Genomic DNA, 284,513 nt, shown 5'->3' on the forward strand with positions numbered 1-284,513 from the left:
GGGCATAGTCCTGGAGAATATAAATTCCCTACACTCAATGTCCCTATCATGTACTTAAAAGTATAAAAGTCACAACTATAAAATGCTAAGTAGCAATTGTATTAGTCAGGGTTCTCCAGAGAAACAGAACCATTAGGATAGGTATAAATGTATATTAAGAGATTTTTTTGTAAGGAACTGACTCACAATTGTAGGAGGTCCTCAAGTCTGAAATTTGTAGGGGAGGGTAGGTAGCAGGCTAGAAACCCAGGTAGCATTTCTGTATTGCGGTCTTAGAGGCAGAATTTATTCTTCTCAAGGAAAACTCAGTTTTTGCTCTTAAGACCTTCAACTAATTGGATGGGCCCCACCACATTACCAAGAGTATTTTCTATTACTTTAAAGTTTACTAATTATATGTTAATCACATACAAATAGCTTCACAGCCAGATCTAGACTAGTGTTTAGTTAGTTACACCAAATGACTGGGCACCATAGCCTGGCTAAATTGACCATAAAATTTAACCATCACAGAAGCTCAAGATAATAGATAAAATTATTATTTCAGATATAGCATTTGATATTGCAGCTCTCCAATGAATTTTAATCATACATAAATCCAAATGAGCCATTATGAAAACTAGAATATTAGACCAATTACCGTAATCCTTCCCTCCAGCGCCAGTTATTTGGGGTGGGGGGGGGGGAAGAGGTGGTGCAGATGTGCTGGACCATTTATTAGAATACAAATATTGTAGGAGTTGGGAAGAATGTTTTGAGTGATCTATAATAAATCTCTATCACTTTTTTTTTGCTTTAGTTTGTTATAGTTGGTGAGTTGGTTTTTTTTTTTTTTGTTTTTTTTTTGTTTTTTTTTTTTTTTCAACGTTTATTTATTTTTGGGACAGAGAGAGACAGAGCATGAACGGGGGAGGGTCAGAGAGAGAGGGAGACACAGAATCGGAAACAGGCTCCAGGCTCTGAGCCATCAGCCCAGAGCCCGACGCGGGGCTCGAACTCGTGGACCGCGAGATCGTGACCTGGCTGAAGTCGGACGCTTAACCGACTGCGCCACCCAGGCGCCCCGGTGAGTTGGTTTTAAAACATGTCCACACATTCCTTAATTCTCTTACTATCAAGAGATGAAATCTAATTGCCTTGAATATGGGCTAGTCTTAACCTGCTTCTAAGGCAAAATTAAATAGAAAACAAGATACAGCTCCCTTCCATCTCATACTCTTGGGAAGCTTGCCATGGGAACCTGGCTACCATGCTGAGAGAACCTCAGATTGCAACCAGAGACCACATGTAGATGTTCTAGACAACTGCTTCCGCTGAGATTCCAGCTACCAGCCAGAATTAGGAGAGAAGAAGCCTCACAAGCCAACATCCAGGAGCAACCGTATGAGAAATCCTGAGCAGAAACCAACTAGCTAAGGCCCAATCAATCCCTAGAGCAGTGAGAAATAAAAATAAATTATTACTATTGTTTTACACCTCTATGTTTGGTAAGACTTGTAATGAATCAAAAGATAATGGACATACTTTACTGGTAATTGAATAGATATTTTAGAAGGTAATTCATAGGCTGAATTTATTTAATAATATGTTGAATAATAAGTTTATTTATTGAATACTTATTGTGTGCTGGAAACTGTTTTAAATACTTGATAAATGTATAAAAACTCATTTAATTATCACCATGACCCAACAGAGAGAGTTGCTGTTATTACCCAGTTTTACAGATGAGGAAGCAGAGGCACAGAGAGATTATGTAACTTGCCCAAAGTCACACAAGGATTTGGGAATCCAGGATTTGAACTCAGTCTGGCTCCAGAGTTCATGCTTTTTCTCTAGACCATCATACATTTTCCAAGGAAACAGGGACGATGACAAAGGGATTTTATTTTATTTCATACATAGGACAAGTCCACAGAAGAAATGGTTACCATTAAAAGCAAAATAGAAAACATTTACAACCATTTAAATGGTATATAATCCTACATTGTTACCCTGGGGTATCAACATGTTTTGTGAGGCACAGGAAGACTATGAGAAAAAAGCGTCCTCTGTTACGGAGGCCTGGAAACTCTTAACAATTGCCAGAACTTTAATTTTTTGTAATGTTTATTTATTTTGAGGGAGAGAGAGACAGAGCGCAATCAGGGGAGGGGCAGAGAGAGAGGGAGACAGAGAATCTGAAGCAGGCTCCAGGCTCTGAGCTGTCAGCACAGAGTCTGATGCAGGGCTCAAACTCATGAACTGTGAGATCATTACCTGAGCCGAAGTGAGTCGCTTAACCAACTGAGTCACCCAGGTGCCCCAACAATTGCCAGAACTTTAAACAATCCTAGGATAACATAATATAAAATAAATCAGGCTAGTTTGACTTGCAAACACTTAGATGTTTTTAATAACGCCACGATTTTCACAGCCTCCAGTGAGCTGGGATCTACTCCAGAGTAGACATTCAGAGCAAGACAAACAAACAAACCAACATTCCCTCAGTCTGCCAAGTGAATTGCATCCTTTGCTCACCAATGTTTACCCTGTGAGGTCTTCTCTCAGCTTGTCTATGTGAGGTCTCGGACAATTGTGACATTCATCTTCTCACCTTGGTTTCTGTGTTCCTTAAACACATCCAGCATCACCAAATCAAATTCTTAAGTTATATAGACTCTACATAACAACTAGAAGTAAGGTGAAGTCAAAGTATTCTAAACTGAAAGGCACTGTGGATTATCACCAGCTGATTCTATTTAATAAAGCCCTGCAGGGTGACAAAAGGAGGCTGTGACAAGTGACACATATTGTATCACTATGAGAGAGAATTATTTATCAGAGAACCATTGACTAGAGGACTCTGCACTGAAGCACAGAGGCCAAAAGAGCTCCATTATTTCTCTTGAAATCTTCCTCATGGCATGGGCAAGATGATAAATGATAAAGGAGAACAATAGTTTTAAAAGAGACATCCTTATCTTTTAGAGATGGAAGGAAGATACAGAAAATAAATGTGAGCAAAATAAAAGCTGTCTTTAACATCAGGTGTTAGCTTGGTACTATTAGCTGGACCCAGGTGTTACGAGGAAGTTACTTGATACATCCAGATCCAATGTTCTCCTACGAACATAAATAATTTTACAGAACATCAACATCAGACAAAGCCACTCAGTGGTTATGATGAATCAAGGCAAAAAACAAGACGAATCCCTATATAGGTCTGAACATAAACATTGTCCAAACCATAAAAATAATCCAACATTCCTCCATCCTGGCTCAGATGAATAACTGCTGCTGCTTTATAAATTGCATCATTAGCCTTGGTCTGGTATTCCCTCCTTCTAGATAAGATATATTTAATATACAGAATCATGTAATTACCCACATTTCCTGATAGCATCCAATTCAGAGAAAATCTTTAAACTCTTTTCAAAACCACCGACCATGAGCCCAAATCCTACAATAAGTACTCCCTAGTATATCATTACCAAGATGTTACTCAGTACCCCTTTGCATGCAGTCTCTCTCCTTATGAGGGAAACAAGCCCTAGTTGTTCAAATACACATTCATTCCTGGTGATCTTGAGCAGAAGTGTAGACAAATGCAAGCAAGAAAGAGCTAAGCCTTACATGAATCAAGAATATGGTAAGTCTCAGGGCACCTGGGAGGCTCAGTCGCTTTAAACACCCAATTCTGGATTTTTGGCTTAGGTCATCTCACGGTTCATAAGATCAAGCCCCATGTAGGGCTCTTAACTGTCAGTGCAGAGCCTGCTTGGAATTCTCTCACTGCCCCTCCTTTGTGTGTTCTCTTTCAAAAATAAATAAACTTAAAAATATATGGTAAGTCTCTGGTAGATCAAAGAGAATAATCATGGTAACTTTTTTACTAAATTAGATGTCAACAACTGAATAGATGGTTCGCAATAATACACAATATATAGAACCTTTACAAAAATATTTTCAGTAATACTTAAGTATAAAACCGGCTAATTCTTTAACTATAAAATGGCAAAGAGTTTATTTTGGTATTAACTCATAAAAAATTGAATATACACAAATACAAGAGGGCAAATCAAGTTATCACTTTGGCATAAAGGTTGACAGACTAAGTCTTTTGTAATTTCAGAAGCGATATTCTGAGTATAATTCATTCTCAATATAATCATTTGGAAATCATATTTTACTTAAGTGAAGACATCCAGTTTGGGAATTTTGACACTGCAGGCATCCATCTAAATATTTCTTCCTGGCTATCCTTTATCACTGAGAGTGTCCATATTTTGAGTGTATAGTTTACTTCCAGAATAACTACAGTGTTCAGAATGCATATTTGGTACTCAATCCATTACACTAATACCAAGAGGAAAAACCAAGCTCTATCAATTTTCATAACACTTGGAACTATCTCTGTGTACTATGTAGGCTGTCATCTATGAATAGAGGTTAAAAACAAACTGGTGTGGGGGTGCCTGGGTGGTTCAGTCAGTTAAGCTTCTAACTTGAGCTCAGGTCATGATCTCATCGTTCATGGGTTCCAGCCCTGCATTGAACTCTGCACTGAGTGGGGAGCCTGCTTGTGATTCTCTCTCTCCCTCGTCTCTCTGCCCCTGCCCCACTCACTTACTCATGCATGCATACTCTATCTCAAAATAAGTAACTAAACTAACTAAACAAAACAGTGTGTGTGTGTGTGTGTGTGTGTGTGTGTGTGTGTGTGTGTGTCTGATTATATGCCATCACAAGACCCTGAGTTCTGAAAAGTGTTTTCTGGTTTGTATTCACCCCACTGCTCTGAATCCTCAGGCTCTAGCCAGAGAAATGTGGAAGCACTCAGTGAGCAGCTATAGCCTGACAGGCAAAATGCAGATTTGGCAAATGTACTCAGAGTAATTTTAAAAAATCAAACCTCAATTATGGCAATTTTAATGATGTTTTATCATATGGTTTGAAAATATAAAGGTGACAAGGGAAGAGGCCTGGTTGAGTTACTGTGGATTGGATGGAGAAGCTCCAGGAAACCAAAAGAGATATTCGGAGGGAGTGGTATTTACCCAAAGGGAAGCACTTACTCATGAGAGAATCTGGGTGAAGGATGAACTTATGGAAAACAGTGGTGAAAATTTCAGTCAGGTTTCTCCCCAGATGATTTCATAAATGTGCCTCGTATGTCAAAATTGCCTATAATAATTTAGGTTGAAACATTCACTTGAGAAGCAGTGATAGTGAGAAACCTATAAAAATAATGAATATAGAAAAATTCCCAGAATTTTCTTACTCAAAAGAACTCAATCATAAGATGAATATTATTAATTTATGAACATGATTTAATCTTTTAGCTAAAGTCCAACTCTAAACATAGTATGGAAATTTGTAATAAAAGAAACATTTGAGTATGAAGGAAGTAGGCAACTTCTAAACCACAGAATATGCTCAATGAACATCAGAAAGTTCCTTCTGAAGAGACTCAATACACATGCAGTGCAACTTCCCAGAGCCCAAACCAGCCCCAATCATAAGAACTCCTAGTGAACAGAAATTCTGTGCATGTGATTAATGTGGAAAATCCTTGGTTGCACTTTGTCTCTTTCTCATTTTCATTCTCACCATTTTTTCAGTTTCTGCAAGCTCATGCTTTTTCTCTGGTTTTTTCACCTTTCCCTCAACTTTCCAGTCTCTCCCTTACCATTGTACACTGACATACATTTATATATTCAATATCACTTCTCTTTTCCACATAAGTGCTGTATTTTTACTGCTGAGTATTACTTTAATTTGTTTTTTTTTTCCCTATCCTATCCCTTTTTTATTTATTAGTAGAAGGGGAGGGGCATATATTTGTACTTCTTCCATTTTTTTAAGTTTATCAACTTTTTATTTTATCAAGGAAGGACACTATGACAACTACTAAAAGAAAACAAAAGAAAAAAGAAAAGAAAACTACAATATCAAAAGTAGGGAGGGCATAATCTCAGAATAAAGAATAGTTTCTTCCCAAGTTAGGACAGTTAGAAAATTTATGCCAACAACACCCACCACCACCTCATACTTATATTTACTCACTTTACCAAAGAATAATAAAACCTTCACTTGGATAAAGTTATCTCTCAAGGGTATTTTGGATTCTATGATTCCATTCATGTTCTATTATATTCTATTTGATATGTTTTATATATACTTTTTTGTATACAGTACAAAATTTACATCTTAATTTACAATTGTCTATCTTCTACACATGGGGTACTGATACTAATTTTCATATCCTAAGCAGGCTCTGCCTCACCCTAGTTATTAATTGAAACTCTTAGTAGATAATTGTAGATTCAAATGCAGTTCTAATGCAGTTCACATTTAGTTATAAAAAATAATGCAGAAGTCCCATAGTTATTTTCTTTATCCATTATAATATTTTGCAAAATACAGCAAGGATATTGAATAGACACAATCCACACATCTTGTTCCAATTTACCTAGTTTTATCTACATTAATTTGTGCAGTATATGGAAGGGTGTATTTAGTTTTATACATTATCATCACAATTGTAGGGTTGTGGATCCACCCCAGTCAAGATGCCAAACAGTCCCATCATTATGAGAATTCTCTGTGTTGCCCTCTGATAACCACATTCACCTCCCCCTGCTCAGCCCCCAGCCCTCCTCCTAGAATTATTTTTTCATTTCAAAAATGTTATATACATGGGATAATGTGATATTTAACCTTTGGGATTGGTTTATTTCACTTAGAATATTCCCTGGATAGTCATCCAAGTGCTGTGTGTATCAATGTTTTGTTCCATTTTGTTGTTGAGTAGTATTCCATGATATGTATATACCATGAATTGTTGGCCATTCATCTTTTGAAGAACATTTTTGTTGGTTCCGTATTCTAGCTATTAAAAACAAAACTGCTTTGGATATTTGTATAAGAAACCAGAAGCACAAACAAATCCTTTAATGGAGCTTTTTCATCATATGAAAGATAGATAGACCATTACTCACACGTTCTGGGTTTATCCAGCTCAATGTACTATTTTCATTCTAGGCACTATTCAAAATGGTTGTAAATCATTTAACCTTCATAGCAATTTTAGGAAGTAAATAGTGTTATATCCCCAGCTATGTATGAGAAAATTGAGGCAGAGAGTGGTTAAATAATTTGCTCAAGGTCACATAATTGCAAGTATTTGAACAAAAATTTAAACCCAGGCAGCCACTCCATAGAACATTATTGTAATCCTATGTTAATACAAAAATCAGTAAAAGCACAAGAATCAACTGAAAAGTAAACTTCTCCCTCTCTCTTTTAGCTATTTATGACTATTTCCAAGCTTTAATGAAGATGATCATTGGCAAGTCATTTGACCTTACCAGACCTAGACACATTTATGTGTAAAATGTGCTGAATCTATTTCATTATGCATATGTGCCCTTCCAAAGCTCATGCGCTAATTTTCGCTATGGTGAAAGGACTACCTGCTTTTCTTTAGTCTAAGTGGGAGACTTTTAACTTCAAGAACTGGAGAAGCTCAATAATTTCGGGGCACTCAGATTTATATTTGAATACAAAGGAGCAGAGCACCAAATATTCCATAGTTTATATTTACTTTAAAACAGATTATTTTAGAATGCATTTATCTGTGACAAATACATTTCCTCTTAGAAACATTTAGTTCTTACTTTAAGGCAAGAATTTTACAAACATTTATTCCAACATGTCCTGCAATACAATTTCCAAAATTTTATGAGCTTTTAAATTTATTGCAAAAAGGGAATCAGAATAAAACCTCTTTTCCATTTTACCCAAACTGAGTCTTAACACCAATAATGACAACTAAGCATATTTTTCATATCTTCTCTTGTATGCATATTATCCCTTCACTGACAGTAAAAAGACTAATTTTAAGTATCATTTTTTTCCTCACAACTTACGGTTTAAGGCTTTTGAAAAATTCAAAGTTATTTCGATTGTATTATAGACTAAGGTAGAATACTGCACAAATGTTGCATAAATTGAAATTTCTCTACAACACCATGGTAGGCATTTTTATCTATGTCAAATTAGAAGCATATTATAACCCTGGGGTAAAATGTTACATTTTAAAATTTAATGGATAAGCAAGAAAATGTTCTAAAAGAGCACCAGTAAACTCTATCACAATCTGTACTTCATTGATTTATATTTTCATCATTTTTCAGATAGATATAAAAAAGGAATTTCCCTCTGTCAAAGAAAATAAAGCTTGAAATACAGGTCTCCATAGGGAAGTTCACATGAGGTACTTGCAAGAGGAAGAGTTTTCAAACAAAATTCACATTTATTCTATTCCTGAAGAATCTGATAAATCATTGGTCAGAAGATGGTGTCTCATATAAACGTGTTGGAAAAAAAAACAACATTTTTCTACTAGTCAACAATTTGGCAAACACCATGTAGAAGTTATGTTGGTCTCTAGAGTCTTCTATAAAGTTGTTACTAAAACACACACATATACGTACACAAATCATAGCAATTTTATGCTGTGTGGTTGCAGACACATAAAAAATTGTTTTCCCAAAGGAGACTTTTTATTAAATGCTATGCCCAATTAAGTTCAGTTAATCGTTTTGGTGTAAAATGAGTTGCTGTGGAGCTGTTTTCCCTGAGGGAGTACGCAGCTATCTGGTTTTGTAGAGAACAAACAGCTGAAAGTAACCAAACCATCATTCAAGCTCCACCAGTTTTTTCTTTATATAGGATCATCTTGTCTCAATACCACTAGCTTTAAATAGGCAAAAGTGTTTACCTGGATGTGATGTGGTGTATTTTTTTCTAAGTGTATAAATGCTCTGCAGTACAGGTGTCTACAAGGCAGGGGGTCTCACCAGCTTACGGATCTCCTGTTTCTAAGGAGCGGGGTGGGGGTGGGGGCAGTCTTTAACAAACTTCTTTTGAGGGCAAGGAGTGCAACGAATTTAAATATATGTTAATGATAAATGTACTTAATTCTCCTGGGTCCCTTTCTGAACACTAGGTTTTGCATCAATTATAACAAATAGTAATGATGCTACATTGTTTTCAGTTTGTCTAAGAAATTAAGACTCCAAAAACTTTTCAATTATAGGTAGCATTTGAAATGTTCGTAGTCACCTTTTTAAATTTTTTTAATGTTTATTTATTTTTGAGGTGGGGGGGTGGAGTGGAGTAGCTGAGAGAGAGACACAGAATCCGAAGCAGGCTCCAGGGTCTGAGCTGTAAAGTACAGAGCCCGACCTCACAAACCACAAGATCATGACCTGAGCTGAAATCGAAAGCTTAACCAGCTGAGCCACCCAGGCACTCCTGAAATGTTCTTAGTCATCTTAACTATAGCAATTAACAGCATAAATTGTTGAACAAGGCACTCAAAGGACTCAAGATTGAAGACAAACTGCACTTTTATTCTTTCAGTGGTGAAAACCTAAATGAGAAAATTCCTCCTGACCATTAAATCTCTAATAAAACAATGCACAATAGACCTCTTCCCACAAGATAGCACATTACTGTACAATGCAGAATGGCAGTGCTTTTCCTCATAATCCCTACTGTGCTACATATAAATTAGAATTTATATATTAAAAGCAAGGTATTAATTCTATACATGGTATTTTTAAGAAATTATAAATTAGTCATCATTCTTCAAAACATTCTGCTGATTTCTCAATTTATGTTCTAAGCCCAGCAGTTGCTGGGACCCTACAAGAATAAATTGATTTTATTATATAAAAGGACTCTCAACTAATGTTATTTTCATAAAATTATTAATTTGAGACTATTTGGACTAGAATAATGTAGTGTTGTCAACATACAGCAAAATGGTATATAGATACAATAATGGATGTTTAAATTTAACATTGAATTTTATTTTTTTACTGTTTATTTTTCAGAGAGAGAGAAACAGCGCTCAAGAAGGGGAGGGGCAGAGAGAGAGAACCCCAAGCAGGCTCCGCACTGTCAGTGCAGAGCCTGACTCAGGGTTCAATCTCATGAACCATGAGATTAGGACCTGAGCTGATATTAAGAGCCAGAAGCTTAAGAGACTGAGCCACCCAGGTGCCCCTTAACATTGAATTTTAAGGTATATTGTCATGTAAAAATATTTAGAAAAAAAATGATCAAGCTGTCCCTACCAGAAACCTCAATATTTTTTAATTTGTTTCTTTGTGCAGTGACCAGATGGGAGTGTGCGGAATCACAGAAGTCAGAATCTAAAAGTAACATGGAGAAATCAGAAGAAGGAGGGGCATTTGTGCTAACACAAGGCTTGCACACCTTAGTCAGGTGTGGAGGTAGGTGACACAGTCTCAGAGCCAAACTCTTAAGGAGTAATCAGAAGTCAAGGCATGGAGCCTGGAAGTTACACTCTTTGGCATGATTTAGGTGAGGATACACATCAAAAGTTCTGATGGGTCCACGTTTTCATAGGAACTGTTTGGCAGCTAACTTAAATAGAGAGGGAGACTTATAAACACATAAATGCTTCTCAGGAAAGTGAAGGGCAGAATTTCAGCTGAGGACAAAGAAGGATCTGGAACCAATAACTGAAAAGCTACAGGAAAAAAGAAAAAAAATCACAAAATCCTCTCTTTCCTCTCTGCTGACCTGCTTCACTCTTCCCCAACCCTGAGAAATGACTTTTATCTGCTTTATAGCATTCATGATAGAGAGCTATCATCACTAATATCCCCCTGCACTTTTTTTCCCCTTACAAGTGATGCCAGACTGATTGGAATCACCTGGATTTGGTGTCAAAGTCCTCCTGGAAAAGGCTCACTGGCTTAAATCAGCTGTTCAATTATCTGTGGCTATAGGCACAGTAACAGGGTTATCTGAACAATGAAAACTACCTGGAAATCAAACTTGTAATTTCTGTATTTCTGTATAAAGTAGAACTTTACCAAAAGCATGCATCCTAGGATGGACCTCCAGAATGTGGAGGAAAACTGGTAAAAATTAAGCGGGTCACTTAGTAGGTTTGTAAGTCTGTTCTGCCTGACATCTAAAATATTTGAAGGAGAAGACACACCCACCAAGGACAATCCTTCTGAGTTCTTAAGCATCATCTGCAAATCCAGAAGAAAAAAAATCACATATTTTCATATGTCCTAGAAATATTTCTCTGAGACTATTATGTTCCCTTAAAGACAGATTATATTGTTATTTTTGATATAATATGTTTAAATTATATGTAGTTAAGTCTATCACTTTTCCATCATGATTTCCTGTACTGATTTTAAGCTACAACATCCTCATATCATCCAGAGATATATCATCCAGAGATATATCATCCAGAGATATAAAAATACTTCACAACTTTTTTTTTTTTAAATTTCTTCGTTGTTGGTTTTCTTTAAACTTCACTGCTAGGAGCCTCAGAATGAAATGTATCACCCACTTTAAGCAACTGAATAGTCCAGGAAGCCTAGAAATATGTCTTTTTAGTTTAATCTCACTTTGATGACTATCCAAATTTATATTTTACTTTGTATTTCTATTATATGCATTTCTTGTAAGCCACTTCAAATCTTTTGTCAAAGAGGGGCACCTGGGTGGCTCATTTGGTTAAGCATCCAAACCTTGGTTTTGGCTCAGATCATGACCTCACAGCTTCGTGGGTTTGAGCCCCCCAATTGGGCTCCGCACTGGCAGTGTGGAGCCTACTTGGGATGAGATTCTCGCTCTCTCCCTCTCTCTCTGCCACTCCCCCACTTGTTCTCTCTCTCTCTCTCTCTCTCTCTCTCTCTCTAAATGGATAAAGAAACTTTAAAAAAGGAACTAAAAAAAATCTTTTGTCAAAGAAAGGCAGTTTTCTGTCAAAGAAAGGTGCCTGGGAGGCTCAGCAGGTTAAACACTGGACTCTTTATATAGGCTCAGGACATGATTTCCCAGTCATGAGACTGAGACCCATGTCAGGCTCTGTGCTGAAGGTGCAGAGCTTGCTTGCTTCCTCTCTCTCTGCCCCTCCACCATAAGTGTGTGAGCACACGGGTGCACTCTCTGAAAATAAATAAATAAAAACTTAAACTGAAATTTAAAAAAAGGCAGGTTTTGAGTAAATAGTTTCTTTTTTACCTCTCTTGGGTTAAATCTCACATTGTTTTTATAGGTACCAGCAGAGGAAAAAATTATACACTTAATGTAGTTTTTCCCATAAAAACTTTTGAAAGAAACATCAATTTTAGTAAAAAAAAATTGTTCTTATGTTCTCTATTATATTTTATAATATGTCTTTTAAGCTTACTTTCTTTTTAATGTGTTAGGCAGGGGTGATAGTCAATTTTTCAAATGCCTGTTTGCCATGGGTCTCACAATCAAAATGGATACCAACCCCATTTCCATTTCCATTTCCAAACTGTAGTGCTTGGATAGAGTCTTAGCAGTATCCCACTATGCCAGCTAGTTATACATTAGTTGTTATTTTGGGGGTGTTCAGGATGGTCCTGAAGGAAGGACTATAACTGCTAAGACAGTGGGTGAGTACTTGGGAGCCTGGGGAACTAGACGTTTACTAGATTGTACAAAAGTATTGCAACACTGAATAGCTAGTGTACCCACATCATTGCATATTTGATAAATATTAATATGATGCTACAGATAGGGGTTTGATGAATAAATACATGATTAAAGAGATCTCCTTCTTACTCTGAGGAAATAAGTATATGATTTGAAGCCCCCTGTTGTGGTTTATGAAATAGATGATTTATCATATCTTTTCACCTTTAGAAGCAAACTTTAAAACATCAATTTTTTTTTTTTTTTTGCTGGTAAAGCTGGATGGAATATGTGGTGACTAGGAAGCCAAAAAGAGTTCTCTAAGGGTTCCAAATGAAGCCTTACTAGTCAGTCACCAGAAGATCCTGGCCTTCTTCTCAACACACTAAATGCAAAGAGCCCAAGAATCCAAAAGGCAGAAGAAAGAGGACGAGTGAGTCTGGCAGACCTAATAGATCCTGAATAATACTCTGTCCCAGATTTCCCCCAGGAATATTAAGAGGCAAATCAGAGCAATTGTGAAAGATGGAGAAGAAAAGGGAGAGAACCAGGAAAGGGTGGGGCGATCCAGGCACAGACTAGCTTTTCCAAATACTATTAGTCAGATAGTTTACTTTTGAGGAGAGCAACATTACACAGATATTGATTCCTTTGAGGAAGTAAAGTGGGAGGTCCCTCCCCTTAAAGGGATTTAATAAACATCAAAGTAGATAATAATTTATAGCTTCATGTAACAAAATCTGGAGCTAGCATAAATGTAGCTTCCTCAACTTTACAAATACATTAAATTCATTAAATTTCTATTGTTAATTCACAAATTTACCTAAGAATTTATAGCAACTACTAAATTAATGTGGAATAGCAGAACGCATTTATTTCTGAACCTTGCAATATGTTGGTCTCATTACTTGCTCTGATTCTTTCAGCTACATAGTAAAGCAGATGTCAAAAGCTCTGTGAACCTCAGCTTTTACACTTATGTGTACACCTCCCTTTTGAAACAAAAGCAAAAATTAACTATTGGGACCTCACTAAAATAAAAAGCTTCTGCACAGCGAAGGAAACAATCAGCAAAACTAAAAGGCAAGCAACGGAATGGGAGAAGACATTTGCAAATGAAATATCAGATAAAGGGTTAGTATCCAAAATCTATAAAAAGCCTATCAAACTCAACACCCAAAAAACAAATAATCCAGTGAAGAAATGGGCAAAAGACATGAATAGACACTTCTCCAAAGAAGACATCCAGGGGGCTCCTGGGTGGCTCAGTCGGTTGAGCGTCCAACTTCGGCTCAGGTCATGATCTCACATTCTGTGAGTTTGAGCCCCGCGTCGGGCTCTGTGCTGTCAGCTCAGAGCCTGGAGCCTGCTTCGGATTTACTGTCTCCTTCTCTCTCTGCCCCTCCCCCACTTGTGCTCTGTCTCTCTCTGTCTCTCAAAAATAAATAAATATAAAAAAAATTAAAAAAAAAAAAGAAGACATCCAGATGGCCAACCGACACATGAGAAAATGCTCAGCATCACTCATCATCAGGGAAACACAAATCAAAACCACAATGAGATACCACCTCACACCTGTCAGAATGGCTAACATTAACTCAGGCAACAACAGATGTTGGCGAGGATGAAGAGAAAGAGGATCTTTTTTGCATTGCTGGCGGGAATGCAAACTGGTGCAGCCACTCTGGAAAACAGTATGAAGGTGCCTCAAAAAATTAAAAATAGAACTACCCTACAACCCAGCAATTGCACTACTAAGTATTTATCCAAGAGATACAGATATGCTGTTTCGAAGGGGCACATGCACCCCCATGTTTATAGCAGCACTATCAACAATAGCCAAAGTATGGAAAGAGCCCAAATGTCCACTGATGGATGAATGGATATATATATATATATACTATATATATATATATAGTATATAGTATATATATATGTGGTGTATATATATATATATATATATATATATATATATATATACATATACACACACACACACAATGGAGTATAACTCGGCAATCAAAAAGAATGAAATCTTGCCATTTGCAACTATGTGGACGGAACTAGAGGGTATTATGCTAAGCAAAATTAGAGAAAGACAAATATCATATGACTTCACTCATATGAGGACTTTAGATACAAACCAGATGAACATAAGGGAAGAAAAGCAAAAATAATATAAAAACACAGAGGGGGACAAAAACACAAGAGACTCTTAGATATGGAGAACAAACAGAGAGTTACTGGAGTGGTTGTGGGAGGGATGAATGGGCTAAATGGCTAAGGGGCATTAAGGAATCTACTCCTAAAATCATTGTTGCTATATGCTAACTATATGCTAACTAACTTGCATGTAAATTAAAAAAAAATAAATTAAATAAAAATTTAAAAAAATAATGCCTTCCTTTCAGGAGAGATAAACTTACATCAAAAACACTTTGTATAACCAACTCATTACTGAATATTTTACAGAATTCAAACTCAACATACTTCAACTAAGTTAAACAAAAGATGGTGCCAAAATGTGTCAGTAGCATGAACATACTTTGCGATCCATTGATCTGTCCAGCTTTGAAAATATAGAATTCCTAAAATTTGTTGGGGGCTTTTTTGGTTGTGGAATTTGTTTGTTTACATTATATAAAATTTAAACATGGAGGGGCGCCTGGGTGGCTCAGTCGGTTGAGCGTCCGACTTCAGCCAGGTCACGATCTCGCGGTCCGTGAGTTCGAGCCCCGCGTCGGGCTCTGGGCTGATGGCTCGGAGCCTGGAGCCTGCTTCCGATTCTGTGTCTCCCTCTCTCTCTCTGCCCCTCCCCCATTCATGCTCTGTCTCTCTCTGTCTCAAAAATAAATAAACGTTAAAAAAAAAAAAATTTAAAAAAAAAAAAATAAAAAATAAAATTTAAACATGGAGTGTTAATTAAAATTCTTAAATTATCCTAAATTAAATTTGCATAATTTATATATTTAATGCCACTGAGTTACAAAAATCCAAATACACATAAACCATAACCATCCAATTCAGATAACTATTAAAAACAAAATTTAAAAATGAAGGAATTTTTCTTCTAGCCAAAACTGAGTAACAGGCCCCTCTAAACTTTAGACTACTAAAACAACAGGCTGGGGCAAGGAATGCATGAACAATAGGTCTCAAGATATTATACTTCAGGAGACTAAAGACAATAATTTCTGAAACATTTTTGCATGACTTGGTGAGGAAAAGGGAAACCAGGCTCAGCTTAGCAGTCTCCCTGAGTGAGGCAGGTATTGCTGGAAGACAAGAAAGGCCATCGTGGCTAGACAGCTACCTAAGGAGCTGTAGAGATTCATGGAAACTCCCTCCAGAAACTTCAGCTAGGTTACTATCAGCTCCTGCATGTGAAGAAATTACCAAGGGCTAGGAAAAGGCATTAGAGAAAATACTCTCCAGTAGTCCAAGGACAGTTCCTGTTCCCAGCAGTCAAGGGAAGAACCTCAGAAGCAAGCAACATCTAGTAGACTACTCAGAAAAGTTCTCTTACCAGTGTGGCCAAATTAGCCCTAGAGTAATGTTACATACCCTACCTAACTAAGCTTTAAAGTAAGACTCACCAGGAATCAAATCGTTTGCAAGTAAATTAACTGTATCCTAGAACAAAGTTCAAGAATATTTATAGAATACAAAAATATCCAGCACTCAGTAGTGTAAAACATTCATTCACTTTTGCTGAGTTTTACCTCCAGGAGTTCAACCAGGTTCCCACAATGAAGAACTGAGAAAAATACCCTCACATTTCTGTCAGAGAGAGAGGAAAAGGAACCATTTTGAAATGAACCAAAAGACTATTCTTAACAAGGCTTACCCTCAGTAAGAACTAGTTAACAAAGTCTAAACAGATGGGTTTTTTCAGCACCTACTTGACTTGAGGGATGGGACTTAAGCCCACTCCAGCCCACCTGAACCTTCTTGTTCCTCCTAAGTGAGGAGAGGGGGAAATGAGAAACACTTGTGAAGTTCACACACCAGAGGGCATAACCTCACTAATAATTCAAAGAATTGTGAGACAATTTCAAGCAACCAAATATGCATGTAATTTGAGTCCCTAAAAGGGGGGAGGGGGAGTGGGTGGGGTATGACAGAAAGTTTTGAAGAAACTATTGCCAAAATTTTTCCAAACTTGAATTAAACTATAGACCCATAGTTCCAAGATGCCCCACAAACCCCAAGTACAGGAGTTGTGAAAAAAATAAAAACTATACCAAGGCACATCATAATCAAATTGTTTGAAGCCAGTGATAAAGATAAACTCTTAAAAGAAGACAGAGAAAAAAAGTAACAAAATAAGATTAACGATAGATTTCTTATTGGAATACAAGTAAGCCGGAAAACAAAGGACCAACACCTTTAATGAAAAAAAAAGCCCGTCAACTTGTAACTCTATATTTTAAAATAAAGGTGAAATAAAGGCTTTTTCGACATAAGAGCTAGAGAAGTTCATTGCCAGCAAGTCTATATTATAAGAAATATTAAAGAACTTCTGAGGACAATGGCATAAGATAAAAATCTGGATCAACACAGAGGAATGAAAAAAGAGCTGGGAGCTGACAATGGATGGGAAAATATAAAGAGTGAAAACACTGATTTATTTTTAAAATTAAGTTTACAATTATAAACTAACACCCCCCCCGACCATCCATCCCACACACACACACACACACACACACACACACACACACAATGCTCAATATTCACATGGCTTCTCAATTTACCAAACATTTAACGAAAAAGTCATTCCAATTCTGCAGAATCTCTTTCAGAAAACATAAGAAGAAACACTATATAATCCATCCTATGAAGCCAGCATTACTGTAATACTAAAACCAGACAAAGACATTGCAATAAAAGAAAACTACAGTCCAATAATTCTTATAAAAATTAATGCAAAAATTATTAGCACATTTTATCAAATTAAGCCCCCAAAATATAAAAATTATAATATATCATGATCAAATAGGGTTCATTGTAGGATTGTAAGACTGGTTTAATATTTGAAAATCAATCAATGTAATTCATCATATTAACAGAATGAAAAACAAAAACCATATGATCTCAATAGATGCAAGAAAAGCATTTAACAAAATGCAACATCTATTCCTTCTTAAAAAAAAATTTAGTAGACTATAAATAAAAAGGGTTATTCTCACCCTCATAAAGGGAATCATGAAAAACCTAAGAACAGATTTGTAAAACTGACACTACCGACTTTATGGCCTACTATAATGTGCCAGTAATCAACATCGTGTAGCATTAGCAAAAGAATAGACAAATAGATCAATGAAACAAAATATAGAGCACAGAAATAGACCCACATAAACATAGTCAACTGGTCTTTGACAAAGGAGCAAAGACAATATAATCAAGCAAAGATATGTCTTTTTAACAAATGGTTCTGAAACAATTAGACTTTCACATGAAAAAAAAATCTAGATACAGACCTTAAACCCTTCACAAAACTTAACTCAAAATGGATCATAGACCTGAATGTAAAATACAAAAACTATAAGACTCCTAGAAGAGGGGCGCCTGGATGGTTTAGTTGGTTAAGGGTTAAGCATCTGACTCTTGGATTTCAGCTCAGGTCATGATCTCATTGTTTGTGAGTTTGAGCCCTGCATGGGGCTCTGTGGAGAGACTGCTTGGGATTCTCTCTCTCTCTCTCTCTCTCTCTCTCTCTCCCTCTGTCTGCCCCTCCCCTGCTGTGTGCTGTCTCTCTAAATGAATGAATGAATGAATGAATGAATGAATAAATAAATAAACTTAAAAATTACCTCCTAGAAGATAACATAGGAGAAAACCTAGATGACCTTGGCATGGCAATGACTTTTTAGATACAACACCAAAAGCACAATTCATGAAAGAAATAATAAGCTGGACTTCTCTAAAATTAAACACTTTTGCTCTACAAAAAGCAATGTCAAGAAAATGAGAATCAAGCCACATGCTGGACATACTGGGAGAAATATTTGCAAAAGACATACTTAATAAAGGACTATTCTCCAAAATATACAAAAATTCTTCAAATTCAACAGTAAGAAAACAATCCAATTTAAACATGGGCCCAAACCTTTCACAGATACTTCAACAAACAAGATACACAGATGGCAAATAAACATATGAAAAGATGCTCCAGATCATATGTCATCTAAGAAATGCAAATTTAAACAATAATGAGTTGCCAGTGCACACCTATTAGAATGGCCCAAGTCTGGAGCACTGACAACACCAAATGCTGACAAGGACGTGAAACAATAGGAACACTCATTCATTGCCGACAGGAATGCAAAATGCTATAGCCACCTTAGAAGACAGCATGGAGATTTCTTACAAAACTAAACAAATTCATACCATACAATCCAGCAATAGCACTCTTTGGTATTTACCCAAGGAAGTTCAAAACTTACATCCACTCAAAAACCAGCACGGGGATGTTTATAGAAACTTTATTTAAAATTGCCAAATTTGGAACTAACAAAGATGTCCTTTGGTAGCTAAATGGATAAATAAATATAGAACAGTATATTAGCACTAAAAAGAAGAATTATTATGCCATGAAAAGACGTGGATGGAACTTAAAAGCATATTGCTAAGTGAAAGAAGCCAATATGAAAAGGCTACGTACTATATGAGTCTAACCAAATATCATTTTGAAAAAGGCAAAACTTTGGAGAGAATAAAATCATTAGTGGTTGCCAGGGGTTGGGTCCAGGGAAGGATGAATAGGCTGAACATGTATTTTTAAGGTAGTGAAAATACTCTATATGATACCATAATGATGGATGTATGTCATTATATATGTATTTAAACACATAGAAGGTACAACACCAAAAGTGAATCCTAATGTAAACTATATAGACACTGGGTGGTTATGACATATCAATGTAGGTTCATCAGGTTTTTTTAAAATTTTTTTTAATGTTTATTTATTTTTGAGAGACAGAGTGTGAGCAGGGGAAGGACAGAGAAAGAGGGAGACACAGAATCTGAAGCAGGCCCCAGGCTCTTAGCTGTCAGCACAGAGGCTGATGTGGGGCTGAACTCACAGACCTCTGAGTTCATGACCTGAGCTGAAGTCTGACCAGGTGCCCTGTAGGTTCATCAGTTTTAACAAAAGGAACACTCTGCTAGGGAATGTTGATATTCCACTCTGCTGTGGATGTGTGGGGGCTGGAGTATATGGGAACTCTCTGTACCTTCCTCTCAGTTTTGCTGTGAATTGAAAACTGCTCTAAAAAAATAAAGTCTTAATAAAAATTAATTCCTAAAAAACTGAAGGACTAACTGATGTCTCTGGCATCAATTATAATAAAGCTACAATAGCCAAATCAGCATAGTATTGGTTTCAATATAGACAAGAGTTCAATAGAAAAGAATAGAGTACAGAAAAGAGGCAAAGACAATTCTGTGGGGAAAGGCAAATGGCATTTATTTATTTGTTAAAAAAGAAGAATTATTTCAATCTATAGCTCACAACATGTACAAAAGATAACACTCAATAGATGACACATATCTGCATTTTAAAAATAATTATTATTTCAATCTACAGCTAATACCATATACAAAAATTAAATTTAATAGAACATAGGTCTAACAGTAAAAACTAAAACGATAACACTTCCATAAGAAAACATAAGAGAAAATATTTCTGATACTGGATTACACAAACATTTTCCATATAGAAAAAAAAATAATAATAAATTGGTCATCATCAGAATGAATAACTTCTTGTCTTTGAAAGACACTAACAGAATAAAGACCAAAGACTAGAAGAAATTATTCGAAAATGACATAGTTGATAAAAGATTTATATCCAGAAAATGTAAAGAATCTTCAAACCTCAGTAATAAGTAAACATACAACAAAAATTTTTAAACTGGGAAAAATATTTGAATTAGACAAAAAGATATATGGATGGACATGTAGAAATAGGCACACAAAAAACTGCCCACAACATTAGTCATAAAGTATATGCAAATTAAAACCTCAATGAGATATCATTCAAACCATTCAGATGTCTAATATTTTAAAATAATAGCCATACTAAGTTTTGTTAGTAATATGGAGCAACCAGAACGTTTATATGCTTCTAGTAGAAATGGGAAATGATCAATAAATCTAGAAAAGTTTGGCAATTTGTTTTTTTCCTTTCTTTTGGCACCAAAATTTTTATTTACTTACCTTCCTGCCCTATTTTATTTTATTTTATTTTATTTTATTTTATTTTATTTTATTTTATTTTATTTTATTTTTAGAGAGAGATGGAGAGAGCACAAGCAGGGGAGAGGGACAGAGGGAGAGAGAGAAAGAATCTCAAGCAGACTCCACACTCAGCACAGAGCCTGACATGGGGCTTGATCCTACAACCCTGGGATCGTGACCTGAGCCATAATCAAGAGTCGGACACTCAACCAACTGAGCCACCCATTCAGCCTCTTCCAGCTCTCTTTTAACATTATAAACATTATAAACCAAATGAATCTTTTCAATTCAGGGTAGTAATAGGAACCATCATGTTACAAATGGTAGCAGATCTATGCGTGCTTTTATGATTCTCTGGACCCTCTCAAACTCTGGCTGTCACTTCCCTTGTCCTTTTTTGGTTGTCCTTTAATAGTATATTCTAACCCTTGGAACATAGGGAAAGTACTAACCTCATTGTTCTGAGAAATATCTTAAACAAGAAAATGTTCAGCACTAAGCCAAGCTCTCAGAAGCATTCAAACTCCCAATAACTCCTCCCTGCCTTTGATTATAGTTCATGCTCATCTGCCATGTGCTGAAGAAACAGTGAATCAGTAAACTAAGAATATAGGTATAAAGTCCATAGACCAAGGGAGGGTGTAGATGGTAAATTGCATGGGCTTTATGACCACCACTGCTGACCTCCAATCTAAGTAAGGACTGACTGAGTGAGCAATTTCAAAACCCTTGAGCTCATGTTTCCCTGTGGGTGTCTCCTGTGTATCTATACCATGACCAGGGTTTGAGGAGTGGCTTCTCAATTCCTCCTGCTACACATGGAACAGTATGAGGGATGCAGCAGAGGCTAAAGACTGAGTGACTAGCCTGGGAGTGGGGTAGGGGGGACAACAGGGGACATTAGCAAACCTGCCTCAAAGTCGGTGCCAATTGCTCTTGGAGAAGAGAGGTGGGACCTTAGCAAGGCCAGCAGCTAAAACACAAACAACAGGCCTGGTTTTCAGTGGCGGTAATGATCAAGCTTAGAGGGGCCCTAATAGGACATGGCCAGGTACTGGACCTGCTTCTCACTCAGTTTGGTCAGCTTCCCATTCAGCTTACCCACTGGGCTTCAGCCATTGCTTCATGTAGCTTCTTGGGCAGGAAGTGGACCTTGACAGAGTACTTGTCTGGGTGGGGCCACAGCTCTATCTGCACCAATACCTGGTTAGTGAATTAGTTGCTCATCACAAAACTGGGATGGCCCATTGCATAGCACAGGATGACCAGCTGGCCCTTGGCCAAAAGGCTGATACAGAGCCCATTGTTCAGCCAGTAGCAGTCCACTTGGGGTTTGATGTTCACTTTCTCCACAGTGTTTTCATTCAGCCACCTGACGGCAATCTCTACATCAAAGTGTCTAATGTCAGACATGATGGAATCATCTTTCATCTGCTCAAAGTGTCAGCTGAGGATGATGTCAATACATCCCTTGGTGATGACAAATGTTTCCCTCCTGACAGGCCTCTTCCATAGTGGTCACCTCAAAACTCTCCATGGCAGCCTGAAGTGCATTAATGGATCAATCTCCATGATGATGACACAGGCCCAGAAATATCTCATGGCCTGGGCACAGCCTTTGCCCACATCGCCATAGCCAACTACCACTGCCACCTTGCCTGCAGTCATCATGTCTATAGTCTGCTTGAAGCTGTTATGAGAGACTCCTGGCAGCCATATAGGTTGTCAAATTTGTTCTTGGTGACAGAGTCATTGACATTGATTGCAGGCACCTTCCAGATCCAATTGGCTGTCATCTTGTATTGATTGTGGACCCCCTTGTGGTCTCTTCAGAAATGCCTTGGATGCCTGACAGGAGCTGTGGATGTGAATAAGGTTGGTGAGGTCACTTCTGTCATCCAGAATCATGTTGAGAGAAAGTACATCCTTGAAGTATAGCATCTGCTCAATGCACCAGAGGTACTCCTCGTCTGTGTCACCGTTCCTGGAGTACACTGGGATGCCAGGTTAGAACAGCAGTCACTGCATGGTAACTGGGTAGAGAAGATGTTGCAGCTAAGCGACTGCACCTCAGCACCTAGAGCTACAAGGGTCTCAATGAGGACCGCTATCTCCATGGTCATGTGTAAGCAGGCAGTGATGCGGGCAGCCTTCAGTGGTTTGAAGACTGAGTACATCTCCTGCATGCACATCAGGCCCAACATCTCATTCCTCATGATGTTCAGGGCCTTGCGTCCCCTAGGAAGCCAGATTGATGTAGCAACTTTGTAGATAAATTTCTCCAACACGCTGGTGGCACATGGAATGATGAACATGGACAAAGGGGAAAGGCACAGAGTAGACAATACTGGGCGAGGCAAGTTTGACAATTTCTTAAAAATGCGTATCTAAACCTATCATATGAACCAGCCATTCCTTATTAACCCAAGAAAATGAGGTCATATATCCACACAAAGAATTGTGCACATGAACACTTTGTTCATAATCATGATCAAAAGCTGGAAGCAACAAAAATGGCCATCCACAGATGAATGGATGAACAAACTGCAATCCACACACTGCAATACTACACAGCAATGAAACCAAATGAACTATTAATACATGTGATAAAATAGATAAGTCTCAAAATAATTACGTTGAATGAAAGAAACCATACAAGAAAGAATGCATACTAGAATTGTATAAAGTTCTTGGAAGTATAAACTAGAATACAGTGAGAGAAATATCAGTAGGTGCCTGGGGCTGGGGAGCAGGCTGGAAATAAATAAGAGGAGGGATGATAAAAGAGAAGACTTTGGGGGATAGACAATATGTTCATTATCTTGACTGTGTGATGGTGTCACAGTATATACACATTTTGAAACTTAACATATTTGTAAACTTTATAGTTTATTATATTTCAATTATTCTTCAATAGGGCTGTAAAAGAAAGGGGAAAGATGTATAGCATACAGCAGGAAAATTCATTAAGATAAAAAATGGAGATTTTAAAAATATGGGATAATTACTTACCTGAAATTTTCAGTATTTTTATTCTAAATGAGACTAAAAACTCCATTAAGTGAGTGTTGTTACATCATAGTTATTTCATATATAAGTAGTATTGAGCACCATGTGTGGCACACGGTAGTTACTTAACAAATATGGGTAAACTGAGTATGTTTACCATTTAATTTACAGAATAAAGAACACTGTGGAAGGAAGCATATTTAAAACTGACTAGCTGGTGATTGTTTAAACACCATCATTAAGCTGTCTCATTTCTAGGTCCTTAGAATAAATAAACAACATCTCTCTCTGTGCGTTATTGGTTTAAAGAACTTCAAATTTAAGGAATATGATGTGCACTGGGGTGCCTGGGTGGCTCAGTCGGTTAAGCGTCTGACTTCAGCTTGGGTCATGGTCTCACAGTTTGTGAGTTCAAGCCCCTCATTGGGCTCTGTGCTAACAGCTCGGAGGCTGGAGCCTGCTTCGGATTCTCTCTGTCTCTCTCTCTCTCTCTGCCCTTCCCCCACTTGCACTCTCTCTCTCAAAAATAAATAAATCTTGGGGCGCCTGGGTGGCGCAGTCGGTTAAGCGTCTGACTTCAGCCAGGTCACGATCTCGCGGTCCGTGAGTTCGAGCCCCGCATCGGGCTCTGGGCTGATGGCTCGGAGCCTGGAGCCTGTTTCCGATTCTGTGTCTCCCTCTCTCTCTGCCCCTCCCCCGTTCATGCTCTGTCTCTCTGTCCCAAAAATAAATAAAAACGTTGAAAAAAAAAAATAAATAAATCTTAAAAAATAAAAAAAGGGAATATGATGTGCACTGACCTGCAAATTATTTTTCCATTTTGTAGAAAGAAGAAAGTGATTAAAAATTAAGAATTAACTTATTGGAGTCAATCCCTTTAAACATCTTAAATCACATTCATTCTTTTATTCTACTCCACTTCCCAACCCTGCCACGGAAGAGATAAAAAAGTCAAACCTTTTCTTCCCACCTACAATACAGTGGCTATACCAAAAGACCTAAGCAGCAAGGGCTCCAAGCAAAACCTTAACTCCTCCTATCAAAAACATCTATTTGTTCTGCCCATATTCATTGGATAAATCTCAAATTATACCAATTCAATTGAGATGCAGCTATTTTTAGATGTAAGTATACTTATTTTATATTGCCTCAATTTCCCACATAAGTTAGGGAAAAGGTAAAATAAAGCAGACCTGCATTTTTCAAATTCATTGTAAATTCCCCATACTCCAATTTACAGTAGGGCAGACTGGAGACATAATTCTTCACAAAATGTTTTCATTGTAAAAAGCATATACGTCTATCATGCTTATGGATCCAAAACATGCCTTTATTAACTTTTCAGAAGCTATGTTTGATGTACAAACAGAATATTGCATTTGAAGCAGTCACACCTTCTCTTTAGATATAATGGATATTTCAACTTTAAGGAAAAAAAAAGTCCCTTCCTTCAATTAGGCAAATATATTTAATTGAAGAGACAGAAAATTATGACAACATTTTTGCAAGTGTAGTTTCTGAAGTAAGATTTTCTTTTCTTCCAGAATTAACCTTATTGAGCTGTTTCCCTGTCTTGCCTTTCAACTGAAACTGTATGTCTTCAAGGAATATATTGGTCATGGGTTAAAAAAGAACTGTCAAGTTGGCTTTTTACACATGATGAAATGGAATATTGCAAATCCCTTAAATCATTTCCCAAATCAGAAGAACAGATGGTGCCTCAGAGCAGAGCCCCAGCCTGCCATTTCCCTGGGATTTCAACCAGTGCTTAACTGTGTGAGACAGTAAGTGCCTCATTCTGCTGGTCTGGAGTAGTTTGCTAGGGCTCAGAGAGAACACCACCAACAGTGTCTGGAACAGAGTAGGAAGCTGTGCCCAGAAGATCCATGTTTTTAAGAGTACAGGTTTCAGTGGAGTTTTTTGTTTATTTATCCCTCTTAACTCTGAAGATAACAATGTAGTAAAGAGGACAGCAGATTAGGAATTGGGGGCTTAAGCTCCACGTATGGTCTACCCCATTAATTAGGAATGTGACCTTTCCAGTGGCTTCTTGCCAAACACCTATTCCAAACACATTTGCCTATGATTAGGGCCTTTTCTATGTTTGTCAAATAAAACAAGAAAAAGCCTTTTCTTCAAAAATAAATAAATAAATAAATAAATAAATAAATAAATAAATAAATAAATAAAACAAGAGGTAAATTAGCAAACTGCATTTCTTTCTTTTCCTCAGCCAACATTTTAATCATGTTTGTTGTTTACGTTTTCTAGTGATTATCAAAGCAAGCAGAGTGAAGTTTGAAAATTGATAATTGGTTGTATATATTTTCATTTAGCATGGCTTGAGAGATCTACAGTCTGGAGTCTGGCTCCAGCATCTTGCACACTACAATGTCTGTCTGTCTGTCTCTCTCTCTCTCTCTCTCTCTCTCTCTCTCTCTCTCTCTTCAGACTCTTAGTAAGTGAAACTCCTTTTGTCTGAACATCTCTTCTCTCCCCAAGGCTGGCTCTCCAGGACCCATCAGATCTCAAACATTCCCTCACTGTGGGCTTTCCAAAAAATTGTACCTAAAGTTGACTTTCCATCCTTCTCTCTTATGGACCTTATTCTGCCACTTTATAACACTAGTTACAGGAAATTTTTATTTCTATTTTTTTCCCATTAGACTGTAAGCTCCATCAAAGAAGAAAACACACCGATAAGTGTTACAGACTAAATGTTTATATCACACCCCTCCCCCAAATTCATATGTTGAAGCTCTAATCCCCAATATGATGGTAACTGGAGGTGGAGCCTATGGAAGGTAATGAGGGTGGGCCCCCATGAGGGGATTAGTCTCCTTATAAGAAGGGAAAGAAAGGCCAAAGATCACTCTCTCAGCCATGTGAGGACACAATAAAAGGTGGTCATCTGCAAGCCAGAAAGTGAACCACCAGAAGACAGGGAACCTGGGTTCTTATCCTACATGTAATGCTGGGTAAAGGTCTATTGGGGAAGAAAATTGCAGTTTCCTCAAGCACTAGATTAGACAGTTTAAGAAGATGACTTCTAAGTTTTTTCCAGATTCATAAATCTAAAAGAAAGTAGGAAACAATGCAACAGCAATTATCAGATTAAAGAGAATGACCTCTTCATAACAATCATATATATTTAGGCATACATATAATATAGATAGGTTGAGACACAAATATATAGAAAGGTATACAGATATAGATAGGTATAGATATAGATATTTCTCTAATTACCACATCAGGGTACTCTAGATATAGCCATGTCCAGAAAACAGAAAAATGAAGAAAAAGAATTTAGTCTTCTACAGGAAGAGAGGGGACATTTAAATAATTAAAAATAATATAACTTATAGATATTTATATTTATAGATATAAATATCTATTATATCATCTATGGGTATTATTGATTTTTGTTGCCTTCAAAGAAAAATAATCTTTAAGACATAGCCACTTTTGCTAATGATGCTATCATTGCTTAAAACCTTTTTGGAAAAGTCTCCCTTGGACTTGCTTTAACAATCAGCTTAACAACAATGCAAATAAATCACAGTCATTACTTATATTTTTGGCTGCAAATTTTATTGCTTAAAGTGGTCATCTAACTTATTTACCTAATGGCTTTTAAATTATTCCTGAAGTTAAATTTACCCTGAAATAAAAATATGCTATAAATGAAGCTATTCATTCAGCCAACCAGTCATATTTCATTCCATAAACTTACATAGAAAATCTTTTAAAAATATTATGCCACTAGGACTGAAAATTACTTCAAAATAGAAATTGCTTTGTGGTAAACTGTCATAGATTTTTGTTATGTTTGTTGAACCTGGGCCTCCTCTCTTTCCCTCATGTCTCATACTCAATGCATTAGGAAGCCTCTTAGCTTTAATATTGAATATATCCTGAATATGAATCATCTTGCCATTTCTTTCCCAGCATCTTAGACCAATCTTCCATTACGTATTGTCTGTACAACTGCAATAGCCTCTTAGCTGATCATAGATTTGATAGATACTAAAATTAAGATTTAAGCACTGTATCTGGTCTGTATTCTTTTTTAAATTTTTTAAAATTTATTTTTAAAAGAGACAGAGAGAGAGAGAGAGAACAAGTGGGAGAGAGGCACAGAGAGAGGGAGACATAGACTCCGAAGCAGGCTCCAGGCTCTGAGCTGTCAGCACAGAGCCAGACCAGAGACTCAAACTCATGAGCTGTGAGATTTTGACATGAGCCAAAGTCAGATGCTTAACCCACTGAACACCCAGGAACCCCTATTCTGTATTCTTTAAAAATGTCAAAATCAGGGCATCTGGCTGGCTCAGTCAGTTAAGCCCAGCTTTGTCTCAGAGCCAGGAGCCTACTTCAGATTCTGTGTCTCCCTCTCTCTCTGCCCTTCCCCTGCTCTCTCTCTCTCTCTCTCAAAAATAGATTAAAAAAATGTCAAAGTCATTGTATTAGTCATCTCAGACTGCCATAACAAAATACCATACACTGAATGGCTTAAGCAGCAGAAATGTATTTTCCTACAGTTCTGGAGTCTAGAAGTCCATGATAGAAGTGTCTGCTGGGCTGGTTTCTAGTGAGAGTTTTCTGCCTGGCTTGCAGATGGCTACCACCACTCTGTGTCTTCACACGGCCTTTCCTCTGTAGGTATGCAGAACAAAATAGAGAAAACTCTCTGGTCTCTCTTCTTAAGAACACAAATCCTACTGGATCACAGCCCTACCCTTTGACTTCACTTAACCCTAATTACTTCCTTAGAGGATCCATCTCCAAATACAGCCACACTGGGGATTAGAGCTTCAAGGTATGAATTTTGGAAGAACACAAACATTCAGTCCATAACAGTCAAAAAAGAGAAGAAGGAGAAGGAGAAGGAGAAGGAGAAGGAGAAGGAGAAGGAGAAGGAGAAGGAGAAGGAGAAGGAGAAGGAGAACCATCTTGGGGCGCCTGGGTGGCGCAGTCGGTTGAGCGTCCGACTTCAGCCAGGTCACGATCTCGCGGTCCATGAGTTCGAGCCCCGCGTCAGGCTCTGGGCTGATGGCTCGGAGCCTGGAGCCTGTTTCCGGTTCTGTGTCTCCCTCTCTCTCTGCCCCTCCCCCGTTCATGCTCTGTCTCTCTCTGTCCCAAAAATAAATAAAAACGTTGAAAAAAAAATTTAAAAAAAGAAGAAGAACCATCCTGTATTAAAAGAGATTAAGAGACATGGCAACTAAAGGTAACACATCATCCTAGATGGGATATTATTGGAACAATTGGCAAAACTCAAATAAGGCCTAAAGAGTAAATATTAGTACTGAATCAATGTTAATTTCCTGGTTTTGACAACTGCACTGTGGTTATAAAAGAGAATATACTGTTTTAGGATAAATAAATATGGAAGTATGGAAATAAATAAATATGGAAGTATGTAGTTGTGAAAAGGCATCATGCATACAATTTACAAATGGTTCTAAAATACAAACATACACGGGGTGTCCAGGTGGTTCAGTCTGTTGAGCCTCCAACTTGGGCTCAGCTCAGGTCATGATCTCATGGTTTCTGAGTTCAAGCCCCGCATGAGGCTTGCTGGCTTGCTGCTGTCATCACGGGGCCCTTGCGATCCTCTGTTCTCCTCTCTCTCTCTTTGCCCCTCTCCCACTAGCACTCATTCTCAAAAATAAATAAACATTTTAAAAATAATAATAATAAAATAAAATACAAACACACATAAACAATAAAATAAAATAGACACACAGAAAGAACACAAAGCAAAGAAATGTTAACATTTGAGAAATCTGGGTGAAGGTATGTGAAATATTTTGTATAATTTTTGCAATTTTTCTTTAATTCTGAAATTATTTCAAAATACAAAGTTTGCAAAAAAATGTAATTCCATAGGTCTTCTTTAGTTAGAGAAACCTACTTGATTTTTCACAGCAGGAATGTTAAGTTGCTACAGATAAAGAAGGCATTTGCTAGTGTGGGGGTGAATACAGAAAACTAGCTCAGCTGGGTTTGTAGAGTTTTTACTTTTGGAACTGTTCTAATAACAAAATTTCAACAGAGGAAATTATAAAGACCTAATTGGCTTTGTTACATTCTTCATGAATCAGGAAGCATTCCATCTAGCAAGTAGATGGGCACTCTGAGGTGTACAAAAATGGAAGGTTTTTATAGTTAAGAGGGTGGGTGAAGAAACTTACTAGCAAAAGAAAAGCATTATTTCAGGCAAGACTTTCCCTTAGAGGAAAAAGCAAAGTGTCTCATCAACCAGGTTACCTCATCTTCCTTGGGGGGACGGAGAGGGCCCCTGTGGCAGACTCTTTGGAGCTGATTGAAAAATTCCTGACTGACCAGTTAAGATTACATTTCTGGGGGAGGCAAAAACTGCATTAGCAGGTATCAAGCCCAAGTTTGAGAACTCAGTCTAAGTGACACCATTCTGGGTCTTCTCTTTAACACAACATACTCCATATGGAACACATACATATTTTAAAAAAACCTTTTAATGGTTATGTTCAATAAATGGTAGGTCATTGATGTTATAACTATAAAAAGTATAATACAGCCCCTGAGAACAAGGTAAACAGTAGAATGATTTGAAATAAAGGAATAATTATACATTTTATTTCTGTGGTCCTCCACCACAGGCAAATTATGTACCCCAAGAGACATTCAACAATGTCTAGAGATATTTTTGTTTGTCATAACCTTGGGGTGGGGAGGGATGCTACTTCCATATAGTAGATAGAGGCCAGGGATGCTGCTAAGCATCCCAGAATGCACTGGGCAGCCACTCCCAACTAATATTTATCTGACCCAACTGTCAACAGTGCCAGGTTGAAAAACCCTGCTTACTCAAGGATCACTAACTGGTTTCTTTTAAATCTGCCCTAGTAAATTTGCAACAAAATCTTGTGTACTATGCCTCTAGATATATAAGCCTTGGAATTGCTGCCATAATCCACCATTTCTACTCAATACTGAAAAAAAGAAATTGTCCTTATTATGTTGTTTGTCAGACCGATGAATTTAGTTTAGCTTTTAATGTAAATTGTAGCATTCAATGGATCATTTACACCACTAGTTTGAATTCATGACTTAGTCTTGGGTCAACTTAAGCACAAGTCATTATCTTTCCCTGATGATTCAAAGCTCTAAGGGAGAAGCGACCATAATGTTTATTTTCTTTTATAAAAACAAGCGTCACATATGGATACAAGATTTAGAAATAAGTTTTTTAAATGAGTTTTTTCTTTCCCCACTCTGTTTTTCCTCCCATTATTCTAATCCACTAGAATGCCCTTATCCATCCACCTATACTCTTCTCAAGATCTTGCTCATTATTCAATTGAATCTTAAATGTCACCTCTTCCAAGAAGCTTCTGGAATTATCCCAATTTGAATTAATGTCTCCCTTATTAATGTACCAAAAGCACAGGTATGGAAAATTCTATTATGACACATCGCATAGAATTATTTTGGATGTTAATTTTTCCCCCTATTATGTTAAAAATCCCAGAGGAAAGGGACAATGTCATTCATTTTCCTTTTCTACATGTCACCTAGCATAGTGTCTCAAACACTGTATGTTCTTGGTTAATATTTTTTTATTAATTATTTTGAACACTGATGACATTGACGATATTCAAAGCAGCATGTCAGTAAACGATACACATTTGGAAAATCAGTAGGACAAACAAAAAGGTAAACTTGATAATAGAAATGGGCAAGTGATATGAATAAGAAATCATAGAAGAAATACAAATGGTTAAAAAACATTTTCAGCTTCAATGGTAATTTATTACAATTAAAGCAATAATCATAACAAAACTCCTCTTATTCTATGCCAGGAACCACACTAAGCACTTAACACATGTGAACTCAGGGCACCTGGGTGGCTCAGTTGGTTAAGTGGCCGACTCTGGATTTTGGCTCAGGTCATGATCTCATGACTTTTGAGATGGAGCCCCACATTGGGCTCTGCTCTGACAGCATGGAGTCTGCTTGGGATTCTTTCTCTCCCTCTCTCTCTGTCCCTTCCCTGCTCGCATGTGAGCACACACATGTGCTCTTTCTCTCTCCAAATGAACAAATAAACTTTTTTACAAAAACATACAGACTCATATAATCCTCACAACTTTATGCAGCATACATATATGATCCTCCTTTTACAGGGAAGGGAACTGTGACACAGAAGTTGTGCCCCAAGTCTTGTGGAAGTAACAAAGCTGGTATGCAAACCTAGTTAGTCTTGCTCCAAAGCTCAAATACTTAACCAGATTATGCCATTCTGTCTACAAATTTGATAAATATCTATTCAATTATAATATATATATAAGAAAACCTAAATACATGTTTTTATATTAGATAAAATTGTTAGATGTTAAATGCCAGGAGAAAGAATCAGATAAAAGTCATAGAAAAACCTTTAAAGCCCAAGCACCTTGTTTTTCATATGTTGTAGTGGAACAGGGATCAATTTTGATTGAATTAATTCAATCAAATTAATCTCACTTAGAATCTTTATGTCTTATAGTGCCTCTGACAATCTGATTTAGACTGTGAATATCTACATCCAGGCATACTGAGAAAGAAAGTAACAGGAAAGAGAAAGATAACTCTCAACCAAAAAATACAAACAAACATTTAAAAAAAGAAAAATTCCTTATTCAGTTTAAGTTTGTGTTTGTGCGAAGGGTTAAAATGAATCAGCCAACTCAACTGCTTTTGGGACTTGGAGAATTCTTAGGTATACACCATACACATAAAGACCAGTTGTCACATTAACCACGACATTCACTCTCTCTGGGATAGTTTGATATATTTAAAGGTTGAGTAATAACTTTGGACTTGAGCATATAGTAATGTTTCACACATAAAAATGTTCCCTATATTTCTGGGGGGGGGGTTGATTTGTCTTGTTTTTAATTGTGAAGTACAATTGCTATTTTTACTTCAAAACCATAAAGCAAATCATAACCAATACAATTGACATTAGATTTTTTCTCTTCCCTTTAGAAAACTTTGCCCATCCTAGATACATTGATTGTTATCTGCTTTGTCTGACCCTTTACTTAAGAGTCATTATCTCACATTTAGTTCTCCTACACAGTGTGCAAAAGAAAGTACTAAATAAAAAGGTTAATGTATATAATTTGAGTAGATAATTTGCAAGATTATTGAAGGGGACATTCCGTACTCTCCCCACAGAGAAAGGCAACTAAAAGAACTATTTTACATTATTTTAACCAACATAAATTGTGATTATGTAGGACAAAGTACAAATATAAATCACTTTTCTTTTCCTTGCCAAAAGTTTGTAATTCTGGTACCAAGGTAATTTATCTTCACTATTTCCTGGGAAGTAGAAAAACCAGACAAGCCACACCTCATTGACCTTGGATATTTCTAACTAAAAAATGAATTGCCAACAAGTTGATAGAAATATGAGGAGCTATCACATTGGGCTTATGAGAGAGAACAGCCCATGGTCAAGACAGAAAACCTGAGTTCTGGTCTTTGAAATGCAAACCCATTTTCTCTGAAATCTTGACCAACTCATATAACCTAGCAGTATCTACTTCTTCATCTATAAAATTAGATGACTGGACTCTGTCAAAATTTCCAGAACCTTTAACACAAACAATACTTACATAGCAGAGAACAGTCTATACTTTTATTTATTGTTAAAGGTACACAAATATGTGACCAAGAGCTCTTCCTGTATGTTTAAGAAAATACCTTTCTTGGGGTGCCTGGGTGGCTCAGTCGGTTTAGTGTCTGACTTCGTCTCAGGTCATGATCTCGCAGTTCACAAGTTTGAGCTCCACATCGGGCTCTGTGCTGACAGCTCAGAGCCTGGAGCCTGTGTCTCCCTCTCTCTCTGCCCCTCCCCCACTCTCACTTTGTCTCACTATGTCTCTCAAAAATAAATAAATGTAAAAAAAAATTTTTAAACAAAACAAAACAAAAAAAGAAAATACCTTTCTTTAGTGTTTGTTCTTTGAGTACGCTGTTAGTTACTTGAGTTTTTAATCCTTTCAACAATCCATGAGAACGTGAGCAAGCTGCTTGACCCTCCTGTGCCTTAATTTATTTCTCTATAAAATCAAATGATAAATGTACCTCCACATAAGGTTGCTGTCAGAATTGAATGTGTTAATGAATATAAAGCTTTTTAAAAATAATGCTTTACATATGTAAAGTGCTCAATTAATGTTAGCTCTTATTTGTATTAATCCCATCTTATAGATAAGAAAACTGAAGTTTACAAAAGTTAATGAACATGCCCATGCCCCAACGTCATACAGTTTGAAAACAGTAGAGGTAGGGCTTGAACCTAGGTATTGACTCCATACCCCATATCTACACACTGCTCTATTCTGTCTCCCTTCAAACATCCTGAACTAAGTAATGAAGAAAAACTATTCTGTTTTGCAGATTTGTTGACAGAATGCAGAGAGAAGATATAAAAGAAGTTACAAATTACTTTAGTAGATATTATGTTAACAGAAAATAAGAGACCCCTAAACTTGTTTTACAGAATGGAGGCTGAGAAATCATATTCCTACAGTAAATGTTGTAGCTACAGGATTTTCCTTGTTACTGGTGGAGAAACATCCAGAGATGTGAAGAGGGAAGACTGCCATAAATTGAATTATCAAACCAAACCATGAAGAAAATGCCAACAAGCCCTAAATGAATTTTTCTGCAAAGATTTAATAAATGCAGTTTCATAAATACTGTGCAATATAAGGTATAAGTTATGCTGCTTTCTCCCCAAAATTAGTTTAAGTGCAAGCTGGAAGGATTCCATGTGCTTAGGCTGATATAAAATTCAGTAAATACAGAAACTTTAAAAGGAAAGAATATAATAAAAAAGACTTCTGAAGATTATGTGAATACTGTAATTATCTGTGCATAAATGAAAGCATTTTATCTTTTTGTGCCTAAACAGGAAAACAAATACCAATAAAATGTGTCCCCATAGGAAAATTATTTCCAAAACCACTTTAAGAAATGGCAGCACTTCCCATATATAAGTATTTGGACTCTTAAGTTTAAATTTTGAATGTTTAACATTGATTTTGACATATACATTTTAATACTCCTCTTTAAAAATATTTTGGATTTCATGTATAAAATTATACATAATTTATACAATAAGTGGAATGTAGATCCACAAAGCTGGTTTAAATAGAAGCTCCACTTTCATCAGTGATAGAAAACGAGATTTATATGGAGACAGTTATGGAATAATATATAATTAAGAGTTAAAGTGGTACTCGGTAGTTAGAATAAAGGCTAATACTAGATTGAACTTAGTCAGACTGGGATATACATTCCTGCTCTATTTCTTGCTACTAGCTATATGACCTTAGGCAAGCTGCTTAACACTCTTCATGACAAAAATCAGAATGACAACAAAATCCACCTGACAGATTTAGGAGAATTAAATGCAGTAATATTTATAAAGTACTGAGAATACTATCTGGCATATAGTTATATATTCAATAAATATCAGTTAATATTACTATTTAGTGGTAATATTGATGCCTAAATTAAAAATGCCACATGTGGAAATGAGGTCAGAAGATTTCAAGAGCAGGCAAATTATAAAGTTGTTGCTCTGGAACAGTCATCTAGTATCCACATATACAAAATAGAACAGATAAAACAGGGTCATCACTGCAATGGCAATCACTGGAACTCATTGTATTGCAGAGACCCCAGCTCTGCAGACATGCCCGTTGGGCCCAATCCTTACTGTTGGGCTTTGCTCCCTACAATACCTGCAGCTCATTTTTAAATATAAAGCTACACAATTACCTAGCCGACATCAAATGGGATATATTATTAAGACAAATGTGTACAGAACACTTATTGAAATTATTCTTACCATGGAAAACAAGCCGAATTGTACAAAGGGATGAATCTATTTGAAAAAATAATTAAAGTCATAAATATCTAAACCCCAGGAGGAATCTGGAATCACAGATATCTCAGTGGGCTGCATAAAAGCAAATTGGACTCTACTTTTTGCAAATGAATATCAAGGGATATTCTGAGAAAAACATGCAGTCTGATAATACAAAAGGATATGTTAATTTTCTTCTTCTGTCTTCTCATCTTTGGAGATGATCTACAATCCCTTGTACATAGCAGGCATTTAATAAACGTTTGTTAAATAAATGATTCCATTAAGTATCCGTATTAGGTTGCTAAGGATACAAAACAAAAAACACAGCCTAAGAATTTCAGCTGGAAGAAATAAAGATCATTTAAGTGTAATTTGCATGCTTACCATATTAAATTTAGACAGGTAAAGAGAATTATTCAGGGTCACTCAGCTAATTAGTGACAGTGCGGCTACCAGAAATCAAGCCTTAATTCCCAATTTAACTGGGAGACATATGTGATTCAAATTAAAGCTGAAATTGTAAAAACATGTGTTGAACTATAACGTATCAAGGATTTGTCAGTAGGCTCACATCAAGTAAAAGTTTTTGAAAATGAAAGTAGTGCTTCTATAACGTTCTGCAAGCAGTGGAAAGATCTCTGAAGAAGGCATATAGGGATTTTCTACTACTGAGGTATAGGTCTATGTGATTCTCAATAATGGGACTGACATGAATAACTCAATCTAATCCCCCCAAAATATATTACATACCCACTATATCTCATGCACTGAGCTAGCAGCTGAGAATATAAGGAGAAATAAAATGCAGGTTATGCTATGATGGACAGATGTATAGCAAGGGGTAAACACATAGACTGTTGAGACAAACTGTGTTATACTCTTGGCTCTACCATTTACAAGCTACATGACCGTGAGGGTTTATTAAATCTCTCTTGGCTTCAGTTTCCTACTTCACAAATTGGTAATTATGATAGGATTATACCTTATTTATAGAGTTATGGAGACTAAGTTATTATGTATATAGCACTTAGAATAAAGCCTGTCATGGTTCTACAAATATTAGTCATTATTATTAACCACAAGGAATCTATAATCTGACAGGGATAATAAGACTATATATGTAATTACCGCAAGCTACCATAATGTTAAGTTACCAAATTAAAGCACAAAAATTTATCATAAGAGTTTAGAAATCACTTCATTTCCAACAATAACAAAAAACGGTAGGAATTAATGGGAATATCCTTTTCCTCTGAAGGGTGTAATGATTGCAAAAGGAGAAGGTGAGGAGAAAAGCCAGAAAAAATTAGTAAGATAAGTTATGAAAAGTAACTGTTATGTTTAGAAATATGATGGTCTAAAAGTCATTTTCAACCTGTTGAGAAATTTGTGCCCATGGAAGGGACAGGCAAATTATGAAAAGATTGTAAACAGAAAGATAGTGAGAAAATATGAACAGTAAATATGAGCCACATTTTAAAATTTATTTATTGGGGTACCTGGGTAGCTCAGTGGGTTAAATGTCTGACTCAATTTTGGCTCAGGTCATGACCTCAAGGTTTGTGAGATTAAGCCCTGCATCAGGCACTGACAGTACAGTGCCTGCTTGTGATTCTCTCTCTTCCTCTCTCTCTGCCCCTCCCCCACTCACGCGTGCTTGCTCTCTCTCAAAATAAATAAACATTTAAAAACAATTAATTTATTTATTGACTCACTCGCTCCTAGTTAAATAAAATACAAGGGTTTACTACACACAATACTCCCAGCATGGTGGCAAATGTCTACTTCAGAGGTAAACAGCCATATGATCCTGCCTTTCTAGATCTCAGCATGTAGAAGAGGGTTCTCAGGAGAGGAAAGAACAAATGTGGAGGACCTTAGAAGTCTAGTATTAATGTAAATAAAAAGATAAGACCATGCCTTAAAGCACACTATCTATAAGTGCAAGTCATCGTAAGAGAAGCAGGTGCTGGCGCTCAGTTAACTTCAAGAGACGGAGGACGTATATCCGAAAAGGAAATGTGGTGATGTTAAATATGCATTCCTACAAAATATGGTAGAAGGAAAGAAAAGGAAGGGAAGGGAAGAAGGGACTGATTTTAGCTAAATACAGTGAGGTACAGTTGAAGACAATAAACATTGGTGGGGAGGAAGATGTGAGGGCAGGGATGAAAAGGGGAACACAAATAATCAAGATCTACCTGAGCTTATACTAGCAGAACAAGTAGGTGACTGCCAGTGAATAGAATTCTCTTAGGTAATCCCTGAAATCTGTTCCAGTTCTTTGATTCTATGATACCCTCCAAGAAGAAGGGCATAGCACATCTTAGAACGTACAACATAATGTTTCAATGTGTATAACTAATGAGCAATACTCTATTCTTAAGGTGTGGCCTTAGTGACCCATTTAGATTTATAAGTTTCTGGTTTCTGTAATTAAACATAGCTGCTTAACCTCAGTTGTCAAACCAAGAGTTTCTGGAGACTTCTAATTAACATACCTATTGGAAATCAATGGGAGTTATGACAAGTATGTGCCACTAATTGCCAAGACTGATTTCATCATTTGAGCCCTAGAAAGTAAATTTACTTTTGAGCCCTAGTAAGTAAATTTAGTTTTCAAGAATAAATTTCATAAGAAGATAATCAAATTTTTAAAAATATGTCCTAAAAGCATATGCTGACACTATGATAATAAAGTATCTTGTTTGTAATTGTGATGCTGCATAGCTTACTGGGTCCCCGAGGCTGGAAAAGCTGTTCAATATTTGCCACATACCCAGTCAGGTTGGTCTCATTACAATCAAGCATGATGATGGTCTTGAGTTACAAGGAGCAGAGCACATCAATCTCTTGTCAGAGGGCCATATGCTCTGTATGATGTACAAGCCTTGCAAAGGGAACTTCTGCAAGGCCTAAAGAATGTCCTTAGACTTATTGATAAGGGCTGTAAACCATATCAGCAAAGAATTCTAAGATTTTATTCTCCAAAGTAAGAAAGAATGGGGAAAAAAATACGCGATACGGCACACACACACATTCACAAAACTCTACTTGTTAGACTATACAGATGAGAAAAACAGAGAATCTCTTTTACAGAATTGTAAAGAGTATAGCCCTCTTTCTTTTCTTTTCTGAGATAACTATAGAGGCTTCTAGTTGCAATTAGGATGTAACAATAGATTCCATGGAAGACTCTGCTCCCACTGCAAACATTAATTCTGTAGAAAAGAGGAACAATTAACTGAAACATCATCAGGTATCAGAAACAGGAGAGCTCTATGAGGGAGCAAATCTGTTACAAAACATTTTTTTTCTGTAGTACAGTTACCAAAATCCCTATTCTGTGAGGGCAGTTCCCAATTCTGAGTTCGAGCCGACGATAGCTTGGCCCACTAAGTGGTATTCCACTGGGGGAAAGAGAAATCAGAAAAACTTTTGATAGTCATGCAGTGCTAGAATTATTTAATAATTTGGGAGTGCCATCAATCCTAAACATGTAATTAGATTTTCCCCATGATACATTTATTATCTTTCAGGAAGGAGATAGTGACTTGCCAGGCTCTCAGTACAAAGCCTAGACAGGACACAACAAAGGAAAGAAAATTCAAAGGTAGAGTCTCAACAAACTTTCAATCCATCCCTGATCCAACCGAGGCCCAAGCTAGATTGAATAGTGAGCCCCTCACCCTCCCTGCTTAATAAAGGAAAGCAGTCTTTCAGGTAAAAGATAATGTCATTCGGAGCTTCAACCCAGTATCTCTTTAAACACAAAACACATAATACGGTTAAAGAGTACTAGACTTTCAGCAAAGATGCAGAAAGTGTGACTGATAATCAAGAGAAAAACAAAGAACAAAAGCAAACTCAGAGATTGTAGTAGCCAGCTACCAAGATACTCCTCAGTGATGTCTGCCTCCTGGTATTTCACCCTTGTGTAGTAAGTGCCCACCCTGATTAGTGTTGATTTTGTAGCCAACAGAATTTGACTGAAATGACAAGTGTGACTTCCACTATTAAGTCATAAAAGCCTTTATAGCTTCTGCTGTACTGCTTTATTCACTCCAGGGTAAGCCAGGTGTCATGTCATGAAGATTCCCAAGCAGCTCTGTGGCAATCCATGTAAAGCCTCTTGCCATAAGCCAGTAAGGAACTAAACAGTCCTACTATCTGCTATGTGAGAGCACCATCTTGGAAATGGATCCTCCAGTTCCAGTCAAAGCTCCAGACAACTGCAGAACTGGCTGCTAGCTTGACTGCAACTGAACAAAAGCTATCAAGTTAGAACTATTCAGCTAAGCAGCTCCTAAATTCCTCACCACACTACTGTGTGAGATATAAACAATTTATTACTATTTTAAGCTACTAAGTTTTGGAGTGATTTATTATGTGCAACAGATAGACAGATTTTGGTACCTTGAAGTGGAGTTTATCCATGGCAAAAAAAAAAAAAAAAAAAAAAAAAAAGAAAGAAAAAAAAAATCAGGAAGTGTCTTTGGAAAGAAGGGAATGCCCAGAGAGTGGGAAGAATCTAGAAGGACTTTGAGAAGAAGGTTAGTGATATCTACAAAGCTTTGAAGAAATAGTACAAAAGTAATGGCCTTTTCAGAAACTGTCAATAAGGGAATATAACCCAACTTTCTAAAAATGATACTAATCTGGATAAAGAGCCTGCAGAATTCATTAGAGTCTTCTTCATGTCATGCCTTTGCAACATTTTACAGATTATTTGTCAGCACAGACCCAGTGTAAGCACATTTCCGCTCTCGCTTGACCTGAAGAAGGGAAACCAGTTCTAAGGTCCCCATGCGGGAGCTACTAAAGGAGCTGCCAAAAAACCCCTGTTTATAAACAGAATTTCATATACAGAGATCTCTTCTACATTGACTTGCATTTTCCCTAAGTTAAAAAATTGCAAAGTCTTTGAAATAAGTATACTTCATTCTGGGCACTTGTAAAAGTACATTATGGTTAAAAAAAAATCTTAAGAAATTTCTTAGTGAAATATTATCTGAAAAGTATTGTTTCTTTGGTATTAGATAATTTGTATTTAAAAGACACTTTGATTGCCTAGTTCATCTTATGCACTTAGTGATGAATAATAAATATAGTACTCAATGATTCACTCGAGCCCGATAAACGGACACTAAAGGAAGAAAAGTATACATGGGTCGTTTTCCTATTGTCATAGAAAATGAGTTCATTTTTGGCTGTTAATTAGGGACATTAAGAAGCTTACGTTTCCTGGGGCACCTGGGTGCCTCAGTTGGTTGAGCGTCTGACTTCAGCACAGGTCATGATCTCACGGTTCATGGGTTTGAGTCCCACGTCAGGGTCTGCACTGGCATCTAGGAGCATGCTTGGGATACTCTCTGCCTCACTCTCTCTCTACCCCTCTCCCACTCACACTCTCTCTTTCAAAATAAATACATAAACTTAAAAAAAAAAGAGAAGTTTGTTTCCTAAGTGTAGGCAGAATTTAACATGATACAGTGCTAATTATACCACATGATCATCTTACCAGTGATAGCTGCACAAAAAACACTTGATTTGGCCTCTGTAAATATAAAGTGTTAAAAAGTTTTTTTTCCTGGTAGCCAATTTCATATCCATTAAAAGAGAAAAGACCATATGACAGCAGTGTGAACTTTTGAGATGCAATTATGGTAAAGACATTTTAATTTAGTGAATTTAAAATACAGCAGGATAAGTTTAACACACCAACTTCCGAAGAAAGATATACCAACTCTTGCTTTTGTAACTGATTGAATCCAAGTGTGTTCTGCTCGCTGCACAACAGGCCAATAAGTTGAGAAACAAGACGTCGGGCTAAGGAAAATAACTTTATTTGAAAATCCAGCAAACTGAAGAGATGGCCGACTGTTGTCCTAAAGCAGCACACTTCAATCACCACCCCTTCCATGAAATTCCAGCTTCTTTTATATTAGGGAAAAGGAGAAGAAGGAGGAGATTGGTGTCAAAAGGTTACAGACATCTGTAGACATTAAAGTGCCTGCAAGGGTCCGAAGAGGGTTGTGAAACTCTTCTGCCCTTAGTCAGTTGACCTTTGCAAACAGAAATCTGGTCATGTCATTTCTGTAAATCTTAAACACAGCATAGTCATTTCTGTGCATACTTCCTTATCTCCTAAGGTAGGTTTTGGCTAAAGAGCATTTTTTTTCAAATATTAATTGTAACATGCCTATGTGCAGGGCTAAGCAGAAGTTTCTAAGGTACAGGTCACAGCAGCAAGGGAAATAGAAGCAACATGGAGTCAGACATGCTAAGGTATTTTCCCTTACGTGTTGTTACCTTATAGTTCATAAGAAACCCAGACAATAAGGTATATAGAAATCTGGAATAAAGAGGAATATTCTCAATGGAAAAGTTTGTAAAATGATCTTGTGTAAATGCATAGAAGTTGAATTATTTCCTTTAATAGACTTATTGAATATTGCACATCATTATAGAATCACAGATTTGCAAGAGATGAGAAATCATCTTGTTGTACTTCATCATACTAGTGATGAAGTGAATTTGATAGAAATTAGTTGACTCCAGTTCTGAAATTCAAGCAGAGACAGAATTACCTAACTCACGTTTCCCAATATTTAGTTAATTAGTATCTTCATATTAAGATAGAATGCTTGGGAAACTTAATTTGGAGACTAAGTTTATTCAAAATGCTGACAAATTTTGGGAGGACTTTAGATAACTTTCAAGGTAATATGGAAATAGTGAAGGAGAAAAACGTTGGTTCTCTGGATGATCCCAGAAGACTACCTGAGGAAGTCTAGCAATCAGCTCTTTGGGCTGGAAGGTTGTGAGTGGCAATGCCTTCTGTTAAACCAAATACCAATATTCGAACAGACATCAGAGAACAGTAAGTTTCCTACCAGCAAGACTGAAACCTAGATTAGCAAGCTCAAAGTGTTCCAGTTAGGATGATCCCTGCCCTCCTCCAATATGGAAAGCAGCAGGAAAGCCAGCCAGATTTCCTTCTAGAGCAAAACCTATGGAGTATAGAGCCCCACCTTACCCAAGAGAGAAAAGTGCATTATCAGCCCTGCACCTGTAAATTTCTTTGAGTCCAACCATGCTTCAACAGAAACACAAAGAAGGCTAAAGAAGTCTAATAATAACACACTATACTATGAGATATAAAAAATAGAATATACATGTACTTGCTTATGTAGCCACTTACATATAGAATATGGCTCTAGGGCACACCCAGGAGCAATATGTTTCAGTCCTCCCTTAAGGATATAATGTATTTTGTCTATTTCATATACCAATTACCTGTTTTGATGGTTAATCTTATATGTCAACTTGACTGGGCTAAGAGATTCCCAGATATCTGGTAAACCATTATTTCTGGGTGTATCCAGGAAAGTGTTCCTGGAAGAGAATAGCATTTGAATCAGCAGACCAAGTAAAGATCCACCCTCACCAATGTGGGCAATTATCCAATCTGTTAAACGCTTGAATTGAACAAAAAGGCAGAAGGATAAAGTCTCTCTTCTTGAGCTGGGACATCCATCTTCTTTTGTCCTTGGATATCAGAGCTCCTGGTTCTCTGATCTTTGGACTCTAGGACTTACATTAGTGGTCCTACAGACTTAGACTGAATTATACCACCAACTTTCCTGGTTCTCCAGTTTGCAGAAGGCAAACCATGGGATTCCTCAGCCTCCATAATCATGCAAGTCAATTCCTATAACAAATCTCCTCATATATATATGCTTAAATATATATCCTCTTGGTTCTGTTTTCCTGGAGAACTAATATACCCATGAATGCACCCACTACAGTTTAAAAGAAAATATACAGCAATCTGAGGTGGGAATGTGGCATGTAAAACAATGCAACAAACCAGGTAAACAGAAACTCCTGTCATGACAAAACTTTCAAGAAGCATTCAAATATAAATTGTTTTCTTATTAAAATACAGGAGTATCTATGTAATTTTTCTTGCCAGTCATTATAGTTTAGAGAGACAAGAGGATCTCATATGACTTCAACAGACAATTTTGGCAAGTACACATTGGAGTAGAATAAATGTCCTTTACTCACATGGATCTGGGTGTTAGCAATCACAAACAAATAGCCAAAGTAAAAGAAATGCAGGTGAGAAAGTATGTATATTAGAGAAAAACTAAAATTGTATTTTACCAACACTAACATAATAAATAACTAGTCTAGCAGGATGATCATCACAGTCCATAGAGCCATTGTGGGGAACCAAAAGATATAGAAGAATAACAAGTAAAATAAGGGTGGAAGATCAATTAAGACAAAGACTAATTATACTGATATGCTTTAGTTCATTCTAAATTAATACCTTTTGTGGTCTTTACAAGTCCAAATGAGTGTAATATTGATTAATATTAAATTCTCATTCCATTCTCCAATTTTAGGACATTTTAATCACCAACAAAAACTTTACATGCACACAATACTCATGACCATTAGCAGTGGCTCCCCATCCTAACTCATCCATAAACAACTGACCTATTTCCGTCTCTAAGCATTTGCCTAAACTAGATATTTTACATAAGCAAGATCATACCATGTGTGGTCTTTTATGACTGGCTTCATTTGCTTAGCATAATGTTTTCAAGGTTCATCCAGGTTGTGGCATGCATCAGTACATCATTTTTATTGCCCAGTATTGTACTGCATGGATACCTCTTTTGTTTAGCCATTCTTCAGTTGATGGGCACTTTGGTTGCTTCCACATTTTGGCTAATAGGAATAATTCTGCTATGAACACCTATCTACAAGTTTATGTGTGGGATAGTTTTGAGTTCCTTGGATATATAGAATTGCTGTATCATGGAATAACTCTGTGTTCAACATTTGAGTAACTGCCAAACTTTTTTTCCAAAGTAGCTGAACTATTTTCCAATCGCACTATCAATGAATGAGGGTATCAATTTCTCCATGTTCCTGCCAAAGTTGTTTTCATCTATCTTTTAGTCATATTGTGGGTGTGAAGAGGTATCTGATTGGGGATTTGATTTGCATTTACCTAATAATTAATGATACTGAACACTTTTTTATGTGCATATTAGCCATCTATATATGTTATTCAGGTAAATGTCTACTCAAAATATATTGCCCAAGGGTAATTTGAATTGTCTTTATTCTTGAGTTGTCAGAGGTGTTTTATATACTCTTGATATAGGTCCTTATCAGGTATATAATTTGCAAATATTTTCTCCCAGTCTATGTTTTTTTTCACGTTCTTAATGGTACCCTTTGAGGTACATTTTTTTTTTACTTTTGACAAAGCCCATTTACTTGTATTTTTTCAATGACTTGTTTCTAAGAAACAATTCCCTACCAAAGATTATGAATTTTTACTTTTTTAAAAAAATGTTTATTCATTTTTGAGAGAGAGAGAGAGCATGAGTGGGAGAGGGGCAGAAAGAGAGGGAGACACAGAATCCGAAGCAGGCTCCAGGCTTGAGCTGTCAGCAGAGAGCCTAATGCAGGGCTCAAACCCACTGACCGCAGGATCATGACCTGAGCTGAAGTCCGATGCTTAACAAACTGAGGCACCCAGGCACCCTTAAAGATTTACTTCTATGTTTTCTTCTAAGATTTTTAGAATTGTAGCTCTTATATTGAGGTCAATGATACTTCTTTAGTTAATATAAGTATATGGTATGAGGTAGCAGTCAAATTCATTCTTTTGCATATAGATATCTGGATACCTTTTCAAAAGTCTCTCTTTGGTTTTGGTTTTTGATAGTATGATTAGAATTTGGGGTGTATCTCTTTGAGTCTATTCTACGTAGAATTCATTGAGGTACTTTGATATATAGATGAATGTTTTTCATCAAGTTTTGGAAATTTCAGCCATTATTTCTTCAAATACTCTCCCCCTGCCCTCCTTTTCTCTCTCCTGTCCTTCTGGGACAACCATAATGTATATGTTGGTGTATTAGATATTGTTCCAGAGGTCTCCAAATCTCTGTTCATTTTTCTTCCTTCGTTTTTTTATTCTTTTTTATTTTTAGCCTACAAAATCTCAATTGACTCATCCACAAGTTGGATGATTCTATTACCTGTTCAAAGTGACTGTGATCTCTTCTAGAGAAAATTTCACTTCTGACTTTCCTGGGCTAATTCTGTAAAGTCTGTAATCTTTGTCATATGTGGCCACTGAAGTCTCTGCTTGGTTTGCTTAATGGTCTGCTAATTATTGACAGGGATTTCATTAAATGTCTTAAACCAAAAAGTATCTCAGTCCTTGCTCTTAGGGTAAGCCTTTACCTTTCAGTATCTTACAACTCTACTTAATCTTTACTTCCTGCTTGTATAGTCTCAGGTGAGTCAGAGATGAGAGATTTGGACCAAATCAGATATTCCTTAAGCATGCATGTGGCTCTGTATGAGAACAATTTGCTAGATCCCTTATAAATATGTCAAAGCTTTGTAAAGCCTCCTATGTACATCTAATTCCCCAGATTTTTTTTTTTTTTTTTTTTTTTTTTTTTTTTTTTTTTTTTTTTTTTTTTTTTTTGCCAGTCCCTTGTTATAACCAACTAGTATCACAGTCAGGCAACTGCAATGTTAAATAATGCCACCAACTGTTTTTAACCCACCCTCCTGAGGATAGAGTTTTCTGAAGTGAGTGCTACATTAAGTCAAATAAAGTCAAGCCCAAGAACAGCATTTTCCCAGAGTGCTGCCAGACAAGTCAAATAATAATACATTTCTAGGAATGGGACTTTTGGAGAGCTCTAAAACTGTCTGCCTCCTCCAGTGGCTGCTAGGTTCCTGGTTTTCACAGATACTGAGGTTGTGAAATTGCTGTTTCAAGGCTTCTGTAGACCTAAGGAGAAGAGGATGGGAATAGAGCAAAGTAAAATGCTGCAAAGCTCGATATTCATACCAAGATTCAGACATTGGAGGGTATTATGCTAAGTGAAATTAGTCAGAGAAAGACAAAAATCATATGACTTCACTCATATGAGGACTTTAAGAGACAAAACAGATGAACATAAGGAAAGGGAAACAAATATAATATAAAAACAGGGAGGGGGACAAAACAAAAGAGACTCATAAATATGTAGAACAAACTGAGGGTTGCTGGAAGGGTTGTGGAAGGGGGATGGTCTGAATGGATAAGGGGCATTAAGGAATCTACTCCTGAAATCATTGTTTCACTATATGCTAACCAATTTGGATGTAAATTTAAAAAAATAAAAAATAAAATTAAATAAATAAATAAATAAATAAATAAACAAATGCTTCTTCAGATTGTTAGAGCTCTTTGCTTAATTTCCAGAAAGAGTTCTGAAATGGTTGGTTTGGGGCATTTTTGCCATTATTTTCATTGCTCTTATGGAGGTGTGGATTTTATGAAGCAATTGCTCCAACAGATTAGAAATGTGGATACAATCACCTTTGAAGACAATGCCTGGGAACTACTTTCTAGAGATCTTTGAAATGAAATTAAAGATCAAAGTGATTGTTAAATACTCCAATGCAGCCAAAGTGGAAGAAACACAAAAGCACCAAGACAAGTGCCCCCTGCTATCTTTCTATCCATTTTGCACTTTCTTTGTCCTACAACTGTGGGAAACAAGCAGCCCTTGCCAAAAAGCCTGCGTTATTTGGCTTTCACTCTAGCTCTCGGAAGCAAGTTTACTCTTCCTATTCATTTTCTATTTCTGTTTCTTTGGCAGTAATTGGTTTGGGTTTTTAACTGCAATGGTAAGTTATATGAAATAGTTTACCCCTGGGTAAAATAAACCACTTAGGGCTCAAGCCTCGGCAAAACATATCTCTGCATGACCTTAAGTAAACATGGGATTTGTATCCAAGCTCCATTAAGGAGTAGGTATTAGTTTACCTCCTGTTGCCTTCTTTCTGAAATTTCTTCCTTTGAGAAGAGTGATGTCTTAGATGGCAAGGCTTGTTCATTTATGGATAGATGAAGAACTTTCTCATGGAAGACTTTCTTAACCACAGATTCCTGATATTTAATAGCATCCTGATTGCTATCACCCTTGCTGACTTCATTGTTTGTCAGAGCCTTTATCACCACGACACATCACTTGTTTGCTTGTTTACTGCCAGTCTTTCTCCAATAGAATGTGACATCCATATGCAGAAGGACTTTGTTTTCCTCATTCCTTTTACAGTGACTAGGAGAGTGCGCACAGTTGGCCCTTTAATACATACTAATGGAATAAATGTTATGAAGATATTTATTTATCAGACATGACTGAACTATGGATACTCTTAAAAGTGAATCTTTCATTTTTAGCATGGGGAGAAATTTACCAAATCTATAGGGAGAAAAGAAACATGTATTATATTAAAAAGAATTGATAATTAGAAACAAAATTTCCTTATAAGACCTTGACATTTTATGAAATGTTACATATTATTGAATTTATCCAAATCTCACAAACGTAATTTGAAAAAAAAAAAACTGTATATAGGAACATCTGTATGTATGAATATATATACAGATGTATGTAATGTCTGTGCTTGTAGGTATAACTATGTTTTTGGTTTTCCTCTTAAACCTTTGAGTAAAGTATGTTATATGGTACCTATAAAATAGGAATCTATTTAGAGATATTTATTTCTCAAACTCATTCCCTTTCCAATATTTATAATCAAGAAAAATGAAATCAACCAAAACTCAAGTTTATCATAAGCCCCCAGTGTGTGGATTCCATGATTGATTTAACTAATGTACGAATTCAGGGAAATAAATAGTAAGAGTTGCTGTAAATTACGTTAAGGGGTGACATTTCTTTTGAACAAAGAAGGGGATCATTTATAAAAGAGATCTGTCATTGCTTCCCCTTCAGAGCAAAGGCAGGCAGGCTTTATTTAATCTCTTCGTATACTAGTGACTAGGAAGCAGCAAGGATGAAAAAGAGTTATAAGAAAGAATTATTTGTAAGGGCTGCTTTGCCATTTACCATCTCATGCCCAGATAAAATAGTGTGGGACAACTCCAGGTAGCTAGTGGTTGAGCCTGTCTACAGAGATAAGGCTAATGAGTCCTCCTTTATTACTGTCAGGTGTTTTGTTGTTGATAAGACCCTTATGGCTTTTGGAGATCAAAAATGAAGCTGCTTCTGATGAAAGCCTTCATTCTGGCTATTCAAACAATATGCCAAAAAATTAAAATACAATATTCTGACAGTTTTTTTTTCAAATAACTCAAGCCATATCTACTAGAGTCTCTTGATTCCTTCAGGTCCAATGCCTGAATACATATTTTCCCTGGAGAAAAGCGATATATAGTAGTTAAGGACATACGTTTGGGACTCTCAAATATCTGGATTAAAATTCCAACTTTGTCACTGATTAGATGTCAAATTATTTAACGTCAGTAAACTCTAGTGTCCTTAAGTTGTTGATAGGGATGCCTAGAACAAAATGTACAGCAGAATGAAGTTAAGAAACCACTTTTAAAAGCAGTGCTCAGCACACTATAAAGGCTCAATAAATGTCAACTATTATCATTAGTCCTTGCTTTGCATTCTCTGAGCTAGTACATTAGATAAAGCTCATCTTTGTTAACTCATGAACAGGCAATTGAAATAACCTCCTAGCTAGTATTCTTATTTTTACTTTTTCTCCTCTGTTCACTTTCTTCTTTACATTTACATTCTGTAAGAGCATAATTACAGGAAGAACACAGAGAAAGCAAGAAACAGAATCATAGATCAGAAAGAGCCAAAGAGAGATAAAAAATAATACATAGTATGTATTAAGCACTTATTATGTAATAGGAACTTTTTAAACACTGTATAGATATTTATAAATTTAATTTTCACAACAGCCCAATGAGATAGATAGATATCAGTTTTATCCCTCAGTTGAGGAAACTCACACACAGATGAATTAAGTAACTTATCCAGGGTCATACAGGTGGTCAATGGCAATGTTACAAATATATAATAGCAACATGGGCAATAACAATCAAAACAGAGAGAGAACCATCATGATGTGTATCAGTCAAGTCTCAGCCCTGACCTAATAGATGGTAGAGCTAGACTCAAACTCACAAACCTTAGATTCAGCACCCATGTTCTCAACAATGCTGCTAGAAATGAGAACATCATTGACAAGGAAAATCATCCTCTAGTTAATGGGATAGTTCAGTTTGTGTTTTGTGATAAGAATGTAATTAGTTAGATATTTTGAATCATCACACAGTGAGGACACGAAAGAGGAGATTCTTTATTTTTTTTTTTCAGGAAACTACTATGTATATAGTGAAAATAGCATGCACCTCTAAATAACTAAGCAATTTCCAACCACACATGAACATATGAATCTGGTTTTTAAGATTTTCTTATAGTTTTTACAGAAATGCAATAGGAAAGATCTCTAGTTGAAGAAGAAAAAGGCACCTTGTAATTTAATATTGTTAGCATCAAGATAACATATCTTGACAAGAAAAGAGTTTTCTGGAACATGGACTTCCTGATTTTTTTGTTTTGCTTTTGTCAATCAGAAATGAATAAACACAGATTAAAGGTGTAATTAAAAAGATACCATGTTGCTATTATTGCCATTTTTTGTGCTACCCAAAGTACAGTGTAGTAGTTCTAGAACACTCAGAGAAAAAAGCATATTGTTATAGTTATAAATGGTCAAATGTAGAATTAGAGATTATTTTGGATGTATGATATGTTTTTTTTCCAGAAAGTAAGGCATTTTAAACAGAATACCCAATATATATCCACACACTCATACACATAAATTGCATATAAACTCAAATTTAACCAAAGTTGAATAGAACTAACACATATGCTTAAATAAGTATCTTATTTCTTAAACTTCTGAGACTGGCTAGAGGAAGATTAGAAAGTGATTAAAAGCAGAAAGCACTGGTGAAAAACCATTGTGAGTATGTTGGGAACAATCCATAAGGCCCCAGAAACTAAGCAATTGCTAGCTAATACCTTATCTTTACAGGTTACCAATATTGAGGTTGGCAAGTAATTTCCAACATTTATTTAACCAAAAATATACAAATGACCAACAGGCATATGAAAAGATGCTCAATGTCACTAATTTAGGTAAATGCAAATCAGAACCACAATGTGATATCACCGCACACCAGTTAGTATGGTGTCAAAAACAAAAGTATAACAAATGTTAGCAAGGATGTGGAGAAATTGGAACCCTAGAACACTGCTGGTGAGGATGCAAAATGATGCAGCCACTATGGAAAATAGTACGAATTTTCCTGAAAAAATTAAAAATAGAACTACCATATGATCTGGCAATCCAACTGAGGATTTATCCAAACGAACTGAAAGCAGGATCTTGAAGAGCTATTAGCACTCCCACATTCACTGCAGCACTATTCACAACAGCAAGGATGTGAAAACAACACAGAGGTCCATCAATGGATGAATGGGTAAAGAAAATGTGGTTGATAAACAATAGAATATTATGCAGTCTTCAGAAAGAAAGAAGTCTGAAATATGCAGCAATTTGGATGAACCTTAAGGAAATATGCCAGTCATAGGACAAATACTGAATGATTCCACTTATATGTGGTATCTAAAATAGTCAAATCATAGAAGTAGAGAGTAGAATTGTGGTTTCCAGGGGCTGGAAGGAAAAGGGAAATAGGAAGTTGCTAATAAATGAGTATAAAGTTTCAGTTACGCAAGATAAATAAGTTCTAGAGATTTGTTGTATGAAATCATGCCTATAGTTACCATTACTGTACTGTACACTCAAGGATATTTTAAGAGGATACAGATCATGTTAAGTGTGTTTACTACAACAGAATAAAAAATAAAAATAAAACTAAAAAAAGGCAAATCAGGAGTGGGGATGAAACCAATTACTTCTCCTTCGCTCTCCCTGTCTCAACCTTGCAGTCAGAACTTCTACCCAAATGCCAGGTGACAGAAAAATCCATTTGTAGAACTAAGAGTTACAGAGGTAGTTGATAAGGTAACATTTGAGCTTTTTCTTAGGAGAAATTGCTATTGTCCTCAAATATTCAGAAGTTTAGTTAGCTTTAATTCTTGGTTAATTGTTGTATATATATGATTCAGACTTCAGAAACAACTTTAAGATAATCATCATTAGCAACATCATTAATATTATTAATTCATGCATAACCCTTAGAAAATTTTAACATGCTTTTATAAACATTTTATCTAAATCATAACTACTGTGAAGTAGAATTATTTCTGATTTTACAGACAAAGAAAAGAAAGCTAATATAGACTACACAACTTGGCAAAAGATAACAGCAGATCTGAAGATCTTTTAGCATGAATTTTAAGCTCTTTCCACAAATTTAGGTTGTCTTCTGTCAGGGTCCTTCCTTATATCCATTCCCATTGGATTCCTCTCTTTGTAAAAATAATTTAATATCTTTCTGTTATTCCCTCCCTGCCAAGGATGTTCTTGGCCCCTCTGTTTGAACCTCATGAAGTCCTGCCCTCCAGGCTTTCCTCTACTTTTGCTCCATATAGCATTGCATCTTGTACCTTAACTCATGAGATCACTGCTCTCGGCTACTGAAAAGAATGATATGAGAAAGTATCCATGAGTGAGTGACAAGAGGATGTGGCTTTATGTATTATTCATTCCAGAGTTCACAATGGCATTTTAAGAATTTTCTATGAGCAGAAAGACTTATCATACAGAAGTAATTTAACTTTTAAAACTCTGATAAATGTTTGGGTTAAAACAGTGATTCTTAATCCTAGATGAACTTTCAAGTTATTAGGAATGCCATTTTTTCATGTATTTATTCATGATAATAGAGATCATAATAATCCTAGGATTCAAAGAGTATAAATTTTCATGATTGGCTTTTTGATGCTAAATCATTTTGTTACATAACACACATAAGGAAGAGCCATATTGATTCTAATGTAGTTCTTAGAAGGCTTCCCATTCTAAGTCTGGGTTCACATCACAGCCTCTCTTCCCCAAAGAGTCTTACTGTAGTCAGCACCAGCACAGAAAAATGATATTCCAGATTGTTGGGTCAAAGACTACTAAGTACAATGACTCCATATGCATCCATCACAAGTGGAGAAGGAAGAAGTAAGATGAAAGAAGTTTGGAGGTATGCATAGAGGAAGAAAAGAATGAAAATCAGGAAAGACATTTTTGTAACTTTATATTTTTCTCATGGAAGAAAGAAATGGGCTCTGAAGACTATTATAATTAAAAGAGTTTTAAAATGAGCTCAGTAATATTTACCTTTCTCAGATTAAGTTTATATCTTCCTCAGATTATAAAAGTTGTAAAATCTTAGAGTTTTGAAGTTGGAGAATGCCTTGGTATGCATACTGTCCAACCTCTCATTCAATATAAGAATCTGTAATATCTGCAATTTGTGATCATTCAGAGTCTACTTAAGCCCATGGTTGATTTTACTGGATTTGCCTCTCTAAGATATCCACCAGTTTCCCTTAGTTCTGACATCTGAAGCCAAACGGATAAATCTAATCCCTTAATCACATATCACGATTTGAAATGAATCGAAGAAATTACCAATGTCCTCTTACCAAGCTAAAGTTGATCATTTTCCTTCCACCATTACACTCTGCAGTCATTGCCCCCATTTGCATATAGAAACTTCAGAATACTTATTTGAAATCAAAACAACAAAAACTCCTTTCTCTGAACTTAGTCATGGCAACTCCTTTAAATTTCCTAATAATAATAATTATTATATATTATCAATAAAGAGTACTCTTGATAACTGTAGTTTAACGTTTAATATAGAAAGACTTGATTGTATGGATTGAGATTCAATTCCTCAATCTGTTCAGGGCTATAACCTTGAGAATTAACTACATTTTGGGAAAGATATAAAGAATCAAAGAGTCATAAAATTCTAAGTAAACATTGGTTCACACATTTTAATAATAGATATGTCTTGTAATACTAGGTACAATGTGAAATTGCTAACAGTGAAGAAATAACTCCAAAAAAGAGGGAGAAAGAAAAGAAATGTTTTCACTTTCCAACGTACACAGAAAAAGAAGCAAGTTGATTTCTAACTTGACCTTGCCACAGGGAACTTCACAACTGCACAAGAGTTGCCAGCTGAAGAACTTCTGCAAGTATAAGTAAAAAGGCGAATTTTTTCTGGTCAGATTTTTGTTACTATGGAAGTAGAAACATTTTTTTATAATCTCTCTTAGTTATGAAAATGTAAATATAATCAATGTAGGCAGCCTATGGCCTGAGGAGAATATATAACAGAACATTTTTCTCCGATGCTTCTCAAATGTTGACCTTGAGAAATCCCTCTGAGTGCAGAGATGGGATGGTACAAGGGAACGATATCTGTTTGCCAAAAGGTCCTAGATGCCCTCTGGGTTATTCTTTCTTTTTTATCATCATCTTAGCCACTTTAGAGGAGAGCATTACAGAATATGTTCCCCATGCTTACTGAGCAGCCTCACCAGCTGCCTCTTGCAGGTTGGAATCTAGTCTCTGTCTCTCTTGGTCCAAGTTGGCCTGACTGTGCATTTGCCAGTGTGTTCTTGACAATTTAAAAACTCACGAGTTGTTTAAACACTTCAACATGGATATATATGGCACAACAGTTTTACAGGTATTCCAAGAGGATGATGAGACCTCCCTGTAACTCCTACTCATTGATTCTTATTTAGTGCTCAGAATTCTTTACTGTAAAGTGGACATAGTATCCTAGTAAAATACTTACAACAATAAATAAAGCATTATATAGAAACATTCTCTAGTTTATTTCTGTTCTATAAAGGTCAATGTGGCTATTACTTCAAGAAGAAAATATTAACATAAGAAATAATTGAAAAGCTGGATAATGGCACTTTAGCCTCATTTTTTTAAGTTGCAATTAGACCTCTGACTATTTTAATCCACAGGCAGTTTCTTCCTGACCTATTTATTTTATCTGATTCATAAAACTCAAAATTTCACCTCTGAAAACAGGAATGATACTGAGTTATATAAATCTAGGACTGATTAATATTGCAGTATGTTGTTCAAGTAATTCTACCATAGGAGGAAGTGGCTACAGAGATGAGCATAAAGACAGCAAATAGACCTTCAAAGGTAACATTTTAAAAATACACCGATTGAGAGTCTATGATATATAAGGTATATATGATTAATAAACATTTTTCCACATTACTTTAGAGGAAAAATTCTAGGTAGAGATAATTTAATTAATTTATGGTTCTCAATAAACAAAATTATACCAATTTCAGGTATTAATGTTTGAACTGTACTTTGTGGACAAATAAGCCTGAAAACTAGTCTCACAGTAGCTACCAGCTCTGCAGCTTTGGTGAGAATTTGGGCATGAGTGGCCACTTGAAAAAGCCAAGCTTCCTATCCATTAGGACTTCAAAGTCTTATGTCACACGACAACCCCAGAACATCATCATCGACTTTGAAAAGTTGACTCTTCTTTCAACCCTGTTTTTAGAAAAGTAGTGATTTCTGGTGTTACTGGGATTCTTTAAGTATTTTAGTGAACTGACTAATCCCATGAAAAAAAATATTATTCAGTATCAATATATTTTTAAAAACTGTCATTCTTTTTATTTTTTGAGAGACAGGCAAAGAGAGAGAGAGAGAGAGAGAGAGAGAGAGAGAGAGAGAGGCAGAGAGAGAAGAAGAGAGAGAATCCCAAACAGGCTCCATGCCGTCAGCACAGAACTCGATACAGGGCTGGAACCTACCAACCTGTGAGATCATGACCTAAGCCGAAATCAAGAGTCAGACAGATGCTTAACCGATTGAGACACCCAGGTGCCCCTCAGTATCAGTATTAAACTGATATTAGGCTTTTTAAAAAGTGATTCATAATGAAGCATTTTAGATCATTCAAGATGGCAGTTTATAAGTTTAAGTTATATTTAAAACAGAAAAAGGAATTGTTATTTTATATTCTATTTTATACTCTATATTCTATATTCTAACAGCCAATTCTATTTTTATTTTTCTAAAGTTTTAATTTATTTATTTTTAAATGTTAATTTATTTCTTAGAAAGAGAGAGAGAGATGGAAAGCGAGCATGAGTTGGGGAGGGGCAGAGAGAGAGGTAGACAGAGGATCTGAAGCAGGCTCTGTGCTGACAGCAGAGAACCTGACATGGGGCTCGAACTCAGAACTGAGATCATGACATGAGCCAAAGTCAGATGCTTAACCTACTGAGCCACCCAGGTGACCCTGCAAAGATTTTTTTTTTTAATTCCAGTTAGTTAACATACAGTGCAATATTAGTTTCAAGTGTATAACATAGTGATTCAACACCTCCTTACAACACTTGGTGCTCTCCTTAATCCCTATCACCTATTTAACCCGTCTCCCCACCCTCCTCCAGCCATTCCTATTTTTAATTTGACTTGATTTCTTCAAATGACAGATTTTTGGAAATGTTTATGTTCTTCCAAATTTAAGAAAACATCTGGCATTATCTGGCACTAATTTCTTACCTGGGATTTTAAAACTTGAATATTAGGGGAGAAACTGAATTTTAATTATTTTAATCCTACTGATTACTGTTTCATCTGATAATTTTTTAAAAATCTATATTTGAAACTTGAGTTTCCTTGACAATTAGGGCCATATATGTATAGAAACACACACTAACAGATTTCATCTAAAGACTTCAGATAGTTTGAATGGTTGCTAAAAATGACAAAATCACAGATAACCAAGGAAAGAAAAAAGTCACATACTGCTAGATGGGAGGTACACACAGGATCTATGCTTGTGTATTATTTTTGTGACGTTTATACATCAGTCAATGAGATTCAACATCAATACTGGAAAACCAAAATGCTGGTTATATAGCATAAAGTTCAAGCTTCTTGTTCTTCTATAACCTAGTGATACTACTTTTTATTTTATTTATTCTTCCTATTAAATCCACTCTAAACTAGAGCAAAAATGCAATTCATTGTCCTTGCAAACATTCCCTATGCTCTGCTATTTCTATACCCAGGCTAATGTTTTCCCTCTGCATGGAATGCCTGTCAAATCCACTTATCCTTCAAGAAGTTTGACCAACTGCCCAATTTGCCCAGACTCTCTGGACACTTTTAGCACTGAAAGTCCTATATCCCCGGAAAACTCTTTCTCTCAAGAAAACGAAGGTAGTTCACTCCATACCTTCAAGAGCAAGCCTAATGACCTTCACTCTTCCTCTACTTTATCAGACACTTACTTGTCACTCTTCAAACTGCTTCACCACTGAATGCTTAAAATCCATTCTATCTGCGTTTTAAAAAGTACTATAACTTTTACACTTCCTTACACTAAAAGAAGCCTCATACTCCACACAAATCTATAGTCTTGTCTTTTCTAACCTGGTCTCTGTCCCAGGAGACTCACTGATGTACTTTCTCAACCAGTATCCCTTGCAACTCTGGTTTTTGGATGAGTTCAGCCAAATAGACATGGTGTCAGAGGGTGAGAGGACAGCGAGGTTGAAGAATTTATTCTCCTGTCTCCCTGTACTACCAAAGACCACATTCCATTTTCAATGGCCTCCTCTAATTGTAAAATTCTCATTATCCTCTCTTTCTCTCAGCCTTTCCCTCTCTCTCATTGTTCTCCCACCCCCCCACCTCCATCCCTTCCTTCTATAGCCATTCAGGCCTAGAGAAGGTGAGAATTCCCTCTATTGACAGTCTTTGGGAGCTTTACCATGCTTTTTTGACTGACCAAATATTAGTATATAAACTCTTACTTCTTTTAAGAATCTTATCCATTTTCTACTAGCACCTGGTTGACACATTCATTTCATCCAAACTTATAAATCCTGTTAGCTGTACTTTGTTCCAAACCCAATTAAATTTGAGAATTCACTATTTAATTTTCTTTCTCACCAATATCCTTAACCATCTCGCCTTCTAGTCCTTCCAGTTGTGCCCATTCAGCAATTTCTCTAAACTTATATCAAACCAATCATATTCTTCCTTTTTTATTGTTACCATATTGGTAACACAGCAGGTGAAAAACACACCTTCAAGCAGATAAATAACTCTTCAAGTAAAGAGGTGAGTGAACTCTTCAAATAAAGAGAAATCACTCGGCTGGAGGCCTAAGGAGATCAGTGGAATAGACAGGATAGCTTCTCCCCTGCCCTCACTTTTCCATCATAAAACCCAAACCAACAAACATAGTCATGCACAGGGAACCATCCTGAAGCCCATTTACTAAAAACATGAGCAATATCACAGTCTAGCAGAAAAGACAATTCAATATTAAGCCACTAAACATTAAGAGTGTCCTAGAGCATGAAGCGTTGCTGATCATTTAGGTAGGATTTGATGGTGCAAAGGAATAAGGGGGTCAGCAGAGAAAGGAAAAAGCAGCAGATAGAGCATGGGTGAATTAGTCACAATCTGACATCAACTTCTAACCCTAGATCATATTTGCATTCTTAAAATAACCGATAAATCAGAGAAGACAGAAAGAAAAACAGATACTACTGGGTGACACAAAATTTAACATATTCCAAAAAGAGTTTACCATTATTTCCAAAAATAAACTAGAGAAAAACTATTTGCTCTCAAATCATAATAATCAAACCATTAGCAGTTTCCACTGGAAAGCACAAGTGGGTAGTTAAGAGGCTATGTATGGTGGAGGGTGGGAAGAGCAACTTTATTGCTAACTTATGTTTTGAAATTATATAGGTAATCTTCAGGTTTAGGAGAAAACAGAAGAGCAAATATCATTTTTTTGTTGAATTTTTCTTTAAGGAAAATATAGAAATTATATTAATATATTTAGGGTTCAGTAATAAATATATTTCCCTTTTAAAAATATCTAGGAAGAGGAATGAGTAATTTTCCTAATATTTATTAATTTAATAACTAAGAAAATTTGAAGGCATTAAATAAATTAGATCTGTAGTCCTCTGATTGGGGCTTAAAATAATTGAAGCTATAAGAGATGAATCTCCATTTCCATTTCCATAATTAAGCATTGGAGGAGAGGTGCTAGTTATAAGAAGTTTTGTATCTGATAGACAGGTGTTAGGGACTAGAAATGTGAGAGAAGGGGAAATTGCAATTGCTAAAAGAACACCTTTCAGGGAGTAGATTGCTATGATGTACATTTAGATGATGCCTTGAGACCTACCTTCAACACTCTTGACTTCCCTCTTAAAAACGAGAACAAGGCACAACGAGAACACAGGGGCCCTATGCAATGAAATCATATCCCGCATCTGCCAGCCACATATGTCCTGAAGAAGAAGCTTCCCATAGTGGGAGATACACCTCCTTTAAACCCAAGAATGGGAGATTCAAGGATGGATTAATAATACATTTACTTTTCCTTTAAAAAAAATAGGCCTCTTTATTTTTCTGTGCTGTGATTTTAAGATTGCTTAATTCAGTGGAAATAAGCAGGTGTATTGGAAAGTGTTGAATTAAGCTGTTAAAAGTAAGCCAGTCTAGAAGTCATCTGCAACAGTTTACAAATACATTTCTCTCCTCTGAAAATCTTTGCCCTAGAGGTAAATCATTTTTATCCGTATTTTTTAGATACTACACACACACACACACACACACACACACACTCCAGAGAATGCCCAATAACTATTATTTCATAGGCAAGTGTCTGAAAAATAAGGAAATAACATACAACTCTTTCTGGCACAGCAATGAGAAAGTTGGTTCCTGGTGCAACAAGTAGACACCGTAAGTTGCCATTTTTTAAGGTACCAAAACCCTCTGTAGGCTGAACTGTTTGTTGTGACATTCAGAGAAGAGCTGGGGCTTGATATTTTCATTGCAGAGATCATTTTTGTATGCTGTTTTCTGCAAACTTGTTTTCCAAAAGCAGACACAGAGAAGGAGTCTGGCATTCAGGATAACTAGTAGAGCAGTTGGAAAGGGAAGGGAGCAGGACTGAGCACAGTGAGTCACTGAATAGCACTGCAGTCCTAGCAAAGCTTTGGTTAATGCTGTGCAGAGCTCTAGAGTACATGCAGTCCACTACTTGGTGGACCAAAATTGCAGGGCCTGTATACCCCACCATCAGTCATGTGATGGGGACTACCCTAAGAAAGCTATCCCTTCAGTGAGGCAGCACTCCACTGCTGAGGCAAACACTGAAGGAGCTAACAGTTGGAGGCTATCTACTGACAGATGGAACAAGTCCTGCCTTGAGGGAGATCTGGCCAGTGCATTTCCATTTCACCACTGTCCTTATATTTATTTAAAAAAATTTTTTAAATGTTTTTATTCATTTTTGAGAGACAGGGAGAGACAGAGTGCTAGTGGGAGAGGGGCAGAGAGAGAGGGAGACACAGAATGTGAAGCGGGCTCCAGGCTCTGAGCTGTCAGCACAGAGCCTGACGTGGGGATTGAGCCCACGAACTGTGAGATCATGACCTGAGCCAAAGTCAGCCCCTTACCTGACTGCACCCCTGTCCTTCTATTTATTAATTGCATTTGTTCTTCAGTAGGAATTGGAATTCAGTAGGAGACACTTCTAGCTATTTTTTTTATCTTCAAGTTCAGAATCATTTAATTTATTGGACCCAAATGAAAAATAAGGATATCTAATCTCAGAGCCTATGGGATGTTTAAATTTCAGTGTTATTCCCCCTTATAATCTACATACATAAATTAATTTATATATTATTCAATTCCAACCAAATGAGGCTTTTAAGTGTACCTATGACATTTGGAAACAAGTTTAATTTTACTATATAGTTTCTCTGAGCCAACTTGTGGCTTCATATGGTTTCACTGAATCTACTCTTGGCTTTGAAGCCTAGATTTGATTTATCAGGCCTGTCAATTCCAAGATATATCTTTCTTTTTAAAAATGGTTCTGTCTTGAATGATGTGTAGATGATGATTTACTGGATAATGTGATCAGCCATAGCCATTGTTGATGCTAACTCTATAGAATTCTGTGTACTGAGGCTTAGGCGGATTTGGCTTATCCCCTTCAAAATTCTGGTAGAACATAAAGAGTCTATGCTCACTGGCTCTCAGTAATTGTGAAACCAACAATGGACTGTAAGGTCACCCACTGAAAATAGCCAAAGGGCCTGGATACCATCTTTTAATGGCCTTTTTATCAGAATGTACTTTGATCAAGTAGTTTCAACATAAAATGGGTTTGTGCATGAGTTTAACAAGATGGCTATGTCTTCTCCCTTATTAAGTTTTTATTCTGGTCAAAAAAATTAGACTCTTTTGGTCATTGTCACACTCTACTGTGAAACTTACCCATTCGAGTGGGAGTTATTTCCAACTTTTCCAAACATCTGTCAGTGCACAGCAATACTCTGCCAGTTGTGATTTTGTGCATTTTATTATATTTTTAACTCTGGCAAGTCCATTCTAATTATCCCTGACTGATCAGATCTTGAAAAATTGACACTGTTATAACTCAGGAGCTAATTTATACACTATTGATTAGTGTAGTAATACACTTGAGATTTCTCCAACATCCCTAGTATCCCCATAATGATGTGATGCTTTATTTAAAAAATGAATATTCTTTACATACTTCATTCTCTAAAATATCTGGCCCTATTAAGTCTGCATTTTGGATATAAAATGCTTGAGGGCATTGGAAGGCTGGTAGATGACACCATTTTTTAATCAAATCGAAGATATCATTGATTGTAACAAGAAAACTAATTTAATAGATGTTACTAAGTGAAAAAACTGCTGAAATGATGCACTTTGCCCGCTGAGAATCATCTTTTTCTCAATAGGTTTTAATTAATGAAGTTCTTTCCAGAAATTTTATATGCACAATCTTTGATTTATTGCTGCATATAGCAAACTCTTACAAGGATAGAGTAAAATAAGAGCAGCCTTATGATGACAAATGTATGAGCAGATACACTATGACTAGTCACAAGAGCAATAAAAGTTTCAGTAAATTGCAGAGTCAGCAAACCTAGAGTAATAATGGTTATTACAACATATTTATATGGGGCGCCTGGGTGGCTCAGTTGGTTGAGTGTCCAACTTCAGCTCAGGTCACAATCTTAGATCCATGGGTTCGAGCCTTACATTGGGCTTTCTGCCATCAGGTCTCTCTGCCCTTGGGTCTGTCAGCACAGGGCCCACTTTGGATTCTCTGTCTTCCTCTCTCTCTCTGCCCCTCCCGGGCTTGCACTCATATTCTCTCTTTCTCTCTCAAAATTAAATAAACATTTAAAAAAAAAAGAATTTACATTAGGGCAACACTACACAAATGTTGGGGTTCTCAGTCAAATAAAAAGCAAGTATATTTATTCTGGTGACAAAAACTGAGTATAGCTAGACAAAACATAGGGCTGAACACTTAAACGTCCAAAAGTTTCAAGAAAGAAGTACTGATACTAAGGAGAGCTCCAAAGAAGTTATTGCTTTCATTAAAAAACATCAACGCACCCTCTGAAAACAGAAAAGAGGAGAGAGAGAGAGAGAGAGAGAGAGAGAGAGAGAGAGAGAGAGGAAGAGTGCAGGGGGAGAGAGACAGAGTGAGAGAGAGAGAGGGTCTTTATACTGTTTACAAACCAACATTATAAACCAATTATAAGAAGTGAGTAACTTATCCTCTGGGACAGGACCATATGCCAGTCTTTAAGGCTTATTTGAGTTAGCCAATAGTTTAGAACCATGAACAAAAAATGTATAAGCAAAGAAATATTCACCATATATACCAGGAGTAAGAGTCAGAGAAATAGCTCTGTATTTAACTATTAGGGCCATCATTGTGCACCTAGGCAAAAATGATTTGACCTCATGACAATTTAAAGAAAGCCAAAATTCTGTAATAACAAAGTAGATAATTTATCACAATGGGTTATATTTACCTATCACTATCTCATGAAAAGGAAATGTTTAAGGTAAATTTCATAAAGTATGTTATTTTACTTTGAATAAAATGGAAAAAGAAAAATATAAATATCAACATAATAATTGAGAAAAAAGAGGTTACAGTTTAAGACATATGTAGTTAAATCATCTGTCATGAACAACTGAAATCTTCTTTACTGTTCTTTTACAAAGATGTGCGTAAAAATCCTTCTGCCAAGCACTGAAGAGAAGTTAGAGCAAAATCATGGAAGCTAAATGAAAGGAGTAAACAGTCACTTTGGAGAATCACTTTTTATAACCTCTACACAACTAGTTCGTGTTTCCAGTTGTCATCATGGTTCGTGTTTTAATACTACCTTCTAGAAGTGTCATGCCATGCAGTTTGAGTAATGATGCACCCCCCCCAATACAGTCTTTAAAAAGAGGAACTAGGAAAAGAAAAGAAAATAGGCACTTTTTAAAAATGTATCCCTTCTCACAGAACCTCCCTTCTTTTTGATTTGTGTTCCAATATTCCCATATAAATAGGAAAAGTGAGTTATATTTTTCTATTATACTACTGTTTCCATCAATTTTTTCTGTATAGTATTTACTGCTTTGATATTGTTATTTTATCTCTGAGCATACAAAGGAGCAAATAAAATATGGCAATACATTATTTTAAAGCCAGCACTTACAAGACTTTAAATGGAACACATCTCTTGTGGCAAAGGGGAAAGAACTGTCATAAGACAGTTTACATCTACTTTGCTCATTTTCTGTCCTAATTATGCCTGAAAATATTTGCAAAATAAGTTAAAATACTCATAAGATTTTTATAATAAACCATCTTCATTATTTAATATTTTCTCTTTTTGCTAAACTGATGTCAGGTTTGACAAGTTGATGTACTTTCCAAAGTTACTGAAAGATAATTATATCCAGTAGGTTTTAAATCTTCATATGACAGGGATTCTATCTAATCTAAGCCAATATTTAAACCAATATATCCTTCCCTCTATTAGAGTTTATCAATATATAATAAACACAAGTTTACAGAGAAGGAAATATTGGTCAATCATAATGATGATGACAACAGTGTCATTATTTAAAAATAGTACACCTACTTGATTTATATTTAGCTATTTTTTAAATAAGGCTATTATACTTAAGATATTCTGAATTATTTGATGTGTTGTCTCTCCCATCCCCTTCCTGAATCTATTTATATCAAATCTAAAGAAACCTGTATACCAGCTACCTATGCTAACCCGTCTAAATCATCATTCGTAATCATAGGCAAAAAATGGAGTATCATTAGAGATGATTTGAGGACCTCTTTATGCTAAAAAATAAATCCCAATACGCACAAACACAATAACACAATCTAAACCAAAAGAGGTAATTTGGAGAATAAAATCAAACTTTCAAAAAATTAAGTGAATTACTTACCTCAAACCTTAGCTTGTTGGCATGGTAACCAGGACTCTGTGTCTGTTTAGCTCTTAACCAATAGCTATATGCATGCATTCATCTCTATCACATTAGGCAGGCTGGTGCTCAGACAAGCAATTGACTGGGAGCACTACTGCCTAGAACATGTCATCTAGCAAGTAACAAGACTATTGCAGCTTAGGGAAAGTGACTCCTTAAACTACTTTCAGAGAAATGTGTGATAGGGAGCTTGCTTCCAAAGTATTGCTTGTAGACATAAAGCCCACATTTACTGATGGAAGTTTGTACTGACACTTAACCACTGTCTCTTCCACCTTAAGCAGCACATCACTGGCAAAGAAAATTCTTCCAGTAACTATGTCCAAAAGCACTGTACCACTGGCAGGAAAATTACTGACTTCGTCTGGGACAGGTTTCACAAATTAGCCAATGAGTTCATAGGTCTGTAAAAAATTCTTGGTTTTTCACATTTTTGTTGGGCGAACAGACTCTAGGTTTAACTCTCACTTCTAGAAAGTCTTTGTTGAATAAAGTAGTAAGTTGAAGTTCACATTCTCCATTTACGTAGGTCCCACAGCTCTAACTAAATTCCATGTCCCTATGATTCCATCCTCACCACACACACCACCCTGGTCATGCATGTATTATACATACCCTCAGTATTGAGTGCCCAATGTACGCTAACATTAACACTCTTATTAGATAGATAGTCCTCCATAACTGCCTCCCTCAAATTTGAAAATGACTTGAATATAGATCTGCCAGAATTCCAGACCAATATTGAATGCTATACTTGCACCCCATTCCCTCTAGCCACATCAGCCTCAGTCATGTCTGCTTAAAAGCCTCATGATTAATTGCTTTCTGTGGCAAAAGTTTGCAGAGCCAGTGAACCAAATGGCGCAATATTACCCTCACCATAAGCACACGATAAGGACATGAAATGTAACTCTTACCATGTTGAGTTTCACATTATTGTAGTTCCTAAAAATGTTTATTCTGACCTTTCCACAATCAAAAGAAGTATATAATCTAGTTTGTAGATTGATACACCACTGGCTTCCAGGTTACTATTAGTAACCAGGTTGATACTGTGATTCTTGGAGGAGACCTGGCCAAGGCACAGCCAATGTTGAGGACTAGACCCACTTGGATCATAGGTTTGCCCCAGTGTATACTAATCATGCCTTCAAATATGGATAATGGATTGGAGGAGAGAGAGTGTGCTGGGCAATTAAGAACATCGCTACCCCAGAGAAAGATAATGAGAAATGTGCTGTGTGTACCCTTACCCTTCCTTTGTGTCCTACAATATATCACACCCATAGAACTTTAGCTTCCATACTGAAGGACAATACAACTAGTTAGTTAGGTCGTCTTCATCTGTGATCAGGTCTGATTTTTCCATGTGCACCTGAAAAACTTTTACCTCACATCTCTGAAATTTAAAGTTTTGTAAGAAACATAATTACAAATCTTGGTGCTATTCAAGTAAATACTGAAATCATGAAACTAGAAGAGGCCTAAGAAAAAAGTAGAAGATTTAAAAAAAAGACTTTTTTTATATATTAGAAACATGATAAAAAATTTAAAATTTTTCTAGAGGTTAAAAATGATAAAGTAAACATAAATGAAGCAAAATTACTGTTCTCTAAGACAGAACTGAGGAAATCACTCAGAAAGCCTTAACTAGGTGTATTAGACTCTATAATGTAAGGACAAGGTTTTTGCCTGCTTCCAATTATATTCACAGAGCTTAGAGCTCAATATTTATTCAATAAACATTTATTAATATATTAATATGTTAATTAACAATTATGAAGCAAAAAAAGCAAACATAATGTAAATTATTAAAGTAAGGAGAAAGGAAAATAAATATAGGAAAGACAACATCTGTTTAAGAAGAATCCTAGAAATAAGAATATAAACGGGAAAAGAAAAAATAAGTTAAAAAAATTTTTTTTACATTTATTTATTTTTGATAGAGAGAGACAGAGCACAAGTGGGGGAGGGGCAGAGAGAGAAGGAGACACAGAATCCAAAGTAGGCTCCAGGCTCTGAGCTGTCAGCACAGAGTCCCAAGCGGCTCGAACCCACAGACCGCGAGATCATGACCTGAGCCGAAGTCGGACGTTTAACCGACTGAGCCACCAGGTGCCCCTTAAATATGCATTTCTGAGCTGATGAAAAATATAATCTGCAGAATGAAAGATCATCCTCTGTTACAAAATATGAATGAAGGGGCACCTGGCTGGCTCAATTGGTTGTGAGCGTCTGACTCTTGGTTTCAGTTCAGGTCATGATGCCAGTCAGGGTCCTCTGTTGGGCTCCAGTCTGAGTATGGAGCCTGCTTAAGATTCTCTCTCTGTTTCTCTGTCTCTCTTCCCTGCTCACACACTTGCTCTCAAATAAAACAAAAACAAACAAACAAACAAACAAAAAACAGGAAGTCAGAAGGTTCTGGAAAAAAAAATTCCTTAAGGACAAGATGGATCCCACTCAACAATCTGTATAATTAAGATCTTGAATATTTTACCAATATGACTAAACTTATGGGCATTTTGCTGCCAGTAAGAATAAAAAAATGGAATTAGAAACTCTTTGGAGAACCATAAGCTATGTAAGAAACCCAAAGATCACATATTGAGCACACTAAAATATAATATGATTTTGAGCACTAAGACCTTGGAATTTGTCTTTTGCTTGGCACAGTTTCAATTATGTAGGATTACATCCCCTTTTTCAATGGGCCCATGACAATATTTGGATTGCAATAATATTTATAAGCTTAATACTATAATAAATAATTTAAATAATATTTATGCATAACATCAATCACATTTACATAATGTTAATATTTTATGAGGTTGATATATTTTCAATTTTTTAATTTTTTTGTAATGTTTATTTATTTTTGAGAGAGAGATAGAGACAGAACATGAATGAGGGGACGGGAGGAAGCAGAGAGAGATGAAGACATAGAATTCAAAGCAGGCTCCAGGCTCTGAGCTGTCAGCACAGAGCCTGATACAGGGCTCAAACTCACAAACCATGAGATCATGACCTGAGCCAAAGTCAGATGCCTAACTGACTGAGCCACCCAGGTGCCCCTGGTTTCAATTTTTAAAATCAACCAATAGTGAAAACACAGGCAAGAACATGAAACTTGAAACACTGAAACAAAATATGACTTGGCAAATCAAACAATGCTATGTGACAGAATTAAGAAAACACAAAGGTACAGAGAATTAGGAAAAATATAAGTATACTACTTTATCATATGTAATATGAGGTCAATGCGTACTTTTAAATTACATGATTCAAGGAATATTTGTTGAAGAATATTACTTAAAGTCATAGATACAATACTAGAGAAGTTATAAATATTGTAAATAATAATTTGGTACTAGAAAGAAGAAAGGTGGAAGTTAACATGATAATCTAAACTTAGTAGATATTGACTGAAGTTGATAAATCAAGAAACAGAAATAAATAATATAATTTAGAGAAACAGTGATAACCACACATGAAGTGAAAACATTCTTTAAAGTACTCACAACTGCAGATTACAGCTAGAAGTGAAGACAGATGAAGGAAGAAATTTTAATTTTAAAATTTCCTTTCAAACCATCTTAAGATACAGATATATATCTCCATATATGCATATATATGGAGAGAGTGTTTCCTCTTATTGTTTCCTTTCTACAAGAAACCCTGATTTCTTTCAATCTCCCCACCCATATCACCAACCAGTTCTTCTCTTCCTCTTGGTTTTATCCTCTAAGTATTATTCTACCTTATATTTTATAGCATTCTCAAAGTTTCAATGCACATTCATTCTCTCAGTTAACCTACTAAATTATTAAACCCATTCTAAAATTGCTGAAACTTTGTTTCAGATCAGTTAAATAAGTTCCTCCGATCATTTCAAAAACTGTGTGTCAGAAACTGATAGGCATAGGGAATTCAATGGCCAGGAACATAGATAGTTGAGTGGGAGTGTGCAATGTTAATGACACAAATTAATATACAATTAAAAAAGGAGATAAGTGATCCAAAGGAAAGCAACAGGATTTCAAGAAACTCACAGAAATTAATCTGTTCTAAGTGAGATGAGTAGAAGTTAAAAAGCAAGTAAAGGAGAGGTGCTTTAGAGAGAAAGATACAATGGACAACAGTTCTAAGAGATGAAGCATTGTCTAGTAAATGAAATACGGCTGTAGTGCCTAGAGGATACAGCATAAGAGGAACAGTAACAGAAGATGAAATTAGAGAAATAAGAGAGCCAGACTATGCAGGATCTGTAGGCTGTGTTAAAGACTGCTGTCTTTACCCTAAGGACAATGAGAAAACATTTAAAGGACAAGGAGACATAATTTCATCGTTTTTGCATTTGAATCTAAAGATTCTGGCTACATTATGGAGGGCTGGAGGGCCAGGGTATCTGTGTAGATATTCAGTCTCCAAGTCCAGTGCTCTATTAGAACAATTTCTTGAGAGATATCTTCTTATTAAAAAATAAATCACTTATTTGGATATTTTTCTTTTAGCACAACTTCTAGCAAAATTTGAAGAGCTCAACACCATTATCATTGTTACATATTGCCTGGAACACTACCTTATACTCAAAAGAAGATCAATAAATGCTAGGTGAATAAATGAATATATTGCTTCTCTATATTTTTTAATATTTACTTATTTTAGAAAGAGAGAGAGAGACAGAGACTGAGTGTGAGTGGAGGAAGGGCAAAGAGAAAGGGAGACACAGAATCCGAAGCAGGCTCTAGGCTCTGAGCTGTCAGCACAGAACCTGATGCAGGGCTCGAACTCACAAACCGTGAGATCATGACCTGAGCTGAAGTCAGACGCTTAATCAACTGAATTACCCAGGTGCTCCGCTTCTATATAATTTTTAAAAAATCACTATGCCAAAAGATGACTTCCATATATCTCTTTGACTTATATTTCCCTTCCATGGAATATCAGTTATTTTTCTTTGCCTTTCTCCTCTCCCACACAAGGAAAATGTATCTTAGATATTGTCAACCCACAATAGTGAAGAGATTTCTGTAAAACACAGAGAAATAGTTTAGGAAAATGGGAGGAAAAGAAAGGAATTCTGAATTCTCAAATGGTCATTTAATCTAAAAAGGTCTTATGTGATTCAAAGGGTTATGTGAACTCTGTATGGGGGTGATGAGGTGAAAGAAGAGAAGCAAAATACTACAGGTATGAGGAAGTAGTAACAAGGGAGCATGGAATGAAATAAGTTAACAAGCAGGACACATAAGACACAAACACACAGACACATCCAAGGCCCACACAGATAATAAAACATGAAAACAAGTATGTACATGTTTTCATGTCCAAAAGTATTTATACAAATCTGCACATACACAAACCCTGATATCAGCAGTCAGAACACAGTTACTACACATGTGAAACATCCAAGCACCTAGCTGGATACAGAAGAAAGCTGATATTCCCTATGAAAGTTTGTATGTATACCTGTGTGTGCCTGAGTGTTTCAGGCACACTGTTTATGGCAAACAGTGTGTTTGTTAGTTTATGGCAAAACTCAACACAAGTGAACGACAGGGGGCATCTTTTTATTTCTACTTAGAGTATACTGAAATCCCATCTTCAAATGAAATATGGTCCAGTAGCCTTTGCCATGTTAGCACCTGATTCATCATGTTACATGTGACTCATTTATAAGGAATAGCTGATGTAGATACCAATTAATCATTTCAGGAAAAAAAAAAGAAAAAAAAAAACAAAACCCCAACACGTTAATTTGGAGGGAAAATGTTTCGAAAGCACCTTACATAAATACTCTGATATTTGCTTCTCAGCTGATGGTGTCTTGACCACCCACACACACTTAACAGTGTGCCAGAAACTATTATCCTTGTTTTTACCTTCCCACACATAATTCTATCCCTTCTTCCCCTAAGCTTGTTTTTCAGGTTGTAAAGTGATTGGAACACAATGTCTATTTCTATTAGTTTTGAAGACTAACTAATAATATATACTTCCAGCTGAGAAAATATATTTTAGAAGTTGGTGTTCATGGTTTATAATAATGAAAGCAAGAAGAAAAAGACCAGATCATTTGAAATGGATTTACATTAAAGAAAAAAAAATTTTACAAAAGAAATACCTTGTACACATTAGTATGTGGGAATCTTTCAGCATATGAAAGAGTCATAAATTCACCAATATTATTATTATATCAATAGTATATAAGAGACATATTTTGACTTTTATATGTACAGGACTAAACCATGAATCTAAAATGCTAACTAAATCAACAATTCTTCTATGAACAGAACTCCTATTAGTAATAAGCCAAGATTTGTAAGGAATGTAATCTTTTAGCACCCAGCCTGTGATGGCAGGCCCTCACAAAAGAAGAGGTAAAAGGTGTCTCTAGGGCAGGTTTTAAACTCCCTTTCAGGGATCACATGTCTCCCTGAGCAAAATGATTCAGTTGCCTGAGACACTAAGCAACCACAACGAAAAAGGGCTTTCTGTTTTTTTTTTTTTTTTTTTTATCCATATAACACACTCATGCATTTTATCCTTGGACACGTGTGTGTGTGTGAAGATGTACCTATTAGGATTGTCTGATGGTGAAGGAAAACACAACTCTAATATACCTAAGAACACAGAAAATTCTGGAAGAACTGAACACTCAGGCTATGAAAAGAGAAAGAACCAGGAGAAGCAAGAGAAATTTATAGACAGTTTTCCCATGTGCTCGTTGGATGATTTAGACAGATGATCTTTTGAATCTGTATATTTCCATGCAGGGATAATACTGCTGGAAGTGACCCATGCTTGTCCTTGGGCAGGTCACCTTTCTACTTTTGTAAACCTACGGGGAAGTGAGTTCAGGGAGCAGGTTATTACAGGATCCAGAAGAGGCATCTCTCCATTGGAAGGGAGAGAAATACCAAAACAGAGAGGCTAGAGACAGAAACATGCTGTGCACACAAGCCAGCCTCCAAAATAGCCCATAAAAAACTTCATACCTTTGAATAATCTCCTGTATGTGAATCAGGACTGATCTCTGAGACCAGGAGAATACAGCAGAAGTGAAGAAGTTTTGTGACTTCCAAGTTAAGGCCACAAAAGTCATTGGAACTTCTGTACTGATCTCTTATTTACTCTAGAAAAAGCCAGCTTCTGTGTCAGAAGGACCCTCAAGTAGAGAGCCCTATGGAGCGGAGGGCCCCATGTGAAGAGGGACTGAGATCTCCCTTCAACAGTCAGCACCAATTTGAATCCTTGGAAATGGATCCTCCAGATCCAGTCAAGGCTTCATACGACTTCTACCCCAGTTAACATGTGACTGCAGTCTAGTAAGAGGCCTGAATCACAATCTGCCTGGTGAGACTGTTCCAAATTCCTGACCCACAAAAATGGTGAGAGACAATAAATAATTATTATTGCCTTAAGCCGCTAGAATTTGAGGTAATTAGTCATAGAGTGATAGATAACTAATAAAGTGACTTTCAGCCACTAAAGAGAAACATAAATTTGAGAGGTTTATGAACAAGTCAAATCAACAGAAATCAGAGCATAGACTTAATCAACTAGTGTTTATTAATTGCCTATAAAGTGGTGAGGAGATATTATATAATAACTGATGGTATGATATTTGGAACTAGAAGACCTATGTTAGTATCCTAACTGCTCCACTGTGTGACCTTCAGCAAATTACTGACCTCTTTGGCAAATAATACCATTTTCTCTAATTTGTAGAATGGATATGCTAAAAATTATATTTAATTTAAAGGTTGATTGTGAATATAATATGACATGATCCAATAAAAGACCTAGAACTTTGGTAAGCATATAATAATGTCTATGCTGTGTAATATATTATATATTATGCATATTATGTATATACCTTCATATATATTACATATATACCTATATATATGTCTATACACACATATAGGCACTGACATACATTCATATAATCTTTTAATTCTTAAAGCAACCTTATGAACTATGTACCATTATATTGTCCATTTTACAGAGAAAGAAACTAAAAAAAAAAAAAAAGCACAGACAGTAAAGTGTAGAGCCTTGCTTCAAATCCATAGAGTTTGTTATCAGAGTTTGCACTCTTAATTATTATGATATAGAAACTTCTCATTAATTAGGATATGCTCCACAAATACTTGATATTATTGAGAAAGTGTTCTAGTTTATGTTGGAAGTAATACATCTATCATCTTTTTTTTTCTTATTGAGGTGACATTTTATTTTTATTTATTTTTTTTTTCAACGCTTTTTATTTATTTTTGGGACAGAGAGAGACAGAGCATGAACGGGGGAGGGGCAGAGAGAGAGGGAGACACAGAATCGGAAACAGGCTCCAGGCTCCCAGCCATCAGCCCAGAGCCTGACGCGGGGCTCGAACTCACGGACCGTGAGATCGTGACCTGGCTGAAGTCGGACGCTTAACCGACTGCGCCACCCAGGCGCCCCTTGAGGTGACATTTTAGATGCGAAAATGAGATAATAAGAAAATCAAATATTTTTTAGGAATATTTTGTTTTATAGAAAAAGTAATGTTTCATTATGAAGAATTAAGTTAATATTTATAAAATGGTCTCTAAGAACTAGTAATGGGACAATGCCTCCAGATAAACACATTCTTGATAGAATAATTATGTATATACATTTGAGGGCTCTGATATAATGTACACAAAATATAAGTGTGTTTGAGAGTTTTTGACTTTTCCCTCATTGTTAGATTGTCAGCCAGCATTTCTCATTGTTTTCCATGTATAGTCTCAGAAGTCCCCTTAATCTGCCTGTCTGTACTCCTAATTGGCTTTGATTGAGAAAATAAATGACTATTTATAGTACATTAAGTTGAACAGTATACTCAAAAATTCATATCTACCCAGACCTCAGAATGTAATCTTATTTGGAAATAAGGCCTCTGTAGATGCAATTAGTTAAGGTAAAATGAGATCATACAGGACTAGGGTGCACCCTAAATCCAATGACTGGTGATCCTGTAAGAAGAGGAGGGAACACACAGAGACCTGCAGAAAAGAAGGCTATGCAAATACAGAGGCAAAGACTGGAGTGATGAAGCTACAAGCAAAGGAAAGCCAAAGATTTCTGGGAGCCACCAGACATAGAAAAAGCAGAAGATTGTTCCCTACAGCATTCCTAGAGAGCATGGCACTGCCGACACCAGGATATCGGACTTCTAGGCTCCAGAACTGAGAAAATAAATTTGTTATTTAAAGTCATCAGACATAGCAGAGCCAAGGTCCCAATGACAGCGCGTGCTGGAGCTCTCCACCTTCCCGCGCCCGCCAGCCGGAGGCGCCCTGGATCTACATCCACAACCTCCTGGCAGAGGTCACGTGTCAGGACGCGGCTGTCCTGGCCTAAAAGGACTCGCCCCCCATCTGGGTCGCCGTCCCCGATAAAACCTTAGTCAAAAACATGCCAGCTGAGTTTGGTGTCCTGCTTTGCAAAGACCCGTCAAGGTTTTTTTCGTGAATGGGCGGACAGTTGGGGACCAAAAATATTCTTTCATCTGGGACTCACTGTTGCAGGAAGGGGAATTTACCGTGGATCTTCGTACCAAGAGCACCCTCAGAGCTCCCACTTTCAACATCACTGTCCGCAGGACTGCCAAGATGCTAGTACCACTGATGGGCAAAGTGTGTGTCCACGGCGGTATGATCAACACCGAATGTTATGCAGTGGCCTCCCACTTGCAGCGTTCCCAGTACTGACCTCCTCTGTCTCTTTCCCCCACTATTCCCCACTGCTTTTGCACGCCTCTCCTTCCCATACACATACATAACACCATTTTTATTTTGGGACATTACCCCCACACCTCTTATTGCTGACAAAACCACATGGGCTAGGGGCTGGGACTGGATGGACAGACACCTCTCCCTACCCATACCTGTGTGTTATTGGAAAACTGTGGTTTTGTGTGTGGGGGGGGGGGGGTCTGAATAAAAAAACATTCTCCTGAAAAATAAATAAAGTTATCAAATTAAGTGGTTATTTATTAAGGCAGTCCTAGGAAAGAGATATGCCAACATTATAGAAATTGTATTAAAAGGGGTTATTAAAATGCAGGAGGGTACCTCTCTATCTCTCTGAATGTGGGTATAAACCCTTCTTAGGGAAAGCATGCATGTCTGGGGATTTGGGGAACTATTTCAGGAGCCTCTATTATTTATTCTAGGTTCCAACTTCAGAAGCAACAGACTGAAATTGTTGTCAGGAGAGCAAGAGAGACCTAGAAACCAAGGATACCTGCTTTGACAGGTAATAACATAACTAGTCCCTGAGATCTCTTAAATTGTAGGAGAAAATAAATGTGTGATTCTGCCTGAGAATCTCATTACTTGAACCAAATACAGGTAATAATCCAAGGTCAGAAGCACAGCAGAGAGAATAGATTAGCCTCAGTTGGGGTCTCCAAGCATTATGCATCACACATGAGTCAAAGGTCCATGGAACCCCTCTCTTCACTGGTGAATCATGTTTATCAGCAACAGCAGGTTAGATTACAGAAGTTACTGGTGTGCTCTTGGTAGCTGAAAAGGACACTCCACAGTTGAATGTATTTGGAACAAGCTGTTCCAAATCCTATTATTTGCACCTCACTGCTTATTATTGGAAACTTACAAAGAAGCAAAAAAGTCATTTCTATGGAGTTTGGATGTAATTTGACTTCCTTCTATAAAAATAACTAATGTTTCTTATTTCCTGAAATTCTTCAGTTGGCTTTTGATGATTCACAGAATATAATGTAACATGAGAACAAGAGTTTATTCCTCAGGCTTTGAGCAGAGAAAACCAGAGGAAGATGGCTATTGTTCAAATGATATAACTTATGCAAAATGCCAGGAATACAATGTAAGTACTCACTAAAAATTAGTTCCTTTCAGTTACCTTAAAACTCCTCCTTTTTTGATTTTTTAATTTCGTTTTTTAGTGTAACAATTAGAGAAAGATTGTCTTGGCAATTCTAGAGTCTTACAGCTACATATTAAAAAAAAATTTCCCAAGTTCTTGTCCATTTCCCTTTGAATTGTGGTTAGTAGTGCTAGTTCTAACAACTAAGATATATCAGATAGTTTAAGGCAATTAGTGTTCCCTCACTTTTCTTTCTGCCAGACATAAAGCCTCATCCCTTTAGAATTTCTTCATCAGGGGCTTATTGTTGTATTTTTTTTCTTGTTCTTCACTAGAGGCACCTTAAAAGTTTCACTTTTACCTAAGATCTAAAAAAGGAAAACAAAACAAAAACATAAAATGTGGGTGATATATATATATATATATATATATACATATATATATATATACATATATATATATATATATACATATATATATATATATCTTTGAGACACAGGACTCACCTAAAAGAGCTCCCAATGGCCAAAACTGGAACAATTTGAGCAACAAAATAAATAAAGTAGTATTGGATTATAACGCAAAGTATAAAATAAGTATCTCTGAGTTGATACTGATATAAATTACTGAATAAATAAATGGGTAAGAAGAGACTAATCTTCCACATAGAAGAATTTAAAATAATTTATATAGATAACTGTGCCCTCAAGAACTTGTGCCTCTGCCCTTCTGCTGAAGTGTAGGCTATACATAGTGACTTTCTTTCAGAGAATACAATATGGAAAGAGGCAGAAAAGTAACTTAGTGGAGAAGACGGACAAACACTATCTAGCCAGGTGATCAAGGTTAACATTAACCACAATAAATATGTTGATAGTATATAACCTAGATGTGATGCGATCTCTGTGGTCTCCTCCCAAACCCCATAACCCCAGTCTCAGTATTAGAAAAAAGATGAGGCTAACTCAAATTGAGGGACATCCTACAAAATACCTGACCAGTGTTCCTCAAAACTGTCAAGGTCATCAAAAGCAAGAAAAATTTGAAAAACCATCAGTTTACAGAGGCCTAAAGAGACAGGACAATTAAATGTTATATGGTATCCGGGATACAATCCTGGAACAGAAAAAAATATTGTCAGATATTAATAATAGGGGTAAGTGAATGTGAAGTATGTGGGAACTTTACTACCTTTGCATTTTTTCTGTAGATCTAAAACTACTCTCAAAATTTTTATTTTTATATTTAAATTTTTATATATGCTTGGTCTCTATTCTTGGTTTCCTAGCTATAGCTAGCTAGCTCCCTCAGGAAGCTCACTCAGTTTGGCACCTAATTAAATCCCACAAAATCCCTATGAGATAGATTCTATCATTTTTACAGGTAATAAACTAGAAAAGCTTAAATAGCTTACCAAAAGACCTATCTGAAATGTTGCAGTGCTAGAAATGGAACTCAGCTTAGTTCTAGAACTTACATTCTTAACCACTATCCTGTACTATCCCATCATATGACAGTATATATAGAAAATGTAAAACCATGTACATTTTTAGAACTGATAAATTATTTTAGGAAGTTATTGACTATATGTTCAAAATGGAATAATCTATTATATTTCCATAAATTTGCACAATAAATTATTAGAAAATAAAAGTATTAATGAACATACTGTTTATAGTAGCATCCTAATTATGAGGAATAGAAAATCTAATAGCAGATGTGTAAGACCTCTACATAAAAAAAATAATAATAAAATAAAATAAATAAAATAATTTAAAAAATTAAAAAAATAAAACAGGGGCACCGGGTTAGCCCAGTCAGTTAAGCATCTGACTCTTGATTTTGGCTTACGTCATGATCTCATGGTCATTTAGATTGAGCCCCATGTCGGTCTCTGCACTCACAGTGTAGAGCCTGCTTGGGATTCTCTCTCTCTCTCTCTCTCTCTCTCTCTCTCTCTCTCTCTCTCCCCACCCCCCACCCCAGGATCGTGTGCTCTCTCTCCTTCTCTCTTTCAAAATAAATAAATAAACAAAAAAATAAAACATTATTGAGAGAAATTAAGGAAGATCTAGATAAATGTAACTATATAGCATGTTTATTCATGATACTATGAAGATAATTTGATATTATAAAGATTAATTCTCCTCAAACTTCTAAAGAATCAATACAATGATAACAGAGTGGGTGTATGTGTGTGTAACTTTATCAATTATTCTAAAATTTAAGTTGAATCCAATGGACTTATAATAGTCAAGATACTACTCAAGATAGAAGAAGAAGGGGAAATATTTGTTTTAACCCTTGATATATTTATTGTAAAGCAACATTTAATTAATACAGTGTGATATTAATTCCTAAATATACAAACAGACAATGGAAATTGATTTAAAAAGAGCCCAAAAAGGTATCTATGCATATATGGACATTTATTTTAAAATAAAGGTAGCATTGCAGAACAATGCAAGAAAGACAGCCTTTTCTTTTTTTTTTTATATATATGAAATTTATTGACAAATTGGTTTCCATACAACACCCAGTGCTCATCCCAAAAGGTGCCCTCCTCAATACCCATCACCCACCCTCCCCTCCCTCCCACCCCCCATCAACCCTCAGTTTGTTCTCAGTTTTTTTTTTTTTTTTTTTTTTTTTTTTTATATGAAGTTTATTGACAAATTGGTTTCCATACAACACCCAGTGCTCATCCCAAAAGGTGCCCTCCTCAATACCCATCACCCACCCGCCCCTCCCTCCCACCCCCCATCAACCCTCAGTTTGTTCTCAGTTTTTAACAGTCTCTTATGCTTTGGCTCTCTCCCACTCTAACGTCCTTTTTTTTTTTTTTTTTTTTTCCTTCCCCTCCCCCATGGGTTCCTGTTAAGTTTCTCAGAATCCACATAAGAGTGAAACCATATGGTATCTGTCTTTCTCTGTATGGCTTATTTCACTTAGCATTACACTCTCCAGTTCCATCCACGTTGCTACAAAAGGCCCTATTTCATTTTTTCTCATTGCCACATAGTATTCCATTGTGTATATATACCACAATTTCTTTATCCATTCATCAGTTGATGGACATTTAGGCTCTTTCCATAATTTGGCTATTGTTGAGAGTGCTGCTATGAACATTGGGGTACAAGTGCCCCTATGCATCAGGACTCCTGTATCCCTTGGATAAATTCCTAGCAGTGTTATTGCTGGGTCATAGGGTAGGTCTATTTTTAATTTTCTGAGGAACCTCCACACTGCTTTCCAGAGCGGCTGCACCAATTTGCATTCCCACCAACAGTGCAAGAGGGTTCCCGTTTCTCCACATCCTCTCCAGCATCTATAGTCTCCTGATTTGTTCATTTTGGCCACTCTGACTGGCGTGAGGTGATACCTGAGTGTGGTTTTGATCTGTATTTCCCTGATAAGGAGCGACGCTGAACATCTTTTCATGTGCCTGATGGCCATCTGGATGTCTTCTTTAGAGAAGTGTCTATTCATGTTTTCTGCCCATTTCTTCACTGGGTTATTTGTTTTTTGGGTGTGGAGTTTGGTGAGCTCTTTATAGATTTTAGATACTAGCCCTTTGTCCGATATGTCATTTGCAAATATCTTTTCCCATTCCGTTGGTTGCCTTTTAGTTTTGTTGGTTGTTTCCTTTGCTGTGCAGAAGCTTTTTATCTTCATAAGGTCCCAGTAATTCACTTTTGCTTTTAATTCCCTTGCCTTTGGGGATGTGTCGAGGAAGAGATTGCTACGGCTGAGGTCAGAGAGGTCTTTTCCTGCTTTCTCCTCTAGGGTTCTGATGGTTTCCTGTCTCACATTTAGGTCCTTTATCCATTTTGAGTTTATTTTTGTAAATGGTGTGAGAAAGTGGTCTAGTTTCAACCTTCTGCATGTTGCTGTCCAGTTCTCCCAGCACCATTTGTTAAAGAGGCTGTCTTTTTTCCATTGGATGTTCTTTCCTGCTTTGTCAAAGATGAGTTGGCCATACGTTTGTGGGTCTAGTTCTGGGGTTTCTATTCTATTCCATTGGTCTGTGTGTCTGTTTTTGTGCCAATACCATGCAAGACAGCCTTTTCAATACATAGCCATGAAACAACTGGATAAAATATGGGGGGAAAATATATATATATATTCACTACTATTTCTACTTCATATCACATATAATCAAAATTTCCTGGCATATAGATGTAAAAGGCAAAACCACGAATTTTCAAAATATGATACAAAATAATTTATCTTCATGACCTTGGAATAGGAAAACGTTTCTTAAACAAGGCACCAAAGCACTGCACATAAGAAAAAGATTTAAAAATTGTGCTACATAAAAATTAAGAACTTTTATTTTTCAAAAGATATCATCAAGGGGTGCCTGGGTGGCTCAGTTGCTTAGGCATCTGACTGTGGCTCAGGTCATGATCTCCCAGTTCATGATTTCAAGCCCCACATCGGGCTCTATGCTGACAGCTCAGAGCCTGGAGCATGCTTTGGATTCTGTCTCTCTGTGTCTCCCTTTCTCTCTGCCCCTCCCCTACTCGTGCTCTCTCTAAAATGAATAAGTGTTAAAAAAAAAAAAAAGGTATCATTAAGAGAGCCAAAAGCAAGCCGATGTACAGAAAAAGATATAGAACACATATGGGAATATATAAAGAACTCCTACAAATCCAAAAGTAAAAGCTAGCCAATCAAAAGGGAAAGGAAACAAGAGTGGAATGGGCATTTCCTAGAGAAGATAGCCTTATGGCCAATAAATATATGAAAATGTTTTCAATCTTAGAAGAAATCAGGGAAATGCAAATTAAAATCACAAAGAGATACTACTAGAAACCCACGAATAACTAAAATTAAGATCTTACAACCATGTGCTAGCAAGAATGTAGAGCAATAGGAACTAACATACATTGCTGGTGAGATAATAAACTGGGACAACAACTTTGGAAACAGTTTGGAATCAGCATCTAAAATTTAACATATACACACACTATAATAAGAATCCTACTGCAAGGTATATATCCAAGAAAAATGTGTGCACATGTGCAGCAAAAGACATCTACAAATATGCATACTGGTTATAAACACCTCAAACTGGAAAGAGCCCAAACATCTATCAGCATTAAAATGAAGAACAAATTGTAGAATACTCAAACAATGAAAATGAACCAATTCTACGTACATCAACAACAGGAGTGTGTCTCACAAACAGAACATTGAGCAAAAGAAGCCAGAAAAAATGGAACACTCACTGCGTGGTTTGATTTATATGAAGTTCTATAACAGGTAAAACTATAGTATAATGATGAGAGATCTGTGCTCCAATGGAAAAAATTACAAAGAAAAGAAAGCATATATCACGAAAGTTAAGGAGAGCCTACTCTGGGGGCAAGGATGGAGATCCAGGCTGTAGTAATTGGTAGTAGACATGATTTCCTGGTTCTTCATTTTGTACTTTATAGTATTTCATTGAAGTGTATATTTTTGTTTTATGATCTTCTCAACAAAATATTTTAAAATATAAATTATTTTATTCTTTCATTTAAATATATTTTATTTCTTAATTTAAGAATTTTATAAGAATAAGGCATACTACAATGTTGTTATGTTCCCATTCCTGTCACAGGCTACACAACATGAGACCTTTAGGATCCCATCCCCAGATATACCTAACTTGCAAAATATTGAATCAAAATGAAAGTAAACTAGAATTTTATACTAGAAAAGAGATAGATTTACCAAGGATGACTAGAACTTTAATTACAAATTACACATGACTTCCAATAAAATCTTCCCCAAAAAGGCAAGACTATAATCACTCTCACTACTATACCATGTCCCCATTGTGCTATTAGACAGGATGGTAATTAGCATGGTCACAACTATAACTGTCAAGCATGAAAGCAATGCTGAATGTGTTTCTCACCCAGCTGCTATCAGCATGGGGTAGAAGAATTGAAAACATTGCCAAGAAATCAATCTCTTCCATCGAAACTGAGCCGACTCAGAGCAGTAGTTCAGTAGTTTCATAAGAACAAATAAAACCTCAACTAACTAATCATTGCCCAGAAAATTAACACAGAAGTCAATACAGAAGCCTCTATTCCATACTTTACCCATGGTTTATGTGCAGGTGCTCTAAATGCCTGCCAAGAAAATATGTAAGGTGTTTCAGGAAGCAGAAAAGAAGTAAATAGCATATTCCTGAGTATATGAAGGGAATATGTTAACTGTCAAAACTAGTAACAATTAGGAAAATCCCTTTACTTGCAAGATTTTTTTTTCCTTAATTACAAAAGGCTTCTCATTTCTAGAAATTAAGAATGAATTTACTGCAACCCCAAGTGGGCAGTAGTGAGTTAGCAATATGGGAGAAGAAATCAGATGGCCGCATCCTCTAGTAGAATTGTGAGTGTAAAAGAAGACTAGCCAAGAAATTGACTGAATTGGGTCAATTTGGCTAGTGGTTGACTCTAGGGCATGCAGGGCCCCAAACAAACAATTTTTTGTAGTATTCCTTCCAATAAAAACAATTTAATTAAAAATACATTATAAAAATCCATGGATCTGTGAAAGACATAGGAAGCAGGACTATATACAGGAAGAATTTTAACTGCAATGAAGCCTGAGAAAGTCTTGTCCAACCTGGTGGTGAGTTCTAGTGGCAGTATTAGCTATCATAGTGTTCTTTATCAGGCCAAAATGGCCAGGTCTTAGATAACTCACTGATCCAGTCACCTGTTGTGGGCTTCCCTAGAAAGGGTATGACCTGGGGTGGAACAAGTTTGGGAAACTGAGGCAAGTCCTGAAGGAACTGAGAGCTGAAGGATGTCTGCTGACTGCAATGCACATAGCTGAGCAGCAAGTTCTTCTCTGAAGGGGCATCTTCATAACACATCTCTATGCCACCATTGCCCACCCCTGGTACTACTCATACAAACTTCATAAACTTTCAGAGGACAGCCTCTCCACAATTGCTGAAGGCTTCTCTGCCTGAAGGAAAACGTAGAAAAGGGAGGCTATGTAAGTTAGCCTTAGAAAGGCACCCAATGCCTATTGTCTGTCTCCTTTGCTATCCATTCTAGAGTCCCCTTACCCTGAGCTACCAACTCTGTTGACCTTGATGGCTGTCATAGACAGCTTGAGCTGCCACAAGAAAGTGCCAGCAAAGTGACTTAAACAACAGACATTAATCTCTCATGGTTCTGAAGGCTGTGAAGTCCAAGATCAAGGTGCCAGCCTATTCAGCTCCTGGTAGGGGCTCTCTTCTTGCTTGCAGATGACCACCTTGCTGCTATGTCCTCACATGGCAAAGAGAGCTTTGGTATCTCCTCCTCTTTTTATAAAGGCTCTAGTCCCATCATGAAGACCCCATCCTCATGACTTCAACTAAACCTAGTTATCTCTCAAAGGCCCTATCTCCAAATACCATAATATCGAGGGGTAGGTTTTCAGCATGTGAATTTGGGGGGTGGGGGGACACAATTCAGCCCACAGCAGTGGCTTGCCTAATGTTATAAAGCACACACCATCTCTGAAGTCTCTGAACCATGGTCATTATGCCCAGGTTGAGGTTGCTTTCACTTCATTTGTAGTCACAACAAGGCAAGAAAGAACCAAGAGGCACTCAAAAAGGTCACTTGAATTTATATTTTATCATCTAACCATAGAAAGGGGGAAAAGTGCTGGTACTACTCCAGTGGGTGCCATGGGTGCCTGGACTGCCTGATTATGCAGTTTTTTTGTGTGTCTTCTGAATCTGTGCTCAGTCCTGGGTGCATAACTCTTAATCCATCTTATAATGGATTATTGTTGGTATTACCTGACTTTATGATTTGGTGGGAATTACAGGACCTAACTCCTCATAATTAGTTCTGTCCACATGGTCACTTACAGTGCCATAGTCAGGCCTAGAAGTCTGCCACGAGTTATTATTCAAAAGACATATAATTCCCTGATGCAAATGTTATAGCCTTTTTTAGAACCTCAGGAGCCTATATTATAATTCTACCACTGGTACTTGACATAAAATCAACCTGGTACCTTCACATAGTACTGATATCTCCAACATACTGGTTCTGACAGATTGCATGGTCCAAAAAGCAAGGTTTGTATCACAAAAACCAGGCTTGCCCTGCTAGGCCTTTCACTGCTCTGGCTGCATACATAGGTAGAACAACAACAACAACAAAATTGTCACTCAGTATATCAGCTGAGTGTGAAATATGCTATCTCTGGAACATGAAGAGACCCATCAGGCATTGTGCTTTCTTATTCTGGGAGAAGAAGCAATATTTAATAATTTATCGTTTACTTTGAAAGAGGATATACTGACAGGCCCTTAACCACTGAACCTCTAAAATTTTACTCAAGTGGCTAAGCCCCCTGAATCTTCTCAGGGTTTATATCCTACCTCTGGAGAAAATTTATCTTATCAGGCCTGTAGCAAAGCTGGCTACCTCTTGCTCATCCAGTCAGACAAACACAATGTTATTGATATAATGAATCAATGTAATCTCAGAATATCAAAAATGGTCCAGACATCTTCAGACTGCATCATGACAGACAGCAAGAGAGTTATCCATGGAATCCATATTATTCTCCTCTAGAAAAGACACTATTTATGGCATGGTGGCTGTGATTAGAGCTACCATTTACCTGACTTTCAGTAATGTATGGTAATCCTACAGTATCCATCTAGTTTCAGTCGTGGCCGAACTGGTGAATGAATAGGAGTACGTGGAGATCCTTAATAATAGCTCCAACCTCCTCTACCCACACTCCATTTCCTGTAATGACTTATTGTTTCTTATTTACCATCTTGGCTGGTGAGGGGTATTTCATTTGGCCATTACTCCACATATGAAAGACTCAGTATATGACAGTGTTAAATGCCAAACACATCAAATCTAATTATATATTCAGGGAATGGATAAATGACCATTAGGTGGGTTTGGAGACTTGGTGGGCCCATCATAAGCTGGACCTTGGCCAGCATTACATTTTTCACCTGATCTGATAAGTCCCCACTGTAATAGGGGGGCCATAGTGACAAGAGTATCAAGGTAACTCAGACCCTATATCCAAAAGTTCTCAAACACCTGGGTATGCCCCTTTATCTTGGGATCATTGTTTGAGGAAATGGCGATAGGTAATATTGAAAAATAATTAGAGGAATAAGTATAGTATGTATTTGTATCAGTGTTATGGCACATTTCCTTCTGGAGGCTTGATGTCAGTAGATTCTAGATCTGAAAACTGGAAAATTTTTGTAGGGTGATTATCTCAGTCGCCTGCTTATTCATTCTTATTTTCTTTTGATTATATATATTTACCAGTATCTTTACAGAATGCCCATATGTATTTCCCTTTGTAACATTGAATTCAAGTAACCATATCCATAACATTTTTGTGTCAAGCTCCCTGGTTTGCCATTTCAGTGACTTTAATAAATTGAGACTCTGACATCTAGTGGCTAAGCACCACCACCACCTGCCCTCCATTGTTTCGGAGTCTTCTTACCCCCATGGTCATGCAGGAGCCAAGGTGTTATAAGCCCTGGCTACAGGGGGGAACCACCACGAAACATATTTTAGGGATACTAGTACGTTCAGCACATTCTTTATCTTAGTAAATGGTGTCTTTTGAGTTTTCCTACGGAATATAATCATCTGGAGAGTTTTCTGGCCATACATAATAGGTTGATTCTAGTTTTTCCATTTCCCTGAGACTTTTAATCTCTTTCTCCACCATCTGCCATGGCAATTATGGCATTTCAACTTCACTCAGCATAAGCCATCACTTTTTTTCATACTTCTGGGAGCCATCCGAAAGGAAAGTTCTCATCATCCTAAGTCATTTGTCAGTGTTGAATCCTATTTTGGAAAGCAGTCTCAAATTAGTAAATTCTTCCTGATCTAATTTTATGTTAAGGACCTCCTTGATGAAACAATCTCAGAATCCACATCCAAGCAGACTCCCCCAGCTCCTGTCAATATATCAGTTCCAGAATACATCTACTAAAGGTATGCTATAACTTAACCCTAGCTATAGTTATGGAAGAAATGGCCAATAAATGAGAGAATATCCTGAGGGGAGCACATGTTCCCTTATGTACTGTTTTATAACAGGCAGAGTCCTAAAAGAAAGAAATGGACCCCATCTCCAGCCTCAGTGTGTTCAGAGCAGTCTGAGAAAACAAAACCTTGAGGAAAATCCATCCAGATCTCTCCATCCTTTTTGTCAGGGCCCCAAGTTTTCCTAATCAGTGTCCTTATTTTGATATAACAAGCTTGACTTTGTTAAGTTTTTAATCACGTTTAAAGTATAGTCCTTGGTTCTCTACTTTCTTTACTTTCTGCCTGGAAGAGTTGAAGACTTTTTTTGTCTGCAACAGAAGAGGACCTTTGACTTGACATCTAGCTTTCAATCACTTATTATTTGCTCTCCTATCTTTATTGTCTTTCTGATGAGCACCAGTAGAATCTAGCAATAACTATCCAATCCCATTATCTTTACAGCTACTATTTCCTCTATATTTCAAACTCCTCATACATTTTCTTTCATTCGTCATCGCCATACATTTCCTTCCCAATTCATCTCCAGTTAAAATTTAAACAATTGTACTTCCACCGATAATCAGTGATGAGGTCCTCAGCCAGTCACGCTCCAAAGATCAAGCTCCAAGTGATAAAATCAAGAGCCAAAACTTCACCTTATCACTGGCTTTCTTAGAACACTACTGGTCCCAACTGTTAGAAGTTCAGTTCCTTGGAAACAAATCATCAGATATAGTCTGGAGTTTCAAGATGGTTATTAGGGATCAATACTTAGGAAAGGAATGGGAAGGAAAAGGGACTAGATAGAAAGCAAAGTAAAAACACGATACATCTGGCAAAACTTTGGCCAATACAACAAAGAACTCTGGAGCAAAAACTGTTACAGTTTCTCACATTGAGCCAAAAATGCATATATCTAAGGAATGCATGACCTTAGCAGAGTTTCCTCCCTGCAGTTGAGCCCGACCCTGAAGAAAATGAGCTGTGAAGGCTCTTGGCTGATTGTATTGCTGACAGCTGGGCAACATGTCCTGCCTTGAAGTAGGATTAAGGTGGCACACCTTCTTTGTCTACAATAACAGATTAAAATTCAGATGTAAGAGTAAATAAGTCCCTAATGTTAAGAACACAACAACGAATTATGGAAGGATAAAATTACTTTAAAAAATAGGAAGACAAGGCAACTTCCTGAATCTGATGAAGGATATTGATGAATAATGCATAGCTAACATCATATTTAGAGATTAAAGTCTGAAAGCATGCCACATAAGATCAGGAACAAGACAAGTATGTTCATTCTTGACACTTCTTTTGAATTTTTGTAATGTTTATTCATTTATTTTGAGAGAGAATGAGAGAGAGGGAGGGAGAAAGAGACCAGGAGCAGGGGAGCGGCAGAGAGAGAGGGAGGGAGAGAGGATCACAGGCAGGCTCTGCACTACCAGCACAGAGCCCAATGCAGGGCTCAAATTCAATGAACAGTAAGATTGTGACCAGAGCCGAAACCGAGTCAGATGCTTAACTGAATCGGCTACCCAGGCACCCCCATTATTAATACTTCTATTAAATATTGTACCCAAGGTTCTTGCCAGGTAAATTAGGCAAGAAAAATAGATAAATGTCATCCAGATTAAAAAAAAAAGAAATAAAACACTCTTGTTTCATGGATAATACTTACTGGTTACAGAAAATCCTAAGGAATCTACCAAAATAACTGTTAAAACTAATAAAGCAAGGCTGCTTTACTCATTTATTTATGAACATCAATTTTCATTATATATACTAGCAATAAACAATCTGAAAATGATATTCATAATAGCATCAAAAAAGAATAAAATACTTAGAAGTAAATCTTATAAAAGAAGTACAAGACTTGTACATTGATAAACACAAAACATTGTTGAAAGAAATAAAAGAATACCTAAATAAATGTAAAGACATTCCATGTCCATGGATCAGAAGACTCAGTGTTGCCAAAATGGTAACATTCCTGAAATTAATCTAAAGATTCAGTGCTATCCCTATCAAAATTCCAATGTCTTTTTTTTTTAATTTTAAAGTTAAGCATAACATTCATTTGGTTGTAACCAAACCAAATATGGGATATCTATATACACAGTAACTTAATAAATACCACAATTTTATGTTAAATGAAAGATACAAATCAAAAATAATTTGTGCTGGATGTTTATTTAAATGAACCCCAAGAACAGACAAAACTAATTTAGGGCAGTAAAAACCAGAACAGCAATTGCTAATTGACTAGAAGCTACCGTGAGGTAACATTTTGGACTGATGAAAATATTCTTTGTTTTTTTTTTTTTTTTTTTTTTTTAAGAGAGTGAGAAAGCTTGCAGGCATGCACGCACAAGCTGGGTAAGGGTAGAGAGAAAGAGGGACAGAGAGAATCCTAAGCAGGCTCCATGCTCAGCACAGAGACTGATACGGGGCTCCATTCTACGACCCTGAGATCATGACCTGAGTGGAAATCAAGAGTCAGACGCTTAACCAACTGAGTCACCAGGCACCCCGGACTGGTGACAACATTCTATAATTTGATCATGGTGTCAGATACGTGTCTGCTAACATTTGTCAAAATTTATCAGCGTATATTTAGATCTGTGCATTTCACCTTATGTAAATTATACCTCAGTTTTGTAAAAGGATGAAGCCAATTCACCCTATGATCAATCTCCTGAATGCCAAGTCTTTAGTTGTGGGTGGACCTTTTTCTCTCCTTTCCTGAATCTGACTGTGCTATTTCACAGGCAAATAAATGGACTTCCATTAAGAAAGCAGCTATCCCTCTATTTTTTTCACACCTGAGTTCTGCACCTGCCCCTCAGAAGCTCAGGTTTCAGACATTTTATGGCAGCTGTTTCACACTAAACAATAGAAAGAGGAGTAAAGGTAGAGCAAGACATGAGGACAGGAGATAGATGACAGTAAACTCCCCTTAAGGGAAAACTCAAGTTGTCACGTATAAAACATCTGCACAGAAAAAGAAAATGCAAAGGTCGTGCAGCAGCAGAGGATGGCATCAGACAACGTAAGAGGAAAACTAATCTTTCCTTCAAAAAGTTGTTAGAAAAGAGTTTTAGAAAATGCTTCTTCATCTGAAATCAAAGGAGGACTCCTTGTAACTTCTCTGTTTCCATGTGAGTATAGGAAAAATATCTTGTTTAAAAAAAGCCTTTTTTAAGTTTTTACTGTATTAAAATTTTAGGAACTCTTGGAGATTTTTAAAAATTCCCTTTCTAGATCCCCCCATCTCCTTTTTTATAAAGTAAATTTGCAAGATTGATGCTTTTAAAATGTCTCAAACGTTTATAGCTTAATATAATATGTATGGTTTACACTATGTCACACTGTGTATCTTTTTATATCTTACTAGTTTTTCTTGTGATGAAAGTGATGGCATTTCTATTGAGATTTACTTTTACATCTAATTGGCAAATATATATCATACTTCACTTAGTCTTGTATGAAATGCAGCAAGGCTTTTTTTTTTCAGATTTTTGTTTTCTTTTACTTTTTGAAACATATTTTTAGTATGCCCTGACCTGAAGAGACCTTATCTTTCAGAAATTCACACAGACAACTAAAAGATGTACTACATCTGCATATCATAATATACTGCAACTTGGATATTTGGGATTTTCTTGGATGGCTAAACAACAAGGAAAAGTAAATTTACTGGGGCGCCTGGGTGGCCAGTCTGTTGAGTGTCCAGCTCTTGATTATGGCTCAGGTCATGATCTGAGGGTCAGGGGATAGAGCCCTGTGTCAGGCTCTACACTGAGTGTGGAGTCTGCTTAAGACACTCTCTCTCCCTCTGCTCCTCTCCCCCACTTCCACTCTCTCTCTCAAATAAAAAAAAAATTAAAAAGAAAAGTAGATTTACTACTTTGAGTATTTTTTTCAGGAGGGTAAACATATTTCACACTATATAAGCAGTATTTTGCTACAGCAAAGTCATAATCAGTCATCATTTTCTTCACTTTTTCTATGACAGTCTTTGAAACTAATAAGCTTTAATCAAGTTATCTAGGGATTGCTTAATTTGTTTACTGTTAATTATGAGTAAGCCCTTTAATAATTTAAATGTTTTTTAAAAAGTTGGAATTTAAATAGTAACATTGAAATTTCCATACTTCTACTTTTGGTAGTGTATTGTGCAATTTCAAACACCATAAAATTAAAAAAGCAATAAGTTGGGGGAAATAATTGCAGTAAATATAACAAACCACAATCGTATCTTCCTGAGAAATTTGCAGAGTTTATTCAATTTATAAGAGAATGAAAAATGATCAATAAGCATATGGAAGAAATGTTCCTCTTGAAACCAATGTATTTTAAAGTAGTATAAACACGATTTTTGCCTAACAATTTGACAAAGATTGTAAAAATGTTGATACATATTGTTCAATAGGATGCAATAAACTAGCTGGGGAAAATATAAATTGGAATAAGTTCTATTCAGGAATTTGGCTACATATATCAAAAGTCTGAAAATTTGTCATACTCTGTGAAATAGCAATTCCACCTATAGGGACTTAGCCATAGGAATAATTGGACAACAAGAACAGAGGATAATCATACAAATCTTGTAGCAACCTAAATGCCCAAAACTTGGGTATTAAATTTAAAAGGTATTATTTTGGTGAAATGTTATGTAATCCAAAAATCACATTTTCCAAGACTTCATGATATAAGTAAGTGTTCCTACTTCAATTCTAAGTGAAAAAAGGAAAAAAAAATTAAGCTAAAAACAAAAACTAACAAAAACCTACATACGTAGTTTACATGCTTTGTGTAATAGAGTGTGCTACCTCTCTCTCTCTCTCTCTCCCCTAGAAACTTCAGGGGGAAATGAATTATCCTCAAAAGATCACATTTTAAATCAGCACAGACTGGGTCAGAATACACATATGCAAATCTTCTGAAGGGCTAAAAGCATGCCCATGCCACCAACTGCCACCTGGGGAGAAGGAAGCCATTCCCCCCCCCCCCCACCATACCTTCCATCGCCAAAATTTACCACGTAATTGAAAACATTGGTTAAAATGGAGAATTAAAAAAATAGATAGATAAACAGACAAATATTCTTTCACCAAACTTCATATGACAAAGCCTAACCCTTATATATAGGTCTGCTGGCTGTAGCTCAGTGCCTTCTTCATGAATAAACCACATACAAAATAAAATATCTAGGGTTTCCAGTACAGACTTCTTTATTTTTTGTTTTGTTTTGTTTTTTTTACTGTAAGATCTTTTTATTTTTTTAATTTTTTTAATATGAAATTTATTGTCAAATTGGTTTCCATACAACACCCCTTCTTTATTTTTTTTCAATAACAACACCCCTTCTTTAAACGAAAGGACAACTTAGAGTCAGTTGTAAGGAATATTACTACAAAATCTTTTAATGTTTCTCATTCCTTTTTTTTCTAATCATTTACATCTGACTCACCCAATCCTAATTTGACAAGCAATTTTTTAGTAAATTACATTATCATGTATTTCCAAAGGTTTCAAGTTAGTTTTAAAAAGTACAGTAACTACATTTCTCTATCCACTTACATTTCATTAATTTACAGAAATTTAATTTTACTTTGAGTTACTTTATGTCAAAAATCTAGAATGTGTGGCATTAGCTTAGTGAAGAGGAAAGTGAAATAAGAGGACGAAATAATTACAATTCATTTAATGCTGTGCTAAATATCTTGTTGAAAGAGTAGCAAGCCTAACATACCTCCAAATAACTAAGTAAGCACTCAAAGCCACCAGGGAGCCCCAGAGCCATGATTAATTCTGAAAAATATGGATATTAGCTACAGCCCTGAGATTCACCATAAGAAACCTACAGATACAGGTATGCTTTGCTAACAGCATTTATTCTTCATTTATAAACAGTTGGTGTTTCTATTCTAAGTTCAGGGAAAAGAATTTAGGATATAATTCAGGAAAGCTGCTACTTTTTAGGACATATTGTTTTGGTTTTTGGCTTATCACTTTCAATAATCTCATAAATTGTTTCAATATCATACATGGTGGAAATGAAAAAACAGCATGTTCTCTCTCTTTGTAGCCCCCTCACCATTCCCCACAGGCAATAGGACCTTTAATCTAGGTGTTATATGTAATAAAAAAACCAAGTAGAGGAAAATAGAAGTAGCTGGAAGAGACAGAATGGAATCCTCACAAAGAAGGCTGACTGGACTTGCTCCACTCCTTTGAAGATCCCAAAAGAACACTTGTCTGTTCTTGGTTGATCGAGATGGGAGAGCCCAATTTAGGCTAACTACATCATATATAAAATAGCTTCTCAACCCAGGTACTTCAATGGTATATGTGTGTGTCACAAGTCATTGGTGGCTATGCATTTTTACAATGATTTTTTTTTTTTTACAATGATGACAAATTTTTCTGGACTACCTTTAGAAGAATGTCTGGATAGCAAACAGCCATGGAAGATATATATTACATCTGAAGCAGAGGGCAGATTTGTTTGCTGTCAAGTATAATATAGATAAATGTCTCCCTTTAGAGCAAAGACTGGGCAGGTTTACTTGTTGCTATCTTGTAAGAGACTGGGGTTCCTCATACTTGGGGTTACTTAGCTATGGTACAAATACATCGTGCACACAAGCATCTACCAGGGCCTACCTCTACATTGCTCCTGTGGCACTTGGTGGGAGTCAGGGCTACTGGGTCAGATGCAAATTGAAACTCATGCTGTCTGCTATGCCAAGAGTAATAAAATCCTTTGTCTCTGACCAGAAGTCTCTTGTCTTCTGCCCATATCCATGAAACTTTGAGAGGCCAACTTGTCAGCCTGCAAGTAGGATAAAATCTGAAATCTTTCACAGTTCTTGATAAACTTCCAAATTTAAAACTAATATTTTGACACATATGACCTCATCTGCCTTTAGATAATTTCTCTATTGGTAATATCTCATAATGTTGCCAGTTTGACAATATAAATGCATTGATTCAGAAGTTTCCTAATTTTAATATAGAAGTTCCCAGTATCATAACCTCCAAGTACTATGGTTTCTTTTCTGAAATACGGCTAGTTGGACAGGCAAAAAGAAGAATGCTGATGGAATATTTTTCTGATATTATTCTCTAGCAAGAAACTTGAACTTTAAGAGGAATTATCTGTTCACTTTCATAGTTTTGTGGACTTTTAAATCTCCAGCATTCAGACAAAAGAAATGAAAAAAGAAAGGTAGTTTGGCCATCCTTATCTTCATCAACTGCAAAGGGACTGTCACCTGGCTCATACCACTGCAAACTCATCCAATTTCAGTTCCTTTCCCTGGCAAGCTGTGCCTGGTTCATTTTAAAGTATACAAGTACACATTGCCCCTGTCAAGACACACATCCACTGCTAAGATCAAAAAAGATTGGTTTGATGACATTTTAGCTTTTATTTCCCATATTCTTTGAGGGATTTAGCTGAACCCGGGGATTGGAACATCAGGATGAGGGATGAATCTTGTGGATTTGTCTATGATACGCTTTTACAAATCCTTGAACTGATTTACCTAGAGCCATAAATGTCTCACCCATATTTCTGCTATAGCATCCTAATTTATCTTCCTGATTTTACCATTGCCTTCTAATAATCTAGTCTACAAACAGCCACCAGCATACTTTTAAGCATAAATTGTATCATGAAACATTCTATAACCAAAATGATTATTTGGGGTACATATTCTGTAACTCTTAAGTGGCTCTTAATCAATAAATCTGTACAGTATATAAAATCCACTTAGTTACTTTGGCATATATTTGGAGTACATACAAGAAATGAATATTGCTCAAGGTTAAACATTCTATGAGTATTTCACTGGGCTTTTATTTATGGCTGAGGTGAGCATTTTTTTTACACCTGCTTTCAAAACATTCCAAGGTGACATCATTATGCCTCTGCTCTCTGGCCAAAATGTGTGAGCCTCAACTATACATTCATCTAGATGCTGGGTCAAATCCCAAATTATATTTTAACTAGAATGTTGCTATTGCCCCAGATAGCTTCTGTACATCTCCATGCTGAGATACAGGGTTTCTATTAAGACATGTGTCTTTATCAAGCCCCTAAACTTGAAATCTCCTTTTAGCCCCTTTAAAACACAAGGTTTGCACCTAATTAACAACTCAGAAAAGCTGTTTTCCAAGTACTTTTCAAAGAGTATGACCACAAAATCACAGTTGATCAATAGCTATCAAAAACTAGGTTGAACGAAACTATTTGTGGATGACTGAAGAACAGGTAGTCTATTCATTTGTCTATTTTAAAGTATCTCCCGGGATTGAGTTTGACCATCACAGAACACTGAAAATTTTGGCTTGCTCAAAACCTTATTGTGAGACAAATCCAATTTGGTGCTTAAGCCCTTGTCTTCTTTGACATAAATATTTTTTTATGTTTATTTATTTATTTTGAAAGAGAGAAAGAGAGTGTGAGCAGGAGAGGGGCGGGAGAAAGAAAGGGGAGAGAATCCCAAGCAGGCTCAGTACTGTTAGCACAGGCATGGGGCTTGAACCCACAAACTGTGACATCATGGCCTGATATTGGACTGAAATTGAGTCAGATGCTTAACCAACTGAGCCACCCAGGCACCTCTGACATATTTTTTAAAATAATAAACCATATTTCAGAAATAATAATAGCTTATTATTATGTGTTCACTATGTGTCAGGAACTATTATAAGAATCATTTGCACAAGATTTCAAGTAATCCTCACAAAAAATATTTGAATTAGATGCCATTGTTTTCTCTATTTTACAGTAAGAAATCTGGACCACAAAGAGATTGAGTAATTTGCTCGAGGTCACTCAGACCCTATACCCTTAAATGATTGCAGGAACGACTACTTCTGCAGTTATTTTCAGGATATAGTTAGGAATATTTTTTATTATATTTATATGATGCCTTCTCAATGAGGACCCATGGAAGGAATAGCTCTTTCATTTCAGTAAAAAGAAATGCTATTTTCCTTTAGAACCAGAAATTATTCTTTATTTTTAGATATTATAAATTACATAAATGATTATTCATTTTTGTATTGGTACTCAAAAGTTTGGACCTATAGCAACTCATATTTGAGAAACTGACAATTTTATAAACACACACTTTGAGTATTAGAGTCATCAAATTTTCCTTTTGTCTGCATTAAATATAAATATATGCATATATATATATATATATAAAGAGAGAAAGATGGAGGGAGGGAGAGAGGGAGGTGGGTAAACTTAGATGACTTCTCAAGGACATTTAGATAGTTGGTGGTAGTCAGGGGATCTAAGTTGTTGGTCTCCAAGTTTTCTTTCTATTGTGCTGTTCTATATTATTTCCTGATGGAGAAGGGGAAGATAAGTGAAAAAGAAAATTAAGACTAAACATGCCTCCAAAGAGCCGAGTCAACCTAGAGACCACAATTGTGGGTTTTTCGTGGTTAATTCTGAAAAACTAGTATCATTAACTGCAACTCCAGAGACTGTGTGTGTGTGTGTGTGTGTGTGTGTGTGTGTGTAGAAGGAGGAAGGGAGGGAGGAAGGAGAAGAGACAGAAAGGAATTTATTAGGTTATCTACTCAATTTTTAAAAATTATTTCTCTTATCACATTTTACGGTTAAGATCAATTAAGATTTCAGTAAAGACACAAGATCATTTAATATCATGTCTTCTCAGTCCCTGTAAGAGGATTTCTCTGTTATGCTTAAGTGACCATGGTTCATTCTCTGTAAATCCATACTTCTTACACTGGAATTGGATCACTAATGAGCACCTGAGAAGGTGCTCAATCCATCGGTCTGTATGTTACTCATGAGGCTAAGTGAAATTATAAATTTTGTTAATCAAATTTGTCTCTCTCAGCCAATGGTACAGGGGATACAGAGAGACTATGCTGATTATCAGTGGATCTAAAAGTAAAACATACCATGTGGCCGAGTCAGGATGTAGCAAATCATACGTAAATGAAGAGTGAAGAATGGTGTTAGCAGGTAGGCACGGGACTTTACTTTTTATGGAATGATCATGGAGTCCAAGTAGAATTGTGTTGTTCATTTCTGACCAAATATGAAATTTATTTGTCAGCTTTGTATATAGACCCTCCATCCTCCCACCTCATAGAGGTCACATGTAGGCAGCTGAAGAAAAGCAAAAATAAAGTCTCAGAAAAGAGAGGTAGCAAATCCAGAGAGAGAGACAGCCAGAGATAAAAATAGGCCAGGGGCGCTTGCATGGCTCAGTCAGTTATGCATCTGACTCTTGATTTGGGCTCAGGTCATGATGCTCAGTCATGGGATTGAGCCCCATGGAGCCTACTAAGACTATCTCTCTTTCTCCCTCTGCCCCTCTCCCTGCACGTGTACTCTCTCTCTCAAAATTAAAAAAAGAAAAAAGAAAAAAAGAAAAGAAAAAAAAGAGGCCAATCCATACTATGTCGAGGCCTCACATTTTGCTGATTCTCCCTAATTTCTCTGAAATAACTGGCATAACAAGAAACAGAAAATTTTAATATCTCTCTAGAAAATTCTTATTTAGCAGATTTGGGAATATGCATTAAACTATTAACCTATATTTACAACTCATTGTGAATTAGTTTGTCAGACAATTATTTTTCCAGAAGCAAGAAGTTTCTTAACTAATAGTTGATGTAGGTTTAACCAAGAGCAAAATTCATATCTGAGAAGGATGAGATTCCTATATAGTAGTAGGTCACCATTCAGGCAGAAAAAATGTACAAGCATACTGTGCATCTATCCAGGAGTCCTCAAGAGTAGATAAGGAAAGATGGGAGAATGCAAGATTTATGTATCATAGAAAGAATTGGAACAATTAGCTCAAATACCATCAGTTTCCTTCTCTCCAGAAACCACCAGACAATAATCCATTGGTTTCTCAAATTATAATTTTGGAACCAAGGATAAGTTGACTCTAATTTTCATCTGCAGTCCCAGGGAATAGAGTCAACAATTCAAATGGGTCAATGTTTCATATCTGGACCAAACCACTATTACAACGAAAGACAAAATTTTGTAGCAATAATATGTCAACTCTCACTGTATCCATGTGAATGCATGAGGCAAGGGGTTCTAAAGAAGAGAGTTTTAACTAACAACACAATAGCCAAGTACTGTAGGATATAATACAACTGGCAAATATAATCACAGCATACACCCACACTGTTCCTTTCTCTCCAAAGCAATTCAGGCAGGTCCTTTTCTTACCGTGAGATTCTACTCAGTTCATTTAAATACTGTGGCTGCTAATAATATTGAGGGGAATTTATTTATTTTATTTTTTTCTTTTTTTTTACATTTATTTTGAGAGAGCAAGAGTGCATGTGCATGTGAGTAGGGGAGGGGCAGAAAGAGAGAAAGAGAATCCCAAGCAGGCTCCACCCTGTCACTGCAGAGCCAGAAGCCTGATATGGGGCTCTATCACACCACCCATGAGACCATGACCTGTGCTGAAATAAAGAGTTGGACGCTTCACCAACTAAACCACCCAGGTGCCCCTTGAGGGGAATTTACTGTTCTTCTTTATGTTGATGGAAAAATCAATAACAAATTCTTTTATAAATAATTTGGCACTTTTTATGAATAACAATTATTATCAGGCATATATTTTTTTCTTTAAATCTTTATAAAGAAAGAATAAAAATTGAATTAAAAAATAAGGAAAGTAATAAAAATAAGATAAAAAAAGCAAAAAGAATTTTAAAAAAAGCTAATCAGCAGTGAACATATCAGTACTAATGGCTCTTTTCACCACTCACTTTCCATTGTCTAACAAGGATCCTCAATAATTTCTCATCTATGCTTCTCTCGTACTACTGTGCATTGTCAGAATTCTTGATCTTAGCCAAAGTCTTAATGTCTCACCTTGTGCCTCAGGCTTTTGCAATATATTTTTATAAAAGCAATTACCCTCTAAAAGACATTTTAGTACCTGTTCTCAATATTATTTATGACCATGAAAGAATGAAAAAACTTAATTGTTAAACACTACAGAAATAGGCAGTGATAGCCACTAATGAGATTATTTTAAAATTAACAGGAACATGGAGTAATTCTTATAAACAAAGGCTGGAGTGAAATGACTGTGAATTCAAAATTGTATCTGTGAAGGGATTGCAATTATTTAAATTGGGCACATATGAACAATAAATACCTTAAAATAGCATGAAAATAAACAAATCAAACTTATTTAAAATCATTTAAGAGATGGAGCTTTGAGTTAATCTATTTCTTTCAAAGTTGTTAACTCATTATAATTTTCTTTGCCTAATAAATACATATAAAGGAAAATGCGGTGGAAGGGGAGTTACAAAGTAGGCAAGAGTCATTTGCCCAGAGCTGTTCTGGAACCACCATGGACACCTTAGTCTGGGAGAGCCTCAAATGCAGTTTCAGATTGCCCACCTTGACCCCTCCCACCACATACATCTGCTGAAAGGCTGCAGGGATCATTTTAATATTTTTAGATCATCTTCTAAAGGAACAGAAACTTCTCCACTTGTTGACCATGGTTGGGCTGTTGGATTCATTTCCCCTTTTATTTCTAGCGCTTTAGAGGAATAATTCCTCTAATCTTTCAATTAGGTTTCTAAAAACAGAAACTTACACTTTTTTATCTACAGAAAATTTGAAGTCATATATATATTTAAACTAAAAGGCACAAACAATTGCTCAAAGCTCAAGTGAAAAGCAGTGAGAAGCCACTTTTCTCTAAAATCCCTGTCAAATGGTGATTCCCATACCTTCTCAACACTTTTCTAGGGTTTTGCTCCATCACTCCTCTTCTGTTCATTCTTTTAAAACCTTCAACCATTTATCTCCCCTTGAATGCCATTTTTCTAACTTACCAAAGTACTATTTAGAAAAATGTATAACAATTTTTGACAATTTATTCTCCTCAACTAGACATTCAGGGTGACAGTGGTCGAATGCTTTGAAATCTTAAGATGTGTAACATTAGGATTCCTGTTTGGTAGCCCTTCCAATATAACCTCCTTTCCATGTATTTATAGCAAGCAGTTTAAATACGAAAACATCTCCCTTTACAAAAACTATACTAAAATGAATGTTGGGTATACTTGCATTATTAAAACAGCAAATTCAGAATTTAAACACTATTTCTCTAAGATATTATCTGATTCAATAGTCTCTATCATTTTTATTTTACTATTTTATCTTTATTTTTGCTGTTTCTCTTTTGACAAACAAATCATGGAAAAGGAGAGGAGTGGAGAAGAAAGGACACAAGCCTGCACTTACTGAACAGAGAAACAGAACCAAAATAACTTCAGCTATTGTGTTCTTTGTAGTCATAGGCCCTTCCCACCTCCACCAAAGGTGATTTATTTTTGACTAGGAACAATTTGTCTCTGTTTGCTTTAGGAGATTCTCTTGCTTTAACTAAGGAGGGTTGGGGATGGGATGGACATTCTCTTCTGAATGTTTTTGACCAGAATTAGAGTTTAAGCTAGATAACCTAGGAATATACTAGCACTATTCTGCATTTAGCATATTAAACAAAGAGAAAGAGAAAGAACTTCTTCTTCTTCTTCTTCTTTTTTTTTTTTTTTTTTTTTGCTTTGCATGCTTCTCCTTCTGTTTGCCAGTCTTTTTTCTAACAGTGCTCTCAAATTAAAGTTTAAATTTAAAAATTACCCAGGGGCACCTGTGTGGCTCAGTCGGTTAGGTGTCAGACTTTGGCTCAGGTCATGATCTCACAGTTCATGATCTCACAGGTCATTTCACAGATCACCATGCTGTAGAGCCTGCATCGGATGCTCTGTCTCCCTCTCTCTCTCTACCCCTCCCTACCTTGTTCACATGTGTGCTCTCTCTCTCTCTCTCTCTCTCTCTCTCAAGAATTAATATTTAAAAAAATACCAAAGTACTGATACTTAATCTGAGGACAGATGAACCTTCAATATTTCATAGCATGCCAGTGCATTTACTTGAAACATAGCTTTATTACAGATTGGTTATGTTTTATGATGCTAGGCTATAAAAGTATCCAGAACACAGGGAACTCTGCATTTTTAGTTGATGTAGTTACTCTACAGCCATGCTCCTTTTGTAGACATTAATATTTTAACCCTTTATGTATCATTTTACACCTGGGCAAAGTCCATCTCTGAAGCAATCTCTATGTCAAGAGATACCAAATTACCCTGATAGGCTAAAACAACTCTGGAGGATGTAGAAATATGAACACCCAATTCCTCTCCCCCAAACTGCATGGCTGGTACAAATGCTCTGGGAAATGGTCTGGGAAAACAAACATAATATGTAATAAGTTTTCAATAAATGAATAGATAGTCCAACAATAAATAATTCTATTTACCTGGACACTAATATTTAAACAATTTACTTTTGGAGATACTTTGGTTTTTAAAATTTTGAACACATTATATTTTCTTTTTCCATTGAAGTAAAATAAACGTAACATGAAATGTACCATATTCAGTGCACAATTCCAACAGATTAAGTATATTCACAAACTTGTGCAACTATCACCACTATCCATTCCTAGAAGTCTGTAGTCATTAAAGAGTAACTCCCCATTCTACCATTCCCCCAGCCTCTGGTAACCTCTGTTATACTTTCTGCCTCTATAAATTTGCCACTTTTAGACACCTTATATAACTGAATACAATATTTACTTTTCAGTGATTGGCTTATTTCAAGTTGCATAATGTTTTCCAGGTTTGTCCATGGTGTAGCATGAATCAGAATTCATTACTTTCTAGGACTGAGTCATATTCCATTGTATGTATACACCATGTTTTGTTTATCCATTTATTTGATGATGGGCATTTGAGTTGTTAACACCTTTTTGCTGCCTGTGAATAATACTGCTATAAACACTGGTGTTCACATATCTGTTTGAGTCCCTGTTTTCACTTCTTTTGAGTATACACATAGAAGTGCAATTTCTGGATCATGTAATAATTCTATGTTTAACTTTTGGGGAATTGCTATGTTGTTTTCTAGTGGCTCATACCATTCTGTATTCCTATAAATAGGGCACAAAACTCTCAATTTCAAGAAGATGTTTTACTTTTTATTTTTTTTTAATTTTTTTAACATTTATTTATTTTTGAGACAGAGAGAGACAGAGAATGAACAGGGGAGGGGCAGAGAGAGAGGGAGACACAGAATCTGAAACAGGCTCCAGGCTCTGAGCTGTCAGCACAGAGCCCGACACGGGGCTTGAACTCACGGACCTGAGCTGAAGTCGGATGCTTAACCAACCAAGCCACCCAGGCGCCCCAATGTTTTACTTTTTAAACCCTCTCTCTCCCTCTCCCTCCCCCTTCTCTCTCTTTCACACACACACACACACACACACACACACACACACACACGCTTTGACAAGCACTTATTGAACATTTATTATCTACAAGATGCCCAAGTGAGTCACGGATAAATAAGGCAATTGTCAAACGTTCATTGAACAAAACTAATTGAACAAAAATTAAGTCCTAATAATACTGGAGAGTCTGAAATTAAAATTTCATCATATTGTAAAGAATGTATTATTTAGCCATCTAAACTATTTTAATTTATAGTGGTTGTTTCTTTGTTTTACTTCTGTACATATTACTTTTAGATCCTTAGAATATAAAAAAAATGAGGCTATATTAATAAGTATGCTTAAGTGAACAGATTGCAAACATTGTAACCTATTTTAGTCTGTTTAATATGTAACAATACTAGGAGAGACAAAAATAATATAGTTATTATAGCTATAATTATTTTAAATGCTTACTATGTGGTAAAAAGTGGGGTAAGTATTTAACATACATAACCCATGAATTAGAGACTATTATGCCCATGCTAGGAATAAAGAACCTGAGACGCAAAGACACTGGGGAGATTTTCTCAAGGCCACAAAGTATGTAGCAAAGAAAAGATTCAGACTCAGCCTGGTCTTATAAGTTCAAAAGTATCAAAAACACCACATTTATTTTAACAGTGTTTGATAATACTTAAATATAATGCTTATTTATGAGAGGAAATATTAAGTAATAATTTTGGGGACACCTGGGTGGCTCATTTGGTTAAGTGTCTGACTCTTGATTTCAGCTCAGGCCATGATCTCATGGTTCTTGAGATCAAGCCCTACATTGGGCTCTGCACTGACAGCACAGAGCCTGCTTGGGATTCTTTCTCTCCCTCTCTCTCTGCCCCTCCCCTACTCATGCTCGTGTGCACACTCTCTCTCTCTTTAAAATAATTAAATAAACTCTAAAAAAGGAGTAATTTTCAAGTTATACTCTTAACTCCTGCTAGTAATTGACAGTGCACCAAGTGCTCCAAAACATAGCTCAAAACAGCTGTAATAAAGTTATATTACTATTATTTATCAACTAAAGATGTCTTATTATTTACTTCGGGGAAATTACATTCCTCCCCAGAATACTGTTTACTTATAATTGTTTAATACATAAAAGTTTAATTCTTTCTATTTTTTAACAAGTTATGTTTGATGCACAGTATTCTTTTTTTATTTCTTTATCTATTTTTGAGAGCGAATGTGCACAAGCAGGGTGGGGGCAGAGAGAGAGGGAGAAACAGAATCTGAAGCAGGCTCCAGGCTCTGAGCTGTCGTCAGCACAGAGTCCAACACAGGACTGGAACTCACGAACTGCACGATCATGACCTGAGCTGAAGCCAGCCACTTAATCGACCGAGCCACCCAGGTGCCCCAATTCGTTCTACTTTTGAATATAAAGTCTAGCATAATTGGAACTAGAATACTTAACCAATTTTATGAATTTCAGAAAGTTTAGCAGAAAAACTAAACTAAATCTAAAAGATTTCTCTGCACATAATAAACCTTTCACTGGCTTCCCATTTTCCTTACAGTAAAATCCCAAACCCACTATCTATAATCCATGACATCTCTCAGGACTTATGGCCACCACTGCTGGCTTCTCCATGTTCACGAGACTCCAGGGCTATTGCTCTAATACACCAAGCAGTCACCTTCCTGACAAAATCCTCTACAAAACAGTACCACCTACCACCTCAACTCCCCCAGCCCCCATGGCTTTATCTTCATTTATCTTTACAATTGTTTATTCATCTTAAAAATTATTATTGTTTAACAGCCATACCAGGATGTTGAAAACACTGTGAACAAGGTGTGCAATACCCACCCAAAGCAGTTCTCAAACAGTTTCTCATATCTCCTTATGCTCCCTCTTACCTCAGAAATGTTTGACAGCTACCATTTTTTTGCAGGGTGATAGACTTTTTTGCAGGTGATAGATTTTTTTTGCAGGGTGGTTCCTGGTTGGTGTTTTCCCTCAGCAGTGGTTGGAGTACTCTAACTCAGAAGTAGAATTCACTGATAAAAGTTTTCAGAGTTTGACCTTGTAGGATGTGAGTGCCCAATATGCCCTCTGGTATTGGAGAGAGAAAAACCTCACATTCCCATGGGAGAGAACATCCAATTTTCAGTATGAAAAGGACCTTCCTGACCATAACCACTTACCCTCTACAACAACTGATGGCACTGAGGGGCCAGAAAACTTCTGAGCATTACCATGTATTAGAGTACATTTGCTTGAAAAAATAAAAAGATTACATTTGGCTTCAGTATCAACCAGCGATTTCACATTTTATTTCTGGGGGGGCTACTGAACAGTGAGCTCAATATGGGGCCTTACCTGGAGGTCATCTTGGCCTGCATCTTACACTTGGGGCATGGGAGGCATCCATCCTGAATGGGGATAGGACTATATCCCTAAGGTCTCTGCTGGAGCAGGTGGCCCTAGTGACAGTAGGGGCAGATCTGAACTGTTGTTCAAATTTTAAGGCTTTCCACAGATCAACCAACACAGTGTTGGGTTGCAGGCCTATCTTTTCAGGTGGGGTCTCAATCAGCAATGAGGTCAAACCACATTTGTTTGAGGATTGCTTTTACCAGACCCATTAGAGCCAATTAGGATAGCTTTATGGCTTCTTGAGTTCCCTCCCTGTCTTGGGTCTCTCCCACAGTCTATGTCAATTCCCAGAATTTGTCAGTTTCCCCCAGATAAGCAATGTATTGCCCAATATCATAAATGTCTTATCCTACATCTGGGATTAACATGAATATCAGCATCTCATACCAGGTACTGAGGGCAGACTAGAGGATCCTGACTTTCACTCATGCAGTGAATGTGGCCTGATCAGGGCCTTCAAGGACAGGGGAGTAAATAGCCTGTCTCATTGCCAGATCCCTAAGAACTTATTGTACCTCGTCTATAGAGTTCCAGGGTCCCACGTGCAATGAGAGATCTTCCTCATTGAACCAAGCCTCCCCACAGAATAAAATAATTCACTCTGTAAGGGAATGAGTAAACTGAACTCCCAGAGCACCATGCAGGCGCTGCCAGAGGGCGGGTGGTGTGGTAATAATACTCATTTTCTCTGCTTCCTGCCCTGTCAGAGAAAAGCCATCACTCCCTGTATCCTATAGCCACATTTACCATGCCTGGCTACTTTCCCTGGCCTTTTGCTGGAACTTGGCAGCCATATCAATACGCTCAGTGGGACTATATTCTTTCATCATGAACATTTCCTCAATTGGGGGCTGCCTCACCGGCTGGGGTTGTTACTGTGTTTTTGCTTTCTATCATATTAGGGGTCAGATAGCAGGGGCATTTTGCCCACTTCACAATCATGACAACATCTTCCTCTTCACTCTGCTCACTTTCACAGGGATTTCCCTACTTAGTGTCCCAATCTGGCTGTGTTACAAGCACTCAGAACTTAATCCACAGTAGTTTGCACCCTCCTAGCTTTGCAAAACAGCAAGTTAAGGTCTCTTATTATCCTGCTCTCTCACCTTAACTTCCAGCCCAGAAGCTAGCAGAGTAGTGGGCACCCATACATCCTTCTCTAACCTCAGCTCTTCCTCCAACTTTCTAACCTAAGCTTCCGCCTCCAGTGGGCAGCAGGGGCCAATAGAACTGCCCACAGTAGAGGCTAGCCCACTGTAGCCACCATTCATTTCCCTTCTCTGCCTCTGTACACTCTTCACAGTTCTTCAAAAAAATTCATTAAAACAGCAAGAGTTTTCAGGACACTCCCTGAAAATTCATGTAGCTATCTGCAAGCTTCTAACATATGGGCCATCCTTCCTCACATAGAGGTTGATGGCCACCAAGGATGTCCCCCATGGATGTCCCTTTCTCAAGACCCATTTTTCTAGTATTCTGGCTGGCTCCTCAATTGTTAGTTTGCAACCTTGGGAATTCCCTAGGTAAAATCTGAAACTGTCAAGGAGCAGTTCATGAAGGGCAAGGAGATACCAGAGAAAGGGACAGGCTAGATTGGTAGGTAGTAGGTTTAATAAGCAAGGAACTGGGGCGCCTGGGTGGCGCAGTCGGTTAAAGCGTCCGACTTCAGCCAGGTCACGATCTCGCGGTCCGTGAGTTCGAGCCCCGCGTCGGGCTCTGGGCTGATGGCTCAGAGCCTGGAGCCTGTTTCCGATTCTGTGTCTCCCTCTCTCTCTGCCCCTCCCCTGTTCATGCTCTGTCTCTCTCTGTCCCAAAAATAAATAAAAAAAAAGTTGAAAAAAAAATTAAAAAAAAATAATAAGCAAGGAACTGGCAAAGAAAGCTTATCTTGGGTGGCTATAAGACTAGTAGATCTCTGCACCCGCCTGCAGTAATCTTACGAATGTATGTAGAGACCTTAACCTTAACTGGGTTTGGTCACATACACTGTCCAGATGGTCTCAAAAACACCTTACTCTCTCAAGGCTGCCTCACTCTCACTGGTTAACCTTCAGTCATATTCTCTCATTGACCTCCTCCAGTGACAGTACACTATCATGTGATATATTCTTTTTTTAATATTTCTATTAGAATAAGGGCTTTATTTTGTTTACTTCTATATTCTCTTTAGTTAGGAAATAACTTTCTTGTAACAGATTTTGTTGTTTAAAGGAGGAAAGAAAGAAGGAAGTATGAATGGAGTGAGAATACCAATTATTTTACTGATATTCAGAGAAAACAACATAATGTGTCCTTAAATCTGGGCAATTAGTGGAGCTGACATAGATTTTCTGAAGAACTAGATATATTGAATCAAGACTGGATGTAGTATTTTCCAGCAAAACTGAGTTTGACAGATGATTTGGATGAGCAGGAAAGGCCATGCAGAGGAAGACAAATTAAGCAGCATGGGGGAAATAAAACAATAGAAAGCAACAGGAGAGGCACATCAGGCTGTCAGTGCTTAGGAGCCCAGCTACCTGCACCCAGTCTCAGCATGATCATGGCAGTATTAAAGGATTTTTCAAAGCCTCCGTGAGACTATCACTATGAATTATTAACTGAAAGGCCTCTCCAGAAATAGATGGTAAATGTGGATTTCTGACTCAGATACTTACACTGGATACAATTTACCAAACATAATTTTAGGCATAAGCATAGCTTCTGGATTTATAATAAAGCCCCTTTCTCTTCCCCATTTTCCATCACAAGATGGTAAACTCTTAATGTATTTGTTATGATATAGAACATACTCTGTAAAATACAATCTTGTGCAATGTATTGAGGTGTATTTTGTGGCTCCATATATGGTTTATCTGGGGGAATGTTGCACATGCCCTTGCAATGAATATATACTCCACAATTATTGGATGAAGTGCTCTAACTATCAATTAGGTCAAAGTTAAAATCTTGTAATCAGTAAAATCAGTAAAACTGATTTACATATACTTATTCTATCAAATATTGACAGAGCAAATGTTAAAATTTCTAACTATGCTCATGTGTAAATTTCTCCAATTAGTTCTGGGTTTTTTATGTATATTTATAATTATTATGTCTTCTTGATTAATTGGCCCTTTTATCATTATGAAATGTTGAAATGACTCTCTTTATCTCAGATGATATTGTTTTGAAATATATCTTGTCTGATATTAGTGTAGTAACATCAGCTTTTTTATGGTTACCATTTGCACAGTTTATGTTTTTCTATCCTTTTACTTTCCATCTATTTGGGTTTTATACTTTAAGTGAATCTCTTATAAATGGTATATTGTTGGGAATTACTTCGTTTATCTAGTAGGACAATTTCTGCTTTTTGGTAAAAAAGCCCTTTTTCCAGCCTATTTTTTTCATAATATAATTAATATGGTTGTACTTAGGTCTAACATTTTTCTGTTTGTTTACTATTAGTCTGATCTATTTTAGTTCATGCTTCTCTTATTTCAAGACTTCTTTAAAAATATTCAAATATATTTAGTAATTTATTTTTTAATTTTTTTACATTGTTTAAAATGTTTATTTTTGAGAGAGAGAGAGCGAGTGAGCAAAAGCGTGCATGAGCAGGGAGGGGCAGAGAGAGAGGGAGACAGAGAATCCTAAGCAGGCTCAGTTCTATCAGCGCAGAGCCTGATGTGAGGCTCGAACTCCGAACTGTGAGATCATGACCTGGGCCGAAATCAAGAGTTGGATGCTTAACCAATTGAGCCACCCAGGCACCTCAGTAATTTATTTTTAATTCCTCCAGTGCCTTTTAGGTTTAACTTTTGGTATTCTTTGCTAGTTACTCTAGAGATTACAAAACTCATTTCTATAACAACTTACTTAGAGTTAATATTAGACCGCATTATGTAAAATGTACGAACTTTACAAGAATATAATTCCATTTACCCTTTCCCACATGACCTTTTTGCTATTATTATATATTTTTTTTATAATTTATATCTATAAGTGTTATAACCTCACAATCGAAGAGTATAAAGTGCAGTAGTCAGAAATCTTTTTTAAAATTTGGAAAAAAAATTTAGTCTATTTACTCTCATTTTACCATTTTTAGAATTCTTATTAAAGCCTGTAGATACAGGCTTACATTTTCTTTACTGTAAAGAACTTCCATTAGCATTTCTTCTACTCCAGGCCTTCTGGTCTTCTGAAACTGAATTATTTCAACTTCTATGTATCTGTAAATGCCTATTTTGATTTGATTTTTTATATATCTGTATTTTTGATATAGAATGCCAGGTATAAAATGCTAGATGATTTTTTTTTTCCCTTCGAGAACTTCAAAGTCAGCATTTCATTATCTTCTGGCTCTATTGTTTCCCCTGAGAAGTCAGTGGTAATTTCTATCACTGTTCTCCATTTAGAAATGTATTCTCTCCTACTTCCACTGCTTTCAAGATTTCTTTCCTTACCTTTCTTTACCTTTTCTTTATCAATCATCTGACAATGATGTGCCTACTATTGTATGTGTTGTCTTTATGCTGCTTATATCTATTCAGCTTTATGTTTCCGTACATTGATACTTTTCACCAAATTTGAAAAAAAATTAGCTATCATTTAAATATTTTTCTCCTTCATTTTATCTCTCTACATTTTGTAAAATCAGTTACATTGCATTAGACAGTTTGATATGTCTTAACATATACTAAGATTCCTTTTTTTTCACTTATTTTTCTATTCTTCAGATTGTATCATTTCTATCAATCAGTCTTCAAGTTCTCTGACCAACCCTTTTGTGTGCCATTTTCTATCTACTGTTAAACCCATCAGCATATTCTGCTTTTCAAATATTACACTTTTAAGCAGGATTTTCATTTTTTTCCTTTTTAAACATCCACTTCTTTGCTGAGATTCTTCATCTGTTCCACATCATTTCCTTACAGCCTTGAACATATCTATATTAGCTGAAGTCCTTATCTTCTGGGGCACCTGGGTGGCTCAGTCAGTTAAGCATCTGACTCTGGGCTTCAGATCACATCATGATCTCACACTTTTGTGAGTTCGAGCCCCCATAGGGCTCTGTACTGGCACTATTTTCTCTCACTCCCTCTTTCTCTGCCCCTCCCCGATTATGTGCCGTTTCTGTCTCTCTCAAAAAATAAACTTACAAAAAATAAATAAATAAAGTCTTCCAATTCCAACTGGTGAATCATCTTAAGGAATGTTCCACTATGGACTTTTCCTTTGATTATGAGCCACATTTTCCTTTTTTTCACATGTGCAGTAAATTTCAATTGTATACTGTATATCGTAGATCATAGTAAAACTCTGGATTCTGAAATCTTTTTCAAAAGAGTGTTGATTTTTGATTAGCAGACACCTAAATTGTTCACTACATATCTTGAATTTTTGGAAGTTTGCTTTTATACTTGGTTAGGAAGGGTCTGTTTCAGATTAGCCTTAGCCTTCACCTTAGGAAGAATGCTTAAACCTGAAGAAATAATAATTATTCCTTAGTCACAGCCTTTCTGGGGTTTCAGTGAAAAACTCTTCTCATTTGGAAAGATTTAAATGTCAATTCCTGTCACTGCATGTGGTAGGCTGTAATTCAAATCTTCGCTTCACATTCTCAGCCTACAAGCTGTTGTTTTGCCTACATTCCTAGGCATCAGCCCTGTGCATACACAGTTCAGGTTTATCCAAAGATATGAGAAGAAGTTTATACACAGATTTCTGTGGCTTTTTCCTTTTCAGTACTTCCTTCCTCAATTTCCAACTGATTTAGCAAACCTAAATTCTAGCCCTAACCATTTAAGCTGTTAGCAGTCTTAGCTGAGTCTTAGCTCCCCAGTACCACGTGGATAAGGATGTGCCCTCAGGAAATAAACATCCTGAACTCACCTAGGGGACTTCCCTTATTTCAAGGGCCTGATAATTTCCAGACTTATTTGCTTTGTGTTGATCTCAGAGTCTTAAAATAGTTTTTTTTTTTATTATTTTATACCTTATCTAGAGTTTATAACTGATACCTGTGAGATAGTTAGTCATATATTAGGTACCCTACCATTACTAAAACTGGAACTACCTAGAGATTAAAAGGTACATGGCTGAAACCGTGGTGAGAAAAGTCCTCATGGAATCACAGACTTAAATGGGTTTGTTACAATGATGGCATCGTTAGAATATCTTAAAGCCTGAACGCAAATTTTAAAAATAGAGGATTTAATAAAATTGCTGGAAAATAGCAGATAATTAACAAGTATTGCTGACAAAGAAAGGTGACTGCTTTTGAATTTGTGAGGAAATAGCCTTAGGAAAGAAAATAATATGGTGAAAAAAACACAATAGTCCATAATGATAATCTAGTCTAATCACTTACTTCTAGATAATCAAGAAGAGGTTACAATTTGTTGAAGTATACCCAGATAGTTAGTACCCCAATAGCAGATCCAGGTATAGAACCACAAGTTCCATGATGGTATCTTCTCTCAAGCCCTATATTACTTACGCACATCGTAAACCTATTTCACAGTACACGATATTTTCCCTGTATTCAACAATGTAACCATACCGATGATATGTTTCTCTCTAATTTTCTAAAGACCTTTAGATAAAGATGAGCTGCAAAAATTCATGGAGATGTCCATAAATAAGGGGTTTTTTGTAGAAAGCCTGAATCACTATACTTAACGTGTATCATTTCTGTATCACTCCATACAGACACTGTTAGATCTTAGAACAAGGTCTACAATGGGCTAGTTGACTTATACTCAATAGAAGAAAGTATAACATGTTTAGAACATAGAATTACAAGTTTTCACAAGTTATGGCAAGTACTAGTTCCATGTGCTGAGACATGGCTTCCAAAAGGATTTTGACAGAAAGGGGGGTGTAGGTACTTCAGGCAAACAATAGGTATCAGAGATCTATTAGGTTTGTTAACAGAGTAAGGGAGGAAAAAACCAAAGGTTTTTGCCAAGAATGCCTTGGCAGGTAACTGGATTTTATCCGATGCAGTTCAGGACTATGACTGGATCCAATAAAATAGTCTATGGGGGAGGGGGAACCTAACTTCCACTATTATATTATATTATATTATATTATATTATATTATATATATAGCATATTACATATGCTATATATATAGCATATAATATAATATAGCATATGTTATACATATATTTATACATATATATTCAAATATATATACATATATTATTTAATCATATCATTTGAGACAACATGATGGACCTCAAGGGCATTATGATAAGGGAAATAAATCAGACAGAGAAAGACAAACACATGATCTCTCTTATATATCAAATCTAAAAACAACAAAAACAAGCTTATAGATACAGAAAACAGATTGGTGGTTATAAGAGATGGGGGGTGGAGGATGGGAGAAATGTATGAAATATTTTTTTTTTAGTTTAAATAAAATGAATACTTTTTTTTTAAGTTTTTTAATGTTTATTTATTTTTGAGACATAGAGAGACAGAGCATGAACAGGAGAGGGTCAGAGAGAGGGAGACACAGAATCTGAAACAGGCTCCAGGCTCTGAGCTGTCAGCACAGAGCCCGACGCGGGGCTTGAACTCACAAACTGTGAGATCATGACCTGAGCCAAAGTCGGCCGCTTAACCAACTGAGCCACCCAGTCACCCCTAAAATGAATACTTTTTTTAAAACATCTCCTTCTCAGTACTCCCATGATTCTCTGTGCATCCCCTATGAAAGCTCAGCACATCCACCTTACAGTATTAGCTGTTTACTTCCCTCTCCCCCCAGATCACCACTATAAGTACACATAACACTAGACTATGAGGGCCTTGAAAACATGGACTATACTTTTTATGTATGTATCCCAAAAATCAACACAGTGCTGGATACTAAGTCATTGTGGACAATGGATAGATGGATGGATGGATGGATGGATGGATGGGTGGTATCCTAATCAGCTAGGGCCCCTATAACAAAATACCATTGTCTGGGTGGCTGAAACAATAGAACTTAATTTTCTCACCATTTTAGAGGCTAGAAATCCAAGTTAAGGTGTCAGCAGGTTTGTTTTCTTCTCAGACCTTTTTCCTTGGCTTGCAGGTGGTCACTTTCTCTCTTTGTCCTCACTTAGTTTGTCCCCTGTGCATGAACATTTAGACATGTGCCCAAATTTCCTCTTCCTATAAAGAAACCAGGCAAATTGGGTTAGGGCTTATCCTAATAGACTCATTTTAACTTAATCATCTCTTTAAGAGCCTCATCTATAAATACAGTCACATTTTAAGGTACTGAGGGTTCAGGCTTTAACACATGAATTTTGTGGACACACACTTCAGCCCATAATGAATGGCACAGAAAGATGGTCTACTTGTCCAGAGTCTCAAAAACAAAGAAACATGCCAGAACAGAGAGCTGTGAACTGAACTTTAGTATAAAAGAGAATCTGGGTCTCAAAAAAGAAAGAAAAGGGAATATGAAATTCGGAAACTAAAGATCTGGGTTCAAGTAGGAGTTAGCTTACAAACTGGACAAATCATATGGATAAATTATCTATTGTTTCTGGATCCTGATTTCCTGACCTTGGGGTTCAGGGGTTGGTAATACTACTTGCTTCATTTCACAGGGTTGTTATGAAAATAAAATGTGTGAAATTCTTTATAGAATGTACCACAAACACTAGTTATTTTTTGTATTATTAAAAGATCTGAGGCACAAGATCAGGGGATACCTGGCTTAGAACTAAGGCTAGACACTGAAACAACACCAAGCCTGAAGATGACAGGTAAAGGGTCAGTGAATTTGAGAGTGAATCTTCCGCCAAAGGCTGGAAAAGAAAAAGAATCCAGCAGCTCCTGAGCCAGGAATCTCTATTCCTTTGGATCAATAAGTTGGAAAAATAGGCATTAATAACATAAATGCATTCATTAAGCAAAACTGATCAAAAGCATGTTAACCTGACCAAAAACGTGATAAAACTTTCCAGGGTGTAGCTTCCCCTTTGTACTTTACAGTGATCTGAAAGAAGAACTTCTAGAAACATTTAATTCATCCTGCTGTCATAAAATGTTTGATACAACAACAAAAAAAATCACACTTTTTTTGGTTGTTGCTCTCTTTGTCTATCATGGAGATAAAAGAGTAAAAATAGTTTAATTCCCTTTTGTCCAAAAACTTTAAAATCAGACAGATACTGACAAGTATTCTTAAAAAGACAGGACCAGGGGTGTCTGGGTGGCTCAGTCACCTAAGCATCTGACTTCAGCTCAGGTCATGATCTCACAGTTTGTGAGTTCTGCCAGGCATTAGGCTCTCTGCTATCAGCACAAAGCTTTAGATCCTCTGTCTCCCTCTCCCTGCCTTGCCCCCACTTGAGCTCTCTCTCACTCTTTCTCTCTTAAAAATAAATAAACATCAAAAAGACAGGACCAGGAGGGACTACGGAAATCATGGACACTGTCACCCTCACATTACAAAGGAAAAAACTGAGAGACTGGACCAGGTCCCTAGGGAGGGAGGGACAGAGCCAGAGTGGAACCTTGGCCTTCCTTCCTAAGTCCTCAGGCACATTTGTCCATTTCCTTGTACCATGTCTACTCCATTATTCTCGGGGGCCTTGGAAAGCATCCAGTCCAAAACTGCCTCAAATTGGCAAAGCCTTTTTAACTCACCTAAAATACATATATGGCTACTTCGAACATAATTACTATTTAGTTATCTCTGAATAAAATTTTTAGAAAAATCATTGGCTTGGTGGAATCACTTAATTTATCAAGGATGCTAGTTTAATCTGTAGGAAACTGTCTAAATTTAGACTTCCTGCAGAGATGTTTCTTTAAAATGTAAACCACGAACTGTAAGTTATTCAGTTACATCACTTTACCTTTAAGCAACTGATTTTGCAAAATATAGATAAATAGTGACCCCCAGTGGCAAAACTTGTTAGTACCTACAAGCTGAAGAACTGAAATAAAATGAGATGCTATTCATAAGAAAGTTGATTAATAGTCACAAGGTACTATCCAGTAAACCCATAACTTAATTAAAATACAAAAGAGACCAAATGGTTTTCTCTTGAATTTTAATGACCTATCTCTAATAAGAAGTGGGATGTTCTTGTTTCATTATTGTGCTATTAAACAGTGTCATTTAATTCTAATGTGACATATTTTCACTTTGACTATATTCTAAAAAATAATCAAATTGAAAATTGACTTAAAGTTTTGGCTATGAACATAAACTTTTAAACTATGAATATAGATTGTTTTAAGAATAGCTGACTGTAAACTATATTTTAATGTTAGTGCTACTTCAGTAAAACCCAGGCAAAACACAATCCATGTTGTAAGCATTCAGTGAGCAAGAGACCAATAGTGACTTGTAAGCATTTTGACTTGTAAGCATTCAGTGAGCAAGAGACCAATAGTGAGTGCAATGATTGTATCTTTGCTAAATAAATATTGCCATGTAGGTTGGGGCTATGAAGACTCCTCAAATTCTTAAATATAACACCTATATTTTCCTTCATAATGTATAATAAATAATTATAAACATCTAGCGTCTTTTCACCCTTCGGGATTTTATAAAATAGCTCTAATTTTTTTCACTTACAAAGCTATAGAAATTAATTCTCCCTGGAGCACTTACTGAAATAATATCATGATTCACATTTTCACATTTCTATATAAAACATGTGGTGGACTTGCTCATGACATAACAGCCAAGCCACCACCGAATTTGACTACCTTGTCTTAATTTATACCAAGTTTCTATTTTCTAAGAAGTCATTTTGTAAGATTCTTTACTTGGTCATTATTGTCATCATTAACAAAAACCTTCATTTCCTTTTCAGATCTATTTTCAATGTAATAGAAATCCATTAAATCTTTGTGTGTGTGTGTGTGTCTGTGTGTGTTGGGGGGGCAGTGCACATGCATGCATAAAGATGGATCATTTGCAAATATCAAGGATCTTCTGTAATCCATAAAACTTTGAATTAGTGCTGGGATTTAAAATATACATCAAAACATACACCTTCACACTCTACATGAAAAGCACACTGCACACATGGCCAACAACTATTAACTCTCATGTAGAGTAACAGGTTATCAATACACTTTGAAAGGGAACTGTTGGTAATATAAACAAAGTGATTCAGAGAAAAGCAAGCTAACATCAATTGAAGTCGAATGTTTAAAATATTTACTCCGAGGTCTATACAACAAAGAAAAACTAACTTTGACTTTGACTGTAATTTGTTTACTCTGTTTAACTTACAAGAACTCTTCAATTGTCCAAAATATTTGCTGTGTGTGGGAAGGGACAGATCATTCACATGTGAGGACATATTTACAAATTAACAGAACTTTTTGTTTTGGAAAATCTGGCAAACTGCTACTTGGGCTTTTTAGTTTGGGGACTTCTGTTTCCAACTAAATGGTTTATTCATTGAGCTAATTATCATTAGGGTCACTTAGTTTCCCTGAGATGTTAGCATAACAAACGGATGAATAAAACACATTATGGTTGATTTAACTCTAAGAATATATTCAGAATAAATTATCTCAGTTGTGATGTTCTAATTTCCCCTACAGGACCAATACCCAATAAACAAGTCATTTGATTTTATAACTGGCAAACAGAACCAGAATATAAAAATTTGTTATTTTTCCACTTAATCTGAGACTATAAATACTATATACTGTTGAAGTAGGTATATTAAATGTCTGTCATGGCAGTATTATATCAACTATAACTTTTTATTCAGGAGCATTTCCATGGTTAGCAATAACTAAAATCCATATAAGTAACCTTGAGGCCCTGAAACATTCCTCTATATGATCAATGAAAGATTAATTACAATGTCTATTAGTTTTCTGTTAACTAGATAACAAAAAAAACAGTAACACTGATACTAATAATAGCAGCAACAATAGTTCCATTTATTGAGCACTATGTGCTAGCTATTGTTCTAAAGTCTTTATATTAATTATCTTGGCTAACACAATCCTATGAGGTAAAGAAGAGAAAAATCTGCTTAGCAAGGTTGTAGACCAATATCATATAGGTGTTAAGTACTAAAGAGAAGAAGTCAAAGGTCACAAAGGTATTTATGTGGTAGATGTCATGAGTCTAAGTCATGGAGAGTCAGTGGTAAAGATTATGTGCCCAAAGTCACATATGTAATAAATGATAGAGGTTAGGTATTCAAGGTCAGATGGATGGTAAGTAGTAAAGGGTATATGTCAAAGATGACATAGATGGGGAATGACAATGTCTCTCCAGCTTCCCTTCTCTCATTGGTAACTGAGGGCTTTGGTCTGGGTGACTGTGGAGGACACTGATAGTTACCTGAAATTTATTTTTCCTTTTCTGCATAGTAAGAGAGCTATACCTGACATGGCTGCCTAACCAGGACTCCATTTCCCAATGGCCCTTTTACATAGATGTGGCTTAGTGACAGAGTTTCACCAAGGGAACGTTAGTAAAAGTGACACTTCTTCCAGGTCTGACCTAAAACAAAAAACTTGCACTGAGGAAAACATATTAGATTTTTATTTTCTTTAAGCCACTAAACTATTTATTGTTAGTTCTCTATGTCACAGCAGACAAACCTTAGCTTAATTAACACAGTGAACATTTAAAGACCTTAAATTCTGAAATTCTGAAGTTTAATCAGAAAATTTAAGTGGTGATGAATGTTATGTTCATAAATTTAAAAAACAAAGTACGGTTTAATAAAACTAGAATCCCCAGCACTAGACTTCTCTTACTAAGATGATTTATAATGTACATCACCTGATATCCATTTCCCTGGATTCTAATCATTTAGTCTTTCTTTATATCATGGCATTGCTAAATATAACCTTAACATCATATTTCCTTAGGCTTTTAATCCATGCCATAATGTTAAGTGAAAACTGTAATAAAGAGATCATGCTATTTTCTACGGATAAGAAATTCTGTCAGATCAATTTTCTAGCATTTGAAAAACTTTATGCTCAGAAGCCATGACTAAATTGAAAGAGATTTTCTCTCTGTAAATCACCTGAATTTTAATGAATATAAAAGAGGACAAAACATTGGGAGAATAAGTCAATTCATTCTTTACCAGAATAGCAGCTTCCAGTAAGTAGTACATGGAATAATTTATATAATGAAGAAGTGTTTTGATATTTTCTTGTTAAAATTAGTTCTGTGGAAATTATTTTAGGTCTAGCAAGATGGGAGCAAGTCTCCTAGCATGTTGCACATTACATAATAGTAGCAGTTTTATCATTAAATCCACAAGTATTTTGAGGTAAGTTTTGAGGTAAGTGCTGTTAAGTGCTCCCATGGATCAGGATGTCATAAAAATGTATAAGACACTTAGAACAAAGCTGGAGGACTTATACTTCTTGATTTCAAGATATATTACAAAGCTACCATAATCAAAACAGTGTGGTCCTTGCATAATGACAGACTTACAGAACAATGGAAGAGATAGAGAGCCCAAAAATAAACCCTTGCATATATACTCAAATGATTTTCAACAAAGGGGCCATGGCCATTCAATGGGGACGGGTCACTCTTTTCAACAAATTGTTCTGAGGAAACTGGATATCCACATGCAAAACAATGAAGTTGGACCTTCACCTAATAGCATCTACAATAAATAAATAAATAAAAACTCAAAACAGACCTAAACATAAGATCTTAAACTACAAAACCCTCAGGAAAAAATAAATAAAACATAGGGCAAAAGATACACAGCATTGAATTTGGCAATAATTTCTTGGATATAATGCCAAAGGCACTGACAATAAAAGAAAAAAACAGACAGACTGAACTTCATTAATTTTTTTTTATTTTTGTTCATCGAAAGACACTATCAACAGAGTAAAAGGGCAACCCACAGAATAGGAGATAATATTAGTAAATCATATATCTGAAAAGGGATTAATATCCAGAATAGAGAACTCCTAAAACTAACAATTAAAAATAAACAATTCAAAAAAGGACAATAGACCTCAATAGATATTTCTCCAAAAACATACAAATGGCAATAAGCACATGAATATATACTCAAAATCACCAAGCACTAGGTAAACGCAAATCAAAATTACATTGAAATTCTACCTTGTACATACCACAATGAGACATGACTTCACATGTCTATTGGCTATTAAAACAAACAAGTAAACAAACAAACACCAGTGTTGAGGATATGGAGAAGTTAGAACCCTTGAACATTTTTGGCAGGAATATAAAATGGCACAACTGCTGTGGAAATGGTACGGTGAAAAGCTAAAAATATCATTACCATAGGACCTAGCAATTCCATTTCTGGGTATCTAACCAAAAGAAGCAAAAGTAGACTCACAAAGAGTATTTGTATACTCATGTTTATAGCAGCATTATTCATGATACCTAAAATGTAGATGCAACCCAAGTGTCTATTGGTGGATAAATGGATAAACAAAATGTTTTATATACACACAATGGAACATGATCAAGCTCTATTAGAAAGGAAGGAAAGTCTGACATATGCCACAACATGGATGAAACTTGAAGACGTAAGTTAAGTCAAACAAACCAATCACATAGAGGCAGATAGTATATGCTTCCACTTACATGAGGCATTTGTAGTGGTCAAAATCAGAGACATAAAGTAGAATGATGGTTTTCAGTTGTGGGAGGAGTTACGGGGGGTTATTGTGTAATTGATAGAGAGTTCCACCTTTCTCCACTGAGATATATGATATTTGGTTTCATGAACAGTGAATCTATCAGAGTGCTTTTTTTAATCATTGGAAATCACAATCTTGGATCAATAAATCCAGGAATAATTAACTTCATCTAATATTTCCCATCCGAACATTCCTGAGACTGTTCTTCAGCATATATGTATCCCATCCCTCCTTCCAGCATTTGGAACATTCACAAGAAGAGAAAATACTAACGAAAAATATATAACAAGCATAAAGTTAGCACACACTAAAGTTATTTTACTGTAAAAGATTCCAAGTTTTAAATTGTCTTTGTATTCATTCATAGTGGCTAATGTGGTAGGAACCCTTCTATTCTGACCAAACTGGGTAATTTCTACATGCCTTTAGTGTTGCCATGTTCTTGGACTCCCAACTTCTTAGGGTTTTAGTATTATGATCACTTTCCAAGTTCTTCAAGTTCCATATGGATCTACAGTGTTACTCACATGAGCCCTACCTCCACCCTCTTGACTCTATTCAGCACAACCCCACTGGCCTCTTTGCTTACAGTTATGTGCAGTCATCCCAAGAGCACTCATGGCTTTGGCATTTGGGAAACAGAAAATTAGCGCCTGATCAATTTCTTCTTAACTACTTCTTTTGTCTCTTTAAAATGTCCTAAATTCATAACCAGCATTTATAAAGTACACAATATGTGTCAGAAAATGTTCTAAGTGATGGAGAAATAAGAACAAATAGGACACAGTTTCTTCCCAAAAGTAACCAACAGTCTGGAGCGCATAAGCCAATACATGCAGTGCAAGAAAAATGAGCAGGATACTACAGGGGCATAAATCAGGGCATGACTGATTATACCAGCAGAGTCTAGAAAAGAGTTTATTAAGATGGTACTACTTAAGGAAAATACTGGAAGAGAAGTAATCATATGGCAGAGAGGGGGACTGCAGGCAGGAGATAAGAGAGGCAGGGACCAAGTACTGAAAAACTGAAGCAATACGAATAAAAATATGGAGACTTTAAACACACGGTACACACTGGAAGAACTGAGGGCTTTGGCTTGCATTATAAAGAAGTCATAGTGAAATATGACTTTAGGGAGAAAATAAAAGAGCCAGTTCACCCTAGGGAGTAAAATCTGTAGTATATATATTTGAGGAATTATGATATGCCAGTTCTATTCTAGACTTACTTGCATAACCTCATTTGATTCTCTCTCTCTCTCTCTCTCTGTCTGTCTGTCTCTGTCTCTCTGTCTCTCTGTCTCTCTGTCTCTCTCTCTCTCTCTCTCTCTCACACACACACACACACACACACACACATATCAGTTTGATAGTGTTCTTATTCCACCTTAAGCATGAGGAAACTGAAGCACAGAATAGTTTAGTTACTTGCCCAAGGTCACATAGCTAGAAAGTAGAAAAGCCAGGATTCTGACATAAAAAATTGGGCTCTTAGCAATTAGGATGACTCCCCTCAGCAGTGTGTACTACATTACATTGAAAATGATAAGCCATTAAAGGGTTTTAAGTAGAAGATTATCACTATCTTAATAGTAGAATGATACAGAATTAAAACTGAGATAGAAGGCAGTAAAGAAGGAGAAAATGAAATGCAGAGAAATTATATTAAGGAAATAGAGCTATGATACTCAGAGACTGATTAAATAAAGGAGGCAGTATCCATTAGCTTTTATCACATAATTAACCACTCCAAAATTTAGTGGCTTAATATAACAAGCATTTATTTAATATTAAGTTTATAGATTAGCTAGGGCCAAGAAAGTTTAGAAGAGCCTTGCTTATGTGCCTAAGTCAACTGGTAGGTGAGCTGTAAGATAGCTATGCTGATCTTGGCTGGGTTTGCATATCAGGGGCCTCAGCTGTGACGAATCACTGGATTCAGCTCTGTTCTACATGATCCTTTGCGTCCAACAGGCTAGCCCTGGCCTGTTCTCAAGGCAGTAGGACAGAGGTCTAGGTGAGAACAGGAGAAGTATGCAAGGTTGCTTGATGACTAGGCTTGGAAATAGCTCCAACATCTATTAATCAAAATAAGTTACAAGACATCTCTCCAGGGAAGATGTTCAAATGGCCAATAAGAACAAGGAAACATGTCGGTATCATTAGTCATAAGGGAAATTCAAACCAAAACCATAATGAGATCCACCTCAAATCTACTAGGATGGCTATAATAAATAAGTCATAGAATACCATGTGTTGGTGAAGATGTGGAGAAAGTGGAACCCTCATACACTGCTAGTGGGAATCTAAAATGGTAACCACTTTAGAAAACAGTTTGGCAGCTCGTCAAAAATTAAACAGATTTACTATCTGACCCAGTAATTCTACTTCTAAGCATAAACTAAAGGCATAAATGCATATGTCCATGCAAAAACCTGTACATGAATATTCATAGCAGCATTATTCATAGTGGCCAAAAAAGTGGAAAAACTCAAATGTCTACCAACTTATGAGCAGATAAATAAAAAGTAGTGTATATATATGTACACACACACACACACACACACACACACACACAATGGAATATTGTTTGGCAACTAAAAAAATAAATAAAATCCTAAGATACCATTGATAACCTTGAAAACAGTGTGCCAAATTAAAGAAGTCAGACACAAAAAACCACGTTACATGAGTCCATTTATATGAAATGTACAGAATCAACAAACTGTAAAGATAAAAGATAGATTAGTGGTTGCCTTGGATCCAGGGATTGAAGGGCTATGGAGAGTGGCTGTTAACTCACAGTTAACAGGGTTTCTTTGTGGGGTGATGAAAATGTTCCAAAACTGGTTATAATGATAGTCACATGGCTCTGTGATTATATTAAAACTTATTTGATTCTACATTTTGAATGGCTGAATTTTATAATGTGAATTGTATCTCAATAAAGTTGGTAGGTTAAAGGAAGATTTATTGGGCTAAAGATAAAAGGAAACTGGGATGACCTTGGAACTAAAGATTTGCAAATATGGCTATTACACTTGATACCGGAAAAAAAATTTCCACATTTAAGGTGTAAATATTTGGAACAAGGAAAAATATAAATATATTGTTATGTATATTATATAATAAAACACACACACACACACACACACACACACACACACAGATATACTGAACCACCCAGGCGCCCCAAAGTTAATCCATCTTAATCCATCTCTTGATGGGAGGATCTGTAAAGTCATCTCCTAAAGGGTGTAGAGACAGAGAAGAGTAGATAATTGTCACCATTTTTTGAAACAGAACTGATGGATAAGAGGAAAAGAAAATATCAATAATGACTCCCTGGTTCCTGCCTAAGAAATTGAGATGATAACAGTGCCATTTACATAGAGGAAGCCAGTAGGACCCCTCACTGGTTTTTCCCAGAAAGTGAATAAAATTTCCATGCGTGTTTCCAGTAGTCCAAAAGATAAATCCACACAAACAACACAGTGATAGCAACTGAAAGAACTATGGTAGAATATTCAACATAAGACTCAATTTTTTTTTTAAGTTGTTATTGAAAACTATATGTCGCAAGATGCGGCAGTGTAATCTACTGAATTTTATAGCAAACAGTGACAGAATGTGTGAAAACAAGCTATGATTTCCTTTGAGGTCTGAGGCAATATAAAGTCCACTCACATCTGCCAAATCAACCTTCTTGTGGGAATTCACCAAAATGAAACCATTGTCAAGGATGCTATATAAATAGGCTTTATATTCACTGAGCTCTGCTGTTTAAATCAAGTTAAAGGCCCTTCTAGGAATAGGAAAATTTCACATGACTATTATAGAAAAGAGCAGAGTGGTTTGTGAGAGAGAAAGTCTTTGGGGTCAGGGAAAGTGACAGAGAGCATTCACTGTCATGAACTAGGACACGCTATTGCAAGACAGAAAGGATGTCACAGTAGCTGCCATGGTCCCTAAACACACATTCTTTGCTTAGTTCAAAGGAGACTGTCATACCATCAACTGGTTTTATAAATGAGGTTCACTTTTGTAATTCAATCTGCTTCTCATTCCTGACTCCTATGTTTACTGCAAGTTTACCAGGAATAAATATAAAAGAAACCCAGTTTTATCACCCTGATATTTGAAGGCTTTCCCCAGTCTTCTCCATTTCATATCCTGACCCATATTTCTCAACCCTCTCTTAAATTTAGCCTGTGCTGGTATCCAAGTGATCACTGTGCTGTCCACAAACATACTCTGTCCTCCTTTGTTTCTTCACCCTCATTCACCTCTTTGCTGTCTGCCTGTGCTTCTTCCTCATAATCTTGACTCTTCCAAAATCTTACCGGTCCTCCAAGTCATGACTCCTGTATCCAACAACTCCAGAAACTTACTATGATTTTTCTTTTTCTTAAATTTCCTCTCCACATTGTACCTCACTCTTGTCACTTATTCCATTCTGCCTTCTACTGAAGTTTTCATCTGTTGCCAAGGGTGGGGAGTGGTGACCCGGGGACAGGGGAAATAGGTAAAGATGGTCAAAGGGTACAAATTTTGAGTTATGAGGTGAATAAGTACTGGGGATGTTATGTACAGCATGGTGAGTTAACAATATTGTATTGTATATTTTGAAGTTGCTATAAGAGTAGTTTTAAAAAGTTCTGACCACAAAGAGCAAAAATTATAACTCCGTGAGGTGACAGATGTATTAACTAATCTCATTATGGTAACCGTTTTGCAGATGATATAAATATATCATCATTACATTGTACATCTTAAACTTATACAATGTTATATGTCAATTATAATCTGAATAAAGTTGAGGAAAACATATTTTAATAAAAAATAAAAGGTTTTATTTGTTTTATCCCTAACTTCCTTATACACTTCCTGAGGATACATGAATTTACTCTTTTTCAATATAGAGTCACCAAGAGTAGGAAGTGTACCGGATGAGTGAGATTAGAGCTTTGCCTCTGCCAATAAAAAGTTCAGTTTTTATCTGTTTCACTTAACAGTCTATACACTTCCACAGAATACATCATTTGAAGGAAATGTTCTGTCAATTTAAAAAATGTTCAAAAATTTTACTTACTTTTTCATCCTCCCCATTCCAAACACAATCCCTATCCCTTGGTGGTGGGTAGAAATATATATGAGCTAAAATTAGTAAGATGATTAAAATTGTTCTCTACCTGCCAGAATGTAACAATAAAAGGATATCAAGTATGAGAAAGCTCATATCAAATCAACAGACATATATTATGGATTGCAAAATCATTTGCTGAAAAAACAGAAGTGGCAACTCAGCAGAAAAGCAAGTACTTAAGGTGATTGCCAGTGATGAGTTCCACTTGGATCAAACAGTTATAGAGAAGCATATCAGAACTTACTAAAATGATTAGAACTTCTTAAAATAAGTAGTGAACTGAGATGTGAGCAAGTATTAAATTGTAGTGCATATTCACCCCTGAGCTCTTTACCTAAACAAATAACCATAACTATATGGTATAATTGTATACCACTTACGTCCTCTATCTTTGCTTTACCCACTATGGCAGGCAAAATAATGTGTCCCCAAAGATGTCCATACCCTGATCTCTAGGACCTGTGAATATGTTATGTTACATGACAAGTGGGTTACAGTTGCAGATGGATTGAAGATTGCTAATCAGCCAAAATTACAATAAGAAAATTATCCTGGATTATCCAGGTGGGTCAATGTAATCATAAGGGCCCCTCAAATGGGAAAGAGGGAAGCACTGGGGTCAGAACCAAAGACATAGCATCATGAGAGAGACTCTGCCGGCTGTGAAGGTTGAAGGAGGCCATGAGCCAAGGAATCCAGGAAATCTGGAGAAGCTGGGAAAGACAAGAAAATGGATTCTCCTGTGGAACCTCCAAGGAAGAAATGTAGCCCTGCCAATACTTCAATTTTAACTCCGTGAGACTCCACTTCATACTTTGAACTCCCAAACCTATAAGATAATACATCTGTGTTGTTTTAAGCTATTAAGTTTGTTTTAAGCTGTGTTATTTTTAACAGCAGCAATAGGAAACTAATATTCCCGTGAAAATTATTCTAACCTTACCCAAAGTGCAGAAATCCTCCCTTATCAAATATCTTTTCCTATATCAATCACTTGTCAGTACTCCCAAACTATCTTTATTTGGAAGATGATAATTATAATCTGATAAGATAGTGACGTTTTCTATAAATTGCTTTGTCAAAACAATTACTAGGAAAGTTATTGCCGAAGACTTAATGAATATTTAAGTCATAATTATACACCTATTTTAATTAATGTCATTCAGACACAAATTTAGAATCAAAATATATTTTTAGACCCTCAAATAGCACACAATTTTTATTAGATATTTTATTTTTGAGACAACAAACCTGGTGTTTTTTGTTGTGAGTTTATCTCTTCTCTAAAAACAAACTATTTAAGAAAATTAGGCATTGTGTGTTTGATCCTCCAATAATAGGTATGTAAGTGAAGCATAAAAGAAGAAGGAGAATAAAGGTGTTATCTCACTTCTAACACAATTTCACCAAGATAGTAAAAATGTGTTCAGGTGTCTATGAAAGTCAAACACAGTTGGGAACCGGCAGAACTCAAAGTAATATTCATGGGTATACAGATTGCTTTTATTTCAAAAATTCTCTCATTTCAGTAACTTTTAAAAAAGTATGAGACTCTTTTTATCTAAACAATGAAAAATTCATCACCAGATAAGATCTGGCAATGTACTATGAGTCCCTCTAAACCTCAGTTTTTCTATATGAGTTTACCAGGCCACCCCCCACATGGATAAGTTCTGAGGATCAAATGAGATAATGTATTTAAAGCAACTTGTAATGTGCCAAATCACTTTTCCCCCCTCAGTTCCTACTATAGATCAAACACCAAGACAGGCACACAAACAAGAATTAGACAATAACTGAACAATTAATATACAATATAAGACACAGAATGCTATGAGGATCCATGGCTAACACAAATTGGAAGGGGGATGGTGAGGTATTTCCATTCCTGGGAAATCAGAGTGCCTGCTGTTTGCCAGGTACTATGCATACTGTTTCATGCATATTATATCATTTAATCTTCACGATAAACCAATGAGGTAGTGCTATTTTCTCTTTTAACTGATGAGAAAGATAAGGGTTATGTAAAAATATGCTAACTAATTTTTCCAAGACCCAAGAAAAATGAAGGATAAGCCATAGGTCATTCATTGTTTTCATGGATTTATCATTGAGCACCTACTGTGTATGAGACATGTTCCAGATCCTGAGGTTACAGTAGTGAAGACAAAAGATAAAAATACCTACCTTTGAGAAACTTATATTATAGACAGGGAAACAGAAAATGAACAAGATAAAAAGTACATATATACACATATATATGTACATATATATGTACATATATATACTTTTTATCTTGTTCATTTTGTTTTATATTATTATATTATGTATTACACTATATATATATATAAAATAGATCATGATAAATGCCAATGAAAATAAATGAAACATGGAAATAAAATAGAAGAAAGTGAGATTGAAATTTTGATTAAGATAATCAACAAATTCCTCATGTTGAACATGTTAAATTTGACATACTTGTTAGGCATCCAAGTATATATATTAGGCATCCAAGTATATATATTGTTAGGCATCCAAGTATATATATTATATATATAATATATATGCTTGTTAGGCATCCAAGTATATTTGTTGAGTAGGCAGTGAATATACAAGAGAAGGCAACACTGGAGTAATTGCCTAAAGGCAGTGAAGGAATTGGACTTGCAGACATTGAAGGGAAAAGTATCTAAGGAAGAATAAACAGCAAACAGAAAGGTTCTGAGATGGCAGGTTGGTGTGGCTAAAGCCAAGTGGGAGGAGGGAAGAACAACAGTAGATGAAATCTGGATGGTAATGGTGGAGAGGGGAAGCTCCTATACTTCATAGTCAGGTCTTTGGCATTTGTTCCTGATTACAAAAATTGGGTTTTGATCCTGGGAAGACATGTTTTAACAGGATCACTCTGGAGAAGTCAAACACAATCTGAAGAGAGGAAGGAGAGAGGCAGGTGAGAACATGTCTTCAATAGCCTAGGCATCAGAATGTAAAGCCTTGGTTAGCAACACAGAAGTGGCAAGATATCTCAACATAGTATTTCAAAATAGAGCCAACAGGATTTGCAGATGGACTGAATATGGGGTACAGGAAAAAGAGAAGAATCAAAAATAGCAGCAAGATTTGAAGCTTGAGCAACCAGAAAGATAAGTTGCCATTAGTCTTTGGGAGAAAGAGGTTTGGTGGGAAATACCAGGAGCTTAGATTTGGATATGGTAAATTTGATATTATATGTACTTGTCAAGTAGGAAGTTGTATATGCCAGATTGGAGTTTAGCGGAAAGACTCTGGGCTGGACAAATAGATTTGGAAGCCATTGACATCCAAATTTAATTCTAGATCAGTTTGATTCCTAAACCCGGCTCCTAACTGTTGAAAGCAATTTTCCATTGCATTTCTACATGTCTCATATTACCTTTTTAAGGATGTTTACACACCCTACGTCCTTAGAAACTGGAGAGAGTGTCTCTCTTCAGGTTGAAAGGCTGATTTGTTTCCTGATCAAGATAATTAAAGTAATGTCTCCCTTGGAAGCAAAGATTGAACAGATTGGCCTGCGGCTTGGAACTCCCTTGTAACTGGTTTCCTAAACTCAGTGTTCCTCAGCTGTGACACAAACCCATTGCATGCACGATGTCTACCAAGACCTGTTTTGCATCACCCACAGGTGATTAAGGGAGCACAGGAGGGACCAATGCAGTCATGAAGTTCGTGCTGCCTGATGCCCCATGAGTAATAAACTGTCTTGATCCACTTAAGCTCAGTGTTTCTTTACTGACCAAATTTATGGAAATGTAGGAACCAGGTCAGTCTATCAACTGAAGTAGTGGCTGCTGCCTAAGGGCTGTTTGACCACTTAACCATAACTATTAAGTAAGAAAAATCATTGAAAATTTTTGTAACAAGAGCAGAACCATGATCTGGCTTGAAGTTTGAAATTAAAATCCCTCTTGTACTGGAGAGAAAATTGGACTGGAAAAGACGAAACAAGAGTGGAAGAAGATAAATCAGTCAGACTGCTGTTGCAGCAATCCAAATAAAAAATTATAAAGGCTCAAATAAAGGTATTAACAAATGGATCTGAGAGAAAGACACAGATTTAACAGACATTTTGGAACTAAAATCAATTGACATTCAAGTCATATTTTTACATCTTTGAGTTAGAATAATTTTAACTTTAAGTAAGAGAAAAATTAGGGATCCCTCACTTCTATAAAAAGAATGGAGATAGGCACAGTTGCTACATCCCTGTCAGAACTCTATTGACTTCTATATGCCTTGCTCAAGCAGCAGCTTGGAACATCACATCCTCAAACAGTAATGCCCATAACAGGAAGGAGAGAAAGGTCTTTCCCAGAAGCCTGAAAGTAGGTTTCCCCTCATGTTGCATTAACCAGATTGGGCCAAATGTCCATGCCTTAAATGCAAGTAAAGTTGAGAAAATGAAATCTGGCCCTTTTAGCCTCTATAATGGTAGGAAGGTTCTAATAGCAGTGAAAAGAAGCCTGGGATTGGCTATGGAGACACAACCAATAGCGTCTTCCAGAGTGGCTGATTAGATATGGAGGCTGAGAAAGAAGAAATTAAAATAACTGCTTAGACACCTGGCTTGGACCATTGTCCAGATGGTACTGCCATTCACTGAGCTAAGCAATGCAAGAGGAACAGGTTTGGGGCAGGGAACACATTCTTTGAAGAACACATTTGAACACATTTGAATTTCTAGTTAGAAAGCCCCTAGCTCAGTTTCATAGGGGTCTAGAATTCAAGATTGAGAGTTAAGCTAGAGTTATAAGTTTGAAACAATATAACTGAAGTCACAGAGAAAAAGTGTTTGTCCAGAGACAGTGTGTGAATCAGTTAGAGAAGAGAGCCAAAGAGGAAATCTTGGAAAGAGAATTTGAGAGACTGAAAAGGAAGGTCCATGAAAGTAATAAAGAAAGCAGGAGAGATAAATATTTTAAGACAGAAGAGAGTTTGATGGTACTAAGTGCTTCCCAGAAATCAAGTAACATGAAGAGTGCCTACCAATATGAGCAACAAATATGTCACAGTAACCTTTGCCAAGAAAGAAAAACACATAGTGGGGTAGTTAGAAAGAAATAGGGTTTTTAAAAGTTATTTCTTATGCTGTTATTTGTTTATGAGGGCAATGTAAGCCCACAGGAAGGAGCTGGAAGACAGGAGAGTATGAATGATCAATAATGGTAATACAGTTGTAACATACAACAGCCAGGAAGTGTCTGTGCCTTGGATCACTGTAGAACCAGCACAGTCACCTGCCAAAAACCTGGGATGGTCAGTAGAGCTCTCTCCTTCTCCCCACATATAAAATATTGAGAGTCACTTCTCAGTTCTACCTTTTGCTTTTTATCACTATTTTATATTATGAAGAATGCATATTTATTTATTAAGGTTAATTTTCTTACATTAATTTCCTTCAGTTCACTACTCCCAAAAATGGAGAAAAATGAAATTTAAGGAATATGCTAACCAAATAAAAGCCAATTCCTGTGGCAGTGATCTGAGACAGAGTCCCAGCTCATGTGGAAGAGTTGCTATTCACAAAACAAGATCCTAAAATTTTATATCACTCTATTTTACGTTTTTCTTTTTCTGTTCTCTGGTAAATCTTTAAAATATTATACATGAAAGTAGATACTAAGTTTTATATTATAGTAAATTTCAGTTTAATGGACTTTTTTATAGTCTCTATTTTCTGTTATGGCTATGCTTTAGAAGGTCAGCCAGAATGAGCTGCTATCTATAAAGAACAGCTGGAAAAAAACAAAACCCACACTATAAGAAAATGCTATCAGCACAGCCTATTGGATATCAGGTTCAATCATGCCCTCTTGTGTATAAGTGGAGCATAGCAGCTCCCATTTTAAATTGAAAAATGATGAAAACTAACACCCACTACGTTGCAGGTTCTATGCTGGGTCCTATGCTGAGGATACACCTGTGGATAAGACCTACAAAGTCCTTATTTTCAAGGAGATTATTTAGGACGTATTTTAATTATTACAGAAGTGTAAATTCTATATGAAAATCTGTGTATGAAGGTTAAATATTTCATTATATGGTACAAATAGTTGTACCAGTTACAAAAGAAATATTGTCAATAATTTCTTAAGCCTACAATGTTAAATTATTGATTCAGTTTGGCCCTAAACTTTTCTCCTTAACTTCTAGTGATAAAAATTTCATAACACACTGACTTAGCATTATAGCTATTATTTACAAAGATACAATCTTCAATAAAGTACGTTGTGATGTTTAATTCTAAAGCTGTTATTTAATCTCAGCGTTAGTTGTCATTGAGAAGTCTCTCAGGCTATAATTTCACAGTTTATAATTCCAGGAAGACTTTCTTTATTATATTACCAACAAGAGACAATACTTTAGTCTATGTTATTAAAACTAAAATTCCCTAAATCTCATTATATGTTCTTACCATCTGCATTTTTATGAATCTTATCTAAAAAAATAAGAAAAATCTCAGTGCTGATATAAATTCCTCAAATCTTATTACCTGGTTTTTGTGGCTTTCAAAAACAAAAGTCCTTGCTTTTATTAAAGGAATGGCCAATCAATTGTGATGGCTACATATTGATGACATATTATGTAGCCCAGAATTAACCTTCCTATAATGAATACAAATATAAGATACAAACCATGGCAGGCATATTTGGGAGAATTTGACTTTAATGAAGCATTTAAATCAATACTCATCCATTCTAGCTTTTGATTACACAAAGACTATTTTTTCACACTTAGCAGTTAAATCAGGAGATTGTGCTGTCATTCCTAAGTGGGAAGACCCACCGGGCATTTCTCATTTAATCAATTGCTCAATTCCTCTTACTCTTACTGTAAGAGTGTTGTCTTATTCTATTGCAATGTTTTGGGGGAGTATCTAGTTAAGGCTAGTCCTATGAGTGGTGACTTTAATGCTTCTTCGTGTATCAAAGCCCAAATGACCCCACATAAACTTAAATTCTAATTTAAAACAATGAGCCTGCTATGGAAACATAGCTTTAAATCAAGTTCCCCAGTCTCTCTTTACAACTAAATGACTGACTAAAACTCCCATTTACATTAAAATATCTAAATGTCCCCACTGCCCTCTCAGACCTTGTAAATTTTCTTTAAGAAATGAATGAAAGGAGCATTTTCCATTTTCCCTTAGGAATGCTTTTGCCCATCTTACTGTTTATATTTAAATATCTTACTAAAATCATGAATGAAATCTTGTCAACTTTTAATGCTCCTGCAATGCCTGCTTTCTCTTTGGAGGTCTAAGTCTTGAACCAAAGAACTTAATTTGTGGAACATTTACTCCTGTGTGATGCAAAAGGGAAGACAACATCTCTGCTTGGAAGTCATGAAACCCACTTCAGCAGGTATTTCCAACAACTGTACAAGTTTTGTCATCATGTTTGAGTGTGGAGGGATCCATACATGATCACATTCTTTCTCCAATGCATTGCAACAGATGTATATCAGTTAGAAATTGCTATAACAATGATGTGAAATAAGCCACCACCATGCCCAATCATATTAGAAAAGGTGCAGATATAAGGGAAGATAGAGAATTGAAGCCATTTCTGCAATCAGTATGCCACAAGATATCCAGTAATAATGACCATAAAATTATCTCCTTTATGAATCAAATCAGACCTTACTTTTGCTTTAATTATAAACTCTAAAATTAAAACACACATGCATGCACACATAAACTTTCTGGGTGCCCCCACCAACACTCATGAGCTCAATCATGCTAATTCCTATCTCTCCAGTTGCTACTTACAGCAAAAGATCATTCAGGATTTAGACTCACTTTCCATGTAAGAGCTTACAAATGTTTTCATGTAATAGGACACATTAAAAAAGATCATACACATACAGCACACTGAAGTAAACTAGAGGAGTTTTGGAGACATTTATGACAAACTACCGGAAAATTGTATTAACTTCTTTATATTACATAATTCAGAAAAGAAAAATGGCATATATATAGCATTAAAAAAGATACTAAATTTTAATTTTGTATAAAACTTTCAAATAAAATCTTTTTTATTTTTATTGGCTGAGGAATTTGAACTTGATTCCATGAACATAACATGTTTTTTATTGATTTTTATGTTTAGCTATAAATAATCCCTGATAATGACTTTCTAATGAAGATGTCTCTGAAAGTTTAATAGTCACTTCTATAGGAAACAAATAGGTTGTAACACTGACAGAAGAAAATGTATTACTTTTCCACTAGCCACAGCAACTCACTTCTCAGCATTAGACAGAATTGGAGTAATAAAATTTCATTAAATGGTATTTCAAGGATCCAACCATTCTTTAGAACTAGCTGAGATGGATTCAGAGAGATCTGATTCACCTTTCTGATTTACACAAAAAAAAATGGACAAAATGTACGAAATAACAGCTCTCAAAACACTGCACATTAGTCAATGAAGGACAGTAATCCTGGAGTAATGGGAAACAGTGAGCCCTGAGATTGTCCCAGCTTAATGCCTGGAGAAAATTCCCACAATGTAACACAAGGAAACAGAACTCAGGCGGAGACTCATGGTCTCTTTGTGTTCAGGAGAGAGAGTTGGGAGTCCAAGAAAGCCATTGTAGCCACAGCTGGTAAGGCAGAGTACCAAAGAACAGCAAAATGCACAGAGAACTCAAAAGATCTCTGGAATGTTCCCAGAATATTTAGTTCAGTACCAATCAGTACAAACTTGTGAGGAAACTACCCGAGGCTGAGAACCACCTGAAAGGATTAGAGGGAACCAGGTCTGAAGCATACATAGGAACAGACATAGTTCCTGTTTCCACAACTAGAATAGAAATATCATAATTCATGAGGTAAGGTTATAATACTAATAAGGTTCTTGCTTTACAAGTAGGGGAAATTAACTTTAGTAAAACCCCTGCTCTATTCCTACCTTAGAAAGCTTAAAAGCAAGACCCAAAGGGAGGAAACTATTTCTAAGTAGCTTAGCCATGTCCCAGAACAAATCTCAAAGATAGTTTTAGACAATAGTAATAACCAGCACACAAGAAGGTAAAATTCATGATGTGCAAGTCAAATAAAAATTACCAAGAATGCAAATAAACAGGAAAATAGGAACCATAATAAGGAGAAAAATCAATCAATTGAAAGAGAACCAGATATAACACAAGTGATAAACTTAGACCAGGAAATTAAAGCAGTTATTAGACTTATATTCCACATGTTCAAGAAACTAAAGATTGAAGATGTTAAGTAGAAACATGGACAATATAAAAAAACCCTCAAACCAAATGTTTAGATATAAAATCTACAATGTCCAAATTGGAAAATACCCTGCATTTTGTTAGTTCACAATACATGTCATAACAGACTTAAGAAGTTGAAAACATACCAAGTATCTTCTCCAACCATAATGGACTAAAACTAGAAATCATAACAGAAGGAAAATTCACAAATATTTGGACATTAAACAATACCTTCCTGAATAATAACGAGACCAAAGAAGAAATAAAAAGAGAAGTCAAAAAATATCTTGAGACAAATGAAAATGAAAACACAACATACCAAAATACATGGGATGCAACACAAGGAGTTCTAAGAAGGATGTATATAGTCAAAAATGCCTATATTAGAAAAGAAAAAAGTTCTCAAATTTACAACCTAACTTTACACCCCAACAGATCTGGAAAAAGAAGAATAAATTGAGCACAAAGTTAGCAGAAGGAATGAAATAATAAGTTCAGGTATTTACCTGAACATAATAAAGGCCATATACGATAAACCACATGCTAACATCATATTTAATGGTAAAAAACTGAAAGCTTTTTTTCTAAGATCAGAAACAACACAAGGATGCCTACTCTCACTACTTCTAAACATAATACTGGAAGTCCTAGCAAGAGCAATTAGGCAAGAAAAAGAAATAAAAGGCTTCCAAATTTTAAAGGAAAAAGGAAATTATCTCTGTTTGCAGATGACCTCATTTTATATGCAGAAAACTCTAAAGATACCACAAACTGTCAAAACTAATAAATGAATTCAGTGAAGTTATAGGATATAACACCAACATATAAAAATTAGTTGCATATCTTTACATTAATAAAGAACTATCCAAAAAGGGAAATTAACAATCCCATTCTCAATATTATCAAAAAGAATAAAATAATTAGGAATAAATTTAACCAAGCAGGTGAAAGACATACATTTTAAACTACAATAGACTGATGAAAGAAGACAAAAACAAATGGAAAGACATCTCATGTTAATGGACTGGAAGACATAGTATTGTTAAAATGTCCAGACAACCTGGGGTACCTGGGTGGCTCAGTTGGTTAAGTGGCTGAATTTGGCTCAGGTCATGATCTCATGGTTCCTGAGTTCCAGCCCCATTTTGGAGATGGCCATGTGGAGCCTGCTTGGGATTCTCCTTCTCTTCTTTCTCTGCCCCACCACCATTTACGCTTTCTATCTTTCTCAAAATAAACTTAAAAAAAAATCCATACAACCCAAAGCAATATAGATTCAATGCTATACTCATCCAAATCCCAATGGCATTTTTTATAGAAATAGAAAAAAAAAACAATCCTGGGGTGCCTGAGTGGCTCAGTCAGTTGAGTGTTGGACCACACTCAAGTCATGATCTTGCAGTTTGTGAGTTCCAGCCCCACTCTGAGCTGAGAGCTCAGAGTTTGGAGCCTGCATCAGTTTCTGTGTTTCCCTCTTTCTCTGCCCCACCCCCTCTCAAAAATAAATAAACATTAAAAAAATAAAAATAAAGCAAAACAAACAAAAACAATCCTAAAATTCATATTAGACCACAATGTCTCCAAATAGCCAGAGCAATAAGAAAAAGAACAATCCTGGAGGCATCACACCTCCCAATTTCAAAATGTAATACAAAATTATAGTAATTAAAATAGTTTGGAACTGGTATAAGATAGTTATATAGATAAATGAAACAGAATAGAGAGCCAGGAAAAAAGCCTATGCATACATCACACAGTCAACTGATCTTTAATAAAGGAACCAAGAATCAACAATGGGGAAAGAATAGTCTTTTCAACAAATGATGCTGGGAAAGCTGGATATCCACATGCAAAATCGAAATTTGACACAAAAATCAACTCCAAATAGATTCAAGACTTAAATTTAAAATTTAAAATTGTAAAACTCCTGTAAGAAAACACATAGGAAAAGCTTCTTGACATTGGTTTGGCGATGATTTCTTGGATATACCAAAAACACAGGCAAAAAAACAAAACAAGCAGGACTCTATAAACCCCAGAATTTCTAGACAGAAAAGGAAATAATCAACAGAATAAAAAGACAGTCTAAAGAATGGGGGGAAATATCTGCAAACCAATTATCTGATAAGAAGCTAATATGCAAAATATATAAGGAACTCCAACAACTCTATAATTAGATAACAAATAACTCACTTAAATAATGAGCAATAGATTTGCATAGACATTTCTCCAAAGAAGACACAGAAACGGGCAATGTGAAAATGTGCTCAATATCACTAATCATGAGGAAAATGCATATCAAAACCATAATGTGATATCATGTTATACCAGTTAGGATGGCTTTATCCACAAACAAACAATATAACAAATGTTAGTAAGAGTGTAGAGAAATTGGAACTTTTGGACACTGTTGGTGTGAAGTAAAATAGTCCAGCCACTATGGAAACAGTATGCAGATTCTTCAAAAACTTGAAATATAACTACCATCTGATCCAACAATCTCACTTCTGGATATATATCCAAAAGAACAGAGATCAGAATCTCTAAGAGATAGCTGCAGTCCCAAGTTCATTGCAGCACTATTCAGAATACCTCAAATAAAAAACTAACCTAAAGGTTCATCAACAGATGAATGGATTAAAAATGTGATATATACATACAATGGAATAGCACTGAGTCTTGCAATGAAGGAAATTCTGCCTATGCAATGACATGAATGAACCTGAGGCACATAATGCTAAAAAAGTTAAGCCAGTAACAGAAGGGCAAACACTGCCTGGCTCTACTTTATATGAGGTGTCTAAAATAGCCAAACTCATAGAAGCTGCCTACCAAAGGCTGGGGACAGGAGGAAATGGCAACTTTTTTTTTGTTTAATGTTAAGATTTCAGTTATACAAGATAAATAGGTTCTAGAGATGCACTGTGTAATATACTGTGTATAATATTAAAAAAAAATTATTAAGAGGGTAGAATTCACATTAACTGTTCTAACCACACAAAAAACTAGGGAGCAGGGAAGAAAACTTTTAAAGGTGATGGAATGTTTATTTCCTTGATGGTGATGATGGTTTCATGGGTGTATGCATATACCCAGACGTATCAAATTGTATACATTAGATATGTGCAGTTTTTGTATATCACTCATACCTCAATCAATGTAGTTCTTTTTTAAAGAAACAAAACATAAATACATGGATAGGTTAAAAGTAAAAGAATGGAAAATACTTACCATTTGAACACTAATGAAAAGAAAGTTAGAATGGTGATATTAATGTCAAAGAGATAGGAGAGCAAAGAGTACCACTGTGGATAAAGAAGATCCTTTCATAATGACAAAGTGGTCTATTCACATATTCTAGGTAGTTTCACTATAAGCATTTTCACCACATAACTAATTGGACATAAGGCAATTTTGCTGTAAAAGATAAAATCATAAAAAAATAAAAAGTCATTCATTAAAAAAGACATAATGAAACACAAAAAGTAACAAAATTAAAAAGACTTGTGAAATATGAAATATTTGAATATACTTAAATGTGTGTAGATTCATGTCAATGTTGTGCAAATAAGCACCGATTTTATTTTGGTGCATTGTAACTAAGCACTTTTCTTCAAAGTCTTTCATTCATAGTACTATACATTTTTTTTTTTTTTGCTGGTTAATTTGTCTTCTTTTTCAGCATCACATTTTTTTTTTAGCTCAAATTTCTTCCTTCATTAAGAGAGGTATCAGTTTCCAGATACTAGGATGCATATTTGTAACTTGAGTGTTGTATTGTGCTGTGAAAGTCTTCAATGCTATTGTTTGCTCTTGGCATATTGTCATATGTCCATTAATGGGTGTTGCAAAGGTCTATGGAAAATGTGAGTTCACAGGGTGCCTGGGTGATGTGGTCAGTTAAGCAACTAACTCTTGATTTTGCCTCAGGTCATTATCTCACGATTTGTGAATTCGAGCCCCATTTCAGGCTCTCTCTCTCTCAAAAATAAATAAACAGTAAAAAAAAAAAGTGAGATCGACACTCTATTCTACTATACAGATCATTATAAGGGTTCAGATTTTTATCATACAAAAATGGGAGTTGTGTGCTAATAGAGAAATGAAATGAAACCAAACTTCAACCAGTTGATGAAACCAAACTGTCAACCAGTTCTTTTTTTTTTTTTTATCTTTTATGGAAAAATTTCCTTATGGCCAATTCACTGCAATTATTAGTTATGCAGTGAAAATGTGTGGGCATGCCTATGGAAAAGATGCTTACTGTGGAAATACTGGACATGCCTTGAAAAAAGCCACTGAAAGTCCTGTCTGTATCTTGTCAAACTCAGAATTCTCCTCTAGGGCTACAGCTAGTCCTGGGGGGAAAGAGCATTTGTCAAAAACTTCACAGCCAAGTGTTTAGTAGCTTCTGGTTGAAAGACCATGACCAAGAAAAACCATGCCCAAGCCAGGTTTGTCTCAGCAATGCAAGGTATATTTAACATTCAAAAATCAATCACTATGATTCATCAACAGACTAAAAGGGAAAACCACACCATTGTTTCAATAGATACAGGGAGTATTTGGTAAAAACCTAATGTCCATTCTTGATTTAAAAAAAATAATAAAAACTATCAGCCTTAGTGAAGTGCCTGATACTAGAGCTGGGGCAGGTAAAATACAAAATGAGCCTGATCTTTCTATGTCTGGATCTTTGTTTCTACAATACAATCCTTGCCATTCTACCTCTTCCTAAAACCCAATCTGTTAGTCTCTTACCACATTCATAAAGTTTACATGGCTCCCCACTGACTACAGTATAAAGTCTAAGTCCTATGCATAGTGTACGAGGTACTTCATTTCATCTCCATCTCTCTCTCGAGATTCAATTTCTGCTAGTTAATGAAGTCATTCAGAATTCCCTATGCATCCTTTTTCCTTTTCTGTATGCATACCTTGTGCAAGCTATTTCCTGGGCTTAAAAAGTCCTCCTCTGTATTCTCTTTCTGAAAAAATCCAGCTTACCCTGATCTACTCCTGACCCAACTTCAACCTCTATTTTACAGGCATATAGGACAATTTTTGTTTTACATACAAATTTGATCATGGTATACCCTACTAAAACATCCTGTAGCATACAGAAATCTCATAAGCTATAAATTCCAATATGCCAGTCTGACTTTTAATATATCTATGTAACCTACGTCTTTAATAAAACTTTTACTTAAAGCTTTCCCTCAAGCCCCATTCTCATGACAACAGGAAACTTAATTATTTTCAGGTTCACTAAATTGTCTTAGTATTTACTTAGTCATTTCAAATATAAATGTTGTCCTTTCTGAGTATCCCTCGTCCCTACCTTTGATATAGGATGACATCTAAGGTAGAGAGACCACTGGTGTTTACATCCATGGAGGCATCTGTAACTGGTGTCATTTTCTCTTCTCTGCTATCCACTAAAATGATAGTCATCTCTACCTGTGTATTTTTAGTCTCTTAGTATATATCCCAATTGATACCTGCTGAAACATTTTTTGTCCGTTGGTCTCCATTGGCATGATCCATGTTAACTAAAATACCACTTCAAGCTCTATGTCAGCTAACCTCAGCTATACATCAGCTACTCAGGATTACAGGTATGACTGTTGCCTGATGCTTTTCTCAGTGCCCTGTAGTAGACCAGTGTTGTCATAAGGCACATTTCCCTGTCACTTACATAGCCACCTCTACTATAATGCTCCTATACTACTGTAAATCTGTCACTTTCCTTGGGTGACAGCCTATTAAAATTTTTCTTCTAAACTCTTCATCCAAAGCCTTGGTTCAGGGGACCTTTCTGTTAATCCTGCCATCCCTTGGGGGCTTTATTTGGAGAAGACACAGATCCTTTCTATGCCCAGGTCATCCCCAAACATAAAGGAATACCTTAATTATAGTCTCATGACCGAGAATACTTGGCCTTTTTAGGATTTACTGGGTGATTTCTATATTCCCACAAGACTTAGTTTACAGCAAGGACTGTGGTCTGTTTTACTCATATTGGTATCTGGCACATAATAGGGGGTTGGCAAGTATTTATTGAATGAACACATAAATAATTCAAATGTCCTTGCCCTTGTCATAAGTAACTTTTCGATTTAGTATTAGGTACTTTTCTTTTAATGGAAGTAACTTCTTGCTTTGATCTTGGTAAAAAGAGAATGGCATATGGGTTGCAAGAGGTAAGAAACACCAACTTGAGAGAAAAGGAAGACAGGATATGATATAGGACAAATAAAGCACATTAATCATAGTCAGTACTTAGAGACAGAACTTATTTTTCTAGTGTCAGAAACACATAAAGAAGTAAAACCATTGGGAAAGAATACATTACACAAATATCTTTCTATGTTCCAATAATATTCCCTGAAAAGCTCTTTTTTATTAATTGAAGGTCCTTTTTGACCACAATAGATGTACAATAGATTTTGTTAGATGACAAGTAGAGTACTGGGAAGGTGTTAAAATTTGCTTCTGTAAAACAAACTCAAGGCTCTAGTACTAAGAAATCTTGTCTTCTGATCAGTTCAGGAAAATCAGTTTCCTGATACCATTGAGAATGCAACACCCACTCTCACCTAAAGAATTTAAGCAAGGGGACATCATTTGACTCTGAGAAACAGGCTGGATTAACAACCCATGTGCAGAACTTCAGATAAGTAGTTTAGGGACAATTCATTTATCCTAATTTTGTCATGTCCAAGGAAACAGTACCTTGAGTCTACCTGTCACCCATGATTGTAGTCAGATTGTATTATTCCTAACAGAACCCTAAGCAGTGTTTCTAACGGGACATTAATAAGGCCACCCAACCTTCTTTTGAGTGATTGCTGTCTTAACAACAACTTCCCTATCCGTGCTTCCATCATTCCCCATCTTGAACAAAGATCTATGATAGCCAGTTCATAGCTGATTCCACTTCCTCTACCCCTCTTAGAATGATTCAGCACAAGTCCATATCCTATTACAGTCTTGTAGGAGCCCAGGACAAGCCGCCTGGAAATGTACCACAATGGTATATTAATTATTTTGAATTGAAGCTACTTGGGGAAAAATCTAGTGCAAGGATACTGAGACCCTCGTGTATCACCCCCAAAGCAGGAAACCACTCTGCCATACTCCTCCCTGTACTAAGAAATAAAAAGACACCTTTATCCCCAAAGATAGGGACTTTAAAGTAGAGAAAGCTGCAGAAATAATCCTTGTTACATTTTGACCAATCTACTACCTCAGCCCCTTAGTAAGCTCCCAAACACCTGTTTTCCTTATTCTGTAAATTCCTGACAATTTTATTGTGTTTGTCTAAAATGTATAAAAACTGCCTGACTTGGTCATTTCTTTGGGTCCCAATTTCTGTGCATGGGTAATAAAACTTTTATTTTTCCTCCTGTTATTCTTTGTCACAAAAATTGAATTCTTAAGCCAGCTAGCTGAAAGACTGTGAAGGGTAGAGGAAGAATTCTGCCCTACAGTGTCCTACAGCTTATTCCTATTGAGCCACTCCAAGACTTCCCAAGGTATACGCTTCGCTTTTCTGCAACATGTAACAAACTTAACTTTGATGAGCTTATTGATAAAAGGCTCTTAGCTGTGCGTGCACAGTAAACATTCAATAGCTTAGAGATGAATTCATATTGCCATTATAAGCGACAACTTAAGTAATGCTTATGTATGAGCACTGCAGCCCTACATACTAAGTTTCATAAACCCAAAGAATCTACCTCAATTCAACCTCTGAGAGTTGATAAAAAGAATAGCGGCAAGGTGATGGCCCAGGAACCGGAGAGTCCCAAGTAGGATGGGGCTCCTGCCTCACGGAATTCGTCAGGACCTCAGCACAGCTCATCCCTAGAGAACTAGAGGCACGCGCATGCGCAGCACCCTCAAGCTGCGCGGCCGTTCCTTCAGCGCCTTGGGTTACATCCGGGTCTTTGGGCTTCGCGCTACTCTAGCCGGCTGGGGTCGCTCAGGGTTGCTGGGTGTTGGTTGTTTCCGCTGTTCCAACGTCGGAAGTGCGGGTGGGTGGGCAGACAGGTGAGTCGGGGCGGGGGGGGGGGCAAGAAGGGGAGTCGGGGCGGTGGGGGGACCGGGTGGGTCGTTGCTCCCCCGAGTGGGATTGGTGCCGAGACGGGGACGCGCGGCCCGGCTGATTGGGGTCCCGGGAGCGTTGAGGCGGGGCGGAGGGTGGGCCGAGGCTGTTGGTGCTCTCCGAAATTGGGCCTCCGGGAGGGGCTTCCTATCTTTGTTTCTCTGGCGGCTTTCTCCTGACACTTGTTAAAAATCAGTAACAGCCACCCTCATTTTAGTTTGCGGACAGATAGGGCCCAGCAGCCATGCAGTTGAGGTGGGTTTGCAGCCCTGGCCTTCCGGGCAGGGACCTCAGCCTTCTCTGCTGCTTCTCCCCCATCAAGGATGCGGCTTCCGCGTCCTGCACTTCAGCGACCTTTTCAGGTCAGGTTGTAGGAAACAAGCACAGAGCAGGGATTTTGTAAATTTAGATGCTAGTGTAGATTCTAGACTAACTGTGCAGCCTAAGTCGTGTGGAAGTTCCCATCCAGCTCTGAAGTTCTGAGATTTGTATTCAGCTGCCCAGTCTCCAAGTTAATGCACATTCAGAATGAATCAGCACCAGAGGAAAATGAGGGAATGGAGGGGGGTGCCTTGTCATTTTTTGCGTGTTATCTGGATTTGATGTCGGAGAATTGCCCAGAGCCACAGCAGTTTGGATTGATGAGGATTGTCAAAAACTGGCAAAAACACATTTTTTAATCTGCATTAATGTGGCAAAAACATTCTGATTTCCTCTGCTTGGGAGGTTTTATTTGAGACTTTTGTAATGAACTCAGAGCCGTCTGAGGAGTTTAAAACAAACAAAACTTGCCTGTACCCGATCTAAGAGACTTAAGAACTTCTTTTAATGAGGTCGATTCCTGTGGTGGTTTTTTTTTGAAATTTAGCCTGATTTTAATAATCAACCTGTGAGATTTCTAAAAGTGCAGATTCCCTTGATCTCATTTCACATCTGTTGAAACACTGTGTCCAGGGAGAGGAGCCTGGGAAATCTAGATCTTTAAGGAGCATCCTAAGTGATTCTTACATAGCACATCTGGAGCATGGATCTTTCCGTCAGAAAGACCCTCTACCATTAATAGCTTTATAACTTAAGCAATAAATTTCTGAGTTGCAGTTTTCTGTATCTGAGAAAAGAGGATGATAATTTCTATCTCAGAGACTATTCAGTGATCCAAGCCCTTTAATAATAGGGCCCATATCTTAATCATTTTTGTGACTACAGAACTTGGTGGTTGGCGTTTAATAGGCCCTCACTAGTATGTTGAACTGAGAAAAAGAGATCGTATTCCCAGAAGACAGAAAACACTTGGAAAACTCTAATGCCCTCCCTCCGTACCTTACAGTTTTTTTCCTTTTTATGAATAATGAGTATGCTGAATATTATTAGAAGTACGTGTATCTCTTGATGGTCATACTTGTTAGAAGTAAGTATACCTCTTTATGGCCAGAAAATATTTCTGATTCTTGGTGTAACTTTGAAATTGTTTCTAGCATTAGATCATTAATGAATTTAAATACAGGCGGAGTCCATTTGTTGAAGTGAATTTATGACTTACTATGTACATTATTGTCTGTAAATGCTATTTGTCTCTTGTTACTGTGCCAGAATTCTATACCATAGTGATCATAATTTCTTGTTACTATTCCAGAATTCTGAATCATTTTGTTCTCAAGAATTTCATTCAGATTTCATATATTCACTGTATATGAGTTGTATTTTCATATGAATTGTATATTGTATATTCACCTACTATTCCCATTAATTTCAGGAATTTGATTTATTATCGTATGGAAAGTGTATGGGAACTCAGGATTGCTGAAGCCATTTGTAAAAGGACTGGTGTGGGTGACAGATCCATTTAAATATGAAACTAAGAATTAAATTCTGGAAACTATGGTTATAGAACACAGTGTAAATATTACAAATCTTGTCAATGTAAAAATAATACATTTTACAGAAATCAGGGGTTGTGAGGAAGTGTAAGAGTACAATTTTCATATCTCTCATGGTAGTAGGTCAGTCTACATTGTCTGAAGTGGAATCATAGTTTTTAAATGACTCTGATCTTTAATATTTGTGCAGTATTTTGTCTTAACCTTAGAGTACTCTCTAAGGAACTAAAATTGCTTTTTTTGTTTTTAAGGAACTAAAATTTCTTTTTATGAAGAATTTCTTTTTTCTTCAGAGATCAGCAGTTTTAGTTCACTTTTTCTTTTGTTTAAATTCAGAAAGAATGAAATGTTATGCTTTTTATTAAAAATGGCATGTCTATTATGATCTCATTATTAAAAATTATTTCTATACATTCTATTTATATGTGTGCATTAAATAGACATCTGGAATGTTATATACGTAATAATAATAGTTTTTTAGTTCTGAGTTAGGATTTGGGTTGATTTTTTTCTTCCTCTTGTACCTTTCTATATTGAAAGAAATTTTTAAGAAGTGCAGGCATAATTTTTATAAAAACATTTAACACAGAGAGGTTTGGTTATTACGGTACTTACAGAGAAAGTTCTGGATTTTAGTAAGTAACCTAAAGGTTGCTGAGTAATCATTATTAACATTAACTTGCCTTTAAAAAACGAGAACTGCTTTGTTTGCCTTTAGGTTTGTTTCATGTTGCTTTATATAATATCTGTCAGGACAGTGTGCTATGCTATCTTACAAAGACTTAAATTTGCCTTGATATGAATTCTTTGTCATTTAGTAACTATGTGACCTCAGTTAAATTGTGTGAGCCCTTCTTCTCATCTAAAACTGGGTGTTGTAAATATTTACTTTAGAAGATTGTTGTATGCATTTAAATTACCTAGCCCACTGCCCAGAACCAATGTCTGTTCAAAAGAGAGCAGCTATTATTGCTATTTTAAAAGTACATATTGTATTTATATATATATATATATATATATATATATACACACACACACGCATGTCTTAAGGTCTTAAGTAATGTTCTTAAAGTCATTAGTATATTACATTTCTGTTTGAATATCTGCAAATTACTTAAAGTGTTCTACAATGGAATTTTCTCAGGTTAGAACTACTTTTCCTGGAAACTGTTCATCACCATAATGAGGCTCGTAATTCTTGATAACTATGACTTGGCTAGTGAATGGGCAGCCAAATACATCTGTAATCGCATCATTCAGTTCAAACCTGGACAGGACAGATATTTTACACTGGGTTTACCAACAGGTAATACACCATTTTTTCCATTTTAGATACTGAAGGTCATGGGATTGAAGGGTTTCCTTTAGTAAAATATGTTTCCCCTTTATTTCTTGCCATATCACTGATTGAACATGTTAGTGTATACAGCCAGAAATGTGTATATCTATCTAGTATCTATGTTTCATTATTGTTTCTTTTATGAAAATTGTATATCACTTACCACTCTAAAATGCAAAAGGAAATTTCTTGTATTAAAATTATACATCACTTGCATCTCCAAAATGCAAAAGGAAATATCCTAACTTCAGTGATGGTCATAGTATTTTTTGTACCTTTTTCTAGTAGTCTTTTGTTTTTAGGGATTTTTTTTTTTTTTTAATTCTCAAGTTAGTTAACATACGTACATACATGTAGTCTTGGCTTCAGGTAGTGATTGATCTCTTAAATATGACACCCAGTACTCATCCTGAAGAGTGTCCTCCTTAATGCCCGTTACCCATCAACCCTCAGTTTGTTCTCTGTTTTCAAGGGTCTCTTATGGTTTGCTTCCCTCTCTGTTTTTATCTTATTTTCCCTTCCATTCCCCTATGTTCATCTCTGAAGTTTCTCAAATTTCACATATGAGTGAAAACATATTAGTCTTTCTCTGACCGACTTATTTCATTTAGCATAATACCCTCCTGACCCATTCACATTGTTGCATGGGCAAGATTTCATTTGTTTTCATCGCCAAGTAGTATTCCATTCATCAGTTGATGGATATTTGTCCATCATTGTATCCATTCATCAGTTGATGGATATTTGGGCTCTTTCCATAATTTGGCTGTAGTTGATAGCACCGCTATAAACATGGAGGAGTATATGCCCCTTCAAGTCAGCATTTTTGTATCCTTTGGATAAATTCCTAGTAGTGCAATTGCTGGGTCTTAGGGTAGTTCTAGTTTTAATTTTTTCAGGAACCTCTACACTATTTTCCACCGTGGTTGCACCAGTTTGCGTTCCCACCAACAACAGTGCAAGAGGGTTCCCCTTTCTGCACTTCTTTGCCAACATCTGTTGTTTCCTGCGTTGTTAATTTTAGACATTCTGGCAGGTATGAAATGATTTCTCACTGTGGTTTTGATTTGTATTTCCCTGATGATAAGTAATGTTGAGCATCTTTTCATGTGTCTGTTTGCCATCTGGATGTCTTTAGCAAAGTGTCAACTCATGTCTTCTGCCCATTTCTTGACTCGATTATTTGTTTTTTTGGGTGTTGAGTTTGGTAAGTTCTTTATAGATTTTGGATACTAATCCTTTATGCGATACGTCATTTGCAAATGTCTTCTCCCTCTCTGTCAGTTGCCTTTTGGTTTTGCTGATTGTTTCCTTTGTTGTGCAGAAGCTTTTTGTCTTAATGAGGTCCCAGTAGTTCATTTTTGCTTGTATTCCCCTTGCGTCTGGAGACATGTCTAGTAAGAAGTTGCTGTGGCCGATGTTGAATGAGGTTTTTGCCTGTTTTCTCCTCTAGGAGTTTGATGGTTTCCTGTCTCACAGGTCTATCATCCATTTTGATTTATTTTTGTGTATGGTGTAAGAAAGTGGTCCAGCTTCATTCTTCTGCATGTCACTGTCCAGTTCTCCCAGCACCTTTTGCTAAAGACACTGTTTTTTTCCATTGGATACTCTTTCCTGCTTTGTCAAAAATTAGTTGGCCGTATATTTGTGGGCCCATTTCTGGTCTCTCTATTCTATTCCATTTATCTGTGTCTGTGTTTGTGCCAGCACCATACTGTCTTAATGATTACAGCTTTGTAATACAGGTTAAAGTCTGGAATTGTGATGCTTCCTGCTTTGGTTTTCTTTTTCAAAATTACTTTGGCTATTCAGGGTCTTTTGTAGTTCCATACAAATTTTACGATTGTTTGTTGTAGCTCTGTGAAGAATGCTGTTTTTACTTTGATTGCATTGAATGTGTAGATTGCTTTGGGTAGTTTTGACATTTTAACAATATTCTTGTGATCCAAGAGCATGGAATGTTTTTCCATTTCTTTGTGTCCTTTTCAGTTTCTTTTATAAGCTTTCTATAGTTTTCAATGTACAGATCTTTTACCACTTTGGTTAGGTTTATTCCTAGGTATTGTATGGTTTTTGAGGGATAGTGCTTTTCCTATTCATATAATTAGTAGAATTAGTCTTTTCAGTAATCATTAAGAGGTACCAAAAGTATGTACTATTGTCTCTTCATTTCATCTTCTCTGCCTCATATACTCTTACTATCTTATTAGCCCTTTACTATTTCTGTGTGTATTTTCTTTTTATTATAGAAGTATTAAGAGTGAAAAATTGAAGACTGATATGTTTTCATGACAATAAACATTAAGTATTAATTTCATGTTTTATTGTATTTAGTTCACTATTAAGGTTTTTCTTAAAAATTAACCAAGTAGGGGCGCCTGGGTGGCGCAGTCGGTTAAGCGTCCGACTTCAGCCAGGTCACGATCTCGCGGTCCGTGAGTTCGAGCCCCGCGTCGGGCTCTGGGCTGATGGCTCGGAGTCTGGAGCCTGTTTCCAATTCTGTGTCTCCCTCTCTCTCTGCCCCTCCCCCGTTCATGCTCTGTCTCTCTCTGTCCCAAAAATAAATAAACGTTGAAAAAAAAAAATTAATAAAAAAAAAAAAATTAACCAAGTAGTGTTATTGATCTCATGATCTCACTTAATTTGATATTGTTCACTTCCACAGCAAAGGGTATTGGACCTGGAATCAGAGCTGCTACTTTCTTGGTGACTGCAAGGCATATATTCCTCACCCCTGATCTTTGTTTTCCTTACCTTTAAGAAAGATGAGGCTATTAATAGCTGATAATGCTGTTTGAGGCACAGATAAGGTGGTGCTCGTTCCACTCCTTTGTGTACTTTAATACTATGTGAATTTAAGGTTCCCATAAGTGTGTCTTATTTAAAACAGTATTTTTTTCCTTCTGCTCCTTCCCCCATATGTGCTAACTACATAAAAGCTACAATCATAATTTTTTCCATTTGTATAATTTTCATGAAAGGTATTGTTTAGCTCATTCATTTGTTATTTTGCTTTTTGTCTTTGGTCCAGGCAAAGGAGGGTTTGTAAAAATTGTACATACCAGACTGGCCCCCTCAGCACCCACATTTTTGATACATGAGCCCCAGTGGTTGAATATGGCCTCTGTATCTGTTTGCTTACTGCAAACCAGGGCTACACTCAGGCTAGTTGCTTTGATTATTCTGTTTTATTTTTTTTTTTTTTAATTTTTTTTTTTCAACGTTTATTTTATTTTTGGGACAGAGAGAGACAGAGCATGAACGGGGGAGGGGCAGAGAGAGAGGGAGACAGAATCAGAAACAGGCTCCAGGCTCTGAGCCATCAGCCCAGAGTCCGACGCGGGGCTCGAACTCGTGGACCGCGAGATCGTGACCTGGCTGAAGTCGGACGCTTAACCGACTGCGCCACCCAGGCGCCCCGATTATTCTGTTTTAAATACGATGTATAACTAAACAGTAATTTTAGCTTGGGGGCAGGAAATCTTCAAAGTCATAAATGCAAGCAGTCCTAAACATGCTTTTGTGTGTTTAGATCTACAACTTTTGCTTTAGTTTTAGATAGTCTAACTGCCTAGTAGTGCACTTGCCAAGGAGTATTTTGGAAAACCTTTGTGGATGTTTTTCACTTTCCTCCTTCGTTGACCATTGTCAATGTTAATCATGCTCTCTTCTCCTTGCTTTTGAAGTTTGAATATACATTTCTTTTTTTCTTTTCTTTTTTTTTTTTTTTTTTTTTGAAAGAGAGGGTATGAGTGGGGTAGGGGCAGAGAGAGAGTGGAGAGAGAGAATCCAAAGCAGGCTCTGCATTGTTAGAATAGACACTGATGCAGGGCTCAAACTCACAAACCATGAGATCGTGACCCGAGCTGAAGTCAGACGCTTGACCAGCTGAGCCACCCGGGCAGCCCTGAGTATACATTTCTGTAATTGCAGACAGCAGTATTGTAATTCTCCCTCCACAAAGCACAGTTTCTGGGGAATATCTACTTGGTATTTATTGATGTGATCTTAACAAGCTTCACATGTAAGGGCCTGCATGCTTCCTGCCTCTCAAACTTATTCCCTGATTCTCTTACTCTGAATCATGATAGGATAATTAGACTGCTTATAGTTCAAAGAATAGATCTGAACTTGCTGGCTTTACTTTCACTCATGTTGCTAGTATATTAAGTAATGAAAACTATGTGAGCCTTGGAACCAGACAGAATCTCTTGAACCTCTGGCTTCACTGCCATGTGATATTTGGCAAATTCCTTAATCTTTTTGACCCAATTCTTCAGTCCTCAAAATGGGAAAGATCATGCCAATTTCCAAAGGTTGGGTGATTTACATGAGCTGATGTGTAAAAATACCAGTATAGCTAAGGGGTGTTTGGGTGGCTTAGTCAGTTAAACGTTCAACTTAGGCTCAAGTCATGATCTCATGGTTAGTGAGTTTGAGCCCCGCGTCAGGCTCTGTGCTGACAGCTCAGAACCTGGAGCTTGCTTCAGATTCTGTATCTTTCTCTCTCTCTGCCCTTCTCCCACTTATGCTCTGTGCCCCTCTCTCAAAAAATGAATAAACACTAAAAGAAAATTTAAAAAAAAAATACTAGTATAGCTATCATAAGGTAAGCATACAAATGTTATCTCTCAACCTCCTCCCTCTTTTATCTGTTCTCAATTACAACTCAACCCTATCTTTGACTATTGGAATTCTACCCCTTCTTCAAGACTGATGAAATGTCATCTTGTTTAATCCTTCCTCTAACAAACAAAACTAATCTTTTCTTCTTTGATTTACAACAGTTCTGCAAACTTCTTATAGGTTATTTACAACATTTTTATTTGTTATGGTTATTTGTATTTGCCTAATCTTGTGAGTTTTTTTTAGGATAGAAACAGTTTTAATCTTTGTTTTATCTGAATCATAGTAAACACTTGATAATAATTATGTTAGTAAGTTTTGCAAAGTGGGCACTAAAATGAAGTTTCTTTAACCAGTTCACTATGTACCAATATATTTCATTATTTTTTTCTTCAGCCACTTTGATTAAAAACTAGAAAGTGAATGTGTTATTTTTTGTCATCACCATTGTGACTTTTTTTTTTTTTTAGTTTTTTTTAACGTTTATTTATTATTGAGAGACAGAGACAGAGAGTGAGCAGGGGAGGAGCAGAGAGAGAGAGGGAGACACAGAATCTGAAGCAGGTTCCAGGCTCTGAGCTCTCAGCACAGAGCCCAACACAGTACTCGAACTCACAAACCACGACGAGATCATGACCTGAGCCGAAGTCGGAGGCTTAACTGACTGAGCCACCCACGCGCTTCTCTTTTTTTTTTTTTTTATTAAAAAATTTTTTAATGTTTGTTTATTTTTGAGAGAGAGGAAGAGTTGAGTGAGAGAGGGACAGAGAGAGAGAGAGGGAGACACAGAATCCGAAGCAGGCTCCAGGCTCTGAGCTGTCAGTACAGAGCCCCAGGTGGGGCTCAAACGGAAAACCCTGAGATCATGACCTAAACAGAAGTCGGACACTCAACCGACTGAGCCATCCAGGTGCCCCAACTTCTTACTTTTTTTATTCATATATTCTTAAATTAAGGAAGGAATCCTATAATTATTCTCCTGACACCGAAACAAACACAGATTTGTTTATGCTTCTAGAAAGGAAGAAAAAAAAGCAATTTATCCATCTGTTAGATAAGTTTTATATTAGAGGGCCATAGTTCTTAGAGATGGAATTATGAAATTTGACCATTAAATTATTAATTAGAGTTGAAAACAGTATGTTTTCTTTAGTTTTAAGAAATTCTTTTAGACTTCTGTTCTCTGAACCTATACAATGTATTATTTGCAGCCACTTGTATTATTCTTTCATCTCAAGTGAAAGGCAGTCTTTTCACTACTCTAGAATTCGCTTTGTATTTTTTTTTTGTTGAAGACTGATTACTTCTGTCATATTCTGTCTGCCACTTTAGCACAAATTTTGTGTGCATGCGGTTTTTGTTTTGTTTTTTGTATAATTTGTTTTATGATGATGAATAGATTAGGAATTAATCAATACTCCAGCTAGGATTGGGAGGGCCAGGTCACTTGTTAAGGATGCAGTCAATCTACCCTTCCAATTTGTAGTTAAAATGAAAAAATATAGCAATTTTAAAAACAGAGGCTGTCTTCAAGTGGCTTAATTTATTTTTCTTTATTGTCCATGTCATGTAGCACTATCAAACTGATTTCAATTTTATAAAACCTGTAAAAGAATCACATTTATAAAACAATAAAATCAAGACTCAGATGAAGTATCCAAAGCCAAGATCCCATTTCCCAGAAGTCATTTTACTTTATACATTTTAGCTAATACATGCTGAAGATAACACAAAATAAGACACAGAACCTCCAGTTAAAATCATAAAGGCCAAGGTTCCTCAATGAGTCCTTGCCAAGTTCTGAGTCTATTTTGAAAGTGGAGGCAATACTTAAATTTAGCTCTGGTTTCCCTTTTGATTTCATTAAATGGTCAACTTGACCTATTTATATATCATTCATGCTACAAATCCTTCTCTAAAAAAGCTTTTTCTCAAAAGGTGGGGTGTTTATTTTTCTTTTAATTCACATACGCTTCCTAGAAGTTTCTAATCTTGGAGTATCCATTATTTCCAAATATTCAACAACTCGAGAATCATTTTCCAAACTATAATTTCTTTTGACAGATTTCTAGTTTTCTTTAGCAAATTCTACTTTACTAAGCCTTAAGGTACTTTGCAAATGTGTGTATAATTCAAAAAATATTTGTTAATTGAATATGTATTTAAATGAATAATGGTTTCCCTAGTAAATTAGAAATAGAGAATATCATTAACAGAATAAAGTTAATATAAATATTTTAAAAATATATTCTTCATGTTAAGTTAGAAAATGGAATCTTTATCTGTTTTAGGGAGTACACCATTAGGATGTTATAAAAAACTAATAGAATATCACAAGAATGGAGACCTTTCTTTTAAATATGTGAAGACCTTTAACATGGATGAATATGTAGGTAAGCTGTGTTTGAATATATTATTTGAATATGTTAAATAAAAAGAATATAGTTTGAGAATTAATACATTATTTGAATTTATGTTTTGAATGTAATATGACTATTTCTAGAAGATAACGTGCTGCCTTTTGGTGCGGTTGGGGGTTTATATTAAAAACATCTATATTTTTGGGGGAGGCGCCTGGGTGGCCCATTCGGTTAAGCATCCAGCTTCGGCTCGGGTCATGATCTCACGGTTCGTGAGTATGAGCCTGAAGTCAGGCTCTGTGCTGACAGCTCAGAGCCTGGAACCTGCTTCTGATTCTGTGTCTCCCTCTCTCTCGGCCCCTCCCTTGCTTGTGCTCAGTCAGTCTCTCTCTCAAAAATAAATAAAAACATTAAAAAAATCTATTTTTGTGATGCCAGCATGATATAGCAGAAGGAATATGGGACTAGAAATCAGAAGATCTGTATTCATCTTGGGCTCTGCCACTCATCAGCCATGCATCCTTGAGCCAGTCCCTTCACAGTTCTTACTCTTTTTTTTTTCTTTTTCATATTTTATTATTTATTTATGAGAGAGAGTACAAGCAGGGGAGGTGCAGAGAGAGGGGGACAGAGGATCCAAAGCGGACTCCGTGCTGACAGCAGAGATCCCAGTGCAGGGGTCTCTGAAACTCATGAGAAACTCATGAACCATGAGATCATGACCTGAGCTGAAGTCGGATGCTTAACCCACTGAGCCACCCAGGGTTGCCTCCCCCCGCCCCTCTTTGTTTTTTCCTAAGGCAGAGTTAAAACTGGTTTTGTGGAGATGGATTGAGTACCATGTATGTAAAAGTAATTAGTAAAATAAAGATTTTTCAGATATAAATGTATTTATATTTATGGCTGTGAAGATTTTATGATTCATTGTTAACTTGCTTAACAGGGAACACAAGAATACATTTTTAATGGTAGCCCAAGTGATAGTCAAAGAACTGTTAGGATTCAGTATACTTTGCGTGCATGCAGGAAGAATAGATTAGAAACATAGACCAACATTTCAGAGGTATGGCAGATTAATTTCTGTGGAGCTTAACACAAATCAGTTCCATTGGTAAAATTTTCTGTGTTTGAGAAGTGAAGTACGGTGATTAAATGCATGTGAACTAGACTTCTGTGTTTGAATTCCAGCCTCTCTGTGAGCTGTGTGACCTTGGGAAAATTTACTTAATTTTTCTGTGCTTTTGATGTTCATCTATAAAATAGGAATGATAACAGTATTTCCATAGATGTTGTACAAATTATTTGAACTGATACATACATGTAAGGTGGTTAATACAATGTCTGGAATATAATGAGCATATATTCCACATAAAAATGCCTTTAAATTGAATATGGTTGTAGAAAAGTTATATATTTTAAATAGCATCTGTGGCTTAATCAGAAAAGCAAACTTTGGATTTATTCCTAGAAATACTTACATTTTTATATATTAACTTTTAATTTAGGACTTCCCAGAAATCATCCTGAAAGCTACCATTCTTATATGTGGAATAACTTTTTTAAGCATATTGATATAGATCCAAATAATGCTCATATCCTTGATGGGAATGCTGCAGATTTACAAGCAGAATGTGATGCTTTTGAAAAAAAAATAAAAGAAGCTGGAGGAATTGACCTTTTTGTTGGAGGTATGTAAAACATTTTGTCATTACTCTTTGTGTGATGCAGGGAACACCTGTAACTGTCTATAATATCCGTACTGATTTTTATTTTTTATTTTCATCAACAGTAATCTTAAGGTTCTAAGTTAGAATTATTTAAATTATGTCTTGAGAAATAAGTCTCAATGCCTGCTAAACTTTTCTATTATCTGTTTAGAATTCACAATTAATCACATCTTACAAAATGCATGCTGTTTCTTTAACTAAATACTATTCTTACCTTTTACAATTTCTTTACAATTCCAGCCCAGCTTTCTTACCAAATTACAGGGTTGAGTCTCTAAAAGTTTGCATGTGAAACAGATAGATTTTAGCATTTCTGTACTGATCACTTAAATGGCTTCATCTCACTTAAAAAGTCAGTTAAGAATGATATAAGACTTTATCATCACCCTTTAGTTAATATGAACTAAGCTGTATAATTATCTTTATAAACTCCAAATAAATAAATGTTTAATTGGCTAAACTCCACTTAAAATATGTATATATGTATGTATACATATATGTGTATATACATATATATACACACAAACACACATATATAATATATACACATGCGCATGCGTGCACATGTGTGTGCATGACGTACCATTGAAAATAGGAGGAATGTTTTTTCTTTAATGTTTATTTATTTTGCGAGAGAGAAAGTGTGCCCACTCGCTTGCATGTGAGTAGGGAAGGGAGAGGGGCAGAGAGAGGGTGAGCGAGAATTCTAAGTGGTGGAGCCTGATGTGGGCCTGGATCTCATGACTGCAAGATAATGACCTGAGCCAAGCCAATATCAAGTGTTGGACGCTCAGCCAACTGAGCCACCAAGGTGCTCCAGAAGTGTCTTTCTTTGTAATGACAACATGGTTTTCTGTAATTATTATGAAGCCTCTGGGACAGCTAATTAATTACCATAAGAATAACATCAACTAAACTGGAGCTAAAATTGATTTGTGCCAGAGTTTTTATTATGCAATTAAACATGCCAAAGCTCTAAGCTAACATTAAGTTCTCTGGATATATCTTATATTTAATTTACTAGAAGATTGCTTAAAAGTACATGAATTAGATCTTTAGTAGAGCTGTACGTTGACGTTAATTTATGCTTGAGGTGGCCAAGTATGGTTGAGGTGGTTGATTGCCCTTGGGGAAAATTTGGGTATTACAGTCAGGCATAAATTTGCATTCTGTTTTGGCCACTTATTATCTATATGACTTTGAGAAATTTATTGAAGTTCAGTATAATTAAGTCATTTGTAAAACAGGAATTAATATTAACCATTCCAAAACTTGTGAGAACTAACTATGTTATAACATGTAAAACGTCTTGCATAGTGGTTGGTACATCAGTCTTCTCTTTCTGAACTGTAGATGCTAAAATAATTGTTCTGTAGTTTATTGAATTTCCTGCTTTTTTACTGGGTTACTTCTAAGCGTATTGAGTGAGATTGAAATTTTCTCTTTGAGGAAATTTTTATCTCCACATAGCAGAGCCGGTATCATTTACTTTCTTTTATAGATGGGATGGTTGTTCTCTGAGCAAGAATCCAAGCTAGGCTGTTTTGCTTTTCAAAATTGAAAGTTATCTATGTTTTAATAAAATTTGCTAATATTTCAGTATTCCTGGAAAGCATTTGCATTCCAGTTTTGTCCATATGGCTTAATTCTGAGATAATTACCATTTGTACTTGTCAGTATCAAGACTAAGGCAGTTTGTATTGGGGAATGTTGAAGGAATGCATTCCCCATGCATTCTTCATATTTTCTAAACTACATACCAAAATCAAGTAGAATTACTATAATGTATACCTAATTACTGTAATATAATTATACATAATGTGTCTATATTTTAGTTATATCAAGACATATTTGCACTCATTTACCGTCATACAAAAAGGCATGGTAGTTATTAGAGGTTCATTATTAAACATGGCTTAATGAAAAATATCTTGTTTACTTTTTCATTTGAATATCTTTTTTCCTGTTAATTTATTTGCCTTACATAAGGATCCATGTGACAAATCCCTTGGGGATTCAATGCTAGGAAATAGAATTTACTGGGGTTGGGGGGAGAACATAAGAACTAAACTCCATTTTCTTTTTCTGTCTGCTTCTCAGAAAGCATTTATAACTTAAAGTGATGTGTAAGGTTGAATGTCCCTTGTCAAAGATTTTTATTTTTTTAGGTTTATTTATTTTGAGAGAGAGAGAGAGAGAGTGGGAGAGGGGCAGAGAGAGAGGGAGAGAGAATCCCAGGCAGGCTCTGTGCTGTCAGCTCAGAGTCCAACGTGGGGCTCAATCCCACGGCCCATGAGATCATGACCTGAGCTGAAACCAGGAGCGGATGCTTAACCGACTGAGCCACCCAGGTGCTCGTATCAAAGATTTCTAGTAGGACTTTCTTCTTTCCCCATAGCTTTAAGTCATTTCTCATTTCTTTTTAGATTTTGGTATATTACCTTACTATAAGTCACCTTAGTTTTCCCTTTGGAACAGATAGAGTATAAATTATAGTTATTTATGTTTATGACTGACTCTTACTTCTAGAAAGAACCTGTTTTCTAACCAATTTTTGTTCTTAATCTTCCTGTAGTCATTCTCCCCTGCCATATATATATATATATATATATATATATATATATGTATATAAAAAGATGATTTCCTTCCTCTTACATTAACATCTTCACTGTAGTCATGTCATGGTCCATTCAAAGGACATAATTACTCTGTGTATACAGGGAGGAGGGTTAGCTTATTGCATTTTCTTTGAACTTTTTCCTATTTGGGGGTACCCTATTATTGGATGTATACTCATGAAAGAATCTCATTTGATTCTTTGCTTTTGTTGATCTAGGTTTGTTATTGGATTTTCAAGATGAGGCTTGGTATCTGGGTCTTATCACTTACCCTTCTTTTGTTCCAGGGTTTGTTGGTTAATAAAAACACTAAGAACTGAGCCAAATGGGATCAAAATAACAGCCTTAATAAAGGTAAAGTTGGATTAGAGATTTCAGGTTGGGCTTGAGGCCAAAATGGGTTTTCCTATTCCTTATACCTGAATTTGAAATAGTAGGATAAGAAGAGCTTAAGACTATCAACACATCATTTCTTACTCCTGGTAAATAGAATAGGAATTCCCTTTCCTCAGTAGAAAGGAAAAAAGGAAAATGTATAATCTCTGAAGTTCTCATTCTTTCTGTGACGACAGATTTGTTAAGAGAAAGAGCAAAGTGTGTCGTGCAATCCCTTACCTACCCCCAGCAATAAAATATACAAATATGAAATTTTATAAATAAACTAAGGTATTACTAACTTTAAAATTATTTTAAGGTACTGTTTTTAAAAAAATAAAAATAAGACAGTGGGGAAAACTTTAACCTTCTTCTTTGGTTACATGATTAGATTCTTTGGTTTGAAAGTAACTGTGACTTATTTTGGGACCAAAAGTGAATTAATTGGAATGATTCTAGGCTAACTCACAGAATTTGGAGACGGGTTGAAACAGCCAAGTCTTTGGAAGAACAAGAATGAAGAGCCTGAGATCTCCAAAGTAGGAACTCATGGACCCTCTCCTATCATCAAATACCTCAGCTCTAGATACCTTTCTTCTTTTCTGCATCCTTGCTCAATTTTCAGAATTTCCTGAGAGAAATTCTGATTGTTTCAGCTGGGGACAAGTATTTATCACTAGACCACAATCATACTCCCTCAGAGAGATATAGAGTAGATTAAGGTCCCCTCCATTGTGAGGGAAGCAGAGCAGTGTAGGAGGAGGAGGGAGAAAGTATACTGAGCATACCAAAGAATAGCAACCATCTGTTCATCTCTTCAGCCATTATTTATTGAGGGCCTCCTATGTGTCCTGTATTGTTCTAAGAGGTAAGGATACAGTAATTAAGTAAGTAAGTAAGGTTATAGAGAGAGAGTCCTTACTCCAGTGAAATTTACATTCTACCCCACAGAACTTTAGGGACATAGGAAAGGCATGTAATCTAGATCCTGAGGTTTTAGAGATATTTCATAAAGGTGCTAATGTATTAGGTTGACTTAAATACTGAGAATTTGCCATGGTTGTTACATTTCATGATTATTTTAAAGAAAGTTTTGTAAAGCTTTATGAAACATTCTGAACACTTTTAAAATACATCAGGAAGCTCAATTTCTGATAGTTACTCTTGGTTAGTAAGGGGCTGTATTGACACTACTGATAATTTCAGCCGTACTGTACACTTTTGTATGACCCACATCACCACTGACAACACTGGTGTTGATCCTTGAGGACTTCCTATTTTTTCTGGAACTTTTATTTTCATGGTTCTATCCTGTCTTCTTTATACATAAATAGAAAAATGTAAATATTTGCACCGATGTACACTTAAGAGGAGAAACAGAACAATTTTACCAATCTAGAGAGAAATTCATATTTTTAATTTAAAAATTTTATTAACAAGCAGATATACACTAATGGAAAAAGTCCATACATATTAACCACATGTAGGTCAGACTTTAGGTCACCACATTAAAAATTTCTAGAATGTAGTGCTTTGGTAGCTTATATCTGCTCCCTTAGATTTCATTTCTTCCATCAAAACCAGGTTATTTGTTGTCATTTTTGCTTTGTTGTAATCTGGGAGAAATTGGTTAGACTTGTAGGTTAAGAGTCAGTAAAATACACATACCTATCATTAAAGTTAATATGAAGAATATAAATGTAACAGATATTTTGACTCAGAACGTATGAGTTTATTTTTTCATTGAGGTTGTCAGAAATCTATTAGAGTACCCATGTGTAAAACTTGATTTATTCATGCTATAGAGATTCTTCATTTTACAAAAAGATTCGCTTCCAATTTCATTCAAATAAGGAATGTCATGTCCCCATCTATTATTTAGAGGCGATCCTAGAATATTAGAACTGTCAGTATGTCTGTTTAAAGCAGTGTTTTCAAGTTGTAGTTGTCACCCATTATTAAGTCATGAAATCAATATAGTCATTCACATTTAGCATTTCCCTTTTGTGTGTTTTGCTAATGAAATAGAATTAAATAGAATGGCTCCTAGCAGGGGTAAGTATTGTTTCATGCGTTCTTGTTTTTAATTACTTTGGTTTGTGTTTATGTGTTTACATGTGTACTACTAGATTGCAGTGTCAAATATATTTCTAGTCAAAAAAGTCTGAAGCAAACTACTGCCCAGTATTATCCGTTCTAGACATTTTTGTAAGTGAGGAAACTGCTACAGGGAGGTCCAGTAGTTAATTGCCCCATCTAGACTAGAACCAAGCCAAGTTAAAGTATTAAACACCACTGTGTTAGGCATCAGAAGATTTAGATTTCAGTTTTGTCTCAGTATTTACTAAAATGTTATCTTGAATAAGTCATGTATTACCCTTGAATGCCAGAGTTTCTTTGTTTATTTTTGAGAGAGTGCAAGCGGGAGAAGCTTGCACTCAAAACAAAGCGTTGAGCTCAAAAACAGGTGGGGAGATGAGGCAAATAGATAGGCCTAATAAGACTATCTTAAAGATTTTTAAATATGTGTTGTTGAGATGCAAAAATGCTTTATAAACTGTGAAGTGTTATGCTGATATAAGGTAATACTTAATTTTACTGCTATTACAATCGTTCTTGCTCAGTGCTAAGCATGTGGAAAACATTGAAATACTTGTTGAATCAAATACAGGAACAAATATTTTCATGCAGCATTAGATATTCGGCTATCAAATAAAACAAGGTGAGCGTGTTTATGACTTTGCTCTTTAAAACAACTTGAACTTTGGGAAACTTTATTTACTTTATGTGTATATGTGTATGTATACTTCTTTTAAAAGGAATTGGTCCAGATGGCCATATCGCTTTCAACGAGCCAGGATCCAGTTTAGTGTCAAGGACAAGATTAAAGACTCTAGCGATGGACACCATTTTGGCAAATGCTAAATATTTTGATGGAGATTTATCGAAGGTGCCAACTATGGCTCTAACAGTTGGCGTGGGGACAGTGATGGATGCAAGAGAAGTAAGAATTAAATATTCTTTGATGTCTATAGATTTTGGAGGAAATACAGCACCAAATAAGTGATATTTTGGTTACATCCTATTCACAATGTAAATTGTTACCTAGCTTTCAGTAGCTTCTGTAAGTCTCATTGCAGTGTTTAAAATTTAACTAAATTAAGTTTTTGTAGCTTATGTAAACTAAGAATTAGGTACCATCCCTTTTGGAGTACTGCTTCATGTGCCTATTCCTTGCGTTACAGTTTGGGTTTCTAAAATTATACTGATCAAATGGTCTGTTTCTAAGTGAAATAATCTGGTGAAAGGACTATGAGGCTAGTTACAGCCCTAGGCTGTAGATAATTTTGGAGGCTTGGGATAATTCAGTGTAAAGTACATCTTGACTGTAGGAGGATAGCCAGTTAGTTTCCAACAGAAAAAGAACCCGTCTAAGGCTGGATCTGTTCTAAATTTGGTATACTTAAAAAGACAAGAACTCTGCACAGACCTTCCCTCCTTTTTAATTTTTTTTTTAAAGAAGCATCATGTTTTTTAAAGTTTATTTATTTTTTGAGAGAGAGAATCCTAAGCAGCCTCTGTACTGTCTACACAGAGCCTGACATGGGCTTGCACCCACAAACTGCAAGATCATGACCTGAGCCAAAATCAAGAGTCAGACACTTAACCAACTGAGCCACCAGGCGCCCCCTAATTTTTTAATTTTTAATTGGGCTTTCATTTCCTTCCCTGAGAATAAGAGAAAAAATTATAGTCAGCTCATGATTCTAAGTGGCTACATTATATGGAAATTCTTTTGTGGCAACAAGATGGGATAGGTTTTGAGTAAAGTGTACAGAAAAGTTATGATGAGTAAGTAAATGATCTTAATGTAAATATGTCTAGACTTTAACGTACACCTAGCAACTGTCATTCAAAATGTAGTTTTTCATGTGGAAGTTATCACTTCCACTATATGAAGAAAGGCCTTTCAAGGATTGAAATTTTATAAGTTGAAAAAAGATTTTAGAGCAATTGTATTTCTAAAATATGGAAGTTATACAAATAGATTTCTTCCATTTAATCAGATTAAAGTTATAACGTACTTACATTAATTCTTAGAATGACCAGAGGGTTGTTCAAGTATTGATTTTCTTTTGGTCAGTTTTTCCAACAAGATTTTATGATGCCACTCACTTACCTCACAATTTTCACTCCTAGCATGATTATAAATCATTATGGCAGAACTATTGTAGGACTCTTATTTTCCCAGGGGCCTTAGTACTTTGATTTTTATAGCATTCTTTTGAAATAAATATCATGTCATGGTACTTAATGATTTTCTTATGTTTAATTTTAAGGAGCTTAATGTACAGATTTTCATTTGCCAGTGGTATTAGCTGTGATGTAAGCTGCTCTTCAATTTCAGTTTCATTAAGAACAAATATGGGGCGCCTGGGTGGCGCAGTCGGTTAAGCGTCCGATTTCAGCCAGGTCACGATCTTGCGGTCCGTGAGTTCGAGCCCCGCGTCGGGCTCTGGGCTGATGGCTCAGAGCCTGGAGCCTGTTTCCGATTCTGTGTCTCCCTCTCTCTCTGCCCCTCCCCCGTTCATGCTCTGTCTCTCTCTGTCCCAAAAATAAACAAACGTTGGAAAAAAAAAAAAAAGAACAAATACATTTAAGGAGTGCCTGACTGGCTTGGTCAGTAGAGCATGCGACTCTAGTCTCAAGGTTGTGAGTGCAAGCCCCACGTTGGGTGTAGAGATTACTTAAAAATAAAATATTTTAAAAAATACACTTAAGGGCGCCTGGGTGGCTCAATCGGTTAAGCGTCCAACTTCGGCTCGGGTCAGGATCTCGCAGTTTGTGAGTTAGAGCCCTGTGTCAGGCTCTGTGCTGACAGCTCAGAGCCTGGAGCCTGCTTCTAATTCTGTGTCTCCTTCTCTCTGCCCATCTCCCGCTTTGTGCTCTTTCTCTGTCTCTCAAAAATAAATAAATAAATAAATAGATAAATAAATGTAAAAAAAAAATTTTAAATTAAAAAATACACTTAATAGAACTTTGAATCAATGTATGGGGCAGATGCTACTGTTAAATGGAAAGTACATTTGAATAGGAAAGTAAATTCCTAAGTGGTTAATTAGTTCATCACTAAGCAGCGTCATTTTGGCAACTTGGTTAATGAAGACCTCTGTACACACCCTGGAGGTGACACCCTGGAAGTTATTACAGGTTTCTTTAAGATTGGGAATTGTCAACTAGATAAGGAACCACACCCGTCACTACTTTATCACTCTTTCCTTGGCTTGAGGCCTTCACACTAATGGTGTGTGTGAAATGCTCTACTTTTCTGGACCTTGCTTAGGTGAAATGGCACCTTGCAGTTTTCAACATTCAGAAACCCCTTTCTTAACCATAATCCTCATAATCAGAGTTACTTTTTTCTATTTTCTCTCAGACCATTTTTCTTTTCCTTTATTTGCACTTTTCACAATTTCTGATTGTTCTTGTATGTTTACTGGTTTAATATCTTTTTTCTTAACAACTTACAATCCTGTGAGTTTATAGGTCATATATATCTAGTACCTTACAATGCCTGCAATATAATAAGTATTTAATAACTTTGGGGAATAGTTTTAATGCATTATGTTCATGATTCATGTTAGACAAGGTTAGTTCTATCCACAGCTTGGTTATTTACTTGAACCATCAGATCTGATTTTTATTGACTTTTGGCTCTATGTCAAAAGCTAAATCTGCCTTCAAAGGATTCAAATTTGTTTTTACTGAGGTATATTTAAAGATATTGTCATATGTTCTAAAGGTAATTTCAAAAGAAAAGATAAATTTTTTTCACCGTTGTAACATTTATATTTGTTATATATTATTGTAATGCTTTAGATATTTATTCTTAAGATGACATAAGAAAAACTAATAAAACTTAAAAATCTGCTTTTGATTTTGTTGCTTTACTGGAAATCACTGACGTCACCAGTGATTTCTTCATTGCTAAAACTGGCATCTTCTCTGCAGTTCTGGTCCAACTGGGTGTCTTTTCATCATCTACGACTGTTGACCATTCCTTCCATCATAAAACTCTAGCATTCTTCTTTCTTTCTGACCATTCCTTCTCAGTCTGCTTCCCAGGCTGTTCTTCCTTCATCTGCATCTTGAATATTGTTGTTCCCTAGGGTTTCATCCTGGAACTGTATATCCACTCTGCATGCTTTAGAGCATGACCTTTTTTTTTTTTTTTTAAATAAGTCAACAGCAGTAACTTTTTGTAACATTCTTTCTGTAGTTTTATTACTATTCCAAAAAGATAAAGTACTCTCAGTACAGTAATAATAATACATATCTTTATCTTAACTTTCTGAAGGTTCAAGTTTCATATTTCCAACTTCTAGCTGACATCGAGATGTTTAAAGACTCCTTATATACTTACACTGTCCAAAATTTAAATTTATCTTTCTACCAAATTTGCCTTTCTCTTCTGAATATTCCCTCTCTTGGTGAATAACAGCACTCACCATGAAGATTATCTGAGCTTGAAACATGGGTCATTCTCAGCATCTTCTCTACATCTAATGAGTCACCAAATTCCAACTATTTAATAAACTACTTAAAGGTAAATAAGGATCCTGCCCTCCCTCCATCACCACTGCCTATTAAGCCTATATCAGTTTTTTCAAGAATTATTGCAAACCCATTTTAAATCATGGCTATATCCATTCTTTATCACGTTCTATGTGTTACAGTCTGAATTATTTTTTTCAAAACCATAGTTCAGTTTATTACTTAACCTATGTAATTAAGAGTCTCTGATGCCCTATTATTCTATCAAAAAATGAAGCCTAGCCTCTCTGCCATAAAAAGATTCTGTATTATCAGATCTCCACCAGTGTTCAAGCATTTCCTTTCATTTTCCTATACTCCAGCCTTATCAAATTTCTAGCTTTTTACTGACCACCCCATAACTGTCTGACATGCCCCCTGTGTGGAGCTTTCCTGCTTATCTTTAAAGACTTGGTTTCAGATAGGAGCTACTCTAAAGCTTTTTCATGTGAGAAATACTTTCCTTGAGAATACTGGAGTGTGTAGAGTAAAACTAATCACATATCACCATCAAATTACATTCCGAGAGCAACATTTTTTTCATTTCTTCTAGATACATCTTCTTAATTCTCAGTTAAAGGTTATGTATGTCTTAGGCTTGCACACACACTAATGAGTAATTCTTCATCCCACACCGGACTTTCAGCAGCTTCCTTTCATTTCACTCTTTTCATAATACTGTGTATTTACTCATTGGTAAATGTTTGTCTTTGTTTTTTCACAGTATACATTCAACATAGAAATTTGTTGCCACTTCTCCCATTACTATTTTACATTATTTGCTTCAGTAATGACAGTTAGCTCATATTGTCTAATTGGCAGACCTTTTAACAGTTTCCTTATTTCTCAAGAGACAATCTAATGTAGTTAAGGATATAGACCCTGGAATAAGACTTGTTTATATCTTAGTCTTACAGGAATATTGGGCAAGTTACAGAATATCTGTGCTTCTATTTCATTTTCTGTAAAATGTGAATAAGAACAGTATCTCATGCTGTTGTTTTGAGGAGATAAATGAGGTAATTCAAGGAGAGTGCTAAGTTCAGTGTTTGAACTTTGTAACCACCAAATCATATTTTGACGGTGTCTTAAAATAAAACTTGAGAAAGTATCCTTTATGCCGTAATCACTAGATTTAAGAAAGCATGAAAGAAACTTGGTAGAGACTTCTCAGGTGTTAGTCTAAGGACTTCTGCCAGATTGCTTAATAATCACTTAGGGGACCCTGGTTCCTGGGTCCTAACTCCAAACATTATAAATTGAAAGACAGGATGAAACAAAGAACCTGTATTTTTTTTTAATGCCTCTATAACACATATATTACTCTTAAGAAACAAAACAATATAAAACACTGGTTAATAATATCCAGCAGGGAAAACTAATTAACAAATCTGTTAATCTGTGTTATGCTTACCTTATTATATCAAATAGTTTTTTTAAAAAAAACAAAAGCTTTTATGTGATGATGCTATAATGAATTTTCCACTAGCCTAGATCTTTATACTTAAGAACAAGAAATCTCAATAAGAACATTTGTAGAAATTCATACATATCTCTCAGTTCATGGGCTCTAATAGTAATGAGTATGTATAGCTTCAAAATGAAAAGTATTAAATCTTGATAAAGTAAGTATAGTATCTGTTTCATTAATCTTTAATTTCTTCCTAGTTTAGAAGTGTGGTTTTAAAATAGGCAAAGCAGAATTTTTATGTTGTTACAATATTTTTGAATTGAAACCACCTTAATATTCATTTTTTAGTTAACCATTACAATGAAAAAAAATCATGTTTGAAAGATTACATATATTGTTTAGATTAACTTATAAAATAGAATTGATTTAGTGCTAAAAATGGTAGGGATTCATTCTGATGCATAGCCACTTTCATTTTCACATGTTCTTTGAATTATAGGTTGTAGGAATTGGGGACCAAGAGCTTGGATTTTCCATAGTTCATAAGGGTATTCTCAGTCATGTGTGCTTGAAGGGCAGTTCTTGCATTTAAGTAGATCCCTAATCCTTTTTTTAAATCTAGTTTTTGTTTCAAGACAACTTTAGATAGCACATGTTCAATGAAATAGTCTTTAGGCTTCTTTCTCTTACTTTCAAAGTAATATCTACTGTATTGCTTGTCTGGACTAGAGCAATTGGTATATCATTCTTGGTTATATAAATTCTGTGCTGACTTGTAATTCTGCTTTTGCAAAACAGCCCTTTTCTTTCTTCTTCATTCTCCCAGGGCTCTTCTGCACGTCAGTATTTAATATATTAATAACTATATGCATTATGGTATATTCAGTAATACTCATTATAGAGATACTATTTTACTTTCATAAACCAGAAGAGAGATACAGTTTATGCTTTCCTTTTATCTTGAACAGAAATAAAACTCTTGAACTGTGAAGAAATATGTAGCTATTTATTTTTGTTTTGCCTTCAGAAGAATATTGGTGCTAGCATCTTTGTTTCTTAAAAAAAAAAAAAAAGCTTTTTCGTCATTTGAAACATGTTTTAAGAATTAATATGTAATGGTCATGATTTTCCAGGTAATGATCCTCATAACAGGTGCACACAAGGCATTTGCTCTCTACAAAGCAATAGAAGAAGGAGTAAATCACATGTGGACTGTTTCCGCTTTCCAGCAGCATCCCCGAACTATTTTTGTGTGTGATGAAGATGCTACTTTAGAATTAAGAGTTAAAACTGTGAAATACTTTAAAGGTGAGCATTGAAATTTCAGAAGCAGATTGTGAGGACGTTCCATTATAGATGACAGTTAAAACTTAATGAGACTGTGGAGTTACATCCTGCACTGTGCCTATTGAAAACTGGCTTTTTACCAACACACTAGCCAGTTTTTTTTTTGTTTTTTTTTTTAAGGAAAATAGAAAAGTCTCACTGCAGATAATAGTTGCTTTCAGAATATTTTCCTATTTTTTTCATGAAGAGAATCTCTTCAATCTGTATTTTCAGTGAACAATATTTTTCTTGAATCCAAATTTAATAAAATATTTACTTTCATAATTGTATATGCAAAATTAAATAACCCAAAAGGAAATGTGTATATGTTCTGATTTTTCCATTGTTTCCCTGTTCCATCTCCCTCGCCAAGCTATGTTTAAAATAGAACCTAATCAGCAGATAGGTTGGGTCACCCACTATCTCATCTAATCTTCACAAATTCAAATTATTCCCATGTAGTTATAATGGTTCTGTGTCAACAGTATGGAATAAACTCTGCAAGTAAGCAGGGTTTGACTGCCCAGACTTCTGCATGTAGATTTTCCTTTTGACTCTTCCTGCAGTCTAGTTCAGTAATTCTTAAACCTTGCTGTACCAGGTTTTATATATGAAACCACAAGTGCTTGATGTAATGGGTGATTTAACAGGTTTTCAAGGACTATACTGTTTAGAACCTGTTCTCTGCTTAAGAGTGAATTCCACATATACACATAAAAAGCTGAATAAATAGGTGCTCTTTATAAAGTACCTGTAGCTGATACGAAAATATAACTGGTCATATATATAGAAACACACACGTCAGTAATTCACAAAGTATGTAGTTATGTGTAATACTGTTATTACATGAATGAATATGTATTTTTAATTTTCTTACTCTAGTAACTAGGTATTTATTTAACATGTATTAGAAAAAATATACTGAACCAATCAAACCTATATTTCATGAATATAATTGCTTGACAGGGCTAAAGAAGTTACCATATTTTATTGCCTCTAAGACACATCTTTTTTCATCTGTTTTGTCTGAAATTGGGATGTGTTTAAAATTCGTGTCACTGTCAGTTACCTGGTAGCATTTTTTTTCTTAATGGTACATAAAATAATGTGTGTCTTACAGTCTTCAGTGTCTCATTCATGAAATATAGTATGTAACTTAAATTATGTCAATTTAAAGGAAATTTTTAAATTAACTGCATAGTTCATGTAAATGTGTGAATGTGGCAGAAATCTTGAAGGTGATGCACAAATGATGGAAGTCGGATGAACAGTAAACAAACACAATTTTGATGTTTATATGGTTTGTATTTGTACTTAACTGTTGTGAGCATTTTCCTATTTTACTAAATATTCTTCAAAAGTAAATTTAATGACTATATAATAGTCAACTAGATGTATCATAATTCACTTAAACATTTCCTTATTATTTCCAGTATTTATATTTTCATCAAAATTACTTTTTTTTTTTTTTTTTTTGCCAAGCCACACAGATATCAAATTAAACTGAAAAATTTCTGTTTAATAAGTTGAGAGGTAAAAGCAGAAATATCTGTCATGAGTTGTGAATATGACAGAGCTCTTGGATGGAGTTTTACCCATGTATGTAGTCTTTTGGATTTCATTACAAATACTAGACTCCTTGAAAAAATTAACAGGAGGAATCCCCATTATCCACATATTTTATTTAATGCCGGTTTTAAGGAGATTCTTTTTAACATTCTCATATTTTAATATACCAGCAATCCTCAAACCCCTGTGCTTATCAGACTTTGTCCATTTGTTTTTTATAGAAAAAGTTTACATTTTATGTGAAGTAAATATTTAATAAAATACTCAATAGCCTATAATAATTAAATGACCAGTCACTATTCTAAATGGATTATACTTGATTTACTTAATTTGCACAATTCTATGAAGTGTATACTCTTATATAATCCCATTTATAGATGAGTTAACAGGCTTAATAGAGATATTGTCACCCAAAGTCAGTTTGTATGTGGGTAGAGCGGGTTAAGTGATACCACGCTTATCTGGAGTCTAGGCTTTTGTCCACTCTTATACTGCCTCATAGAATAGGTATAAATTGGCTATCTAAACCATATTTCTGTTTGTTTGGGTTGTTTTCATACTCTAACAACTGCTTCCAAAAGCAATTTTAGTTTTTCATACTAAAATAATTGCTTCCGACCTATTTTAAAGGTAATTTAAAACAGACAGGAGGAAGGTGATTATATATATTTTGTTCTTTTAATTCATCTATCAGATTGTAAGCTCTTCTGAAACATCTTGAAGTGTAGACTATGAGAAAATCACCGCACTGCTCTTTTGAAGACACTGTATTTTGTACCTCAGGGGAGCTGCATATATTTCTGAAGAGGTTTAGGGTATCAGCCTCAGTCAGGGTGCCTCCAATATGGAGAAAAATGGAATTGAGATCTTGTTCATGTTATATCAGACCTCATTTCATAGTACGGTATTTTAATACAGGGTAGAACTGAATATTCATAGATTTATGCATATTCAAATGTAGTTTTATATTTTTTCCATATCTTCATTGAGTTATTCTATCACTTCAAGATGTACTGGAGAATATGAATCTTGTGGTTACCGTCTATAATTCTTCGTATTGTGTTCACATCCCTACTCTTTCTTCTACCATCACTAAAAAGTGCCTAAAAGGGTTCTAATTATTTAGCTCTCTATGAAAATCTAGGTTAACTGCATCTAAAATAAAAATCATTAGTTAATGGAAGTTTATTTCAGTATACAGGTATACCTTTTAAAAGATAGCAGTAAATCACAGGAAAATAACATTGAATGTTTTCTGATTTGTTTTTGCTAATTTTATATAAAACTTATTTTATGTTAAGAGAATATATTTTCAAGACATCATCATCATAGTGAACATTTTTTTGGCTTCATCCTTTGTAGGCCCTGCTCCAATAGATTGACAGAGGTCGAATGAGTTCAGATTGAGCCAAAACCATAAAACTGACATTTAGAATCTATGACATTTCACTTCTTCTGGCAACATGTCAGGAAGTCTATACGTTTTAGTATTCAATTTATTTTTGTCTGTTAGTGATTTAAATAGCAATGATTTGTTTCTATCAAATTCTTGTATTGAAAGTTGTCAGTTTAACCTTAGGTCATAGTAAATTCTTTGTGTCCTTCAAAATGCAAGTAATAAAATTTTCAAAATAATTTCTAGTTTGGAAACAGCCTTAAGTTTAAAAGTTACAGCCAATATATAGTTAAATCTTATAGAGTTGAACTTTTGTTTATTTTGTTTTGTGTTTTAAATCTCTAATGTATTATCTCCATGATCAAAGCTGTAAGTAAATGATAGATGAATTGTATCAAGTAGAATGAACCTTATTATAGCTACTTCTCCATAAGAGAATACATCTTCTAAACAAAGTGGCTAAAATTACCTTTGTCTTTATTGTTCCCTCTCCTCCTGGCTTTCTCTAGTCCCCATTTTACTGCTCTGTACATATTGGTTGTTGAATTAAACTTTTCAGTTAAATCCTATTTTAAATAGGAGATATCATCTGATAGTTTTTATTAGCAAATATTTCTTCTGCACTATACACATTACCTTTTAGTGTATATTTTTGGTAAACATAAAGTATATTTACCAATTAGTGTCATCAGCCAAGGGGCTTAAGTGCCTTCAAATACATAGTCTCCCATAGTGTTAGCAAAAAGAAATGTAACAAGTATCCCTATCTGCAAGTAGGTGACTCAGTATCATAACAAGTTGGCTCATTAAGTGATTTGAGAAAATAAAATGTATTTCATTAAAATAAAAGCTCCATAGAGGTGGGGACTTAAGTTTTGTTCACTGCATTATTTCACTGTCTAGAAGTTTGCTTGGTATACTGGAGGCATTTGATAAATGGTGGATAGTCGGATAGGTAGATAGATGGGAGAACACAAGACTATGAACCATCTAAGCACTGAATTCTATAAATAACCCCATGAAGTCCAAAGGATGTTAAATAAGGAGAAAGAGTTAAATAGCATGGTTTAACTTCTAACTTGATAGGATTCAAAGCCCCAGAAAATGAATAGTAGCATTTAGATTGGGAGGAAATGGCAAAAGCAATAGCACAAATGTAAGGAAGAGCTAACAAAGCAGCAGAAAAAGGTCCTGTTAATAGAACAGAGAACCATTAAAGTGTATTGATAAAATAGGGCTAGATTATACTTTTTTTTTTTTTTTTTTTTTTTTAATCTCTACACCCAACGTATGGCTTGAACTAACCCTGAAATCAATACTCACCTGCTCTTCCCAACTGAGCCAGCCAGGCAGATTATACTCCAAAAATTTTAAAGCAAAATGGAAGGTAGGGGTTAAGAGCAAAAAGAAAAACCAGCGTTCATGTCATGGCTCTTCACTTTCTGGGTCATGGGCCACTTTGAAAATATGGTGAAGAGACTATCCTCAGAAAAAAATGCACACATGGTCACACACATTCGTATGTTAATGTGGGAGATTCAAAGACTCCTTGAACCGTCTCTAGCTCTGTTACATCCTAAGAGTTGGGGCTGTACTTGATTTCTGCCAGGTGGGCAGCTTCCAGTTCTCAGCACTTGGGAGTCAGAGATGGCTCAGTACTGACTGCTCTATTTTTTCTTGTATTCTAAGTTTAACTCTTTTGTTAACGTTTAAATATGGATTGTCCAACTTTTTTTTTTAATGTTTATTTATTTTTGAGACAGAGAGAGACAGAGTGCAAGTGGGGAAGGGGCAGAAAGAGAGGGAGACACAGAATCTGAAGCAGGCTCCAGGCTCTGAGCTGTCAGCACAGAGCCCGACACGGGGCTCAAACCCACGAACCGTGAGATCATGACCTGAGCCGAAGTCGGACGCTTAACCGACTGAGCCACCTAGGCGCCCCTGGATTGTCCAACTTTTTAATAGTACCTTGGATTTTTTTTCACTAACTTCCTTCAGTGTGGCTTATTACTATAAACACACACGCCAAAATAATGGAAAATAATTTGCCAGATGAATGAATAGGGTAATACTATCCTAGTGTAACAACAGTTCTGTCCCTAGCTGGAGTCTGGTAGAGGAAATGCCAGAGGATCAAATTCAACACACTTACAGATACAATTAAAGTGTATTCATCAAGTCACTATTCACATTTGTTATTTTTGTCATACTGAAGCTCTGAAGACAAGAACTGCTTCTACTTCTGGTTACTCCCAAAGAATCTGTACACATCCTAGATCTACAGCTCCACAAATACTGTAAATTGCTGTTTGCTAGGTAGTTACAACTAACCATTATAGAACATTTCTATTTTCATTTTTCAATAAAACTTTATTCTGTATCAGACAGGAAATGATATACTTATTGTGTCTTATAAACTCTTCTATTTTCTAAAGTAAATGAGATATAATTCAAAATTAAAAATAAAACTAGAACTGTGCTTTTTTTCTTTAAGGTTTAATGCATGTGCACAATAAACTTGTGGATCCACTATACAGTATGAAAGAAGGAAATTGAAGGAGATTGGAGCAAAATTCTGCTTGAATGAACAGAACACTTTTATAAGTAGATGAATTTTCAGCTATGCAATATGATAAAACATGGGGATTTTTTGAAGACTGTCATTTTTGAAGTCCAATACCTATATGTTAAACATTCCATATTTACAATGTGTCCATTTTATACTAAGGTTTAGGAGAAGTAGTTGGCTCTCACAAATAGCTGTTATTGTAAAGTACAGAAGCCACACAGCCACTCTATAAAACAGTGCAGAAATGAAATGTCTGTTTAAAAATTTCAAGTCATTTTAAATGTGAAGAATATACATCAAGTATCATTCATATGAATCTGGTGGCATTCTCAAGAATTTTATTTTTTAATCACATAAAGACACTCCACCTTTCAGATATCAAAAAATCATTGCAAACCTTTAGTTTTGGAATGTAATCTGTATTTTCTGTGCATTACACACAAGCTTTTCTGCACGTGGTTGCCTTAGCCCCTTCCTGCAGTGGCATCTGGACATGAAAAGTCCTGCTGTATATTGTTGGAACAGAAAATCTGAAGAAATGACAGTGCCTAAAAGTACAGTTTACGTCCTTTTGGAAAGTATGTATAAGTGCATGATTTTTGTGCACCACCTTCTACAGCACTTTTTTTACAAATGTGCTCTTATTTTTATTTAATGACTTGGGTTCATGCTTTTAATAAGTATTTTGGCAATTATGAACTTTATACCTAGCAACACTCTTAAGGAAATTCTTTTGAAGACAATTTTCTGATTATTGTTAAACTTCATAAATGATTAGCTTTATTCCTTACTTATATGTCTAAAAAGATAACATGATAAAGTATATATAAAAGGAATTACTGTAAACTATTTTAGATTGCCATTAACAACTTGCATCATTAAACTGCAAATAAAACTATATTGTTTTCTATCTTTAATTCAAATAAAGCTTATAATAAACAAATGCTATCTAAATTTTATTTCCAGAAGTGAAACTGAATACACACATCTGAGAGATTCCAACATTAATAGTTGTATTGAGCCTGCATTTATTTTTGTTTGTTACCATCATGCATTTGGGGAGATCTAAGTGAAAAGGCAATGATTCTACCTATAATTTCTTAGTCACTCCTTGGGGAATAAAAAACGCTCCCTTCTGCATATTTTGCACCTAGAAGAACATTATTTAACATACTTAATTAAGCATACCTTAATTGAAATGTGATTGAAATGTATTAACAATAAAAATTAAACAAAAATAAATATAACATTTAAAATAAAATATGCTCCTTTAATTACAGGTAATGCAGTTATAATAACCTTAAGTGTTACAAATGGTCTTTAAATGACTAGTATGTCAGTATAATCTTCCAGTCACACACCTGGTAATAAAATTGTACCGTTTACTACAAACAATCTTAACTAAGAATGTCCTAGTATTATAGTGAAATACCTAAAGATACCTGTTTTAGTACATGGTTCAGTAGTTAACTTTTGTGCTTTAAATGGCATAGCTGAAACACAGTTTAGAAGATCTTACCATCACTGCCCCTGATGTTAGGTGCTGGTTTTAGGTTCAGGTCCTCAAGCAAACTAATTTCTGGTGACTCTAGCTCCCTAGCTCAGAGGCCAAGCTGCTGCTAAGTAAAGAACTAAGAAGGCTAATAGATATTTCCACAAGGCAATAAAATATGGTAGCTAAGAACTGGTGGGGTTTGGATAAAGAAACCACTGTTTAAATCCTAGCTCTGTCAATGACACTGGCAATGTGGGAGTCTGAGCTTCTTGCCCTGTAAGATAGGATGGTATCAGTATCTGTATCTTGACTGTGTGTAGACTGAATGACGCAATGCCTATGGAGCTCAGCTCAGTGGCTGTCACATATTAAAATCAATAAATGGTGGCTATTCTAATACTCATTTACATTATTGTAGTATCTGCAAAAATCTTAGTATAGCAAGGTCCTATCAGGGATACACTTAGGCACACAACTCTAAACCATGAAAATCCTCTGTTTGGTAGAGTGACCAGAGGAGAGAACTTAAGCTTATATTTAAAAATTTGAAAAATATATTTTATTACTTCAAGTAAAATTGCTTCCTAAAAATCAGAGCTTAAAGGAAGAAAATTAAATGTGTCCAAATTCTATGCCTACTAATAAAACACAAATATCACATAGTACACACATGGTGTATACTTCATGTCAGGTACCAACTTCTTTCTCTTGAAAGTAATGGTAGAACAGAACACTCTGTGTTAGAAATTATATGTAAATGCTCTTCTAGTTTCAAATATACTGCCATTTTCCAAAATACTGTTACAGAATTTCATATTTCATCTGTTCTAATACAGCTAGAAGAGATAGGAAAGATATCTAAGGTTATATAAGGATGAAATCACAGGTAATTAACTTCTATACACAATTTTAATAAATCCTATCTTTTGTAGAATTACTTCATAATGTAATAACCTTAGTATAACATGTATCAATAGTCTTATCCCCAAAAGACATTTACATCATTCAGTACATTCAAGGTAGAGGACAAAATTAAATAGCTAAGTTATTTCTCTTACTGTAATACCATCTGCCCTCTCATTTGTTCATTAACTTGGTAAACATGGTAGTTAAAAGGACATATTTTATTATTATTATTTTTTAATTTTTTTAACGTTTATTTATTTTTGAGACAGAGACAGAGCATGAATGGGGGAGAGTCAGAGAGAGGGAGACACAGAATCGGAAGCAGGCTCCAGGCTCTGAGCCATCAGCCCAGAGCCCGACGCGGGGCTCGAACTCACGGACCGCGAGATCGTGACCTGAGCTGAAGTCGGATGCTTAGCCGACTGAGCCACCCAGGCGCCCCAAAAGGACATATTTTAAAGCATAACAACCATTTACTGCCTGTGTGACTTCAACTAAATTAACTAAAGCTCAAACTTTCAATTATGAAATCTAGCAATTAATAATATTAATACTGCTGCTAATACCAAATACCCATCATTTTGCACCAAATGCATTTTAATTATAAAATTAAGACAGCTCCTACCCTTAATTTTAATTTAGATGTGTATATAAATTGTCTAGTTCCAAATATTTATAAAGATTTTAACAAAAATTAAACAGCGCATGTCCAGCTAGTATGCTATTTGACTTTATTTAATAACTCCTATAAATCTAAATTTATCCAGCTAACAATAAATTGATAAGGTGATTTTGCGAATATCTTGGGGTTGAACTAGAGAGAATCTTAAGTATGGGGCCTTTCAGTGTAAGAAAAATACTCATGGGGCCTCTGGGGGGCTGAGTCAGTTAAGCGTCCAACTCTTGATTTCAGCTCAGGTTATGATCTCAGTTTGGTTTGTGAGATGGGGCCCCATGTGAGGCTCTGCCCCAACAATAAGGATCCTGCTCAGGATTTTCTCCCTCCCTTTCTCTCTGTCCCTTCCCTGCTCATGTGTGCTTGCTCTCTCAAAATAAACTTAAAAAAAATATGCGTGAAAACAAAATAGTTAAGATTCACTAAGTACATACTATTGTGTCATACACTCTTCTTAATATTCTAAGCATACTATCTGATATAATCTTTCCAACAACCTATGGAGGTAAATAATAGTATAATCCTGGTTTTACTAAAGAGTAAACAGAGATTAAGTAACAATCTACCTTGCCAGTGAGTGGTGGAACAGAAGTTTGAAACCAGACAATATGGCTTCAGAATCCAAGCTCTTATCCACCTACTACTTCCTTTTCAAAGAAAAGCTAATAGGTTATTTTTGTTTATTTTTGAGGGGGCGGGGGTGGGGAATGAGTGGGGAAGGGGCAGAGAGAGAAAGAGAATCCCAAGCAGGTTTTGAGTCGCTAGCACAGAGCCTGATGTGGGGCTCGAACTCACAAACCGTGGGATCATGACCTGAACCGAAATCAAGAGTAGGACACTTAACCGACTGAGTTACCCAGGTGCCCCTGCTAACAGGTTATTTAAACCCAAAAACCCTGAAAGCAACAAGCAAGTTTTATAATTTTCACTCTGTTGTCAACATATACAGTTACTAAGAAAAAAGATACACAAATTTTAATTTATGAAAATTCATTGTATTTTTTTTCCAACAATTACTTATCAGATTGTGTCTTTAGAACTTTTATAAAAGCATCTCTTGGAACTTCAATGTTGCCAACTTTCCTCAGTTTTTTCTTTCCTTCTGCTTGTCTCTTCAAAAGTTTCATTTTTCGGGTAATATCACCACCATACTGAAAAATATTTTTAAAAATTTGAAGTCCAACAAATTACTCCATAGAAAATTAATCATACAATTACATATAGACATCAACACAACTACAATAACCTTACAATTATTACCCATGAGATACACATCTGCAGTTACCTTTCTAATCCTTTCATAGATCTTAATTTAACATCTTCTCAAAGAATGATAAAGGCTTTATTTATATTTTGGATGAGATGAAACTCACCAGTGAAATCTAGTACTATGTTATGTATGTCAAAGAAGAATTATCAATCCTCTTACTGATTCAAGTCTTGAAATTTTGCATCATTTATCTATAGTCCAATAAACTCACATAGGCACAAATGTGCCAGTCCCTATGCTAAGGATTTAGAAAAGGCATTTACTGGTTAATTCTCATAACTGAGTTAAGAAAACGTTTTAACAGAAAAGACACCTCAACAAAGCAATGTAAGAGAGGTGGATTTCAAACTGCCATACTCTTCCCACAGTCATTGTCTTCAAAATCTCTCCTTGGAAATTAGGTCAATAATATTATCCTGATCTTAACTGTTACAAAATACTATCTTACACAGTACTTAATATAAGGAAATTCAAATTTTGTCTCCTTCTCTCTCTGCCCCTCCCCTGCTCACACTCTTTCTCTCAAAAATAAATAAACATTAAAAAAATAAAACCAAAAACCTAGAGATGAAATAAAAAGTTATTGTAAAAACAATGGAAACCAATATATTTATACTGCTTTTGACTTTAAACCCATAAAATAGATCTATTATTCAAAGTAGAATACAGGTCGATACGTACACATTTTGCCAAAACATTTTTCCTATAGGCTTTCACACTGTAAAAGAGGAAATTTTATATAAGAATTACATAATTTCATTACACTCTTTAAAAGTACTTTATTTTCAAAAACAATCTCTCCTTTACTAAAGATTTAAATGATCATGTTATACGTAACTAAAATTAGCTCAAATGCTCTTGTATCTATTTGGGTGTATTTGACATAAAATAGAAAATGAATTCAGCATGAACATCAACATAAATTTTATTAAGAATAAAAAAAGGTCAAGGCTTGTGTGTAGTCTTGATTAGGCCAAATTCAAGCCTTAATTATATGACCTTAATTATAAGAATTATACAAAATAATTTCTGGCTCAACCTAAAACTACTACTAAGCACTACTACCAAAAAATTTAAAAATGGTTATCATCGCATCACTAACTCTACAAAATGTGGGTTAAGAGTGACTAGGAATATAAAGAATATATTATTTTTATAAAACTTCTGGGAAAACTAAATTTTAATATATCCACTCAAGCAGTTATAAACTAATCTTTCTATAGGGCTTCTAAAAGGATAAGAATTAAGAAATTTCTATAGCATTTGGTGGAAGACAGGAAATTTGAAAAAAGCTCCATTTATATATATTCGTAGGATATAAAAATCTATTTTTTTCCTTTAAGGTATTCTACTTCAACACACTTACGTTAGAATTATTTGATATTTTAAATTGCACTTTCCAGGATGTTCCCTGGTTATCAATTCCTGACCAATCTCCGGGTATTCATGAAACTCAAAACAATTAACTAAAGCAAAATTGCGTTAGGAAAGAAAAATTCGTTACAAATACAGGCATAAAATTTATCCAAAGACTATATAAAAATGGTGGTTGTCACTTCACCACTACTGACACATGCAAGTTTGGGTTTAAACTACAACTGAATAGCAATTTCCAGCTAAGGAAAGACTTCTGATTTCCCAGAAGTCAAGGAAAGAAATATGCTACCAGATAGTTCTTGCACTTACTGTTACTAGTAGAACAGCTTATTCCATGTCCCAATTTATAGACCACATATCATAAAAAAAAGACCAGTTTCCTACATAAATTAGCCTATTTTCCATGTCTACTGAATCACACAAGCAATCTACAATGCAAAGCTTAATACATTAGCATTCTTCTCTCATCTTTCTGATTTATAATTCTGCTAACTCTGAGGAAGTAATATTAAGTGCTTTAAATAAAAATCATAATTTAATTTTGTCTTTTGGAAGAATATTGCCAACAATTCTTTTTTTTCAAAACTTCTTCAAAAGTTTCAGTTGCTAGTAGCTTATACACTATTCCTAACTCAGGAAATTCAGTAGTCATTCAGTAAAATGAGTGGAAATAAAGCAATTCCTCAAACCAATGTCCATTATGTTAATAATTATACATAATATAGCTTAAAATGTTAAATTTAAGTAAATCATTATAACAGTCATCACTTAATTAAATGGAATTAAAAACCAGTTTAGTATTTCCCCGAGTAGGAATAAAGCTTAGGCCAATGAGAAGTTAAAATTTTCAGTATTATTTCATTCTTAAGTCATATCATTTCTAACCATTTATCATTTCTAAAACAGGGAACAAAAATGAATTTCAACTCACGTTTCTCTTGCAATAATTTTACTTCCAATAGCAGCTTGAATTGCTATCTCAAACAGTTGCCTAGGAAGAGAATCCTTCAGACGTTCACATATGGCTTTGCCAACAGAGTGTGCTTTGTCTCTGAGAGAGAAAATGCAACTATTTACACATCCTAAATACAAACATTTAAAGTAGCTTTCTAGGGGTGCCTGGATGGCTCAGTAGGTTAAGGGTCCAGTGTCAGCTCAAGTCATGATCTCATGGTTCACGGGTTCAAGCCCTGAGCCCTGCATCGGGTTTTGCGCGGACAGTGTGGGTCCTGCTTCAGATTCTTTGTCTCCCTCTCTCTCTGCCCCTCCCCAGCTCATGCTCACTCTCTCAAAACTAAAAATAATAACAAAGTAGCTTTCTAGCCTATATGTATAATAAACATAAAGGTGATTTCTTTCTTTTTTTTTGGATTAATCCATTTCTTGTTTTAAGTAGACGCCACGCCCAGCGTGGAGCCCAATACGGGGCTTGAACTCACAACCTGAGCTGAGGAGATCAAGAGTTAAGAGACTGACCTTGGGGCACCTGGGTGTCTCAGTCGGTTGAGCTTCCAACTTTGGCTCAGGTCATGATCTTGCAGTTCACAAGTTTGAGCCCCACATTGGGCTCTGGGCTGACAGCTCAGAGCTTGGAGCCTGTTTCAAATTCTCTGTCTCCCTCTCTCTGTCCCTCCCCTGCTTGCACTCTCTCTCTCAAAAAAATAAATAAATAAATAAATAAATAAATAAAAATAAAAAAGAGAGAGACTGAGCCACCCAGGTGCCCAATAAAGGTGATTTCTTCAGGAGGTTCAAATGGAACTCATCTGTCATAAACATCGCTTCTCTCTGAATGATAGGACTTCTCTGATTGCAAAAATAACATGACCTATTACAGAAAATCTAGAAAAACATACATAAAAACCATTCCCCTCACCCATAGAAAACCAATGTTAAACATTTTAGAATCTCTGCGTTAAACATATATCCGTCCAGCTATTTTTCTGCATACATATTATATTTGTTATTTTACAGTTTGGAACATATATGTTTGGCTTTTTATTTAGTAGGCATTTTTGTCACTTAACAGTACTCCACAATATAGTTTTAGAATGGTTTAACATAACATGATTATTAAACAAGTGCTCCATTATTTTTATCAATCTGCTATTTGTTCAATGTGTAAGGTATTTCATTTTTCATTATTAAAAATTTTTTATGAAGGGGCGCCTGGGTGGCGCAGTCGGTTAAGCATCCGACTTCAGCCAGGTCATCTCGCGGTCCGTGAGTTCGAGCCCCGCGTCGGGCTCTGGGCTGATGGCTCGCAGCCTGGAGCCTGTTTCCGATTCTGTGTCTCCCTCTCTCTCTGCCCCTCCCCCGTTCATGCTCTGTCTCTCTCTGTCCCAAAAAAAATAAATAAACGTTGAAAAAAAAAAAAAAATTTAAAAAAAAAAAAAAAAAAAAAAAATTTTTTATGAAGATAAAAACTTGTTCTCAATTTTAAACCTATCATGAAGTTTAAAAATCATTTATTTTGTCCTATTTTGGTAAGGAAAACATTTCTTTCCATGACACTATCCTTTTTTACTATAATTCTCTTCTTTCATATTTAATAGCTTGGAAGAAAGAAGCATGGAAAAAGAATGGAAGGAGAAACTAGTACAAGGAAATTTAATTAATTACTTTTAAGTTTTCAAAATGTCATTGTCAAATAAAAATGATCAATAATTTAAAAACATGTCAAAAGTGGTAACTTTCACATTCCATGAATGCTAATTTCTATTCAACTTACTTGTGAACAATAGTTATCAGCTCCTCTACAATATTTCCGTTCAGCAGAATATCCATTTTTACAAGTTCTGCAGTCTGGTAGCCTGCATCTTCATAATCAAAACTATGAAGGAAAAATATCCAAGTGGTAGATAAATGTTATACTTCCCAACAGATTATTTCTCTTTGCAAAACATCTTTTTTCTTCCCCTATCCTCCACCCAACTTTCTATCAAAATATTAAACATACATTTCACATAAACAAATCTAAATGACCAGAGTGAGAAACAAACTCCCTCATCTTTTCACATTTATGAAATGAGAGGCAAAAGCAAGGGGAACATGCTTTATGGGGGAAAGGAAAACAAATTGGTAAGCCAGTCTAGGAAAATAGGACAATGAAGGCAAATGTCACATTCTTCCCAATGTTTCCTCCCAACAGCTGCTTGTTGGCTGTAGACAATAGTATATATTAATTCTCAGAATTTCACTAAGTTTGGGTTTCTGTTTAGTTTTCTGTTGCCAGTTAAATAAATGTTATGGCTTTGATAAAGAGTCATCATAAATAAGACTTCCGGACTTCATATATTGCTATTCAGTTTGAGTCTGCTTTTTTAGGGATGAAATGAATTAATACATATAAAGCATTTGAACAGTACCTAAAAAAAAAAAAAAAAAAAAAAAAAAAAACAAACAAACAAACAAAAAAACAAGCTATTTAGAACAGAGCCTAGCTTAGCACATAGAAGCACTTGGTTGGCATCAGCTGTTTACTATTAAACAATATGGTCAAAGCTTATCAGGCCAATTAAAACAGTGTTAACTTACAAAACTGAGGTCTAATGAGAAAGAAAACTTTAATTATGCTTGCATGTTTTTTCAGTTATGGATAAGAACGTGGATAGTCCTAAACTGTCTTAACTGGAAAACGAACTCATGCCTAGAGTTGTAAATGTTTGGTTTCTAAAGCTTTTAGCAGGAAGGTGACAAGTTGATACTCATACTCTCTAAAACCAGATTATTATCAAGTTTTGCTAAATCCTTTTTCTTCAACAAACATTATTAAGCATTTATTATATACCATCATAAGTACTATGCAGAACACAAACAGAGGTAAGAAGACCTAGACATAGTCCCTAGATATCACCTGTTTACAACTTTAAAAATGTTCTGTGCTCCAAAAATTTACAATTTCTTCACTCATTTTTTCAAAAGAACCCATTATACAAATGTCTGTATTTCTAAGCCAGCCCAATGGAAACCTAACCTCTATTCAAAATTTTCATTCAAGTGTACCACTGGAATGAAGGAAACACATTTAGAATTCCAAAAGGCTACTTGGGGTTTGAGGGCAAACAGGTCTATCAAAGTAAGTGTCAGAAGCAGCTTCAATATAGTCTTTATATAAGAAAGGAATTTCCTCTTCTGACCCAGCTGCAGAAGATTCCTGCCACTTGGTTTAAGAGAAATTGTTCCTAATCTCAATCCATGAGAAGCCGATAACCTAGGCTATGATGGATTTTTTTTTTAAGTAAGGAATTGACTGCATATAAAAAAGATACATTTTGAACATAAGAATTACCTCAATTCTGGAAGCTGGCATTATTTTATTTTTACATAGTTCAAAATTAAACATGTTCTCTCATTTAATCTGAAATTTAAGTTTCTAAACTAAAAGATTTTAAGATCACTTAATTCACACAGTGGTATCCAAATGCAAACTACAATTGACAGGCTTTTGTTTAAAATGTTATTTATAACCACTTAGCTTAGTGATCTTTTAATTACAGTAATTGTTTAATAACATGCTGCCTCAATTCATTTTAGTTTAAATCCCATTGCCACTTATTTAAGTTCTTGTCTGAAAGAAGACAAAGAAGAAAAATATTGGGTGACAAAGCAGAAAAAATAATTTCTCAATACAAATGCACACAAAGAATACTCTTTTGTATCAAGGGTTATAATGACTTTTTCATTAAAAAGCTCCTTTCGTAAAGCTAAATTTCCAGGTCACTGTAGCATGCTCTTTGAATATTGTAATTTTTCTTTGAATGTGTTTTTTACAGATGTGAATATTCATTTTCCCTTCTACTCCCCCAGCATATTCTATATTTTCTTTGTATTCCAATGTATTTATATTCCAGTAATTTATATATTTATAATTAAGTTAAATATATTAAATTTATTTTATATTTAAATAATTTATAATTTAAATAATTAAACTTATATTAAATTAAATATATACAAATTAAATGTATATATATTTATAAAAATATATTTATATTCCAGTAATTTAAGATTTCAGGATACTCAGGGCATCTAGAGTTATTTACCCCAATATAAACTATTCCCAAAATGCTATGCATTGAGTTGTTACTTAGTATTAAATCTTCCTTCACTTCTAGAGGGCTGTTCCTCCATGTACTCCCGGGGATGAGACCATGGTTTTCACAATGTGGATCACTTATTCCAGGGAAGAACAAGTTATTAAAGTGTTCACAGATACAAGGGCACACCGACCATTTTTTACAGACTAAATATGTACTTCTGTTTTCCAAATGTATATAGAGGTGCTCTTAGGATTACATAACTACGAATACATATTAAATGTGCCACTGAGATCACAGTAGCTTTTTTTTTTTTTAATGTTTTATTTATTTTTGAGAGAGAAACTGAGTATGAGCAGGGGAGGGGCAGAGAGAGAATGAAACACAGAATCTGAAGCAGGCTCCCGGCTCCGAGCTGTCAGCAAAGAGCCCGACACGGGGCTCAAATTTGCAAACCTCATGACCTGAGCCAAAGTTGGACGCTTAACTGAGCCACCCGGGCACTCCATCATAGTAGCTTCTTGAAATTACATATAATTCTAAGGGACTGGGGGAGTACACTCTTTTTATCAAGGGGATACTACAATATTTTTTTTTTTTTTCCTAAAAGCAGGGTAATAGCTTGATGAATCAAAGGAACTCATTCTTCCATAAGCAAATTATGAGTACTCCCTAACACTTACAAGGTTGCTCCAAGACTTTCTATCCTTAGAGTGGTTTCTCAACTATCCTCAAGAGAGCAGAGATTATTAAATAGAGTATTAGAATACTCATGCTGGGGGCGCCTGGGTGGCGCAGTCGGTTAAGCGTCCGACTTCAGCCAGGTCACGATCTCGCGGTCCACGAGTTCGAGCCCCGCGTCGGGCTCTGGGCTGATGGCTCAGAGCCTGGAGCCTGTTTCCGATTCTGTGTCTCCCTCTCTCTCTGCCCCTCCCCCGTTCATGCTCTATCTCTCTCTGTCCCAAAAATAAATAAATGTTGAAAAAAAAAAAATTTTTTTAATTTAAAAAAAAAAAAAGAATACTCATGCTGGTCAATATTTCAAACGAATTGTCCAGGTATCTCAATTTCTCATTAAATTTTTACCTAGCATATCCAGAAGACAGGGATTTCAAAGAATCATAAAAATCCACCACAATTTCATTCAAAGGGAAAAGATATTTAAGCATAACTCTATTTTGATCAATAAATATCATATTCTTCTGAACTGCTCTTCGAGCCTAAAAAAGAAAAAAAAATGTGTTTAATGATAACCTATTTAAATGGTTTAAAATGAATATAGAAAGAGGTTGATTACCAATTTAAAAATTTCCTTACAAATCCTAATAAAGAGTGGCAAAATGAAGGAATATTTCTTTAATGGTCTACTAGAATTCTGAAAACAATACTTATAATACAGAGGACTATTTTGTATATAACATATTTATTACTAAAGCTTTTAATCCTTTGTCTTTATCTAAGAATTTTATCTTTTTAAAATTACATAGTATGTAAAAATAAACCAAATGTAATTATAGATAAGGTAAAAGTTCTAATTTCTTGGTTTACAAATAAAAAAACTTAGGCCCAAAGAAATTAAGTGACTGACCAAAGTTTTCTAGTTTGTGAATACAGAATTAAAGTGCAAGTCCACTAGTAATCATTTTAGAATTCTTTCCAATACAGGTCAGAGTATTTCAATAGGTTTGTTTTGAGGACTGTGATTTGGGGATTAAGTCATTTATTACAATGTGGCAAAAACTTGAGTCAAAAGTCTCAAATATTATAGTTATCCTTCAAACTATCCTCAATTTCAAGTACTAAAAAGGCTAAATTATTCTTTCAGCTAGTCAGTATAAATAAGAATCAAGTTTCTCTCCTTTGCTAAACTATCAACTCAGTAAATTAAGACAGATGATCAAAATTGCAATTCTATTTTCTCTTACTTAAAATCACTGATTTTAAAAGTATAGATATCTATACACCTCTCTCTTTATATATACACATGTAGATAAGACCTTTGTGAAAATTTCTTATAAATTCAATGTGCTCTGCAGAAGGAAACCTTTCAAAACCTGAGCAGGAACCAGTTAGGGAGGACTAAATTTACTTTTATATTAAATTGTATTACATTTATACCTGGCAAAGCATCATTACTTTCCCAGTATATTCATCTGGTGTGATAATGGTACCCAAAACAACTGGCTCCAAATATTCTGATACTTTTGATTTTTCAGGGAATTGTGCAGGATTGATGATTGTAATTTCCTTTTCTCTGTATTCCTAAAAATAAGAAAACCACCAATAGCTAAGCAAGATCTTAATAATTACATTTGAAAATTTTCAATTTTTATAGTATATGCTAGCATTTATTTTGTTATTGCACTTGTTGAATAAAAACAAAATAATTCCTCAAGGTTAGACTATTACCTTAACATGCTTTATACTTTAAAACTATCGAATTATAACCACTTAGTAACAGTTTTTCATAAGTAATATATTGTGTTCATCGACATTTACTAAACACATCTCATGTACCACTTAGAAATAGTATGATGTAAAAGTACATTTTAATCTGCCCATTATAAGGCATTAGCTTCCTAAGTTAATTTTGTTGGAAGATATTTACAGATGCCAATGTTAAAATTTGTTTGGAATGAATATATTGCCACTTAGATGGAATACAGTATTGTCTCTATCATTAACCTGAAATCTAAAATTTCCTACAGCCAGAGAGCAATAAATGCTTCACTTTTCATAAGATAAACTACTTATGACCAAAATTATATTCTTCATTTTTGTGCTAGATTTTGAACAGTATTTAAATTACTAATTCTACTTTTTACTCTCAGTAACAGGCTAATATTGACAATATACAGATTTTTATCAGGTTAAGAAAAATACTGCATGGATTAGTTAAGCGGCTTCTTTATCATTAGTCATAAGGTAATTCAATTTTTAATGTCTACTAATCAAGAAATAGCTCACATAATAGCTACTCAGCTAATGGTGTACTAAAAAGTTTCTCTTGCATTCCGCATACACACACACACACACACACACACACGTATTTAGTTTTCCCATGTATGCTGGTTCACAACAGTACCTTTATCAATTTTGCTGATGAAAGAACAGCTTTATATGGAACAGTAGGGGTTGTCAAAATTACAGAAGCATTATATTCTTGTTCTAGTCGCTGATTGAAAACTTCCATGTGCAAAAGTCCAAGAAATCCCAACCTGGGGGAGAAAAAGCCAAGCTCCAAATATCTATGTCTCAGGGGTCTAGCTCCTTTGATGAACATAGTCTTACTTTGTAGAGGAAGGGTAGAATCAAAAGTCATTCAAGCAATTCACATCATAATTAAATGCTATTATTAAATAGGACTCAAAATTTCCATTGGGATTCTATTTAAAATTGCTATAAAATTTACCCACAGGACATGAATACAGGGTGAAATAGGCAGATGGTTGTTTTAGTTAGCTTTACACTAACAAGAACTTATCCTCAGTAACCAAATGTACAGGAGCAATAAACCACTAAAACTTCATTTTTCAATAAAAATCTGACACTACGGTGTAATAGAATCTTACCTCCAGCCAGCACCTAAGGCAAGGCTACTATCTCGATGAACCGTCACACTGGAATCATTTATAGTCAGTTTTTCTATAGCACTCTTCAGATTATTATATTCAGATTGGTCTATAGGGTACATTCCTGAGGACACAATGATTTCTAATTATCACATGTGAAAATATGCCTAAAAGCTAAATATACAATGCTTCCAAGATCAAAATTAATCATTTACCTTTTAAATTACTTCCCTTCCTATATTTCACTGACCACAAGAACTGGCATGCTAAAAAAACTGAACGTTAAGTTACATTGGCTTTAAATATCTTTAAGTTTCAAAGCCTTATGAATTTACAACTGGATTCACACTCCAAGTGATTTTTTTATGTGTTTGCACAAATATAATTAAAATAAAGAAGAACCATGAAAATTAAACCTATTGTAAGAAAAATATATTTCAAGAAACAAAAGTTAAAGACATTCCACAGCTACAAATGAAACTCTATTAGTAGATAAAAAAACAAGCAAAAATAAAAACTACACCAAATCCTTAATTCTTCAGGGCAGATAATCTATTAAAACCAAAGATATGATTGACTTTGCCTAAAAGTGGGCATAAACAAACTTCCTACTTCCCAGTGCAAGATCCTAAATGGAGAAAACCAAACGCTAGATACCCAGCATAGAGTAACTTAATGATGTTCAATCAAGTGTTTCTTTTTCAAATGTCTGTAATACCACACAGTAGTAAAAGGTTGTGAAGTTATACACAGGAGGGGTAACACTATCCCCACTATCCACTATCTACACTAGCACTGTACAATATATTTTTTTTAAGTTTATGTATTTTGAGGTGGGGAAGGGGCAGACAGAGAAGGAGACAGAATCCCAAGCAGGCTATACGCTCAGCATGAAGCCTGATAAGGGGCTTGATCTCATAAACAATGAAATCAGGACCTGAGTGGACATCAAGAGTCAGATGCTCAACCAACTGAGCCATCCAAGCACCCTCAGCACTGCACAGTATTAAAGAAAGTCCAACTAACAGGAAGGCACTCAGTAAATGTCCACTGATAATTAGTGATAAAAACATCCTAATTAGAAAAATATTCCAGGGGCTCATGGATGGTTCAGTTAGTTAAGCATCCCACTGCTGATTTTGGTTCAGGTCATGATCTCCCAGTTTGCGAGTCCAAGCTCCGTGTCAGACTCAGCACTGGCAGGCAAAGCCTCACACTCCCTCACTCTCTGACCCTCCCCTACTCATGTTCTCTCTCTCCCACTGCCACCAGCAAAAAGTAAATAAATACACTTAAAAAAAAAAAAAGAGAAATATTCCAAATGTAATGACTTACTCTCTAGGAAAACAAGAAGGAGATTCATATTACTATGCTCTTTCATACATCAGGTAGCTTATTTCTTAAGCGCTTGTATTTTTTAAGTTCTAAAAGTTTAGGAAATGATTTCCTACATAAAGTTTCACTACACATATGAAATTAACTAATACACATGAATAGGACACAAAAAATCTAAAAGAAGCAGAGAATTCTAGTTTAGCTGTTATTTAAAATGAGTATTTCTAGTAATTTTTATTTCAGTTTACACAACAAATTGGCCCTCATCCTTTGAATTTGTGAGCTCCTCACCTGCAAATACCATTGGTTTCGCTGATTTAAACCCAGGCAAGGGCTCCACTGGTTGTTTATGTAAATACAATGTATCTCCTATTTGTGCTTCAGTGACATCTTTCATCCCAGCAATCAGATAGCCCACCTGTCCTGCATATCTAAATAAAATTATTATATGGAAATATTGACTGCTTTAGTGTTTCAAATGCAAACTCATAATTAGCTCTACCTTTCCAGGAAATTATTACACTTTCCAAACAAAACCTTGTCTAATTCAAAGTAAGTATTACATATCACAATTCTCAATGCTAAGGATTGTCAGCAAAAAAAACATACCATGCTTTACAATCCATTATCAAGGACCTCTGCAACACAACAAGTCTATGGTCTTCTTCATGACTCTGCCCACCTTTGCAAATTAAACAACAGCTTCTAAAATATAATGTAAACACAGTAAAACTAAGTGCAAAAACACCAAATGCTTCCTATAGTGTAAAACACTATTTTATTAGTGAATTGTGTCACAAATGTACTTAAAAAAAAAAAAAAAATAGATTTTTAACCAAGCAGAAAAATGTGAACTCTTAAATAAATCTGACGTCAATTTGACGTTCCTCTTATAGGAAAAGAGCAGATCCCAAAATTTCAGAGTTTTTACCTTAGTTCTAGTTCTTTTTTTTTTTTTTTAAGAAAATTTCCTACATGATAAAAAACTAATTTACATTTAGGATAAAGTACGAAAATCTTTAGTGAAGATACAGTAATAGTCAATGTTATGATCTATATGATGTAACTGAGACCTCAATTTGAGTAAAATTAAAATAGATTTTATAACTAGGGGGGTCATGGGTGGCTCAGTCAGCTGAGTGTCCGACTTTGGCTCAGGTCATTATCTCATGGCTCGGGGGTTCGAGTTCTGCGTCTGGCTCTGTCTGAGTCTGACAACTCAGAACCTGAAGCCTGCTCCCAATTCTGTCTCCCTCACTCTCTGCCCTTCCCCCGCTCATGTCCTGTCTTGCTCTCTCTCTCAAAAATTAATAAACATTAAAAAGAAACTTAAGGGGCGCCTGGGTGGCTCAGTAGGTTAAACATCCAACTTCAGCTCAGGTCATGATCTCACAGCTCGTGAGTTCGAGCCCTGCGTCGGGCTCTGTGCTGACAGCTCGGAGCCTGGAGCCTGCTTTGGATTCTGTGTCTCCCTCTCTCTCTCTACCCCTCTTCTGCTCATGCTCTGTCTCTATCTCAAAAATAAATAAACATTAAAAAAAAAAAAAGAAACTTAAAAAGAATAAAAATAAAATAGATTTTATGACTCAATTAAAAAATGTAACGAGCAAAATAGTGCTAGTTTTAGACATACAAGATTAAACGATCAAGTGTGACTATATACCCACTTAATTTACTACCTTAATTTTTACAGATGAGGAAACAAAGACCTTAGAATGCTCCAAGTATGTACCAGGTGATTTATCCCATCAGTACCCAGAATACTGATGGAGTAGGCAGGCAAATATTTGTAAGTGAACTCAGAATTCAGTTTTTCGCTAAACCCCACATGCCATGGATCCCAATCAAAGTTTTAGCATGAATTCCATACTAAAGAAAAGAATTACCAAATTTTCTTCACTACTTTTATGTTGAAAAATCTAATTATAAAAAATTAAGTATCAAAACTGATACCCAGTATAATGTGGATATATATGGGTGACAGAACCATCTCTTTCACTGTCTCATCAAATATATCAATATAGGACCCAATGTGCACTAGGATCATAAAATTTGTCACAACTAGTCAAAAGGAATAAAAATACATCAAATTTATACTGTCCTTCACACATGAAATTCCTTTTGCAAAAGCATTTAATATTTAATTGCATTTAATGGTAAGTTTTTTGTTTTTTTTTTGTCTGAGTTACGAAATTGGGACTAAGGATACCAATCTAAGAAAGGCAGAGATAGAAACACATACAAATGTATTTTAATTACTATTGCAGATTACTTACAGTTTATGTGCTGGCTGCTCATTAGGATTCAGAACTCCTACTTCATTAACTTCATGTATCTTTTTAGTATGTGCAGATACAATTTTATCTCCTTTGGAAACCACTCCATCAAATAACGCTACATTGGCTATCACGCCCCTATACTGGTCAAAGGTGGAGTCAAATACCAAAGCTCTCAGGGGGTTTTTGCGATGTACTTTGGGACTATTAAAAATAAGGAAAAACACACACACATAACAAATTTAAAATCTTAATAAAATGTCTATTTTCAACTCAAATATTATGCTTAATTTACTCTTATACCTGAGAAAGGCTGATAACTGTCAAGATAAAAACATCTTCCCATAAAGTACAATGCCTATTTTTAAATCAGTTTTAATTCAACCTTAAGTTTTAAATGAATGACTGTTTTAAAATGATTTATGAGGGGATGCCTGGTGGGCTCAGTTGGTTAAGTGCCTGACCCTTGAGTTCAGCTCAGGTCATGATATCACAGTTAGTGGGGCTCATGGGATTGAGCCCTGAGTCAGGCTCACAGCATGAAACATGCTTGGGATTCTCTATCCTTCTTTTTCTGCCCTTCCCCAGCTGGCATGCACCCTCTCTCTCAAAATAAATAAATATGTCTAAAAAAATAGGGGCACCTAGGTGGTTTAGTCGGTTAAGCGTCCAACTTTGGCGCAGGTCAAGATCTCACAGCTCAGGAGTTCGAGCCCCAGGTCGGGCTCTGTGCTGAAAGCTCAAAGCCTGGGGCCTGCTTTGGATTCTGTGTCTCCCTCTCTCTCTGTTCCTCCCCTGTTTGTGCTGTCTCAAAAATAAATAACATTAAAAAAATGGTAATAAAATTAAATAAATAATAAATAAATAAATAACTTATCTTCTCCAACCACAAGAATGGGCTAATCTAAAATAACACATGGGTGGCACCTGGGTGGCTCAGTCGGTTAAGCGTCCGACTTCGGCTCAGGTCATGATCTCGCGGTCCGGAGTTCGAGCCCTGCGTCGGCCTCTGTGCTGACCACTCAGAGCCTGGAGCCTGTTTCAGATTCTGTGTCTACCTCTCTCTCTGACCCTCCCCCGTTCATGCTCTGTCTCTCTCTGTCTCAAAAATAAATAAACGTTAAAAAAAAAAATTTAAAAGAACACATCAGACTGACAGTCTTTATACCATTAAAGACAAACAAACTATAGAAAAATAGCAAAATACTTACGGAGGTATTCTTTCAATGACTGCCTGAAGAACTCTTTCAACATTTGTTCCAAGTTTAGCAGAAATCTAAATTTAAAAAAAAAGCATTTAAAGACTATTTTTCTACCTGGTGACTGAGTTTTATGATCAGAAAAAAGAAAGAATTCTAACAGTTATCAATTTAAAGAAAGTAGTAAAAGGAAGCACAAAACTTATATGTCAAGTATCCTTCCATTACAGTTGGGTGACTCTATAGTTCTTTAATTAAATTACAAAAGCATTCTGATTATGGTATTGAAAGAACAGTGGTCTAAGAGTTTTAAAAAATCTGAGTAGTTATGACTCTGTATGGAATGCGTGACTTTGACCAATATGTATTTCTTTGAGCTGCAAGTTCCTCATCTAATAAATGATTATTTATATTTTTCCTAAATCTCAAGATTGTCACATGAAGAGAATAAACAATATATGTGGATAAGTATGGCATTCCACCTAAAACACCACAATTTGTTAAACGAATATCCATGACAACACCTGTCTTATTCAATTATTCACTATGCTTACTTCTTTCTTTACTTATTAAATGACTGTCTCCCCAAGGAGAATGTAAATACAATGAGACATTTTTCTCAGAGAGATGCTATGATGCAAAGTAACTTAAGGAGGCCTCTCTGATGAACTGAGACAGGGGTCTTGTCTATTCTGCTCACTGCTGTGCTCCTAGCTGACACCTACCAAATAAGTACCTGAATAAATTTTGTAAAGATGTATTAAAATCAGAATAGTTGATTACACTTTAATAAAACATAACCCAAGTTATGAAGCCATAATTCCAGGACTGCTTTATGAGGTCCCTCTTTATAATAAAAAACATTAAATTCTGTGTATGTGTATCTGTCTCTAAGGAAAAAAAAAATACTGCTTTTCAGTTATTACAATGTTGTATGTAATCAACCACTGTGTTAAGGTTAAATAGATAAAAAACAGTTATCACCTGAAATATGCCTTTTCAAAAATCAAACAAGAGTGAAAGTGGAAGCTAAACATTACATTGTTGCACTAACATAGTTACTACACAAGCACTAGCACAGCAGTTTGGTTGTGGCTATTCAACACTTAAATCATCATTTGAAAATGAAAATTCAAATTGAAACTAGTATCAACTTGGGGCACCTGGGTGGCTCAGTCGGTTAAGCATACAACTTCGGATTTCGGTTCAGGTCATGATCTCGCTGTTGGGGAGACAGAGCCCCAGGTTGGGCTCCACAGAGCATAAAGCCTGTGTCTCTCTCTGCCTCTCCCCGACTTGTAACACATACAAATGTCTTAAAATTGGTTTGAACCTGCTCATCAAAGGAAGTATTTCCATAGGGACAAAATGGCTAACAAGAAATACTACTGCAATCAATTGCAGAAGGCCTACATTTTAGTCCTGGCACATTAGCTCTCTAGATCTTACTCTTAAGAATGGGATAAAATCTTTGACCCTTAGTTCTTTCAACTGTATCTCAAGTGGGACGCCTGGGTGGCTCAGTCGGTTAAGCATCTGACTTTGGCTCAGGTCATGATCTCACAGCTTGTTAGAGCCCCACACTGGGCACTGTGCTGTCAGCTCAGAGCCTGAAGCCTGCTTCAGATTCTGTCTCCCTCTCTCTCTCTGCCCCTCCCCCCCAAAAAATAAACATTAAAAAAACATTCTTACAACTGTATCACAAGAAAATTCCTATCTGTCATAACCATGTAACAAGGATTTCTGGGAGGATCAAATGAAATATGAAGAACTTTGTAAAACTATGGAAACTTTATATAATGATGGACTCTCAAATACTATGAAATTTCACTAGGCCAATACCTGAGATTTTTAAAAGTATAACTATGTCTTCACAAAAAAAAAAGGGGGGGGTATCTTACCTTAATACATTCATCACTTGGAATATCAAACACTTTTTCAATTTGTTTTTCAACCCTTTCAGGATCAGCATTCTTCAGATCGATCTTAAAAAAAAAAATCATTATGCCTTACTTAATGCAGTAAAAATAAAATGTATTACATATTAATAGTATTTGGAAATATTTAAAAGCATACTTATAAGCTAATTGATCCCTCTATTTTTCTTTTCAAAAGGGTTAAAATAACCTAGATACAGGCAATACAATTTTAACAAGTATAGCCATTGAAAAACAAAGGGCAGATAGCAGGGCGTGCAAAAAATTTAGGCAGCTGGCAACTCAAGGCAGGAGAAGTGTTCAGTAACAATTTGTCAACCAAACTGTAAACTGACTTTATAAGTTAGATATAACTTATGGCAACAAACTGTCTTACCTGTAAGGCAACTTTGCCTCTTTTAAATTTAACTCCAATATCAAAAAATTCAACTAAATGCAATGCAGATTTTTAAATTAAGATTCTTTATTAGTTTTAAAACATAAAAGTTAAGGTTTAACAACAGTGCTCAGTTTAGCACTTGTTATGTTTCATGTATTACATTATTTCCCCGAAGATTATAAGTGCCTTTTCTTTTCCTATCCATGCTTTATTTTTTTTACATTTATTTTTGACAGAGACAGCATGAGTCAAGGAGAGTCAAAAAGAGGGGTAAACACAGAATCCAAAGTAGGCTCTAGGCTCTGAGCTGTCAGCACAGAGCCCGACAGAGGGCTCAAACTCACAAACCATGAGATCATGACCTGAGTGGAAGTGGGAAACTTAACTGACTGAGCCACCCAGGCACCCTTCCTATCTATGCTTTAGTGTAACAGACATATTTTGGCTGCCCTGCCTATATTCCTTTCCTGCAGAAATAGCCCTCAATCCCTCCATGTAATTCAGGGAGACTGTCTTCTAAACTACATGTAAGGATACAGGAATTTGAGCTGTAATTCTATTCTGTGCAAATTCAAAGAAGTAAATCCTACCAATATATTTAATATAGAGTTGAAGATCCCTCATATAAAAATAGTATACCAAATAATCAAACACTAAATTTACTTTTAGAAGGTAAAATAGTAAACAGCATTGTTGTCTCATTGTAATTACCTTGTTTATAACTGGAATTACCGATAGCTGTGCTTCAAAGGCAAGAAAGAAGTTTGCTACAGTTTGGGCTTGAATACCCTAGAAATATCAAGACACAAGATACTGATATGACCATCTACCAACTATCATAAAACTTGTAATATAATACCATCCCACACATTTTCCCCAAAAGCAGAGGTATAAACTATGGTATCTATACTTCCATGCATCTGGATGATTCCTTGTGAAAATTCCTTTCATTTCAGGAAACGTTTATTGGAGGACACTGTTAGGACTAGGGACAAAAACGTGAAACATGAACCCTAAAAGCTTACCAAAGAACACATTCATGCAGTGCAGTTTATAAAACCCAGTACTATATGTATAAGGTAGGCCTTGACCTTCCCTGAAAAGATTAAGAAAGGTCTAACACAACAAATACCTTCGGGTTTAGAATGAAAAGTTTATGAGAAGCTGAAATACATCAAAAGCTTACTTTAGTATATCACAACTCTTACATCATCACTCAATATGTTTTTATGTTTATCTTTATACCACAAAAGAACTTAGTAATGTTATTGGCATGTTTCTTTAAACCTAACATTTCCCAAATTATTACCTTAAAATTATCCAAAATGACTTCTAAAATAAATTCATTTTCAAGGTCTGCTAAAAATTAGTATTAAAACCCCAAATTAAGAACTACTACAAACTGAGTTTTTGGAAGGATAAATCTCTTAACAGTTCTGATCAGCATAGAATGTTTAAAATATGGACTAGTCCATTCCAGACTGCTTTAGTGCAATAAAACTTCAAATTAACAGGACCAAAGCATATGATTTTGGTTAACTAATACAATAAATCTTATTTTCAGGCGTAAACATTCTATTTCCAAAATATATTTTAAGGAAAATCTCTTGAACAACCAAGGAGCACGTCACACCACATAAAATTAAAAGCACCTACCTCATTTGCATCAACCACAAGTAAAACACCCTGGCATGCAGAGAGGGACCTGGATACTTCATAACTAAAATCCACATGGCCCTGAGGAACAAAAATCATTGATACTTCTGAAGTTAGCCATAATTATTTTTTTATGCCAAACCTACTGACTCCTCTTGATAGAAAGTGAATAGGTTTCTTTTTTTAGTGGATGCTTGTGAAACAAGTTACTCAAACATAAGAATACTGAGAAAACAAAAAGCAAAGTTAAGTGTTTATTTAATGTTCAGTTCAAAAATTGAACAAGGATTTGTTTGCACTCTTAATACAAGGCTGACTTTAGTAATAAAGACAAAATTAATTCTCAACTTACCGGTGTATCAATGAGATTTAAAAGGTACTGCTTCCCTTCCCAATTATAGAAAAGAGATGCTGTCTGTGCTTTAACAGTGATTCCTCTTTCTCGCTCCACTTGCAATTTGTCAAGAACCTGCTTATTATTTTTTGTTTTATCAATTGTGCCTATAAATAGAAATAGTTATTGATACTTCTAAGAGCTTTTAAAAAGACACAATACTGGATACAAAATTAAACCAGTTGGGGCACTTGGGTGGCTTAGTCAGTTAAATATCCAACTCTTCTTTTCAGCTCAGGTCATGATCTCACAGTTTGTGAATCCCCACTTGGGATTCTCTCTCTCCCTCTCTCTGCCCCTCCCCTGCTCAAGCTCTTTCTTTCTTTCAAAACAAATAAACACTAAAAGTTTTTTTTTTTTTTTAATAAAAATTAAATTAAAATAAAACTTCAAAAAGCATGGTAAAAATAATGATTAATCACTCATGGCCATTTATAAAATGAAAATACCTGTTAGTTCCAGGAGCCTGTCAGCTAAAGTACTTTTGCCATGATCCACATGTGCAATGATACTGAAATTTCTAATATTTTCAACAGAGAATCTAGACATGTCAATTTTTTCCTAGAAAGAAGAGAGAAATGAAACATTTATGAGTATACATTTTGCATGATAGAAAACAAACATACTAATTCAAAAATGTTCCTTTTGTCTTCTTTGAACAATTTCATTTATAACATTTATATTATTCCTCTGACAATAAAGATATATACAGCTAAACTCTTATTACAAACAATTGATTAACATAGCACTCATCAAATACATGAGTTTCACTGTTAAGGTGATAACTTAGCTAATTAAGAGTCCCTTATAAATATTCCCACCACTGAGAAAAGGATTTTCATGAATGAAGAACCCAAGACACCTAGAGCTCCTGAAAAACCTTAGAGCAAGCACCTTGTCTAACAAAACCTCTTGAGGCCAAAAACAAAAACATACAAACAAAAGCTACAGAAATGTTTTAAGGAGAAAAAAAAAAAAAAAAAAAAAAAGGAAATTCTTTGCCCCCATAATACATTTAACCAGCAATCATATCTAGTTAAAAACCTGTGCTCCTAATATTATCTTCAAAAGTTTTATTTAAATAAATTGTTGTTGTTGTTGTTTGGCAACTTATTTGGACAGAGAAAAAAGTTTTAACATCCGCAAAAAAATCTCAAAAAACAAACAATAAAAACTCTTATCACTTAAAATTTAAAAACATTTTAGAATGTGACTCCTGAGTTTTAGTTGCATACATCATCTTTAATGCTTTAGGAAGACTCACTGCAACCTGCTAAAAGTGGGTATACAAGTAGAGTATGTCTGGTTTTTTGTACCCTAAATATTTTATTTTTCCAATCAAATCTGTATTTCATAACCAGCATTAAAAATAGGAAAATTACAATGAAATCCACAATACTCGTGACCTTTATAAATGTTCTAATACAAAGCACACAACGAAGGTGCAACTTACATGTGAAAGAAATTCTAAGAAAAAAACTAAACCTAATTTTTTTGCCCAGTGGATTCCTCCTCCCCTTCATCTTTCAACTGGCATTCAATTAAAAAGATATACAGGGCAATACCACTTTTAAGAACTTGAAATTGCAACATAAATTCATTTTACATTCCCCAGGCATTTTAGAAAAGGGCAATTAATCATATTTAAGTCTTATTTTTTCCAATTACTCATAACTTGCATCCAGTTACTCTACTTCTCTGCCTACACTGTATGTCTTCATAGTTATCAAACAGTGCCTTCTCCACCACAAGAACAAAGGCTCAGAAAACAAGTTTGTTTGGGGTCACATAAAATAAACAATAGTTACCCACATTACAAACTAGGAAAGTCAGAACGTGACTTGTCCAAGGTCACATTGGGGAGTGGTGGAGGATTCAGAACCCAGAGCGCACCTGGAGCTCTCAGCTTTGCCGCCTTTAAAGAATCGCAACCTGCGTCCACATGTAGTTTAGGAAGCCCTTCACGCTTCCAAATCCGCCAGGAGCGCCCTCCCAAGTTTTAAAACAGAGTTAATTAGAGCCGAATGGCGGTCACCTTGCGCTCAGCCGAGGTGTAGAGCCTGTCCCAAGCCCTGAACTCGGCAGGGGCCCCACGGGTCGGCGTGGGAAGAGGCTCCAGGCGCCCCCGCTGTGCGGTCCCTGCGGCCCACACTGCCAGCGCGCGGCCGTGCGACCAGCCCCGACCCACAAGAGTCCACATCCCTTCGCGCGACGGAGGCGTCAGGTCTGCACCTCGAGACAGTTCTGCGCCATCGCCGGTAGCGCGATTTCCTACAAGATGCCCCCGGCTAAGATCCAGCGAAAAAGACCTAAACCGTTTCACACCGGCGGAAAAGAAAAGCTGCCGGGAACAACTCCGCCCAACTAGTGACTCCGGTGCGACACAGGGGACGCAGCGCCGCCGTTCGGCGCCTGCACGTCGCCCGACGTCGTGACGCCGGCGTGCCTCCGCGCCGGGCTGTAAGGGAGTCACGTGAGGGGAAGCGCTCTCCAGCAGTGTCAGTCTGGAGCTCGAAACAGCGTTGACATTTAGCTTCCTACCAAATGGCAAATAATATTGCAACTGTTTTTGAAAGTCTGAAAGTCGAAATAGAGTCCCCGTGTTGTTAGTGATATTGCTAATATTTTAGTGCACCTGTAAGGAAACGGGTGGTAGAATTGATTGCAATAATGTATCCTGGGAAAGTTTGGGACAGGAGAGAAGGTGAAAAAAGTTACACACTGAACGCCCAGAAGTCTCCATCATCTTCAAGTTACGATGTCAACAAATACTGACCTTGCAGAGGGCAGAGCTCTGGCTAAGTAAGGTGGGTGGTAATGATAAGAGATAATGAGACCAGTGTCTGTCCCCCACTATCACCTTTGAGCTTTTTTGGACTATCTAGTGGTCGATACAGAGGAATGGTAACAGCAGCTGTGTTGAGTTCACCGTTGTATTGGTTCTAGTTTGTTCTTGGACTCCTATTAATTAACCAAAACAGTACTTGTTACAACACTAATTACTACTGTCACCTTTGTTAGAGAATAAACTTTACAGGTACCTTGAAGTACAATGAACATGATAATTCATGGTACTTTACAGAAATCAGTGTTGCCCAAACAGCAGTAATTTGAACATTATTCTCATTGATTTCACCATATCTTTATACTCCTTTTATATACTTAATATTTTTCTTTAAATCAAATTACCTTTGATACTTTATTTTAAAAGAAAAATTTATATCATTACTATAAATAGAAAAAGCAGAATGACCTGTCATAAATTAAGACAGTAAAAATAAGTGTAATTAATTTTTTAAAAAATGTGATTCAATGCTAACATCTTACCTGTGAAAGCCTCTGAATCTCTCTTGATTGAAAACATGGATTAGCAGGCATTACAGAAGAATTTAGAAACATAGCACTAAACAAACATTTTTCTCCTTGACTTAATTAGCCGTATTGAAATAAAATTGGAAGAATTTTCTCTGTATGATTCAGTGTTCTGGATGCCATGTCTGTCTCACCTAAAGTCATCTTGGTACCTCCATTAGTCCCACATTCTGGGAACACTGCAATATCTTATGGGGTTGATGCTACATTCCTAAACCCACGGATGTGTATTCCTTAGAAAAATACTCACTGAGCATTTGTTGTGTCAGGTACTGGACTTGATATGGGAACTCGAAGAAATTAAGCAAACTGTCTGAAATCACATAATAGGTAAATGGAAAAATCTGTATTTGAAACCAGAGCTCATCCCCCTGCAATATCTTTGACAGCACAAGTTTATTTAGTTTTCAATCTGGGGAGAAAGGGAAGGTTGAGTCAATAAAGTTTCAAAGTGGAGGTATATTATCCTCTGAGCCTGGAAGGATAAAAAGTTTTACTATAGTTTAACCAAGCAGAGGGATTGTGGACAGCATAATTGTACCCACTATGTTCCCAGTACTACTCTACACAACTTTGTTTTTATCAACTTGTTTGAGCCTTACAGGGCCCTGGAATGCAGGTATTCTTGTGACTGTTTTTTACAGACATCTGAGAAAAATGTGGCTTTTTAAGAAACTTCCCACAGTTACACAGTTAGTGATGAAGTGGGCTATGACCCCGAACAGTCTAACTCCAGAGTCTGCACCCTTAACCATTCCATTAAAGTCTGTTGAGCAAGGGAAAGTAAGTAAAAACATATGAACTATTGAATTCATGGTCGGTAGAGGGAAATGGGCAAGACTTGGGACAGTGGCATTTTGAGGCAAGGATTTCTGAAGAACTCACATAATTAAAATCTGACATAAATCAAGAATCCTCTCCCCCATGAATAACTATATAATAGGGAGATTACATCCTTAGTATTACATCATTTGGTTACATTGGATTGGTTACATCAATCCACAACTATTGTATTTATGTATATTGTATACATGTATTTTAAAACATGTTTAAAGGGCTTCTCAGTGTGCTAGGGCTGCAATAACAAAGTACCACGGACTGGTTGGCTTAAACAATAGAAATGCATTTTCTCATAGCTCTGGAGTCTAGAAGTCAGAGATCAAGGTGTCAGCAGGGATGGTTTCTCCTGAGGCCTCCTCTCTCCTTGGATAATAGGTGATTGTCTTCTCCCTGTTTCTGCATGGCCTTCCCTCTGTACCTCTTTGTGTCCTTATCTCCTCTTATAAGCACACCAGTCATTTTAGATTTGGACCAGCCCTAAAAACCTCATTCTAAATTACCTCTTTAAAGATCTTATCCTCAAATAGAGTCACATTCTGAGGTGTACTGGGGTTAGAACATCAACATATGAATTTGGAGGTGGGGGAGGGGCAATTTAGCCCATAATAAAGGGAATAATAAATAAAATCCTAATACGTAAATAATTCTAGCACCTCTAAATTTGCTTCAAAGTTACTGTGAAGCATTTTAACCCTAGCATACTGTTAATAATGTTTAGGATGACATCACAGCAGTCCTCACAAGCACATGCACAACTTTAAAAGCGTATTTAGGGGACGTTAACAAAGGACCTCCAATACTGTTAGGCAGCTAAAATGGTGCCACCGTGTGTCTCCAGTGAAAACTACAGCTTAGAATTCATTTTTTAAGTCAGTTTTTAAAATCTGTGATAATTTTTAGAGTTTCATGTATTTTCGAATTAGGGCTTTATAAATACTTTCATATTACAAAATAGAAGTTATTTGAGGAAAAGGGAGAAAAGTGGCAAGAGTTATGTGTGGAAAAAACAATTTCAGTCAAGTTGGTGAAGAACTTTGAAAAAGGTCTTGCTAGTTAGCATTTCACCATTTTCCTGCCCAGAAGCTATTGTACTGTATGCAAGGAAATAACACATCAGGTTTTTGTTTTCAGAAGCCTATTGTAACAATGGTGTGTAAGTAGACTGAAGAGGAAAGCAAATGAAGTGATGAGAGAGAAATGGAGACAGAGAGAGGGGAGGCTCCGATTTTTATAGTCTAAGTGAGACACGCTAAAGGCCTGAATGAGTCACTGGCAGAGAACAGGGATGAAAGAGTAATTGGTGGGTATTTTGGAGACAGAATTAACAGGGTTAATTTGATGTAGAAAGAGGTAGGAGTCCAGGATGACTTCACATTTTCTAGCTTTGGTATATTGGAAAATGAATTGATGTTTACTAGAATGTGACACTTAGATATTCAGTATCTAACAGGTGCTTGGGAAAAAAGTTCAGGGCTAGAATTTTGCAAACCATACATAAAAAGATGATGACAACCACTGTGGGAGTTTTTGAAGTCAGAGGGTAGTAAATAAACTAGTTGAGAAAATAAGTTGACACACTAGGATACTCTTTTGTTAAATGAGAGAAACAGTTCACAGTCATGGAATAGTATGTGAGGTGTGCATTTACATTTTTTTTAGAAATTCCGGTAAGTATCCAAAAGCACAGTATTAATTCAGGGTTGCAAAAATGAAATACATGTGGTTATGGTACTGAAAGGATTCACCATCAAGGGAAGAAAGTCATTATATGAAAGATAATTGTATTACAATATTGTAATTGCTATGATAGAAATGTGGATAGGTTGTTACAGGAGAACGAAGGGAGGCACCTTTCATAGTCAGGGAGTGGAGGTCTCAGAAAAGTCTTCATGTGAAAGTGAATTTATACACACTTATAAGGACTTAGTATGTGCCACATATTCCTCTAAGAATTTTATAAATACTCTCTCAATTAATCTTCAATACAACTCTATAATCAGTATTATATCCCCTATATTAGAGATGGGGAAACTGAGGCTTTAGCAGGTTAAATAGTTTGTTTGAATCCACATACATAGTATGTAACAAAGGGACATTCAAACACTACTCTGATAGATTTGAAAATCATTCCATCAGCCACAAAATTATGCCACCTAAGTTGGTGTTCCAATCTTAGCTAGGCTGATAATTCAAAGTGGAGCGTGGCATTCCAGATCCTATGTGAGGAAAGGCATGATACATGTAGGAAACTTCTAGCACTTCTAGGTTGCAGGAGTTTAGAATTCAGAAAGAGATGAAGCTTGAAAAGAAATCAGAAGCCAGACCATGGAAGGAGGAGTGTGGCCTTCATGTTGTAGGTGGTTACAGCCACTGCTGGTTTGGAAAGGTTTTAGGCAAGGGGAGTAACATGGCTAGATAGTGTTTCATGTAGATCAATCTGACAGCTGCTTGAAGGCAGGTTAGAAGTTAGGTTTGAGAGATAAATGATGATGGCTTATTAGGGCAGTGGTAGGGTAGGGATGGAGAAGAAATAAATTTGACTAAAAGATAAAATTGGCCTGCCTTGAAAAGAGAATTGAATATGAAAAAGGCAACTTTTAGAACACCAAAGTAAAAAAAAAAAAAAAAAAAATTTCCTATTTCACACTTGAAGTGTATCAACTGGCCTGTGGTTTTCATTCATCACAGATATCATCTATTGGTTTAGAACATTCAGAATACAAGGGAAGAGGCACCATTTTGTTTTGTTTTGCCCCAGTGAGACTCTTGTGACTGCCTTTACAATTCAACTACTTCATGGTGTATTAGTCTTTATGATTTAAAAAAAAAAAAAGTTGGGAGTGGGGCGCCTGGGTGGCTCAGTCGGTTAAGCATCCAACTCTTGATTTCAGCTCAAGTCGTGGTCTCACAGTTCATGGGTTTGAGCCCCACGTACCACTCCATGTTGACAGTGCAGAGCTTGCTTGGGATTCTTTCTTGCTCTCTCTCTGCCCTCCCTCCCCTGCTTGCACTCTCTCTCCCAAAATAAATAAACTTATAAGAGAAAAAAAAAAAACACCTTAAAAGCAAATCTTCTGGTTCACAAATTCCTCCATGAAACTTATTGATTCAGGGATTTAGAAATAACTGAAATGACTTGTCTTTGGATTCCTATATTTATTGTTTGGGTATACAAAAACCTGTTTGATGACCTAGCCTAATGTCTTGACCTGCTGGAATGATATAGTACTCATGCACCAAATTATGTCACACATGAATAGCCTGGCTGCTGTGTCCTTCAGGCATGTAGCTTTCATAACTACAAGGGAATGCTCAACAATGGCTGTACTCTTTGGAATATCATATATTTGGGAGCACAGATCTTCACTAGTAAAACTATGAAAGCTATGTCTTTTTCCAAAAGCTGTATCAGTGAACATTTGTATTTTACTTAAAGAAAATACTGAATTAAACATTTTAATCGATTTTGTTATAAAAAGTTAAATTCCTAAATAAGTAATTTATTATGGATGTTAATGTGTAATTTTTATCCTCCTAAAATATGGGGAGGCATAAGGTTGGAAGTGCAAGTGTTATGCCCAGAATTCCTGATCTCCAAAGACCACCAGGGAGCCGAGTCCGATGCAAAAGCAAAGAGCCTTTATTCGAGCTAGCACGAGCTCAATCCCCTACCTGCACCGATGCAGCGGTGGATGCCGGGGAGAGAGAGCGAGTTTCAAAAGCACAAAGGTTTTATTGGGGCCTAGGGGCAGTTGGTGAGGTAATGGCTGTGGCCTCAGCCGATTAGCTGGGGAAGGGTCGGAGTCCTGTTACGCAGGTCGCCAGGCGTGTTTTGATCGGGAAGTTTGAATGGGTGAGCAGGAGGTTACTCAAGAGGAGGAGGCGTGGTCAAGGTGAGGGACACAGAACACGGTGGAGTCGGCCGGCGTAGGCCCGCCGTTTCACAAGCACCATGCTCAACGTGTGGCTTGAACTCACGACCTTGAAATTAAGACTCATGTGCTCTGTGCCCCAAGATTAGAAGTGTTTAAGAGAGTATCAGAACCCAAACTGTACAGCAATAGCTAAGTGAAGGTTATTGCAGTGTTTCTCCCAGAGAATGTTCTGTCATTCTGGTCAGAACCACGTGGCCCTCAAACCTCAGCAGGGTGTTCTCCCAAAGAAAAACTAGGTGCTGACAGTAAATGAAACAATGGTGGATATTGGTGTTAATAAATGTCTCTATAGGTATTAAAGGATTAGTAAACAATCCTGGAGAGTGCACGTCTACGAGCAAGAATGCCAAGGAAAAATAGATTTTTATTCCTTAAGGGAATTAATTTTTTGTGACTTCATTTGTCTTTTAGAAAATCACTTTAGCATCTGCGTCTTACCTATGTTATTTTTTGCTTCTCTGATTTTCTTTTGTAAATTATTATTTGTACAGTGCTGATTATTTTTCCTCTTCTAATTTCTCTGACTTTTATCATTAGTTTTAGATTCATTAAACACCTCATAAATATTCATTTATTTCAAAGTGCGTTACCATAGGGAGTATCATTCAGTTTTGTGCTTATTTCTCTTTGGCAGTTATGGAATTTTTTTTTAATCTTTATTTGTTTATTTGAGAGAGAGAGGGAGGGAGAGGGAGGGGCAGAGAGAGAGGAGAGAGAGAACCCCAAGCAGGCTCCACACTATCAGCCCATGACCCAACTCAATGCTCAGTCCCATGAACTGTGAGATCATGATCTGAGCCGTAATAAAGAGTCAGATGCTTGAGTGACTGAGCTGAGCCACCGAGGTGCCCCTGTTGTGGAACATTTTTTTATTTCTTTCTTGCTCTGAAGGAAAGGAATTGTCACTTCTAGAGTAACGAATATGAAGAATAATTACTTTTTTTTTACTAGTTTTATTTATTTATTTATATTTGAATTTACATCCAAATTAGTTAGGATATAGTGCAACAATGATTTCAGGAGTAGATTCCTTAGTGCCCCTTACCCATTTAGCCCATCCCCCCTTGAACAACCCCTCCCATAACCCTCAGTTTATTCTCCATATTTATGTGTCTCTTCTGCTTTTTCCCCCTCCCTGTTTTTATATTATTTTTGTTTCCCTTCCCTTATGTTCATCTGTTTTGTCTCTTAACGGCCTCATGTGAGTGAAGTCATATGATTTTTGTCTTTCTCTGACTAATTTCACTTAGCATAATACCCTCCAGTTCCATCCACATAGTTGCAAATGGCAAGATTTCATTCTTTTTGATTGCCAAGTAATACTCCATTGTGTATATATATATATACCACATCTTTATGCATTCATCCAGCGATGGACATTTGAGCTCTTTCCATACTTTGGCTATTGTTGATAGTTCTGCTATAAACATGGGGGTGCATGTGTCCCTTCGAAATAGCACACCTGTATCCTTTCGATAAATGCCTAGTAATGCAATTGCTGGGTCATAGGGTAGTTCTATTTTTAGTTTTTTGAGGAACCTCCATACTGTTTTCCAGAGTGGCTGCACCAGCTTGCATCCCCACTAACAATGCAAAAGAGATCCTCTTTTTCACATCCTCACCAACATCTGTTGTTGCCTGAGTTGTTAATGTGAGCCACTCTGACAGGTGTAAGGTGGTAACTCACTGATGATGAGTGATGTTGAGCATTTTTTTATGTGTCAGTTGGCCATCTGGATGTCTTCTTTGGAGAAATGTCTATTCATGTCTTTTGCCCATTTCTTCACTGGATTCTTTGTTTTTTGGGTGTTGAGTTTGATAAGTTCTTTATAGATTTAGGATACTAACCCTTTATCTGATATGTCATTTGCAAATATCTTCTCCCATTCTGTCGGTTGCCTTTTAGTTTTTCTGATTGTTTCCTTCACTGTGCAGAAGCTTTTTATTTTGATGAGGTCCCAGTAGTTCATTTTTGCTTTTGTTTCCCTTGCCTCTGGAGACATGTTGAATAAGAAGTTGCTGCGGCCAAGATCGAAGAGGTTTTTGCCCGCTTTCTCCTCGAGGATGTTGATGGCTTCCTGTCTTACATTGAGGTCTTTCATCCATTTTGAGTTTATTTTTGTGTATGGTGTAAGAAAGTGGTCCAGGTTCATTCTTCTGCATGTTCCTGTCCAGTTTTCCCAGCACCACTTGCTGAAGAGACTGTCTTTATTCCGTTGGATATTCTTTTCTGCTTGGTCAAAGATTAGTTAGCCATATGTTTGTGGGTCCGTTTCTGGGTTCTCTATTCTGTTCCATTGATCTGAGTGTCTGTTCTTGTGCCGGAACCATACTGTCTTGATGATTACAGCTTTGTAGTATACCTTGAAGTCTGGGGTTGTGATGCCTCCTGCTTTTGATTTTCAAGATTGGTTTGGCTATTTGGGGTCTTTTCTGGTTCCATACAAATTTTAGGATTATTTGTTCTGGCTCTGTGAAGAATGCTGGTGTTATTTTGATAGGGATTGCATTGAATATGTAGATTGCTTTGGGTATTATTGACATTTTAACAATATTTGTTCTTCCTATCCAGGAGCATGGAATCTCTTTCCATCTTTTTGTGTCTTCTTCAATTTCTTTCATAAGCTTTCTATAGTTTTCAGTGTATAGATTTTTCACCTCTTTGGTTAGATTTATTCCTAGGTATTTTATGGTTTTTTGTGTGAGGAATAAATACTTTTAAAGTTGAACTAGGAATATGAAAAAAACAAGTGTCCAAAAAAAAAAAAAAAAGCCTAGAGGCTCTACTCGAAAGAGTCTCTGTGGATTGCAGAGGATTTAAGTTTGCAATAAAATGTGTGAGCAGAAATTGTTGGCACATTCAGGCTGTACATCCAACAACTTTGCATTAAAGATTATAGTCTCTTATCAGAAGCTTCTGGAGTGGCCACATCAAGAATGCAGCATCTTTTTAGATGCACTTATTTGCAATATTTTAGTAGTTATGGGAGGTGTTTTTATACATCATCATATAATCCAAAAACTTCATTTTATTGATAAAAAAATGGAGATCCAGGGAAGCTAAGTAAATTGCCTGAGGTCAAATGGGGGAAGAAGCCATCTTACATTATTGTATGTATGCCTGTGTGTCTGAAGGAAATGATGACTAGGGAAATCTCTGAGACAAAACTCTGTGGTGGTCTTAGTGAAGGAATTTGATACTGTCCTTCCCTCTAGAAAAAGGTGAGTTGTAGGTCCTCTGCTATCATGTAGGTTTTGTTGGATGAATCTCATATCTCCCATTTCCCTTCTTCATCATAACAGATGATTTAGGGAGAAATAGCATGAGTGTCTGACATCTAGAAGACACATTATAGTAGATACTGTTTTGCCTTGCCAGATGAATTATATGACTTTCTTAGAAAAGGAGAGTTTCATAAAATTGGCATGATTTTTATGAAGATGAGTTTTGTTCATTTAATTAGTTGTTTTTTGTTTTTTTTAAGAACTTACATAAAAGCAGTTTTACTGAAAAGGATCTTTTATTATCTATTGTAACAGAGCAACACACATTCATTATCTCATAGTTTCTGGGTCAAGAAACCTCACATGGCTTATTTGGGTCCCCTGTTTTCACAGCCTATGACAAGGCTGCAATGAAGGTGTTTGAACTAGGAATCTCATCTGAACTAGCATCTCATCTGAAGTTGCAGCCAGAGAAGGGTCTGTCACCAGGCTCACTCAGTGACTGTTGACAGCATTCAGATTGGGTTGACTGAGATCCTCACTTCTTACCTATTTACTGGAGCCCTCCCAGTTACATGCCTCCTGGGCCTCTCCCACAATGCAGCTCATATCATCAAAGTGTGCAAGCCATGCAGACAATAGAGTCTCCCAACAAGACAGAAGTCATAATCATTTGTAACTTAATCGTGGCCATTACACCCCATGACCATTGTCATGTTTTACTGATTAGAACCAAGCTACTTGTCCAGATTACACTCAAGGAAAGGTATTATACAAAACATGAACACCAGGATGCTGGTATCAATCAGGACCATATAAGATGCTTCCTACAACAACTGTAAAGCAACCTTTCCAATAAGATCTCTCAATATCACTATTATTCTGTGAGAACTATAGTATGATATCCACAGCCTAAAATTCAAAGCTTTAACAGTTGCTTGGCAGGATATTTCCATATAAAAACACTGTCCTGCAACCCTTGGAGATCACTGGTCTTTAATGTGTTCATAGTTTTGCTTTTTCTAAATATCATATGGTTGGAATTATAGAGTATATAACCTTTCCAGATTAGCTTCTTTCACCACGTAATATATATTTAAGTTTCCTGCATATCTTTTCATGACTTGATAACTCCTTTCTCTTTAGTGCTGCATATTTCATTGTATGGATGTATCACAGTTTATTTATCCATTTGCCTACTGAAGAACCTGTTGGTTGCTTCCAAGTTTTGGCAGTTAAGTTGCTATAAACAATGTGTAGCTTTGTTATAGACATACATTTTTCAATTCCTTTGTGTAAATGCCAAGGAGTGTGATACGTCTATTTCTTAATAGAAATGTTTGTCATTAATATTTGCTAAGCAATTAATTTATAACTATGTTGTGCTAATTACTGTGAGCTATTACTGTTTCTAACTTCATGTATATAGGAACATATATGTAAAACATATATAACACTGTAATATATGTATTTAACTAAAACGAACTCATGTAAGTTCTAAAGGCTATTACATGATTTGAGGAATATATGTAAAATGGTCAGTCCTGAAAATCAATTCTGCCAAATGAATTTGAGAGTATATTTCTTTTTTTTAAATGTTTGTTTGTTTGTTTATTTATTTATTTATTTATTTAGAGACAATGAGTGGGGGAGGGGCAGAAAGAGGAAGAGAATCTTAAGCAGGCTCCACACTCAGCATGGAGCCTGACACGGGTCTTGATCCCATGACTCTGGGATCTTGACCTGAGCCAAAATCAAGAATCAACTGCTCAACCAACTGAGCCACCCAGGTGCCATCTTCCTCACTAATTTACTACCCTAAGCCCAGACTTCTTTGTCTCATCAATTCTTCACAAATTTATTTTTTTTTTGGCTTATGTCAATTTAATTATTAGACCAACCAAAGCATCTGGAAGGAAGAAGAGAATTTTCTGCCCCTATACCAATTCCACACACCAAATCATGTTCTACTTATTTATTGCTGTATTACAAACCACTCCAAAATGTAGTGGCTTAAAATAAGAACCATTCCTTTTGCTTATCTATCTGCAGTTTGGGCAGGACTTGGCAGGGATGAGTTCTTTCTGTTTCCTGATAACTGTGGCCTCAACTGGGACGACTGGAAAAGCTGGAGACTTAAAATGCCCAACATCTCTTTTTCTTTTGGTTACAGGACCTCTCCATGTGGTGTCCTCACACAGCCTCTCCAGCATGACAGCCTCAGGATAGCTGGTCTTATTATATGGCAAGTAGTCCAAGAACGAGTGTTGCAAGAGACCCGAGCAGAAGCTGAATAGCTTCTTCTTTATTACCCAACTCTGAGAATCTGAGAACACCACTTCTACCACATTTTATTGGTTAAGCAAGTCACTAAGGCCAGCCCATATCCAAGGTGAACAGAAATAGATCCCACTTCTTAATAAGAGGAGTGTCAAAGAATTTGCAGTTATCCTTAATGGGCCTCAAACCACAAAGTGTTCAGTTGCAGAGGTGTATCATGATTTATTTAACTAGTCCCTTAGACATTCAGGCCAGTAGGAGATTTTACTTTATGTGTGTCCCTGATTACATTCTTAGGATAAATTCTTTCCATTGGATTTGATAAGTCAGGTAACATACAAGTTTTATAATGTGTTTCAATGCCTAATTACCTGCTATGGATTTTTAAATACAATGTACAGTAAAATAAACTCTAAGAGAGTTCTGATTGCCTTCATATTTACTAAAACTAGATGTTTTCACTTAATTTTGTCTATGTTAATTTGATGGGTCAAAGTTAATTCTAATTTTAGTTTAAAATTATTAATACTTTAAATTTTTGCCTGTTATTAATTGCTCATTTCTTTGCTATTCTTTTCTCTTTCATTTTAATCTCTTTGTCCTTTTCTTCTGAATTAGAGGGTAATATCTTAAGTGTATTCTCTACAGCCCTGATTAAAATTTCTGAACTATCATTTATACTCTATCATTTCCATTGAGGATTTAAATTATTCTGTTTTACTAAATGCCTTCTTTACATGCTTCCTAAATAACCCAACTCCTTTTTGGTATCAGCTTCCTCCTCTTATGTTTTGTTCTAATTTGTTGTCTTCTCATTTAATCTGTTCTCTGACTTTGACTTTGAAGACATGTGTGATCTTGTGAGGAAAATTTAAGTTAAACACAAATCCAGTCCATTACTCTATTTAGTGGGCATTTATAAACCACAATATGTTGCTGTCCTGCAAAAGGGAAGGGATGAAAACGGGCACTCCTGTCAACCCCTCTAAGCTGTGGGCTCCGACTCTTCCCTCAAAACCTCACTAACACTGCAGATGAGCCCTGGAAAAGAAGGAGGGTACAGTATAGATTTGTATACAAAATACTGGTAAAGCTTAATGTTTGTTTTTCATTGGATAAGAATAAATACAAATGGTAGTTCTTCTGTTGGATTTTTATAGTAGGCTGGATCATCAGATTATTCAGCGAAAGTACTGTGTGACATGAAAAGCTCTATTCCCCCAATATAAATTGTCACTAAATACCTCTTATCTTTGACACTACCAATAGCCGCATAGAGGGGAGACGGTAGTTCCAGGATGCATCAACCTTGACAATCAACAACTTCCACCCCAGTGCTACTGCTGCAACTCCTCTTCATGGTATTCCCCAACACCGAGCCTCCTTCTCACTAGAAGAAGCCTTCTTTAAGTATGTATCAGCATACAAGCAGGTGGCCAGATTTTGCCACTGGCACTCAAGCAGAATCCTGGGGTCCCTGGGGCGGCTCAGTCAGTTAAGGGTCAGACTCTTGATTTTTGGCTCACAGTTGATGAGATCTGGCACCGCATCAGGCTCTGCACTGATAGTGTGGATCCTGCTTGGAATTCTCTCCCCCTCTCCCCCCCATGTATTATCTCCCCCCTTCCTCACTCTCTCAAAAATAAATAGACATTGGGAAAAAAAAAAAAAAAAAGCAGAATCCTTACCATAATGGCATGGCTGCTTTTTCTTCTAATATGTATAAAGCCTATGACTCCAAGGATCTCAGGAATCTACCTCCTTCTTTTCATATGAATGACTGTTGTCCTGCGTGATGCAAAGAATGTGATAGAAGTCATTTTTCTCACTGCAGACTCATCAAGTTTATCATAGAAATTCTACCCAGATGCTGGCAGTAGGCTGATTCCAAACATCACTTTTTCTAAACCCCCATGAGCATCTTGTTTAGAAATTGTGGGGCAACTTTCTAGCCTAGTGCCATTTTAAACCAAAGACCCAAAATATTTTTTAAAAAGAAACAAAATTGTATTAAAGATATTGTTTTGTCATTAAGTAAACTAATTTGCCTAGCTCAAGTTTGTGAATGAAAATATAAATACTTCAAAGTACAGAGTTGTTTGTAAAAGGACACCTATATATTAAGGCAATGCTTGACTAAATGTCCACTAAATTAAAAATTTAAGCTGTAGGTAATGAGTGATATCCTAGTGCCAAAAAGTGGAGCTACTGTTTTATGAAATAGAATTTCTATGTTAAGAATTACATTTAAATAGGGGCGCCTGGGTGGCGCAGTCGGTTAAGCGTCCGACTTCAGCCAGGTCACGATCTCGCGGTCCATGAGTTCGAGCCCCGCGTCAGGCTCTGGGCTGATGGCTCAGAGCCTGGAGCCTGTTTCCGATTCTGTGTCTCCCTCTCTCTCTGCCCCTCCCTCGTTCATGCTCTGTCTCTCTCTGTCCCCAAAATAAATAAACGTTGAAAAAAAATTTAAAAAAAAATTACATTTAAATATATATATGTATATATACATATATATGTATATATACATATATATACATATATATGTATATATACGTACACACATATACATATATTTATATATATATATATAAAATATTTGGTCAATTTTTCATGCTCTGTCTCTCTCTGTCCCCAAAATAAATAAACGTTGAAAAAAAATTAAAAAAAAAAAGAATTACATTTAAACATATATATGTATATATACATATATATGTATATATACGTACACACATATACATATATTTATATATATATATATAAAATATTTGGTCAATTTTTCAAACTGCTGACTCCTTTTACCCACTCAGTGTGATGGAATACCTTGAAAAAATTTAATGCTACAATTGCAAAGGTAGAATTATGGCAGAGCATGGGATAGATTTTGCCTTTCATTGCTGAAAGAAATATAGATAAAATATGCTTGCATCATTACTGATTGGTATCTGAGAGAGTTTAATCAAAATAATAAGTGATATACTGGCAAGAAAGTCCATTCTTAGTCTGTCATTAAAATCTTTATTTCTTTCGAAAAAATAAGAGATAAAAGTTGAAGTAATCTTTCATGTGTAATCACTATTTGTGTACATAAGATACCCATCACCTTCTTTTAGTGAGATGGATTTTTTCATGTAGATTTATGTAATAGCAAAGAAGAATTCATTAATAAATATTTATGTGGTGAATTACTATAAATATTGGACAGAGAGTGAATATAGTTACCTGTTATTCTCCAACTTTATTTCCACCTAGAAGCATAATCATAACAGATAATATTACTGAGCATTTACTATTTGCTCCACATTGTGTTAATTATTCCTGTTACAAAAGCCTGTATAATTTAACTCATGTTTTATACACAAATTTATTTATACTCACACATATATACTAATGTGTGTTACATATGTGTATTTATTTTAATAACTTAGGTATATTATAAAACATGGAAAAATAAAATGAATTTGATAAGATAAAATAAATAGTCCTTAACAGGTAGGTATAAATTCTATTAATTTTTTTTTTTTTTTTGAGAGAGAGAGAGAGAGAGGGGCAGATAAGGGGACGGGGGACAGAGGATTTGACTCGGGCTCCTTGCTGACAGCAGTGAGCCCAGTGTGGGGCTTGAGCTCACAAACTGTGAGATCATGACCTGAGCCGAAGTCAAACGCTCAACTGACTGAGCCACCTAGGTGTCCCTAATTGTATTCTTATTTTTCAGATGAGAGAACTAAAGATCCATGTGGTTAGATACCTTGTGGAGGAATTTACGTAATTAGTAGGAAAGATTTCCTATAAAAATTAATTTTATTGGTCTGCTAAATGTATATAAATTGGATTTTGTTATTACATTTTAAAAAGATTTCATAATAATATGGTTACTAAGAATGTATAATTCAACTACTACTCACATCAACTTTCATAATTTCAGATGCAAATTATCTTTTTGCTAGTGTTTAATTATTACCAAACTAAAAACCTCATGCGTTCAGTAATAATTCTGCTCGATTCCATTTTTTCTCAGACAAAAGTGGAAGCTAACAAGAAATAGCCAAATTGGAACACAACAATAAATTATGACAACGTTAATGAGGGAAAACCTTGTAGTTCTATCTTCTTGCATAGAACACATTGAGCTCTTTAAAATTCATGCATTGGAACAGAATTTTATGCCCATTTTCATTTGACTATGTAATATTCAGGGCTGTGGTTTCAGACTTATAAAATAGAAGCAGCATGGTTTCTAATGGGAACATGATCAGAAACAGATCTTAGGTGGTATTAACAAAAGGAGCATGTAGAGAATACTGACCAAAATATAGTTTTTTTTTTTCAACTTTTTTTTTTTTTTTTTTTTTTTTGGGACAGAGAGAGACAGAGCATGAACGGGGGAGGGGCAGAGAGAGAGAGGGAGACACAGAATCGGAAACAGGCTCCAGGCTCCGAGCCATCAGCCCAGAGCCTGACGCGGGGCTCGAACTCACGGACCGCGAGATCGTGACCTGGCTGAAGTCGGACGCTTAACCGACTGCGCCACCCAGGCGCCCCAAGTTTTTAAAAGAGTAATGGAAATAAACTAAAAAAACAAAAACAAAAACAGGAGTCTGCTGGGTGCCTCAGTCTTTATGATGTAAACTTATTACAGTCTACCAATGTGATATTTTAAAAGGGACATCTCACTTTTTTGTGTTTTTTTTTAATGTTTGTTTATTTTTGGGAGAGAGAGCAGGAGCAGGGAAGGGGTAGAGAGAAAAGGAGTCACAGAATCCGAAGCAGCCTCCAGGATCTGAGCACAGATCTGTCTTCCAGATCTGTCCGCACAGAATCTGACATCAGGCTCCAACTCACAAACTGCGAGATCATGACCTGAGCCAAAGTCGGACATTCAACCGACTGAGCCATCCGGATGCCCCATCACTTTTTCAAGTAATTACAAACAGAAGTCTAAGTGGGAGAACATGGTGGCTTAACCTATAGTGATAGTGGAGATGGAGAGAATTGGTTAGTGGAAGATATATTTTAGAGGTAGAATCTGTAGCATTCATTGAAGAATTAGATGATTTCAGAGTTAAGTGAGTAAATGGTTTGCAATTCCATTTCTTGGAATGGAGGAGAGAGTATTCAGTTGGGGAGTGTAGAGATTTTTAAAAACGAGTTTGGCTAAAATCGGTTATGGCTATGAGATAACAAATGGTCTGGGGCTGTGAAGAAAGGTGAGCGCTGTGTATGACTTCAGGAACTGTCTATACAGAGATGATGTATAGGGCCAAGGAAATTGATAAGATCACCTTAGGAGAGAGTTTAGAGAGAGAAGAGAGGAAAGGGAGGGAAGGATGGAGGGAGAGAGAATGGGAAAAGAGGAAAGGAAAGGAAAATAATTGCAAGCAGAACATAGTGCTCTTTGCATCAGGTAAGAACTTTTTTCATATTATCCCATTTTTTTGATCACTCAGAACCCAGAAATAATTACTTAAGTAGTTGAATTAAAATAATTAACTGATGAAACTGTGACTATTTATAATATTGATTTAAATGTTCTCTCTGGGCATCTGGATGGCTCAGTCGGTTAAGCATATGACTTTGGCTTAGGTCATGATCTCACAGTTTGTGAGTTCGAGCCCCATATTGGGCTCTCTGCTGTCAACACAGAGCTCATTTTGGATTCTCTGTCTCTCTCTCTCTCTCTCCCTGTCTCTCTCAAAAATAAATAAACATTAAAAATAAATAAAAAATAAAATAAGCTTTCTCTCTCTGTATTGGAGATATGTATGTATATATACAAATACTCTATATATTAGATGATTCATTAATAGAAAAAAATTTAAATGCATATTTTATGCACATACAATGTTACATTTATAAGAGTAGCTTCACAGTATTCTGGCATATGTATTAATGGTTCATTAATGCAGTTACCAGGAGAATGAAGTCATTTGGTTTATAAATGTTTCATGGCTTATAGTTCACTTGAGGCTTAGATTAATTTCATTTTTATATGCCATTTTTGGTCTATGTATTTCTGCAGTTCATTTAATCAAGCTGGTTTTTCATGAAGGAAAACTAACTTGAAAAGCACAAAATCACAAAATAAGTTTAAAATTTAAATGGACTAAAATTGAAAATGTTATCTTTGGTAAACTTGTCAGTGAATTTGTATGTCAGAAAAAAGAATACACTCTGAGTCCTTGCTGTTACAGGAGAGAACTTACGTTCTCACACAAAGAACTTTGAAAGAAGGAATAGAAAGCATGATGATCTAAATTTGGCTACTATATAACAATTTGGCCTTTTCCTATGACATTAATACATTAGTACGAGGAAGCTGTCAGAATTCTGATGTCAGAAATCATCTTCAACAATTGTCCCTCTCTTTCCCCTCCTTTTCAGTAGAAGTTGAACCCTAACAAATCTTTCCACATCTTTTCAACCTGTTCAGTCCTAGCTCCCTGGGACCTTATCCACTTAGAACAGCTTATCATTTCCCCAGAATGAACTTACTTACATGCCTGCTTCACCCTTGGCCCCTCCAATTCATCCTTCCCTCAGCTGCCAAGAATCTTCTATCAGTTTCTCCCGTGCCCACTGCTGTCCTAGTCCAAGCCACCTGTGCCTCATGCCTGTGTTACTGCCACAACATCCTCCTAAACAATTTCTGCAAAAACAGATCATATCATCCCATTGCCTAAAATCCTTCAGTGGCATTCCACTTCAAGTTTAATGCAATCTAGACTCCTTACCATGTCCTCTATGATCTGGCCTCTGCCTATGCCACTGACTTCGTTCCATCTCCTTCAACTTTTCTCTAATTCAAAATGACTACCACCTGGCTCACTTTCTAAGCCACAAACTGCAAAATTCCTTGCCACCTCAGAGAATTTGCTTTAAATCCTCTTCACATAGTCTTTCAAATGGCTTCTTTCTTAACAACCAAGTCTCAATCCAAATGACCTTTTCTTTTTTTTTTTTTTTTTAATTTTTTTTTTCAACGTTTATTTATTTTTGGGACAGAGAGAGACAGAGCATGAATGGGGGAGGGGCAGAGAGAGAGGGAGACACAGAGTCGGAAACAGGCTCCAGGCTCTGAGCCATCAGCCCAGAGCCCGACGCGGGGCTCGAACTCACGGACCGCGAGATCGTGACCTGGCCAAAGTCGGACGCTTAACCGACTGCGCCACCCAGGCGCCCCCCAAATGACCTTTTCAAGATGCCTTCACTGAATACCGAATCCCTCTCCCCTTTGCACTTTCCATCTTAATGGCATATGCTAACTTCTTGATAGAGTTCAGTTGATTCCTGAAATTATCTTGGATAATAATGTGGGCTCTGAGCTTAGCATAACAGGTTTCAAACATTGGCTCTTCCACCTGCTAGCTTCCACCCAGGAAAGGTATTTAATGTCTATTTCTTTTCCTCTAAAATGGGATAATAATACTTCATAAGCTCGTTGCAAGACCTAAATGATTTAAACCTAAAGTTCATAGAACAATGCCTTGCTAGTCATTTTTATTTATTGCAGATACAGTAGAATCTATACTAAACTATATCTCTTTAAAATACAGAGTCTAGTCTGTCCACTTCTGTATGACATCTGGAACACAGTCTGGCATTAAAGAGTAGATCCTCAATAAATGTGTGAGCTACTGTTACCTAAGTAGAGACCTAGTAAAGGGCAGCTCTGATCAGAGAAATTCAAACTCCAAATGTTTTAAAATAGTGTGGGGAAAAATTATTTATTTACCATTCTTGCCTTTGGCTCTAGTTGAAAATTTCTAACTGCCAAATATATTTATCCTTGAACACCAGATTTCAGTTACTGAGGTCTGGATACATGTGAAGTCTCAGTCCTAAAAAGAGAAATCAGCATGAAGCAGATTGTAAACGAACTTGACCTCCAGCCATGAAGCTGATATTAGAAACAAAACCACCAGGTCCAGATAGAATTGGGGAGTATTAGCCAGGTTACCTGGGTCAGAACTAGGGAGAAGGTTCCTGGATATGACCTGCAGATATAGAGGGAACCAACCCAGGTAGCTTCTCAGGATGGAAATGGGTCTGATGCTTTCCGGTGGTCAGGATTGGCTCAGAAATGGTCAGGATTGGCTCAGAACATGCCCTGCAAATAAGCACTAGTGGATCACATTAGTGTATCCATGATGGACTCTGCTGGAGAAGTAAGAGAGAGGGAAGAAATCAGATTACAGGGAGTTTTCCTAAATGTTGCTTATATAAATTGGTTCAGATGTGGATAAAATTGACAACACCCCATTTTCCGATTGTTGCTAAGATTGCTAGTTAAGGTATGTAGCATGTATTGATTTGTACTGCTTATCATTAGGAAATCGTGACTAGGTTAAACGTGTTATATAGGCCATGAAGCAGGAGGATTATTACAGCCTCTTGTTTGCCTCAAATTAATGATCTTAAATCAGAGTTTGATGGCACATGTACACAGGAAAATTGAATCTACCTTTTCCCTTTATCAAATTGTATGTCCCTATACCATTCACTGTGTTTGTAAACTTTAACAAGTTCTATAAGATACTGGATACTGTGTTTGGCCTTGGCAGGCTTTTTTTTTTTTCTTTTCTTTTTTTTTTTTTTTCTTGGCTGTAGCACCTGCTCAGAGTGTCAGAGTACAAATTTAGAAACCTATAGAGAGCCAGAGGGTCATCATTTCACGAACTGATTTGTTACAAATTTCTCAAGTGAAACTACGTTCCCTGGAAGACCTCTTGACATAAACAATACAAAGGTATGTGTCTAATCCTTCTGAAAAACTTGGCATTTAAACAAAACATGAAGCTGAGTTACATAAGGACTCCAATACCAATAGTCATGTTACATAAAGTGTTGCATGTTAGGAAACCTTAGTGTATTCTCCTATGAAATTACTCTCTATGCTGCATAATAACTTGTTTTCATGGACTGAGAAAGTTATGCTATTAAATTTTAAGACCTTTAAATTATAAGTTGTTAAAAGATTTAATATTCTTCTAGTCTCGATTTTGGTTTACATAATTCATAGCTACTTTTATACACATTACTAATGAAAAATTTTGATATATGAAGTCAGATGTATGAATTGCTACATCTAATTTTAGAAAAGCTTTCTGTATTTCTACCAAACTGAAAACAATTTGATGTATTTGACAATTACTTGAATATTTGTGAGTAATGAAGCCCTTTAGAGCTAAAGCTGTTTATACAATTTCATTCAAAAGTTATTAATAGCAGTATTCTATAAGTTATTATATTGTGTGGATTGCTCCTCATGATATTTAAATTCACTCCTTGAAATAAAATGTTTTTCAAAGAAAAATAAAGATTAAAATGTTGAGTTGAATAACCCTACGGTCCACTGGAAAAGATTCTTCATTCTGTAGTTTTTATCCAAAGAGCCACTATTACTTTGCTATTGCTTTCTTCCCCACCTTTTTCTCCTTTCAAGTCTTTCTTCCTCCCTCTGGTATTTCTAGCCATTCGGTCTAAATCAAGATCACACACTCTACTTTGCTCCCTAAGTGAGTGGAAACTATATAGAAAGTGTGTATAGAAAGATAGACTCCTCCCTTAGCAGAACTGAGCCTTTCTCCCTTTTGCTCAGCCAGAAGCCTAGGAGTAGCAGGAAAGGCAGAAGAAAAAGAAAAAATGTTCCAAATACATTTAAGGAATTGGAAAGCAGAACTAGGAAACTGGTTTGTAGGATTTGGGTGTTTTGTTGTTTGTTTGTTTGTTTGTTTGTTTGGCAGTTGGGTTGGGAAGGCTATTAACACACTTCAAAACTCTAAGGAAAATGAAACTCAAATAGAATTATCAGTCATTTGTTTTCTGGCTTTACAACATGGTTGCATGCATTTAAAATGAGGAACTAACATTGTTTAAGAGAAAATCTAGTTGTATACCAATTTTAAAACTTTTTCTTTTAAATTGCTAAGAATGAAGAATTTGATGAAAAATGCTAGTTCTTTCACATCAAAGTCAGTTTGGTCGAAGTCAGAGTCCTAGTGAGTGGAAAAAAAAATTCAGAAAAGTTCATTGAAGATACACATTTTTAAATGACTTTCTAAATACATTTCTACCCCCTTCCCCAATACTTAATTTAACCCATCCAAAGAATACGTTAATCTCTAATAGGAATCCAGCCATAATAACATCATCAGTTAATCCTTGCTAAATATCTCAAAAGAAATTTTGCAGACTCAAAATTCCCTGTAAAAAACATTCTTATTTTTCAGGATGTCAAACTTGGGACAATTTGACTCTGATTTTTACCAATCTAATTATACTATTGATAATCAGGACCAGAGTTCTGAAGATTCTAATGCCTGTGGAAATCTTTATGGATCTAGACAGTAAGTATGCTTTCACTTTAAGAAGTCATAATATTTTAACAAGGGAGGGCTTCCTTGGGGAAAGCCAAAGCTCTCTCCAGCATATCTTGGTAAAATACCCGAGAAGAAATGCCAGGAAAGGTCAGGGAAATTAATTCACTTCACTGCAGGCCCGTTTATAGGTGGGTGGCTTGTCTCCTGTTTTCAAAATATCACTTAACAGGGAGCCTGAATACAGACCCTGGACAGAACAGAAAACAATTTTCATTTTACATGATATTTTCTGGGACACTGATCAAGAAGTAGATTTTATTTAATTAATAAACATGTATCAAGTGCCTGCTTGTGTGTTAGGAATTAAGAAGGATGCTACGGACCCAAAGATAAAAAAAAAAAAAAAAAAAAAGTCCATAATCTTTTCCCTCATAAAATTTAGGAATTTATGTTGGAGAGAGGGCAATTAAATATGCAATTATAATACAGTGTGAAAGCTCTTAAATGGAATTAAAATACACATATTTCAGAATGTGTTAGTTATTTGAGTTGACGGTTTAACTTGAGTTGAAAATTAAAAAGACTAAGAATTTAGTATTTACCCTCACTAAGGTAAATAGGGCAAGAGCATTTAGAGTAAGAAGAATTTGTTTCAAGTTTTGGCTCTATCCTTTGTTCTTTGTGATATTGGGAAACACTTTAACTTCCCTGAGTATCTTAAACTGAGAAATAAGGGCATTAATAATACCTATTTCATGAAATTATCATGAAGAAGAGTTGTGATAATGTGTAGGAAATTGTGTTGTATGGTAGAACCATAAAATAAATATTAGTTTTTTCTGTGACTATAGCTTGTCACATCAATGGACACTTTATTGTCTAAAGTCATTTAATCTTATTGTATTTGTTTTTACAGTTGCTTCTTTGGATGTTCTTTTGTGAGTCTAGATTAGGGAATTGTGACAGGCGTCAGACCTTTCAACTTTCAAGATATCTAAAAGTTATTGAACTCTTACTGTGTGTTAGGTACTGTTGTGAACTGTACATGAGTTAGCTTTATTGGATCTCCAAACAATCCTGAGATGAGTGCTTTTATTTTTCCCCACTTTACTTATTTTTCCCCTGTTTTACTTATGAGAAAACAAGGACCCAGAGAAATCCAGGAACTTTTCCAAGTTCACACAACTAGTAAGAAATAGGGTTTGGATTTTAGTCCAAGGTTATTGATTAGACCCATAACTAAGGTGGGCACACAATTTATTATAAAATCAAGACATTTTTAAGAGTAAAATGCATGCCATTAATAATAATTGTGGTACAATGGGATTAAAACTGGACCATCTTAGGTGAACTGGGATATGTGGTCACTGTTTCATTCCAGCAAGTTTAGGCCAAATATAACCTCATAAGAAATATTTTTAGTTTATTAATTCTTGAGTGTATTTTTCTAAAAGCAGATAAGTATCATGAAAGATCCAGATGAAGGAGGAAAAGATAGAATAAATACAACAGACAGCGGGTATGCCCAGAACAACTTAGAAATTGTTTCCACTGGATGATCAGTCCTGAAGACAGACAGATAGGTGCTGTTTTCTACCTACTCCTGCTGAACCACTTCTCTAAGGCAATAGGGAAAGGTATTGGTATAAAATGTTTTTAAAACTGTTGAAGTTTAATATCTGGAGTTTTATCTCATTCACATCCCTATTCTATGTCATCCAGCTTCAGTCAGGTTACCATAAGCATTTCTTAAAATGAAAACCAATCTATACCACTCCCTCCCTCCTTCTCTCTCTGTGAATATTATCATTAGGCAAATTAGGATATTTAAAAAATATTTATAAGAAAAAAAGGACAAAAGGATAAAGCTATAGAATTGGCTCTATCATTGCAGAATCTACAAAAAATAACTTGATTTTATTTAATTTATGATTTACACTTTGGAAGGCCAAGAAAAAGTGTTTGGTGTCAGAAAAGTGTTAATCAGGCAGAGGGAGTAGCTTGAACATTAAAGTATTATAGGATGGTAACTCAAAATACATAATCCACAGTGAGAGCCATCTGATAGGATTTTTCTGCTGTGTTCTCCTATTTTAGTGACAGAAACGAGTCACCTTCTGTTTATTTTCTCCTTTCTCTTCTCCAGTTGGAATAAAACACCTGGGTAGTATCTACAGTCTACATTTTCAGACTAAACTAAAAAGCCCGATAAAAGTGAAACAAAGCTTTCTCCTTATGCAGGGACTCATGGACCACAGCTTTCTTCCCGCCAACACCACCCAATTTTCTTTCTTCATTTGATTACATATGTCAACATTGCCCAGAAATCAAGATGACAAAGAGATGGAAATTAACATAACCACATGAGAAAACTCAAGATTATATTGTATTAGGTTGATGGCCTGGCCTGCTTCAGTTGCTTAGCATTTCAATCCAAGTCTTGATTTGGCTGCCGTAACATTTAAATTCCAGTCCACACTGCAAGTCTCAGGAATTAGAAAAGGGCATATTAGGTATGGTAGTTTTTTTTTTTTTTTAAACTTATTTTATTTTATTTTATTTATTTTTTTTTAATTTTTTTTTCAACATTTTTATTTATTTTTGGGACAGAGAGAGACAGAGCATGAACAGGGGAGGGGCAGAGAGAGAGGGAGACACAGAATCGGAAACAGGCTCCAGGCTCCGAGCCATCAGCCCAGAGCCCGACGCGGGGCCCGAACTCACGGACCGCGAGATCGTGACCTGGCTGAAGTCGGACGCTTAACCGACTGCGCCACCCAGGCGCCCCGGTATGGTAGTTTTATGAGGTACATAAAATATGGAGTCAAGTCAGCGACTTACTAGTGTACATCAAACTCCAGAGATTTGATCTTTTATTCATACAGTGAATTGTTCAATTAAAATACACCCCAAATCACAGTAAAGATGCTGACCATCCTGGCAAAAGACACAGGAATCCAGGGGATAGCTATAATCAGTTAGTCTCCTTCTCTCTGTCTCTGTTAACCCTTCCCCCATTAATGGAAACTTGTTTTAAAAAGCTTGCTCAGTGGCATACTCATCTGAAAGCTGGTTGACTATGCTTACTAAGACAATAAAGATATTTGTATTTAAAACAAAGTTTCTTATTTGAGAATGAACAAGGAGTTTTCTCATCTTAAAAAATTATTCAGTCAGGGGCGCCTGGGTGGCTCAGTCAGTTAAATTTCTGACTTCGGCTCAGGTCATGATCTCAAGGTTCGTGAGTTCAAGCCCCACATTGGGCTCTGTGCTGACAGCTCAGAGTCTGGAGCCTGCTTCAGATTCTGTGTCTCCCCTTCTCTCTGCCTCTTCCACACTCATGCTCTCTCTCTCAAAAATAAGTAAACATTAAAAAAATATATATTTTAAACTATTTAATCATTCAGATAGGCATTATTTCCAATCACCTCTCACCAGTTATCTAGGCCATATTTTCCCACTATATTTTTCTTTTTTTTTTTTTAATAGAAAATCTATTCAAATTATTTAGAGCAAGAAAGAGCTACTTCTGTGGAAAAGGTGACAACTAGACAACTCCCTCTGAATGTTTTGGTAGGGCTTTAACAGACAGACTGAACCTCAGCTTTTCTGAATCCCCAGACCTGATCTTCCTCTAGTATCTCTAACATAGTTAGTGGTACTGCCAGTGGCACAAAGTCACTGTGCACCCAACAGCTCAGCCAGAATCCGGGAATGTGGTATAAGTCGACTCCCCTGCCCCCATTCCTTAAACCACACCACCATCCAACTGATCCTGTATATTTTGTACTGACCGAGATTATTTGTTTGTTTATTTATTTAGTTAGTTAGTTTATCTATTTTGAGAGAGACAGAAGCAGTGCAAGTGGGGGAGGGCCGGAGAGAGAGAATCCCAAGCCGGCTCTACACTGCCAGCGAGAGCCCAATGAGGGGCTCAAACCCACGAGGCCATGAGATCATGACCTGAACCGAAACCAAGAGTTGGACAGTTAACCGACTGAGCCACTCAGGTGCCCCTGTTCTTACCAAGGGTATTTAGAATGCCTCATTTTACTGGCTCAACTGGAGACTTACATAGATAAAATGATTCTGGGAGTACAGACCAATGTTATTTTTTTTTTAAACCAGCAGGGTATTTTCATTGTAGATCTGTCATATTGTTGTCTCAGGCTATTTCAGGTGATAGTATTACAAATTCTGAAACCTTCATTGTCTCAGGTCTTTGGAAGCATGCTGTGTCATCTGGCTCTATGAAATATACCCATACCTGAATATTAGTTAAATGTGCAGTTAGACTTTCAATGAATTGTACTTACCTGTTGATACATTTTTTACCACCTGATTTATACTCTAACTCTCCATATGGCACTGGGAGTTAGCTCAACATCTACATGCCCTCTGGATCAGACTGACAAAGGAAAGCAGCTCAGATGACTGTTGTAATGAAGTCCATACCTACAGTTTTGGAAAAATGAAACTTAGTAAAATACGTAGCTAGTGACTGTGTAACAGGATGCAGAAAACATATTGCTGGAATCACAAGAAATTATTACTGAGTCTTTTTTTTAATGTATTTTTTTTTTGAGAGAGAGAAACAGAGTGTGAGAAGGGGAGGGGTAGAGAGAAAGGAAGACACAGAATCTGAAGCAGGCTCCAGGCTCTGAGCTGTCAGCACAGAGCCTGATGTGGGGCTTGATCCCATGAACCACAAGACCATGTCCTGAGCCGAAACTGGACGTTCAACCGGCTGAGCAACCAAGCACCCCTTACTGAATATTTTACCAATGATCTTCTATTTTTACATTGCAAGGTGAATGTTAAGTCCTGTTTCCTCAGAGGTAAAATATTTTCCCCAGCTGGAGACCATGCCTTAACATGACATCATCCATCTGGAGACTAGTTGGAAGTTTATAAACCCAGGTATGGGTGGTGAAAAAGGAATTACTGAAGAGATGGTGAAGATACAGAGGATTTTTATATAGACCAGGTGTGTGGCCATTGCTTTATTGCTTAGAGACAGATGTCTTGGCATGCATGTAGTGGAGATTCTCCTGGTAGGAAAACACAAGACTGGTGGGGTGTTGGTGAAGTCAGTTTGGGTGTTCCAAGGAAGCCAAAATGGTGAAAAGCTAAAGGTGATTAGCACAGAAAGCCTCCTGGCCTCCTATTAATGTTGTTTTCTTTGAGAAAGACACAACTATTTACAAATAGAGAAGGAGCTGTTCCAGGATGTGTGGAAGGAGTCTAGAATGCTTTAGTGTAAGCCTCAGGAAGAAAACAGCATACAAATACTTAGCTAATGCTTATTGATCATGTTTTGGGTGCCCAATATTATTCTAAGTGGTTTATTTATTTCAGCTAATTTAATTCACAATAACCTTATGAGTTCCATTATTATTATTCTATTATACAGCACTTTTTTTTATGGCTTGGGTATATTGGTAGAAGAACATTGAGTCCTGTTCAGCTTTGGTATTGACTAATTTTTTTTTTTTAATTGCTTCTTGGGGTGCCTGGGTGGCGCAGTCGGTTAAGCATCCGACTTCAGCCAGGTCACAATCTCGTGGTCCGTGAGTTCGAGCCCTGTGTCAGGCTCTGGGCTGATGGCTCAGAGCCTGGAGCCTGTTTCCGATTCTATGTCTCCCTCTCTTTCTGCCCCTCCCCCATTCATGCTCTGTCTCTCTCTGTCCCCCAAAAAATAAATAAATGTTGAAAAAAAATTAAAAAAAAATAAAATTGCTTCTTAATTGGTTCATACTTTTTGAGGTATAATTGGCATACAATGTTATATTAGTTTGAGGTGTACAATGCAGTGATTAGATAATTCTATACATTAAAGTATGCTCATCAGGATAAGTGTAGTTACCATCTGTTACCATGTGTTCTTACAATGTTAATGAGTATATTCCCCATGCTTTACTTGTCATTCCCGTGACTTATTTATTTTATAACTGGAAGTTTGTAGGTTTGAATCCCCATCACCTATTTTGCCCATCCCCCAACCTCCTCCCCTCTGGTAACCACTACTTTGTACCATGAGTTCTATTATTATGCTCATTTTACAGATGAGAAAACTGAGGCACAGATGTGACGTAATTTTCCTAAGATAAGGAGACTGGGACTTGAACACAGGATTTTACTCCAGAGGCATGTTTGCTAACCACTCTACTTGGTTTGGAATAAATTCTATCATTAGATTATTTCTGCAAGAGAAATGTAATCCCATGCAGTCAGGAAGCAAAAGAAGAGTCATGTGACTAGAATGTTGCCAGTGGTTCTAAAGGGATTTTTTGCAGTCATCTGACAGTTGTTTTAACTTTTTATTTAAGTATTTATTTTTACAGGAAGAAGAGATGCAAAGTTAATGTTTAAACTCTACCAGCCGGAGTCCAGTGTTTTCTTGGTCTAATTTAGTTGACATTTGTTTCATCTGGAATAATGTGCTGAGTTAGAAATCATCAAAATTTCAATATGCATCTTCTCATAGAGCTAATTAAGATGCTGTGTAATCAAGGAGAAGAGGAATATTTTGTTGATACACTCTGCACAACTCCCATTGCTATATGGACTGTAGATAGGATAGACCCTTACTGTCTTAACTATTGGTTACACTAATTTAACTCATGCAATTGCCTTTAATAGGTTAATAATTCAGTGCTATGGGCTTAATAAAGCAATTAGGAAATTGTCCAGTCCATTCTCCTTGAATGACTTTCATGAAAGGATACTGTAGGCTTCAAAGATGTCACTGAAAATATAAGAGAATTTTGTTAGCATAGCCATCAGAGTTAGCACCATCTAATATAAAAGGATAATGCTAGAAAATGTGGGATTAAGTGTACATTCAATATATATGATTAAGAGTACACTTATGATGAGCACTGAGTAATGTATAGAGTTGTTGAGTCACTGTAGTATACACTATATGGTTACATGAAATTAATATAACACTATGTTAACTATGGAATTAAAATAAAATACTTAATAAAAGAAAAAAGGATGTATGGTTAAATAAAATTAGCAATTTTAAGAAAAAGGGCATGAGAATTGGGTTATGTACAGAGTTTGTTGGGTAGAACTGTGAACTAATAATGCAACTATATTGGTATTGCTTAGATTTTATTGAGATATAGGGTTAAATCCCAGAGTCAACATGTACAACATTATAAAAAGAGAGAATTTTAAATCAGATAGTGATAGGAGGTGACCATGGTAATTTTTGTTAGATAAAAGGTTTTGAGGTTTCCTTTGTAGGACATATTTTGAAATTATACTTTCTTAAACAAGTGGTGGGAAAATTTTAGTATTATGCCAAGGACAACAGAGGCCAAGCTCCTGATGAAGAAATTTTCTGGATGAAGGAGCAGAGAGGGAGGAAAAAAAAAGGGGATGGGAATTAGCTGGTAATGGGCTCTTTTTTTTTTTTTTTTTTTTTTTTTTTTTTTGGCAAAATGTTTTTCTCTTTGCAGGGATTGGGTCAAGGTAGCCAGCCACCTATGCCAAATTTCCCCCCATTCATGGAGATTGCTTTCCAGGGAGTAATTGTAAAAGTTACCTTTCCTCAAGCCTGGTTAATCACACCTGGGTATGGGTTTTAGTGAGGCCAGGACAGTTTGTCAGTGAAATAATCTTGGTTAGATGCTGGTCCATTAAGCCCACTCTATTTTCCCCTTTTATTCTACATTAAAAACCGTATAGATCAAGGGGGGCTTTCATCAACCAGCATGCCCTTCAGATTATTATAATTCATTTCTACCAGTACTTTAAAAAAAAGTTTCTTTATTTTGAGAGAGCACACATGTGAGCAGGAGAGGGGCAGAGAGAGAGGGAGAGAGAATCCCAAACAGGCTCCATGTGGACACAGCACGGATCTCACAAACCGTGAGATAATGACCTGAGCCAAAATCAGTCGCTGCTTAACCCACTGAGCCAGACGGGCACCCCTTTGCCAGTAATTTTGATAGTGCATCTATTTTGGTGAGAAAAGAAAAAAAAAAAAGATTAAGAATATGCCTCATGGCTAAGTGAACAGTAACAGTAATCAACATATGCTGTTGGGGATTCGAGAAGTATTGCACGAGTTCCTGGCCCTAAGGAGCTTACAGCTGAGTTAACGAATGATTAAATGCATGTATCTTTATTTTGGCAGCTTTTTTTTTTTTTTCCCCAGAGAAGGTTATTTTCTCTGTCAGACTTACTCGTATAAGGAAAGTTAAATATGTTATTCTTAGACTTCATATTAAGATTAATGTTGGAAGGAAAGTACCAAAATCCATTCTGTAAATATTTTAACACGAAGAGATCAGGGAGCTGCAAAGTTCAGAATCCTGGGCTGTATTTTTAGCTTAACCTAAGGGGCTCTGATGAAAGAAACTTAAACATGTTAATAAGGACAGCTCTTTATGTCTCTCCCCCTTCCTTCAGGTAAAAACAATTTTAAATGATCAAATAACCTCATATAACTCTTTTTCCCTTCCTTCTTTTCTCTAGCTCTAGTAAGTTATGTACTAAGAGCGTTGTTTTCCAACTTTCTCATACAAATGGTGAAATAAAAAACAAAAGCATGGTCAAAGAAGTATTGAAACATGATGTTTCAACAAAACTAAATTGCACATTTGGAAAGAAGGACATTAACCCAGCCATAGAATCCTTTTAGTGAGTTATTCAAAGATAATTCAGTTGGCAGTAATTGTCTGGGAATGGCCAGAGCTAGAAAGTCAGTTTATATATATTTTTTTTCATATGAATTGACTATACCATTAAAATTGTGAATTTTACCCATTGCTTCCACAGATTTGTAGGAAATGTCATGTTTGGTGATTGCCCCTGAACAAAGTGAAAAAACAACATCGTATCAATGGGCAGAGATGCTGGGACAGTTTCATTTAGGAGTCCAACACCAGCAGTGCTGCTGTGTGACCATGGACAAGTCCTTCAGTCTCCATGAACCTCTATTTCTTTACCCGTAAAATGGGATTAAAGTTACAATTTCTACCTTACAGAGTATTAATTATGTGGGAAAATGTGAGGGAAAGTGTCCAGCACTTGTACATAATCAATAAATATTAGTTGGTATGGGGATCTTTCTTCTAGAACCTTCTCACGACCAGTTACTTCATTTGTTTTTATGAAAGTTAAATTTTAAGCAAGTTGTCTTTCATGGGTAAGTACTCATAAAAATTAGGAGAACTCATAGAAGAAAAATTGTAGCTTCCTTCAGTGATTTGTCATGATACACTCTCTGTATATATATAAATCAGTATTCTCCTTTCTCTAGACAGCAAGCCAGTGAGCAACCCCAGGCTGCCTTTGTCCCACAAGAGATGCTCATGTCATCGGGTTACGAGGGACAATTTTTTCAGCCAGCATCCAACCCGGATTATTATTCACAATCTTCTTACATTGACAGTTTTGATGAAGAGCCTCCTTTGCTAGAAGATAAGTTAAGGGAATGCTATTAATGTGTGTACAGCTAGAAGAATAATAGCAATAATCAGCACATAATGTGCACTGTCAGCATGCTGTATACTGTGTTTTATGTGTGATTATCCCATGTTTAAACAAAAGTCTGCCAAACAAAGGTGCTTAAACCGTTAAAAGTTTGTCTCGTGTGTGTGTGGAGGGGGGGTGAACTGGAAGTAGATCTGTACTATTGCCACACTATTACTGCTGTTATTAAATGTTTCTTCAGTGTGTTAGAGTGCAGACTCCTTTACCATGTGTAGACAATAGTGAACATGTCTTTTAGCAGAGTGATTATAGCAATGACCCTTTCCACCCCAGTTAACTTGTATCTTCTGCTATGATGCCTGGGAGCCAAGGGGGTAGTTTCTCAATATTCTTTTATTGTCATGGATACAACCCATTTTTCTTCTTTCCTGGGTCATATGAGTCCCCTCATCTCAGCTAGGTATGGCTAAGTGGGGAGGAATAGGATTCCAGTAAATAGCACTGTTCATGGCAGGAAACCAGTGGACCCTTGCAGTTGAAGGTCTCAGGGATTTCAAGGGATGTTCCAGTCATTGATTTTTTTTTTTTTTTTTTTTTTGGTTCAGCCACACTACATCTGCTGCTTTTTGCTCTTGAAGAAAGTCAACATATGCTAGAAGCATAGAGGCTAGAAAACTAAAACTCAAGTAGATTTAAATTTAACCACAGGGAAATACTAATAGGTTAACTATTATGCTCTAACCCCTTTATATGTAGTCAAGTGAAAAGGGATAGATTAAAATTCCCAATATTTTACATCAAAAGATAAGTGTTTGTCTCGTATAAACACAGCCAACCACTTGGCATTAAAGCATTCCCTCTTTGTCTTCAAAATTCAAAAAGGGTGAAAGATTTAAACCACTTAGAAAAGCATAGGGGCACATAGGTGGCTCAGTCAGTTGGGCATCCGACTTCCACTCAGGTCATGGTCTCATGGTTCATGGGTTCAGGCCCTGCGTTGGGCTCTATGCTGACGGCTCAGAACCTGGAGCCTGCTTTAGATTCTGTTTCTCCCTCTTGCTCTGCCCCCACCCCACTCGCCTCTGTCTCTCTCTCTCAAAATTAAACATTAAAATAAGAAGTTTTAAAAGAAAAGCACAGAAAATTATGTAATAGTTTTGTTGGCTCTTTAAAAGCCAGTTAGATTTGGGAATCAGTTATGTTTAACCAATTCATTCTAGTTTGCCTCTGAAATAGCAATCAACACATGAAAGTTATAAGCTATCCTCATTACACATTTTCTTTGATTCCACCAACATATCTACTTTAAAAAAAAACTATCAGTTGTGTTGTTATAAAAGTTATCTATATTCAACATAGAAATTTTAAAAATACAGAAACATATGAATAAAATTATGAGAACCACCTAAAATTTTGTCTGTATGACATAACTACCATTAATGATTTGATGTATTTTCTTCCAGCCTTTATTCTATTTTTCTGAGTGTGTGTGTGTGTATAAAATGCATTTATGTATGGGGCGCCTGGATGGCTCAGTCAGTAAAGCGTCCAACTTCGGCTGAGGTCATGATCTCACGGCTTGTGAGTTCGAGCCCAGCATTGGGCTCTGTGCTGACAGCTCAGAGCCTGGAGCCTGCTTCTGCTTCTGTGTCCCTCTCTCGCTCTGCCCTTCCCCACTTGTGCTTTCTCTCTCTCTCTCTCTCTCTCTCTCTCTCTCTCTCTCTCTCAAGAATAAATGAAACATTAAAAAAAATTAAAATGCATATATGTAAATATTTTACGTATGTATGTATATATTTAAGTATATATGCTTAAAGTGAAATGCTATATTTTTGAATATGTATTTATGAATACTCAAAAATGAAAGATCATACAATGGCTATAAAGTTTTGTACTTTTTTAAATGTTTATTTATTTTTGAGAGAGAGACAGAATGCAAACCGATGAGGGGCAGACAGAGAGGGAGACACAGAATCCGAAGCAGGCTCCAGGTTCTGAGCTGTCAGCACAGAGCCTGGCACAGGGCTTGAACTCACAAACCGCAAGTTTATAACCTGAGCCAAAGTCGGACACTTAACTGGCTGAGCCACCCAGGTGCCCCATAAAGTTTTGTACTTTTTAAAGTTACCTTATATCAAAAGCATTTCTCTACATGCATTCTTTAAAGTCATTGAATATTACTTCAAAATATGATTTAGAATGGCTTAATAATATTTTGTCATATAAAAGTACTATAATTTAAACTCACCGAAAGGTTGCTCATTATAGTAAATAAGGCTTTGTTGAACACCTAGTGAATAACTTTGACCTCTACAGAGTTGTCCTTGGATGGTTCCGTAACTGGGATTACTGGATCAAAAGGTACTTACATTGTCAAACTGATCTAGAAAAAGGATGACCTACTACACCATCATCATAGAACATGAGATGTCTTAGTTAATTTGATGGGCAAAAAGGAGTGCTTTGTAGTTCTTGGTTACTAGAAATGTTAGACATGTTTTTCCATGTTTATTGACTGTTCTTCCTGTTTTTCATGTTGTCAGATTTCTTATTGGAATCTTAAGATTTTTCCTTTCCTTGTTTATTTATAGGGATATTTGCATGTTTTTATTATTTTTATTTTTTTATTATTTAAAAACATTTTTTAACATTTATTGTTGAGACAGAGTGAGACCCAGCACGAGTGGGGGAGGGGCGGAGAGAGGCGGGGTGCCAGGGGAGACACAGAATCCAAGGCAGGCTCCAGGCTCTGAGCTGTCAGCACAGAGCCCTAAGCGGGGCTCAAACTCACGGACTGCAAGATCATGACCTGAACCGAAGTTGGATGCTTAACTGACTGAGCCACCCAGGTACCCCTAGGGATATTTGTATGTTAAGGATATTTAATGATTGCCTGGAATATGTGTTGCAGACATTTTTTTTTTTCCTAGATGGTGTTTGCCATCTAATTTGCTAATAGGAAATTAAAGCATATTGGAATTTTAATATTTATGTTTTCAAGTCCACAATATTTTTCTTGGTAAATTTTCTTTCTGATTGCTCTTTTGTTTTTAATGTGTTTCTTCAGCTCTGAGTACTGTTTATATCCTCTTGTATATTCTTAATTTTTTTAATGATCTTTTTTGTTTTGCACCTAAATTTTTGATTCAATAAAAATTATTTTATGTTTGTATGTGAAGTAGGATTCAGCCTTATTTTTTCTTTAATGATTAACCAATTTTTCCTGTAACATTCATTGAAAATAATCTTTTCTACTTGTCTAAATGTATCTATTGTGGTATTCTAAACTCTAATGCATCCTTCCTTTATGTCTTCTCAAATTAAAATAGGAAATACCCTAGATTTCCCCTCCCACGTTATGCAGCTTAGAGAAAATTCTTAGATTTTTTTTTTCTTTTTGTGATTATCCCCACCGAATTGCTAGGGTATTAGAAGAGATTGCACCTAATATAATTCGGCATTTTGAATCTGTGAAATTGCTAGACTCTGATTCAATATGTTCCTCAGGCTGGGTGACTGAAAGCTTTCAGCTTCATCTGTCTCAAAGATATGTAAAAACCGTAGGCAGGGTTTCTAGGATAAGGTGATAAATGGTGTTCGCTAGTTTTTATTGAGCATACACCAAAACAGCCTATCACATTATGAAGCTATAATAATTAACAACCCTTGCACAAAATATGTTATTTGAAAATGTGCTTGTTTATTCCTTAAATACTTTGTTATCTAAAAGACTCATTTGGTGGTTTTATGTAAGAATGATAACTTTTGCAATTTGATAATGTACAATTAATATGTTAACAAATGTATCTCGAAGAGTAATAGTCAATTCAAGTCTGTCAAACCAGAAGAATTACTGTGATATTCAGTACTTATATATGTAGCACAGCCTGATGTTTATATTTGAAAGGCCAGTGCCACAATTTGCATACAAAACAAAGATATTAATTCATTTTTATAGCATATATATCATATACTTTACTACCACTAGATGACAGCAAAACAATAAACTTTACATTCAAATTTCACAACAGCTTCATCTTTTATCTGTATAACAAGGTATTATATTAGGATATCTACAATTAATAAATACTTATAATCTCATTTGCATACATTGAAATAAATTTGGAAACAAAATGTTATGGGGAAACAAAATGTTATATTTTGGTAGAAAACACATAAACTCTTTTTTGGTATGACAGAATGTAGCAGGTCTTATGTTCATTCACTGGGTTAATGACTCGATGTTGAAACATGTGCAGAAGTTAATTATGCCATAAAATAAATGTCTAAAATCAGTAATAATGTCTCATAAAACATTTTTCATCGGAGTTTCCTCAGGAATAATTGTTATGCTTTTTGAGGAAAAAAAGTATTTTGAATTAAAGGGCACTTTGTTGTAAATACTGAAAACATATTGCTAACATAAATGTCTTAATTGAAAATATAGTTTGAAAACAACATAAAGCTTAGATGAAATTAATTTAAACTATAATATTTCTCAAATTTTAAAATCTGCTAATTTAAAAAATCATAGTAGACATTCTAACCTCATTTTAAGCTCATCTTCTCCAAAGTGTATGTTCATTAAGAAATATATAAATAACAGTGTGATAGCAAAAAGGATGCAACATGGAAGTTGAAACGCACATGATTTACTCACCATTAACCAGTCAAATTCTTTTCAAACTAGGGATAGCAACTGTCAACCTGACTGTCAAATGAGTGAAAAAATATCCTTATTATCCCAGTGTAGACCAATGTCTGGCCAACCTTTTGAAAATGTCTAGGTCCCTGTTAGAGCAAGACCCCTCTTATGTCATGGAAGTCATTAAAAGTCCATCTGGTATTCTGTGTATAGAATGTCAGATATGCAAGATGTTAGGTGTTATGTGCTGCTGTAAAAGAAGTTGAACTATGCCCTATATGTGATCAAAGACAGTTACTAAATCCTAGGAAGGGAAGTTGAATGCCATGTACAGATGATTTAGGGAGAGAATCCTTCACATGGGAGAATTGAACTTAATTAAAAAAAATACAGCTATTATGAAATGAGATGCACATTGAGAACCATAGCTATATTATTAAAACTAAAGGGTTTTTTTTTTTTGGCTTTTGTTTTTTGTTTGTTTGTTTTGTATGTGGTATGTGTGTGTGGGCAGGCATGTGCACTTGCCTTTATACCAGTCTCTTCCTATTTTTCCCACCCTCAGCCCCTAGCAACCACTTTTCTACTCTGTTTCTATGCATTTGACTTCTTTTCTCCTTGATTTTAGAATCCACATATAAGTGATTCTGTACAATATTTGTCTTTGTCATAATGCCCTCAAGGCCCATCTATGTTGTTGCAAATGGCAGGGTTTCCTTCTTTCTCATAAATGAATATTCCGTTGTATGTATGTATCACGTATGATCATATGTATGATAGATCTATCCATTCATCCATTGACGGACACTTAGATTGTGTCCATATCTTGGATATTGTGAAAAATGTTTCATTGATCATGGGAGCATAGATCTCTTTGAGATACTGTTATCATTGCCTTTGGATATATATCCAGAAGTGGGATTGCTGGATCAAATAGTAGTTCTATTTTTTTTTCTTTTTTCTTTTTTCTTTGTTTAAACTGGCCGGGTTCAGTGTTCAGGTCATAGCCTCTTTCTGCCATGCATTGCTGCCCTGGGGATGTATCCACTGGGCTCCTTGCTGTAGCCACTGCCTCCAGGAGCCCGTGCCCTCCAGCTGTAGGTAGACCTGTGGCCAGCTGGCCTGGTGAGCAGCCACAGTGGGAGCAGTGGAAACGCCAGAGCCCTATTTTCCTTTTTTTTTTTTTTTTAATTTTTGAGGAAACTCCATACTGTTTTCCACAGTGGCTGCATGAATCTACATTCCCACCAACAATGTAGAAGGGTTCCCTTTTCCCCACATCCTCACAAACACGCGTTATTTCTAATCTTTCTGATAATAGCATTCTATTATCAAATAGATCATAGGTGTTAGGTGATACCTTTTTGTGGCTTTAATTTGAATTTCCCTGGTGGTTAGTGATATTGAGCACCTTGTCATGTACCTGTTGGCCATTTGCATGCATGTCCTCTTAGGAAAAATGTCTATTCAGATCCTCTGCCAAGTTTTTAATTAGATTGCTTGTTTTAGGGAGGAAAGCATGGGGTCTTGAGTCAGATTCTTCACTGTTAAAACCTAGATTTCTGTTACTAGCTCTGTGGCTTCGGACAAATTACTTAATATTTCAAAACCTCAGCTACCTGATGCACAAAATAGGAATAAAATAATAGTACTAGCTTCATTACATGTCTGAGAGACCAATGTGTACAAATCTTGTACAGCTCACAGCAAAATTCAGTGAAAGCATTCAATAAAAAAAAAATAACTCTTTTTAGTTGAAATGCATGTTCTTTACTGTATTTTATTTCTAGTTTTTCTGGGTCCCAGCCTTATTCTTATTCAAATTTATAATGATACAAGCAGGGTAACCAGCTTGATTATTGGTTCTTAAATAGTAAAGCCATGTTCTTCTCCTTTTATAATGTTTTGTTTTGTTTTTTTCTACTCAGGATACATCTTAAAGTTTATAGAGGTGATGAGAAAAGAAACTAATGTGGTGTAAATATTTATTTCTGTATTCAATGAATGTCGAATGGCTGGGTGGATTTATTTTGTTTTGTTTTTTAAATAAAAATGATGTAAGAGAATCAGGATCTAGCAGAAGTCTGTGAGGTGGCAGTCAGAATTATTTGAAAACAAGGTATTGGGGAAAAATAGATATTTCTAAATGAGTTTGGACTTATGGACACTGAGCCCCACAGATTTTGGATATTTTATTCTACCACCACCACTCATAAAAGGGAAAGGTTAACTTGTCTCAAGAATTTAATCCGTGAGTACAAAAACTCAACCACAATAGCACTGACCTTATTAAAATATGGGTGCAAGAAGGAGTCATTCCACTTTCTCCTCTGTGGAGTTTTAGGCAGTTAGCGTAGAATTACTCTTCTCATCAGGCAGTGCGGAAGTAAAATCCCAGATCTGGGCTAAATATCTTTAGTTTAGATAATGCTGCTAATTGAAAAATTATACCATGTTTGGTATAAGCATGATACGATTTCAGAAGTATTATCAAGGGAAAATAGGGAAAAAGGAAATATGTAAATAGGCAATAGAATAGGACCTTTGGTCTGTTAGCTACCATTTTATTTTTTTTTACTGTAGAACATCTGTTTCCCAATTTTCAGACTTTAAGCTTATATTTAGTGCATAAGGCAGCGAAATTTTTCTGTGATGTAATTATCTAAAATATATCTTTTAACTCATTGGGAACAAAAAAATCTTTTTTTGTTATTTTTGTTTTTGAATTACTATATAGAGTAATTACTATATAAAGTTCTATTACATAGAACTTTAAATTTTGAAAATACAACGATCAGATTAAAGTGCTAAGTAAATTAACCAGATATGTTAAATTTAATTAAATAATATTATTCATATTTATAAAATGTTATAGTACCTCTTTTTTTTTCTTTTTGCAGAACTTGGAATTAATTTTAATCACATATGGCAAAAAACCTTGACCGTGTTAAACCCACTGAAGCCAGCAGATGGCAGCATTATGAATGAAACGGACCTCACTGGGCCCATCCTGTTTTGTGTCACTCTGGGAGCCACCTTGCTTCTGGTAATAGACAGCAGCAAGCGCCAGATTTTAATATGTGCCCTTCCAAATGTTGTTTTTGAAGAAGTCTTTGTTAATACAGAAGAAAATGTGTTACTTTTTAAAGTGCAAATTGTTTAATTCGTCACTACTTTTTCTTTTTTTTTTTTTTTTTTTTTTTTGGTGAGAGAGATGTGGTTAATTGAATCATAGTGACAAAGTAAAACTACCCTCAAATATTACAACAGATAACATATAAATGTAAGCAGAATTTCAAAACTCAAATCATTGAGCAAATTTTCAACAAAGCAAGAGATCCTCTATGACTTTCTTGTTACTAAGATTGTCAATCTGAAAACGTTAAAGGAACACATGGATTTGGGAAATACAGGCCCAAATTTTATTTCTTGTTTTCTGTGACATTTCTGTCGTGACACCACAGAGATCCCTTCTCTTTTCTCATAATTTTCTTCACTGGGGTGTATCTCTAGATTTCAAATAGTCTGTGAGGTATGAGATGAGTCTCCTTGTTTCGGGTTAGGTTATTATGGATATATTAACTTGCAATGATAACCAATAATTTGTTTATTCAATCTGTATATTTCTTTATTATTTTGGTTTTCTGCTTTTTATGAAGGCATTTTTCTCCCCTGACTTTACCATTTGTCTTATGTATCGACCACTTTCATTCTTTAAATCTGGGAGTGATGAAATTGAGTCACCGGAGAAGTAAAGAAAAACGTATTTCCACCTAAATTAAGTTTAGAAGCCATTCTAGCTGATAATTTAGAAAAATGTTTCATTTAAAAAAAAAGGGAAGAAAAAGAGAAAATGAGAAAATGAGAAAAGGCCTATGATTTTAAACAAAGGAGGTAATGACCATAAGTTAAAAAAGGGATGAAAAAGATAGTCATGCCAGTCTGAAAAGTATAGTTTCATTAAGGAGCAAAGAGATAAACTTGGCAGGAGAAAGAATACAGGAAATTAAAGATTCTGGGGAAAGCCCTTAAAATAACGATTTAGTCCACTTCTCCCTCTTACAGCTATACACTTTCCATAATTGGTTTTCCTCACTGTAGCCACAGTTCTCAAAAGTAGATGTAAAATGTATTTGCAACTAAGTAAATTTTTACTTTTTATTTATTAATTGACTTTATACCAATCAAAATACTGATAGAAATCTAGTTTCTAGATTTCTAGAATGACACATGATGATGTGGTCACATCATATTTATCCAATATGCTAGTATTTACTGATAGCATCTTATTTCTTCCTTTGAACTACAGCAACTGAAAGTACTCAAGTACTCTGGAAATCAAACACTAGATCAGCTAGAGTTTTAATTAAGTCTCCAACTTCCCTTCCATCTTTGTCACAGTAATTTGATAATCTTAGCTACACTAGGTAAGACTACATCAGTTAATCAAACAGTCAGAAACAATCCATTTAATATATTAACCCATATTTTCTTTTTCAAGTGATTTATAATATAACAGCTGTTTGTTTTCCTGTAGAAAATATTACCATTACCATCCCTCAAAGGAAAGCATTAATTCCATTAAGATCTTTTTGGGGTGCATAATATTAATTAGAATTATTTAAATATCCTCTTTTTTTGTTTTGTTTTGTTTTAAGTACAAAGCAATATAGGCAAAGAACTCAACTGGAAGTGAGAAAATTGGATCTACCCCTAACTTAGCCTCTAGGTATGATCTTGAACCTTTTGTTCCCTATTTCTAGGCCTTCCTTTCTTCATTTTGAAGGTGAAAAAGGTTTATAAAATATTTCTTAAGGTTCCATTCAGTTCTAAAATTTTGGGAGAATATGTGAAAATGCATATTTCTGAAACTTTTAGGCAGACATTTTCATTTTAATTTTACCATTAGATGTGTTTACTTCAGAACTGGTTCTGATACATGTAGAACCATAATGACCAACAACAACAAAAAATTACCCAAGTGTATATTAATGAAGTCAGATTTCACTCAGAATCCATTTGAGGCTAAGCTAACCCTGCCCTGGATATTTAGTGTTAAAATGTAAAGGAGAATTCTGTGGGCTGGTATATGCATTGTACTAGAGAAAGCAAAACTAAATCCAAAGCAATATTCCACTTGTTCATTCATGGTCACATACTTATCACTTTTATAATGTATGTGGACCTAAGGCATGACACAGTATCTTCTGTGGACTTTCTTCATGTAGAAGGAGGCAAACCAAAAAAGACAGCTTCAAATAGTTATTATAAACTTAGTTTTACTTATTCTTCCTCTCAAAACTATTTTCACCCCCCAAACAAGGAAGATGAGTGGCTCATCTATGGCTACATTTAATTTTTCTGGTAGGTCTAAGAGTATGATCTAGAAAAGGACCATGCATGACCAATGTAAAAGCATAATCAGAAGAAGAGTATTTCAAATCAAGATACAGTAATGAGGGTGGAAAAGGAGGACCTGAAAAGTTTTGAGGTTAAAAATAAAGGGAACATTTATTTTCCATTTCAGTTACAAGCCCTTTTTAGAGTTTGAAACAAATCTAAAAAATGACAGTGGCCCCTGCCAAATGGAATTACAGCTTAAATTGGATAAACTAACAGGAAAAGAGATGAAGAGAGAAGTCAGCAATTGATATCCAAAGAGGCAATTTTACTATTGATTAGTTTTATCCACCTTCTGTTCACCCCCCCCCCACCATTTATAAAACTTCTTGGGGTCAGGAAGGTATACCTCTTGTTCTTTGGATGTGGGGAAGTTGCCTTTCACCATTACAACTTTCCCTACCTCAGCGCTATCTCATCCCAATCAAAATATTAAGTAGAATCTTTCTCTAATACATGAAAGTGATTTGAAATTGTCACTATTTTCCAAGTGAAGCAAAATCACCCAATAGAGCAATGCATAACTGATGGGGTTCTTTAAACATGTCTGCTAGCATTATTAGCATTATTTCACAAAAGAGCCGAAAACACAAAAGGTCCTCAGTAAGAACTTATTACAGCTAATGCAGGAGAGAATTCTGCAAGCATAGCCCCAGGGACATTTTGTGAAAGGACTTACTTGGTAGTAACCAATCTCCCCAACTGTGCTGAGGAAGAAGAACTCAAAATTGCTAGATAGTTTTGAACATTAATATGGTCATAACACTGTCCACTAATTAATTATGAAGTAAATACCTTTTTATTCTGTAAGACATAAAGACTTTATAGATAACAGCCATGGAGAAGAAAACATGACATCTAAAAAGCTCACTCTCTGAACTTACCAGATCCTTCATTGTTTTGCATAATTCCCACGAAAACCAGAGTCAGTCTATTTAATATTTATCTAGAATTTCTAACCAGCTTAATGTAAATATAAAAATTAAATGTGTTTCTTTCCTCGAGCTTTGGCATCCTCAGGTAGCCAACATTAAAATATCCCCCGTTGAATCAGTAGGAGACTGTGACTTTCCCTGGGTGAGTTTAATGGGAATATTTCTGCCCCCAGTCCATAGTGCCTTGTGGGAGATGGCTGTTTTTATGAGTCCTCAGGAAAATCAGTGTTGTATCCTGAACACTACTGACTTTCTTTAACAGTACGTAATTTATGATTCATTGTCAGTTGGTTTAACAAACCAGCTTCTCATGAAGTATGGTCAGTTAAACTGGTAATAGGCCTTATGAAAACAAAGGATTCTGTGGTCAAATAAGTTTGGGATATGCTAGGTTAAATACGGTTAAGCAAGTCCCATTATTTTAAGACTTGTTAGAGCTCCTATAGATATCCAGGATCTACTTTCAGAGCCAGACTTCCTAGGTTCAAAGCCAACTTGTACCACTTAACATTATTTTACTTTGGGCAAGTTACATTACTTTGGTGCATCTTAGTTTCCTCATGTGTAAAATGAGTGTAATAATGGTACCTATCTCATAAAGTTGTTGTAAGAATTAAATAAGCTAATAGACATGATATGCTTAGAATAGGTCCTAACATAGTAAATCCTATAGGTATTAGCTGACATTAATAATTTGCCTTGTAAAATCTTCAAGACTAAATCGGATTTTTTCATTAATTTATTCATTCATTTAATTATTCAACAAATAGGGGAAGAAAATATATTCTTACTTATGTCTGGTACTTCTAATAGATGATCTATGATTTAAAAAAAACAACTAGGAATTTCTCATCTTCTCTGTGGCATGCTTATGCCTCCCCAAGTATAGTCGGAGATGTTTGTTTTCAGGACCTGAATTCATATGACAGCCACCGTTTTCTTCTGGAACTCCCAGTCTCTGATGACATGGAACGGTGTTGAACTGACTGATTCTAAAATGCTCTCTGCTTTGCTGATATTCCAATTTCCACCTGATGTTCCTTGTGTGTTCTAATGGTTTTCTTCCCATCCTTTCAGGCAGGAAAAGTTCAGTTTGGTTATGTGTATGGCATGAGTGCCATAGGTTGCCTAGGGATTCACACCTTACTGAACTTGATGAGCTCTTCAGGGGCGTCTTACGGCTGCGTGGCAAGTGTACTGGGTTACTGCCTGCTCCCCATGGTCATCCTGTCCAGCTGCTCTATCTTCTTTTCACTGCAGTAAGTGCCTGTGTGTGCTGACTGCCCCCACGTGCACAGTCATCTGTGAAGCTTGCCACACCAGTGGAACAGTTAACCTCTTTCGGATCTTTTTGGTAGTGGAATGGGGGAAACTATTAACGGCTACAGACAGACCCAGGAAAGTAGGTCAGTTTGGGCTCAGGCACTGTTCCTATTTGGATGATTTAAATAATAAATTCAACCAAGTTATCTTTGAAACTGGCACTTTGTAAGTTGTCACAGTCTTCAATATGAACTATTGTCCGGGGTGCTCTAACAACTGCAGGAAATTCACTTGTTTGATTTTGGAAGAGTGAGTGCCTGGTGAACACTGACAAATTGCTTCAGTTCCCAAGCACTCTGCCTTCTAGGCAGGAAGCAACTGTTCTTTCTCAGCTGGGCTCCTTGCAGTGGAAAATTCCCAGGAACCCTGATGAGGATATTTATGCTAGAGAACTTTATAGCATATATGTTCAGCCAATAGATTTTTTTTCTTTTTTTACTTCCTGGGCAGATAGTATTTGCAATTCAAAACTATTAATGAGGATCCAGTAGGTATTTTTCTTTTGGGCACTTTCCCAGGGGATAGCACATCACTACCACTGGTTGGGGAGAGCAAGTAATTACATATTCCTTTGTCCCCTACATGCCCTGAACCCAATAAATGTTTGCCATCAGTGCTCATTCTTCCATATCCAAAGGAGGCACAATTTGCATTTTTTTCTTGGATGATGCACATTTTAGGTTTAACACTATATTGGATAGTATATTACATGAAGAATTTACCAATGCCAAAGGTAGGCATTTTAGGAGAGCATTTAATAGTTTTGTTTAGATATCTCATATAGTTTTTTTTTCAGAACATTATTGAGAATGACTGAGTTGGAAATGTTTCTTTGTTTTAATATGGTTTTATTTTTAATTTTTGTCAATGTTTGTTTTTGAGAGAGAGAGAAAGAGAAAGAGAGAGATGGAGTGCAAGCAGGGGAGGGGCAAGAGAGAGAGGAAGACACAGAATCCGAAGGAGGCTCCAGGCTCTGAGCTGTCAGCACAGAGCCCGAACTCAGGAACTCCAAGATTATGACCTGAGCTGAAGTCAGATGCACAACTGACTAAGTCAACCAGGCGCCTCAATATGGTCTCATTAAAAAAATATATATTTTTAATGCTGATTTATTTTTGAGAGAGAGAGAGAGACAGAGTGTGAGTGGGGGAGTGGCAGAGAGAGAGGGAGACAGAATCCAAAGCAGGCTCCAGGCTCCATGCTATCAGTGCAGAGCCTGATGTGGAGCTTGAACCCATGAACCGTGAAATCATGACCTGAGCCGAAGTTGGATGCTTAACCAACTGAGCCACCCAGGCTCTCCAATATGGTTTAATTTTTAAAGTGTCATTCTTGAGAATAGCTTAGAGCAAACAGTTTATCAACAAGTATTCAACATTAAAGAAAGAAATGTAACAGAAAATGGACACCTTGAATGTGTAAATACAATGTGAGTTACAGGTATACTTACTGAGTTTTATCCATGGAAAAATGCCCCTTTTTGTATATCATGTTCTTTAGCAAGCTTTCCCATTTATTAAGTTGTTTGGTTTAGACAGTTGACAAGTTAATACAGAGTTTAGTCCTGCAACTTCTGTTCTGTTTAATGCTTTTACCAAAGAATGCTATAATGATATACCATTTAAAAAATTTAAGTTTAAAACATTATTTCCAGCAAAGTTGAGGTTTGGGGCATCTGACTCCAGATTATTAGGGGAAGAAAATAAAACTGAAATATTTTGATTTTGAGAATCATCAGAAGTCTGGACTTTTTTTCATTAGATTTTCATCCTGAATTATAAAGGACGATTTAGAAATCTTTTAAATTATATTAAAGGAGAGTAAACTCTCTGACCCCGAGGACTGTTAAACTGAATTTTCCCTTTTGGGTATATTACTATATCACTCAAGTCAATCATATATATAATTTTATACTTTTGTTCATAAAAACCTGTATATTAAATCAACCTATAAATTACTCCTAATAGATATTAATTAAACCAAGGGATATAATATTCATTCGAGAGCATTTTAAATGCTTTTGGTTTATTTATAATCTAAGGCATTATAAGCTACATTGTAGTTTTCACTTATTTTTCTTTGGTTCAGTTTTGAAAAGTAAGTATTTTTGTCTTTCTTGCAAATAGTAAACAAAATTCTCAACTTCAGCATACCAGGATCGAGTGAGACTCCAGTTCGATGGTGAAAGGAGCTATGTGCCAGTAGGAATTAGGAGATCTTGACCTAATGCCCATTTTACATGCAATTTTCCTCATGTCACTTCACTTATCTAAAGCTGGGGGCTAGAGATCTCCTGATCTTTCCTAGCTCTTATAGCTTATTTTTCTAAATAACACATTCTGTTTTGCACATATGGAAAGAAATTCACTCTTTACTATCCACACCTCCTCTTTTATCCCCAAGGTGGCTAGACTTAGCCTTATTTGCCCATTTCTTCCTAAAGAGCCAATTGCCTCCACAGTTATTTTTGAAGATACCAACTTGAACAAATCCATTCCAATATTCTAAAAGACCCACAATACACCTACAAAAAGAATCTTCAGAGAAGAGGTGGGAGGCCACATACATATATGTGTTCCCTCCTTGAATTATGTCAGGCTTTGCTGTCTCAGATAGGAACCTGAGAAGTGGACCCGGGAGCAGTGACCGGGCACCCTACTGGAGTGCAAATCCAGTTGTCTTTCTGCTCACACCGGGAATAAATTTGGAAAGAAAGTGTGGGAAAAGGAATCTATAATTATAAAAGAAGACCCTAAACATAATTTATATAAAAGGTTTTCAGGAACTCGGATTTGAATGTTGACAGATGAGAGTGACTGCAGGTGAATTTTTGTATTTCTATTAGTTTAAGCTTTACCAAAACACAAAATGTTTACCTCCGACGGGGAATTTGACTCACAGATTTTCAAGCTGGGCAAGGCCTTTGAGTTCATACAGTTCCTCATCCTCATTTTACAAATGGAGAAAGTAGTTATAAATATTGTACCAAGGACATTTCAGAAGCAGCTCTGATTCAATAATCTCTTTTTCCTCTTGACATAAGGTAATCATCTCTTTTGTCTTTGCTATAGGGGCACCTTTGGAACTGTGTTGGCACTGGTCATCGTTGGCTGGTGTAGTCTCTCAGCTTCCAAAATCTTCATTTCAGCCTTGAACATGGAAGGACAGCAGCTTCTCATTGCCTACCCTTGTGCCTTATTTTATGGACTTTTTGCCCTCCTCACAGTTTTCTGAGGAGTATTTGAGATGATGTTTCAAGATTCTATTTGTTTCCTGTTCACATTATCCTGGAAATGTGTTAGCATTCATATTTGGTGATGCGATTTCTGCTTTATTACTATTGAGAGAATAATAAGCAAAGTGACAAAACAGCACTTAAGGATGGTGCTCTAATAACTTGTTTGGTTTGAATGATGTTTTTGCTTTTTGCTTTGATACATTAAAACATTTTAAAATACTTTAAAATAAAAGGGGATATTGTTGTTATGGATGGACCCTGCCTTTCTCAACAGATCTATTTTTAAGAAATTTTATGTACATAAAATCATTTAATGACTGCACAAAGCAAATCAATGGTGAGCCTTTTGAGAAACATTCATGACAATTCAAGCTATGTTCACATGGTGAAGGTCATACTGTCCAGTACCTTTGGAGAATTTCAGGGGAGGGTTATATAGGGTTTTATTTACCTGAGAACTCAAAGAACCTCCTGTTTTTCAATTCATTTACTGTAACAACTGTTTTTTTGGTCCCATTTGAACAATCCACTAATTCACCACTTTTCAAGCCCTCACTTCCTTCTTTCTTGGTTTAGATGCCATGGTCCATTATCATAATTTCTTTCTCCTCAGTAACCTTACCATTTGCTCTCTAAGTATATAAATGTGATGAGAAGAAATCCCACTTGTCTCACTTTAATTATATTTCTATATCCTAAATGGCTCCACAGTTCTGCCTTTTGAATCCTACTACATTACCCTGCTGCATTTGTTTTTACACCTTCCGAGATGATTATATCACACCATGTCTTCACTGCTTACCTCTCCAATACTCCTTCCTCATTTCTCACTGTTGGTTGATGACCTTTCTTCACATTTTATCGAAAAATTAAAACATCCAGAAGAAAAGTGCTGCATCTTCTTACCACCAGATCTAACAGCCTACATGCAGCTTTGCATATGTGTGTGTGTGTGTGTGTGTGTGTGTGTATGTACATACAGAGAGTGTGTACACACACACAAGCGTATTCTACATTCCCTCCTGACACAGTCTCCTCTCTTCACAGCCAGCCTTTCCACCTATGTAACTAATGTTTTCCTCTTGATCTGTTTAAATTCTGACTCCAATTCCAGTGTGTAGGGGTTTATCCCACTCCACCAAGCAATGTTCCAACACCAGCTGGAGCCTTCCAATTTGACTCAGTTCTGACACTATCCACCTGGCGAGAGTGTCAGATCCCATGGGTTATAGACTCAGTCCCACAAGTCTGCTCTCAGCCCCCATTTCAGATGCCACTTGCAATTCCAGGTTGTCACCTCTGTTTCTGACAAACTGGTTATAGATTAGAGGTTCCAATGATCTCCTCCTTGGGTTTGATTAATTTTGCTGAGCCAGCTCACAGAACCCAGAGAAACATTGTACTTACTAGATTTACCAGTTTATTATAAAAGGATATAACTGAGGAACAGCCAGGAGGAAGAGATGCAAGGAATGAGGAAAGGACACCGAGTCCCGGTGCTCTCTCAAGGGGTGTCATTGTCTCAGTAACTCCACAGGTTCACCAACCCAGAAGCTCCCTGATCCTTTTGAGTTTTTATGGAGGGTTCATTACATAAGCATGATTGATTCAGTCACTGGCCATTGGTATTGAATTCATTCTCCAGTCCCTCTTTCCTCCCAGGAGCCTGGGGAATGGGAAGGACTGAGAGTTCAACTCTCTGTTCACAGGTTTTGTTCCCTTGGCATCCAGGCCCCAGTCTGGGGGCCTCTCCAAAAGTCACCTTATTAACATAACAAAAGACATCTTTAGGAAATTTCAAGGGTTTTAGGAGTTTTGTAAGGAAACAGGGGTAAAGACCAAATGTATATTTCATATGAGAAATTACAGTTTCATACCTGTCATTCATATCAGAACATAAACATGTCTCATTATCTCTTATCTTTAAATAAAAATCCTTTGAGGGGCGCCTGGGTGGCTCAGTCAGTTGGGTGTCCGACTTTGGCTCGGGTCATGATCTCACACTCCGTGGGTTCGAGCCCCGCTTAGGGCTCTGTGCTGACAGCTCAGAGCCTGGAGCCTGCTTTGGATTCTGTGTCTCCCCCTCTCTCTGCCCCTCCCCTACTCATGCTCTGTCTCTCTCTGTCTCAAAAATAAATAAGAACATTTAAAAATTAAACAATAAATGAATAAAAATCCTTTGATTCACTATCATTTTCCAGTTATGACCCATTTCTGTAATAAAAATCTTTGAAAGAAGTGTCTATTGTCTCTCCCACCATCCATTCTCTTTCTTACAGTCCAGCCAAGATTCAGTACCCTATTCATCAAGGCCACCTTTTTCAAATCAGCAATAACCTCCATATCTTGCAAAATCCAGTGGTCAATTCTAATTCATTTTATTTGGACTCTCACAGGTATTTGGGTATCCTCCTCATCAATTTCCTTCTGCCCCTGTGCCAAAGCACTTCTTCACTAGACTTCTGGGGGCATCTGATGTTCTCCTCCCCCCCCACCCTTTATGTCACTGGTGACTCCTTCTCCATCTCTTTGGGCTTTCTTCCTCTTCTGAATCTCAAATCGCTTCTTTATATATACTCACTTACTAGATGAGCTCATTTAATTGCATAGCTTTAAAATCTAATGACTCCCAAACTTCCATCTCCTATCTAGCAGTCTCCCCTAAGCTCTTGACAGGAACCATGAATCACCCAGTTGCTCAGTCTAAAAACTAGTAGTCTGTCTTCATCACCCTGACTTTTACTTCCAACATCCAATCCACCAGAACATCCTGTTGACTCTGTAATCAAAATGTATCACTGCATGCCCTATTTCAAGTCATGATCATCTGTTACCTAACTGAAGCGATCTTCTTATTGGTCTTTAGCTTCCATACTTTCTCCCCAATAGACTTTTCTACAAACAGCAGGCTTCGTGGTCCTTTAAAAAGGTAAATCAGTTGTTTATCCCAACTCCAAGGCCCTTTTATGGCTTTACTTCATATTTACAATAAAATCCAACAGTTTTCTCATAGCTCAGAAGTTTATTATTCAAAGAGAGGTCTTCAGAACAGCAGCATTAGCATCCTTTGAAATATTGTTAGAAATTCAGAATCCCAGCCCTTGCCCCAGACCAACTGAACCAGAGTCTGTGTTTTAACAAGATCCTAGATGATTTGTATGCACCACAAAGTTTGCAAAGCACTACTGGAGAGATGAAGGACTTCACTGCAGGACCTGATCGTGTTTTGCCTTTCTGGCCTCATCTTCTTCCATTTTCTCCTTTGTTCCCTGGTATTATTGCCACTTCTTGGACCACCATGTTTATCCACCTCAAGATCTTTACTGTCCAGTCTACCTGCAATATTTTTCCCTCTAAATCTTCCATCTTAGTCAGGTCTCTGTTCATGTTTTACTTCCTTGGAGAGACCTTTACCGGCAATTCTTTCTGAAACAGTACACTTCCCCACTTTGCTCAGTCTATTCTATTGCCTTACACCCCTACAGTTCTTACAATTACCTGAAATTATGTTATTATTTGCTTGTTTGCTTTCTATCTCTAAACACTTTGAGGCCAGAGACCTTGTCTCTATAAACAACAGTTCCTAACAAGAATAGCAGATTAATATATATATATATATATATATATATATATATATATATAATGAATGAATGAATGAATGAGACTGGAGTTTGGTATTTATCATCATAGTAAAGAAGACAACCAAGTTTGTTCCAGCCGTAATAGAAATTACAGTGGCAATGGGAGTGGGGTGGGGAATAGGTAATAAACAAGTAAACAATAAATAAACAAGACAATTACAAAGTGTGAGAAAGATACTAAGGTACCTCTTCCTACAAAGAAGGCGGTACTTTAGTAAATGTTGAGCTTTTTTAGTTTATAACCAATTAATGGACCTGTTAGTGAAGTGTGGAATTCTCTTCAGTTCTTGCTCCTTCTATTTGAACTGAGATGGTCCTGCTGACTCTTTGTTTAAGAGACATGAAGTAAGCATGCTGTTTATTTAAATGATTTATTTATAAAATCGACCTATTGCTTAGCGGTGCATTTACATTACAGACTTCAAACTTATTTTTCAAAAGTGCTTTTACTAAAATAAGTTATAGGTAAAAATTGCTCTAAATTCAGGATGTAAGCTAACATTTTTCTAGGCATAGAAACAGTCATACACAGAAAAGGTTTGATGTTTTTACTATGACAAACTATAACCTCCTTATAAATAGCCACAAAATACTAAATATTTCACAACAGCAAGAAATAAGAATAAATTCTATTTAATAGTTCCTAATGGCAAAATTATGAAATACATGAGAATTAATGTTAAAATAAAAATATATAATTTCCATGAAAATAATTACAAAATACAAGATTCACTTTTTAAGAAGACCAGAATCTGCAGATGGATATGCTATAGCCCAGGACAAGATACTGAACTTTGTAAAAGAATGTCCCCAAAATAACTGTATAGACTTAATATAATTCCAACTAAAATTCTTAGAATATTTTTCTTGGAAGTTGGCAAAGTGATTTTAAGGTTAATCTGAAAAAAATAAGCAAATATATAGCCATGAAGAGTTGGAAATAATCCAAAAATGTATTACAATAGGCAGTGAGTTAAATCAATTATTTTTCATCTCTATGGTTGAATGCTAGGTAACTATATAAAAATAATTTTGAAGAATTGTAACATGAGAAAATATATGCATTAAATTCTTATACTTCTGATATTAACTGAGGACTTACTATGGACTGACTTAGATGCTTGACATTATAAACTCACTTACTCTTTACAGTAATTTTATGAAGTGCTCTTATCGTCAGGTCCATTTTACAGATGAGGCTACTGAGCTACTGAAAGGCTAAATCACTTGCTCAGGGTTATTTAACCAGCAAGCAGGATTTGAATCAGGGAAGCCTGACTCCAGAGTGCATAACCACAACACCACAACATAGTATTGCCTATTACTGAGGAAAAACCTTCACTGCATCTTCATGGTCACCAACATGTCTACTATTTATTCTACTCAGATTTATACTTTCCCTTCAACCTTGGTCAACTAGACAGAACCAAAAACCTTTACCTGATGGAGAATAATAGTACAGAAGAAGAATCCAGAATGTTTGAAAAAAGTAAAACGTTAATTGCATGACTCCTGGGTCCACTTCTGAACTCTAGCAGGAATATGCTGTGCATATGCAGATCTAGTTAGCATTTAGATAGGAAAATCTCAGAAAACATAGGCCTCTTCCCCCATTCCAAGGAGTGAGTATATTATATGGATTTGTATGAAATAGCAATATTTTAATTTTCTAACAAATGGTGAAATTTATTTATTTTCAGTAGAGTATATGTTACAGAATAAATGGTAAAGGGAAAGGAAGCACACTCGAGATGCACAACTAGAAATATATGTTTTTAGTTTAATGGACTCTGACAAACCTTTTCACTTTCCCTTCTCAAATGCTTTCAAATTCTCTTATCTGAGAATGTAACATTTTCCCACTTTTCTGTCTTTACTGGTTGGATAAAAGTTACAGACTATGTGCTAAGGGTAAATGGCACATTTGGAGTCAAGAAATGGCCTTCATTTTTACAGGAATGATTGGGGACATGTGCTGAAAATAAAAGTCCTGAATTACTTAGACTCAAATGCCCCAGTTCACAACAGTTTAACTAGGGCAGTGGCCTTTGCAACATTTGAGGGCAGATGTTTTCCTACTCTGCTCTGGTTCGCAGTGAAGAACGTCAACTGTGAGACCACAGTGACAATCTCCTGCTCCTCTCTTTCCTAGAGCACTGTATGTTTTGTTTTGTTTTTTTAAACATGATTTATTGTCAAATTGGCTAACAGAGCACTGTACGTTCCATACCATTTCTCAGCGACTCAGTCAAGGATTCGCAGCTTTTCAAATCAGTTTTCATTTCTAAATGGAAGTTTGGAATGATTAAAAAAAACAAAGTTTAGAAGCCAACCAGACTATGTCACAGAGAATCCATGATGGTGGTAACCAACTACATATTTTCAGGGGAAAAAAAAAAGTTTTTTTCATGAATATAGGATTCATGGGCTTTTACACTGCTAATTATCCATGCACAAGTGGTAAAAATACATACAAGGACATTGATGTCAAAGAAAGAAGAATGAAGGAAAGAGGAAAGAAATATAAAAGGAAAGTAGAAAGGGAGGGAGGGAGGGAGGAAGGGAGGTAATGGGAAGGAAGGAAGGAAGAGAGGGAGGGAGGAATCCTAGATTCTGGTCCTGGTTTCTGCAGGTAAACAGCTTGCTGACTTTTTCACACGGAAAATGGAGTGAATGATGCAGAGTTTGTAAGGTCCTTGTGAGGTCTAGATAAGATGTTGCACATAAATTACCTAACCTGGTGCCAGGAACATAGTAATTAGTAAGTGGATACTTGTGCCGGCTCTAATAGATCCTCCAGGATGAGCTTTTAAGATAGACTATTTGCTTTTCCATTAAATCATGAATAAAATTATGAGTAAAGGAAGATGACCTTAACTGATATACATACTTAGTGGAAAACAATTGTTTTGAAATAGTAATGCAGTTGATGAGGGGATCATGTCAAGGCTAAAGTTTTTTTTGAAGTGTTACTAGAAATATTAACACAATTTTATGAATTCCAAATTAAGGTCTTTGTTGAAGTTGAATTATTTGTCTACCAAGCAGCTAAACCTCTTTCTTATATTCAAGGTATCCCCCCACCCACCGCCATCTGCCAAAGCGGGCAGTTCTAGCCCCTCTCTCTCACTCCTGGCAGCTAGTGGCAAGTGAGCCGAGATCAGCCAGTTAGATCGTGTTGTTTAGCACTTGGACTCCTGATAAACTGGTGCAAAAGCAGGGGGACAATTAAGGAGTGCTAAAGAACAGCAGGCAAAGGCAGAGCAGGCAGAGGGCCTTCTTGCTGACCTCGTGACCTCATGCAAGGTGTGCACAGCCTCAGTTGCTGCCCAAAACAAGGTGCGGTGAGCTCACTGCCTAAATAGGCCCTGCAATCTGTCTCGCTCTTTAAAATATGGAATCTATGGAATTTATCCCTATTTAATAAAAAGTGAGGGCCACGTAGATAAATGGCCATCATGAACTCCCCTCCAAGGGTCATCTGTGGAACAGACGAAAATGAGAGAGAAGCCAGTACAAGTACAAGCAAGATTGTTCTTTTGTCAAAAGTGTATTAGAGGAACTTTTACAGAATCTTTCCACATTTCTTGGATTCTCTCAGAATTTGATTATTTGTAGAGGCCTCAAAATGCTGTTTAGTGGTTTTATGTTTGATATGCTTCATTTTCCCAGAAGAACACTGGGAATCTCTACTACTGTGGAGAGTCCAAAAAATATATAGAATGCGCAATGATATTTTTATTCCTAGCATTATTTCTGTAAACACTGACCACAAAAGCATTTATTTTATATCTACTTGGATGTGACCCTTGGTTTGTCCCTCTGCAAGGAACCACAGAGGCTGGTGTAATACTCTGAACACCTGTAACTTATACTTACCTTATTTATCTGCTCTGAATCATGAGTGCTATTAAGAAACAATGCTTAGGGGCGCCTGGGTGGCGCAGTCTGTTAAGCGTCCGACTTCAGCCAGGTCACGATCTCGCGGTCCGTGAGTTCGAGCCTCGCGTCGGGCTCTGGGCTGATGGCTCAGAGCCTGGAGCCTGTTTCCGATTCTGTGTCTCCCTCTCTCTCTGCCCCTCCCCCGTTCATGCTCTGTCTCTCTCTGTCCCAAAAATAAATAAACGTTGAAAAAAAATTTTTTTTTAAAGAAACAATGCTTAAATACAAATCAAAACCACACTCAGGTATCACCTCACGCCAGTCAGAGTGGCCAAAATGAACAAATCAGGAGACTATAGATGCTGGAGAGGATGTGGAGAAACGGGAACCCTCTTGCACTGTTGGTGGGAATGCAAATTGGTGCAGCCGCTCTGGAAAGCAGTGTGGAGGTTCCTCAGAAAATTAAAAATAGACCTACCCTATGACCCAGCAATAGCACTGCTAGGAATTTATCCAAGGGATACAGGAGTACTGATGCATAGGGGCACTTGTACCCCAATGTTCATAGCAGCACTCTCAACAATAGCCAAATTATGGAAAGAGCCTAAATGTCCATCAACTGATGAATGGATAAAGAAATTGTGGTTTATATACACAATGGAATACTACGTGGCAATGAGAAAAAATGAAATATGGTCTTTTGTAGCAACGTGGATGGAACTGGAGAGTGTGATGCTAAGTGAAATAAGCCATACAGAGAAAGACAGATACCATATGGTTTCATTCTTATGTGGATCCTGAGAAACTTAACAGGAACCCATGGGGGAGGGGAAGGAAAAAAAAAAAAAAAAGAGGTTAGAGTGGGAGAGAGCCAAAGCATAAGAGACTCTTAAAAACTGAGAGCAGGGGCGCCTGGGTGGCGCTGTCGGTTAAGCGTCCGACTTCAGCCAGGTCACGATCTCGCGGTCCGGGAGTTCGAGCCCCGCGTCGGGCTCTGGGCTGATGGCTCAGAGCCTGGAGCCTATTTCCGATTCTGTGTCTCCCTCTCTCTCTGCCCCTCGCCCGTTCATGCTCTGTCTCTCTCTGTCCCAAAAATAAATAAACGTTGAAAAAAATTTAAAAAAAAAAAAAAAACTGAGAGCAAACTGAGGGTTGATGGGGGGTGGGAGGGAGGGGAGGGTGGGTGATGGGTATTGAGGAGGGCACCTTTTGGGATGAGCACTGGGTGTTGTATGGAAACCAATCTGACAATAAATTTCATATATTAATAAAAAAAAAGAAACAATGCTTAATTAAAATGATAAATCAGAAATATAAATAATTCCTCCCTGATACGAATTAGTGCTTACTTATCTTATTAGAAATACCACTTCCAGGAAGATTTCCCAAATTAAATTCCCTGCAGCATACACTATTCCATAAGTCTTTTCTCATGTATGAACTTTGATAAAATGGCTCCCTTCAATAGCCATTAGTATTTACTTAAACATTTTATTTTCATAAATTGTCTTAAAATAATGAAAAATTCTATGTGCTGATCTTTGCTCTCAACCACAGTTTAAACTAACCTTGAGGAGATTCTTTTTGAGCAGAATAAACTAATCCAGAATACTTTAACATTGTCACCAGAAACATCCTGGATCATGTGCACAGCTGCACAGAACTTCAGAGCCAGCAGTCCTGGGGTGGTGAACCATCTTCTCTCTTAAGTGACCTACATCCGCCAACACCATGTCTCCATTGCAACTCGCATCTCTAGGAGTGGGTCAGTAGAGGTGTTTGTTTGTTTATTTTCCAGATTCTTCCACTCTGGCTTTCTACTTTTTTTCCTTCCCTGGGTAGAAGAGGGAACAATATTATGTATGTATACAGTAGACTGGAAGTATCTTGAAGAACTAATATATGGTGGGCATCTATTATATTTCAGTGTTTTATATCTGAAGTATATATTTATTTATCATCAGAAAAAGCAATGAGACTTTATGCTAATAAAAAAATATAAAGTAAGAGAATCCAAGCCATTTTTATATGTTTCCATGGCATCCTGTATCTACTCCTATTGTAGGTATTAAAGATGCATGTTTATTTGTCTATATCTTCAGTGGAGTTAAATGTCCTGAAGATACTGATTGCATTGCTTTGTTAGGGTTGCTATCATGAAGTTGCACAGACAGGCTGTCTGAAGTCCAAGATCAAGGTGTTAGCAGGTTTGGTTTCTTCTGAGACCTCTCTGGTTGGTTTTCAGGTGGCTGCCTTCTCCTCATGTTCTCACATATTCTTTCCTTGGTCTGTTTTCTATGTTTTAACATTCACTTCTTTAAAGGACACTAATCATACTGGATTAAGGCCCACCCATGTGACCTCATTTTACCTTAAAGGCCCTATCCACAACTACATTCATATTCTGAAGTTCTGCATTTTAACACTTCAGCATATAAATTGGGGAGAGGGGAGCACAGTTCAGTCTACAACACTCTCCACGTCTAATCATTTTTATATCCTTGTATCATTTTCTATGCCAGAAAGGTAGTGCTTGTTTCTAACATACCATCTTCTCATCCAAGTAATTTTCTAATCTTCTCCTCAACCTGCTAAGAACAACTGTTTTTCTACACTCCCTATAACACACCCCTTCCCCATCATCACCTCCCCCTTTTATAGGATCTTTCAGGAAATATGGCTACTGCCAACAGTTCCTTCCCTCTCTGTACACATGTGTTACTTCCCTTCTTGAATTTGGGCTACTTATGACTTACAGTGGAAATGACCATCATGGTTCTGAGCCCAAACTTTAGGAGGACTAGCTGCTTCTGCTTTCTGGCTCTTGAAACCTTGAGCCACTGTTCAAGAAGTTCAGGCTGCTCTGTTGGCATAAGACACTACACAGAAGAGCACTGAAGTCCCGAAATGGTAGTGATGAAGATGTCTTGGACATATAGCTCTAACCTTGAGAATATGCTGATAAGAGCTCAAACTAAAAGCACTGTCTCTGGCTGACCACTGTCTTTTGAGGCCGTAACTGCCTTTGTGTATGTTTGATTCACTGAAGCCCCTGCCCCCATTTGACCACTTTGAAAATGGATGGATTACCATTACCTTGGAGAATTACTTCACACGAGCCCAGTACACAGAGGAGGCAATAAAAGCAATCTTGCCTTCTGTCCCTACCCAAGAAGTTAACTGACTCTGTCCAAAGGGAACTCCAAGCCTCTAAACAATTTAATAAAATTAATGTATTTTTAGGACAAACTCTTGCACTTTTAACATAAAACCAATTTCACATAATTTGAAATCTAGTCACTGGAGCAACCATCCACAGAATGGTTCTCAAATATCCTTGAACCTGAAATGCCTGTTAAGGTACAATTGGTTCTGTCAACATTCCCTGCACAATTTTAATGAGAAAAAAAATTAAAAGCACACTTCTCTGTACGGCCAGTCATTAATCACTGCAATGATAGCTGGGAAGTAAATTAACTGATAGTATAACCTCTTCCCCTTCAGAAGCTAAGTAATCATAAAGGTACCGCAGGAAAATTGGTTACATCTGAACAAATCTTTTAAGAAGTGATGATAATTAAAAATGTTAAAATCAAACTTGTTTTTCGTAGTTGTTTTGTGGGTTTTTTAGTTAAAAACAGAACTCTGAGGACTTCAAATATGGAGGCAGCACTGCAATTCTTGTCTTTTTCCCACTGTCACGTCCTGCATGCTTCTCAGGCCATGCCTTTACCCTCTTTCTTGTCACCCTATCCTCCAGGGGACCCTTTTGTATCCACTGAGGACTTAGGATACTTACTGTGTCCTGCTTTTTCCTCAAGGGACCTACATACCCACGTAGATGGTGTATCCTGGGCTCCAGGCTCTGAGGTCCTGGATCACTGCCCTAGCCTTTATTTCTCTTCTGTCAAGTGTGTTACTATTACAGCCACACTTTGGACTTTGCTGTCACCAGAATTGTTCCATCTCAAAAGAAAAACTTCATTAGCATCATCTGTTCTTCAATTCTTTCCTTTTGTATTTCAGTATGCTTTTCCCATCCTGAGATACTTCACTCTGGTTACTATTCAGGCGAGATATCAGTGTCTCACCCTCAGCTCCCTAAGTCCTCTGTACCTTCTGCCAACTCGCTTTGCTCGGCTGCATACAGCCTTGGTTCCACACCAACTCTTGTTTTCCTCATTTCTTACTTGGTCTTGTGGGAGCAGCTAGAAAACTGGAGAATCCCGCAACTACATTGATTAGTTTGGTTTCAAGTTTATAAACTAAAATATCAAACATGTTCTCAAAGCTACTCAATTTTTATAAGTGTAAAACATGTTTATTACACAACTTATGAAAATAAACCAAAAGCAAACTGTGGAGAGAAAATCAACCTATAATATCGCACAGAAAAACTGCCATTAAGATTTTGGTGCCTTTCCTCCCAACCTTATTTCTATGTACATAAAAGACAAATGGTACATATTATTTTCACAAAAAGCCCATAAAATGCATTTAGTCTATGGCATGGAGCTTATTTCCAATGTCTAACTTTTAATGATATCATAATATCCTGCCTTTTAGACATGTTACAATTTATTTTTAGTTTTCCCTTACTGGTGGATAGTTAGACTGCTAGTGACCAGCAACTCAAAGTTTTTCTCTAGAATGAATTCCTAAAAAAAGAACCTAGGAGCTAAAGAAAATAGCAGTTTTGATGTTCTTAATGTACTTTGACAAATTGTCTTTGAGAACATTGAGAACAGTAGATACCAGTAACGGTGGAAGTAACAACTATTGTCCTACATTTGGGACACTGAGTCACATACATAAACGTAGCACTGAGAGCATCTAAAAGGCTTTGTTAAATTAAGTGACCAAAATTTATGTGTATTTCTTTGATTATTAGTAAGATCCAACTTTTTACTTTATAAATTTCTTGGTATCAATGAATTACCTGCTCCCATTTTCCAGACAATCATTTGGACTATTCCTGGCCATCTCACCTTATCATTCCTTTCAGTCTCTCTCAATAGTCATTGTTGTTGTCCAATAGTCACCCACTCCAACTCCACGCCTTCCCAATGTTGCTTTTAAATTATATTGAGTTCACCTGCAAAAATATTCCTTCCACTTTGCCCCCACGCTCTGTCTCATGTACCGTGTAGATTTGTTTACTGACAACTCAGGACCATATTCCCCTTTGTGTGTGTTACTTTGCATCCCATGGGCTAGAAACCTTGGAATTAGATTTATTGAAATTCCCCAAGAATATTCCAGGTAAGATTCCAAAAAGTCTTTCATGCAAGATGTAGCAGGCTGAAAAGAAGCAGAAAGCATCATTTATCCTAGGCAGTGGTAGGCAAACATGATCTTTGGCAGAAGACAAATACAGATGCTCCCCAACTTAGGATGATTTGACTTACAACTTTTTGACTTTAGGAAAGTGTGAAAGTGATACACATTCAGTAGAAACTGTACTTCAAGGTTTGAATTTTGATCTTCCCAGGCCAGCAATATGTCTGCAGTACAATACTCTCTGATGTTGGGAAGTTGCAGCAAGATGCAGCTCCCAGTCAGCCTGTGATCGTGAGGATAAACAACTATATGCTTATAACCTTCTGTACCCATAAAACTATTCTGGTTTTCACTTTCACTACAATGTTCAATAAATCATGTGAGATATTCAACACTAATATAAAATAGGCTTTGTGTTTCACGATTTTACCCAACTGTAGGCTCATACAAGTGTTCTGAGTACATGTAAGGTAGGCTAGGCTAAGCTAAGATGGCAGATGTGTTAGGTATGTTCAATGCATTTTCAACTTAGGATATTCTCATCTTATGAAGGGTTTATCTGGACAAAACTCCATCATAAGTTGAGGAAGATCTGCACGAGGTTTTCCCACCTTCGGGGTGCTCTCTCATCGGTCATCCAATTTGATGCTATGGGCAGTAAAGGTTATTACTGGCATTTTCCCACAATCCCCATATAGATCAAACTCTCGAATTCTAGAGGCTTTCCTGTTAGGTATCCAGCTCCAGACCAAAATCCTATGTAATTATGCAGGCTGGACCCCAGGCAATCATAAGGCTTTGCCAAGCAGGCCTCTGAGGGGGAAGCTGCCCTCGTCATACCAGGCTTGCTGCATAGCCAGGGCATTGAAGTTCATTGGAGGGAATGACAGTCAAGAAGTCAGGCTCCTCTGGGCCAGCCAGTGTTCATATACATATTGCAGACACTGTTGTCAGGAGGTGTAGGGTGTCTCTGCACTTCCCAGACTTTTCCGCTCCTAGCTCTTCCCTAAGTCCTGCTTACCAGCTAACGGGTCCATAAAAAAGGTAAAGCTTTTTGTTCAGGACTCCTCAGTAGTGCCATCCTTATCACATCCACCTGACCCCTGCCCAGTGCCAGTCCTGGAGGAAAAACAGAACGCTGGGAAGCCAGTGTCTCCTTTTGTTTCTGGCTTGCACTTGTGGTAACAAATGAATAAAGGCTTGACTAATTTTTCAGTTTGACTTGTTGCCATAATTGATCATATCACACCTGATCACTGGACCCCCACATCTTTGCTCTCCTGGTCCTAACACCCTGTGTTAAATCCCTTCCAACATCAAACACCTGGGGTTTCTTCTTTTGTTCTGACAGAATCCTTACTGATACATGTAACCAGTTTTCTTCTTTCTCTCCTGCTTTCCAGGAACAAATGTTACATTTCCTGCTCAGGGTTAGTAGTTCCCTTTCTCAGTCATTTATTAACTTTATCATTTAATCATATTTATTATGCATCCGGTACTGTGTAATTATCCCTGGCACTGTGTTAGTTCCTAAGAATATAAGATGAAGACAGTCTACACCCTCAAGGAGTTCATTGTCTTAACTCTATGACGCAAATGGACAGATGATTGCAATTCAAAAGTAATCACAGGGTACTATAGGGAAGTGTAGTCGATAGTTATGTAGTCAATAGTTATGTATTCACACAGGAGGTGATATCTTGGGTCAGAAAAAATCATATAATAAAAATTTGTTGAATAATGCTGAATAGAAATGGGGGTTTGTAAGAGGGTATGAGGCTGAGGAAAATAGGAAGGGGGAAAGACACCATGGCCAGAGGACAAGGGAGATCTTTATCTAAGAAAAAGAAAAGAGAAACACTGTGTGTGTAGAAAACTGCAAGTAGCCATGTGTTGTTTGATCATAAAGTGTGAAGGAGGGAGGGGAGGAGATGACCTTGGAAATCAGGTGGTGGTCAGCAAATATAATGATTGTATTCACTTTAAGGAGGACTTTGTACTTCATCTTGAAGTGAATCAGGAGTTACTGAAAAATTCTATGAAGAGAAGTTGTCAACTAAAAAATGAGTTCCTTGAGGAATTTTATGCACCCATCACAATTAAAATCATTCTGTAACATGGTCTAAAACCTTTCAAATTCTTGGAGGCTTCTTGGCAGCTTCCTATGAAGAAGCAGAGGCATATGTAAGCATGTAAGCCAAGACATGTATAGAGTAGATAGCCAAAGACCTTGCTTTCAGATTCATTGGTAACCAAATAAATAAACTAAAATTGCAATTCTATGCTATAGTCACTCCTAATATAGCAAAGATAAAAATGAATGTTAACACTTATGAAGGTGTGGTAATGTAGAAGTTCAACTGTAGTAGTCTAAATTATTACAGATTTTTCTGGAACTCAGTTTAACAACATTTGCCAAAAGCCTAAAAATGACCGTATGTTTTGACTCAGTAATTCCACTCTTGTGGATAATAATTGCAGACAAGAATTATATTAACACTGGAAAACAAAATGGCAACAACTTATTATGCTGTGAAGAATAAGTGAGATAGTGCTTGTAAAACACCTGTAACACTTCCAGAACATAGAGGAGTTCAGTAAATATTAGGAATCAGTCTTATTTTGCACCTTGATTTAAAAGATGCTTAGGCAATAAATAGATGAGTGAGCAAACCACAGTATGTGTTGACTTCCCACTATGTGCCAGGCCCTATGCTTATTGCTGAACACACAGTTGTGAATATTGTGGCCCTGGTTCTTACATACACACATATACACATACGTAAAGAAATGAACATGGTACAGTAAGAGAAAAATAGGAGATTAAATTTAGAGAGGCAAAGTCAGGACAGTACTCGCAGATCAAGTGAGCCTTAACCGAGGACCTTATTATGGTCTGAACAGTTCCCCCACCCCCCACCGATTCATATGTTGAAGGTCTAAGCCCTAATGTGACTGTATTTGGAGATAGTGCCTTTAAGGAGGTAATTAAAGTTAAATGAGGTCATAAATGTGGGGCCCTAATCCCATAGGACTTCTGCCCTTATAAAAAAAAGGAAGAGGCAACATTCTCTGTGTGTACACAGAGAAAAGGCCATGTGGTGACACATCAAGAAGAAGCCATCTTCAAGATGAGAGTGGTGTCACCAGAAACTGACTCTGCTGTTAACCTCAGTCTTGGACATATAGCCTCCAGAAATGTGAGTAAATTAATTTCTGTTGTTTAAATCTTTTGTTATGGCAGCCTGAGCAAACTAACACAAATCTGAAGGATGGGAGGAGATGGCCATGTGCAAGGTAAGGGGACAAGCATTTCCAGGAAGAGGGAACCATAGACACAAAACCCAGGAGGCTGAAAAGAGCTTGATGTGCTTGGACAACCAGAGGAAGAACAGTGTGACTGGGGTCCTATGGATCTGTTGTGAATATTGTTTTTTTTTTAAGTTTATTTTTATTTATTTTGAGAGAGATAGAGAGCAAGCAGGGGTAGGGGAAGAGAGAGAGAGAAGACAGAGTCCCAAGCAGGCTCCGTACTGTCAGCACAAATCCCAATGTGGGGCTCAAACTCACTAACAGTGAGACCATGACTTGAGCCGAAGTCAATAGTCAAATGCTTAACCGACTGAGCTCAACCCAGACACGCCTCTCCATCATGAATATTTCTGAGATATCATTGTGAAATGAGGCTGACATGACATGATGACTAGTTATGGAAATCACAAATGGATTTGGGGTCTGGTAGACCTGAGTTCCCGTTCTAAGGAGTAAAATGTGATTGATGTCGGAGAAGAGACTGAAGTTCCACATGCCGGCAGTGCCTGGGGCACTAGTTACCACTGGGTATGTTCAACCTTTGCATGTGACAAGATGTCAAAACCAAAACAGAGAGCAATGAAGACTACCAACAGGGATCAAAGAGACATGCAAGATGCTAGCTAATGTCAGGCACATTTAAGAACCTAGGTCTCCTATATCCATTTCAAGTGTTTTAAAACAACCCCATTAAATGAAATATTTCTCACCCCAAATTGATATGTCATAATTGGACAATGTCACCAATCCTAGATTTCTAGAAAAGCAGTCTCCTGGTATCTGAATAATTTTAAGGAACATAGAAACTGCAAGCTAAATACATTAACTGTTAATGCTCTTGGCAAATGTATTTGTATCTATAATCTTAATAGTACTGACCAGGCACTGTTTGAAGGTATAGGGTGTGCAGGTCCTGGATCTGCTGCATATGTTGTTTATTCACATTGCACTATAATCTCCAAAAAATCACTTGCATAATTGTAATAATAATATAATGTATATTTATTGACTACTTATGATATACCTAATAGGTGGCTAAATGTTTTATAAAACATATTTTGTCCATAAGGTAGGCATTTTTAGGTCCAACACATGAAGAAAGTAAGGGAATATGTGGATAAATTACTCAAGGTTATCCAGCTAAAAAAATAAAGTTGCTGAAAATGAACTGGCCTGCTGATAAATGCTTAGCAATTGGGTCTCTGCTAAAACAGGGAATCATTGATCGGTAGCATTTGTGAATTTATGTGGTGTTAATGCACTCACCATGGTTGACTTCAAGCTACAAGGTGATACCACTGAGTTGGGAACAGACACACGGTAGCACATCATTATACAGCACGACCACCGTATCCATCCATTCTCACAAGCCTGGGTAAGCCAATTCCAGGACACCTCTGTCCAATAGAAGTGTGACTTCTAAGAGTTTGTACACGTAAAAACCCTGCTCTATTTTCTCTCTTTGACACTGGGCTTTAAAGGTAGTACAATAGGCACAACGGGACAGGTATTTGTAAGAGACTGGTTTATGATTGTTCTGCTTTTTTTCATGTTCCATCTCTTCAACTTTACAGCAAGAGGTATATAAGTTTCTTTCTGACCAGTGGGTAGTCAAAAATTGGATCCAACTGGAAAGACATTGGCTTCCTTTGTGAATTCCCAGGACTTCAGAGAGTAGATTGGGAAATGGACCAAAAAAGGTCAATAATCATATATTTAGAAATGTATGGGGTCTAGAACACTAATTTTTTAGAGAGTATGTAGGTAAAACAGGTACTTGCTCACCCAACACTTACTGCCAATCTTCTCCCTGAATGCAGAGCCTGAATTTTACCTTTCCCCATATACTTTGGTACATCTTTGTGGGTCAAGCCAATAATCAAGTCCCATAACTTTTGCCCATGATGGATTTTGGTTTGGGCACATCATACATTTATGGTCAATGAGATATGAAGGGATGCCTGTGAACCTCTGAAAAGACTTCCTAAGTCTTTAAATGCAAAGACAAAGAAAACATAGTCGCTTTTTCCACTTTCCTTTAAAGGCATAGGGGTATTTGATGCCAGGAGATACAGTTGTGTTACAATAGTGAGGCAGGCTGACTAGCTGATTATGACTGAGTGGGAAGATGGCAAAAACCTGATTATTGCTGCTAAAATAACCATGGAGGGGCACCTGGGTGGCTTAGTTGGTTAAGCATCCAACCATGATTTCAGTTCAGGTCATGATCTCACAGTTTGTAAGTTGGAGCCCATGTGTAGGGCTCTGCACTGACAGCCTGAAGCCCCCTTGGGATTTTCTCTCTCTCCTCTTTCTCTGCCCCTCCCCCACTCTCACTATCTCAAAATAAATAAATAAACATTTTAAAAAAGAAAAAAGAAAATAATAACCCTGGAGTTTCCCTTCCTCAGGGCTTCCTGCTCTGTGAACTAATAAAAATCCTTATTTGTCATTTGAATGGATCTTCCGTTTCTTGTACCCTTAAATCTAGCCCTGTACTATCTTTCCATCCCATTTTTTTCAGTCTCTTTCCTCTGGATTATTTGTTAGATCCTATATTAAATTTTCATAATGGAGTACTTGGCTGAAATTTGACCAAAGATTTGTGAAACTTGGAACAAACTAAGAAAAGAAAAAGTTTACATGAAGCTTAATAGTTTATTTAATAAAAACTAAAATAAAAAAAACTAAAAAATAAAAGCCACAAATAATTTTCACCTCTCAAGAGCTGGAGGCATCAAAAATCTTTTAAAATAAATTATCCTTAATTTAAAGAAAGTAAATAAATGGTATGAGTATTTTATTTACATAATGTAAAGGCAGTAGCCACCTTTATTCTTGGGATAAACTAAAGAAACAAGTCATTTGTATGTAGCTCTTTTAAACTGAAAATTCTTTCTGTAACATAAATTGTTATTTTGGATGAATTAATACTGTGCCTACATAGATTTGTTTGTTTGCTTGTTTTGGCTTAATTTGGAAGTGGGAGGATTATCTCCTCATTTTTTTACCCTCTGTGAGTGTTGGATGCACTTGCATTTAAAGTTTTGCATGCTTTTATGGAGGTGTGTGTGTGTGTGTGTGTGTGTGTGTGTGTGATAACCAAGTACTTATAAATATATAAGTTAAGATGTAGAGAAGTACTGGAGGACCATGTGAGCCTGAACTTCACCTCATTCTGAAGGAGGGTATATAAAAAATTTGTCTGACAAGACAACTTGCCTAGAATTTTCTCAAATGCCAATATCCAGAAGGACACACATACACACATAAAGGATGAGGATCTGTCTTAGATTAATGGAGAAAAATGAGACATGACTGTTAAATGCAATGTGGGATCACCAATCACATTTTTAAAATCCATGCAGACCACTCTTGAGACAATTGGCAACATTGAATACAGACTGTCAAATTTCCCAAATGCAGTAAGTACATTGTGATTTTGTCAGGAAATGCCTTTGTTCTTAGGAGGTATATCCCAAATGTTTAGAGATGAACTGTTGTTTACTGCCTGCCATCAATTTTCAAATGGTTAAAGAAAAAAAAATTATATAGAGATAAAAAAAGTTGGCAAAATGTTAACATGTATATCTAGATACCGGGTATATTGATCATCGTACTATTTTCTAGCAATTTTTTTGTAAGGTTTGAAGTTTTTTAATTTAAAAAATTGGATAAAATATACATATAATAAAGGGACTTGAGTTTGTGGTCACTCAACCTGGATTAACTGCTGATATTTTATACATGGTGAATAACAGAGGATATTTAACTGTGGGGAATAAGCTTAGGAATCCCCCAGGCTTACACCAGTGGGTTAACAAGGCATATAGAAGTACAAAGCCATAGGATTCTCACACCCGAGTTTGGGTAAACAAGATTAGGTGAATAAGGATAGAGAAGGGGGGCTTAGGCCCCAGAATAGAGTCAAGAGGGGCCGGCGTCCCCAGAATAAAATAGGGAGGTACAAAGTCACCCAAAGTAGGGAGGGGCAAAGGCCCCAATATAGAATATAGGTATATGAAATAAACAAGATTAGATATTCAGAACGGAAGTGCCCTCCAATTTAGTAATATACCAGAAAGCTGCTTTCACAGGAAGAAAGGACCAAGTTAGGTAAACAAGTAAATTGTGCTATGAACTGCTGCTCTGCAATGCAAGGCGAAGATGCCCAGAGCTGAGATGATTAACAAAAGAAAGGTGCCTTGTTAACTCTGAGGTCACATGTCCTACCTGTCTCATCTCCTAGGCTAGCTAAGATAAACAGAGGTGGTGCCTTATGTCTGCTGTAAACATCCTTCTGCCTGACCACCTGGCTCTAGGATTTTATTTTGTATTAACCCAAACCCCTAACACCAAATATCTTCAAGATCCCCTTTCCCTCACATCCACAAGTTAATGTTCACAGATTCATTGTCTCTTTGTGCATGTCCATCACCATGTTTGTAAGCCTTCTGATCCTAATAAAAACAGGGCAAGGAGCCTTATTCGGGGCTCTTGTCTTTTCCTGGATATTAGCCATCTCTCGCTTTTCATCTTGCATCCCGCTCTCTTGCTAGACAAGAGAGAACTTTAGACTTAGAGTCTACAACATTGAACCACCGTGGTTTGAAGTGATTATCTAGTTGTGAATACAGAGGAAGGACACATTATTTATGATTCTAGGGATGGTATTTTCTCTGAACAGAGCAAATAGCTCCTCTGTAAGTTTTCCTGGAAAGAAGTGTAAGACAGGAGAAGAAATGAGAACTTGGAAGACAGACCGTCCAGTGGGAAGGATGAATATGGGAGGTAGGATCTGACATTTTACAAAAGGTGCTACTATAAGCAGGTGTTTGTGGGGTGAGATTACACTGGCTCCTGCCACAAAGAATTACCCTTCAGCCAAGCCTGGAAGTGCTGTGTGAACTGTGAGCTTATGGGTCTGAGAATATTTGCCTCTAGTATTAGTATTACTTTCCTTAAAGGCTCATGCAAAGCCAGACTGAGCTCTGCTATGGAAATATATGGGTAGACCCTTCACACCTCACCCAAGCCAAGTGGTGATCGTAGTAGTGCCTGAGGAAGATCATGTGCTCTCAGGAAGGATGCTGGAGGCCATCAGGCTTAATGCTGGTGCTTGGTTTCTGTAAGAACTCACAAAGAATGGAAGAAGGGACCACCTCCACTAGAAATGCACCAGAGATGATGGGGAAGGAATCCTTGAAAGTTCAGGCTAAAGTCTACCATTCAGCCCAGTAGGGTTTTAGGGCCTTTGTGATTTGGCCATTAATGGCAATATGATTTTAATAGTAGTGTTAGTCTTGGTTTATATCTAATGTTTTTATTTAAGCAAGTGTCCTATCTCCCCTACTAGAGTATAAGGTTCTTTAGGATAGCAATCACCATTTATTTTTCTTCTTATCTTTTACTGCTATTGTTTATTATGTTATAGCTATACATTGACAGATTATCTCCTTGACCAAACTTTAGATAGGATCCTCTGAACCATCTTCTCAACTAGGTCCTGGGCTTTGGGCTTCTCTGTTCCTCTTTGCATCGCCATGTTTTAGCAGAAATCCTGCTAAGTCAGTTTATCCAGAACTCACATCCTCCATACCTGATCACCTTGAATATCTAATCATATTCCTCACCCCCCTCATCTCCTCAGGTAATATATGATCACCCTGGCCTGCCTTCAGCAAGAATCCCATCAGGTTGTTTAGCCAGAATCCCTCTTTAGCCCTGACTTTTCTCTTAGTAATTTTCCATCCACTGACTACCACCCTGATCCTTGACTATAAATGCCTATTTGTTCTTGTTGTGTTTGGAATTAAGCCCCTTTCTATAGTGAGGTGTCTTTTCCCCTATTGCAGTAGTTCCTGAATAAAATATATTACCACCTTAACTACTGTCAGGCTCTGTTTTTTCTTGTTCAATGAGCACTGGTGATGAATGGAAGTGTTGAATCACTATATTGTACACCTGAAACTAATATTACTCTGTATGTTAACTAACCTGAATTTAAAGAAAAACTTTTAAAAAGTATTAAATAGGGGCGCCTGGTGGCTCAGTCGGTTAGGCGTCCGACTTCAGCTCAGGTCATGATCTCACAGTCTGTGAGTTCGAGCCCTGCGTCGGGCTCTGTGCTGACAGCTCAGAGCCTGGAGCTTGCTTCAGATTCTGTGTCTCCCCCTCTCCCTGCCCCTCCCCTGCTCATGCTCCGTCTCTCTCTGTCTCAAAAATAAACAAAAACATTAAAAAAAATTTAAAAGTATTAAATAAATATGTGTTGAATCCACATTACATGTCATAATAATACCACTTCCATGATAATTGTAATGTTAAAGAAAGTTGGTTCCAAAACTTTTTGACAAAAAATTCTTAAAATTTATAGAAAATTATTTTTAAAAATCAACATGTTAACCTCCACTTTGCATTTATTACTATCTATAAACACTATTTTAAATACCATAACATCCTAAGCCATCTTCTTTTCTCTGAAAACAATGCCTGGGCCTCACTGCCATGCAAGTAATCATATTCTGATTTTTCAGCCTATACCAACATTTTCTGAATAACAGACTCTGGAAAGGTGGTTTTCTTTCATACAGAGTCTCTACCTATATCCCTGAATTTGCAAACTGAATGTTGATGGAGACTTCTAAAGCCTGAATGAGAGCTGAAATGTCTGCATTGATCAGGACGCCTTTTAGAGTGCATTTACTGTTTCCTGATGACCTTGTTGGCAAGGTATCCCTGTGTTTGAATTATGAATAGTACTTATATGAGAAACCATGCCCTTTATTTATGAGTTGCATTTCAGCGGGGGTATAATAAATGTAGGATTTGGCTTGGTCACGCATGGTGTTTCATTGAGGATGATGCAGAGAGCAATCCACTTCCAAATTTGGGGTCAGTGTCAATACTGCCCCTCTGCCAAAGGATTCTCATATCTTCTGCAGGCTATAGATACCAGATGATGCTGTTAAGAAGTGCACTTGCACTAACCCACATATTCATCCAAGTTTTAGTTGTAGATGAAGCAGAGATAATAGTATGGCCTAATCCTGGCATATATTTGTACGTTATAACTATAAACCCTTAAACAGTTTCTTTCTGTTCAGTACTTTCTACTCTAAGATTGACTGAGAGGCCCTTAGCATACACATTTTACGAAATTGGTCAATTGGCATTAAGCTCTTCAATATGCCCCAAAGTTGGAAGTACAGATTCTGCTCAAATTCCAGAGGGGAGACAATATTCAGTTGTATCTCATTCTATAATCTAGCTTTAGTTTTAATAGGATTTTGTTCTCTTTGCGAAAAGATTGTGTTTCTGTGAGCTAATGGTGGAACTTGACAAAACCATGCTTATTTTCAGAAAAAGATAACCTGGATCAATCCCACCCTATAAACCTCAACAGTAAACCTCAACAACCAAGTGATTTTAATGCAGACAAAATTACACGGAGCATTTAACTTGAGAAACATATGTTATAAACTTCCTCATATAGTGATTCTAAAAGGAGCATTCACTTGACAGGCACTGAAATTCTGATTTCTTTTTGTGTGAGGACAGGGTTCCAGCTTTTGGATGACTAATTTTCAGTTTCTTTCCTTTTGTTATGGGAACACTTTCTTCAAATAGATTCTTTCAAGTGGTGTCTGATTTAATTCATGGATAAGAACTCAACTGTTTAGATACCAAGTAAACAAAGTATGTGTATGTTTGCATCTCTATCTGCCTGTCTATCTTTCTATCTATCTATCTATCTATCTATCTATCTATAAATCATCTATCTATCCTCTATCTCCCATCATTTCCAAGGTCAAATACTGAGTAATTAAAGTGTTACAAAGCATGATGATATAATAGCAATTATACATATACAAATATATTTATAATAAACTTGTTTAAGAAAAATCTGTGCATGCTAGAAAATTTTTGAAATGTTATTTATCAAGCAGAATGCCACTAATATACTACATAGAACCAAATAAATTTTGATTATGTCATTAAAATCATACTTCAGAAATGAAATAATTGTACCATTAATGTAAGAGAAAAGGTAAATATGCAAATCTTATATCTCAATTTATAATTTGTGTGTTTCTGACTTCTGAGAAGATAAGACAAAGGATAATATGGAGAGATTACAAAAAATGCATAGTACTATGTATGTGTTTGAGTGCATAAAAGAAAAAACACATAGTTCCTCCCTGTAAAAGGCTGACAATCTATGCAATGGATTCTTGCTTATAAATATAGAATAGAATTATTTGGTTGGTTGTGTGAAATATAACACTATATGAATTACTTAGCTGGTTGTATGAAATATAACAGTATCTGATGACTTTGCCACTACCTATTCCTAAGTGAAAATGAAGGATTCTGTTCTGACTTTCCAGGCTAAATATATATTAGTTAATTCACTGAGATTGATGAATTAGATAGAATTCTGCAGATGTTCTTTAGTTGAAGGATCTTTTAGTTGAAGGAAACAGAGACTCACTCAAGTTGTCTCAATAATGAGAGATTTCTGGTAAGGAAACAGGGCAATTAGAGAGACTGAGCTGGAACAAGATTCCAAGAATGGAAACCATAGTTCAGCTGGCCATCATGCAAATGGAATTTGATCCAAAGCAGCACTAATAACTTCAGCAGCTGAAGTTCATGAATTGTCAGGAGCTTGACAATGATGCTTGTTCTTTGTATTGACTTGTGTATTCTTTCCATTACTCTGTGTTCTAACTGCTTCCTCAAAACTCTGGCTATGACCCTTGATAACCCTCACTCTAAATTCTGACTGGCCCCATCTAATCTTCATGGCTTCATTTTCTTCTTTTCAACAGCTATAATTCTCAGGGTTAATTGCTTAATTTTCTTAGAATTTAACAGATAAAATTCTTGAAATATAAAATTCTATATGACTTTTCTACTAGGATGCTTATTTTTCTTTTATTGATTTTAAAACATTTTAGTATATCAGAGTAAACCCAGGCTTTGATTTAAAAATAGCTTTCCTGGATGCCTGGGTGTCTCAATCAGTTAAGCTTCTGACTTCAGCTCAGGTCATGTTCTCATGGTTCTTGAGTTCTAGCCATGCATCGGGCTCTCTGCTGTCAGCATAGATCCCACTTGGGATCCTCTATCCTCCTCTCTCTCTGTCCCTCCCCCACTCTCTCTCAAAAATAAACATTTAAAAAAATAAGTAATAAAAAATAAATAAAAACTGTTTTCCCAAGACAAGTACCATGTGATTTCACAAATGAGCAAAAGGTAAAGAGAGAGCGAGAAAGAGAGAGAGAGAAACCAAGAAAGAGACTCTTAACTACAGAGAACAAACTGATAGTTACCAGAAGGCAGGTGGGGGTGGGGGGATGGGTGAAACAGGTTATGGGGATTAAAGATTACACTTATCACGAGGAGTACTAAGTAATGTATAGAATTATTGAATCACTATTTGGAACACCCGAAACTAATATAACACTGTATGCTACCTATACCAGACTTAAAATAAGAAACTTAATAAAAAAATATATTTTTTAATGAAAAATAGTTTCCTAATTTATTATTTGTTTTTTTATTTGGATCAATGTTTTCTGCCATACTTTAGTTTTAAATTTTTGTTAAATATATCCAATTCTTCTTCCTAGATTTTGCTTTCTTATCAGACTCAGAAAGGTCTCCCCTTGTACAGCATAATGTGATTATTCTCCATCATCTCCAACATCTCCAACATCCATCTCCAACATCTCCAGTGTTTTTGAATTGTGGTCTGTAGACAACCTCACCAGAATCACCTGGTTTTACTTAAAATGTGCATTCCTGGTCTTCTACCCTAGGCTTATTAGATTTCTTTTCAAAGATTTATCCTTTTCTATATTAGTTGAAATATTTTTCTAGTACTTCATTAAGATTACAAATTACTTTTAAAAAGTTATAAAAGGATGTTATTTGGAAAAGTTCTGCAAAACAGAAGTGTATTAAAAAATGTGAAAGTTATCTTCCAGTCCTTTCTCAGGGGATATTAACAACTTTGCTTTGAATGTTTCAGGACATGTTTTCTGTCACAGTGAAATTTTGGTTATGTCTTACAAATTGAGACTATATGATCTTGCAGATCAGTACTTTGTAAACTTACATAAATTCATTTTTATTTTGACAGAGAAATCTAACAAAAATTGGAAAATGGATTATTTAATCTAATGTAAGTTTTTTCTCCAGAAATAATACCATGTTCTAAAGCTAATAATAAGGTTATTTAGGTATATTGCATAAAAATTTTAATGTAGGTTGCTTATTTTATTTAAAAATAATATATATCCAAAGAAAATATTGCAAATTATTCATCATAACATGACTTGAAACTTAGTAGTAAAGTTATCCATATTTTATTTTCTGTCACGCCAAGTTCTTTGCAAATCGTTTAGGGTATAAATTACTTTTAAAAATTCTGGTCTTGTGCAGTTTGATGTTGTTGATAAAATTTTCAAAAGACATTGAATGTCCTCAGAAGTGGCAGTTTCATGTCAAGTGCAAAAAAATACATGTTAATCTTAGATGACAGTTTGTCTTTTATCATGGCTTTCCATATATTACTGAATTTGAATTTAAAGATGAGTAAGCTGTCTTATGCTATTGTTTGACTAGGAATTTACAGTCATTAAGTACAGAGCAATGACTTTTTTCTTCAAAATTTAATGTAGGCTTTTGTTTACATATTTAGTACTATTTTATTATAGTATTTAACTGGATTCTGTGATATTGATTTTCCAGTGATGTATAATCAACTAATTGAAATAATTTCTTCATTTTCAAAAATGTAGTATCTTGCACCTAATCTCTATATACGTTAGAATACATGTTTTAATTCAGGGACTTCTGACTATTTGCTGAGACTGGAATTTATACAAAAGAGAACCCATGGTTATTGTCCTACACCAAATATTTATCTACAGATTTTTCTGTTCTTACCATTGGGTTACATCCTGATAAATCTATTGTAAATTGAAAATATCAAGTCAAAAATGCATGTGATACACCTAATCTACTGAATGTCATAGCTCAGCCTAGCCTACCTTAAATGTGCTCAAAACACTTAATATTAGCCTGCAGTTGGGTACAATCATCCAGCACAAAGCCTATTTTATAATAAAGTGTTGTATATGTCACGTAATTTATGGACTACTGTGCTGAAAATGAAAACCGGAGTGGTCGGGTGAGTACTCATCCTTGTGATCTCTGCTCACTGGGAGCGGTGGCTTCCTGCTCCTGCCCAGCATCACAGAGGATCCTCAGCCCTGCACTTTGCTAGCCTCGGAAAAGATCCAAATTCAGGACTCCAAGTGTGGTTTCTACTGAATGAGTACACTTTTGCACCCTAGTAAAGTTAAAGAATTGTAAGACCATCTTAAGTTGGGGACTATCTGTACTTACAAATATGGTTGTGTGACCAAGGGTTCGTTGTTTAGATTTTCCACTTCAGTGTCTATACTTACTCCCTAGGTAGTAATCTCATGCAGCCCCAGGGGTTTAGATTTAGTTTATGACTCCCAAATTTCCCAGGCAATTAAGGGCTGAGTAATAAATGCTACATTCTACTCTCCCCGCTCCCTGGGTAAAGGACCTCAGCGAGAGCCCTTCGTGAGAGTATTGCTGAAGAGGCAGAAATTTGCCATTGGAGCTGCAGGTGAAAAGTAAATGAAAAGCTTCTAGGGATTTGCCCCGCCCCACACCAGTCCTCTGGTGGGGAGAACTGACTGAGAATGAAACCAGCACAGGGAAAATCACTGCGGAGAGGTGGATAAAGATGGATTTTCGATTAATTCATTTGAGCACATAAGCCCAAACAAGCTTACTCCTGGCCTTTTCAGTAAACTTTTTATTCATACAACCCCCAATTTACCTTTATTTGCTTAAGCCTCTTTTAATTGGTTCTGAGTTCTTTGCAAATAATCAATGACACAAAAGATACTTAAATAATTGTAACAAATGGTAAAAACTCACACAATTTTAAAATTTCTAATATTTCAGATAGCAAAACATGCAAAGAAAAAATTTAAAAATGTAATTCTCTTTGAGAAATATAATTATGAGTGCTTTTAGTTAGTGGCTTTCTTAATCTTCAAATTTTCTACAAGAAGTATCTATTATAATTGGAAAAACTGTAAATCTACTTTTATAAAAACTGGTCTTTCCATTATTATGGATGGTGTTGTTTCCTCAATATTATTACTCACAAATATTATCTGTGCTTAAATATGGAATTGCTTCAGAATTTAATTGAACACATTTATTTTTATTGGATTCATGATTTGAGTTCATTTTAAAAGAAGAATGTATACCGGGTGAATGGCTTTATCTCAATTCATAAAGATTTTTGTTTCCTATTTTATTTTATTATTTTTTTTACAAGCAACACTTGCTTTTATTTATATATATATATATATATATATATATGAAATTTATTGACAAATTGGTTTCCATACAACACACAGTGCTCATCCCAATAGGTGCCCTCATCAACACCCATCACCCACCCTCCCCTTCCTCCCACCCCCACATCAACCCTCAGTTTATTCTCATTTTTAAGTGTCTCTTATGTTTTGGCTCCCTACCACTCTAACCTTTCTTTTTCTTTTTTTCCTTCCCCTCCCCCATGGTCTGCGGATAAGTTTCTCAGGATGCACATAAGAGTGAAAACATATGGTATCTGTCTTTCTCTGTATGACTTATTTCACTTAGCATAACACTCCCCAGTTCCGTCCACGTTGCTACAAAAGGCCATATTTCATTCTTTCTCATTGCCACGTAGTATTCCATTGTATATATAAACTACAATTTCTTTATCCATTCATCAGTTGAAGGACATTTAGGCTCTTTCCATAATTTGGCTATTGTTGAAAGTGCTGCTATAAACATTGGGGTACAAGTGCCCCTATGCATCGGCACTCCTGTATCCCTTGGGTCAATTCCTAGCAGTGTTACTACTGGGTCATAAGGTAGATCTATTTTTAATTTTTTGAGAAACCTCCACACTGTTTTCCAGAGTGGCTGCACCAATTTGCATTCCCACCAACAGTGCAAGAGGGTTCCCGTTTCTCCACATCCTCTCCAGCATCTATAGTCTCCTGACTCTGACTGGCGTGAGGTGATATCTGAGTGTGGTTTTGATTTGTATTTCCCTGATGAAGAGTGACGTTGAGCATCTTTTCATGTGCCTGTTGACCATCTGGATGTCTTCTTTAGAGAAGTGTCTATTCATTTTTTCTGCCCATTTCTTCACTGGATTATTTGTTTTTTGGGTGTGGAGTTTGGTGAGCTCTTTATAGATTTTGGATACTAGCCCTTTGTCCGATATGTCATTTACAAATATCTTTTCCCATTCTGTTGGTTGCCTTTTAGTTTTGTTGATTGTTTCCTTTGCAATGCAGAAGATTTTTATCTTCATGAGGCACCAATAGTTCATTTTTGCTTTTAATTCCCTTGCTTTTGGGGATGTGTCGAGTAAGAAATTGCTGCGGCTGAGGTCAGAGAGGTCTTTTCCTGCTTTCTCCTCTAGGGTTGTGATGGTTTCCTGTCTCACATTCAGGTCCTTTATCCATTTTGAGTTTATTTTTGGGAATGGTTTAAGAAAGTGGTCTACTTTCGTCCTTCTGCATGTTGCTGTCCAGTCCTCCAAGCACCATTTGTTCAAGAGACTGTCTTTTTTCCATTGAATATTCTTTCCTGCTTTGTCAAAGATGAGTTGGCCATACTTTTGTGGGTCTAATTCTGGGGTTTCTATTCTATTCCATTGGTCTCTGTGTCTGTTTTTGCCAATACCATGCTGTCTTGATGATTATAGCTATGTAGTAGAGGCCAAAGACTGGGATTGTGATGCATCCCACTTTGGTCTTCAAAATTACTTTGGCCTTTTGTGGTTCCATACAAATTTTCGGGATCTTTTGTGGTTCCACACAAAATTTAGGATTGCTTGTTCTAGCTTCAAGAAGAATGCTGGTGCAATTTTGATTGGCATTGCATGGAATGTGTAGATAGCTTTGGGTAGTATTGACATTTTAACAATATTTATTCTTTCAATCCATGAGCATGGAAGGTTTTTCCATTTCTTCATATCTTCTTCAATTTCCTTTATAAGCTTTCTATAGTTTTCAGCATACAGATTTTTTACATCTTTGGTTAGGTTTATTCCTAGGTATTTTATGCTTCTTGGTGCAATTGTGAATGGGATCAGTTTCTTTATTTGTCTTTCTGTTGCTTCATTATTAGTGTATAAGAATGCAACTGATTTCTGTACATTGATTTTGTATCCTGAAACTTTGCTTACTTCATATATCAGTTCTAGCAGACTGTTGGTGGAGTCTATTGGATTTTCCATGTATAATATCATGTCATCTGCAAAAAGTGAAAGCTTGACTTCATCACTGCCAATTTTGATGCCTTTGATTTCCTTTTGTTGTCTGATTGCTGATGCTAACACTTCCAACACTATGTTAAACAAAAATGGTGAGGATGGACATCCCTGTGGTGTTCCTGATCTCAGGGAAAAAGCTCTCAGTTTTTCCCCATTGAGGATGATGTTAGCTGTGGGCTTTTCATAAATGGCTTTTATGATCTTTAAGTATGTTCCTTCTCTCCCGACTTTCTCGAGGGTTTTTATTACAAAAGGTGCTGAATTTTGTCAAAGGCCTTTTCTGCATCGATTGACAGGATCATATGGTTCTTATCTTTTATTTTATTAATGTGATGTATCACATTGATTGAGTTGTGAATGTTGAAGCAGCCCAGCATCCCGAGAATGAATCCCACTTGATCCTGGTGAATAATTCTTTTTATATGCTGTTGAATTTGATTTGCTAGTATCTTATTGAGAATTTTTGCATTCATATTCATCAGGGATATTGGCCTGTAGTTCTCTTTTTTTTGCTGGGTTGGAATCAAATTGATACTGGCTTCATAGAATGAGTCTGGAATTTTTCCTTCCCTTTCAATTTTTTGGAATAGCTTGAGAAGGATAGGTATTATCTCTGCTTTAAATGTCTGGTAGAATTCCCCAGGGAAGCCATCTGGTCCTGGACTCTTATTTGTTGGGAGATTTTTGATAACTGATTCAATTTCCTTGCTGGTTGTGGGTCTGTTCAAGTTTTCTATTTCTTCCTGTTTGAGTTTTAGAAGCGTGTGGTGTTTAGGAATTTGTCCATTTCTTCCAGGTTGTCCAATTTGTTGGCATATAATTTTTCATAGTATTCCCTGATAATTGTTTGTATCTCTGAGGGATTGGTTATAGTAATTCCATTTTCCTTCATGATTTTATCTATTTGGGTCATCTCCCTTTTCTTATTGAGAAGCCTGGTTAGAAGTTTATCAATTTTGTTTATTTTTTCAAAAAACCAACTCCTGGTTTCATTGATCTGCTCCACAGGTTTTTTAGATTCTATATTGTTTATTTCTGCTCTGATCTTTATTATTTCTCCTCTTCTCCTGGGTTTGGGGTGTCTTTGCTGTTCTGTTTCTATTTCCTTTAGGTGTGCTGTTAGATTTTGTATTTGGGATTTTTCTTATTTCTTGAGATAGGCCTGGATTGCAATGTATTTTCCTCTCAGGACTGCCTTCACTGCATCCCAAAGTGTTTGGATTACTGTATTTTCATTCTCGTTTGTTTCCATATATTTTTTAATTTCTTCTCTAATTGCCTTTCATTCTTTAGTAGGGTGTTCTTTAACCTCCATGGTTTTGGAGGTTTTCCAGACTTTTTCCTGTGATGGATTTCGAGCACTGGTTGATTTCATAGCATTCTGGTCTAAAAGTGTGCATGGTATGATCTCAATTCTTTTATACTTGTGAAGGGCTGTTTTGTGACCCAGCATGTGATCTATCTTAGAGAATATTCCATGTGCACTTGAGAATAAAGTATTGCTTTATTTATCTGTTGCTTTATTTATCTGTTGCTTTGGGATGCAGAGTTCTAAATATATTTGTCAAGTCCATCTGATCCAATGTATCATTCAGAGCCCTTGTTTCCTTATTGATCCTGTGTCTAGATGATCTATCCATTACTGTAAGTGGAGTATTAAAGTCCCATGCAATTACCACATTCTTATCAATAAGGTTGCTTATGTCTGCGATTAATTGTTTTATATATTTGGGGGCTTTCATATTCGGTGCATAGACATTTATAATTGTTAGCTCTTCCTGATGGATATACCCTGTAATTATTATATAATGCCATCTTGATCTCTTGTTACAGCCTTTAATTGAAAGTCTAGTTTGTCTGATATAAGTATGGCTACTCCAGCTTTCTTTTGACTTCCAGTAGCATGATAGATAGTGCTCCATCCCCTCACTTTCAATCAGAAAGTGTCCTTAGGTCTAAAGTGAGTCTCTTGCAGACAGCAAATAGATGGGTCTGGGCTTTTTTTTATCCATTCTGATACCCTATGTCTTTTGGTTGACGCATTTAGTTCATTTACATTCAGTGTTATTATAGGAAGATATGGGTTGAGAGTCATTGTGATGTCTGTAGGTTTCATGCTTGTAGTGACGTCTCTGGTACTTTGTGGTCCTTGCAACATTTCACTCACAGAATCCCCCTTAGGATCTCTTGTAGGGCTGGTTTAACAATGATGAATTCCTTCAGTTTTGTTTGTTTGGGAAGACCTTTATCTCTCCTTCTATTCTGAATGACAGACTTGCTGGATACAGAATTCTCAGCTGCATATTTTTTTCTGTTCATCACATTGAATATTTCCTGCTGTTCCTTTCTGGACTGCCAAGTTTCAGTAGATACGTCTGTCACTAGTCTTATTGGTCTCCCTTTATATGTTAGAGCGTGTTTATCCCTAGCTGCTTTCAGAATTTTCCCTTTAGCCTTGTATTTTGCCAGTTTCACTATGATATGTTGTGCAGAAGATCAATTCAAGTTACATGTGAAGAGAGTTCTCTGTGCTCTTGGATTTCAATGCCTGTTTCCTTCCCCAGATCCGGGAAGTTCTAAGCTATTATTTCTTCAAGTACACCTTCAGTCCCTTTCTCTCTCTCTTCTTCTTCTGGAATTCCTATTATATGGATATTGTTCCGTTTGATTGCATCACTTAGTTCTCTAATTCTCCCCTCATACTCCTGGATTTTTCTCATCTCTCTTTTTCTCAGCTTCCTCTTTTTCCATAATTTTATTTTCTAATTCACCTATTCTCTCCTCTGCCTCTTCAATCCGAGCTGTGGCCGCCTCCATTTTATTTTGCACCTCATTTATAGCATTTTTTAGCTCCTCCTGACTATTCCTTAGTCCCTTGATCTCTGTAGCAATAGATTCTCTGCTGTCCTCTATACTTTTTTCAAGCCCAGCGATTAATTTTATGACTACTATTCTAAATTTGTGTTCCATTATATTGCTTAAATCGTTTTTGATCAATTGGTTAGCTGTGGCTACTTCCCGGAGTTTCTTTTGAGGAGAATTCTTCCGTTTTGTCATTTTGGATAGAGCCTGGAGTGGCATGGAACTGCAGGGCTCTTCCTCTTTGCTGTCTGGAGTAACTTGTGTTGGTGAGCGGGACTGCCGTCAGACCTGATGTCTGTCCCCAGCCCACCACTGGGGCCACAGTCAGACTGGTGTGTACCTTATCTTCCCCTCTCCCAGAGGCAGGACTCACTGTGGAGTGGTGTGGCCCCTGTCTGGGCTACTTGCACACTGCCAGGCTTGTGGTGCTGCTTCGATGGGATCTGGCATATTAGCCTGGGTGGATCTGCAAGGTGCATAAGGGTGGAAGGGGCAGGCTCAGATTGCTTTGCTGTAGGTGGTCCCCTGTGGGAGGGGCCCTGCAGCACCAGGAGGGAGGCCGACCTTTTGGAGGGAGGGATGAATCCACCGAAGCACAGCGTTGGATGTTTGTGAAGTGCAAGCAAGTTCAGTGAACCAGTTCCCTCTGGGGTTTTGGCCTCTTCCGTGGGCCTCTTGTCTATGCTTGGCTCCGGAGAATCTGTTCTGCTAGTCTTCTGGTGGTTTTCTGGGTTATTTAGGCATGTGTGGGTGGAATCTAAGTGATCAGCAGGATAAGGTGAGCACAGCATCCTCCTACACCGCCATCTTCCTCCAGCTCTTTTGTTTCCTATTTTAATTGTGTACTTTTAAAATGTATAATTCTTACCTCTAAAATTCTAAATTTTCTCCTCATTTAGTTGCCTATTGATTTTCTTTCTACTGTTTGTTTTGGGACATTCTAGTGCATATATTTTCTATTTCTCTTTGCCTTTTAGAATGTGACACAAATGTACTTTCTTTTAACTGTAGCTTTAAGTGCATTGAAAGCAATATCTTGTGAATATCCACATGAATAGTTGTGATTGAAGTGGACAGTAATTGCTATTTTAAGTGCTCATACTACTGTCCGTGTAAAAAAAAAAAAAAGGTTTTCAAGCCTTTGTGTTTTGAAAAGATTGTAGCAGATCCAAGCATGATATGAGTTGGCTCCTATTTAGCTGATAGCCACAATTTACTTAAAATTATCATATTAAAATGTAATCTAATATTGAATGTTTTATATCTAAATAGATGGAGACTGTATGATTTATTGTAAATGAGGTTTGTACACTATGTAGGTATTGGAAATTGCAGTATGTGTTTAGCTAATACATAAATGTCTGTGAAGCATTAATAAACATGAGGCATTTTGATGTTAAAATGCCATGCAACAACAGAATTGTTTTTCTTTCTAGTATTGGGAAAATAGTTTTATTTAGCTTATGAGTTTTTTTTCTCCCAAATACCTTCGTACCACACTTACGAAAGGAGCTGTCTCTGGGTATTGTCAGGCAGCTGCTCAGGAATATTTGGCCAAGGTGGAATCGGAAAAGAATAGCATCTATGGAGAATTTGTCAATCTACATATCTATGTTAGGGTTGCAGGAATGCAGCTGAGGTTTCCAGAGCAAAGTCAGTTGGATCAATTATAGAAAAGACTGAGAATTCTCTGAAATTTGTATAGAAGCTCTTATACAAGGAAGTAATTAGCCTGACATGAACCAGTTTGGGAACAGAACAGGGTTAGTGGGTGGTTAGGAAAAAAAAAAAAGGATAAAAATAGCAGAAGCAGATCTGGACCAGACCTGGGACAGAAAGATTTGCTTGAGGGCTCTTAAGAGTTTCACTGTGTCTTAGAACCCAGGGGCTGATGTTCACGCTAGAACTGTATACTAGTCTTAACTGTTTTGATGTTGTTATCATTGTCATGCTTAAAACTACACAGTGTGTTTCTTAATAGTTGTTCAATTCTTCTCAACTTCCTCTCACCCCCAACAAGTTAATAGAGCTTCAGAGATTGCTACCGGAACAAAAAGAACTTAAATTCCATTCAGTTTAGTAGAATGATATTTAAGGACCTAGTAAATGTCAGGCACAGTACTCAGTGAGGAAAGTGAATAAGATCACTTCTCACGTAGGGACACACAAACAGCATAATGTAGTAAACTAAGTAGTATGAAAATGAGCACTGCAAGGTCACTCTATCCAGACCTCAGTGAGGCAGAGGTCAAGAGCTGGGGGACAGGTGAGGCTTGCTCAGGAGGTGATTCTAGAGTTCAACATTGAAGAAGAGTAGGATTGTGTTATGCAAATGGTAGAAATTGTCATGTTTCAGATTGCAGCAGGGCAATAGGTAGAGGAATATTTTAGAATCAGAGAATGGGATTAGTGAAGGCATGTCATTGGAACAGAACAGATTAGCAGCATGGCTTCTGTGACTCTGTTTCCTAATTTTTAAAGATGAGGAGCATTTATTCATCTTGATTCAAGCTCTATTAATTTCTAATGTTAGAAGTTTTGCTCTTTTTAAAAATAACATATTTCTTACATATTGGAAGCCTGGATTCAATAAAATATTAATGGTTTATAATCATTTGGTCATAAAATCACCTGCAGTTGAAGATTCCTGGTTAATATCTTTCTTATTTTCTTGAGGCATGAGTTATTTTTCTAATTTTGTATTTTTTAAGTTGTGCTTCATATGTTTTAGCCCATTTTATTGTAATGTCTACAGGTCTTTATAAATCAAAGTATATGCTTTAAAATTTTGTCTTTGGGAGCACCTGAGTGGTTCAGTTGGTTACGTGTCCGGCTTCGGCCCAGGTCATGATCTCCTGGTTCATGAGTTCCAGTCCCATGTCAGGGTCTCTGCTGTCAGCACAGAGCCCACTTCGGATCCTCTATCCCCCTCTCTCTCTCTCTGCCCCTTCCCTGCTCACATGCTTTATCTCTGTCTCAAAAATAATAAATAAAAACAGTTTAAATCTTGTCTTTATTTTTTTTTAAATAAAACTGTTGGTTAAACTTTCAGAATAAACACATTTGCAAAAGGTGTTAGAAGCTTAACAGATAAACCAATTGCCCAATAACTATAAACATTTATCTGTTTGAAGTATAATTTTGTACCTTCAAAAACGTGGAAATATACTCTTGATGCCATATAATGTATTTCCTTTTTTTTTCAATATATGAAATTTATTGTCAAATTGGTTTCCATACAACACCCAGTGCTCATCCCAAAAGGTGCCCTCCTCAATACCCATCACCCACCCTCCCACCCCCAATCAACCCTCAGTTTGTTTTCAGTTTTTAAGAATCTCTTATGCTTTGGCTCTCTCCCACTCTAACCTCTTTTTTTTTCCTTCCCCTCCCCCATGGGTTTCTGTTAAGTTTCTCAGGTTCCACATAAGAGTGAAAACATATGGTATCTGTCTTTCCCTGTATGGCTTATTTCACTAGCATCACACTCTCCAGTTCAATCCACGTTGCTACAAAGGGCCATATTTAATTCTTTCTCATTACCACGTAGTACTCCATTGTGTATATAAACCACAATTTCTTTATCCATTCATCAGTTGATGAACATTTAGCCTCTTTCCATAATTTGGCTATTGTTGAGAGTGCTGCTCTAAACATTGGGTGCAAGTGCCCCTATGCATCAGTACTCCTGTACCCCTTGGGTAAATTCCTAGCAGTGCTATTGCTGGGTCATAGGGTAGGTCTATTTTTAATTTTCTGAGGAACCTCCACACTGCTTTCCAGAGTGGCTGCTCCAATTTGCATTCCCACCAACAGTGCAAGAGGGTTCCTGTTTCTCCACATCCTCTCCAGCATCTATAGTCTCCTGATTTGTTCATTTTGGCCACTCTGACTGGCGTGAGGTGATACCTGAGTGTGGTTTTGATTTGTATTTCCCTGATAAGGAGCGATGTTGAGCATCTTTTCATGTGCCTGTTGGCCATCTGGATGTCTTCTTTAGAGAAATGTCTATTCATGTTTTCTGCCCATTTCTTCACTGGGTTATTTGTTTTTCGGGTGTGGAGTTTGGTGAGCTCTTTATAGATTTTAGATACTAGCCCTTTGTCCGATATGTCATTTGCAAATATCTTTTCCCATTCCGTTGGTTGCCTTTTAGTTTTGTTGGTTTTTTCCTTTGCTGTGCAGAAGCTTTTTATCTTCATAAGGTCCCAGTAATTCATTTTTGCTTTTAATTCCCTTGCCTTTGGGGATGTGTCGAGTAAGAGATTGCTATGGCTGAGGTCAGAGAGGTCTTTTCCTGCTTTCTCCTCTAGGGTTGTGATGGTTTCCTGTCTCACATTCAGGTCCTTTATCCATTTTGAGTTTATTTTTGCGAATGGTGTGAGAAAGTGGTCTAGTTTCAACCTTCTGCATGTTGCTGTCCAGTTCTCCCAGCACCATTTGTTAAAGAGACTGTCTTTTTCCATTGGATGTTCTTTCCTGCTTTGTCAAAGATGAGTTGGCCATACGTTTGTGGGTTTAGTTCTGGGCTTTCTATTCTATTCCATTGGTCTCTGTGTCTGTTTTTGTGTCAATACCATGCTGTCTTGATGATTACAGCTTTGTAGTAGAAGCTAAAGTCTGGGATTGCGATGCCTCCTGCTTTGGTCTTCTTCTTCAAAATTACTTTGGGTATTTGGGGCCTTTGGTGGTTCCATATGAATTTTAGAATTGCTTGTTCTAGCTTCAAGAAGAATGCTGGTGCAATTTTGATTGGGATTGCATTGAATGTGTCGATAGCTTTGGGTAGTATTGACATTTTGACAATATTTATTCTTTCAATCCATGAGCATGGAATGTCTTTCCATATCTTTATATCTTCTTCAATTACCTTCATAAGGTTTCTATAGTTTTCAGCATACAGATCCTTTACATCTTTGGTTAGGTTTATTCCTAGGTATTTTATGCTTCTTGGTGCAATTGTGAATGGGATCAGTTTCTTTATTTGTCTTTCTGTTGCTTCCTTGTTAGTGTATAAGAATGCAACTGATTTCTGTACATTGATTTTGTATCCTGCAACTTTGCTGAATTCATGTATCAGTTCTAGCAGACTTTTGGTGGAGTCTATCGGATTTTCCATGTATAATATCATGTCATCTGCAAAAAGTGAAAGCTTGACTTGTTCTTTGCCAATTTTGATGCCTTTGATTTCCTTTTGTTGTCTGATTGCTGATGCTAGAACTTCCAGCACTATGTTAAACAAAAATGGTGAGAGTAGGCATCGCTGTCATGTTCCTGATCTCAGGGAAAAAGCTCTCAGTTTTTCCCCATTGAGGATGATGTTAGCTGTGGGCTTTTCATAAATGGCTTTTATGATCTTTAAGTATGTTCCTTCTCTCCCGACTTTCTCGAGGGTTTTTATTATGAAAGGGTGCTGAATTTTGTCAAAGGCCTTTTCTGCATCGATTGACAGGATCATATGGTTCTTATCTTTTCTTTTATTAATGTGATGTATCACGTTGATTGATTTGCGAATGTTGAAACAGCCCTGCATCCCAGGAATGAATCCCACTTGATCCTGGTGAATAATTCTTTTTATATGCTGTTGAATTCGATTTGCTAGTATCTTATTGAGAATTTTTGCATCCATATTCATCAGGGATATTGGCCGCGTTCTCTTTTTTTACTGGGTCTCTGTCTGATTTAGGAATCAAAGTAATACTGGCTTCATAGAATGAGTCTGGAAGTTTTCCTTCCCTTTCTATTTCTTGGAATAGCTTGAGAAGGATAGGTATTATCTCTGCTTTAAATGTCTGGTAGAACTCCCCTGGGAAGCCATCTGGTCCTGGACTCTTATTTGTTGGGAGATTTTTGATAACCGATTCAATTTCTTTGCTGGTTATGGGTCTGTTCAAGCTTTCTATTTCCTCCTGATTGAGTTTTGGAAGAGTGTGGGTGTTTAGGAATTTGTCCATTTCTTCCAGGTTGTCCAATTTGTTGGTATATAATTTTTCATAGTATTCCCTGATAATTGTTTGTATCTCTGAGGGATTGGTTGTAGTAATTCCATTTTCCTTCATGATTTTATCTATTTGGGTCATCTCCCTTTTCTAATTTTTTTTTTCAACGTTTATTTATTTTTGGGACAGAGAGAGACAGAGCATGAACGGGGGAGGGGCAGAGAGAGAGAGGGAGACACAGAATCGGAAACAGGCTCCAGGCTCTGAGCCATCAGCCCAGAGCCCGACGCGGGGCTCGAACTCCCGGACCGCGAGATCGTGACCTGGCTGAAGTCGGACGCTTAACCGACTGTGCCACCCAGGCGCCCCTCATCTCCCTTTTCTTATTGAGAAGCCTGGCTAGAGGTTTGTCCATTTTGTTTATTTTTTCAAAAAAACAACTCCTGGTTTCGTTGATCTGCTCTACAGTTTTTTTAGATTCTATATTGTTTATTTCTGCTCTGATCTTTATTATTTCTCTTCTTCTGCTGGGTTTAGGGTGTCTTTGCTGTTCTGTTTCTATTTCCTTTAGGTGTGCTGTTAGATTTTGTATTTGGGATTTTTCTTATTTCTTGAGATAGGCCTGGATTGCAATGTATTTTCCTCTCAGGACTGCCTTCGCTGCATCCCAAAGTGTTTGGATTACTGTATTTTCATTCTCGTTTGTTTCCATATATTTTTTAATTTCTTCTCTAATTGCCTGGTTGACCCACTCATTCTTTAGTAGGGTGTTCTTTAACCTCCATGGTTTTGGAGGTTTTCCAGACTTTTTCCTGTGATTGATTTCAAGCTTCATAGCATTGTGGTCTGAAAGTATGCATGGAATAATTTCAATTCTTGTATACTTATGAAGGGCTGTTTTGTGACCCAGTATGTGATCTATCTTGGAGAATGTTCCATGTGCACTCGAGAAGAAAGTAAATTCTGTTGTTTTGGAATGCAGAGTTCTAAATATATCTGTCAAGTCCATCTGATCCAATGTATCATTCAGGGCCCTTGTTTCTTTATTGACCGTGTGTCTAGATGATCTATCCATTTCTGTAAGTGGAGTGTTAAAGTCCCCTGCAATGACCACATTCTTATCAATAAGGTTGCTTATGTTTGTGAGTAATTTTTTTATATATTTGGGGGCTCCAGTATTCGGCGCATAGACATTTCTAATTGTTAGCTCTTCCTGATGGATAGACCCTGTAATTATTATATAATGCCCTTCTTCATCTCTTGTTACAGCCTTTAATTTAAAATCTAGTTTGTCTGATATAAGTATGGCTACTCCAGCTTTCTTTTGGCCTCCAGTAGCATGATAAATAGTTCTCCATCCCCTCACTTTCAATGTGAAAGTGTCGTCAGGTCTAAAATGAGTCTCTTGTAGACAGCAAATAGATGGGTCTTGTTTTTTTATCCATTCTGATACCCTATGTCTTTTGGTTGGCGCATTTAGTCCATTTACATTCAGTGTTATTATAGAAAGATACGGGTTTAGAGTCATTGTGATGTGTGTATGTTTTATGCTTGTAGCGATGTCTCCGGTACTTTGTCTCACAGGGTCCCCCTTAGGATTTCTTGTAGGGCTGGTTTAGTGGTGACGAATTCCTTCAGTTTTTGTTCGTTTGGGAAGACCTTTATCTCTCCTTCTTTTCTAAATGACAGACTTGCTGGATAAAGGATTCTCAGCTGCATATTTTTTCTGTGCATCACATTGAAGATCTCCTGCCAATCCTTTCTGGCCTGCCAAGTTTCAGAAGAGAGATCAGTCACGAGTCTTATAGGTCTCCCTTTTATATGTTAGGGCACGTTTATCCCTTGCTGCTTTCAGAATTTTCTCTTTCTCCTTGTATTTTGCCAGTTTCACTATGATATGTCATGCAGAAGATCGATTCAAGTTACATCTGAAGGGAGTTATCTGTGCCTCTTGGATTTCAATACATTTTTCCTTCCCCAGTTCAGGGAAGTTCTCAGCTATTATTTCTTCAAGTACTCCTTCAGCACCTTTCCCTCTCTCTTTCTCCTCTGGGATACCAATTATGTGTATATTATTTCTTTTTAGTGCATCACTTAGTTCTCTAATTCTCCCCTCATACTCCTGGATTTTTTTATCTCTCTTTTTCTCAGCTTCCTCTTTTTCCATAATTTTATCTTCTAGTTCTCCCATTCTCTCCTCTGCCTCTTCAGTCCGAGCCATAGTCACTTCCATTTTATTTTGCATATCGTTTATAGCGTTTTTCAGCTCCTCCTGACTATTCCTTAGTCCCTTGATCTCTGTAGCGAGAGATTCTCTGCTGTCCTCTATACTGTTTTCAAGCCCAGCGATTAACTTTATGACTATTATTCTAAATTCACTTTCTGTTATATTGTTTAAATCATTTTTGATCAGTTCGTTAGCTGTTGTTATTTCCTGGATGTTTTTCTGAGGGGAATTCTTCTGTTTTTTTTATTTTCGATAGTCCCTGCAGTGGTGTGGGACTGCGGGGCACTTCCCCTGTGCTGTCCTGAATAACTTGTGTTGGTGGGTGCGGCCGCAGTCCGACCTGATGTCTGCCCCCAGCCCACCGCTGGGGCCACAGTCAGACTGGTGTGTGCCTTCTCTTCCCCTCTCCTAGGGGCGGGATTCACTGTGGGGTGGCATGGCCCGTCTGGGCTACTTGCACACTGCCAGGCTTGTGGTGCTGGGGATCTGGCATATTAGCTGGGGTGGGTAGGCAAGGTGCACGGGGGCAGGACGGGCAGGCTTAGCTCGCTTCTCCTTAGGTGATCCACTTCAGGAGGGGCCCTGTGGCAGCGGGAGGGAATCAGACCCTCTGCCGGAGGGGTGGCTCCGCAGAAGCACAGCATTGGGTGTTTGCAGGGAGCGACCACGTTCCCTGGCAGGAACTGGTTCCCTTTGGGATTTTGGCTGGGGGGGGGGGGTGGGCGAGGGAGATGGCGCTGGTGAGGGCCTTTGTTCCCCGCCAAACTGAGCTCTGTTGTCCTGGGGCTCAGCAACTCTCCCTCCTGTTGTCCTCCAGCCTTCCCGCTTTCCTAGCAGAGCTGTTCACTTATGACCTCCCCAATGCTAGGTCCTGCTTGCTGTTGGAACACACTCCGTCT

The 284,513-nt window shown here is 36.4% G+C and overlaps 3 protein-coding genes and 2 pseudogenes across 6 annotated transcripts; 3 read left to right on the forward strand and 2 right to left on the reverse strand.

Annotated features, from left to right (window-relative positions):
- Window positions 1-21,730: 21,730 nt before the first annotated feature.
- Window positions 21,731-22,961, reverse strand: LOC115511618 (annotated as a pseudogene).
- A 43,492-nt stretch (window positions 22,962-66,453) lies between these two features.
- On the forward strand, window positions 66,454-73,692 carry LOC115513082 (annotated as a pseudogene).
- A 65,950-nt stretch (window positions 73,693-139,642) lies between these two features.
- On the forward strand, window positions 139,643-170,539 carry GNPDA2 (glucosamine-6-phosphate deaminase 2). 2 transcript variants are annotated; one of them, XM_030313943.1, is made up of 7 exons: window positions 139,643-139,758; window positions 142,835-142,996; window positions 149,947-150,048; window positions 151,521-151,703; window positions 157,555-157,739; window positions 163,874-164,048; window positions 169,526-170,539. In XM_030313943.1, the coding sequence occupies exons 2-7, from the start codon at window positions 142,873-142,875 to the stop codon at window positions 169,585-169,587; spliced, it is 831 nt and encodes a 276-aa protein (XP_030169803.1). In that variant the 5' UTR covers window positions 139,643-139,758; window positions 142,835-142,872; the 3' UTR covers window positions 169,588-170,539. The 2 variants fall into 2 exon arrangements, with proteins under 2 accessions (XP_030169803.1, XP_030169804.1); XM_030313944.1 differs by lacking the exon at window positions 142,835-142,996.
- A 3,111-nt stretch (window positions 170,540-173,650) lies between these two features.
- Window positions 173,651-195,485, reverse strand: GUF1 (GUF1 homolog, GTPase). Of its 3 annotated transcripts, none has more exons than XM_030313940.1 (17): window positions 195,144-195,485; window positions 193,558-193,669; window positions 193,067-193,215; window positions 192,715-192,795; window positions 191,770-191,847; window positions 190,644-190,727; window positions 188,755-188,819; window positions 187,544-187,747; window positions 185,559-185,698; window positions 183,933-184,056; window positions 183,446-183,578; window positions 182,479-182,622; window positions 181,447-181,580; window positions 178,056-178,157; window positions 176,256-176,375; window positions 174,629-174,665; window positions 173,651-173,828 (listed from the first exon to the last, which is right to left on the reverse strand). In XM_030313940.1, exons 1-17 carry the CDS (start codon window positions 195,306-195,308, stop codon window positions 173,691-173,693), a joined length of 2,010 nt encoding a protein of 669 aa, XP_030169800.1. In that variant the 5' UTR covers window positions 195,309-195,485; the 3' UTR covers window positions 173,651-173,690. The 3 variants fall into 3 exon arrangements, with proteins under 3 accessions (XP_030169800.1, XP_030169802.1, XP_030169801.1); XM_030313942.1 differs by lacking the exon at window positions 195,144-195,485 and adding an exon at window positions 195,002-195,111; XM_030313941.1 differs by lacking the exon at window positions 195,144-195,485 and adding an exon at window positions 194,921-195,009.
- Window positions 195,486-195,589: 104 nt separating this feature from the next.
- YIPF7 (Yip1 domain family member 7) lies at window positions 195,590-242,326 on the forward strand. The gene is made up of 9 exons (XM_032592998.1): window positions 195,590-195,915; window positions 206,654-206,872; window positions 208,030-208,170; window positions 215,368-215,506; window positions 216,990-217,106; window positions 226,357-226,515; window positions 234,073-234,220; window positions 238,587-238,768; window positions 241,904-242,326. The coding sequence occupies exons 5-9, from the start codon at window positions 216,991-216,993 to the stop codon at window positions 242,064-242,066; spliced, it is 768 nt and encodes a 255-aa protein (XP_032448889.1). The 5' UTR covers window positions 195,590-195,915; window positions 206,654-206,872; window positions 208,030-208,170; window positions 215,368-215,506; window position 216,990; the 3' UTR covers window positions 242,067-242,326.
- Window positions 242,327-284,513: the final 42,187 nt, after the last annotated feature.

The sequence above is a fragment of the Lynx canadensis genome, chromosome B1 (assembly GCF_007474595.2).
Source record: "Lynx canadensis isolate LIC74 chromosome B1, mLynCan4.pri.v2, whole genome shotgun sequence".
NCBI classification, from domain to species: Eukaryota; Metazoa; Chordata; class Mammalia; order Carnivora; family Felidae; genus Lynx; species Lynx canadensis.

Excerpts from the sequence above, each read along its gene's own strand:
- GNPDA2 (XM_030313943.1), top strand. The coding sequence starts at position 142,873 with ATGAGGCTCGTAATTCTTGATAACTATGACTTGGCTAGTGAATGGGCA. Across the intron at positions 142,997-149,946 it reads TACACTGGGTTTACCAACAG|GGAGTACACCATTAGGATGT; the intron begins GTAATACACCAT and ends TATCTGTTTTAG. Across the intron at positions 164,049-169,525 it reads AACTGTGAAATACTTTAAAG|GTTTAATGCATGTGCACAAT; the intron begins GTGAGCATTGAA and ends TTTTTCTTTAAG.
- GUF1 (XM_030313940.1), bottom strand. The coding sequence starts at position 195,308 with ATGTGGACTCTTGTGGGTCGGGGCTGGTCGCACGGCCGCGCGCTGGCA. Across the intron at positions 174,666-176,255 it reads AAAATTATTGCAAGAGAAAC|TGTGAAAGCCTATAGGAAAA; the intron begins GTGAGTTGAAAT and ends CCTCTTTTACAG. Across the intron at positions 173,829-174,628 it reads AAAATGTTTTGGCAAAATGT|TATGGTGGTGATATTACCCG; the intron begins GTACGTATCGAC and ends AATATTTTTCAG.
- YIPF7 (XM_032592998.1), top strand. The coding sequence starts at position 216,991 with ATGTCAAACTTGGGACAATTTGACTCTGATTTTTACCAATCTAATTAT. Across the intron at positions 217,107-226,356 it reads AATCTTTATGGATCTAGACA|ACAGCAAGCCAGTGAGCAAC; the intron begins GTAAGTATGCTT and ends TCCTTTCTCTAG. Across the intron at positions 226,516-234,072 it reads GAAGAGCCTCCTTTGCTAGA|AGAACTTGGAATTAATTTTA; the intron begins AGATAAGTTAAG and ends TTTTCTTTTTGC.